Source organism: Botryllus schlosseri, chromosome 15 (assembly GCF_051294905.1).
Source record: "Botryllus schlosseri isolate E-star chromosome 15, Bs_hap1, whole genome shotgun sequence".
Taxonomy (NCBI): Eukaryota; Metazoa; Chordata; class Ascidiacea; order Stolidobranchia; family Styelidae; genus Botryllus; species Botryllus schlosseri.
Genome location: NC_137250.1, coordinates 4,334,205 through 4,583,219, shown reverse-complemented (window position 1 = coordinate 4,583,219; position 249,015 = coordinate 4,334,205). Strand labels below are relative to the sequence as shown.

General features: G+C 40.5%; 7 protein-coding genes and 2 long non-coding RNA genes across 14 annotated transcripts; 7 read left to right on the top strand and 2 right to left on the bottom strand.

Moving 5' to 3' along the window:
• Positions 1–8,652: 8,652 nt before the first annotated feature.
• On the top strand, positions 8,653–195,020 carry LOC145457955 (uncharacterized). The gene is made up of 2 exons (XR_013921018.1): positions 8,653–8,962; positions 194,535–195,020. It is a non-coding gene; the product is annotated as an uncharacterized LOC145457955 (long non-coding RNA).
• On the bottom strand, positions 22,897–47,537 carry LOC145457962 (N-fatty-acyl-amino acid synthase/hydrolase PM20D1-like). Its single transcript, XM_080336250.1, has 10 exons — positions 47,172–47,537; positions 46,881–47,119; positions 42,972–43,058; positions 38,441–38,577; positions 35,660–35,779; positions 35,456–35,576; positions 33,363–33,527; positions 29,621–29,792; positions 27,763–27,862; positions 22,897–23,196 (listed from the first exon to the last, which is right to left on the bottom strand). The coding sequence occupies exons 1-10, from the start codon at positions 47,449–47,451 to the stop codon at positions 23,067–23,069; spliced, it is 1,551 nt and encodes a 516-aa protein (XP_080192376.1). The 5' UTR covers positions 47,452–47,537; the 3' UTR covers positions 22,897–23,066.
• LOC145457961 (uncharacterized) lies at positions 49,962–64,723 on the top strand. Of its 2 annotated transcripts, XM_080336248.1 has the most exons (8): positions 49,963–50,126; positions 52,380–52,444; positions 53,560–54,031; positions 55,164–55,747; positions 56,603–56,740; positions 58,021–58,164; positions 59,127–59,699; positions 63,557–64,723. In XM_080336248.1, exons 2-8 carry the CDS (start codon positions 52,429–52,431, stop codon positions 64,336–64,338), a joined length of 2,709 nt encoding a protein of 902 aa, XP_080192374.1. In that variant the 5' UTR covers positions 49,963–50,126; positions 52,380–52,428; the 3' UTR covers positions 64,339–64,723. The 2 variants fall into 2 exon arrangements, with proteins under 2 accessions (XP_080192375.1, XP_080192374.1); XM_080336249.1 differs by lacking the exon at positions 58,021–58,164 and having other exon boundaries at positions 49,962–50,126.
• On the top strand, positions 82,287–84,365 carry LOC145457786 (uncharacterized). Of its 3 annotated transcripts, XR_013920973.1 has the most exons (3): positions 83,240–83,439; positions 83,500–83,780; positions 84,022–84,365. XR_013920973.1 is itself a non-coding variant. In XM_080336067.1 (2 exons), exons 1-2 carry the CDS (start codon positions 83,269–83,271, stop codon positions 84,067–84,069), a joined length of 219 nt encoding a protein of 72 aa, XP_080192193.1. In that variant the 5' UTR covers positions 82,287–83,268; the 3' UTR covers positions 84,070–84,365. The 3 variants fall into 3 exon arrangements, 2 of the variants coding, with proteins under 2 accessions (XP_080192193.1, XP_080192192.1); XM_080336067.1 differs by lacking the exon at positions 83,500–83,780 and having other exon boundaries at positions 82,287–83,439; XM_080336066.1 differs by having other exon boundaries at positions 83,147–83,780.
• LOC145457787 (uncharacterized) lies at positions 84,323–85,254 on the bottom strand. The gene is made up of 2 exons (XR_013920974.1): positions 84,809–85,254; positions 84,323–84,739 (listed from the first exon to the last, which is right to left on the bottom strand). It is a non-coding gene; the product is annotated as an uncharacterized LOC145457787 (long non-coding RNA).
• On the top strand, positions 105,726–119,835 carry LOC145457944 (uncharacterized). Its single transcript, XM_080336234.1, has 4 exons — positions 105,726–105,763; positions 111,019–111,156; positions 112,033–112,644; positions 118,648–119,835. Exons 1-4 carry the CDS (start codon positions 105,748–105,750, stop codon positions 119,445–119,447), a joined length of 1,566 nt encoding a protein of 521 aa, XP_080192360.1. The 5' UTR covers positions 105,726–105,747; the 3' UTR covers positions 119,448–119,835.
• LOC145457752 (fibrinogen-like protein A) lies at positions 139,996–162,487 on the top strand. Of its 2 annotated transcripts, XM_080336025.1 has the most exons (7): positions 139,996–140,391; positions 140,494–140,574; positions 140,631–140,689; positions 140,751–140,852; positions 159,335–159,431; positions 161,506–161,605; positions 161,702–162,487. In XM_080336025.1, the coding sequence occupies exons 2-7, from the start codon at positions 140,514–140,516 to the stop codon at positions 161,997–161,999; spliced, it is 717 nt and encodes a 238-aa protein (XP_080192151.1). In that variant the 5' UTR covers positions 139,996–140,391; positions 140,494–140,513; the 3' UTR covers positions 162,000–162,487. The 2 variants fall into 2 exon arrangements, with proteins under 2 accessions (XP_080192151.1, XP_080192150.1); XM_080336024.1 differs by lacking the exon at positions 139,996–140,391 and having other exon boundaries at positions 140,419–140,574.
• LOC145457507 (uncharacterized) lies at positions 164,612–186,889 on the top strand. Its single transcript, XM_080335729.1, has 8 exons — positions 164,612–164,921; positions 166,510–166,585; positions 171,021–171,489; positions 172,156–172,715; positions 173,686–173,835; positions 179,981–180,127; positions 181,864–182,469; positions 185,221–186,889. Exons 2-8 carry the CDS (start codon positions 166,570–166,572, stop codon positions 185,892–185,894), a joined length of 2,622 nt encoding a protein of 873 aa, XP_080191855.1. The 5' UTR covers positions 164,612–164,921; positions 166,510–166,569; the 3' UTR covers positions 185,895–186,889.
• Positions 195,021–222,322: 27,302 nt separating the features above from the next.
• LOC145457796 (uncharacterized) lies at positions 222,323–239,175 on the top strand. 2 transcript variants are annotated; one of them, XM_080336082.1, is made up of 4 exons: positions 222,323–223,012; positions 226,241–226,381; positions 234,086–234,697; positions 237,598–239,175. In XM_080336082.1, the coding sequence occupies exons 2-4, from the start codon at positions 226,243–226,245 to the stop codon at positions 238,290–238,292; spliced, it is 1,446 nt and encodes a 481-aa protein (XP_080192208.1). In that variant the 5' UTR covers positions 222,323–223,012; positions 226,241–226,242; the 3' UTR covers positions 238,293–239,175. The 2 variants fall into 2 exon arrangements, with proteins under 2 accessions (XP_080192208.1, XP_080192209.1); XM_080336083.1 differs by lacking the exon at positions 222,323–223,012 and having other exon boundaries at positions 225,756–226,381.
• Positions 239,176–249,015: the final 9,840 nt, after the last annotated feature.

Sequence of the window (249,015 nt, the reverse complement as noted above, 5' to 3'; positions counted from 1 at the left end):
AATATGAAAACTACACAAACACTACATAAACACTCCCAGGCTGGTATTGAATATAAAAAGACAAGGTAGGCTACATGGTATCAAAAACTCACCGGTTTGTATGGGATATGAAATCTACACTCACATCGAATTGAAAATGACAAGGTCGTGACGTGGTCAAAGACTTGCAACGAGATATTGTATCAGAAACTTTTTCTATCATGTAAGTATCAGACACAACTATAGGGCAGTGACTATGCACGGACATCGAGGGCTGTAACGTGTGGTGCAGGACAGTCGACAACACGTGGCAAGCACATGTCAGTCTCTGATGTGCTGTCAGTGCAGATCTTATATTGCTTGCGTCATCCGTTACAAAATAACAGCAGTCAAGCATAGAGCTAGATAGTCCAATCTCAGTGCCACATTCCTTGATTTTATTTAGCAGATTTACACCTGCTTTCTGCTCGTCGAACTTTGTTGCAGACATTGCTACAGAGCGCAACTCTTCCTCGCGAATGTAATGGGCTGTCAGTGACATGTAATGTCTGCTTTTGATATCACTCCACATATATCCGTGGACCGCGGTGAGCGCAATCATCCCATATTCGCCAATAGTCGCTTTCACAATGATAGAAATTTTTTCCTTCTTCAGTGCAGCACGGCTTAGAACTTCCTTTTAACGGTAGGCCTATGTCTGGATGGGATTATTTCTTCTGCATTCATTTGACCATACACCGACCCTATATCCATAAATGTTTGAGCAAGTTCGACAAAACCATCACCCTCTTAAGATCGGAATGGTCTCAAATCCTTTACAATGAATGATGTGGCTGCTTTGAGGAATAGTACTTGGCCTTAGTCGGAAGCGGAGCAGATTTTTTTGTCAGAAAGGATGACATTGAACGTTGGCCCGCTGATGGTATGACTTTTGATACACTGCATCTGGTTTTGATATGAGTGGCTAAATGTGTTGTGCCACTATTCTTTCTGTCATGCTTGAATGTCAAACCACAATGCCGTCAGAGAATAAATCCTGAGTAGTCACCGCCCTCCTCACTGGTGCCAGGGCCAGTTAGCAAGGCAAAACTCTTCCACGCCTCACTTTTATTTCCCTTCACAACAACCGCGTTCATACAGAGCTTTTGCTATTTTCGATGATCCTATAAGACTAGGATTACTAGCCATCTCACTGCAAGCTAAGGAGACCCCGCATCGACCACATACAATGGAAACAAGGATATGTTGGAGGTAATAAATGCTTAGTGATATAATAAATGCTGCGATTGCATAAATTTGGGTCATGGCTCAGTGATTTTACAAATATGGCTCGGTTATTTTCTCACTGTGGTCGGAAGTTACTATAGTCATGCTGCGTCCGGATCAAAAATATACTGATCCGGCTCCGATCCGGCTCCGGCCGTATCAGCAAAAATACTGATCCGGCTCCGATCCGGTCCGACCAAAATTGAAAAAAATCCGGCCGGATATCCGATCCGGCTTCGGTCCATGCTCCGCACTACCCGGTATACGCGCGACCACTAAATTAATAGCTGAACGTAATGTATGGCCTGATATGAAAAGTCATGTGAACGATTTCGTCCGTCATTGTCAGCAGTGTCAACGATCGAAGATTCATAGGCATACTCGAACTGCAATTAACAATCTTCCCGTCCTTTCCGAACGCTTTCATACGGTTAACGTGGACATTTTGTCACTCCCGAATAGTTGCATCTACTCGTATATTTAGATGTGTGTTGATCGCTATACTCGCTGGCCTGTATGTGTTCCCATGATGGACATTCGTGCCCAAACTGTTATTGATGCGTTTAGTTTTGGCTGGGTGTCGAATTTCGGCTCACCCCGTAAAGTAATAACCGACCGAGGAAGTCAGTTTACCTCGTTTGAATGGACTCAGTATATGCAATTCTTCGGTATTTTCCATATCACAACCTTGGCGTATAAGCCGGAGGAAAATTCTCTTGTCGAACGCTATAACAGAACTTTGAAAGCCTCCCTCCGCGCATTAGAAAGTCCTCATAATTGGTATCATCATTTAGGCTCAATTGTTTTAGGGCTGCGATGTTCTGTCAAGGAAGATCTCGGTTATTCACCAGCAGAGCTGGTGTATGGCACTTCCCTTCGATTACCCGGTCAATTAGTCAATCCTTCTTCCAGTGGTAATACCGCCTTCCAGTGGTAATAACGCCAATGATTTCAACTACGTTGGTGAATTGAAACGCTTTTTCTCAGCCGTGGGTGAGATGCCGACTAAGTTTCATTCGAATCAAAAATCCTATGTCCCGAACGATTTGAATAATTGCACGCACGTTTTCTTGCGGATAGATGGTCATCGTAGGTCACTCGATCCGGTTTATTCTGGTCCGCATCAAGTTTTAAAACGCACTCATAAATGTTTCACAATTCAAACGAATAAGGGTCCATATAAAGCCTCAACCGACAGGCTTATACCTGGCAGACTTCCCATCGAGCGTCTCGACTTGACGCCACCGCAAGTTGACACTTCGCGAACAAACTCTGTCGGCCAGTGGCCGTATTATTCGTACTCCACATCACTTGAATGATTTTGTGTTGTCACCAGTATTTAAAATGGATATTTAGTGTGTTACTCATTCACTTTTCCGCCATCACTTGTATTTGTCCGCAACAGGCTCCTACATCTCTTGTATGTTCTATAAATCGTTTCTTGAGCCTTTCACATTGTAAAGTGCATCATTATCGCTAAACGAATAATTGTGTCGTTTATAGCTTTACCACCACGCCCATCTCACTTTCATTAGTCGTTAGAACATTTAGAATTGAACTCGTATTCGAAACCTAATCTGTAATCACTACCGTGTCATGCTGGTAGGGTCCTTCATTCGTAGTTATATCGTTGACTGAAGTAGTGTCCATATTATATCCTAAAGCTTTTACCAACCAGGGGGGCCCTTGTAGCGTACCGCTACATGATTAACCTATAATTACCCTCGCTGATTACTGATTATGTTACTGCTACGTCATGTTGTGTTGTACTCTTTTATGCGGTCGTCTTTTAGTCTCCGTCGGACGAGCATCGTCATGTTTTAGTTGTTTTAATAAAAAGAGCAATGCTGACTTGTCTACTTTGACTTATCGAGCCGCGGACCAAGAAGAACGCGCGCCCACGGCAGAGCACGCTATACAACCACACCTGCTGATTTATCATAATTGAACAGCAGGCCTGAATTTTAATGCTGTGCACAGCAATGGTATAGAGCAGGGGTCACCAGCGGGCACCAGGTAGCCCACGAGGATCATACGAGTGGCCCGCAAGCCTGTTCTAAAAATAGATCGATAAGCAGCATTTGCCAATATTCGTCAGATTATCACCGATAAGCTTTTAAATATATAAATTGAGTGATTTAGCTATTGTTGTTGAATCACACTATAACGTGACTTTGAAATGACAATACATATGTATAAACACCTAAAATGATGATATCAAATATCCCCAATTACAATTATATACCAACATGTAGTAGAATAACAAGATATGGAAGACGTAGAATAGGCCTACGGCGTACTGGCCATACAGGCGATATGACGGCATGCCATCCACGGTCTTCTTGAAATGGTTCGGGGTTCCGTTATGGTAGCTCGACGTCCCGGACAATGCCAAAGTAGTAAACAACATTACTATCCTGTACCAAATGGCAGTGACGTACTAGCAGATGCAGTATGCCCATGCCCAATGTGTATTGCATATTTTGACACAGCTTGTCTCTCTTACATTCAACGCAATTTATAGTACCATGTTTCTAACTTTCTTTAATCGATGCCGCTGTCAGGTATAATGAAATCTGTCATGTCTGGATGCTGAACAGTTGGAGATTGAAATTGTACCACTGCAAAATCACCTCCACCTAAAAGCCCACAAGGATGCAGCAAACTTTTGGGTCTTTTGTTGACACGGAAAAGTACAGTGGTGAATGCGCAGCAGCTATGAATATTGCAAGCGTGTTTGGTTCAACTTATCGTTGTGAGTCAGCCTTTGCGGACACGACATTCATCAAATAACTAACACAGAACACGCTGCACTTCTGGAACACTCGCTCAGAGTTGTGTGTAAGTGACATACCAGAGTACAGCGCACTAGTTGATAGCATGCAATGCCAGGCCTCCAGGCCATGTTTAGAAACCGATAACACGATATCCAGTCTATTGTGTGACGAGCAGGGTTGTAACCAAGTCACATGGTTCCGAGTCACGAGTCAATCTTACTTTTGTGGTTTTGACTCGAGTCAAGTCGAGTCATTTTCAATTCATCACCGACTCGAGTCCGAGTCCAAGTCACCGTTTAAAGGGTCAAGTCCGAGTCATAGTGTTATGACTCGAGTCGAGTCCAAGTCACAGTATTGAAGTCATGTTCAGCTCATGTTTTCAATCCTGCTTGGGTGATATCGAATTCCTAGCTTGCCAAACATGCTCATTTTGTACCTATCATAGTTTTGAGACGTGTTTATTTAGGCAGTTAACGGACAGGTCCTGGCCTCATTTACCGATGCTACAGATAACTTCACTAAGTTAGAACGTAAAATCAAATATCTGTCTTGTCAGTCTGATACATCACCAATTCAAGCATTCAGTTTTTATGATAAGCACATCGACGATAGCTCATAAATTGCTGATAGAGAACCAACGAGTTCACGACAAGATACCAGTTGATAGAGAATCAACAGATGCAAGTTTATGTATAGGTATTTACACCAAGCCAGCATGCTGTAAAAGCGTGCATGCAGCTATGTGCATTGTGCAGAGACAAAAAACAGATACCTTTTGATATTACTTAAGGTTTTCCCAATTGCATTACAGACTACATCGCAGTTACAGCATTGGAGAAATAATTGTACAATGGGGCTGTTCAAAAACATTTTTCAAGTTTTCCGGCTACTTCTTAAAATTGTTAGATTGCCTAAAAAAATCAAATTTGGCTCAATTCCAACCAGTAGAAAGCAATGCTATGAAAGAAAATTTTAGATTAATTACAAATGGAGATTTTCGAAGTTTACCGGCTATCTCATGATATTGTTACATTGTGTAAAAATATGATTCATAGCAAATTCCAACTAGAAGAAATGAAGTTATTAGAGTAGAATATTTTGGTTATGAAAAAATAGTCGGCTTACTACTATAGTATGTAATTATATTATATGAAAGAATTTCTCACTAAAAATACTTCATTTATTTTCAAATCCAAAATTTTCTCCTATCATATCATTGATTCTACTTTTTAAAATTGAGCCAGATTCAATGTTCTTTTTATGCAACGTAACAATTTCATCAAGTAGCCACCGAGTAAAATAAAAAAGAAGAAGTTACTTTTTAACAGTCCTATTCTACAAACATCACGCAGCATTAGCCATTCATTATTACTCACGTGCACAATGCACATACCTAACAAAACCTCAAATAGACAGAGGGTATTGTGTGTTTTCACAGACAGCAGATCACATCAATGATGAGTTACACTTTAAAAATACAAAAGTGGAAAGGAGACCTCAGATATATTAGAGCGGCATGGCCTTAGAACAGGGGTGGGCAAACTTCTGAGGTCGCGGGCCGCATTCAACATCTGAATACATTCGCGGGCCGCACTATATAAAATTGGGATTAAAAACCAAATTGCAATATTGGTATTTGATTATATAGTGAGGACAGGGAGATAATATGTCTGCCAAACATTGCTTTTGATGATATCGTATACGCGTCAGAAACATAGTGGCGAGATTTCATAGGCTGGTCGACCTGAATAACCAATTTGTCAAAACTTTCGAGATGAAAGTCGGTTGTCCCGATTCTTAGAACAGGATTTAAATTTAAATCTGTGAGCACTGAGCAGCGATCTGTTCATAGATTTACTAATTCCAATTTTGGTTCAGTTTCAGGACACACAATGCTAACAGCATCATACCCATCTTCAAACACGATTCTACTATGTGTAGATAAAATATGAATACCCCCATTCTACGCATACAGAAAACAAATATACCTAAGACACGCGCTAATCGTTTTTTCTTCATAAGCAATTTACTGAAATATTTAAAACTGGAGTAGCCAATCTGAAATCACACTCGTGAATCGGATTATGTCAATCTCCTATAGGATTTCTGTGATGTTTAGCAGTTGAAACCTTTCAAACTGCGTGGGCCTTGAAATCGGGCTGTCGCGCCACAAATTAAACATAAACAATAATATAGGAAGTATTTTACCTTAGAATAGTGGTTCTCAAACTTCTTAAGACACGCCCCCCTTATGATGGTGAAAGATTTGGCGCCCGCTTATCGTTATATCACAAAACGCAACCGGGATGCTAGCAAACCTAACGGATAGTTTGGTGGCATGGAAAGTTACGACTGTGGATAATATATTTTTAAATCTCAAATTCCGACTATGTACAGAGCAATGATCGTGAATCGGACGTAAATCGCGTACGTAAATTTTTTTCAGTTGAGCTCAGATTCTCACCCTCGTCAGATGCTTTCACGCCACCAAGGTGGGCGCGCCCCCACAGTTTGAGAACCACTGCCTTAGAATTATCATGGTGAAATATACTAAGAAAAAGTTTAACTCAAGTCCCTGCATTATTTCGATTTTTAGAACGCATTTTATCAATAGTTTTAATAAGTTTCATTAGACTCTCGCGGGCCGCACAGAACGGTGTTGCGGGCCGCATGCGGCCCGCGGGCCGTAGTTTGCCCACCTCTGATTTAGAATAAATCCACCTCTACTGAATACACGTTCCACTGGTGCACTAAATGCAGGAATTGATAAGCATTTTTGAACCGCACTGAAGAGCATAGGATACTAATTCTTTCGAGTCGCCCAAAAATGCAAAGAATCATCGCTTTCAAATCCACACATCTATCATCATCAACACGTGTATCAGTCTCTTCCAAGTACTTGACTATCAGAGTCATTGCGTTGGCTCTAATTGAACTTTGCTTCGATTGTTTGCTTGTATAATTGAAAAGTCCTAAATACTTTGATTGCGGAGGATCTAGTACCTCTTCGTCAGATTATTTTGTACCTTGGCTGGTGATCCTGTATGAATGAGTGTCAGCCTCAGTCATCATCAACTCGATGATTTTCTGCCGCAGTGCAATTCGGGATTGTTCTGAGCAATTTAGATCCATAAGCTAATGGAAAGCAAATTTCGGATCGAACACGCATGATGTGAAGGAGATGGTTTCACCAAACGGTTTGGGATTACCGATAGGCCAATCCAAAGACTCATCAGTTGTGATCATGTTCACATTTACAAACACTCCTGCAAAACGCTTTAAAATAGAATTTTTCAATGCTTCTACTAATGCGTAATTGGCAGTGATAGTGTGCCTAATTGCATGGTTGTAGAGTGAGAGGGAGAGCAGGGTTGGTAGTTGGTACTACTCTGATTGGCATTGGGACGTAACAATGCTGTCTGGCGAAACGAGAGAGTAGCTCAAGAGCAAAAGAGCCATACAGCATTATTGCGTCCCAATGCCGATCTCCATAACAATGAAAAATTCGAGGCTGATTGTGGGGGTTCCAGGGCCACGAGCGGAATAACATTTATATTTTCGTAATCAGTGCAGAGTCAGCTTTCGATTGATACTCGTTTTACCATATTCAATGCTCGCCAAGCCGGTCAAAAATGACCTTCAAATTGCCTGTAGCCAAATCGAAATTGTGACGTGAATCAATTTCTGAGGCGTGAGATTTGGTTGTGTCGACACCATATAGGTATAGATAACTAACCGACGTAGGTTAGTTATCTGTAATATAGGACACTATGATACCATCGTCTGTTGTTTTTGCGGCGTCATATCTGATATCAGACGAGTGCAACGAAAGCAGTGGTGACAAATAGCGATGTCGGCAGAATTCGTCAGATGTGTTGAACTAGCCATTACGATTCGCAAATTTATTCATCCTCAAGTCATATAAAATAAGCCAAGTCATTGACTTGGGTCGAGTCATGCGTAATGACTCGAGTACAAGTCGAGTCAATCCAAATATTGACTCGAGTCGAGTCGAGTCATTTTCCCATTTCAAGAAAATGACTCGAGTCGAGTCACAAAAAATAAGCTACCGTTTTGGGTTTATTTTTTTGTAAATCTGATATACGTGTCTCACGAACCATGAACCTCACCACACATCACTGTTGTACTTGTAATTGAGTAAAAATCTACGGCGCTATTATCACTTTTACCCGATTAGCGACTTTGACCAACCATCGTGGCACGAACCTGTACACAAGCAGAATTCGACAGGACGAAAACTTCATGCTTTGCTATTGGCAATATCGTCAGCTATACTTGCTGATTGGTCACCCAATAAAGCCGCTCATCTCGTTGCAGTTTCTGTGGAGCACTCTTCATTTGCGCAACTTCGTCTTCCAATCGTTGACAACTACATGGTAGGCCCGCATCACCTTTGGATCCCTTCTTACCCACTTTCCCGATTTGACCCGGTATACCAGCGGGACCGTGTTTACCAGGCCGTCCAATATTGATTGTTGCCTCGCGTTCAACAGGACACGATATTGATATGGATTGCGCGTAGACCTGTGCTTCTATGCGTGGTAATGTAAGAACGCACAGTAGGCCTACTGCAGTAGTATAGTAGATCGCTCTGGAGGTGGCAGGGGCTCTTATGGGTGCGGCGGTGATTCGCCTGGAAACCCGGGGTGGTGACTCGCCTTTTTAGACCCCCCTCTCGGCGGTGAGTCGTCATGTGTTCTTATGGGTGCGGCCGTGATTCGCCTTTTCAGGTATAGCTCGTGGCGGTGATTCGCCGTGAAAACTCGTGGTTGTGATTCGCCTTTTTTGATATAGGCTGTGGTGGTGATTCGCCTGTCGTGTATTCTTACGTGGTCTCTGGTGATTCGCTATGTGTTCTTATGGGTGCGGTCGTGAATCGCCCTTTCGGGTATATGCATCTCTCGCACGGTGTTGAATAGGTATCAGGTATGGTAAATAGTCACGTGATTGATCCTTAGTTAATGTGTATGTCGCAAATTATTATATATGACCGATTCGAGTTAATCCTAACGTTTACGGCGAGCGCGACTTCGATATATCGTTATTCTTATGGCCGCGGCGGTGATTCGTACTTTCGGATATAGACTGCGGGCGGCATGTCGTACTTTCAGCAAAAAGGGTGTGAAATAGTTTGCTAATTCTAGGAATCACTTGCAAGGTAATATTTTGGAAATTAGTTTACCACAGAGCCGGCGTAGACGGCGATTCGAATACCAACAATAGCCGCGTTCACATACTATCACTTCAAAAAGGTGTGGAATATTTGTAAAATCCTACGAGCGCTCACATGATAACACATCAGACATAGCCGTCTCTCGTGGTTCGGTGTTACAGAGGTAGGGATCACGCACAAGTAATATTTTTGTAATTAGTTTGTCTCAGAACCGGCGTAGACGGTGATTCCAATACCAACAATAGCCGCGTTCACAAACTAACACTTCAATAAGGCGTGAAATAGGTTGCAAATCCCGCGACCGCGGACAAGATAACACCTCAGACATAGCGATCACTCGCGATTTTCTGTTACATACATACCGATCGCTCACAATGTAATATTTTGGTAATCAGTATGTCACAGAACTGGATTTCGCCGGTAAGATTTAATAAGTAACGAATAACAGAACCATCGCAGACAGTGATTCGAATACCGACAAATTATCACTTAATTTTGATCCAACCCTAATCCTTTGCGAAGTTAACGCTTATTCGAAAAGGTGTGAAACAATTGTAAAACCCGACGGTACAGGATAATGCATCAGACATAACGAGCCAGTTATTTTTGGGCGTCGGAATCCATTCGCGAGATGTACGTTAGATAAATTGAGATAAACCGAAATGAAATATTTTGACTTTGGCATAGTATGAATTGAAACAGGTTTGACAAACATGACTACCAACTTTGATCCAGTCACATTTCAACATTATACTTTGAAACAATCCTTGGAACTTGCAACTCTATTCGTGATCCAGTTTTCCGTTTGTCAAATAGAGTTTCAGTAAATACTATCGCGATATTTTAATGTGTTAATGTGTATTTTAATGTGTTACAATAGAATCAATCAATGAAATATCGCCCGTTGTAAACATTTCCAACTTGACAACCGCTTGCACATAACGCGATCGAGTTGCAATGCGATGAGTGGAATTGCAATCGAAATATTTCAACCTACTTTGTCATATCGCGATTTGAAGTAGACTTGTCAGACATGCTCGCAAACTTTCCCACCGTTGTATTTCGGGTTAATTTATTCACACGATCACCATCTCGCTGTCTTCGCATTTACACAAGCGCCTACTGTTCCCGCTCGCAATTTCAACACGACATTTCCACTTGTCACAATAGCAGATTATTCACATATTGATATGGAACAAAAGAAATCTTGAACAAGTTAGCGGGTTATGTTTTGTTGTAATTCAGTGTACGGAAATAGTATTACGTCTCGACATCTTACCATCTTACCATCCTACCATATTCAAAGAGTCAACCACAAAAACATTGTCGAGTAAATCCGTTTGTAACTTACCCGACCAACTCAAACAGTATCAGTAAGAAAAACAGCCAAGCATACACGAGTCGATACCAACACTAAATCCTAAAATCCATAACAAGTTCGGTTGTATTCATGTCTCTACGACACATCTTTTTTTTTCAACTGTAAAAGTCGTTACTATTTTGCAAGACAAAGAAAGTAATTACTACTCGATATATTTTATAAACCAAAGTAATCACTACTCGGTGCAAGTGACTTGAGATTAACATACTATGTTTGAGTATACGAGATTTGAAGGTCTGATCAACGTAGTTGGGAATTCATTTCTTACAATCGAACGCTGGTGTTATATTCAAAATTATCATGATGTAAACATAAGGATTGACACATTGATTTGACATATGTTATAGTTGATCATGAATTGATTATTATATTATTCGCGTTAATTAGACAAGGCGTTGTGGTAAATGTTATGACAGCAACAAACTTTTCAGTACCAACGTTATTAACATATTAAGTTGTTTATTAATATTATTATTATTATTGGTAAAAACGATGAAAAGATATTGACGGTTTTCACATTAAAGCCTTTTGCGTCACACCATAGCATGCATATGAGAAATGCACAAACTTGTCATCCAAGAAATATTAGAATGATGAAAAAATAAATCGTCGACAGAGGCATACACAGGCATATTTGAGTGATCTGTAGGCACACATCCAATTCGGAGACATAACCACTACGAATTCAGAGATATAAACATTTAAATAAAACGCCTTGTTTCCTTGACATACTGAATGACATGATCCAACATGCATTCACTAGTTAATAGGTCTACTGTATTAAAAAGACTGTCATTATTAATATAGCGTTTCAGATTCGCACGTTGCCGTACATACTTCAAACAGTCCATTAGATAATGATCGACGGTTTCGGGCAACGAACATTGTTCACATAGAGGAGAATCATTGCATCCAATCTTATGCAGGTGGTAGTTGAGCCGACAATGGCCTGATCTCAACCGAAACAGAATGATTTGCTCTTTTCTCGATGCTAAACTTGGTAACCTCTTGTAAATCGTGTCTGTGATGAGCTTGTACTGACTTCCGGTGTCGCTTGTCCTGTACAGTTGATCCCAGTTGTTTCTGCACGAGTTCCAAAGGAGCGAGTATGCATCCCCTACGGAGACGAAGTCCAACTGTTGACGGGGCAGTGTTTCTGATGCTGTAGCGCTTCTTGCAAATTGGACGGCGATTTCATTGTGCTGAATACCACAGTGTGCTGGAATCCACACAAGTGATACTGTGACCTCGCGTTGTTTCAATTGGTGTATCTTCTCGACTATCTCGGTAATGAGGAGAGGAGCTGCGAAATTGAAATTTGCTATACACGTTAATGCGCTTAAGCAATCACTGAGTATTGCCACTCTACTGTGGATATTATTCAGCACCCAAGATAGGGAATCTGAAATAGCGATTAGTTCGGCTGAGAATACTGAAAAATAGGACGGCAATGAATTTGCAGACGTAGTAATATTTGGAATATGATAAGCGTATCCACACCCTGTCTCAGTCTTGGATCCATCTGTGAAAATCTGAGTGTAGCCATGATATGTAGAGAATATATGATCTAATGATACTGATTTTCTGACATCGGGGGGATATATCTTGCGTATTGAGTGGCACAAAGAAAGGTCCACATTTGCTGTTAAAATTGTCCATGGAGGAGTCGTCGAGATTTCGCTTCCACAAATCCGTAGTTGGTCAATATCAGCAACCCTAGATAGGATATTAAAGGTGACGAGGATATTAAAGGTGACGAACCGTCTATTTAGCAGACTGTATGTTTCTTCCCACGAGCTTTCGAGTATATCATTGGCCAGATTGTCCTGTTGCGTTTTTAGATGGGAGCGATACTTTGAGCATTTCAACGCATGTCTATTTTTCAAAGGCATGTCATTGCATTCGGCCTCTAGGACGCATATCGGCGTGCTTCTCATAGCCCCAGTGCATATTCTGAGTGCCTGGTTACGTAATGTCTCGATTTTTGTTAGATGCGTCTTTGGGGCGAAAAAGTAAGCTTCCATACCATATTCTAAGACAGATCTAATAAGAGTTTTATATATAACTAACAGGGTTTCTTTACATGCGCCCCACGATGTGCCACAAAGCATTCGCATAAAGTTAATTCTCTTCATACATTTGTCAGCGATATAGGTGATATGACGTTGATAAGTCAGTTTACTGTCAAAATAGATACCGAGGTATTTGAAAGAGTTCACAAACCGTATTGAATTTTCCCCCACATAGATCTCGGGCATTGTGTATTTTCTTTTCTTTGTGAATAAGATGGCCTCTGTTTTTTCGACAGATATGATAAATCCCCATTTTTCGCACCATCTTTGAATCTTGTTGAGGTCATCCTGTATTCGGTTCTTGAGATCCTGTATCTTTAGCGACGTCTCCCAGATAACACAGTCGTCTGCATATAAACCAAATTGACAAAGCAATGTTGAGGGTAAGTCATTAATCATTATTGAAAACAAAATTGGACTAATTACACTCCCCTGCGGTATGCCATTCTCTAATATATACCTTTCGGATAAACTCGCGCCTACCCGCACTTGAAACGTCCTGTTTTGGAGAAAATTTGCTATCCATGACAACATGTAACCGGCGACACCCATGCATTTCAGTTTGAAGACAACTGCTTCCCGCCAGACCATATCATAAGCGCGCTGTATGTCGAGGAATACTGCGAGTACGAATCTTCCCTTATTGATAGCTTTGTATATATCATCGTGCAGCCGCATTACATTGTCCAGTGCTCGTCTTCCCCGTCTGAAACCACATTGCGACGAATTCAACAGTCTGTTCTTCTCTAAGTACCAATTAAGTCTAGTCGTTATCATCGTTTCTATTATTTTGCAAAAGTGACTGGTCAAGGAAATCGGTCTGTATGAATTGGGCGACGACACATCCTTATTCTGTTTCGGTATAGGGATAACTATGGAATGCTTCCAGTCTTGCGGTATATCCCCTCTTATCCATGAAAGGTTGATAATATTCAGCATATTTTCCAGTCCTCCAGAAGGAAGGTGTTTGAACATTGAATAACACAAGATATCAGCTCCAGGTGACGTATTCTTTTTTCCGTTTATCGCCATCAACAACTCCTTCATGGTAAATAAATCATTAAGCTTGTCGTTGCTTTCGGTATTTCAGGTACATTGTGGTACTACCAGTGGGATACTGCGTGTAAACGTTGGCGAAAAATTACTGGAACTGCTTACTTTTTGGAAAGTCCGTGCAAGAACATCGGCTTTCTGTTTGCTTTCCGTGATATTCCTATACCATCAATCTTCAACGTTGCTACTGACGTGTTATTCGATTTATCAGAGAGAGATTTAACAACCCTCCATACCTGTTGGAAATTGGCTTTATTACCGAGATTATCGCAATACGAAGTCCATGATTCCCGTTTACATGCTAAAATTGTTCTTCTGCACTCGGCTCTCATATTAAGTTGTAAAACTATACGTGTCTGAAATGTTCTTGATAGGAAAATTACTCCACCTCGGTAACAATCACTCTGCGTATCGCGATATCAGGAAATATTTTACAAATGTAATTGTTTCCAGTAACCAAGACTAAAGATGAAACAACAATATCGGTATTATTACATTCAACAACCAGTACAATTATTAAAATCTATCGTTTGCGATAAACAACGCTAAAGATACAATAATTCCATTATTCATACATTGAACATCCGATACAAAATGCTTTATTATCCCGATTCGCAACGGGTAATCGAAACGACTAAGTGTAGAGTCAGTGTATCAGAATGACACGTCGTTACTATTGAATCCAGCAATTGATACGATTTGTTGTCGGGATTTGTGACAGCGCATTGAAACATACACAACTTACAGAGTGTGAAAATATCACTTTGGGTATCGAGTACCGTTTGAAGCGTGCGATCAATACATAATTCCGGTCGCACTCTCTAAGACATTGTGAAGTCTACAGATTTACACTTCAAGACTTTGATCAACACAGAAGCAATTTGGAATATCTTTACTGGACCATCCTATTCTACTAGACTTGAGTATACGCAAAACTCATAGCATTGACAAAATCGCAATAGGCGCTACACTGAAATCTACAAAATGTGTTTGTATTGTTGCTCAAAGTAGTGATCATAAATTATCATTTGAATCTTCTAAAGTAATTGTAATCATAAAACCAAACTTGCGAAAGTCATTACCATAACAAAAGAATATTGTAGGTTGCTTGCTAAATGTATGCCGGAAATATTTGTAGAACGCTCACGACCAAAGAAATCGGAAATTTTCCCCATTGTCATTCGTCAAAGTAAATGTCGTCACAATACTCATCCCGTAAAAGATCTTACTTGTATGTGATTGAATCGCCGGTAATTAACTCGCTAAATCAAACCCCAAGGAAATTTCACTCACTCATCGGATTATGATATTAAATAGCGTCGCTTAATCGGTGTAGATCTTTTCTTCTAAATGCAAATCATACCTAGCCAGCAGAAAACAATTTTCACGAACCTGCTAATGAAACCAAGTGGTGTGTCTTCGTTCAATATTTTGTTTGTGTCAAATACTTTGCAATAAACACGCTGGAGTGATTGAGCTTTACATCATCAAGCTGTCATCTGTAAATCGACATTACATCCGACTTGTAACTCTATCGTTTAACTAACCGAGTTGTATGCACAGTTTGATATTTTTGTCATTTAGTGATTGCCGAACATACCAAACGATACACATTCACTTCCGAAATACTGCGTTGATCATAATTTCCGTCATCGTGATAAGCGAAGTACATTTGTTTCGAATTCATAACAACCGGCTTTTCTATGACATGATAAATTATTGACAAGTTCTGCTTAGAAGATTGGTTGCATATCAGGAAAAATAATATACCACTCATATTAATGCTGTTACTCCATTCATCGGTATTTTTTCCGTTGTCGATTTTCAAACGAGTAAAATTTATTACTTGAGTTGATCCGCTTACTATATCTAAATGTAAACTCACTCGTCTTTCAAAACCACAACGAACAACGATAAAAAAAAGTATGCAATCAAACACAAGTTTTTACATTTGTAGGACACTAATTATTATTCCATGCATCTCATTACATACTAATTGTATATGAAAGATATTCATGGCACACGAAAATATTCGATATATTCTCATGCTACGAACATACGCAATGATTGGTGACACTTTCGAACTGTTTCGATGTCACAAGAACTTTATTGTCTGAATGGTTGTTCATGTATCTTAATAATCAAATAGTTCAACACAGAACTAGTACTAACAGAAACATCAGAGTTGTTTACACAAAAGTTTGTATGTGTGCAGTATGCGAATACCGTGTGTAAAAGTCCAGCACAATTGCAGTATCCATCCGAGTTTAGTTAACACAAATTTATTACAACGGAGCCGCGTAAACTTTCGTGAAAGAAAAGCATACTCACTTCCAGAGGGTTCTATCAATGTTATAGCAATAAATCAGCTACTCCAACAAAAGAGTACATATGTTTTCTAGTCACGGTCCTTACATCTTTCACATAGATCAATCTACTTTGCTAACGAAAAGTGCTGAGTCATCACATGATTGTCCTCACAACAAAACAAGCAGTAGATGGAGCTGTATTAAAATGTTGCTAACCCTTTGCACACCAGTGAAAAATCATACAACTAATATGTTTTGTGAGTCGAATTGTTTTCAGCGTCAAGTCTCCTGTTGAAACGTACATTAAAACAGCGCAAATCCAATTAAAACCATGAATCTATTTTCATTTGACCCCAAACTGCCATACACAGAAAACTAAATTTTCTTTCCCAGACACATACTTGTAACCAATCGCTTTCATTATACACACAGCCCCATAAAAGTATTTACTTTCTACAACATAGACATTCCGATGTAGTCAAGAAATATTTTTATTAATCAAAATCATCAACTTCTGTTCGCGGTGTCAGTGTGTGCATGTCATACCTGTGGGTCTCGTGTTAAAATGGACACGACACGACTGAATGCAAGGAGATAGAAATCGCATCAACCTACATGTGGTTACGGTTTTAAAACGAATTATCTCTTTTGCATTGATCGAGACCGAACAAGTTAGTTACATGTATTCACGGTCATGATTGTGTTTGTCATAGGCGAGTGATAGGGTTACTACCCCGACTAATCAAATCAACATACAACAACCTTATGACACTCATAATAGTAATTTTATTCATTCCCTTCGTAATTGTATACACACGAAAATTATATTGTACAACTCGGCAACTACGTTTAACAAGACCAACCACACTACCAGCGTTGAACACACGATACCTATACCCAAGTAAAAATATCATTTTCATTTGGACAACTGACGTTTACCTGTGTAAAATTACCATTTTCACTTGGAGGTCTGTCGTTACCTGAGTAAAAACACCATTTTCCTTTGGAGATCTATCGTTTACACAGAGTACCAATACATTTTCACTTTGGGTTCTATCCTTTCGTAGAGTAACAAAACCCTTGACGTTTGCGAATCTATTTTTTTCCTACAACAACAAACCATTTTCACTTGGAAAAATACTTTTACTAGAGTAACTAATCATTTTCTTTTAGAAATATATTTTCTCCCTGGGTAACAAACCCTTTTCGTTTAGAAAACTATCATTTACCTGAATACCAATACCGTTTTCACTTGGAAATTTACCTTTTCCCTGGGTAACAAACCATTTTCACTTGGAAATATATATTTACCTAGAGTAAGAACACCGTTTTCCTTTGGAGATCTGACATTTACCCAGAGTAATAATACATTTTCACTAGAAAATCTGACATTTACCTGTGTAACAATACCGTTTCACTTGGAAATCTATCTTTTCTCTGGGTAACAAACCATTTTCGTTTGGAAATCAATCGTTACCTAGAGTAACAACCCATTTTGGTCTGGAAATATATTTTTCGCCTGAGTAATAACCCATTGTCGTTTGGAAATATATTTTTTCTCTGAGTAACAACAAAATTTTCGCTTGGAGATGTGATGTTTACCTAAGTAAAAATACCATTTGAGTTTTGAAATCTGACAACCACACGCATCAATTTGGTATTTGTTGTATTGGTGACAGTTTGAAATTGATTACAACGAACAGTGACGAAAATATAAACCGACAACCGGTTCAGAGTATACCCGCGTCGATCGTATCGCATCTATATCATCGGCTAACCACATGAAATAACATATCGAAATGTATGCTTTGGAAATCGACGAATATTGTGTGTCCTGGTGTGTGTCCGGGTTCGTGCTTTAGTTTTTCCACAGAGTTCATATGTCTGAATAAAACACCACCTCGACTTTGGTACCTGGTTGGTACACGGATAACGGTAGTCGGAAATCGATGAATTTATGTTTCCGTCGTGCTAACAATTCCGGGTTGAGTTTTCTCACACATGTTTACTATATTATGTCTTTACTGGTCAATACATTTCGCTCCAGTCAGCTGAAACCGGAAACCCTGAGAAAGTGTGTGGACCAGATCCGGATATTCACTCATGAACCAACGACCAATATTCAAGTAAACATGTTACAACCCGTGTTTTGTCTCCATGAAAAATACCAATGCATACACCACCACATCAAGTACGTCACGATTGTTTACCCACACAAGTATACGCATAAACGAGGTGTTGATAGAATGCGTCGGTGTACAAATATCATGGAAAACAAATTCATGTTCTCAAGTCTCATCATGCGACGACTCTGTACATTCAATGTGGGCATAGATGACTTGGAGACTACGTTGATAGGACTTTCAAATCTCGTATACTCAAACATAGTATGTTAATCTCAAGTCACCTGCACCGAGTAGTAATTACTTTGGTTTATAAAATATATCGAGTAGTTAGTAATTACTTTCTTTGTCTTGCAAAATAGTAACGACTTTTACAGTTGAAAAAAAAAAGATGTGTCGTAGGGACATGAATACAACCGAACTTGCTATGGATTTTAGGATTTAGTGTTGGTATCGACTCGTGTATGCTTGGCTGTTTTTCTTACTGATACTGTTTGAGTTGGTCGGGTAAGTTACAAACGGATTTACTCGACAATGTTTTTGTGGTTGACTCTTTGAATATGGTAAGATGGTAAGATGTCGAGACGTAATACTATTTCCGTACACTGAATTACAACAAAACATAACCCGCTAACTTGTTCAAGATTTCTTTTGTTCCATATCAATATGTGAATAATCTGCTATTGTGACAAGTGGAAATGTCGTGTTGAAATTGCGAGCGGGAACAGTAGGCGCTTGTGTAAATGCGAAGACAGCGAGATGGTGATCGTGTGAATAAATTAATCCGAAATACAACGGTGGGAAAGTTTGCGAGCATGTCTGACAAGTCTACTTCAAATCGCGATATGACAAAGTAGGTTGAAATATTTCGATTGCAATTCCACTCATCGCATTGCAACTCGATCGCGTTATGTGCAAGCGGTTGTCAAGTTGGAAATGTTTACAAAGGGCGATATTTCATTGATTGATTCTATTGTAACACATTAAAATACACATTAACACATTAAAATATCGCGATAGTATTTACTGAAACTCTATTTGACAAACGGAAAACTGGATCACGAATAGAGTTGCAAGTTCCAAGGATTGTTTCAAAGTATAATGTTGAAATGTGACTGGATCAAAGTTGGTAGTCATGTTTGTCAAACCTGTTTCAATTCATACTATGCCAAAGTCAAAATATTTCATTTCGGTTTATCTCAATTTATCTAACGTACATCTCGCGAATGGATTCCGACGCCCAAAAATAACTGGCTCGTTATGTCTGATGCATTATCCTGTACCGTCGGGTTTTACAATTGTTTCACACCTTTTCGAATAAGCGTTAACTTCGCAAAGGATTAGGGTTGGATCAAAATTAAGTGATAATTTGTCGGTATTCGAATCACTGTCTGCGATGGTTCTGTTATTCGTTACTTATTAAATCTTACCGGCGAAATCCAGTTCTGTGACATACTGATTACCAAAATATTACATTGTGAGCGATCGGTATGTATGTAACAGAAAATCGCGAGTGATCGCTATGTCTGAGGTGTTATCTTGTCCGCGGTCGCGGGATTTGCAACCTATTTCACGCCTTATTGAAGTGTTAGTTTGTGAACGCGGCTATTGTTGGTATTGGAATCACCGTCTACGCCGGTTCTGAGACAAACTAATTACAAAAATATTACTTGTGCGTGATCCCTACCTCTGTAACACCGAACCACGAGAGACGGCTATGTCTGATGTGTTATCATGTGAGCGCTCGTAGGATTTTACAAATATTCCACACCTTTTTGAAGTGATAGTATGTGAACGCGGCTATTGTTGGTATTCGAATCGCCGTGTACGCCGGCTCTGTGGTAAACTAATTTCCAAAATATTACCTTGCAAGTGATTCCTAGAATTAGCAAACTATTTCACACCCTTTTTGCTGAAAGTACGACATGCCGCCCGCAGTCTATATCCGAAAGTACGAATCACCGCCGCGGCCATAAGAATAACGATATATCGAAGTCGCGCTCGCCGTAAACGTTAGGATTAACTCGAATCGGTCATATATAATAATTTGCGACATACACATTAACTAAGGATCAATCACGTGACTATTTACCATACCTGATACCTATTCAACACCGTGCGAGAGATGCATATACCTGAAAAGGCGAATCACGGCCGCACCCATAAGAACACATGACGACTCACCGCCGAGAGGGGGGTCTAAAAAGGCGAGTCACCACCCCGGGTTTCCAGGCGAATCACCGCCGCACCCATAAGAGCCCCTGCCACCTCCAGAGCGATCTACTATACTACTTACTGCACACTTCATTTTCTGGAAATACAACAGACAACCACTCTTTGGTATGACTTTAATTTGCTCCACTTCGACCCAATAAAAGCTCCATGCCACATATTAATTAATACCGTGATGCAGGAAAAGCAAATAGCAAATATCTATCTCTGTCCTCTGTTTTTATCTCAACCAAACCTCTTGTTTTATTTGAATTGAATTCGAATATAGTTTATATACTCGTCAAACATTGGCGCAGGTTCGAATTGTATCGCATGAATATGTAGTTTACTAGTTGGGTAATTTATTGCATCTTATCAAATCGTTCAATATTCCCCATTTTGGCTGGAAAGTACAAACTAATGCCATGCAATTACTTACGTAATGTAACAGTTCTTCGTATATGTGAGCGATACAAACGCCTTCTTGTGTGTATATTTAAGAACTCTGTATTCGTTCATCCGTTCATAATCGATGACCACTCAATCTGTATTTTAAACAGCTAACAAATACAATGACGTAATCATGCCTCATACTTCGAAAAGGCAATTTGACTTGCATTGTGACTTGACTCGTGACTTGACTTGACTTGACTCGACTTGACTCGAGTCACCTCCAAAATCGAGTGACTTGACTTGACTCGAGTCACCTTCGGAAATCGATTGACTTGACTTGATTCGAGTCAAAATGTGCAATGACTCGAAATGACTTGTGACTCGAAGGTAGTGACTTGATTCCAACACTGCCTTTAACTATTTTATAATCGAAATAAATCTTCCTAAAAGTTACTGAAAATTGCCGTTGCAGTTACAAAAGTTGGTCAGTTTTTCACAAACTAATTTTATCTCTGCGAGCACAATATGATTTAAATCCGAGAAATTGGTTGATAAACTTGGTAATGTTGATAACTAAAATGTATTACAAGCAGGGTTGCCATCGACATAGACCCAAAAATAAGGACAGTCGAAAAAATAAATTTGCATTGAAAAGCGTTTTTCTGCATACTTATACGAGCCGTGGCCTATCACATTCCATACTTTTCGACAAAAATAATCTGCTCCAGCAACTCCTAGTTATTAGAAAGTGCTTCATAGATCTTACGACAGCTCAGGTCCAGGTTAACCTTTACTCAGGTAACTTCGTCAGCCCCCCTAAAAAAAAACACTTCGGTCCTGGACCCCCCATAGAGTAATAAACCAAACTTCTTCACCTCGTTGTGATTAGAGGCATCAACAGGGATGGAAAAAGGCTGTACACCAAGTTCAGACAAAATCATTTTTGAGCATATATATGGAGCAAGAACTCCGGTAACAATGCTTGTAGTCTTGGTCCTGGCCGAAGCAAACTTCTTTGCGATGTTGGAATCGGGGAATATTGCTTTGAACAATTGCGATGTGCAATCGTTGGTGAGGAATGATTGCTGGTGTTTGACAGTATGGAATGCCCAGATACCTTCAGCAGCTGGTGACTTGCAGTCTGTGTTCGTTGGTGCTGATCGACTTGTGATAACATTATTCATCGACTGGCTCGAATTAATCATTATGACACACTTCTTGTGTTTTGGGCTATCAATGTGAGTTGAAATAGTGGTCTTTCCTGTGGCCTCCGGGTTAATGTCAGAATTACAGATATTGCTATGCGCCCGTTTTCACTATGCAATAAATGCAGCCTTTCCCACAGTCTATTCTGCTGTAGACTATACAGCAGAAACCTGGTACTGCTGTTTACTGCTAAAATAACGTCTGCTGCGATAGCTTGGTACCACCCGCCATGCCCTAGTTATCTCACCACTAGACGCCACGGGAGTTCCTTTCATTTATGTCATGAAATCTCGACGAAAAAGCATAATTTTATAATATTATGCAACACAGATACCAGAGGAAATCGATTGAAGTTCTGTATAGTTGCTGAAAATAAGGCAAAGTAAGGACACAAGTCTAAAATAAGGACATTTCTTAGAAATAAGGACAGTCGAGTTTTCTAAGACCTGGCCCTTCAAAATAAGGACAAATCTTAGAAATAAGGACGGTATGGCAACCCTGATTATAAGTGTGATTTACTGAGTAGGTTTACTTGAATGTTGAAGTCGGACTCCTCTGAAGAGAATGTGTCGAAAATTCATTCATGGACAGCCTTGAGAATTCGTTTTCCAAGACCGGCCAATGAGGTTCCAAGATTACTCTACGCTACCCCAAATTTTCGGTAAGCCATAAAAACAAAACTCTGCCTCTAATACATTACCGTAGATGAGTTGTACATCATGGTGGATAGTGGTGACCTGCGACGCTTGATGTAAGATAGTCGAGCTATGTATCGCATAGTACCGAGTCTATCATGGAAACAGATCTGCCTTTTAAACGAATTTCGCATAGATGGACGATAGCTACGATTTCTCAAATTACAAATAACTATTTATGACTGATATGACAGCTATAGTTGTCACTCAGACTTACTAACTCTGTCCCGACAATGCTTGGGGTCGGTTGCGTCTTCAACATCACAACCAGCTTGATATATTTATTATATATTTATGTTTCAAATATTAACAGATTAATTCATGAACTAACAGCTCTTCTCCAAACGACTATACGTCGAATCAGTAGGTCACGTCCATGCCAATAATCCTCTGTGCAATGTGCAATTCTACAATTCGTCGTTGGCAGTCTGTCGATTTTCAAGCTTCGTTCTATCCGCATTGATAAAAAGATGGTAATAGAAATTGATCATTCTCCGATAGTTTTCTCTGCTTATAAATTCATCCTCGGCATGTATTCTGAAAGAAAGCAAATCTTAGACGGCTATACGTGGGCCTACATGGTAAGTTGATATGTACCACAGGGTAAAGTAGATTAGTGGCTGATACGAACATACGATGATGAGCCGTCAACTTCGAAAGAAACTGACATGACCTAATTATATACTTTGCGTAATTAGACGAGCGTATCCCGCTTTTAGCATCCTCCATTATGATCCAAAAAAATAATATGGGTGTTGGCCCGCGGTGGTGACCTTGTTCAACTGTATTGCCTTAAAATACGGGTCGGAATGTGACGAAACCATGCGATACTAAAGAATCAACGAGCATACAATTGATGAAATAGTAATAATATGAAACGTTGTTTACCGGACGTGAACTGCAGACAAGTAAAATGTGATGACGGCACTGAGCTATATGAACATATACGCTAGACCAGGGGTGGGCAAACTACGGCCCGCGGGCCGCATGCGGCCCTCTACACCGTTCTGTGCGGCCCGCGAGAGTCTGAAGAAATTTATTAAAAAATATTGATAAAATGCGTACTAAAAATCGAATTAATGTAGGGACTTTATTAAACTTTTGCTTAGTATATTTCACCACGATAATCCTAAGGCAGTGGTTCTCAAAACTGGGGGCTCACCCACCTTGGGGGCGTCAAAGCATCCGAAGGGGGGCGCGAAGCTGAGCTCAACTGAAAAAATTTTCACGCTCCGCGCGATGTACATGGCGTTCATAATTTTTGCTCTCTATTTAGTCTGAATTTCATATTGAAAAATCTCTCATCCACAGTCGTAACCAATGTTCCCTCTAATTTTTCAAGAGTCTGCGCAAACACGCCAACTCACTGCGCAGGCCCTCGGACAGCAGTGCGCAACCACCCTCCAATAAGGTTATAAAACTAACTACTGGGGGGCTTTGCCCCCCAGACCCCCCTACGGCTCTAGGCTTCTTCCGGTACTTATCATGTACTTTGGGTGCCCATTTAGTAGTAGCGCCCCAAAACGCGCGAAGCGCGAAAAATTTTCTATAATTCATGATTGCATCGGCCAATATGATCGGGAATTGCATATATATTGCTATCAATTTTTATCCTCTCCCTGCTCACATAATCAGATTTCCTGGTAGAGCTGATCCAGTGAGGTGTGTTGGAATAGATAGGCCCTCTAAATAATAATAAAACATCTTCGGGCGTACCCGTTGATATAATGACTTCGTTACATAAAAGACGTACACGATTTCAAATTGGTATTTCTTAACTGGAAAATAATGTTCTCTCGATATGGCATTTGTTTTGTTGTGGGACTCGGATCGCCAAGACAGGAACATTCGGCGCCAGCCATTTAGGCGCCCATGGACATGGACAATTACACATATATTTGTATATATCGAAGTTTTCGGTCAGCACCGGGGCAGTCTGTTTCGCCCAAGGTATCTCGCTGCTGATCGTTTTGGCGCACTTCTTGGATTCGCATGTTACATAGCCTTTAACTACATATGTCTTGGCGCGCCATGGTGGGGTAATGGCCGACGCCCAACTGCCCATTTCTAGAAATCATGCCTAATTTTTGTTGGGTAAGGGTACCCAATAATCAGATATCTTACAATAAGAAAACGCGCGTAGCGCGCAAAAAATTCCTGAAAATTTCAAAAATACACCATGATTTATGTTAATTCTCGAAATAATTTTGGACCCCCTTCGAGCTCGGCCCCTCCAATTGGGGGGGGGGGGGGGGGTGCGAAAGTTACGGTCCTGAGTAAATCTCACGCAATGTTCATGCCACGCGATGAAGACTATCATTCGTTAGTTTCTCGCAGATTAACTTCGAACTAGCCCATTGTTATTTATAACTTTGTTAAACCAGGTTATTTCGCCATTCCCAGAAAATAATGCGCTATTGAAATGATATCAGTATCACTCACGTGCATGTACGAGGCCATACTAAAAAATATCTTCCGTGAGGCGTAGGTCATTGTGAGCTCTAATTTCCTCACGGAGCGCAATAGTTACCTTAGCGGGGCGCACTTGTACCTCGGTTTCAGACTTCAGTGATAACACTATTTGGCCCTGGCAATGTTCCATCTTAATTTTCACGAATCTGCGCGCCTGCGTGATCCATTGGACAACAGTGCGCAACAACTATAAAAAAAAACATCATTTCTGATTTTTTGTGCGCAACGTAGATTTTCTGTGCGCAGAGACCGTTTCAGCACTGCGCATTTGCGCACGTGCGCAGCTTAGAGGGAACATTGGTCGTAACCTTCAATGCCATCAAACTATCCGTTAGGTTTGCTAGCATCCTGGTTGAGTTTTGTGACATGACGATAAGGAGAACGCGAAAGCTTTTACCATCATAAAGGGGGGGGGGGGGCGTATCTTAAAAAGTTTGAGAACCACTGTTCTAATGTAAATATACTTCCTATATTATTTTTTATGTTTAATTTCTGTCGCGATAGCCCGATATCAAGGCCCAAGCTGTTTGTAAGATTTCAACTGCTAAAAATCACAGAAATCTAAACGAGATTGACAATTCGGATCACGAGTATGATTTCAGATTGGCCACCCCGGTTTTAATTATTTCAGTGATGTGCTTATAAAAAACGATTCCCGCGTGTCTGAGGTAGATTCGCTCTCTGTATCCGTAGAATTGGGGTATTTATATTTTATCTACACATAGTAGAAGTGTGTTTGAAGCTAACATGGTTATGATGCTGTCAGCATTGTGCGTCCTGGAACTGAACCAAAAGTGGAATTAGTAAATCTATGAACAGATCGATGCTTACTGATTTAAATTTCAATCCTGTTCCAAGAATCGAGACAACCGACTTTCATCTCTATAGTTTTGACAAATTGGTTATTGAGGTCGACCGGTCTATGAAATCTCGCCACTGTTTCTGACGCGTGTACGTTGTACGATATCATCAAAGCAATGTCTGGATTGGCATATATATTATCTCCATGTCCTCACCATATAATTAAATACCAATATTGCGTTTTGGTTTAGAATCCCAATTTTATATAGTGCGGCCCGCGAATGGATTCAGATGTTGAATGCGGCCCGCGAGCTCAAAAGTTTGCCCACCCCTGCGCTAGACTCTTATGAGCTTGAAATGGCGGGAAACAATAGGCATATATACTCTTCGAAAGGTTGTGGAGACACATATAGTCAATCTATTAATTCTCAGTCAAATGCGAGAAAATATAGATAATACGTATCCGGTCGTTCACTATGCAACACAACGCTCTATATTGATAAACACCATTGAACCCGCAAACTAGTTAATTCCTGTGAACCATGCCCATATGTGTTACAAAATTTATTCTTTTTACCTAGACAAATAATAATGTCATATTGTTAGTTTTACATGCGCAGCGTATGTAGTAACTTACGATACACGACGTCGCATTTCGTTGTGATGTTAGAAAAGGAATAATGTAACGCTGGCAAAGTCCCGTATAGCGGGGCAGGAGTACCTTTCATTCCTTCCTACTATACCAAACTACGCGTATATAGATGTATAGCGCCCGCTGCAAGTTGAGCGTATTACGCACAGTATAGTAATAGTTTTTAGTTATTTCTGGTCGTGCTAGTGGATTAAACGTATCCCAGATGTATACAGACTTGTAGAAACTACCAAACTTCGGCGTTGACGGTCAACTAGCTAGTGGTTTATCGAGTAGTTCTAGTTCCAACCATAGTTCTAGTTGCCTATTTTGGTAAGTGAGTATATAGCCTATAGTTCCAATTTAGTTGCGAAACAACTCTAAGACAAATGCCGTTGTTTGGCGTGAAAGGTGATACCGGTGTGCTGTTATGGCATTCTATTACAGCCATTGGTAGCCCACACTCATCATTACCAATAGAGGCGTAGTCAGGGGGCGAGTTTTCGGCCACTGACCCCTCACATTTTAAAATTGTACTGATGTTCATCGAAAAGCCACTCTGATTCCGTAGAATAAAAAATAGCTGCGGATTTTCAAGGGTCGTTAATTCAAATTCTAGTTCTTGTTGCGAGTTTTGAAAAGTGAGTAGTTTTAGTTCTAATTCTAGCTGCGCATCTTGAAAATCCAGCTAGTTTGTACAAATCTGATGACGTATATGATCGAAACAAGATTCCTTTTGTGAACACGAAGAATCAGCTTATGAATGTTCTGAACATCCCTATTGTAGGCTTACCATATTTCGGGATTTGGAAATGAGGACACGTTTTAAAAATCACAAAAGTTCGATTAACGAACTAGAAAACTGCTGATTCTAAAACTTTTACGGGCAATCCTCTTATGTTGACTATAAAAATCATTTTCCAGTCCCACTCCCGAAAGACCCGCTCGTACTTTCACATGGCAGATTTCGCGCCATTCATGGTGTTTTGTAGTTGTGCCTGTCCAGTGACCTGGTTTTCAACGCTATAAAGGAGGAAGACTTCTAAAAATGAGGACATATAGGCGACCTCGGAGGACATTTTCGATTTGCTGAAAAAGGAGGACAGGGCCCGCTGAAGAAGGTCATGGGGTAATCTTACCTAATGTGCTTCTTATTATGTTCCATATAAATTCAAACAATCACACGGAAAAATACTCACGTAGCGATCTCACGCTGTCCTGCTAATATCGGGTTGAAGCGATATATATTTTCACTTAGATGTAAGTAATGTTTCGTATCAGTAGCGGCAACCATAATACCTGTGGAATTATAAGATTGTGTATATAGTAAAGGTAGACGAATACAGACATAACTAGTTTTACATTTATATCGCGGCATAAGTCTGAGGTAGGTTTTCGTTTCGTGGGTCCATGGTTATGGGTTGGGTACAATGTTCCCTCTAATTTTTCATGAGTCTGCGCAAACACGTCAACTCACTGCGCAGGCCCTTGGACAGCAGTGCGCAACCAGCCCCTCTCCAGAGGATGATAAAACTGACTTCTGAGGGGCTTTGCCCCCAGACCCCGCTTGGCATCTAGGCTTTTGACCGGTCATTATCATCTCTATTGGCTCCCGTTTAGTGGTTGGGGCGCCTAAACGCGCGAGGCGTGAAAATTTTATATAATTCATGATTGCATCGGCCAATATCATCGGGAATTGCATCTATATTGCTATCAATTTTTATGCTCTCCATGCTCACATAATCAGATTTATCAGTTGAGCTGATCGAGTGAGGTGTGTTGGAAATAGATTGGCCCTCTAAATAATAATGACTTATTCGGGCCTACCCGTTGGTATAATGACTTCGTCACATCATGATGCTATTTCGGGACCTCCCATCTGCTGTGTCAAAAGATATTGAAATCACCCAAACGTACTAAACTAAAATACGTAGGCCTACACGATTTCAAATTGGCATTTCTTTACCGGAAAATAATGTTCCCTCGATTTGGCATTTGTCTTGCTGTGGGACACGGATCGTCAGAACAGGAACATTCGGCGCCATCTATTTAGGCGCCTATGGACATGTTAAACATATATGTATATTGTATATATATAGAAGTTTTCGGTCAGCACAAGGGCAGTCTTTTTCGACCAAGTTTTTCTCGTGGCTGATCGTTCTGGAGCACTTTTCAGAGTCCCATGTTACATAGCCTGTAACTTCATATGTCATGGCACGTCATGGTGCGGTAATGGCCGACGCCCAAGTGACCATTTCTATAAAGCATGCGCATTTTTTGTTGGGAAAGGGTATAACCAATAATAAATATATCTGACAGTATTAAATCGCGCGTAGCGCGAATAAAATTCTTGAATTATTTCAAAAAATACACTATGATTTATATTAATTCACGAAGTAATTTTGGGCTCCCTTCGATCTCGGCCCCTCCAAATGGGGGTTTGGGGGTGCGGCAGTTACGGTCCTGAGTAAATCTTATGCAATGTTCATGGCACGCGGAAAAGACTATTCGTTAGTTTCTCGCAGATTACCTTCGAGCTAGCCATTGTTATTTATAACTTTGGTAAACCATGTTATTTCGCCATTCCCAGAAGATACTGCGCTATTGAAATGATATCAGTATCGCTCACGCGTACGAGACCATACTAAAAAAATCTCTTCCGCGAGGCGCACGTGATTGAAAATTCTCATTTCTTCACGGAGCGTAATATTTACATTTGTGGGCCGCACTTGAACCTCGGTTTCAGACTTCAGTGATAACACTATTTGCCCGTGACAATGCTCCATCTAATTTGTCACGAGTCTGCGCGCCAGCGTGGTCCAATGGACAACCGTGTGCAAGGACTAAAAAAAAACATCACTTCGAATTTTTTGTGCGCAGCTTAGATTTTCTGTGCGCAGAGACCGTTTCAGCACTGCGCATTTGCGCACGTGCGCAGCTTAGAGGGAACATTGGCTGGGTATATATTCACATCTTATATCACGGGTGGAAATACACACTATTTTTACTAATAGTGACAGAACCACGGGAAGTAAATTAATAAGTATATATTGTTACCTGGAATGGAAATTGTGTTTTCGAACAACTGCTCGGCAGTATCCGCTACAACTTGATAAGGTAATGAGGTACTTCGGTCAAATGGCGATACTGGATGTGGTTTATAGTATTCACCAGCCGCAACAATCTTCACGCGTTCATCATTTATCGTCCATCGGAGATGTTCGAGGACCTACGGAATGGAATACGTAACGGTCCCACATCTCTTTAAATGAAACGGTCATCAGGAATGCAAGTTTCTATTGAAAAGATTTAGCTTGGCTCTCGATTGACAACCAATACATTCAAGTATTGTGACCTAATACGCAATTAAATCGGGCCCAAACCCTATCTATATCAAGGGTGGACAGACATGTTTCATGAGCGAGCCGCATATCAAAATCTTAGAGATGGTGGTGGCGAGATAGTGTAGTAGTTAAGGTTGCAGCTGCAACACCAATGGGTTGTGGGTTCTAGTATCATGTCATATTTCTAATCACAACCCTACATTTCAGTGAAGTGATAGCCCAGCGACGACTCGGGCCACATAATACCACAATTCTGAAATACATATTGACGTTTTAAACGTCGCCAAATGTATCAACTGGGGCAATCAAATGATATATTGATCCCATAAAATCAATATCTTCCGTCAATTTGCCAACAATTTCGATGATGACATGCAAAGGAATATAAGTCTACGCTTTATCGGTCTAGGCCAGACCGGATAATGTATTCGGCCTCCAAGTATTGCTATACGCTGATATTGAGCACAGTGTAAAACTGGTTTGTATACTATCTACCAATATTACCCCGTTAATTAGTTATACAGCTGTAACAAACACCCGGATCGCACGGATTGGGTTTTTACTATATAATAAATAAACATGCGAAATTAGGATGGACCCCATACGCAAGATAGATTTTTTACATCAGACAGCGATATCAAATTCATTGATTGATTGAATAAGCATCATTCGCTGACTACCTGCATGCAGTGTATTTCGCTCTTGATGTTGTGTGATTGCGGGTCAAGCTCACAGCAGAGAGTCACTAAATATTCACAAACGGAAAGCTGAATATTTCGAGCAAACTTTTGTGCCAAAGCAAGTATAAATTTTGAAATTGCCAAGGTGAATGCCCGTTTGGTATTGATTATTTTATGCTGCCAGCACCATGCATAGAGAGTGCAAAGTTAAAATCCAAAGAATTTCAACCAAAGACGTTATAATGACGTTAAAAATCGTAATTTACGAAGAAGGTTCACAGTGCAGAACCTACCAAGGTTCGTTTGTGAACATGAACCTCTAAATTTCTGAGGTTCACACACAGAACGCGAACGTGAACCTCACGTTCATACCATCTCTAGTATCAAAGAAACATTCTTCATTTGCTTGCTGTAGTTTAGATTATAGCACACAACAAAACAAAATGAAAAATTGGAGTTTTTGAGCGTATGTGTCTCAAGTCCCATAATTGTGCGCTCCTCTGGGACGGTTATATAGCGCACTGCATGGTTGGGGAAGCGAGTGGCGCAGTTGGTTAAACACTGCAGTCACGACATCGATGATGGTTCGAGCCTCGGCTCTGCCATGTTTCTAGGTGTCGGAGGTTTATCTGGGCTCCTCATCATCGTCGATCCCGCTGTAAATACAGCGCCTTGAAAAGGTCAGAAGAAGAGAGAGCCGAACACTGGAAAGATGGCAGCTAAAAGATCAGAAAAACGAAGAAAGAACGCAAAAGACCTTGTGTTAATGCAATTAATGTGCTGGGCGCAAATAACCATATAGGCGATAATCGCCAATGTTGTGAATAAAAACAAATAAAACAAACAGTGCATGGTTCCGACCCTTGTTCGACTCATCGCTCGCTTATTACGCTTAACACAAATTTTTGCCCCTCATATTTACGGATCCGCAAAATAATATATATAAACAGGACATGTATTGACCTAACTCTGATCGCCGGAGAAATGATTTCACATCATATGCAGAATAAGCTGCCTCAGCTCTTCACATGCGGGTGTGATCAGACTATAGCTCACCGCAAGGGCATATTGATCGTCCCTACCTGATGGCGAATACAACGTATGCATTTCTACCATGTTTACCATCTTTACCAGTCTGTTTGTCATGTATTTTGATTGCATGAAAATAAAGACTATCTCTCTCTTTCTCTCTTCCACTATATGAGTAACTAATTTATTGTCCCCAATGTTCACCTGATATGTCCATAGCAATACAAATCAATTCTGGATTCAATTTTATAGACCGCAGCCCAAAAATAGTCTTCCGTTAATGTTCTTAATTTTCAATATTGTTATCAGCACGGTAACTACACGAGTGTGTAATATTTCATACTTCAGAAATTCACAGTATCCTTGCTTCATAGATTTTTGAACTGGAATGATATAAAATCTTATTTGTATTTTTCTATTTCAGGGTCTCGGTGACCTGTGACGCGACACACTAGATCTCCGGCCCAACAAATGGTCACGATAAAGCAGGGTCTTCAGGATCGAATTCCTTTTCAGACGATCGCAAAAAAATACCGCGGACAATGCTTAAATGAACCTAAGCGTTAGTATTTAATGAGCTTTGACAGTAGCAAGATAAAATTAGAGAGTTTTGAAAAGTTTATCTATAGTTACATAAGCTTTTTGCTTTCTTGCAGTCTTACGGCGGAAAATATTTTTTACCAGCAATCGTAACATGTCGTACAAAGCAACGGTTGTCAGTAAATTCGGCCCTCGGTCAGGTAAATTCGGGCTTCGAGAATCATGTATTAAAATGTATTACCAACCATTAATATGAATTAATTACATAATCTTATTATCAAGTGATTTGGAGGTCAGGGTATGCGTAGGTCGCGTAATCGCGGGAGATAACGCGGATATCTACAGCGCCAAATTTACCGACGTAAATTCGTCCCTTGGAGAATTTTGTATTAAGGTGTATTACCAACCATTAATATGAATTAACTACATGATTATATTATTATCAAGTGATATAGAGGTTACGGTATGCATAGGTCGCGTAATCGCGAGAGATAATGCGGTTATGTACGGCGCCGAATTTACCGAGGGCGGAATTTACTCGGTAAATTTGGTCATCGGAGAATTTTGTATTAAAATGTGTTACCAACGATTAATATGAATTTATTACATAATTAAATTATTATCAAGTGATCTGGAGGTCAGGGCTTGCGTAGATCTCACAGTCACGGCGTGATTAGATCACGTGACGCGACGCTCACATATCGACCACGCGTGGTCTGCTCGTTGTTGTAACTGTAGGTTGGGGGAGGGTATTGGGGTTCGGAAGGGGAAATATTAGGGTTGGGGGAGGGGGGACCTCAACCCAAACCTTAACCCTAACCCTAATCCCCAACCGCAATATCTCCCCAACCCCAATATCCCCCCACCCAACCCTAATATCATCCCCCAACCCTAATCTTGGGATACCTTAACCCTAACCCTAATCCCCAACCCAAATATCTCCCCTCCACCAACCCTGATATCCCGCCTCCAAACCCTAATACCCATCACCCCCAACCCTAACCCTAACTAACCCTAATACCCTATCCCGTCCCAACCTTAATATCCATCAATCCCAACCCTAAGTCCCTAATCTTGGGATACGTTAACCCCACCGTGGACTCTAACGCACCTCCAACGGGTCAAGCGAAACGCGGGGAAAATTATAAATAAACAAGGTGATTAAGACACAGAATACAACATACTCGAGAAGAAAGATATACGCACTGTTTCCTTTGAATCCCTTGGATGAATGCGGTGGTTTACTATCGCCCAGGCTGACGACGGGATTACGTTTGATTTCGCCCCAGCTTGAAAAATTGTGGGCGCTCTTGTCGTGCGAACTATTCCTTGTAAAGTCTTGTCTTTGGAGGCGACGTATCCTATGATCGGCTGAAACATACCGGCAGTAAGCGTCAATAAAATCCAGAGCGTTCGTTCCCACGTTTTTCAGAAAGCCGTGTACTGTAAACCACGGTAAGAGAATATTTCAATGACTCACATTCTATGATAAAGTCGAAGCAAATTCACAGCAAAATGCTGAATGAGCATGGTGAATTGCGTAAAACTGTTGTGAATACACACGACTCACATTCGACAGAATTTTATACAGTTGTCCCTCGATTTTTCGAAAAATAATTCTCATCATTGCGATATCACAACGATTACGATGTTCACTTGTTGATTGCACAACGGCCGAAACATGAAAGAAAGGGTAAAAGACTAATTATACAGAGACATAGGCGTTATATTATGTTCGCGTCCCCATACGTCCTCTTTTACGAGGATTTGTCATCTTTCTTGACTTTTTGAAAGTGTCCTCGGAGAGCGCCGAAATGTTCTCTTTTTCGAGAAATTGGCCTCTTATTTGAAAATGTTGGTTGAATGTATGTGGAAATTGGACGGAGATATAGGACATCAGCACTCAAGTAACGGTCCCGGGGGTCTTTCCGGAGATGAACCCGAAAGACGACCCTCATTTAGTCATTACCACAAAATTCGTGTAAATTTGGTGTCGAATGAAAGTGATGACCCATTTTTTGAAGTCAACCAACTACAAACTCGGAATAAATTTACCAATTTTTCAGGGTTTTACTCCGGTATTGAAAGTCTGAATATTTTGAAAAAATATCCCCTTTTCATATTCCCAAAATATGGTAACGAGGTAACCCTATATGTAGGTCTGGCCTAGTAGTTGCATTCAGAATCCATTCTCAACTGGTGTTCCATGAAAAGATAGGGGTTCCCAGTCTCATGGCTTCACTGGATGTCAAGACACTCAACAAACCAGGGATACGTTTTATAGATGCTACTCTTGTCTTAGCCATCATTGGTTGCAGGTGATTAGGCCCGATCAGCAGTCTAACTGTGATTGTTGAGGTGGCACTTTGTATGTAGTGGCGTACGCGGGGGAGGTTTGAGTTGAAAATCGAATTCCTTCTGAAATACCAATCCTATACCCCCACTGCTTACAAAATTATTTATAAGGTGGAGCCACGTTATTTATGACCTGGTACCTCTGAAAGCGAAAGCAGAAGTCACTAGGATGCGCGATAAATATTCATTATAATGTTCTCGATCTTTCATCACTCTGTTGATGCGCAGTTGCTTTGTGCTCCAGTAATCTATGATAATAATGTATTGGATGTTTAGATATGTATTGTAATAGAATCATAGTGTCCTATGTGGTGTCGACACAAGCAAATCTAGCGGCTCAGTGAAATTGGTTCACGTCACAATTTCCATTTGGCTACAGGCAATTTGGTACAACGGATAGCAATCGAAAGCTGACTCTGCACTGATTACCAAAATATAAATTATATTCCGCTCGCGGCCCTGGAACCCCCACAATCAGCCTCGAATTTTTCATTGTTATGGAGATTGGCATTGGGACGCAACAATGCTGTCCGGCGAAACGAGAGCTCTCGCTACGGGAGAAGAAAGTTTCTATTTTTTATGTAAAAATAAATAATAAAAAATTTGAAAATTTTCTGTTCACCCCATGAAAGTGTTAGGCTGTCTATAGAAATGATCCTCACCAAATTTGGTTCAAATCCAACCGGTAGAAGCGGAGTTATTGCCGTCGAAAAATTTTGATTCGAATAAAATAGTATTTACGGTGAGCACAACTATAATAAATAAGCTAAGATAATATATAAACTAATTTAGCCCATGTTTTGAATTGACATTATCCATCAACGTTGATTGAATCACCGGAAAACCATGAAACTCAGCAGGAGCACGTCTCCTTCTTTTCCATTTACTTTCATCGTGAGGTTTTACTAGGTTTTTCAATATACTGGTAATGTGGCCTACCTTACCCGGAATAACCACAAGTTACTGAACACGAAGTTCATCGGAAATCCTGCGATGGGAGCTAAAAGCTTGAACGGCTCATCAGCGAGTTCGTCCATTTCTGCTGGCATTTGGGTTACATGCAACCTTCCAAAACAGATCAAACCAATTCCATATCACCGCCGTTTAAATTGTATCAGACTCATAAAGATGAAGGAAATATCACTTACTTCTCCACAGCCTTCGCAAGAATACTAACGGCTGATTCTTTATTTGGCATTGAAGAATGACCACCCGTGTATACGACGCTGATGTTGACATCCATGAACCCTTTCTCCGTCACACCTATACTGAAATGTAATGCGGTGAGATGGTCGCTCACAACTAGGGCTGGGAATGGATGGATGGAACTCTGGAGTTGAATTGGTCGAAGGGTGGTATGTTTTCGTAGTAAATCGTAGGTGGATACTTTCGAAATTGTAATACTATCTTCTTGACTTAACGCTAAACGACTAATGATACTAGAAATAGGTGCAATCCGACAGATTATATTCAGTTACCGTGATACCGGGCTATTTTGAAGACACATTTTTTAAAAAGTAAGCAGTGTTGCCTAAAAAACTGTTCAAGTGCAAAGTATTTTGAAAAAAGTAGAAGTAGGCCTATGCATAGTTTCTGAAGACCTCAGATCGCGAAGTCGTATTGATCGATAGACTACAAGTATTTCGAGAACACCTATAGATTGCCGGTCGATTCAACTGAGACTACGAGCGGAAAAGTGACCTCGAAAACCTGGGATGTAGCAGGGTAGGGATAGAATGTCCATTTTTAGTCAACGGACTACAAATGTTATGTATATATGACTAGCAGGTCGCGAGGTGGTGACTCTTTTCTAGTCACGCCAGCGCCCCTAAATTAGGAAGTGAAGGAAGAGAGGTAAGATTACATGATATGGGAATCTTTGTAAAGTAGATCGCAAGATGCAAAAGTGTGAGTGTTTGAGTGCGGGATGTAGTCGCGCAATCAAGATCAGATTACGATTAGAAGTTATTTAGCAAAACTTCATTGCCCAATGAAAACATACGAAATAGGCTACTTGCAATGTAATAATTCCCCTTGATTAATCTAGAACAGTGGTTCTTAACCTTGCCTCCAGCGCCTCCCAAGGGGCGCTGGCGAATTTGAAGGGGGCGGAGACGTTCAGGAGGCGATATGGGGGCAATATAGGGGGCGCTGATGAAAAATGGCTTCGCAGTAGATGATGTAGTAGTAGGACATATCCCTGATGAGTATTCAGAGCAAATTAACATTCCACAAAACATGTTAAATCTCGAAATTTTTGGTCGCGCTACGCGTCGATGTTTGCTACATATGTGTTCGTAAATATAGTGGGTTAATATAATTCATGTAAAATGAATCACGAGTACTTTTAGATCGCCAATTTCACGTTAAAACACCAACCTAACGCTTGCTAGGGTTATTTTCAACAAAATGTTTCGAACTAGGAATTATATCCTGCAGCGCGCAGCGTATGGGAATCGAAGAAAAAGGGACTGTATATTACTTCTGAGAGTGAGAGCCCCTTGTACATAAACATGTTTTGAAGTTTTGTGCTCGAAATGAATATCTTACTATACTTGTATTTGAGAGCTACAAAATTATACCGTCAGAATATTTTTTCATCGCATCATAAAAAATGATACTATCCACTGTTATGGTCATCAACTTTACATGAATGTTATATAATATGAGTTTCTTTGTTTGGAATACCTTCATGCTAAACTTATTAACTGGGTACAGTACTAAATTCAATGTGAGCAGATATATGAATCCCATTCTTAGTTGGACTTGCTTAGTCACAGAAAGCACTAAAACAAAATCCAATACTATTAATTTCCCCGTGTTGCCAATCGCAGATCTGAATTCGGGATGGTTCGAACCACAGGTTATGAGATGAGACCGTTTCCGATTGTTGTTATAACAACCTTGACTTGACCCTGAATATACCACATGCAATTATTATATGGTTTATTATAGACGAGTGGTCCTCGAGCGCGCTTAATGCGCGAAATATTTTCGATACTTAAGTCCCGATCGTGTGTGTATAACTGTATATATTGCGAGTAGGTGTATATGCCGCAAAAACATAAAGGACAAAAATGAACTATGTCCTTTCTATTTCGAAAAGACCGAATGGACTTTGACATCTTACCAAAACCGAAACTGCAGCAACCCAAACCCATGTTGTCATAATCTGCACCCCACAGGACAAATAACATCCATCAGAGAAAAATTATTTGCCGGTGAAGAAATATCAATTTTGAATCGTGTGCTTACTTAACTTTAATACTTTTATGCGTTTCAATATCTTTTGACTGTATAGAGGACAAGAGGTAACAAAATAACAACATGTAACGAAGTAATTCTACCAACGGGCACGCCCGAATATGTTTAATTATTTATTACGTGGCCCTCATTTTCCAAGACAACAGCTCACTTAGCGCTACTGATAAATCTGATTACGTGGGCTGAGAGGATAAAAAGTTTATAACGACATATATATGCAATTACCACCCACTCATTCGTGCATTATAGAAAATTTTGGCGTCTAGGTCGACCATGTCGCCCAAACTTTGCTGACCATCGAAATCACGCGACGGGGTTAAGCCCCAAAAGTTTAGTTTATCACGCTATGAGTGGCAAGATGATCGCTTTATAGCGGGGCTGACGAAGTTCTGTTACGCCCCCTCTTACCCATTGTCTTTATTACAGTCCTTACAATATGGGGTGGGGGGCGCTAGAGCACGATAATTTTTGAAAGGGGGCGCTGGAGGAAAAGAGGTTAAGAACCACTGGTCAAGAAATATCGGATAAGGCCTCGAATCAGCTTGAGTCACCAACTCATTCTGACAGTGCTGACATGGACCTGTGATTCAGATTGCCCACTCCTTTAACAGCTCACAACTCACAAAGGCAGAATCATCGCGCGATTGCTGAAGTGTGATACTCACGATGCCAAGTTATAGTCGATCCCCGGCATCATGCCTTTCAGAACTAGTAATCCTTCATCAAGAACAAAGTGCAAACGATCTACACCTTGTTGAGATAAGGTACGCGCTATGGACGCGGCTCCGTCCATACCCATGATCTGTCAATATTACTTGAATTGATTATTTCGTACATGATGATTGTTCTCATCTACAATCTCGAGATAGAGTGTGTTCACGCGACCAGATTAAGATCGGAGTAGCAATGTAGATGTAGCAACTACATCTCGAAATGCCTTGTATTCTCCTGCTTTTCTCGCAGTCATTTGGTTGTCAAGTGCTTTACAAAAGATTGCCAACATCCACTTACAAGCAAAGAGAACCTGCCACAGAAAAATACAGTGAAAATCGTCCACGCCCTTTTCTCGATGAAGGACATCGTTCCCTAGTTTTAACCTTGGAGTCAGAATTTCCGCATTTGATTTAGGGAGTCCCAACTAAATCATCAAGTTCGTGTTGATTTGGAATGTGTGGTTCTGGATTTATCTCTATATGGGAGATGTTGAAGTCGTCATCGGAGTCATTTTCTGTATCTTTAAGCCCTCTCGAGTCTTCTTGGAGCTTTTTTGCCTGGTAGTATTGGCAGTGAAAACTTACTGCAATATGGAACAGGTTCTTAAGATGAGGTGGCATAGAAGGATATGCAGTGTCAAAGTCATTTTTTAGTTAATCTGAACCTTGGAAAGTCACCCATACAGAAATTACAGGCATCTATAAGGTTTCGAATTTCCCTTCAGATTCTTTAATAGCAAATGACATTGAATTCCGAATTCCCCTTAGCCATCCATCCATATTTCATCGGCATGTTTTGAAGATTACATGAAATGCTCAGTTTTTATCTTTGTCTCCAATCTTCATGTCAAAGTAAAGTTCGTAAGTATAAAACACCTTACTTCTATCTATAATTTGTAAGTTGTTTCAAACTGATATACAGACCACAGATATATCAAACAACAGCCAGCAGGCCGATTACATCTGTGATGTTGATAATAATGACGAGATTATACTAGACTAGACCCACAATCAGTACATTAACAGAACAAAACGATAAGGAATTTGAGATTGCTTTCTGTAGCCAATGCTGACTAACTGAGACTGAGAAGATGATCGTTACTAACAGCCGACTATTATGAATTGAATGATGAATCAAAGTGACGTCATATTTAATAGGAAATTCAACAAACGAGCTTGAAAAACATGGTGCGGGAAGTTTAAAAAGCTTAAAATGACATTTTTAAACGACACTTGGAGCCAATAAATGCCAGAAACATGTTTTATCAAGGAATATGGTATAGGAAATACCAAAAAATCAGCTTAATTAAATTTTTATTACATGGTGTTAAAAAGCAATGCAACCTAACACGTATCAACAATATGCGCATTTTATTCTTACTATTATAGTTACATCACCCTTTACTTGACAATTTCAAAATTTATGGTAGTGAGGTTAGAATTGGTCCATTGAGTTCGCACACACGTTCCATACGCATAAATCGTGCATAAAGTATACATGATCTATAATAATTGTTAACACGATCTTTATTGTAGGCTAATACTAATAAATAACTGCAGGGTTTATCCAACAACACGTCGCTGAGAAACAACTGTAATAAAAGCTGTGAACCGGAGGTTATAACATGCATGTCTTATATGTCAGGCTTCGCTGAATAATTACAAGCCAAGTTATCTGGAACTCTAATATGAATCTAAACCCGATAACACATTACTATATAAACCTGAATTACGGAGGAATGTGGTTAATGAGCGAAAGTTCGAGGACTAACTATTGACAACTTTCAGCAAGAAAGCGCACACAGTTGGATCATATAATATGGCAGGGTACGGGACCCATATTCAGATGGTCAATTCGATAGTAAGAAGAATATATGTGGGATGATGCTAAAACAACGCATAACTTCGTAAACTCCAGTTTCTATACACGCTCACTATTTAGTAACTGGCACTTCATTGCGAGTGACTAAATTCGTATTTTAATATATTTTTTGTTGTGAGGCTTTAAAAACTAGGTTTCGTGGCATGTGGTTCGAGTGTGAACCAGATCTGGTCAGTGACCATTCGTCACGCACGTTTTAAAATGATAGTTGGCGCTGGTCACAATTGTGACTTACGCACACAATGATAGTGATTTTAGAATTGTGAATAGGTACAGTATGTCTCCAGACATAACACTGAACATCATGTGATTTCGACTGAACCTGAGACCGACTGTATGTATACAAATACAACCTATACGATCTAGGCCTTATAACCAAAGGCGATACTTTATTGAAGCGCAATGGACGGCTATTTAAAGTTAGCATAGCCTACCTCGTTCTACATGTATTTAGCGATTAGTATTAAGCTAATTAGTAACTAATACCTATAATTCGATTGGGCAATCAAATGTCTGATTGACTGTGGTCAACAACTTTATGAGTTGGGTTGCAGTTCACACAAAACGTCTGTTGAGCACACACCCGTTCCATTTACAATGCCTCGAATAAAAGTTTCAAAGCCGGTACAATTATGTCCAAATTGTCGAAATCTTTTCGGAAGACTAGCATGCATCGTGAACGTGTGGTTGACTTACATTGAAAATAACCGGCAATTTATATTGATTCGTCGATGTCTATATTTGGTATAGGTATAGCTGCATCACGCAGTCTACGCAGCGATTATATATAGGGCCCCTTCGCTATCTTGATATGGATAAGTATTTGGCGGTTGCGTCATTTTGGCGAAGTTTCTAAAGAATGAAGCAACATCATTGATTAGGAACCAAAACAAGGGGTTTCGGCGTGGTGTAAATAACCATAATCACAGTAGTCGACACACCATGAATACCGCAACAACAAAAACATCATACATTTAGATGTACAGTGAGAAAAGAATCGCTCATATTGATCGACTAATACCTGCTCTGTATTATAAAATAGAATGCGGACGAAGTGGACTCAGTTTGCAGAATATAGGCAATAACCAACAAACTGCGGTTTTCGATGGAATTATTTTCATCTGCTGATGATCATGCCTAGAAAAACTTGAAAAACAATAAAAAAGTAAGTATTATTGAACAACATTTATTAAAATTGTGTTTTAAATTGATTTTCATTTCAAACCCAACCGACGTTTTGAGACTAAAATCCACATGCAACATAGTAACGAATAGGCTTTAGGTTTCGTAGGTTTGCTGGAACAATGGTGGACATATATTTAAGGCGTTCACCTGTTCAGACATCACTTGTTGTCACAATTCATCTAATAAATGGGTTGGGCATGGATAGTTTATCGGGGAGATAGCGTACGCATGGATGCAAGTCCCGATCTCGGATATTAACCAGGGCTTGTCTAACCCCATATCACTGTTCTCGGCGACAAAAAATAGCTGAAAAAGACCAACGAAGAACGAAAAAAGAAGAGAGAAAAGATAGAGTATAAAAATATCGGTCGAATATCGGATGCCATAATAAGAGACCTCATCTGCTGGTCATTTCGGCATCCTCCTATCATTAAATGTTCATTACGTTGCATTGTGTCTTGTGTATCGCATTGTACATTGTGTCTGTCTTCATCGGATCAAAATGATAATATGACGATTATTTATAGATAGTAGGATACTACACCACTATCTTTTAACCATTTTTATGACGATGCTAACTTGAATGCGTAAATCCATTACGAGTATTGGCGATTGACAGTAAAGCCGAATTCAACACTGACGACATTTTATCGACTACTTAATCAGAAGAGTCCAGTGACGATATAGAGTTACTTTTTCAGGGGGACATAATTTCAAACTATTTCCACTTCTATTTGCTTTTGAGAGCAAACTACCTACTTTCTTCAGCTTTGGATATGTAAAGTACATAGGTTTGCATCACTTGTACGGGTAATATTGTCTTGACAATTGAGCGAAATATCCCTTGTATCACGGATTGTATCAGGATTTTGTGTTGCACGGGAAGAGGATTCCTTCAATTCCGAAACCAGACCCGTACCGCTGAATGACTGCGAAAAGCATGCGAGGCTACGACTTAACCGACTATTTAGATCTAGGCTACTTTTTTGTCCCTTAGGTAATTTTCACATATCTTGTGAATCGATAGTTCTAATTAAAATTGAGCAGAAAGTACGGAGTATTTCTATTTCGACTTTATTAGCAATCCTGACCACTCTATCTACCCCTGGTTATAAACCACGACCTGCCATATTACTAAATGCGGTGTATTCAATAGTCAGAATCTGAGTTTATTGATCGTTGTCTCCTGCAGATTTTCGTTTGCTGGTAATCCGATAGTAAAAATGAAGTACATATAAATTTAACTGGCTGGGGTCGATAAAGGCTAATTTCATCCCCCAGTAAACTCATTCATATGTATTTATTGTGAGCATACGACATTGTGGAGTAGGACGTATTCATGACATCACATCCATTCACACAAGCACACAAAACGAAAAAGGGACTCTCTCCACTATAATATAGCAACTCGTTTACCTCTTCATCATGCCCGTAAGCCAGGAAAAAACTTCGATCAGGAACTCTACCCCGCGCCAGAAAAAATTCCAGAGCTGATAATTGAGCCTGTGGAAATAAGCGCATGGATTATGCAAGAGGTAGAATGTCGATTTAAGACGATAACATTTTGGGTAAACTCTTCAATATCGGCATCTCCTGCGCGTTGTAGGCCTACTAAACACTGTAAGCGAACATCGTGTATTTCCGCCATAGCTTTAGGGTGCGATGCGGGTAAAGGACAATGGTGGTACGTTTTGATTTCGCTTCATTCTAAAACTGAAAACGAGGGCAATACGTCACTGATTATAAATATGTGTTTCAAGGGGCTAGATGTGTTATGGTGTCGCGTATCACTTCAAGAATGCCTAACGGAACCCACTTAACTACAGGGATATCTATCAATAAGGATTCATGTATTTCACTCACCCTCCTCATGATACTGGAATGGGCGTGGAAGCTATATCTGGTGACAGACAGTGCCGACGCCCTGGTTTGCACCCGATACTCTATAGTAAAATCCGCGTAATTCGCCTATTATACACCAGTGTTTTACTGTGAGTCGCTTGACTCGATTCTATGGATGATGTCTGTTGTTGGTAAATTCCTATCAACAGTAGGTTCTTATTGTTTCTTTAAATGATAAATTCCATAACAGGGATGAGGCGAGCCTATGAAATATAGTAATAAAGTGCGTACACACTTAGCGAAAAAAGTGTATAGGCATATCCATAGGCGACGACTTTTATTGTTGAATGGGGTGGCGGCAGGCGCGTAGCCGGGGGTGTCAAAACCCCTCCTTTTGAAACGCAAAACCCCGTCCTTTTGCAATGACCATTCTGATGCTAATATTCAGTTGCAATTCAACTAGTATTATCAGTGTTACGCGCGGCCGTGACTAAATAGCGATATTAGTCTGTGCGCGCACAACACGACGCGATCTTCCGCTGAGATGATTGCATTGATTGCCGAGCGCTCGGCATTGAGTAGCTCGCATTGCGACAATTGGTTGTTGGTGAAAACATCGATTTTGACTGCTTTGCTGCATTTCCCGATTTACGTTCGCAAAGCATAATTGGATTAATATTATGGCCACTGGAATAAATTCCAACTACAAGGCACACAAATAATACACTGTTCATCTTTGCGCTCCGAGAATATTTATTACAAAAATGCTTCACAAAATATTTTAAACGCGGCTTGCGGCCCTAATCGATGCAAATAATGCACTTTAATTTGTAGAAGGTGAACGTATATTTTGTTGTGAAATCGCGATAGGAGATGGCGTTTCTCAGAGCGCGCGATGAAATCTACGTTTCCAACGATGACGTCGAATTTGTACATCTAATAAGGATCGTGAGTTTGCTGAAATCAGCATCGGTACGCTGTGCGAAATGCATAGTAGTGATCAATCGGCCGACAAGGTTGATAACGAAATTGCAGACATGCCGCAAACCCACAATAATTAGAATTACAGGGTGCGCTAGTCATACCTAAATACCCAGATTCGCCAATGGCAACGAGCACTATTGGTTTAGACGCGAGTAGAAGTTTTAATCAAAAAGATACATAAGCATAAAAAGTATTACACTAAGAGATTGTTACTGTTTGGCGAAAGTGTTTCTGCGGACGGTAGCAGGCCTGCATGCGGATGCGCTAAATCAAACTACCGACGATAGTGCAAGTGCACATGAGATAGCCATCACACATTTCGCATACAAATGATTTTCGCCAATTTGCAGTACGCAGCATCGATAATACGAATTAGTGAATTATCATTTCAAAAGGACGGGATTTCTAGTTATAAATGAGAAACTCCCTGGCTACGCACCTTTCGTTTTAATACCGACAACTAGGGCTGGGCACAATGATTTGAGTACTCGAATCTGAATCGAGTATTAATTTCAATGATTCGAGTCGAGTAATAAAGGGCGATTTTTCGAGTACTGAAATTATACGCTCCTCACAACTGAAAGCTAGTTTACTAACGAGAAGTATATAGTTTGGATAATATTTTCCACTAAGGAATCCTTGAAACCATGATTGGCCGTGTCGCAGCATACAAGACATAGTACAAAGCTACGAACGTTACTGGAAGTAACACATTTCCCAAGTCATGATCATCCCTCAACACTGTCAAGACTCAAGAAGTTCAATGAAATCGGTATGGTCGAAAAAATACCAAAGTGACGGATGTTACGGATAACAGGCATTGTGTTCTTTGTGGTGCCGTAAAAGGTACACATTTGAACTTTGACATAGTTGTGTGTTGTGATGTCATAATGAGTGATACTCGAATACCCGACTCGACTCGAAGAGTAAACCGTGATTCAGAATCGAATCACTCAGGTACTCGATTTTGTCCAGCCCTACCGACAACACGCTGGTTAATATCAGCCCGGGGCCTACGGCCGTCGTAGGCCCCGATCAGCCAGTCGAATTTGATCGTATAAATGGTGCACTTTTAATTATCCACGTGTTATTGCAGCAAGAGCAATATGGGCGCAAGCCGTGTCCTTATTAATAGAAATGCGCATCCCAAAGTTTTGAAATTCCATCCTGGATATGGTTGCGCTCGATAGAGTCCGTCCAGCAGTGAAGTTTATTGGAACATAGAAGGTTCCTGTTCAAACTAATCAAATAAATTCAGAATTTGCGCCACCGAGAATCTTGTGTTGCATCAATATCTAACAACGTCATTAAGCGCTGTGCATTGCACAATGCGCAGTATTAATAACAAATAAAAAACTGACAAGTGACACCGAGGGAATACGGGTGTATAATCAGTAATTCCTCAACTTGCGTACAGCACAATGTGATTCCGAGTCGACATCGCGACAATTCTTTGCTCATTATACCGTTTGAGCTGGATTGTTGCATTTCCCGATAAAAGTTCGCAAAGCCTTGTTAGAGTAATGAATATGCGCACTTTGCGCAGGAATGACTTTCAACTCGCAGGCACACACAAACACACTGTCCTATTTCGCGCTACAAGTCTCCAATTAAAGAGACCATCTCGGAACTAACTCAAGAATTAGTTTGCAAACGAATATGGGTGCAAATACAATTTAATTAGGAGAAGGATAACATGAATTCGCTCGTCTGGTTGGGAGAGAAGCTGGTTTTCTCAGCGCAAGCGTGTCGAAATCCTCGTCGTAAACGAGGTTGCTTCGATTGTCTGATTACTAATCATGGATTGCAATTTATTGGGGCGTTTTAAGCACTAGTTCGTCTAGCACTAGCTGAGTATTCAATTATTCGCGCGTATCGATTAATGGCAAATATAGTTGGCATTTACGCGCCATCACGGACTCGCTAATTGGCAGCGCTGATGACTTGAAATCTCAGACGGCGGGAGGTTATTCTCATTGTATGGAGTGACGGTCACCCCATAAATGTAAAATAAAAGTGCAATATTTAGCCTACAAAGGCGTTATCAGCAGTTAATTCTATAAGCTATTGGTGATGATAACAGGCGATTGTAAATTGAATATTTTCAATTTTCGTTTGCACCAAGTGCTTGCGTGATGGAGAGGCGAGGAAACTGCAAGGCTATCTACTCTGCACCATCATGGTCTGCACCAGCATGGTATTAATGCAAGCAGTCTACAAATCTAGCTGCTAAGTACATAGTGCAAACGAGGAATATCCACTCGAGTAGTCAACACCGAATTTCGATCCAATTAGATGTGAGAAAATAACCGCTGTGGCCGGCCATGAGAAAACGGTTTTTCGTGACCGTCAATGAGATATCTGTGGCCGGCCACAGAAAAATCTCTGGTCAGTAAGTGGCCATACGGAAAATTGAGACCCCTACTAGTTAAACAAGCGACAGTTCATCACGGAATAGGTCAAATTCACTTTCAAGTATAGTACTAAAGTATTGCTTACCATAAGGCCTCCTTTATCATCCAGAGTTCCTCTTCCATAAACCAGAGTCCCTTCTTCATCTTCTATACCACTAAAAGGGTTGACCGACCATTGATTTTCTACGACCGGTACTACATCTAGATGTGCCGCAAGCATGTATGGCAACAGAGCCTTATCCTTGCCTTGCACACGAATCAGAAGGCTATAATTTGCCACAATTTCATACGTCACGAGTCGCGACTGGAATACAGTTGGGTGTCCTGCGGAATTCATGTATTCAGGCACTGGTTTGATAGCTTGTGCTATTCATACCTGCAATAATGTACTCTAGCAATCTCTTGAATTCCTCCGTCTCTACATCATTAGAGTCATCATAAGATATCGTTTTGAATGTCAAACTCTTTTTCATAGCCTCCCATCTTGCTTCGCTTAGTGCAATGTATTCGTCCCCTTCATGGACGTCGCAATGATTTAGCTTGCGAGTGTTGCTTAAGACCACTACTATTGTTCTCACTGTGCATATCAGTATTATTGCTACCGTAAACCCAGCAAATGTGCGAAATAACCGACGCGGCAAATGTGACAGGAACATGCTCTGATATCGATACCGCCTGTATTTACTGTAGCAGCACACCACTCGATCACCTGATAGGTATTTGCGCGTGACTTAGGGCCTACATCGTTTGCTCTTTGTTTGCCTCATGAGGGCAAATAATATTTGTTACCATGCGGTGATCCATCGATGGTAAAGAATTATCACGTAGCCCGTCGTAGCGTATTATCAGAGATCAGCATACCGTATTGCTCGTGATAACTTCTAATGCGCACTTCAACAACGTTGGCGTAAAATATGAAACGCCGCGACATTACTTGAAGCTATCCATCTCACAGAGTTAATTTGTCCTTCTGGTTTCCCTACATAGTTTAGAAACGTATAGTAGAAAAATACTCTTGCTTTGTCGGTTGAGCTATGATATCACATTGCAAATTTCTGCATCTTCATATAAATTCCTTGTCACATTGTATTCCTCGGCAAATCAGGGCTTCGCCATATCCTCGTTTACTACAATTAAAACTGTGACACAAGCTTCCTCTCTATTTAGAATCGCCAGTTGAAGGATATTGTGGACGATATTATGTCAATCCCTCCTTCTATATACCAGCCCAGTTAGATTTCTCCAATTTTGGATCCGAGTGGTTCGACATGAACAGAGTCTCGGATATGGTTACAAATTATTTATCCTGTGCACGTGTACAATATAATACAGTCACTACCAGCGAAAGTCTAGCATTTAGTTCACCGCAAATGTAGCTTCGTTGGTCTCCTGAGCTCGGTATTCCACTCATACAACACGTCTGGTCCTACTGCCGTTGGGATTGTTCTGTTGTTCTGCCTGACTTTTTCATGAACCAATGTCTTTAGTCTGTGTTCCGCGTGTATTGCCCTGAAACCGCGTTCCTACCACCGTTTTCTCGAAATGGATATATTAGATTTATCTGCATCCTAATCGACCTGAGTTCAGCCGAAAATATTCATGTTTATTTCAATTGTGTATTGAAGTTCTGTAATTACAAGAGTCTCATCAAATGGACGATTGATAATGTTTAGTAAATCAGCGATCGCCCTAATGGCGAAAGAAAATCCGCGACGCTTGCTTGCATAGTTTCACTGGATGATCATGGAAAATAGTATCGGAATTCATATTATAGCTCTTATGCCAGGGGTGGGCATGGCCAATCGCTTTTCCGGGCCAAATGAAAGCAAAAACTACATTGACGGGCCGAGTCAAAAAATTAACTATATTTTGCAACGGTTAGAGTCTCTGGCAGAGCTAACAACTGAAGGCTAAATCCACAGAAAGGAATTTCTTCGGTGGGTCCGTACGTTTGCTATACAAAAGTTAAAGTGACCATGAAGTTGGCAGGGCTTTATATGAGTTCATTGTCGATTGTTACTCCATGGAAGAGAGAGGAGAGAGAGGAGAGAGAGAGAGGAAGAGAGAGAGGGAGAGAGTCTATATTTTCATTCACCTAACATACATGACAAAAAGACGGCAATGATGGTGGCATGCATCTCATCTGCCGACTTGTAGCATGGCCCACTAAATTTCTAAATTTAAAGTAGTGAATTTGAATGTTAATGCATGCTGCTCAGTCGATGTATCGATATTAGACATTGGGAAAGTGACGGTTAATTACCAAAAATAATATTTATTCGCCGTTATAATTCAAAACAATGGTAAACATGATACATTTTAAAGTCTTTTTTAACCAAGCGGAGACTATTTTTTTCAAACATTGAAATGTATTTAGGATACCACAAAACTTGTCTTTGACGCTTCCTCCTGGGCAGTGTACAGCTTGGTGAAATAACCTTTGTTGTAGGTGGAAACTAGCAATGCTTCCTTCCTTAGCTGAATGTTTGTCTTCGTGTTTCTTTTGCCATATTACTGACTTAATTTATACTCCACATCGACCTTATCACCATAAACTGAAAAGACGGGCTCACCCCTGACTCCACTCAACAAATATTTGGTACTCTCAATGTTGGAATTTTGGCTGTCGGCCCTCACCTGTCTTCTTATTACATGCCTGCTGGGAATCGTTTAATCACGACCACGGATTGACTTGTTTTACGAATTAGGGCTTCGAAGCGTATGGTGCTTAACAATTTGAATTGTAAATGTTACATCGGTAGCAAAAAAGGTTTAAACGAATCTATATGGAAACAGTGAATTTTTGTGACTTAAATTATTAGGCACACTTTGCTACATTGGCAATAATTTGAATTTGGATTACTCGTATGGCGGAAGTAGGATACGTAATTGCGGCATATAAATAAACATGCTTCGAAGTGAACGATGTTAAGTTCAGTTTGTGAGTTTGACTATGATTTTAGTTCACGGATTAACATTCAAAAGTAGCTTTCATGTTTTGAACTACAGGTAACTTATTGCTGGCCGCTCACAATCGCGTCGCAGGCCGCACATTGTCCAGGTCTGCCTTATGTGCTTTGTTATCGACATGTGACAAATAATTAGTGCCCGATTCCGCAATCGCCATTAAATTTACATCCCTCACTAATCTGTTCTCAATTGACACAGCGGCGATTTCCAGCATAAATTATTACCTTATCGCTGGAGCCAGACTGTGACCGTTCGGGAATAAGCGAAATACAACCGGGTTTCTCAGACAGAAGGAAAGAGCTGCCGTGGAAGCAACGGTAAATGCAATACCCGAAGCCACTTGGAGGAAAGCGAAAATCTGGTGAGATTCGGTAATAGATTAACGCTGTTGGTGTCCAACAATAAAACCGTTGTGACATTGCATGAATTGTACATTATGTGCGCATAGCTGGCATCTAGGTCAAAATTTTACTCGTATACTTGAATAGCTGCTTGTCTTATGTTCAATGGTTGCCGAACTTTTCCCTTACCCGTCAAGGTCCAAACGACTATAAAATGCTGATTGCACTTATCACAGAATCTCAAAAACGGCGTTTTTAAAAACGGGGCGTTTCGTAAATCAATGATATGTTCTTCTGCAAAACGATTGCGTGATATCTTCCAAACGGATTGACTACCCACCTATATTTGTTTACTGCAAATCACAAGAAATATTGTTGAAGAGCAAGTTGAATTCTAGACAATGTGCTCACGTTTTGCGACACGATTCCTAGTTTTTAAGTAGATTTCAAACGCATCAAAAGGATTTCATCAAGACATGACCGCCCAGTAATGATGTGGACATTACCCTATTCATCTAGAATGATATATGTGCTTTCATAGATATGATCCCGAGTGAATATTTAGCAGCCTGCTAATGAAGTTAGACAGCTTTTTAGTCGCATCTGCTTGTCTAGTAGCCTTTTATTCAATAATATATAGTGTTCTCCAATATCCCAGAAAGACTGGCGGCACACCGTTTCAAGAAGCACTGTTTTAGATATATAGTCGCTACCTTAACTGCCTGGCCGAGAAGAGAAGTGTACGTACATGTTACCGCCCGAATTTCACTTGGCCATGTCATTGATCCACATTGTTTCAAATAGAACCAGGTTACAATTCACAGTCGGGATTGCTTGCCTCATTTCCTAACCCTGCATTTAAAGTGCATTGGTTGATCGATCCCAGATCCCATAGATTTATGAGCCGTGAAGAGAACTCATTTTTTTCAATAGTCTAGGATTCCATGTGAAATTCGAGACCAGGGAATTTGTATGTTACGGTGCGGTGTTGCTGTATGTTACGGTGCGGTGTTGCATGATGACATGTGCCACGAAATTAATTAGTTTTCCGCATTTTAAAATACCGTAGTGTACAGGTGCGATGCGGTGAAATTGGTGCCGTGCTTCCAACCATATTCAGTTTGCGACCCACTTCTAATGCAAGTTTCATTGTGCGGCCCACCATGAGATAATAACCAAACGAATGAGAACGTAATTCGAGTCGTCTGGGCAACAAGTCGAACTAGACGTCAGCAAGTGACATAGCGCGAGAAGTCGAGAATAAGAGTCGATCAAGCAGGCAAGAATACTATGGTTGCAAACGACGAAGCACGTTATAGCAGTCGATTCGTCTAAGTCGAGCACAAATGGGCTCCGACTATAGCTGGCGTCGCGGCAATTGTTGGCTGATTATAATCGGGCTGGATTGCATTTTCCAATCAAAGTTCGCAATGGAGGAATGAAAGAATGAATTCCAATTTTTTACAGCAGTTTAATGGTGTAGGCCTATTAATATTGAAGTCAACCCGAATATCTTTGGCTGTCACTCGTCAGGGGTATGGCTGCATTTAAAACGATCGGAGTTTTAAAACACTTCAACACATGTTTTGAACAGTGTTTTGAACGAACAGTGTTGTGAACAGTTTTTTGAAACTTAATTAAGGCATAATTGTGTAAATATTGTCGAATAAACATGTAGTATGAGCCGACGGACGATTATCACACAATCTAGTCGACTTGTGCGTTGTGGAGTGGCTGCAACCCTCGAAATCGTCCTCGATTAACAGTTATTGCAAGTAGATGCCTATGTTTTGTACGGAATGAGCGTTTTGATGATGACCATCGACAGTTAGAATGCTGCATAACGATGTGGCCCGGTTGAATATATTTTTGGACTGTGTATTGCAGTGGTCGGAAACCGTTTTCGTCGAAGGAGCCATATTTACCTTATATTTTCAATTGTCAATGTCAATCCACTGTGACGTCACAATTGAGGATTCGTGACGCCATGGCTAAAAAAAAACAATATTGAACATGTTTTAAACAACGGCCTTGTTCGAAATTGATTTTTGTTTTGAATGCGACCATAATCGTTGGTAATCGTCGTCAATTACTATAGAATCCGAGAGAACATTGTATATCCACGATGGTATCACAAAATATCAAATGATTAATATCAAATGTATCGACTAGATGTTACTGTCATGAGTCCCAACCATTAGCTATTTTAAAGCTACGAGATTTTCAGAAATCAATATATCCAACGTCAGGTAACTTATAGAATTTATTTACAGGAACATCAGCAGTTGCCGACTACAATAATAATACAGGAACAACATCACCATGACAAAGGAATCTGGTAAGAATCTGTGCTCATATTGTGAATCTCGTGCAGAAATAGTGGGATATTGCGTCACGCAGTTTTTGCTTTTCACCACCCGGGATTAATTTTGAAGACTTGTACGGTGTACTATAGCCTACTGTTTTCGGGATGAGCTCAAAGCGCACGCTTTTTTAATAGTTTAATTTCTAAATAGCACAGAAATGCAAAACGGAAATGACACAACTAGTTTCACGAGTGTTCTTCTTTACAAACTGGTCATTCAAGACGATCAGCTTATATTATCTTCATATTTCCGCGGTCACTATGTGACAGTGGTTCGCAGAGTGGGGTACGTGGAAGCATCTGAAAAGGACCACGAAGCCGCAGTAAACTAAAAAATTACCTCTGATTCAGTGCTATTGCTCTGTCTATTAACCGAATTTCATATTTGATAATTCTCTCGTAACCGAATTTCATATTTGATAATTCTCTCGTCTTCAGCTATAACTTTCAATGCCGTCAAACTATCCGTTGGGATTGCTATCATTCTAATTGATCTCTTGGATATTTTAAGATATCACGATAAGGGGGTGCGAAATGTTTCACTATCAGAAATAGGGCGTGTCCAAAAAAGTTGAGAACCACTGCTATATGATTATATAACAATATTTCCTTTTGGCTAATAATCTCAATGTAGTATAGTGTGACCCATGATGAATGGATTTTGATGTTGAATGCGACCCGTGAGCCCAAAAGTTTGCCCACCCCTGCTTATCATCTAAAAGTAAAAGTAATACAAACCCTCGGATTTGAGTAACCCTAGATATCAGCACCTTGGAGAATTCAGCGTATGCCGGTGAGTAACGTCAAATTAACTGTGTTGCGGTTGAAGTCTCCAGGCGGTGTAAGACTATATGGTTTCATAGGAGTAGACACTGACAGCAGTATTGATTGAATGCGGCGTAACATGCTAGCTACCAGGACATTTACCGACACGGAAAACACTTCTGCGCTTACGCACTTGCGCAGTCATTGGGTGACGCTGAATGTCGTAGGCATTTTCGTGTAAAGATATGTGTACGGCGGTTTGGAATCACTGCTGTATTGTATAATGGGGATAGGAAAAGGTAACAAACATTATATTTTATCAGTGACGACCCACTTGTGCAGCATATGTGAAAATGCCAATGACGCAAGTTCGATATTGAAATGCAACCGATGTAACACTCTGTATCATCAACGCTGTCGGAGACGCATGGCCCGGCATTTGGAAGACATTGACGAACCATCTACAAGAACAGGCCCAATAAACTATATTTGTCTAAAGTGCACGTATCCCTTCGAAGACTACAACGGCTGCTGCCTAGATGCGCTTCGCCGAATAAAACATCATATGTCCAAGACAGGCATATTCTCTGATTCCGCGAGGAAAGTTTTCACGAAAGAAAATAAACTATTGAAGATGGTATACAACGTGAATCTCTTGGAGCCCTTCAAGCCTCCGACGGCACTCGTGGGGGATCATGATGTCCATTCGAGCCGAATAATAGCCGGGCTATGTGCATCGCTACTGCAAAGTTATTCACCGCGGGCCACCGTCGTCGATGAACATAGTTTTTATAGGTTCGTATTGATTTCTTCAGTTTGTGATCAGCTCAGACATTGATCTGCTGTGCACTTGTACTAAGACATGTTGCTCTATACGTGCACTTGTACTTCATCAGCTACTTCATTAGAACCGATTTGGGTTAGGTTTTGATGAAATACCAACTATTCTAAGTAACCTCAGCGGCAGGTTTCCGGGCTTGCGATATTCAACGGTTTTTACGGAGTCAATGCTTTAATGCATCTCTGATACTCGGTAAAGCGTGGGGCTAAGCATCCACTTCGTATTTTTATGATTCAAAGATTTTTATCAACGTGGAGCCTCATTTACCCGAATATTTTCAATTGTCAACGTCAATCCACTGTGACGCCCTACTTAAATATTCGTGACGTCATGGCTAAAGCAATGAAAATACGTTTTAAACAAGGGCCTTATTTTAAACATCTTCGTTTTAAATGCAACCCCAGTCATTCGTACATTCTTTCGACGGCAACCCCAAACGAATATGTCCGCTCGAATTTGCGTGTTAGGAAAATTATGTAGGCTACTTGGAAAGGCGATCAGCAAAGAATTATACTTTCTACGGATTAGTAAAATTCGCTTCTAGTCAATTGACTGAATCCCCTTTGTTGATTTAGGCTACTTTAACTGTTTGATGTTACGTTAAAAAACTAAGTGCTTCCTTATTTTCGAATTTTGTCGGGCACAGCGAGCTAAATCCGTAAGCGAGTTGTTTCACTTTAACGAGTGAAATTGTCACGAACACATCGAATTCTTTCCTGGAGTATGGCATCAGAATGCAATTCAGAAAATGGCACATACTGTCGCGTTGCCAAGATTAATCGTGTAGTTTTGAGAACCATCGCGGGCTGTCGACGTCTAGTCCAATAACGGTCCTTGAAAATAAGTGAAATCATTGTGTATTGCATAGGTTCCCGACCAGTCTTGAATATCGCTAGTTCTAAATGTTACTTGTCACATTGCTTTCATTTGTACGCGAATGCTATCGACTGGAAGGACTAGTTCGATCTCTGCTGGGCGACAGTCATTGAAATGCGACAGGCTTACAGAGATTCCAAGTGGGATGATCTTGCATCGCCCGTGAAATCGAACATTTCTCGCACTATAACTTCTTATTTTTTTATTTAGAACGTTATCCCTGGAGTTGTATGGGAACGAAAATCATCATACTGAACTGAGATTGGCATGTGTGCTTGAGATTTTGAATCATTATCGCTTTTACGACAAGGAGCTCACAGATAAAGAGGAATTGAAGAGGATTGAGCCAACCTATTTTGACGTGATAGAAAAAGCCTGTTGTGAGTGGGGCGAATTACCACACTTCTACGCGGCGAGCGCCGTGATTGGAAGGGTAATCATTACCTTGGTGCCAACCCTTGAAAATGTCGAAAACAAACAGCGTATATGCAAACTTCGTATCGTGGGACGGGCAGTCGAAGACCAGCGGAATTATATCGTCGTGATGTGGACCTGCGAAACACTCGAACGTGATGCAGGACTTCGCAATCATGTTGTTCTGTTGCAAGCATTGCCGGGTGTGCAAAATCCAAGTAGCGTGCTGGAGCCCTTCGGGGACATGGAAATAACCGTGAAAACTTCAAGCGAGAATGAAAAAGCAGAAGAACTTCCGGAAGCGAAGGAAATTACCGACGAAGGTGACGGAACCGGTTCTGCGAAAACCAGTGGTGAATGGATCTCGTGCGAACAGTACGGTAATCTTGCTTCAAGGCCAATACATTGTGATTTCGTCCCCGCGTGTCAATCCTTGCATGTGCTATCTGACTCGTTCATTAATGTGGACAGAGGTGTTCAGTAAACAAATTACTACTTTCTGGGAGTTGCCAAGTACAGGTGTTTCCTAGTTGCAGATACTTGATCATAATATTTTTACTGCTTTTATCATGATAATCTTGACGTATGCCGTCTGGCGTTCCAACTCACTACGAGTAATTGTGTTCTACAAAAACGAACGGTCGAATTCTTTTGGTGGGCTACTTAATAGTAAGAAGTCTGTCATGAATTACACCTACTTTTTCGAAGTTCTCGGTCGGCTTTGTCTTCGTGTACTATTTACTCGAGTGAACCTGTTCTCACTCCACTGCCACTACTATTCTACGGTTTTCGAACTATCCCTACTCTGCCACACTCTACATTTTACAAAAAAGTATTTTTTCATAGGTTTGCATCACTTGTACGAGTAGAGTTGTCTTGAACAATCTATACTTTAACTGTAACTTTTCTACAAGTGCACCTAGTGAGTGTCATTATTGATTTTGTGTTAGTTGTGAAGAAGAATCCGTGTATTCCGAAACCATCCCTCCATCCCACCCCTGAATGACTATACTGGAAGTATGCGATGCCTCGACCCAATCTACTTATTAACCTACTCACTTGCGTACTTCCATCCACAGTTTTATCATTCTACTTTCGTTAGAGTCTTTATGGAAATCGCTTAAGTCCATACTTGCAATTCAGTAGAAATATTATAGTCGTTACTTCTTCACTTCTCCTCGAGCTCCTACGCTGACTACTTTCAATACGTCCGCCTAAAGATATTCAATTTCTAGCTCTGGAAATCACTGCAGGGATTAACATCGACATAATTGAAAAAGTTCAATGCGAAGGTGAGGAATCAAATAACCTTTCTGACGCAACGGAAAATATGAGCGAACGAAATGGAGCTACCCCAACGTTGGAAACAAATGGTGGGTGGATTCCTGGACAACTCTCATAGCCATATAGATATGCCCCTGAAATATTTTACTTTTATACGTAGTATCATTGAATGCTCGGCGGTGATTAGTGTTGATAAGCTGCGGTTGTATGTCCATATATTCTATTAAATGATCAGAACAAGACGACGGGAAAGGGGAAATGACCTACGCGCCTTGTACTTGGCTAAGGGAATGCGCAAAAATACCCCCATAAGCTCTCGATATAGATAAATTGCAAATGCTAAGCTAGTATGGATCACTTGACTGAATAGGTTCCTGAACGAGACGTGGTAAAATACCTTTGGTATTACGTGGTAGTGTGGTGATAATTCAAATCCAAATCGTTGACATTACAGCTAAATTCCTTCTATTCATGACGCCACGAAGCAAATCAAAAAACGGAAGCACGGATAATTAAATATCTGCCATTATATTTTCGGTGAAAGACGCTGCTTGTATTTATAATCGTATTCAATCGGTCAAACGTTCTCTTACTCGCTCCATTGAAGGCATTGCTGTAATCGAGCTCTAGTGTTTCGAAATATGGACTATGTTGTACATATACGGACGTAATAGTGAAGAATACATTTGGAAAACAAAGTTGATCTCAACGCAACATTTTGGTTTATGTGACTGGCAGGGGAAAATCCGGTCCACAGCCCGAATTGAGTGAGACAAACCCGTTGTAGTATTTACTGTGTATGTGTCTTATACTAGAGTACATTTGAACTGGTAGGGTTATTAAAACGAAGCTGCGTTTTGAAGCTTTAAAAGCTGGGCCCTTGTTGAAATCATATTGTTATTGTTTTGTATTTTTAGCCATAATTTTGTTTTGTATTTTTAGCCGTAATTATGCATAATATGTATATAGGAGACTTGATATGTAGAATTTAGGATATATTGTCGTATGGACGAGAGGCGTAAATTCAAATGTAGCGGGCTGCATAGCAGAAATTCTTTGAATTTCATGCCTCGCTTGAGTCTACTTATATACCGAATTGGATCCATATTTAACCTAGATGATATACCGCTATTTCTATTATGCACGCATCATAAACATCCCAACGTAAATACAAGATTTAGTAAAAACGCACGCCGACGCACGCCAACGTATTATGAGGCCATTTTGTCCAACACATGTTTGAATGCAATCGTATTCGTAGCGAATAAAATCTGACTAAACTTGAGATTGTTGTTAAAGTGAATTAACTGAACATTCATGTCGAGTTTTTAAGCATGAAATATTCATGGTTATCACCGTGAATCTGTAGATTTGGAAATGACTACCGGAAGCAACACGAAGATATCCGAGGAAACTTCCCACGCCACTCACCCGACAGCATTTGACACGGACGAAAACGTCAGTAGCTTGAGCAGTGCCACTAAACCGAATTCCCGCAGAGTCGAAACAACTGGTTAGTGATATTTTACTTCTACGCACGCCGCGTATTGAAGTTATTGAAAGAGATTGGAATATTTCCCAATGGCAACGTTGGTTGAGAGAACGAAGAGTCGACTAAACTGAAAATATCGTATTTGATGGTTAAATCAATCCTATACTCTTTCGCGCACTTATGTAATTGCGTCGTTCCTATGAATGGGAAATCGAAATTCAGGTATAGCGCCTAACGTGACTGGTTGTTGCTCAATTATGCCGACATTGGAAATAAATGTGTTGGATCTATTGTTCAGAAGTAAATGAGAGTGGTACTGAACATAATTTGATCTACTCATTAGGACTATAGCTTTCACAGTGCTATTGCCACTAATACATCCTAAATGCTGCTTTAAATTCTAGTTCCAAATCATGATGGCTGTAAATATGCGAGTCGCGCTGAATCGTCTGGATTCAGCTAAGGCATTAACTTTTGAAACTAGCGCAGGCTCCGCACCGATTCGGTTACCAAGTCCTTTTGTAGTTACAGATTAAATTGCTTGTAAATCTGATATTATCTCTTGATGTCTGACACCATTCTGGTTGATACCAGTTGAACTATATGGTTTCATGCCATATCAATGCGCGGTCCAATTCTTTGAAGATGCATATATGTAGAATATATACGATCTCATATGTGGAGTGTTCACGGTCGGAGGTCGAAATCAGATCACGGCCCTAATGACATTGTTTATGGATTTCATAGGCACGAGTTCGATTGATTAGGGGCCATTATACTTTTATTTTCGTCAACATGTGAATATCATGAAACTAAAAACTTGATATTCGTTGGGAATCAGCCGCGTGCGACGACATTCATTAATGGGAACGACATAATTTTAATTATGCAATGTGACACCTCATGGACACATAATTCCATGTATGCTTGATGTACGCAAAATTTCATATGCTCGAAAACCAAGTGCAAATATTTACGTCTAGAAACACCAGACGTAGAATATCAGCATACCATGGAAGAAGTACAGCGCTGCTATTTTTTGCTGGAGATGGTGGAACGCGAGTTGCGTCTGGACCGCGGAAGAAAGCAAGCAGCGTTGCGGGACTTGGAAGAGTTTCTGGCCGTTCTGAGCCGACGCTATGACTTGAATCCGCCTTCCAACGATTCCTTGACAGCATACTGTACAGTGTTGTGGATAACAGAGGAATACGTTCGGACATTGGCGTTGCTTTGCGCGTGGTTCAATCTTTTTGCGTCTGCGAAATCGGTGGATGCAATTAGAAAATTTGATACTATTTCGCTTTATATTGACTACTTAGCAGTGACGACGGAGAAGCTAACGACGATGGGTGGACAGAGCCGAAGGATCGCCATTGAGTTCGGATTACCAATATTGGAGAATGCTCTTCCGAAGCTGAGTGATAAGAAAATCAATATCGTGGAAGAAATATCGGTCCGTAAAATCCGAAGGATAGTTGCAGATATTTACCGAATGGATGGGAGAAATCCGCCATGGGAGAGTGAAGAAACCAGCTACGCTATTCAACGTTTGCTCGGTAAGAACTACTCGTTACATCGTATAACCTTCCGTGATGGAGTCACCAACATACTGCACATGCTTACACGGAGGTGTCCTAAACTTCGCGTTATGTAAAGAGATATGATCGATTTTGTTCCTTAGGAAAGTCCCAAGGTCTGCTGTGAATGGTGAAGTGTGCACTGTACACTTGTACAGTGTACAGTCATCTTCACGGTACTCTGCACAAGCCAGGCACGCCGTCATTTGACAGTTCGTTCGGAAGGCGTTAGAGTTACGAAACTATGGAAAGATATTTGTAAAATTGATAAATGAATTGATAAATGAATTTGAATTTGATTACCATTGCGACATGCATCGCTACATAGCGGAACATTTTAGTTTTCGGTGATAAGAACGAGATAATCATAGTCGTTGTTGGTACTAAGTATAACAAGTTGAAGTAACGCTCTTCTTCTTAATTACAAATATAACTATTGCTCTTTCCAAGACATGTCAAAACTTCTTGAACTGGGCTTAGATAATGGAGATGATAGAATATGCAAGAAAGCAGTTCCAAAATTCATGCCCTCGTTATTATTTGGATACTTTATTAATCAAGCATGTATTCATAATAATATATTACACTATATCACATATCAGGGTTCTATTATAGCAACATCTTGGCCTGTGGAATACTTTTATACACAACTAATACATACGTTTTATTATTTCTATTGTCCCTTTGTTTTGTAGTAATCTGACGCTAGCCTTTCGTATGCGTTGCGTATGCGTATTTCGTGGTTCATTTTTCCATAAAATGGCGTAGGCGTGCACTTTTCTGCCTCCCCCGAATTGGTTGTGTATGTCAACGACCTAATGGAGCCACATCACCACTGTTGGGTGGTTATAATGTAACCTATCAACATATCGTGTACTGTATTGAGGGATGACAACTTATTGAAAGTACTTCTTACTAAAAATCTCAACATTGTTAGAAATGTGCTGGTTATACAAGCACTGTGCAATTTACTCAGAATTGCTACGTGGACTGGATTAAGCGCGGGGTGGATGAAAGCGCCTGGCGCGCCGTATGTTCGACACAGACGCTCTGCTCTGTGATTATCCGTAACACGACGGTTTGGTAATTCCGTGATACTTCGTAGGGGTATTAGTGCCATCTCCATAGAATGATCTCAACATTTCCGAAATTAAAGTGACAGTAGCTTTTTAATGATAGCGGGTTTAGTTCGGGTCGCCGGCTTGTAGCAAGATGCTGGAAATTCCTATGTCTAATCCAGGGGTGGGCAATTATTTTCTTCCGCGGGCCAAATAGGAGTGGAAAATACGTTGGCAGTACGAGTGAAAAACTTGAGCCTTATTCTCCAGCGTATTTTAATTTTATGTCTAAATTACATGAATAATAATTGCTGCTCAGTGAATGTGTTCATGTTAGGTAATGAGAAAGTGTCGGTTAATTAAAATATATATATATTTACCGTCGCGATTCGAAACAACGTTAAACATGATATAGTTATGACTCTCTTTAAACCCTTGTCCACGTTCTTCTATTAAGTCTCTGAAAAAGTGGTTCTCAAGTATTGTTAGGCGCGCCATCCTTCATGTTAGTGAACAATTTCGCGCCTCTTTGTCATGATATCACAAATATTAGGAAGTGCAACCAGAATACTAGCAATCCCCAATTTGATGGCATGGACGGTTATGGCTGTTGATGGGAGAATTCTCAAATATCAAAAGTAGGACAACACACAAGGCAATACCTTCAAGCTGGGGGCAAATTGCGCGAAGCGCGACAAAAGATTTCATTAAACGTTGGCTTCGCTCCCCCCCCCCTTCGAGAACCACGGAACTGAAATTTATATGCAATAGTACAAGGCTTATTTTCTTGGTCGCTGCCTTATGAGCAGTGTGCAGCTTAAAAAGCCTTGATTTTGAGCGAAGCTCGCTGTTTTTCTGAGCTTCGCCCTCCCTTGAAGTGTTTCGTGTTTTTTGTCATAAAACCGACTTTACAAAAATCCTTACATGCTCGTCAAAAACTAAAAGGACGGTTTAACCCCTGACTCCAGTATACAAATGTTCGGTGTTCTTGAGTCTAAACCTTCTTTGGATTTTAGTTTTCAGCTTTCTTGTTTTTGGCATGCCCGTTAATTGGGATAGATATGAGTCGTATAGTAATCGCGAGCACTGGTTGACTAGTTTTATGAATTAGGGATTTGGAAACGTATATGGAAATAGCGATTTCGTGGTACTTGAATTGCTACTGGTACTTTACCACATTGCCTTTATTTTGAACCTGGATTGCGCATACGAGATTAATGAACAGGCTTCAAAATAAACGAATCTTCTGTTCAGTAGATACAGCCTATGCTATGGCTTTAGTCATTAAAAAAGTATGCTTTTTGTTTTGAATTCCAACCAACCTTTCGCGGGCCGCACTTTGACCAGGTCTGGTCAAAGCAGGGGCTATTGTAAAATCAGTGTTTACTGCACCTGAAGTAATATTGTCCTTTTAAGGCACGTACAAATTTGACCGTAGAATGATCGAGGTCGCTCATGCTCGTTCATAAAGCCCAGTGAACAACTGCAACGTATGTCTTATGGCAGGAGTGTGGAACACACGGCCCCCGAAGCAATTCCGAGTAAATAGAAAAATTGAATAGTATATTCATTGAAATGAACCCGGATATTTTCGGCTGTAACTAGTCAGGTGTAATCGTCAGCAACTAGTATATAATGGTAAATAAACTCGTATATGAAAAATCAATCACAGTATGACGTCACCAACCTGAAATTTCGAATAGAGAGCGTTCAATGTAGAAAATGCATATCATATGCAGAACATTTGTAACAAGTTGTAAGATGTTTTGAAGAAAATAATTTCATTTAATAATCCCCCAAGAAAGCAAATGTTAAGTAGGCCGATGTTTATAGGCCGCATTATAACCACCCGGCTGTTTGTTGTGGTGTTCCCTCCAGTTCTAGTTACATCTATAGGAACAATTCGGTCGCATTGAAACCAAATTTGAGAAGACAAAAATTGCGCATTGAGTTCAGAATTCTATGGAAAAATGGAACTGTAAGTAGTTATTGACAGCAGCGAATTCGCCAATGCGGAACCGTTATATGCAGTGGAGAATATATCACTTCAACGCAAAAAAGGTCCCCGGAGAAACCCGAATGGCGATGTTAAAATATGATGAACCAAATTCCAACGTCCACGTTTACAGTTGAATCTCTTGTATTCCTCGCAACGCACAGAGATGGCTATAATGTCAGAGTACGATTACAGCAATGGCAGTATAGAAATATGCTGATTTATATCGTCGTTACCGCCACTGTTTTAGCGGATCGTACATGTATTCAAGTGGCCGATCATCGTACTTTCAGCAATTTGATTGTTCGCGAACAAAACCCGCACGGTCCGTGATGGAATATAATGTTGCTAATATATGCTTGATCGCGAAGTATTCAAGTGAAAGGCAGTGGCGTGAGGTAACATTTTGGAATTAGTTGACTGGGCGGCCCGCGAGCGATTTGAAGGTTTGAATCCGGCCCGCGACTGAATTTGAGTTGACATCTCCCGTCTTATGGTATTATCAGTACTAAACGTATTCCGCATGTACATGACAACACATTAGACTCTCGCGCAGCTGATTCGGCTGACCAAAAGGTTCTGTGCCAACCTAGTTGAACCTAGTTAAACGCAATATTGCCATCAATGTGAGCAAAGCCTATGCTGTGACTATCAAACTTTGGAAAAACGCCATTCGATCTTGTTCGTATATACTGTGGAATTTCAAATAGATTTTGATGCAGGATATTTTGTCCTTTCGTACATGTTATTTTTCACGGGTTGAAAGTGCTCATTTCTTTCAGATCAACTGAAATGCCCTCTCGATGAGATTGGATGCGCAGAAAAAGCACGATTTATATCCACGCTCATGGAAATTCAAGAAGGCAGTTCTGTCGATGACCTGGTGAAATTATCGGAGTGCGAATTGTACTTGAATCGCGGGCGAAGCCAACAGACCCTCCAGGATTTGCAAGACGTCTTACGCAGCTGCACCGTAATTGGCAGGCTTTCAGCACGGGCAAAGATCAAGGATTTGTGGAATACGGAACACCACTTGAAATTGTTCATCTATGCGTACGTGTGGTGCGACATGTTCTCAAGGGAAGAGTTGTCGGACGTTTCTGACTATGAAGACACCGTTCTAACGAACACCTTGAACCTTGAGCTGTCGATGCGTAAATTATTTGAGATGGGTGGCGACGAGCAACGAATGGCACTGGAATATGGATTGCCAAAAATGACGAATATAATACGAAACTTTTCAAGCTCGGGAATCGCGAGTGACCAAGTCAAGTTTCTTCAGTACAGGGTTGTCATTTACAAGATGCTGCATTTTACGGGATATGTTGAAAACCTGTTGAATATGGATCGTAATTTCGCGTCTCCGGTTGATGATGCCAGCGTAACCCCGGAGCTTCCTCTCGATGCATTGGTGGATGACATCATCCAGAGCAAAGACATTTTAAAAGGCGAATCCTCTGTATATTGGCAGTGGTTCAAGCATTGCGTGAACCTAATCGCCGAACATCCGCGGCTGCGTCACGCGATAGCGGCGGTCGTTCTTAATCTCAACACGAAACCCTGACTCGAAAACATACGGTAGTTTACCTGTGGCATGTTCCGTGGCGATTGCATATTGCCCGGTTTCAAAATGCTTCAGTTTTTCTCCTATGCATTGGGGTAATTAATACTGATACATTCAACTGTAACTCTTGGCAAATGGCTATCTCCCGGGTTATCCGGATATTTTATACTTGTACTGTACGTTTTATTGTTCATGATATTGCGTAAAATAGAAACCAAAAGTGCGTATATCGAGCCGTTTTATCTTGGTATTTTATTGTCACGACTATGCGGAAGACCATTTGCCTTCGTATTGGGACATTTTATCGCGGTGTATTTTATTGCTGTTTCTGTACGCGTAAAGAGGGCTACTCCTCGGTTATCAATATACATCCTTATTTTGAATATTTGATGGTTGTCATTTACGCGTGATGGATGGCCGCCATATTTATGCCGACATGATAGCTGCGCCGTTAGCTGGTAACCAAGGTAAACTACTTCGGTTACGCGGCTGTTGTGAAAATTTTTGGACTGGAGTCATCGATTTCGGTTGTTTGCGGCGAGATATGGCGCTGTATGTGTCACCATATGAAAATATTTGCGAATATCATCCTGATGTGGATTGCTACACTCATTATATCCAGGTGAATATACACACTTCTGCCCAGAAATTCCTATGGGCGTTGAATGGTATTCTCACGATCACTTGGATAAGGCAATTGCCATAACATTGACAATTTAATTTATATACGATACTGTTATACCTCGGAGGGTTCTGATGCTGCCTTCTTGCTGCTTACTTTCAGTTACTATGTATGTCCTGAAAGTAATGACACAAATACACATGCCAATATGCTTAAATTACAAATGTCGAATGTTAACAAACAAGCTGAGAATATTACATGGAGAATATTACAATGGATATGCCAGTTCAGTTGTAATATTTCAGGTACTTAATCTATGGGAGTAAAAGCGTATGCAACTACCAGCTTGGGATGATATTATCGAACACTGCCTCAGAATTACCCTGGCCTGGATTCGAAATCTTCCTAATACAATGGTGCTGATGTGAATGCTATAACTGCCAGGTGGTGGCCAAGTACCAGCGCCACTGCAATCAATTGAATGCCATTTCTGTGATCATTCTGCTCATTGTACCATAATAGAAGAAATCCCAGATTGAATATTGGGTTCTCATATACCTAGTACCCTCTGTTACACGGAGAACACTGTTTGAAATTCGAGAGAATGGTTGTAAAAGAAGTGTAATATGACGAAGCATATATTTTATTGAAGTTTATTTGAACTCATATGGAACAGATGAACTTAACTCCACCAAAAATTGACGTGTAAGCGTAAAGAAAAGGGTAGAAATGTAGTGTAGAGTAATCTGAACTTGAAGGCATTAATGTAGTATTCGTGTACCGAGGATAAATACAAGGAACGAACATTAACGATCAGAGGTATAATCTGTCGGCCATTTTAATTGAGGCGAAATGTGAACTCGCCGGCTGTATAGTCAGTGAATCGCGGCAACCACATATTTAAATCTAGCTTGGTAGAGTGAATAACTGTTATCGCTCAATGGGCGATGCGAATTCAGGAAGTTATAAAGGGTCAAATTTCATAATCGATGCCATATGGTATAACTCGAATGAGATGCGAAGACCTATCGTTGCGGCAAAGTTAATATGACGGCGAGCAGCGGACTTTTAATTTACCAAATTAATGCGACCTGTAGTTGCGTTTTTTTTATATACATACGGGAATACATGACCTTTGGAATTATTGTTGAAATTAGTTCGGTAAGCTCACGTCAGAAAAACGACAATTGTATGTGATCCTAAATTCACACTCAATTTGAATCTCCATTCACGCGGGTGAAAAGCGCCGTGTGTTAGCGATCGTGGGGATGCGTTGTCACGGGTATTTGACATAGCACGTAGGAAAATGTGAATTATGATCTCACCTTTATAGGGGAGATACAATAATAGCCTGATCATTCGCGCGTTATTATCTGTGCTCTCCCGTATATACCGCATGATGGATGTTAATTCTCATCTGCTTTGTACAATTGATCGCTTGGTCAGTATGGTAAGCGTTTGCTCTGTAATTAATACTGTGCAGAAGTGCATTATGCGGTGCTTGGCGTTGGGTTGTGCTGTCAGGTGCTGATGAGGCGCGAGATTCGCGGCGGTGCGAGTTCTGAATTAGTTCAAGTAGTTTTGCTGAACGGACGTTTTCGACACTGGCTTGCTGGTTGGTGATGCAACATGATAACGAGATTACCATATGGATGGCCGCGTAGTGAAAACCCGCGTGAACCTACCACTTTTTGATCGTGAAACTCGAGAACAATCCATCTAAGGTAAACACCCAGCTACGTATCTCGTGCGGCCGATATAAATATACAAGCGAAGATATATCTGACGTGATACTGTATCTATACCAAAGTAATGTGACCTGTAGTTGTATTTTGACCCTTTTAAAACTCCGCAATTTTGCAACTATTCGGTGAAAGAAAACATAAAGTTAACTCGACGTTGAATTTCAATAAATTCACCTCAGGAAAATCAACAATAGTCCGGGATTCTAAACTCGCACTAAATTCGGGTGATCAACGCCGTGTGTTAACAATCGTTGGCATATGATGTCGCATGTATTTGACACAGCGCGCAAGAATATATGTATTCTGGTTTCGCCCGTACAAAGAAGATACAAATTATTCGTGCGGCACTCTCTATGCTATAATCCAGTTTAGGAGAACCTCGAATGAATTTCGTGTGCGCATAATGAAACAACAGCGCCCGCTGGCGACCTAAAGAAATATATGAACAAAAGTCGCCCTTTTATTAAAAAAGGGGGGCTATTTGTGATGCGCTAGGTCGTCGCTTCGACCAATTATGGGCCAGCCAAGCTAAGGTCGTACAGGGTATGCCTCTGACGCCTAAAAATACTAGGATCCCGGAGTTCAAGCTAGGCTTCGCATGAAAACCCGAATTGAAGAATTCTTGTTGTTAGACGTTGTTGTGTGTGGGTTGCTGAGTAAGCTTGTAAAAGGACTGACAACCCAAAGGTAATGTATTTCTCTGAGTGGGGGAAAGGTGATTGCAGCGAGCGAGGTACTGCAATGTATTGGTTTGGCACAAAATCAAAAAGGGCGACCGATGTTTCTATCCAAATAAGGAGCCGAGGCCGAATCGTGACACTTAGTCATTTCTGCTCGTGCACGAAGTCGTTATAATGGGTCATTTATAATGATGAGGGAGATTAACTCGCACACGAAGCTGTGCCATTTTGGTAGCTGGTAGAGCCGAAAACAATTAGTTAATGGCCGCGGATGGAGCACGAACTGTGATTCATAAAAAGATTAAAAAGAAAATAACTCATCACGAACTGGGCCCGAAACTTATAGCCAGCTCTAGGCAGGGAAGACCTTGTTTGTTTTTGAAACAGAAATGCATATAAGCAGCCTCGAATCACCATCTATCCAGTCCAATTCGGACTCCAACACGAAGCGGAGGAATTGAAGCTTATAGACAGACCGCATCTACGCACGGACGAGGCTGGCATTGTTGCACCGAGGTTACGTCATCGAAGATCAGAGCGTATGTAAATTTAAGTTTATTCAGTATTTGATTCAAGATAAATGACCAATTAATTTGTCCTACACCCAGTTGGCAAAGTGTAGTGACTTTGCATCATCATGCAATCATGCATACTTCGAAAATTCAATTTGACTTGAATGATGACTTGACGGTACTTGGCTGGGCTCGGGTCGAAATGTGTAATGTCTCAAGGTGACTCGTGACTCGAAGGTAGTGGTTTGATCTCCACACTGTTCTGAGGTCACAAGAGTTTATGGTTATAGCTATTCTGGAACACAGTGCAACTGTATAAAAAGTGCTAGTCGATTTGAATTCAAAGAAAGGGAACGCTGAAAGACAGAGAGGGTCCGAATTGTATGACAATTGCTAAAGAAAAGAAAAACTGACTTGTGGATGATATCAGCAGAGGTGGTCAAAGTAGTTAAGAAAGCTACTCAAGTAGAAGTAGGAGTAGCGACGGAAAAATCTACTCAAGTACAAGTAGAAGTACTTCTTCAATAAGCCACCTAAAACTACTTGAAGTAGAAGTAGAATTAACTGACTTTATATCTACTCAAGTAAGTAAGTAGTTTTGAAAACAGTCTTAATTCGTTCGCATGGACTGTCAAAAGCTGCGAATTGAGCTATGCGGCCCGTGCAGGGAGCTTGATTCGTATTGATGCATCCCAGGAGGTATCAACTTTCGACATAATAACTATTGTTTCGCATCATGGGATGCAAATTATAGTACTGATATGAAAATGCGATACTTATCTTTTGTTTACTGGAACACCCCGTTTTTAGAGAATATCATGGGATTGCGCCCTACCCCATATTATAAGGCCACAAGTTTAGGCAAAGAGCAATACGTAGAAAATGTGTCGGATACGGTTACATCACTTTGCGTGATTATTATACGTTAATTAAAATGAAATACAAATACCACTTCTAAAAAGCGGAGAATATATTTCCTGTATTTTGTCTACAAAGCTTAAAAGGTCATCTGCTAAAACAGGTGTAACGTTCAAAAAAGCTGGATTTTCCAGATTATCAAGACACGTAACGGGCTGCTAGATTACAATATGATAGGCAATTGCTAGATTGTGAAACAGTAGTTTCAAACGTTGTGGTGAGCCATATTTACTGTGATGAAATATTTGATAAGGACGACAATGCGGTGTGAGAGGAACCAAGCATCCGGTACTTAAATTACATTCACTGATACTTTCATGAAAACATATTTGTCACTCCATTACTACTATGCGCGAAGCGCAATAAAATTCCTGGGCTTTACTTGACTCTTATGAATATTAAATGTTGGTACTCCATGAAAACAGCCGCGGAATTCCTCAAGTTATCGTTCGTTTTGGGGAATTAGACTACTTCTACTTGACAAACTGAAAATAGCGAAAATTAAGTAAGTAGATCACAAAATATTACGAAGTAGAAGTAGAAGTAGAGAAAATCAGATCTACTTGAATAAGTACCAGAAGTAGAGGAAAACTACTTGAGTACTTCCAAAAAGTAGAAGTACTTCGTGACCAACCACCTCTGGATATCAGTCATATTCTGTTGTAATTCGAATGGGTGATGACTAGGTCCATTTTTATATGACCTTAAAAAATCAATTATATGACTTTATTTTTGGGAAAATATGACTTTATATGACTTTATGCGAAAATCGTGTATTTTTACATGTAACCAACGTCACTCATGGAACTGACGAGTAAGACATGAACAACATAACAGTAATACGCATCCATTTTTATTTTAAACCACTTTTGTAGTAGTTTCATGTAGTGTGGAATGTTGGAGACTTTAAAGTTACGATTGGACGTAAAATTACTTTAGTAAGGAAAATGAGCGCTCCACAGACGCTGATGTGGGTTGACACTTTGCAGTTTTGCATACAGCGCTGGTGAAATGTCTTGTCTTTGTAGCTCCATAATTTGTTTCACATCGTTTTTGTCCAATCGCTTCTTAATGTAATTTTTGAGCTCAAGCGGATTTTTTGCGAATTCGAGGGCATTTAGATCAGCATGAGCCTCTTTGATAGTGTACGTTACATTTTCAGTATCAAGTTTGAAATATTGTTGTAGTGGAGGCATATTTCTGTTAACTCGTCCACTTTGGCTCGTTCACTGAATCTTTGACGCTCTTTATAAAAACTCCTTCAGCTTCCCATGCGTTGACTATTTCTTTCACTTGTGGAAGTCTCTGAACTTCAAATGACGTCCCACTTCAGTGCACAGAAGTAAAACAGATTATGTAGCAACACAATGCAATGTGTGACCTCATAATGCAATGTGTGACCTCGTAAGTCTGCGACTGTAATGTTATGTAGGCTAACCTTACAGTTTGCCTTCGTTCAATCGGAAATTGCCTTACTTTCTTAGTGCGTAATTGTTTCATTTGGCACTTTTTATTTAAAGTATACAACAATATGACTTTATAACTCAAATATGATCTAACCAGGAAAATATGACTTTATATGACTTTATAACTTTCTTAATATACCCCATATGGATGCGGTTTTTGCGTTAAAATTGATTTCACGACTTACTGATGCATAGAAAAAGATATGACTTTAAATGGCCCTAGTGATGACATATGAAATCCTTCGCGAATATTGCCGTTTGTTCTCAAACATGCGCGGTATATAGTCCTAGTCGCCATGGATGAAACAAAGAAGGCTACACCATATTAACACGTTTTATCGATAGTATTCAAAACGGATCATGCTTAACGGTATTGATCCATATCTGCAGAAACCCGCTCGAATAATCAATATGAAAAGTATGTAATTCATTTACGCGAAAATTTGAGTAGGACAGTTAGTATAGTTTAATTAAAGTCCAGAGATATAAAAGCAGGAAATGACGAGTGCTTATGCCGCGTTTAGTCAATCAGTTTTAATAATATTTTCATCATTTCAAAACAACACGAAACTGCGATCCAGGGCAGTCGTACTAACTATCCTGTCGCGTGTAGTAATTGGCTGCGACAGATTTGGCGAGATGAAAGTGTCTAGTTGAAAGTGAGCCTGACTCCAGTCAAGATTTGAATATGCCGAAAAACACCCTATGATTTCGTGTAAGCTTACATAGGCCGAACTAGGACCAAGAATTAGTGAGGATGAAAAATAATCACTAGCGGCGATAAAGTTTCCGTAGGGTATGTTGCGGCGTTGCAAATGTGTAGTATCGCAGTGCGTCAATAAATATGTGCCGTTCGCTGTGCATATTCATGCCGACAATAAGGCGGGTGCCTTTGTACCTAGATGTCAGCATTTTAGAGCATTCTTGTTTAGTGTTTTTGAGGACAATTTACCTCGCTGACGTAAGATGAAACGCAAAAACTAAAAAATAGCTTCAGAAATATACCCACTTGTCGCATTAAGTAATAACAAGGACAAAGTCAAATTGGATTTATTATTGGTACTGCAAGCAGGCGACTCGAACCAGGCTTGGACAACTAAATAATTCTAGTTGTCTAATTTCACTGAATTAGAACGAAATGCAAGTAATCTAATTCTAATCTAATTTGGATAAAGTTGCGCAGCTCTAATTCTAATTTTAACATAATTTGGAAAAGCTGTGTAGCTCTAAATCTCATCTAATTAGGAAAAGCTGAAAATTTTCTAGTTGTCCGGGTCTGACTCAATCAAATTGCTACATCGGTACCTTGGTGGTAGACCCTGGAGAAGACCGATATGCTTTCCAAAACGATTAGGGCTACTAAAATAATGGATCGATACCTTGGTCTTTAGACCAAGATATCGACAGACTTTCCAAAACGTTTTAGGCACCAACTACAATAAATACAGAAAAATATATAACCGGAATTACTAGGCCTATAACATTAGGAATACTTCAGGCCAGTACTGCTAATCAGTGGTTCTCAACCTTTTTGACCCGCGGACTCATATCAAGCTCGCCAGTATATCCGCGGACTCAAGCTATATATTACCGAAAAATAGTTTTTTTTTATTTCTATCCAAGAGAGGATAATACGGTATCAACAAAAAAGCGAGCACTGTTTTTCACTCAACCCACACTCAATGGGAGCCTTGTCCTTGATCTTGCTTGACAAGTTTATTGAATTCCGCAATCATGGTTGTCAATGTAGGCCTACATCTGATGTCATCTTCCGGTTGAGGTCTATTGCTATACTTCTTTTGCTCATCGTCAGAGTTGAAAAGCCAAATTCACACAGGTATGTGATGTGGTCGGAAATAGCAAAAGAGCTGTTGCAGCTTGCTAACAAAGATCTGAAAGACTATGCTCCATCGACTGCACATTTGGCTAAAATTGAGTCAAGGAAGCTTTTTTAAACCTGTCTTTCCACATCTGTCGGCTTTGCAATTCAAGCAACTGTTCAGTAATGCAGTCCACATCTCGAGTTCTACTTATATTAGACAACTATAGATTGTTTCTGTGATTAGCACATGTCCCTACGAGTTGTCATTTTCAAAATAGTCTGTTAGTGAACAAGACGCCATAATCAATTACCAGGACTCAGCGTATATCGCGCCGGAAACCTGTGCAATGTGCCTACGTGCAGGACCGTAACAGCACTTCGTCAGCCCCCCTCAATAACAAAACGTTGGTCTTTGGCCACACAGGGCGATAAACCTAACTTCTACCTACCTTTTTACCGCTACTTCACAGCGAAATTTTTGTACCGTTCGTTTAGTCGTTTTGTAACGAAAAAACCGCGCGAAGCGCAGAATTATTCGATAATTCATAATTAAATCGGTCAACATGATCGGAAATTTCATATATATATAGCTGTACATTTTTATGCTATCTCTGCTCATGCATTCAGATTTATCGGTCGAGCTGAGTGAGGCGTTTCGGAATATGATATAATGATATAATTTTTCTAAAAAGTTGCATAAATTTTCAAAAAATACTCTATAATTTATGTTAATTCACGAATAGTTTTGGCCCCCCTTCGAGCTCTCCCTCAATTATGGGGGTTTGGTGTACGGCAATTACGGTCCTGCATACCTGTGTATATAGAGCTGTCCCAGGGGTTTATACCTGGCATATTCGGTATGTGAATTGTGAATAGTGAACACGCAGCATTAAATTCCGAGTCCATTCGTACTAAATTCAAGTCAATCTGACCAAAATTGTAGAGTTTATGACCGTGACAGAATTGCTTATGACAATTTTAGCAATAGGCTACCTCGAACATAAATGTAGGGCATTTTGAGAAATTCCAGTTGGCGATAATAAGGGTTTTATACCTGGCGTGATTGGTATCAAACCAGGATGATGCGACAGATGTGCAAAGCATACCCGTTTTGCCTGTGATACTTGCAACCAACTGGTTTGCCCAAGACACAGGAAATCTCAGGAGAACTAATAATGCTTGGAATGCTGATCAATTTGTAGTGGTGCTGTTTCGTTGTTCTTGCGTTTGAAATATACGTGGCCAAACATCGCTTATTGAGGTATTTCTAATCTTGCTTTCAAAACTACATTCGCTGCGGTATAATTTATTAACTTGCAGGAATTTCGTATGCCCCTTATCAACAAGAGGTAACGGCACAATAAGAAGCATATAGAAAGAGATCCAAACGAAATCCAAATTGGCAAAATTTGACGTAACAATGCAATGATAAAAAGGAACGGCAGTTGGCCAAAGTCAGCTGTACCGGTACTCCGGTAGTCATAATAAAGGGATAATAGAGAATCAAATTATACAATACTCGTAAGACGTTACACAGACAATCAGCGGAATATATTAATGGAATATTTAAGGATTGTATACAAACTCTTTCTCCTTCTTATGGTGCCGTTAATTCTTGATAAGGGAAACTCGAAAACCCACCGAGGTAATAAATTCTACTGCAGTGAATGTATAGTTCTGAAAGCGCTATTCAAGTTGAGTACTGCCAGTCACATATTTGAGGTGTCTATGCATTTTTTATGACAGCTATTAAGGTTACTAACATTTCAAAATAGGTATTTTGCGAATCCCTCAGCCTAATTCTCAAATCGGAATTTGACGAAACCGGACCAGGACGGGGCTCGTTCACTTTCGGACCAAAAAGCTATTTTCTCCGCAAGGCTGCAATGACTTTGGTCCGAAAGTGAACGAGCCCCGTAGGTCTGTCAATTACATGTTCCGAAATCATATCGGAAGTGGAAGAAAAAGTGGAAAATTTTGACATTTTCGTGGATTTTCGACTTTTAAATCTAAAACTAAGTCCGTAAACCCCTAAATTGGGATCCATGATCGTTTCTTAAGGTTTTATCAATATAAAATTACCTAAAATATTAAATTCACTATGAGACTGGCGTCTTACCATTGAGAAACCCGAGGAAATACCAGGTTGTCAATCTGTCAACGTGTGTGCCGAGCCGACTAAGTTACTTAAAATTCCTGTGCTCGCGGACTCACCAGGACCTTCCGCGGACTCATTTGAGTCCGCGGACTCGGGGTTGAGAAACACTGTGCTAATATAAAGACCTTAGAAAAGTAACCCCTGGTTGAACTTATCCACACATTCGTTTTTCGAAACTGATGTGTCGATGATGGAATATGACACTAGCCTAAAACCCGCTTTGTCCGCGTATTCACTTTACGAAGTGAATGCGCCTGACGAGCGCCATTTTGTCGTATTGCAATCATGACGTGTATGAACTATGAAGTTTACTGTATTGGCAAAAATCAATCTGCAAAAGGGTATTTTCATGGGAGGGTTTACTATGACGTATTATTGCAACGTGACGCCTATCTTTCTTATATTGTTCAAGTACTGCATTTACCTAATCTTTGACATTTACCATCATATTGCTTTAAGATGACGCTAACATGTCTTAAATATAGGTATAAGTTATGAACATTTAATATGAGAATAGTTGGTTGTTACTGCAGTAATTTAATAGCGAGTACTGCAACTGTAGGTATTAATAAGGCGTCATAACAGACCCCGCCCCTATACTAGTGTCAGGACCCTTCACCCCAACGGGACAAAAGTTTGAAAATTTGATGTGTAATGGACCATAGGACAATAGAAATATGGGTATTTAAAGACCTCTTGGGGTAAGGCATTGGAGCATATGTGAGTTCGAAATTCGCGATAAGCCTAGTCTATTGCCTATGAAGCACGATATATACGAATGAATAAAAAAGCTTAAGCACACCAATACTGGAAATTAAGGAATATAGCATGATTACAATTAGGATATTGGTTCACATATGACTATTATAAGTGAGATGGTATCATTTTGTGCTTATCTGGGACTGTGTCGTATGCATGTTAAGTGTTAGCTATACCATCAGTTTGCTTAACCAAAAATGGCGCCACCATTTTTTCATGTATGCGAGCTTTTACAGTGAGCCGAAGTATGACTGATATATGTATGCATATCTATGCCATGTATGATGTCCACATGAATTGTACACTCAGTTGTAGTATCCAATTATTGCATATAAAGACGACATCGGTGCGTCCGCTAGTTTCGGCGAACTTGTGACTCTATGCCAAGTAAATCCGCCAGTCTGAAACAGAGCCCCAAACGAAGCATCCAGTAGCAGACTATATCCAGAAAACCGGACATTGACGGAGGCATTGTGGAAGGGTTTGACGTATTTTGAGATTGAAGGGTGATGTTCCGATGTCCCTCTGAAAAATCTTGACATGCTATTGATTGGGTCGGCTGCTTGCCGCAGTTGCAAAGTATACAGAAATAAAGCAGTGCGATCAAATAGGAGTGACTGCTAACCGAAATTGCAATGTATACATAAATGAAGAAGCTCGATTAAATTTGCTGGAATCGCTCCATAAAGCCGATGAGCTAAAGATGGAAAGAGCCAAGAACATAGAGGTATTGCATTCGGAATATCGTTACAACGAACCCTCAACAAACCCCGCGTTCTGTTGGACTTGGAATGCCCGATCTCCGAATCGAAATCACGCAAGTATAGGCTACTTGATGATCCTAAGTAGTAACGACTCAAACAAGGGGTCGGTTCCTGGACTAATTGCGGTTTGATATCTGCATCTGGAAGATTGGGGAACTCTTATAAACAAGGTGGTCGGCAAATTGGTCAACTTGAACTCTGTGTGGTATTGTTTTTTTGTGGCATCGATTGGCATATTTCTTGTATATTATATGCATGTATATTGTCGGCAGGAAATACCGTCACATTTATGGTGTAAACACACCTTGGAGTATTGAACTGTTATTAATCGTGCATGAATATGAATAGGTTAAATCTTGACTCGTGTAGTGATTGACGTATGTTCCGTGTGCCAACTTAACCGAGTTTTGCATAGATACTTCATTTCTGTCTGCATGATAATTATTGGAGTATGTTGGTTGTGTTAAGCCAAGGGGCTTGTCTATTGTATGAATAGTTTGAGCCGCTGGACCTACCAAGGTCACTGCTTCGTTCGATCAATCTACAACCAATGCTTCAATCAACGTCGACAAAACCGGGTTGTATAAGGGGTGTGGAAAAATGTGGAAAAGCCAGGAGATGGGGTTGAGCTCTGTGAAGTAAATCGAACCAAGTGTGGAATACTTGTATGGCAAGCGCCATGAAGCTACACTATAATCAAATGGAGGCACCAACTGGTCTTCTGGGGCTCAGCGTCATTTCTTGGCAATTTCAGTGGACGGGGGAGAGTCTGAAGACGAACACATCGATTACCTCCTTACTATCTGCGAACGCCAATCTATGAAAAGAAAAGATCGTCGAAGGATCACAACTGGGGTTTTCTGCGCCGACACGGGAAGCGTCCTCAAATTGAAAAACGTCGTAGAAACCTAATACCCACCAAGCTGGGAGGAGCGACAACCTATAGACATGAAACTACGTGATATAGGTGACTCCTCCCACGTTGACTCCTTAGTAATAATCAATTTCGACGGACTATCGGCTCCATTTGCGATCGAGGAAGGAGACCTCTCGATATTGTAGGTCTAAAATGGATTGATCATGTACAACAATTACCAAACATAGCGACTGAATTTGAATCTCCGCCTAATGCAAACGAAGGGTTGTCTTTAGTAACGCTTCATGGCGGGATCTCGTGTGATCAACGGGACGGAACCAAAGTCGGAAGCAGTCTTCGCGACACTGTAACCGATGATGGGTTGATGGAAGCTGCAAACCAGATAAGCGTCGAGCCGGCACGTTGTCTGTGTCGCCGCAGGCCGTTGCCGCTGGCGCAAGTGTCGAGATGGTAATCACCACTGGCGCGAAATGTGTCGAGTTAGGAATCCCTGCTGGCACCAATCATAAATACGCCGATCTAACGACGGCAACTGTCTTACCTTCTTTCCCAAAAGGTCAAAAAAATATGGGAAATCCCTAGTGTTGGGTCAGGTAGCCCCTGCTGGCACTAGTCGAGAAAGTGTCGGGTCAGTTAGCACTGCTGGCACTAACTAAAGATGTGTCGAGTCAGGAATCCCTGACGGCACCAATAATGAAGACGTCGAGCGCGGAATCCCGGCTGACGTAAATAAGGACCTGCACGAGAAAACTGGTCCTGAAAGCTCTCGTGGATGCACTTGTCCGAATAACTGTAACAATTCGGCCCATAGATGCATGACGACAGCCACAGTTATGAGTAATTTCCCAAACAAAGCAGCTGTTACCGGCTAACCGGACACATGTCCGGTCATGACCGGCAAGGAGTCTGGGGATTTTAAGATGCACGTCTCCCCAGAAACGGGCCCCCGGCGGCGACTGAATCCGCCGGCGTGACGGTAGGCGTGGGCACACGCCGAGATCAGAGGTCAGATTGAATAGGTTGGGAATCCCCGCTGACAACGAAGAACCTCGCCCTTCTCTCCACCAACACCAAAACCCCGTTCATAACGAGATTCGCATTGGGCCAATAACTGGCCCAATTACTATGTAACCTTACAACAAGACACCAGTCCCAGCGTGAAGACGGAACTCGAAAGTCTCTGTGCACAATCGGTAGCACTGGCGAAACTGTCATACAAACCTCCTGACTTTTGACTGGCCTAGAAAAAATCGCCATCCCTGAAGGAGTCTTGACAGCCGTTTATGATCCATTTGCTTCCGAACTTGATAGCCTGCGGGGCCAACTCAGCGCCCCCCAATCCATGAAATACCAATGCGACATCGGACGTAAGGACCCATCGACTAAGCCTTTCGTTTCTGGCCCTTATAACCCGACGCGGGAGGGTCAGGCGAAGGCACTAAAGGAAGCAATAGATATAATACCTTATTTTGGTATTATTGAACAAGGTTTTGCCGAATGAAAATTGGCTATTTTTGTTGTTCATGAGAAAATAAATGAAAGACTAACAAGACAAGGCGTGTCGCACTCGATAGTAGCAAGACAGACGTCAGAGGTAAACCCCCATCCCAAGAAGTGTACATGATCGCTTACTACAGTCCGACGTGGGTAACTCCAGCGGCGAAAGACTATGATCCAAGCACTACAGCGCTGAAACATCTGCCACCCCTAACAAAACAATGGCGGATGAAAGCGAGGCTGGTGCAAGGAAGACGATCGAAATCGATGGCTAACAAAAAGGGGGAGTATAAAACTGTCAAACCAACTGATGCGACTTATGGGAAGCAACAGTTGCAAACTCTTCGCGCGTGAAACCAAACCTACGGAATGAAGAAAATCATTGGTGAAACACCAACAACGACGCGAGTGCATCCGGTCACCACTGCGAAGGCTCTGCAGAACACCACGGAAGACGGCAGGACCGACATCGGAACGGACTACCAAAACCCAGACCACAACCGCAAGGTAAGTACCGAAACAACTGTTTTGTATTCAACAGGAGACGACAAAGACGACTCGTCCTCGAAGAGTGTCGAACTAATGAATATTACCTTTGAGTCAACGATGGCTAACACATCGCCGCAGCCCGGGCAGAAAACCCGAAGTTTGGGAACACCCGCTCCTGAGTATTCCCGAATATCAAGAACCACCGTGGGGAAGACAACCACAGATTTCGTTGACCACAACTATACTCGATGGCTGCACGAACTGGTGATGATGGAAGGTGGATATAAGGTAAGTGGATTAAACTTGATCGATAGGATGATTATGGAAGGTGCGAAACTGATACCTACACTGAAACCGGTTGCTGTGATAATGATGGTAACCGGGTTGATAGCTCTGGTGATTGTGTTATGGGTAGGTTGTATAAGGTGTCGTCGACGTAGAACCTTAAGTCGTATGAGGAACACGAGGAGACGAAACGGAACAAGTCAATAGATGGCAATAAGAGTAATACGGAACACAACGGAGAATGACTAAATCTGAAGGTAAGAATGGGTGTTTAAGATTTAGATGTAAATACGGGATTTTCATAGTTTGTTATAGGGAAGTAATGAAGTGTAACGTTATAATTTTGGTAAATCGTTAAGAAAAATGGTGATAGGTATCATGCGTATAAAACAAATCCTTTGGCGCATCGTTTATGATGAGTCCGAAGCACTCCGTGTTTCACGTAATGGGCGTTAAAGGGAAAAACTGTGAGTCATGGTAAGATAGCTATGTAACGAAGCATAAATGAATGGCAGTGCATCGTTTATAATAGGTATCAAGTGAATTATTTTACGTAATGAGCGTAAACGGAAAAAAACTGAAACCTCGCAACTAGAAATCTGATGAGTAATGAAATATCAATTCGAGAGAACAATAAAAAAAAAAGGTTGACGTGTAAAAGTACTTAGTCAATAAAGTGATCACCATGAACGGGTAATGTTGGTGTATAGTGCACTAGTTCCGAATATTGTATTCAAAAATTTTATTGTAGTGCGGCAAATGTGCAAGTGTGGATGTCATACATGTGCAGCCGCATAAAGTAGCGTAAACGGTGCATAGGTGGCAGCTGAGCTTCAAGTCAATATCTGCATGATCAAATGAGAGCAGGGATATTTATATCATTGAATGAGAGGTACAAGATGAATGGGTAAATACGATTGACTAATAGTCACTGAAATTGCGTTAATGGTCGCAACAATAATGTGCACACTGCACACTATACTGATACTGGATCTCAGCAGATTACGCATGAATACCACTCCACCTACTTTGTGAATGTCGGCAATGCTGATACAATATACGAACTTATATTCGTGGGATCCATCTATTTTGTGAATGTCGGTACAGTATACAAACTTATACCTTGCAATACAGTATAGTATTTTTACTTATAGTTTACGATATATAGGCTACTTATTTAAATACTAATTTGAAAACTTAAAGACTTGTAACTTTTATTATACTAGACTGATAGCAATGTCGATAACAAGGCAATGTCGGCGCAAATAAGTTAATAAGTCAGTCTAGGTTTAAAGGGGCACTGCGCTCTAAATATGATGTGGTCTCAAATTGAAGGGCAAAACGAAAAAAAATTTTTGGCCGCAGCCGTTTTCTTCAGAACGCCACCGTAATGGAGCTGCAATTTATTGAAATTTCCAGAAACGCACCCGGCTGCAGCCGCCGCGGCTCCGGGTAATTTCTTAACCCGTTACACGGCACGATGTCTTCATCGTCGCACTTCCTGGACGCGATTACGCAGGCACGCAGTGGACGAACTGTAAATAGTTGTCAGCCGATGTTATGAAGCAAATATGTCTTACACGCCAAGGTGGTGTAGATACGGCGTTCCACGTACGATATTCAGTCAGCAGATTTTTCTCTTAATTGGGCCTAGTGTATTCTATTTCTTGAGGGCAGGAATAGATCATGTCCTATTCTTATGTTATGTATAAAACATTACCATCACCAATCAGTGTGCCCTCTGAACATTTCAAAATTCAGAGCGGTCATAATTGGTTTCGCATTCAGGTTGGAGAATCATAAGATGATGGCTTGGGGATTAGTAAGATTATAATATAATGAATAATATGATTTAGGGTCAGCTGCGGAGTTGTGGGTTCAGGTTAGGTTTGCGTATCGTTGGATTTTGGTTAGGGATGATGAATTTTCCTACAGTAGCCTACCCGAACCACCAATTTTGAATGTCATGAATTTTGTCATGTTCATGGGGAACCCTGACTGGTGGTATTCGTGTTGTGGATAAGAAATTACTGTTACCCTGAAAAACGGCTACAGCATAAAGTGCTTCTCAACCGGGTACGTCTACTTTGTGCATGTCGGCTATGTCGACTATGTCGGCTATGTCGACTATGTCGGCTATGTCGCAGCTATGTAGCGGCTATGTCGCAGCTATGTAGCGGCTATGTCGCAGCTATGTAGCGGCTATGTCGCAGCTATGTAGCGGCTATGTCGCGGCTATGTCGCGGCTATGTAGCGGCTATGTCGCAGCTATGTAGCGGCTATGTCGCAGCTATGTAGCGGCTATGTCGGCTGTCGCAGCTATGTCGACTATGTCACAGATATGTCGGAGCTATTTGGACTTTGTCGCAGCTATAAGTCGACTGTGTGACAGAAGTCGCAGATATATGCCGACTATGTCGGCTATGTCGCAGCTATGTTGCGGTTATGTCGACTACGTAATCAACTCCGGACATGCAGAAGTGGATTTTGCAATAATTTAAATTTTGACATTGGCTTACATATGTTTCAGGCAAAGTATTAAATGCCGAAGTCTGATCCAAAAGCAGATGCTAGTTGTCTTTATACGTTGCAATGTCATACTATTTGTAATGCAAATACAATAGACGAAAAAAGTTTGGGTTCCCGTGTTGTCTATCTTTCCTGGTGGTCAGTTATAAGTATTTAATATAAAGTATATTCTACTACGGTATAAGTTCGTGTATGTATCTACATTAGGTCTGTTCAAGAATAATTTTTTCGGATTCCAGCCATTCATTGATTAAATTGAGATGTTACCCTAAAAAACGCTGCACACCAAATTTGGTTCAATTCTAACAATTATAGGACTCCGCAGATCCGATTAAAAATTTTAATTTATTGGCGAAAATTTTTTAAAAAATCAAATATTTCTGTCAACCCCATGAAATTGTTGAAATGTCATCAAAGACTATGCAAAATAAATTTGAATCAATCCCAACTAGTAGAAGCGGAGTTATTCGAGTTTTTCGTTGATATTCTCGGATTATCCACCGATCAAGGATCAAGGAAAATCTCAAATAACTCCGTACGTAAGCGATATAGCCGAGATAGCTGATGCATAACCGACATAGCCGCGACATAGCTGCGACATAGCCGACATAGCCGCGACATAGCCGACATACTCGACATATATCAGCAACATCTGTCACATAGTCGACCAATAGCTGCAACAAAGTCCAAATAGCTCCGACATATCTGTGACATAGTCGACATAGCCGCTACATAGCCGACATAGTCGACATAGCCGACATAGTCGACATAGCCGACATAATAGTCGACATAGCCGACATGCACAAAATAGACGGACCCCTTCTCAACCTGTGTGACGGTTCGTACTTGTGCGAATGAAAAGAATTTCAACCAAATAGTCAACCAATGTTGAGTGTGAAAGAAAAACTGTATTTCCGGAGTTGAGCTGGAAAGTTATCCCTTTTTTAGTCGACCGACCACGGAGTCTGAAAAATTTACTATTTTTTCAGGATTCTATACTTGATCCACTCTTCTATTTCTGAAAATTTTGAATAAGTGTTCTCCTTTCTCGAAGTCATCGTGCCATGTAACGGATTAAGAAATTACCCGGAGCCGCGGCAGCTGCAGCCGGATGCGTTTCTGGAAATTTCAATAAATTGCAGCTCCATTACGGTGGCGTCCTGAAGAAAACGACTGCGGCCAAATTTTTTTTTCGTTTTGCCCTTCAATTTGAGACCACATCATATTTAGAGCGCAGTCCCCCTTTAACCCGTTACATCGCACTTGCTCGACGCGATTACGCAGAGGACGAACTTTAGATAGTTGTCATTCGATGTTATGAAGGACTCATGTCTTGCATACCAAGGCGGCGCTCAACGTACGGTGTTAAGTCAGGATGATTTGTGTCTGGAGCTTGTCATGACTCTATAGTATTTGCCAGTTGACTGATACTGAGATGCCGTTACAGTTGTATATTGATGCAGACACAGCTGTCATTTTCAAGATGTATTAACGACAGCACAGTGCACAACCTTTGGAGTAGTGGTCTTGTGGAATAGACAGACACAAGACATTTTGCATCATTTACCCATGGCATAGCAACTATCTTGATACGGTTCAGTTTACTTGTTCAAGACACAGATGTATAGATAGTCAACACAAAGATAACATTATTTCATTCTCATCAAAGTTCCAATATTGTTGTGAAAATTTTTATCGTAACATTGTTGTTCTCAGTTTCACAAACGAATCTTCTGTCTCCATCAGTTCATTCATGCAATTCCATTGACACGTAGATAACGTAAAATTTGTTAAAATTATTAATGGTATGGAAGAAGATCTTGTTGATGATGTAACTTCTGATGAAGATACAGATGTAGAAGATTTCGATGATATCACGATATTTGGTGAGAGCCTGCCGTATCGATTCGAGCCACAATATTCAGAGGAGGAATTCGCCCGTCTTGTTGCAACTCTAGAAGCACAAACTCATGTCTCTGTAAGTATTGTACCTGTGTTTCTTGAATGCAATTTATCAATCTCATTGTATTGGTCAAAGGAATCGTCAGAAAACCAGAGTCAACTTCGGACACTAGACAATGAATGGTGCAGTTGCTTGAACTGTGCATCCATGACAAACCAGAATGAGCGCGTCTGCTGCAGGGAAATACAACAAATAATGGAGCTTCTTGGGAATGGAGGGTCGACTTGCATAACAGAACATGACGATTTTCTCCTACATATACATCCCTACATTCTTGAAACGTTTTTCAAAGTGAACAGAAAAAACTGGAATAATAACAATCAACCACATGGTCCTGGCAGAAGGCTTTCTAACAAGTGGGTCCTAGAACATTTTGTGTTGTTTAGTATTGGACCTATGACAGGGTCTTGGACTTATGACATGGTTCCTGGATATAAACGACAATTTCCTGCATTCTTCACCTTTTCTCGCATGCTTTTATATATATGCCTACACTTTATAAATTGGGAGCATTATACTCTCCGTCGTATATATGCTGGTATTAGTTTTCAGCATTTTTTTATTGCTGCAATATCCTTTGATGTTTTCCAATTGCAGACAATATCGCTTGGTGTCTTATCGACACATACTGGAATGGATTATTGATGGCGACGTTTTGGGTAGCAAAAACAGGATGCCCTTGCCAGCGTGCATTGTGACTGCTACAAGGCAAAAGTACCCTAGTGATGATGGACTGTATGTCGGTTTCAAATGGCCGATAGAAAACGAACTGTGATTGATAACACTGCAGCTCTGCAATATATGTCGAAATCAGTTCTGTTACTGTATCATTAGACAGTGACCTGGAACTATTAGCATTCTATATTCCACCAATGGCTGCTGTGCCTGATACATCCACTACTTTGCTTACTCGTTTATTAAAATAAATAATAAAAGAAACATCCGAGGACTACATAGCCAGGGTATTACAACGGGGCAGTCAGGCAGTGGAAGAATGAAATTGAACTAGTAAGCTACGCAGCATTGCACCACATGCCATACAACTCGAAGATGTACGATAGAGATGTTTTGTATCTAAGTCACGTTCTAGAACGACGTTTTGAAAGTAATTCCTCTTTAGAGGGGGCTGGTTCTGGTGCAATGCTGACTGGATGCACACTTCTTGAAATGTTACTGGGGGAGTTGATGCCGGTGCGATTCTCAGCAGTTCGCCTCAAAAGCTCTCTCGCATAGTGGTTCGTCTTCTTTTCATACATGCTTTTCAAGATCCAATCTTTTGCTGACCGAGAGTAACTTTTTTTGTATCGTAGAACACCTGCTTAAACAAATATAGAGTAAGTAACTGAGTACCTTGACTTGCAAACATTTCATCTGCACAGCAAACCTTCTTGTGTCACCGCAGGAAATCTGCCAACATTCTCATTGTGGTCCAGGACAGCCAGTTTGGTTCCTGCAAGCATTGTGTCATAAGTAAAATGAAGACGTTTAGGTGCAAATTTCAATATCGTCCGTGGAACGCCGTATCTACACCACCTTGGCGTGTAAGACATATTTGCTTCATAACATCGGCTGACAACTATCTACAGTTCGTCCACTGCGTAATCGCGTCCAGCAAGTGCGACGATGAAGTCATCGTGCCATGTAACGGGTTAAGAAATTACCCGGAGCCGCGACAGCTGCAGCCGGGTGCGTTTCTGGAAATTTCAATAAATTGCAGCTCCATTACGGTGGCGTTCTGAAGAAAACGGCTGCGGCCAAAATTTTTTTTTCGTTTTGCCCTTCAATTTGAGACCACATCATATTTAGAGCGCAGTGCCCCTTTAAGTTCGGATAATGTACCTACATCGCAGAGACATTATCAGTCATATATATGTAAGTTATAAGTACTTGAATTTCTGAATAAGGTATTCAAACAAGTAGCCTATATTGCAAGCTATAAGTTTGTATGTTATACCATCATCCACAAAATAGATCAGGGGTGGCCAACCTTTTCAGCCAAAGGGCCACATTTGATTGGCGAACTATTGCGCGGGCCACCAGCCGCGCCAAGCGCGAAAATTTTTCGAAGTTCATAGGTCAATAGTATTGTCGCTTGACTATATTGCGGACCTGCTGTATATCGCTGGGCTCAGTTTTCAAGTAAAGGACTATTCGGCTCCTGGACATATCGATATCGAAAGCTTCGACCAACATGTGTCAATCAGTTTGTGTCTAGGTTTCATAGTCGACGGTACTTCTGCGAGCGCAAACGCAACGTCGCATATGTTGAACGACACTTTGTCTCGTAATCGCGAATATAGTTAGACTCAAAGGCGTTCTTTCATTTTCACAAAGGGGTAACAATATTAAAAGCAAGAAATCGAGTGACAACATGTTGCGCGAAGCGTGTAGAAAATTTTGATAAATCAATTGCAAATTAATCTGCTTTATTGTAGTGTACAATGATCTTACAGAATGTGACTGGCTCATGGAGTTGCCAATTCGTCGGAACTGATATTTTAGTCATCACATCTCAAGTGTTGCGGCCAGAGTAATCAAATGTTTGGTTGGCCTTGCAAATTCACAATCTGTGCAATCCATTTTTTTGTAAATATTACTAATTTTGGAAATTACCTCGCGGGCCACTCAAAACCTTCTCGCGGGCCACATGTGGCCCGCGTGTCACGGGTTGGCCGGCCCTGAAATAGATGGATCCCATGAATACTTTCTTGTAGACAGTCCGAGGTAATTGCATGACACCCTGCCAATTTTTGCCTATGCGGTAGAGGTTGAAGGGGTATTACTTCCACCCGTTGGACATTATAGCGCATATATGAGACAATACCAATAGTGTCAACAGTTGTAAAATGATATAATCACTGAAAAATAGTGATATGCAGGGGAACGGTAAAAAATGTCAAAGCGGGACATTCCGGGAAGAATTGATGCAAACACCCATAAAAACTAAAACAGTACATCTTTCACGAGAGCCAAAGAATAATCTTCCTTGCAGTCAGCATATCCATATATACTTTCATCAACCCATATCCTCGATATTGTTTCTATCACCAAAGACCTGTTTGCAAATCGACATTCGATCCATCGTAATGCAGTATATTACAGAATTTGATGCTGTCCCACTGTTCCTCTGACAGCAAAAAAGCGATACCAGTATAATGTTAGGCTCAGCAGGAAGTTTTCCATACTTTAGTGCAGTGGTTCTCAACCTTTTTGACTTCGCGGCACCCTTTGAAAATGGAAAATAGTTGGCGGCACACTTGAACAGTGGTTCTCAACATATTTTGGCTTACGGCACCTGAGAATTACCAACATACTTAGCAGCACCACACGTCGTACAGACGGGTCATCGACGAAGTATTTCTACCTTTTCTGATCACTCAAGTAGGATTTACTCTGCTTCAAAAAAGAAATTTCGTTAACTTCTATATCTGCGGACATGACACAAATAGGGGAGATGTGGTACCGATGGATCACTGGGACCGAAAATACTTAGAAAATTCTCCATGATAATTCCATGATTACACCCCATGAATTTGTCTACAATTACATGCTGGCAGAATCTTTCCTCACATGCAAAAAAATTCGACCTACGTGAGATATGGGGTCCGTGACGAATGATTTACGTTTTAGGGGGTGTAAAGTAAATTTGAATCGACATTTTCATTTTTCTATATCACCTTTCAGACTTTTTGATGTGAAGTATAGGGCCTGTATCAGGGTATACAATGGCACATATATTTTGAATCAATACCATCATCGAGTGCACTATTTTCAATTTAATTCCAATATTTATGGGGTGGGGGACCTATGGCACCATAGCCAAATCAAGCAAAATAGATGGATCAACTAATCACTCAACAACAGAAACTCGCATACATATATATAGGCTGTAAATCATAGTTACCTGTGGTGTTTTATCGCTATGACGAGGTATTTGAAAGTCAAAATGTCGATTTGCGGGTAATATGTATGTGGCAATAATTTTGTAAGTTTGGGCGTAAATCAAAACTCGATTTTATGCCAACATTTGAGTTGATATAATCTATTTTATTCTTGCAGGCGCGACGAAACATTCTTCATTGGCTTGCTGTGGCTTAGCTTATAGTACACAACAAAACAAGTTAACAAAATTGAGTTTTTGAGCATATGTCTCATAGGTCCCATGGTCGTGTGCCTTTGGACCCACCGGGTGGGGACCGATGAAACGTTCGAGCAACAAATTTTAAACGTTTAGAAATATTTTTTTAAAAGGCGGATATTCATGTAAATGTCCGCGATAGGTAGAGCTTGTATCGAAGTGTTGGGACAGCAAAAGATCTGCTATTCTCCGCTGAAGATTTGAGGGCCAGAGATCATTTTGTAATTTTTGATCCATCGGTACCACATCTCCCCTACGTCTACGAATGGTATCTATTGACACGGGAATCATTTTCAAATATACCGCAGCTTTGATCGCAAAGATCATTTTACAATTCTAGTGCAAGCCGAAGAATAACGTTCTCGGCTTCCGTGTGACGATTTGAATTTTAAGCTATTACCTCTGCGCCCACATAACTAGCCTGTTGCGATCTTATTGAAACTTCCGCCTGCGCTTATATACCATATTTCATAAGATTTTATTGACAATGAACTCTGCCCACCACTGCATTGTAGATGTAATTAACCATCGCATCGAACAGGCCAATCACGATCGCCACAAACGAATACGGACGCTTCCAGGCGTATACAATGATGCCAAACGCATTCCCTCGCAGATCGTATAGCACGCGTGACGACAGCAATACCCCAATAGTTCTACTGGCAGAAGTAGCCAACCGCAGTTCAATTATAATTCCAAAGAACCGTTGTGGCCGGTAACACAACGTTGCGCTCCGAGCCTACATTTTTACAGTGGTGACGACACGCTTCCTAACAGTCGCATTGTTGATGTCTATTGTTTATACTTCAAATTTGTAAAAGTAAACATCACTTCCAAAGGACTTCATTTCTGGGTGGAGATTAGGAAGACAATGAGGATTTGAAAACTGCATTGTCATACAGGCGCCGCCCTGTCTGCTCTTTTATGCGTTCGATCAACGCAATGTGAAAAACTCCCATGGCAGGGTATTATATTATGTCAGGTAAAGAGCATTCGCGGGGATAATGATTGCAGGCATGTCAGCAATTTTGAGTTGTCAAATATACTGTACAGACTGCACATCGAGCCCGTTTTTGATTATTGATCATTTGCTATAGACTAGAATTATTTAACGCATAATTTCAAAAATTTCGAATAAATCTCCCGCGGCACACTTGTGAAACGTAAATGGCCCGCTAGTGTGCCGAGGCACACCGGTTGAGTACCACTGCTTTAGTGCCTTATTATACATTTGGACATCGAAGAGCAAATTGAAATTTCTAACACATAAAATTGTATGCCTTCCAGAGGATTACCGGTACGACTGCAGCGTCATTGCAAATTATCCCAGCGCTATCGGATTCGACCGTTCTTCCACCTGTTGGTAACTTTCATTCATGTGATGCGGCAGCTTACTTGGCAAACCACTGACTTTTGTGACATCAATTTATGAAACAAACCGTCCATCAAATTATTCTTTTCAAGAGAAGCGATGACCTCATCCAAGTTTTTATTTACATATGGCCTTTATTCTGGCTCCAATCAACCTCTTTTCGATCTCTTTCACTAGTGTTGCTGATGGCACCGTTGAATAACTTTTTCAAGGAGAGGTGACTACACAGGAACGGAAAATTTCTTCATCTGTTGGTGCTGTTGCTGTACAATGGCGTTTCTCATCAGGAACTGGTAAACCTTTTTTTGGGAACCTAAAATCCGTAATATCGACGCTTTCTACCGCTTCTGGGATATCGACGCCGTACTATCGACTCTTCATCACGCTATTGCTTCTTACATTCGACTCTGGAGTTCTTTTTCCGACTTTTACGGCACCTATGTAAACTAGGGTTATGACTAAAAAAATTTTTTGCCTGTAGCAGGAATTGATGAACATTTTGATATAAATTAATAAAATTATAATCATTTTGTTCAAATCGAAAAAAATGTCCCGCACAAACTAACATCAATTTTCGACACTGGTCCAAATATGGAAAAAATTTAAAATTCAAAGATATTCTTTGCTACAAATTTGATCTTCAAATATATGTCCTTTTACACTTATTGTAAGGTTCATTCATCAATTTGACTTCCCTTTCTGTTATTATGTTAAAGCCAGGGACATCTACGACGGACATATCCGACTTCCAATGGGGTTTTGGAGCACTTTATCGCTGCAGGACATTCGACCGCAAAGATAGCAGCAAATAATCTTTGATATATTCTAGAGCCCGACCGATATTGGATTTTTGGGTCGATACCGATAAAACCAATATCTCACACCTTAGCCGATAACCCCAATACATTCAGCCGATATTCAAAAGAAGTTGGATGTATAGCCTACATAAGCAAATCTTCAGAGGGCATTTATTTGAATTGAACATCTTTACAGCTATTGTTACACTTGATCATGAAACGCACTAGAAAGGCTGCATCTGGACACCTGTAAAGTGTAAGCTATATGAAATATATCAATATTCTCAGTCTAGCGATCAAAGATTATAGTTTTCTGGCTTCCTTTCGCCATGTTGTGACGTCACACGCAAATTGCCGTTAATTTTTCAACTCCAATGGCCTATACCGATAATTCTTTCAAAGTGTGATATCGCCTCGATATTATCGACGAACCGATAATCGGTCGGGCTCTAGTATATTCCATCTTTAGACATCTGGTTAGAATACCAGTCTTCCTGACACGCATTCGCGATAAATAAGCATCTCCAGAGTTATTCTCTATCTGGGGAAGTGGAAGTACGCAACGCAACCCTTGAGCACCCTCTCGCATTGCGTAGAGATGGAAGTTTATGCCATTTGATCAGTGGTAATCTATACTATTTTATTTGAAAGAACGGCATGTTCTGCACATGCCATAGATAAACTTAAAATCATCTATACATCCTCGGTTTTGTAATATTTTCATCTGAAATTCGTGCTTGGTGGATTGCACCTAGTTTTCGTAGTGTTTTACCACATCATCTCCAAATTTGTAGCTGAGAGTTGGATTTCTTCAAGACGTTGGATCGAAGAACTCTAATATATGCTTTAAGAATCGATAATATGATGTTGGCAAGGGATATGAAAACCCATGCTCATCATTGCATTTCGCAGTTTCGAAACAACGCCATTCTGCCATCCAGTATCAACAGATGCTACGGTGTCACATATGATATATGAGTTTTTCAAATTTTCCTGTACATCATATTCTTCTAAGCGGTTTTCTAGACCGCTGAAAATACCTAGAGTTGTTCTACTTTCGCCTTTTCGAACATCCAGTTTGATTTTTGCCAGACAAATTGAAATTATACGATATATACAGTCTACATCTAAAATCGGAATTAATAATTATTTATTAATTATTTAATATTGACTGTAAACAAGAACACGATAGGAATAATTCAATCTGGGCGTTCAAAATGTACCAAAATACTATTTTAAATCTTCGCAATTGGAATTGGGTCACTTAAATTCAAATCAGTAGATAAATAAATTATATAGTCTGTATCTACAAAAGAAAGCCTATCCTCCATACAGTGAAAACTGGAAATTTTTTGTGAGGGAGGTTTTTGTTCAAACAGTCTTAACTTTTGTGAGTTTTGAAATCAGGACACAAAAGCTCATCATTTGTGACTACAGGCCACACAAAATTTTGAATTTTTTTTTCTAGTCATAACCCTAATATACACACTGCAGAGCGAAGACAGCCACTATACTATGCGAACCGACTTTATGCAACATATTGAACTCCACATTACGACTCAATACAGATACGAACACAAGATATTGGGCTGAAAAACAAATCTTGACCATTAGAATAATTATTCATACAAAGCTCCATTCGCATGGAATACTACAAATCTATCACGAATCAAATATATTAGAAATTTAACCGCTTTTCCAGAAGCTCCTGTACTAAATCTGTCGGCTTACTACCCACAATGCACCTGCCCATGATGGTGATCACGTCAATTTACTTAGCAGGAGATAGCAGTAGTTCTGGGTTTGGTGAGACGGCAGCCAAGCATACGTGCAGGTATATGGGGTGCAGTTTATCTCTGGTTGTTGCAAGTATATGCATGGAATGCCATTCGCCATGATATCGGGGTACGGATCCGTGAATTTTGGAAATGGCTTATTCGTTTAGCTATGAATAATACGGTGTCTGAACTTTTTGTGAGCTACAAGGGCAGTGGAATATAAATATGGGAATTGGTGCTCTCCTTGCAAATAGATGAAATGTATGCGGCAAGGAGCTTTCACATACCTATAGGCCTGGGTGGTCAACCAGCGGCCGGAAAAATTTGTATGCGTTGGTGGCCTTCCGCATAATTTTAATACAGTAGCACCCTTTACCGCTCGCATCTATACTGTGGGGCTCAGATTGTAGAGGGAAATGGTGCGCCCCATAGAGAAATACCAACTCATAATCGTGGTAGTAAAACAAGGGGTAAGTATCTGGTTGGTCTTTTCGGCTTGGGACTTCACTGTTGGCAATAACTTGAATCGCTCCCGAGGCCCAATCGACTAATTAACGCTATAATAATTGCATGTGCTAAAATCGGGATCAAATCAAGGTTCTTATAGCAACCGTTGGGTACGGGCTCTGGTTCGAGCCCGCTGTACACATCCCGAAATCGCCCCTGCGATTGGCAATACCGGGACGTTATTTGTTTTGAGTTTTGCTTTCCTGCTTTCCGTGACTAGTAGCCTAAATCGACTGGGATAGTGGTGGGATCTTTGCTCATATTGAATTTGGAACTGCACCCATAGTTATATTAACTTTAACATGAATGTATTCCAAACCAGGGCTTTGGAGCCGTCATATATTTTAAACTGATCCAGCTCCAGCTCCGGAGCTCTCATCTGTCACAAAGTAGCTTCGGTTCCAGCTTCGGAGCTCATTGACGCTACTGCTGCAGCTCCGAAAACTATTGAATGGTTCCGTCAGACAAATTGCCTGCAGAATTAGATTGGATTTGATCCATTCTGTCCAAAAATGAACATCCCGATAGCATCATTGACTCTGTCATTGCGGAGAAAATGCGCAAATTCAGACAGTCTACAGTTTTCGGCCCTAACAAATGCCGGTGTACACTGTACATACAGCTTCTTTGGCTCGGCTCTGTTTCAAATAGATTCTCCAAATCAATCAGATCATGCGTCGAATCGTGTTACAACATTATTGCGAGAATTGTGTATACAACGAAACAAATTTTCCCTAACACGCGAAAGGATGTGCTGCCTGCTTCTCATCAAGTTATGTAGTTCTTCAATCGGCCAGCATTTGATCGAAAACCCGGATTGCGAATTGAACTATTCAGTCGACATGTTTTTTGTATTATCCAAGGGTAGATCTATATTAGGGTTGCCATATTTCTGCAACCTAAATTCCGGACACTCTTTAGCGCTCACTAGTGGATGTCAAAATGAGGTATGACGTCCCACTAACAAAGCTTTGCTCATAGACCATAGGTGGTCACGATCCGGTTCAGGAGTATGTGACTGTGTGTTGTGTAACCGGGACCGAAAGCACATGTCAGCCCCTTCCCGCCCAAATAAACAATGATTTTGAGCCCACACTACAGCGTAATCGATACAACTTATGTGGGGGGGGGGGGGAGTGCTTGTTTTATGAATCTGGTTTCTATATGCATCTGGTCGTTAAATTATTCGAATGAATTCTGTCAATAATATTGGTTGTTCCATATATTACTATATAGATACTACTCTCCGTCCACATGATCAGAGTTAGCGGTAGAGCTGGTAGAGGATGATGAGTTCGAAAATACAGGGAACGTAATTGTACATCGTTAAGTCATGTTCATGTCCTACCGATACCGATAAGATTGTTTGTCAGCCTTATGCCGGTGCGCACCACGGAGCTTTATAAACAACCCCACATCCACTGGTTTCCAACCTTTTATGGTCGTGACTCCATCTCCAATTCGAAAATGTTCCGTGTCCCAGATCAAAATTTGACGAGCTGATCACTAAAAGGAGTCAGCACCTTTGCCCAGACTTGCTCACGGGCTATTTACGATCTCTAGGAATATAACGTTCTCCTATAATTGCGATTACAATTAGGCTTATTCTAGTAAATGAATGTTGTTTTTATTTACATTTTATTGCAGTTTTTGCGAGGATGGTAGTCTCCATATTTAAATAAATGTGATAGTAAATCGCGCACAGCGCGAAGAAAAATATCATGCATCAGCATAAATATTCTCAAAAAATATTGTTTTTATGCTGATTTACGATAAAATTATGAGCTTACGTGAAGTCTTCATAATTCCGGACATTTGTCATATTTTAGAAATTCCTCCCGGACGCTAGTTTGAACAGTGAAATTGCGGACATGTCCGGGAAATTCCGGACGTATGGCAACCCTAATCTATATTTCATTTGACAGCTTTGGAATCTACTTTTATCAAACTAAACAACCCGGTCTTTATCGCCAGGAGGAATTCTTCTATAATCTTAAAATCTCACACTAGTCGTTGCTTAGCTGTGTTTCGTCCGTGTTTTTGTTCAATATTTTTTTCTGTGTTGCTGCATTGTCTCGTTGTATTTGTATTTATACGTCATGGGTACTACTTTTTACAAGTTGACTGTTGCTACATACGCTGCATTGTTGCTATGGTTGAATGTCCATTCATGTTATTTATAAATTTTGATTATTGGGTCACAATTCTCCATTTGATTTTGAATCCATCTCTGTTCTGTGCCGGTTGCTCTTGATAAGAGGCAAGCGAAAAGTTCTTCGAGTCATTAAATATGAATTTGCTGTTAAAAGCCGTGTTCAAGTTCTGCACCACCAGTCAGTTATAAAAGAACCGTCATTATGTGTGGGTATGCGAAGTCCTGTGACGTGATAATTAGTCCGTGTCGTCTGTCAATGACGTCAAGAGAACGCTCTTTACGTCATGATATTGCTATGCACAGCATTAAAACACTTATGTGACATTTCAGTATGGGTACTGCCCTCCGTAATATCAAGTCATACAGTCGAATGTAATCTGGTGCGAATATTCAAGTGTAACTGCAGCAGCAGCAATATGAGCGCATGTTGCGACCCACCAACGGTTCGAAATTCGACATAGGTGCGCTCGTTACTAGCGCGTCTGGTTTCCATAAAATTTAATGGAATATACAAGGTTCCCCTTCAAAGCGAATCGAATAAACACAGAACGAAATTAGTGCCACTGAGAATCTGGTGTTGCGTAACTATTTGGCAACTTAATTCGACGCCGTCCAGGTACAAGTGCACACTGCACATGCACCATGTCAGTAGAAAATTGAACTACTTGCTCAAAAGTGACATTGCGAGACAATTCAATATCACGAGTGTATCAAGCAGACAAGAATGCGAATACACAAAACTGATGATTACAAACCGGAAAGCGCGCATCGAATCACTAATTGCAAAATCTTATATCGAACACCAGTGATCCGGACATCGCATTGACGAGCTCGCATCGCGACAATTGTATACGGACTATGCAGTGGCGTTGTTGCCTGCTTTTATGCATTTTCCTATTTAAGTAGGCAAATCATTAGCGGAGGAAACGATCATGCGCTCGAGTGAATTTCAACTCGTAGGCATATACAATAACACACTGTCAAATTCCACGCAATGATTAAAAAACATATACTCCATGTAAAATGCATAGGCTATAAATCATAAGGGTTTAGCATTAGCGTTTCCCCTTCTACGAATAACTAGTTTTTGGTAAATTTTTCCAACTCTTACTTACTCTCCAACTGACGATGACTAGAAATCACAACTCCGCTGTTAGGTGGTTATAGTGTGGCCTATGAACATACTCGACATTTGCTATCTTGAAGGAATATTTATTTGAAGTATTTCTTACTACAAATTCGAGAACCGTGCCGGATAAAATAGACGCGTTTTTTAATCTATACTCAAAATTGCTTCGCGGGATGAAACCATTTGGCGAGCCGTATGTTTGACACCCCTGATGTAGCTTTACTGTTACTGACATATTTTACTAGTAGTTCAACGTGTGCGTCAGCGATACAACTCATTTTGAATGTACATTTACCTTTATATTGGTCATTTTATTCAAGATAAATGACTAATTAATCTGTCTTTAAGACAGAAAGCAAAATGAAATTGCTTTGAATGATCATTGATCACTCTTCACTCATACTTCGAAAAGTCATTCTTACTTGAATTGTGACTTGACTCGTGACTTGTCTTGACTTGACTCGAGTCACCTTCGAAAATTGACTTGACTTGACTCGAGTCAAAATGTGAAATGACTCGAGATGACTCGTGATTCGAAGGTAGTAACTTGATCCCAACACCAGGATTGGGTCGAATACGAGTCGTGCTGTTTGAAGGGTGATTGCATGATTACTAGGATCTCTGTTGCTGGGATGTTGTAGAATGAAGTATACCTTTTACACTGTCAACGATCGTTACACTGCAGATTTTACACAGCCCTTCTCTTCCGCGACAAAAGTCCTACTCGCCCTGTCCGCCATTGTAATATTGGCTGCCGTCGTCACAATAGTTGTCGCTTTACCATCCATTCATAACCGGAATCTGCCAAGTATCACCAAAATTTTGATTGATTTCGAAAAAAAATGTAGATGGTTGTTTACGTTCGCAATCGCCAGGTGGATCCTCTCGCGCAGTGACGAATCCATACCATGGCAAAGTTTCATGAGAATATCAACAGCAAACAACAGCAAAATGTCAATTTTCTTGCGACCCAGGATAGGCGATGTTTGACGACGACACGATTTCCTGTATTGATGGAAGGTGGACGCAAAAGAAACCTTGTACTCTGCGACAAAGGTAAGAAAACAGATAATTCTCGCCCCAAATGATTGAGCAAGATGAAAAATTTCATATCAGTATGTCATAAACTCGCGCCTCTCACAAGCGGAATAGCAACGTGCTCCAAGGTTGAATTCCTTTTTCGTCTGCTTACAATGACATTATCAAGGTAAGCATCGTTACGCACGTGATCTGATTGGCAGCTGGCACCGGAACACCGATTCGCAGCTCAGTAATCAGGGGTCCAATACACATGTACGTACAGTATACACTAAATGTATGTATAGCCTACTTGAAACTTGGTGCTATCGGCATTATATCACCAGGAGTGATTTGTGAGTATCCAGTGCTTGAGCAAATTCGCGATCATTAGGATCACTGGGAAATCACTTATTTGATATCTGTGACTTTTCGTTATTTTTTTTGTCAGCGACGCACGATTCCAACACTTCCAAGGTCGCCGCGACGTCACTTCAATCAACATAACGAAAGCATATTGCATGATATGCATACCATGCTAAGAACGTCTGTCTATCTATATTTAACAAGCATACCGATGGTCTAACTAAATTATATGCAGGGAATACCCTCAATCACCTGTTTAAAAGATAGCACCTGGTCTGACCCAGTGCTGTCTTGCGTCTGCGCCAATTGCAATGTTGGAAGCAACAGCGAACATACTGTCAGCTGATAAAAAATCACTTCAGCGCTCGACAATATCCAAGCAACAGGAAAGATATTTGAGAGTAATATCTTACGCAATTATATTAGTTTCAAATTATTTACTCTATGTATATACAGGTTTACTACGGTGGGAAATTATTTACATGTAAATTCAAAATGCACGACCAAATACATTCCACTGTACCCCAACTATTTTGGAACAGACAGTGTATCGATAGCGAAACAGAATCAGAGCAGGCGTGTGGAGACGGACACAAATCACCATCCGGATCCGCAAAAGCTGCAGCTGCTGAGCAGATTCGGCGACTGGTAATCAAAAACAAGTATATCACACCTTGTGGTGTCGATCAGATGCCAAAGCAATGCTGACATATCGTAGATATTTGTTATGTAATGGCATCTACAAGACACTGATGAGTAAAGGAGCGAAACTGGAAACTATACTACCTAGAATTCTTTATTTTGAAATGCTCTTTTACCTTGTTGTCGAAATAGCAGCGCAACTCGATGATGTCGCTTTGGATGTCTCACTGTGAATTCCTACCGGAATTTTTCTGTTTAGTTGAGTCTTCACGAGAGTAATATTTTTAAAAAACAATTATTTCAAACAGACAGGAAAACGTAATAAATGGAAGTAGATATTCGTATTTCCGTATGCATGGCCAAACTTGACCAAGAATCCTTTTTTAAAATACCACCGATCCGACACTATAATTTAGGGTGTCTTCATACTGAGTTTCGGTAACATTCTATCCGGTAAACATTTATCGAAATCACTCAATGCGAACGTAACCCCTCTGGCGTGAACGTAATATTCTCCGTAAATGTTTTCGAAATATGTGCAATATGAACGAAGGCGGCGCCGTACTCATTTCACCAAACTGTCAATCATTTCGTGCTTTTCGTAAACTCGCCGTTCATATTGACTTACGGTACCGGTACTGAAGTCCTGACAGTACCGGTACTGCTGGTGTCTCTTAAGGACGACCGGTGATGTAAGCTGTGATCATGACACTTGATGTTAGTCATCATTATTTTGGTTACTCATGAAATCATTGTATTATACAACAAAATGGCTAGCAATGATAATGTTCAGCAGTGGTGCATGATATGGGGATTCAGTCGCTTTTGAGATTCGTGATAGTTTTCAAATAATATTATACATATTCCCTCACCATTTTAAAATTACAATACGTGACAAGAAACCACTCTGCAGTATACAAGAAGCATATATTTACAATAACCGGTGTGTGGAATCAGATCTTTACTGGGATTAGTAGTGCCTACACCCTACATCAAGCCATCTCTTGTTTTGGTGACCTTCTCAAAGACAGACAGTTTTTTCTACCTTGATCCATCCTTTCTAAAAGGCAGTCTATTATATCGACTTGACGCTATATGACACCACCCCGAATCGCAGCCTCGTAGCTGTAACGCTCTGTAACACCTCCAGTTGGTAGTTTCGTAACACTAGGAAGCCATGTTCACACTGGAGCAAATTTACGATATATTTACCGTAAGAGAGCTCCTTGTGAATGAAAGTATTTCGAAAACCACCTTCAGTATGAACAAAACTGTTTTCGTAAATATTTCGGTAAATTATAGGCAGTGTGAACAGTGTTAGTTACGGTGACTGTTTCGGAATCGGTTCGGAAACTCCAGTGTGAAGACGCCCTTAGTGAAGTGACTTTTTGATTACAATGTCCATCAATCATTGTAATAGGCTACTCATTATACAGGAGTTGTTGTTGTCTGTGGTATTCATGTTGTCTGTGTCGACCACTCTGTCGAATTTTCATCATTATTCTTCCGTAGCTGTCGACTTGTAGCACGGCCCACTTCTATGCCTATATAAGACACCGCTTACACCGTTTTATGCGGCCCGCCAGAGGCTCAAGAAAATATTGATAAAATGAGTACTAAAATCTAATTACTGCAGGGACTCGATTAAACTTTTTCTTATTCTATTTCACCGCGACAATTATGTTATTTTCTTCCTATGGTATATTTTTATTTCATTGCTGGCGCGATTGCCCGACCTCAAGGCCCACGCATTTCGAATGGTTTTAACTACTAAACATCGCAGGAAGTCAAAACGGAAAGGACGTACGGATCACGAGTGTAATCTTACCTTAGCCACTCTAGCAAGTTTATTACGTTTAGTGCATGCTGCACTTGGAAAAACCGATTCGCGCGTTTGTTATGTAGATTCGTTCTCTGTATGTGCAGATGTATATATATTTATAAAATCTATATTGTCGTGGGAGAGTATTTGAAGCTAACATTGTTATGACTATGTCAGCATTGTGTGTCCTGGAGTTGAACTAAAAGTATAGTAAGCAAATCTATAAACATATCAGTGCCCTTACATTTAAATCTCCATCCTGTTCTAAGAATCGGGAGAACTGACTTTTTTGAAAATTGGTCATTGAGGTTGGCCAGCTTCTGAAATCTCGTCAATATTTCTGACACGTGTATGATATCATAAAATCAATGGTTTGTTTGTTTTGAATAAACCTATATATTAGGGTGGTCCTTAAAAAACGAATTTTGTAAAGTTGTTGGTCTGACCCTGCCAAAATGTTCCTTTTGGTTAAAAAACTCACTGTGTGAAATTTTATTGACATCCATTAATGTTTAGAGGTGGCTCAAGGGATCCGACACTTTACCTATATCTGCTATGGAGCATATATACAGTAAATTCATAGTTGCTATTGGGTCAACGCAGGAGAGCCTGGATTACCTCGTCTGGTTAATAGCTGATCATTGGGGGGGGGGGGGGGATACCATGATGATCAATATCATTTTATTTTGCCACGTAAGCTCTGTTTGAGGGTGTTGGGGCACATTTTGTGGAGGTCAGCAACAACCCCAAATGCAAACTGCAGTTGCTCCTCGTTTTTTCGTGAGATGGGCAGAAACATCCTGAAGCATTGCGTTGCACGTTATGTGTGCGGGACCTCTGACGTATATAGTCATAGTTCTACTGATCGTTGATCCTGAGTGATTTGACTGATCAACTTACCACAGCAGTGAATGACCGACCGATTACAGTGTAGTGGGTTGCACCTGCTCGATTTATGTCGCACATCATGAACGAGAAAGCAATGCCGAATAGATCAAGCAATATTGTTGTAATCTGACGCTGAAAACAATACCGGATGATAATATCAAGTAAATAAGCGATCGTGCCTAATGTTGAAATAAAATCCGCGAGGAGAACGGTCATAGTTTCACTGAGCGGGCATGGCAAATAGCATCGGCTTTCGTGACATAGCAACAATGTGCTGTGTTATCTCTCTGTGGTAAGAAAATCATCGTGAGTCTCAGCAATCAGGATTTCCAATCACGTCCTTCTGTAATCTGTTCTAAAATGTTACGACAATGATTGCCAGCATGCGCGATTACCCTATCGAGGCTGCTGTGATCGCTCGAGAGTAAGTAAATTACAGACCTGGTGCACATACACAAGAAAAGAACTTTAACAGATGTTGAAAGCAAACGTGATTGTAGATTGTAGTGGAGGCAAGCAATTATCTGGTGAGATTTGATAGACCAAGGTTTTGATGGAGCGATAAAACTAGCGTGATATTGCGTGGATTGCGTTAAAGGTATGCATATAGCTGGCATCGAAGTCCTAATTTTCACAGAGTAGAGTTGAACAACCTATACGTTGTTGATTTACGCATGTAGTCGCAACGATATACTCCTGGTCGAAAATAGAAGTGAGCGAGTTATCTAGCGAATTTCAGTCATATAGCCAGGGTTGCCATCGACATGGACCCAAAAATAAGGACAGTAGAAAAATTAAATTAGCATGAAAAAGCGTTTTTGTACATACTTTGTCTTATACGAGCCGTGGCATATCACATTCCATACTTTGCACCAAAAAAATCCACTCCAGCAACTCTCTGTTATTAGAAAGTGCTTCACGGATCTCGCGACAGCTCAGTTCTAGGTTTATCTTTACTTGGGGCCGAAACAGCACTTCGTCAGCCCCCCTCCCCCCCCAAAAAAAACGTTGGTCTTGACACCTGGGGGATAAACCAAACTCTTCACCTCGTTAGACGCGTCAACCGAGATGGAAAAAGGCCGTACACCAAGTTTAGACAAAATCATTTTTGAGCGTATGGAGCAAAAACTCCAGTAACAATGCTTCTAGTCTTGGTCCTGGCCGAAGAAAACTTATTTGCAATGTTGGAATCGGGGAATATTGCTTTGAACAATTGCGATGTGCAATCGTTGGTGAGGAATGATTGCTGGTGTTTGACAGTATGTAATGCCCAGGTACCCTCTGCAGCAGCTGCTTTTGTAGTCTGCGGTCGTTGGTGGTGATCGAATTGTGGAAGAATTATTCATCGATTGGCTCAAATTAATCATCATGACACGCTTCTTGTGTTTTGGGGTATCAATGTAAGTTAAGTAGCGGTCTTTCCTATGGCCTCCAGGTTAATGTCACAATTGCAGATATTGCAATGTACGAAACACTCTCCCTTCAATCTTCGCTAGATACCTTAAATTATCTTTCATAATCGTCACGAAAAACGTTTTTACGCCTGTTTATTTAAATTAATCAGATTTAGTCTTATTTGTAGCTAAAACTATATGCGCAAGTGCAATATAATTTAGAGAAACCAATGCGTCGACTGCACTGTGCCTTTTTTCACTACACGCAATAAATGCTGCCTTCCCCAGAGCTTGAGTTTATTCTGCTGTAGACCAAATAGCAGTAACCTGGCATTGCTGTTTACTGCTAAAATGACGTCCGCTGCGGTAGCTTGGTACAGACGAAACTGCTGAACCACCACACCGCTCACTGCCCTAGCTATCTCACCACTTAGAAGTCAAATCTTGTGGTGTGTACGTCACGAGAGTTCCTTTCATTTATGACGTCATACGATCTCGACGAAAAAGCATAATTTTACAATATTATGCAACACAGATACCAGTGCAAAACGATCGAAGTTCTGTAGCGGTTGAAAATAAGACAAAATAAGGACGCGGATCGAAAATAAGGACATTTCTTAGAAATAAGGACAGTTGAGTTTTCTAGGACGTGGCCCTTCAAAATAAGGACAAATCTTAGAAATAAGGACGGTATGGCAACCCTGGATATAGCCATATTCCTATTAATTCACATTTCTGCAAACTGCGCCAAGTGACTAATTCGTCCTCGGAGTTTACCTACCTGTCGCATAATTCCTCAACTTCTCATTTGAAATGTACTAATATGGAAGTTGTTCAGTTCTATTCGTTTCTGAGATTCCCGACTTTTCAGACGTACAGGTTGACATCCAGTAACCCTGTCTGGCCAACACTGTACAGTTCGACGCCGGAGAATTGGTATAGTAGGCCTACAATACGGTGCGATTTATCATATCATACGGCATACTGGCGCGATATGGTGACATTAGCGTGCCGCGCACGTTTATCGTACCATGTATTACAATACATGCGAGGTTCAATAGTCATGGTGATAATTGGGAGAGGGGTGCATCTGTGTTGGGCGCAAAATTTGTAACAATACCGTGATGTCACGCATCGATCCACACGAAGTGAACCTGGCTTTCGTCCCTTGGTATAAGCCATCGCACTCTATTTGTGTTATTCCTTGTTTGCGGCGCGGTCTCTCCAATCAATGATGTTATATCGTAATGTCTAGGTAATTGTGATGTAGTAATGCAATCGTAGTAGTAGGGTTGCATTTAAAACAGATTGTGGTTCAAAACACTTTGTTTGAAGCATGTTCTAAACCAGAGGTCTCAAACACGCGGTCCGCGAGCCGCATGCGGTCCGCGAGAGCATTTTGTGCGGCCCGCGACGGCATTTGTTAATTTGAAGTATTCAACAATATATTAAAGTGCCATAAATCTGTTGTAGATATGAGAACTTGAAGTTCACGCTAAAACTACTATAAAAACCACTGAAATCTCAACAAACTTCACTGTCACAATGCAGTTAAAAGCTACCATCCGATAGAAGATCAGCTATCACTGTTGATGATGATAAAGCGTCACTCGTTGATGATTCGTGACTGAAATTGTCATTTAGTTTAGTGTGACATTCTCGTAAAATTACTCGATTTCGGATTGACTGGGCGATTAAATAAAAATGACTCTAGTTGAAGCGGGTCAAACGTTAAATATCAGAGGACTTGCGACTCGGAACGGTGACTTGGTAATCCTACGGACGCAACAATCCATGAATCTGCCATGGGGAATAGTAATATATCAACAGGTCGTAGCTTGCGTTGCGTAGCGTATATAGCTATCTAATCAGGTCAGTTTGGCAACCATTAGTATTCTGTGACCCCCGTGACGTATAGTTGGGTACAGGTGTTGTTTGTTCTCTTTATCAATATTAATATCGGTGGCGAGTAAGGTAATAGTATGCTCTACAGCTGTAACACCAATGGATTCTTGGCCTATTGGACATTTCTATTCCAGGGGTTCTTAATCAGGGTCTGTAGACCTCGTCGGGGTACGAAACACCACATCAAGGTGTATGAGGTTCATTGTGGAACTAGGCCTATATGGTGTGGAATATTTTCTTATTCTATTTATTCAACTGGAAAATATTCGCGCTACGCGCGATTATATGTGAATGGACTTTCTGTTTATGATATAGGTACCATCTAAATGGACAGGGACTACGAGAAAGCTTATTGGAAGCACAATGGTTACGATCGCCTAAAAGATTAGGAAGAAATGACTCAATAATTATTTTATTTAAGTTGTTATTGATATGTTCCAATAATAATCGAAGGCTAAATCTAACGCTGATTTAATTTGACTTTGGCAATGTCAGTAACAATAGGCTATACTTATCACGGCTATATCAAAACCAGGATTAGGCTACATCGCTCAAATGCTCTGATATCAGATCGATCGTCAGTAAATTTTAAAATATTCTACATAAAATTGTGGCACGTCCACTTGCTGCAATATTATAGCCCGACAGTTTTGCGATGTCTTGGTGCATTCTCTCGCATGATGTCTATAACTGGGTATTTGAAAAATTGTGCCCGGCACAAAAACAATTCTATTAAAATATTTGATACTGTGGTTTTGTACGTGCCAAGCTTGAATAGCACGAGAGTAAATTACATTTCCACGATGTTTGTGGATTGCCTGTCTGCAAGGTCCCGTCAAATAAGGCCTACTTGGAAATAATACATTAAATATCCCTATTATTGATGTTGCGGCCCGCGGCATCAAAGACTAAAAAATTGGCCCGCGAGCACATTTGAGTTTAAGACCTCTGTTCTAAACAGTGTTTTGAACAAAAGCCTTAAAAATTTGTGTTTTCTCAACTCGTTAAATTATGCCTTAATTGTGTAAATACTTTCCAAACAACATGCTGTATAAGCTGGATAACCACCCGATATAGCCGACGTATACGATATGGGATGGTTGGAACCCGCGAAATAGTCGGTTGAACAGATAAAGTAGGCAGATATAGATCATTTGCGCAGAATGAATGTTCTGATGATCTGATGTCCGCCGAATGCCGCATGACAATGTAGACCTGGTTAAAAGACATTTTTAAAGACAGCCTTCTTGTCTTCGCGGTTCCCTTCGGGCCGTCACGGAGCGCCGCGTAGCCCTCCGTTTTAGTTAAAATTTAGCTCTATTATCGCGCAAGTATCCACTGTAGGCTAGTGATGAAAATTCCATCGTACTACCTAACGTAGAAATTAGGAAGACTTTCATTGTTTGAAATCGGATTCTGTATAGCTACATTTCTGAAAATAAGCGGTCGTGTCCTGAAAAACCGCGCGGCCGATTTGATATGAACGAGTGCCGAAAATCCGTTTCCACAAAGACAGGTGCTGGCAAATGTAACAATAACGCGTAACGCTTCCGAGGGCATCTTTGGGTATGATCGCATCATGTATGGCGCAAATATAACGTCCAGTCTAATCATTTCGATCTAGAAGCTATTTTGAAGTTATTCTAGATTAGCAGTTATATGCATATTAACGAAGAAAATGGACTTTACAAACAATGTTTTTCCAAAACCTCGACAAAACATTTGACAATTTGGCAATTAAAATGAGTTTGCGCTGTAGAATATGTCATGGCTCAGATTGCAATTCTGTTGATGCGAGTCCTGAAGTTTAAGCAGTTATGAAGCGAAAGTGCGTCGTGATTTCTATAATTAGGAAGAAATACAAATTAGGTTATCAACCATTTTGCATTTTTGTAGGTTTCGTGGACCCCTCCCCCCCGACACCGTGGCAATGTTGCCACCGGTCAATCCTAATGTGTATAACATAGCTACATAATATTGTAATATATTATGGTTACATAAAATTGCGAAATTACGATTCGATGGTTTTGCATTAACATGCCGATGCTTACTATTGAACCCTACTATGTACTGTCTTTAAGGCTAGGTGTCTTCGAAAAGGCAACTTCACTTGAATTGTGACTTGACTCGTGACTTGACTTGACTTGACTCGAGTCGCCTCCAAAAATCAAGTGACTTGACTGGACTCAGTCACCTTCGAAATTAGATTTACTTGACTCGACTCGAGTCAAAATGCGCAATGATTCGACATGACTCGTGACTCGAAGGTTGTGACTTAATCCCAACACTGGTATAATCTGACTTAGACAGTTTCATGCATCAATCTATATATAGCAACCGTCATTAGATCAGTAACATTTGCATTCAGGATCACCGAAAATATCGAACTTGGAAATACTGAGGAAAAGTCAACATGGTGAAGAAAGCGGGTAAGAATTTGTGCTCCGATAGTGAATCCTGTTAAAAATCATGGAATATGGAATTCTGCAAATCTACTTTCGTCGTTACTATCCAGGATTAATGTTATGACATACGCGTGGCATTGTAGTCTGCAATTGAAGTAGGCATATTTACTAAATTCAAAAATAAATTCGACTTTTCACCTCAGAAGTTTGTCTCATCGTGAAATAATTTAGTATCACGTTGCATTGTGGGACCGGATACGGTACCAGCTCGTCGCCAACCAACACATGCATAAAAATTACAAATGATGGACTACAACATAAATTCAAAACTTGGAGAAAAACGAAAAATCTTGATCAATCCGTATCAGACATGGGGTAATCGCGATTAGTAATCGTAATCGATTACGACGATTACAGCATTTTGAAGTAATCGTAATCGCAATCGATTACATTCGAAGAAAATCCGAAGTAATCGTAATCGTAATCGACTACTTCCCATATCTAATCGATTTGTTTGTGAAAGAACGATTACTTTTTGTTTGTACAAGGACTATGACATAAACTGAATATTCGTGAACAAGAATGAGATAATATACCACGTTAGCGATAGCACAAACGTCTGTTTTCAAACGCCACTGACTCATTATTACGTCAGAAGTATTAGCTCCGCTCGTCATTGCGTAACAAGTATCCACACATGGTAAACAGACATGCGATGGACATTGTAGTGTGATTGTAAGAATACCTCCCGTGGTGTATATCAGGTTATCAATACACTACAGAAGCCGCTACCTCGCAGCAGGATATTGATCACCACTCTGCCTATAGTTTCAAATAGCAACTTATGTATTAATGTTTGGTTGTGCTTAGTTAAACGCAGTTTACCATTGCTGCTTGGCGAGCAGGAGGCCTACGTACGCACGTGCACCTGACGAAGATTCGGAATTTTGTACTCGTCGAATAAGACATTGCAGTTTCCACAACGAAGCATTACAAATAAACAGCTGCTGATATATATCATAACCGAGCCGTGCTTAGCCGTTTCTCGTAACAGCAGTTCGCTGTATATGTATTAAGTTGAAGGCAGAATTTTTATGTTAACCATATCTTATTCTCATATAACTACTTGAAACGGGCGTCAATCGTTATTTCACAGTTCGTTACTTAGCATTTGGACCTGCCGCCATAACCATCCGCTTATATAGCCTGACATGTTAGCGTGGGTTGTAGGTAGCTAGAATCAGCAATTCAGCCAAAACAGCAATTCCCCTGTCCAACCGTTGGTCAATTTTCAAAAGTGAATTTCGTCAATAATATTGGTAATTGCATTATATTACTATTCATTTATAACCTCTCTGAGCCCCGAGTGTCAGATTTACCTGTAAAGCTGGGGCATGTAATTCATATTCACAGCATCGGGTATGTTGTTATAATTACTGTATGTTGTTAATTCGCGACCTCCAGTCCGTTGCATATTCACAAGATATTGTACTCGCCCAAACGTAGCAGACTAAAAGAATATCTTTTGTGAGACGCACACACAAATTGTCATGGCTTTATTCATTTGTGGCTGCGCCGGGTGACATTTGCATTGGTATTACATTGCATTGCTACAGCGCAGTGGTGGCCATACGAACGGGGGGGGGGGGGCTGGGCGAGACTTACCGGGGCCCCCTATAAGTATCTATCTTCGCCCCCCACACCCCTCTTTCGCATCTGTTATTATTATCTATCTATCAAGGTTTGGCCAGGTGCTGGATTCGGCCATGTCTATTTTTTCATGTGTGCAAAGATAGACGACATTAAAACTAAGTAATTCTACCACATGCAGAGACGTGATGATTATCGGGATATGGTACTTTTCTAACAAATGCAGAGATTTGATGCTGATTGACACATCTGTACGGAATCCTATTCTTGCCTTACACGGATTTCCATGTTTATTCGTTATTGTCCTTGAAAAAACCGCATAATCCAGCCCCCCCCCTGGCGACCGCCCACCTCGCCCACCCCAAAAGCCACCACTACTACAGCGACCACGGGCGACTCATTTGGTCCGCGTTGGTGACTCCTGTAATAGAGATATTTGAATCGCAAAGCTCGAAAAACATTTACAAGAATTAATTAAATTCTCGAAAATACTCTATAATATATGTTGGTTTACGAAATACTTATGAGTCCCCTTCGAGCACGCTCCCCACTCTATTAAGGTAAAGACCTGGCAATAATGCAAATCGTTGGATGCGATAAATCATCCACTATAAAGTTGGACAATTGGTATATTATGATGTAATAAGCAAATGACGCATGATGTATGAAGAAAGTTGATATCTCATTAAGCCTTTTCATCGCAATCCTTGTATTGTCTTCCCATATATCATTTAAGATTATAGTCCTAAGCAAAACAAATGTAATCGTGAGTAATCGTGATTACTTTTTCAATGTAATCGTAATCGTAATCGACTACTTCCTGATTTTGCTGTAATCGTAATCGTAATCGTAATCGCGTGATTCCGAAGTAATCGTAATCGCAATCGATTACATTCATAAAGTAATCACCCCATGTCTGATCCGTATCAAACTGCAAACTTCAACTCACCGAGAATCCTAGCCCTGGTCATTTCAGAGTATCCGACTAGGAAGGGCGTGAATTGGGTAAATCAACAAGAGAATAGGTGTATCAAATTGAATTAGCTGACTTCTTCGAAAAAGATTATTCATTTGCATTCTAGACACGCAATTTGTAATATACTTCAAAATGGATGGCATGTAACCAACTTGAGCTCAATTCCTCCAAAACCAAAACTCTCGTGTTTCATACACAATTGAATCGAAGTGAAATCATAGTAAATAACGCACATCTTGATACAGATAAAACTGTTAAATATCTTGGCATTATCATTGATGATGAACTCGGATGGTCTGATCATATCAACAATATGAAAACGAAAATCTCACGTGATGCCGGGGCTCTCCATGGCCTTAAAAATTTAATTCCTCATCAAACTCTCAGATCAGTCTACTACGTCTTAATTCACTGATATCTCATTTATGGGATCCTACTTTGGGGACCTGCCGCAAAAAAAAACATCTGAAGAAATTGCAAGTCTTGCAAAACCGAGACATACGAATTCTCTGTCGGAAATCTAGATATGGAAATTGTAATAGCATGTATCGAAGCGTTGGAATATTGAAAGTGGAAGACATTTTCAAATATGAGGTAATGAAATTTATGCATAGCTATCATCAGGATGAACTGATGCCACTATATTTTAATAATCTGTTCAAGATACCCTCAGATACCCACCAACATCATACCAGATTTTCTTGTAACTTCTCTCTGTCTGCGCAACACCACTCTACCAGCCTAATACAAAAATTCGATCAGTTTTATTGGTGTCAATGTTTGAAATAAGCTGCCACCTAATCTCCGCAGTTTAGACTCCAATGCCTTTAAAAAACAATGTTTTCATTCTCTTATCTCTAACTTCCGCTAAATTGTATTTGCATTGTATTTCGAATTGGTCCATGATACTGTGTCTTAATCTTTCTTTTCGTTCGTTAGTTAATTTTATTTTTTGTTTATTAGTTATCAACTGTGAAAATTGCTCCTGTCCTGGGTGCCTCGGCTCTGAAGACTTTGTCATATCGAGCTTCCCGTTTACCTTGCATGTCGCATTTCACTGTTACATTTTTGTAATGTAATGTTAATATGTAATGTATACGAATAAATATTCTCTGTCTCTCTTGCGACTCTTTGACAGAAGTACTCAAAGTGTACACTATCCTGCGTACCACCCGGCTCCATGATTTATTATACGCAAATGTAAATGTATTCATTAGTTGTGAGGGCGATTTTTAGACATTGCTAAAAAGTCAAAATTTTGTCGAAATTGTAGCGTTAGGTCGAAAAATTGTCAAAATTGGAAATTGTTTACAAATACTTGTCAAAATTGTTTACGTAGTCAAAATTCTCTTACATCAGCCTGCATTTCTTTGGTATCTTGGATGTTTGCACTGTCAGTTAACTTATCATTTGACATTTTACAGAGCTTGTAGCCTGCTTGATATGTCTAACGTTGTAGACGGCCCATTGCCAGTTCACTGTGAGTCATAATAAACGGTCGAATGAAACAAATAGGTTGTCATGGTGCTATGCTCAACGTATCGCAATATCCTAACTGATTTTGTGGCAACTTTAGATACGGTGCAACTCTTCCTTCGGTTTCGCTTTTCGAAATGACGAAATTGTCAAATACACAAGGCAGCAAAGTTTGCATTTATGTGCGAGAGTTTTCAAATGAGTTTCGCAGGCACCCGAAATGGTCCAGATTTCGTTAAGATGTTTATTTTCATCTAAAAACTTGTTGAAGTCAAAACGTGTTTTTTTTTCAAGTCAAGCTACTTCGTAAGGAGAGACAGTTCCAACCAGAAATGAAGAAAAGTATAGTACTATTCTAACATTATGTCCGAAAACGCCAATTTTAGGTACATGGGGGCAAAATATTGTCAAAATTATTGTTTTTAACGTGATAAAACGTAAAAATTTTCCTATTAGTACAAAATCTTCCATTTTTAGGTAACAAAATCGTCTTCATTAATATACTATACCATAACGCCAATCCATAGTAGGAATCACAATTTAATGTTATATGCAACTGTTTATTTTGCGAAAGCTTGTCTATCCGGGCTGACATTACTTCCAGCACAACGGAGATCATGTCTAGACTCGTATAAGCCATTCCCTCTCTTGGACAAAATGGTCATCAAGGGCGATATCCCTTCCTCAAACTACCATGTCGAGGCATGGATGTCGTACTAGTTTCTTCATAATTCTTACCGATGAACCTATTTAGCACGCTGGGTTTCGTTGCATGTTAAGAAGGGTTTTCATACAAAACACAAATTGACGCAAACGTCAGCCGTTTTCCAGTCAGACGAATCGATGCTTCGTGTATTCTGGACTCTGCTACAGTTTTCACTTGGTTAACATTAATCCTGCTTCTCGAGCTCTTCAGTCAGGACTCGTGCATTCTGCCTATCAAGACTATAGCTTTTATGGTGCTACATTGTCGCAGCTATATCGTCACGCTCGTTTTGTTTGCCGCCTTTTGGTTTAACATATGTTTGAATGCAATCCTATAGTCGTAGCGTATAATATGCGACTTGAATAGCGAGAATGTGAAAGCTATTTATTGCGGAATCAAGACTTGGCCGAGTTGATCCCAACTACGCATAAAATAGCCTATTAATCTATAATCATCACCATGAAACTGTAGATCTGGAGATTATTACAGGAAACAACACGAAGATATCCGAGGAAACTTCTCCCACGAACTCGAGAGAATTTGATAAGGACAACGCCAGTAGCTTGAGCGAAACCGCTCTATCGAAAACCCGCGGATCCGAATCAGCAGGTTAGAGTTTTAGTTGTCCCCGTGGGCGCATGTTGAATTTCGGGAAAAGATTTCCCAGTGATAAGGGGGAAGGGGTACATTTATTGAATGTAAACTGAGAAGATCGATGGTGATGGTTAAATATGTACTATACTCTTTCGAACGCTTATGCAACTGAGTCAATCCTTTGATCGAAAATTAGGTAGGAAGGAAGATACAATAATGTCACGCTAGAAATCAATTTTTTTGGTCTATTGTGCTGAATTACATAGTGATAATAAACATTTGTCCCCACAAAAGTTGAATAACCTCGATATTCATGTGCATTCATAGGGCTACATTGATACATTTAGATATGTAAATCCTGCTTACTTGAAATTTGAGTTTGAAATCATGGTGACTATAAATATGCAAGTCGCGCCAAATCGTATGGATTCAACTATATTCTAGGTATGGCATTAATTGTAGACCTGTGTGCAGGGTCCGATTCGGGCGGACTGTTACCCAAGTGTTTTTGCAGTTTACACTTGTCTATTGCGTGGGAATCAGATATTATCTCCTTATCAGAAACCGTTCTGCTTGATAGCGATTGCAGACAGTACCTATTCGGCCATATCTTGAAAGATAGATATGTAGAATATATAAGCTCGCATTTGTAGAGTAATTATATTTGTTTAGATATTTCAGTCGATAAATCGGTGACAATTATAATTTTATTTTCTTCATCATATTAGTATCATAAAATGTAATCCTGCTATTCCTTAGGAATTGCATCAACCGTTCGCGACGTCATTCATGAATGTAGTCGAAAGAATTTCCGCTATGCAATGCCATCTGCGAAGGCGAATAATTATAATTTTATACGCTCAAAAACCAAATGCAAATATTTTTGTCTAGAGACATCAGTACCGCATAATCAATTTGAAAGCGAGGAGCCTCTTCCAGCCGTAGAATATAAAGAGACGGTGGAAGAAGTACAGCGATGCTATCATTTGTTAGCAATGGTGGAACGCGAGTTGCGTCTGAACCGCGGAAGAAAGCAAGCAGCATTGCGTGACTTGAAAGAATTTCTGGCCGCTATGAGCCGACGCTATGACTTGAATCCACCTTCCAACGATTCCTTGACACCGTACTGCGAAGTGTTGTGGATAACAGAGGAATACGTGCGGACATTGGCGTTACTTTGCGTTTGGTTTAATCTCTTCGCGTCTGCGAAATCATCTGATGAGATGAGAAAATTCGATACGATTGCGCTTTATGTTGACTACCTCGCAGTCACGACGGAGAAGCTGATAACGATGGGTGGCGAAAACCGAAATATCGCCATTGAATTCGGATTACCAATATTAGAGGATTTGATTCCGAAATTGAGTGATACGAAAATCAACATCGTCGAAGAAATATCAGTCCGTAAAATCCGAAGGATACTTGCAGATATTTACCGAATGGATGGGAGGAATCCGCCGTGGGAGAGTGAGGACACCAGCAATGATATTAAACTTTTGCTCGGTAAGAAAAGAACTCGTTACATCGTATAACCCTCTTTTATTGAAGTCCCCAACATATTGGTCATGTTAGCATGGGGATCCCATACTTCGCTTTGTTTAGAGATACGATCGATTTTGTTCTTTCGGAAAGTCTCGAGGTCTTGTGTGAATGACGAGGTACAAGTCGTCTTCACGGTACTCGCACGATCGAGATACGCTGTGTCGTCCGGAAGGCGTCCTAGTTTGGAAATTATAATTTTATAATTATTCAACCGAAATGTCGTTGTTTGTACTAAGTATAAGAAATAGAAGTAACACTCTAAATTTATACTACTGTGTCATAAATATAACAAGGCATTTCAAGACGTGTCTAAACTACCTAAAGTAAGAGTAAAATGGAGATATGAAAATTACTCAAAGAAGCAGTTTAAAAGGGTAGACGACCGAGACGTCGCATACATTATAGCAGTCATCTATAAATGTCTTTTAAAAGTGCATAATTTCAATATTACAGCAAACAATACGTTTATGTTACCAAATTTATTCCACTCCAAGCTTTTCGACTGGCTCTATACAGGAGCGAACGCCATAAATGATGTTAACCAAGTTCGAAATATAGAAAGAATTTTATCGTTGTGACGTAATAATGACAAGTACACAGAATCGCGAATGGCAGTAAACAACTCACGGTAACGGTGCAACATACACAAAATCGGCTGTAAAACAGCCGAATGACAAAACAACACTAATGAAAGATTCCCAGCGTGTGGAGATTGTTCCTTCTGGCGACAGAGGATCGGCTTTTGCAGCTTTATAATGGTTAATTCAAGGACCTTTAAATGAAAAATAGAACGACCATGAGCAACTATGGAAAACTGATTGTTAATGTAATGTTTTGCACACTCCGGGTGTTTCAAGAGGTGCTGTCCGATGGCAGAATTACATGATGTTACTTGGCCATAATTACGCATGGTAACGAGAGACAGTGATGATGAAGTGAAGTGAATTCCTAATTTGACACATAACTGGCGCATTGTGGCGTGCCTCTACCCTGTGATAATCCGCAATATGGCGGTTTTGGTGATTCCGTGAAACATAGGAGGCGATTAGTGCCAGTCCCATCTTCGTAGATGATATGGATATTTCCGAAATGAAAGCGACAGTAGCTTTTTATTGATAGCGGTATGAATATTTAGGGTTGGGTTCGCACTTTAAACGTACAGACTCCGACTCCGTCGCCCGACTCCGACTCCAGTATTATTACCAATTTTACTTCGAAAATTATATGCCACATTGTCGGTTGAATGACTATCATACAACCATCAAACATATGCAAACATATGATTAATGGTGGCATGCTAAATTGTTTCATTGTGGCAAAGCTCGAATTATCCACTGTGTAATTAACCTGAAAGAAAGATTTACTAAATTTCCTATCTTTTTCAAGTTTTTATAACATGGACTCTCTAATATCCTGAAATGTATGAATCATTCAAATATGGCAGATATCCAATCCTGTGTATTGAAAATGTAGATAAAAAATCCAAGTGTAGCTCTTGTGTATGAGTCACCAACTAATAAAGAGATTGAACTTACTAATTTTGTCATTGCACACTATCCTGATTACAAGCACACACACTCATACTACTAATAAACATTGGTCATGAATTGAATTTAGGTAAGTAGTCAAAGACCATAGCCTATGTCTAGTTCAGTGGTCCTCAACCGCCGGTCCGCGGACCGCTGCCGGTCCGCGACGACTATTCTGCCGGTCCGCCAGACATTTTGTAATTTTATACTTCAATTGCAAAATAAAATGAGTTGAAGGCTTCTTATTGATAAAAAAAGCAACACATCACATTTAAAACTGAATGAAAACATCCCCATTTTATTCGTACTACGCATTTCGTATACGTCTGGTGGTAGTGGGAAATGAGCAAAGGTGTTCGTCCCGACTTCGAAACGCTTCTCCTCTCGATATTATCGAACCGAAGAAAAATATTCATGTTGGGGTATTCCAGGGGTTCCCAACCTAGGGGTCACTACTCCAACCGGGTCGTTTACCTATTCTACGGAGTCGCGGGGACAGAAATTGAATACCAAAGACCATTACAAGAATGCCATTGAACCGGGTGTTATCGGCAGCTCATATCTGAATGTTTCGTTTATTTTACAAAATAGAAAAAAACGACCTCTGAAAAATGCGAATTCGGCAAACAAGGTAAGAGATTAGTCGAAGGGTCATACTAAAGCGCCACCCACTATAACGTAAGGTTTGCGTCAGGCCACCTCTATTAAAATTAAAATGTCGTGAGCCTAGGAATCAACGGATGGTTATTTTACTTCACGGAATACTGCAAGTGGCCGATAGTGCTATGTGTTAACATAGTAGTTCTCAAACCGGGTTCCAAGGTTCGTTGGGGGTCTGCGAGACATGTTCCGAAAAATTCAAACCATCCAGAAAAAACTAAATTTTGACATTTAAAAAATTCAGGCCACTTATTGTTTAATCAAACTCGATGGTGGCCGAAATAATATCATTAATTAACAAAAACTAGAATATTTCAGTGCTAAATTATCCAATTTTAAATTTGAGTTTCACCTCGCGCGCTTTAGTTTGTCAATGGATTTCTTCATCTTTTATTGTGCGTATTCCCACCGAGGAACAAAATACGCATAAACTTACAAAATTGAAATCTAAAGAATATTCCTGCATTCGCAATTACGCGAGCATCGCTTAATGCCGTTAAATACTTCAATCTAGGAGCGCGTAAAGAGCGGCTGCGCTATCGGCATTTCGGCGCTGAACGCGGTTTGGCCATCAAGCGACTTCACGAGAACTGCGCTGGAAAAAAGATCACTGGCGGCATGTTGGCCGGAACCTTCGATATTGATATGTTCAGGCACCGAAATAGTCGTCACGGAATAGTCCTAATCTAAGCCGCGCGCGGAACAAATGCGATCCGCGGAGGAAAATAATATTCTCCCAGAGTTGAAATGCGAATTGCAAAATGATATTTCTTTATTTTAGTCTGTTCCGTGTTAGCGACTCCTATGTTATTCGATCAGTCACAATCATTACCTGGGTTCACGAATTAAAAACATGCTTCAACAAATTAATTACTGTAACATCGACAAAATTTACTCCATAAAAAACTTCGCGAAAGGGTTGAAATCACCGGAAGCGATGATATAGGGGTCTGAAGAATTCTTTCCCCAGAAATTGAGTTGATCGCCCTTTGACGACTAAGACCACCGTTTTTGGGTGTTTTGCGTTGATTTTGTAGGAGTCTTGAGTCATGCAAAAGATTGCAAAGCGACCGTTTCGTGAAGTTTTCCTAAAAGTTTGAGAACCAGGAGTTAACGGAACAAACAAACACGCTGAGCGCGGCCGAACAACATATAGATTGCTGTCTGCATTTCGCGTGACGCAGAATTTCACGTAGCAGTACTCGACTTTTATGATTCGATATAGATAGAAATCGTTCCAAAACAACGATATATTGGTATATAGTCTGGGACGGAGAACAAGATTGACACTACAAAAATTGCATAATTGCTATTACTGCGCACATGGTCGTCAGCTTTCCATATAGACCAGGAGTACGCTTGGGCGAGGTGCTCACCATTTATTTGTAGTCAGCACGCCAAATTGAGAGGTGGGGTCGCGGAAAATTTTCAAATTGGACTCGGGTGTCTTGAGGTCGCGAACCATAAAAAGTTTGGGAACTCCTGCTGTGGTCGGTTAATTCAAGGCCTTCGGCCTTCGAAACACTACCACAGAATTTCATGAATGTCATCATGAGCACAAATAAAATTCTCAAAATGTCACTCTCTAGTAGCATTCTTGCAAAAATGGTTGCTTGCTTTTATCGCAATTGCATTTCGAGTTTATTCAATTTTTGAAGGTCCACCGGTCCGCCGACTATTTTTTGAAATTTTACCGGTCCGCGAGCTCAAAAAGGTTGAGAACCACTGGTCTAGTCTACATGTACTTAATCAAGTATTCATGGATTGGGACTTGCGGTCTTTCTTAATCATTTTTTTGACCCAAACAACTAAGCTACACTACAAATATTTGGTCATATATGGTCATGGGCATCGTTCGGTCATATTTACATCATTTTTACAATTTTACAAAACCAGCCGATGCATTTGCTCTGTCACAGTATCATCGTATAATTCCAAAAATTGCATCAATTTTGACTGCATCGCGAAAACGCATATTGCGATTTTCTTCCCTGTGCAACTGAGTTGTAATTTCCAAGTAATGTCTAATTTTATCTATATCAGGGGTGGGCAACTTTTTCGGCCAAAGGGCCACATGAGATTTACGAACCATTGCGCGGGCAACTGAAATGTTGATAACCTTTTTTTAGTCGCCCGATAGGAGCGAACCGAATTAGGTAACATTGCAAACAGACTTATATTAATACGCTCTAAAATTGATAACAATATGTCATGCAACTGTGCAGTGCGCAATGAGGCGAAATTGTTTTTGCAAGATAGTGACTGAATTATATCAATAAATATGTTGCTAACATAGATTGGGGGTCGCATCTGTATACCACTGGGCTCATTTGGCAAGGACATGAATATTCGACGTTTAGACATAGCAAAATCGACGGTATCAGTGAACAACTGAATATGCCTCTATCATTTTGTGCAAATGTTTTGTCGGCGATCTCGCTGCGAGTGCACAAGCGAAGCTGCATGTCGGACGTCACGTTATCTCCTAATTGCGAACATGGTTAGACTCAATTCTGTGAATAATATGTATTTATAATTTTCAGAAAGGGGCTCAAATACTGAATGCGAGAAATCTAGTGTCAATGAATCATGCGAAGTACCGAGAAAAATTTCAAGTCAAATAAATCTGCTATGAAATATTCTACTTCATGGTCATATACGAAGATCTGGGACAAATGTGGCTGGCCCCTGGTACGTCAATGCGTCAGAACTGTTGTTCTAGTCATCAAATTTCGCGGTCATGATAATCAAATTTTAGTTGGCCTTGCAATTGTACCTGATGTCAAAAATAATTCCGAGAATTACCTCGCAGGCCACACCTAACCTTCTCGTGTGCCAAATTTGGCCTGCGTGCCACGGGCTGGCCGTACCTGATCTGTATGGTTATTATTAACAGTCATTGGAGGTACATAAAAATTATATTGAAAATTCTTTGAAAGCAAATGTTTTCATGATAGAGAAGTTGGAGTTGGAGTCGGAGTCGAAGTCAGGGTCATTCTCACAAACTCCCCTACTCCGACTCCAGTCAGTATTTTCCCACCGACTCCGACTCCAGCTATTATAGTTTTCACGACTCCAACTCCGACTCCGACTCCATCAAGCGAAAATTACCCAGACTCCGACTCCGACTCCGACTCCGACTCCGACTCGACTCCGACTCGACTCCGACTCCGATTCCACAGCCCTGATCACTACACCATTACAAGATGCTGTGAATTGCTATATGTCTAAGCTAAGACTATTGTTGAATCAGTGGGTTTGCTGCTCCTCAAGCAAAATTATCCCTATCGAGCCCAGTACAAGTTTGACCGTAAAATGTTCATGATCACTCATGTATAAAGCCCAAAAAGTCCAGTGGACAACTGCACCGTAGGTCTTTTGCGGTATTATTACCATGTATATTCCGTATTTAACTCGAGAACAGATTGAGCTATCGTTTACCTGTGATTCGTCTGACCGAATGATCATCTGCCAAATTATATATGTACAGTAGTTGTTAGCCTTTGTACTTGGTCGATACTAGGTCATAGTGGGCCAGGTTATAGTCGGACAAGTATCTAATAGCGGTATTTCATATTCCGATTAAGGGTTAAACACAACACATTATTGCCATCAATCTAATTAAGGCTATTCTCTGAATATGAAACGAACAAAACAACACCCATCGTTCTTGTTAGTGTATACTACGGATCTTGAAATAACTTTCGAAGTAGATGCTTTGATACTCTTGCGTATGTTGTTTCTCGCGAGTTAACAGTGCGCCTATTTTTCTCAGAGCGACTGCAGCGCCCCCTCGACGAGATTGGATACGAACAAAGAGCACAAATTCTATCCAATCTCATGGAGATTCGAGAATACCGTTCTGCCGATGACCTGGTTAAACTATCGGAGTGCGAATTGTACTTGAATCGCGGACGCGGGAAACCAGCTCTCCAGGCTTTGCGAGACGTCTTACGCAGCTGCACCGCAATTGGCAGGCTTTCAGCGCGCGCAAAGATCAAGGATTTGTGGAATACGGAACACCACTTGAAATTGTTTATCTATGCGTACGTGTGGTGCGACATGTTCTCAAGGGAAGAGTTGTCGGACGATTCTGACTATGAAGATACCGTTCTAAGCAACACCGTTATCCTCGAGCTATCGATGCATAAATTATTTGAGATGGGCGGTGATGAGCAACGAATTGCGACGGAATATGGATTGCCCAAAATGACGGATACGATACGTAACTTTTCAAACTCGGGAATCGCGAATGACCGAATCAATTTTCTTCAGAACAGAGTCATCACTTACAAGAGGCTGCATCTTATGGGCTATGTTCTCGATAATGCTATCAACCTGTTGAATATGGATCGTAATTTTGCGTCTACGGTTGATGGTGCCTCCGTTTCCCCGGAGCTGCCTCTCGATGCAGTGGTGGATGAGATCATCCAGAGCGAATACGGTTTACAAGGTGAATCATCGGTATATTGGCGGTGGCTTGAGCGTTGTGTTGTCCTCCTCCGAATCTTCAGACATCCGCGGCTGCGTCAAGCGATAACGAACGTAGTTCTTTATCTTAAAACGAAACCCTGACTCGAAAACAGACAACAATGTCCCCTTGGCATGTTCCGTGTCGATTGTAAATTGCCCAGTTTCGAGATGCGAAGGCGCTGTCCTCGATTGCGCTCCTTTGCATCGGGACACTTCATACTGATACAATCAACTGCTACTCTTACAAATGGCTATCCTTCGGGTTATCCTGACATACATGTGGGCCTCCTGTACGTTTTATTCTTATTGATGATATTGCATAAAATAGAAACCGCCAGTGCGTATCGCGACGTTTTATCTTACAATTTTTTATGGTCACGACTATATGCAGAACACCGTTCGCTTTCCTATCGGGGCATTTTATCGCGCCTTATTTTATTGCTGTGATAGGGCAACTTCTTGGCTATCAAAATATATCCTTATTTGAGTATTCGCTGGGTGTCATTACGCGTTGGACCCATACGGCGTCCCCGCCTGTATGCTTGCTATCAGGGCAATTCATCTCCGGTTGGCGCGAGTACACGCAGTCGATGTCATTCGCCATGTTATCGGGGTACAGATCCGTGAATTTTGGGAATGACGTTTTTGAACAATGCGGTCTCTCACTCCGGTCGTATTCAACAGTTCAGAATACATTATTCATCGTATAAACACATTGGTTCATTAGCGCCGCAACATTTCTTCGTATTTTTCGGTCTATATGTAGGGTTACCATATTTCAGCAACCCAAATTCGGGACAATTTTTAGCGCCCACTAGTGGATTTCAAATTGGATTATAAAGACACACTAGCAACGCTTCTTCGTAGACCCGAGGTTGTCACGGTCCGGTTCAGGAGTATGTGGCTGTGTGTTGTGTAACCGGCACCGAAAGCACATGTTTTAGCCCCTCCCCCCCCCGTTCAAATAAACAATGATTTTGAGCCCATACTATGGGGTAATCGATGCAACTTCTGAGCGACTCCGCCTCCAATTTGAAAATGTTCCGTGGCCCAGATCAGAATTTTACAATATTAAGCGGCATAGCGAGAAAAACTAATAGCTATGCCCGTAAGGGCGTAGTACAGAGTTTCCGCAATGGATCCACTACAGTTCTTGTTCAGATTTAAGACATGATATAATATATACATTTAGGATATATATATTGGTAGGAATTTAAGTGAACAAGACATTCTGGTGTTTTAGCCAAAGGATCTTCATCCGTAAGCTGTCATAGGCGGGCTTAACCCTACCGACAAGAATTCAAAGCATGTGTGTTTTGGCTAGATATTATGTAACATAAAATCTGGGAGTATATAGGATAAAGAGTTCTTATGGGAAGATGAAGTATAAATAAAGGTAAAGTCATAATAAGGAAATAAGATTAACAAAATAATTTATAGTAGGCTATAAGCAGAGGGTAATAATATAGTAGCATGAATATAACTCAGTCCAAAGCAACTCTACCATAGCATCTCACGTCGTCAGGGGTGGTAAAGATATAGGTAGGGCGTACTAGCCTCTTCTTTTTTGTAGCAAATACCGGTAATGCTTACGGCAGAGGGATTATAACAATTTTGAGTGAGTTTAAATAAATGAACTTTTATGGGGAGTGTATTTCTACGAAAATTGTTGATTTCAAATCGTATTTTAACATACTTCTAATTCGAAATCAGACAAAAGCAATACATTTTTGAAAAGAACTAGTTTCATACTTTGGGATTCTGCAATAAAAAAAATTGGAAATTTTGTTAGCTCAGCAGTACCTTACGGCCTTAAAAAGCGGGACGTTTGGCTGACTGGTCGGGACGCCGGGACAAGACGTTAAAAAGCGGGACAATCCCGCCTGAAACGGGACGTATGGTAAGCTTATCTATATGTAACACCTCGAAGTTTTATTCGTCCAGAAGTGCTACAACCTGCATTCACGCAGATCACAAAACCACTCGCGATTACAATTCAAAATCGTTACTGACACGTTTTGATGACGGCCCTTGACTCGCTAATCGCACATTTTGCACTGTGTAAGCGTGTATGTTCGATTGTTTATTGATGAAACTATATCCCTTCGTCCAACGGGACACAGTCTTTCATTGACTGCAACACATGCTGACAAGTTAAAAGTAAATGGAATTAAATATACGCATCGAGTTGAATGCAGCATGGGTCGCGCGTGTCGGTATTAGGTAAGAAAATGCCCAAGCGGTGGAAACAGGAAAAGGGATATTCATTGAGCTACATCTAATAATTACGGCTGTCGTCCACCAGGATTTGGGTAGCTAATCACCACAAAAGGCATGGCTTTTGCCCAATCACTGCATCATTGACACCAGGTCTATCTGGAGCATAAAGAGTAATCTTGTTACTAAAAAAGTTAACCCATTCGTCTAGCTCTCTTGATCAAGTCATTACGTTCTTGGTGAGAACTGACAGTTCATATAAATAAGGACAATATATAGCAGTGGTTCTTAACCTTTTTTCCTCCAGCGCCCCTTTCAAAAATTATCGTGCTCCTGCGCCCCCACATTATATCGTAAGGACTGTAATAAAGAGAATGGGTGAAAGGGAGGGCCGTGACAGCACTTCGTCAGCCCCCTAAATGAACTATTGTCTTGGGCACCCATAGCGTGATACACCAAATTCATGAGGGCTTTGCCCCCCCCCTCCCAAGAACCCCGTCGCGTGATTTCGATGGTCAGCAAAGTTTATGAGGCCTGGTCGCCCTAGGAGCCAAGATTTTCTATAATGCCTGCTTGAAATAGGTTGTAATTGCATATATGTCGTTTTAAACTTTTTATCCTCTCAGCCCACGTAATCAAATTTACCAGTAGCGCTGAGTTAGCTGTTGTCTTGGAAAATGAGGGACACGTAATAAATAATTAAACATATTCGGGCGTGCCCGTTGGTAGAATTAATTCGTAACGTGTTCTTATTTTGTTACCTCTTGTCCGCTATATCGTCAAAAGATATTGAAAAGTATAAAAGTATTAAACTAAAGTAAGCACACGATTCAAAATTGGTATTTCTTCACTGGCAAATAATTTGTCACTCTCTCGTATTCCAAAGTTCATGCTGGTGACGTCATATTTTGTGATACCATTGTTGATATACGATGTTCTTTTCCATTCTATACTAGTTGCTGACGATTAACCGTGACGAGTCTCAGCCGAAAATATGCGGGTTCATTTCAATATGAACATACTATTCAACTTCTCGTTAAGTAACTTTTCCAACATTATGTAATGGTCGTGTAGCTAGTTCGTGGTACGAAACTTGGTGATTGCTTTTATGACAACGTCCATTGCAAGATTCATTTATTCATACTGAAAGGGTTTTCTGGAGCCTCTTACCAAGAGTTATTGGACTCTAAAATGATGCAAACAGGTTTAAACGTTAAACCAATATGTCAATGTATGACTAAACAATCAGAATTATGGAGCATTGCAACAATGACAACAAACCTCCTGATATATTACGTATAATATATTAATATCTAAACCCAAACTTTTTCAGCTTTCACCTCGTCACTAAGAAAACTCTAAAACGCTCGCGGCACACTTACTTAAGACTTTTGTGTTTTGTGGAAGGATATTTGTTTTTGAGTTGATTCATTAAAATATGTAAAAATTTTGTTCCAAAATTGCCAGAAAATTCGTGACCCACTTTTCATCCAAATTTCATTGACTGACCTACCAGACACCATTTCACGACTAACATTTTAACCACTAGGCACCAGTTTTCATGTTGTCAGCGTTGGTTAGTCAGTTAGCGTTAGTTATCTGGTCGCGCCTAGCGTGAACATTTTCCGGAATTCGGTTTATGATATGGGCAATTGCATATAATATTATAAATGTTTTGTCCTCTGTAACCCCAGGTGATCAGATTTACCAGTATATATAGAGAGAGAGCTGAGGAAGGTGGTGTCTTTGAAAATTTTGGACGCATATTATTAATATAAATATAGCTTCGGGCGGGTCTGTCGTTTTTTTATCACTTTGTTTCATGTTTCTATTTCGTGACATCGTGTCTGTATAGTTAAAATATATTGAAATCAACCAAAAGTATCAGACAAAAATAAAAGGAATTCTTCCATGGGACGCAGATTAAAAATTGGCGTTTCATCACGAGGCGAATGATTTATATCTATGGATGACATTTGTTTTGTGGGGTTTAATTTGCCTAACAATTTCGGGATGCCCCCCCCCATAAAAAAGGGGGGTTTTGGGTGCGGCAGTTACGATCCTGCATGTAGCCGACGATTACAAACGAGAAAGGTTTATCTAGACCAGGGCTGGGCAAACTTTTGAGCTTGCGGGCCGCATTCCACATATGAATCTATTCGCGGGCCGCACGATATAAAATTGGGATTATAAACCAAAACGCAATATTGGTATTTGATTATATAGTGAGGACATGGAGATAATATATGTTGTGAATCGAATACACCTCTTTACATCCAAGGCTTTTATTAACTAAGACAAACAATGAATAGAAACGCAATGGTTTTATACCTAGGACTAGAGTACATAATCAACCAATTAAGCAATAATAACAAAACCGAAATGAGACGATAGCGATCACCACAATCTCCCCGACCAATAAAACAGACATTAGCGCTGAAAATAACCATTTCAAACCAAAATTTATCTAATGGGACACGAAATCCCCATATCTATCAGGAGCTCTTCTTGTCCGCGAAGAGCGTCTCGGAGTCGAACTGCTTTGAGCATTGTCAGCGGTTTCAGCAGGGATGGTAGCGTCCTCACTACAGAATTCGTCGGCCTGAGTAACCTTTTCTTCTTCGATTTCGCTGGGGGGCATATCCAAGTCCGATCGAGAAGGAAGAGATTTCTTTTCTTGTGGCAAGGATTCGGTGACATTGGTCATACGCGGATAAGGAGCAAGGTCTGTAGTGGAGACGGTCGACTCTCTGCCATCTGGATAGCGAATCAAAGCGTATTTTGGATTAGCATCGAGCAAATACACTTTATCGCATAAAGGGTCACTCTTATCGCGGACGAACTTACGCAGTAGAACAGTGCCCGACTTGAAAAGCCAATCGGGTAATGAAGAGCCATTCATTGATCGTCTTTGAAAAGAGAAAAATCGATCGTGAGGTGTACAATTTGTAGCCGTGCACAGAAGCGACCTGATACAATGTAATGCGTCTGAGAGTACCTCCTCCCATGAGGACAGTGGCATTTGGTATTGGGCAAGCAGTAGTTTAACTGTTCTCCAAACAGTTTGGTTGGTTCTCTCACATTGGGAGTTGCCAGTGGGGTGATAAGGGGTTGATTGACTTATTGCAACACCTTTCTTCGTTAGGAAATCGTTCATTCTTTTCGACATAAATGACATCGATCTATCGCTATGTACATATTCAGGCAATCCAACGAGAGTGAACAACGTCATTAGACATTCGATTACGGTTTCCGACGTCATATTGTAGCATGGAAATGCAAAAGGGAATCGTGAATATTCGTCGACAATGATTAAAATGAATTTACGTTTACCGGGGACCGGACCTTTGAAATCGATTGATATTCTTTGCCATGGATAAATGGCTTTGATCAATTGGTGAGAATCTCCTTTATAAAATCTAGGTTTGAGTTCTGCGCATACACGGCAGCTGGAACAGATACGTTTCACGTCTTCCGTGGAATACGGTAAATTCTTGGATTTAACAAAGTGGGCCAATCGGCTAACTCCGGGATGGCCAAGTTGTGCATGGATTTCATTCAAATTTTGACCTGAACCGGTTACGGAGCAAATACGAGACAAGGTGTCTGCAGCGACGTTTTCGATTCCCGCGCGATGTGAAATGTCATAGTTGAAAGAGCTGAGTTCAAGACGCCATAGCGCAAGTTTTGTATTCTTGATTTTGCTGTGATGCTTCTTCTGAAATATGTAAGATAACGCTCTTTGATCTGTAACAAGAAGGAATTTCTGATTGGCAAGCAAGTAGTTCCACTTCCGAACCGATTCAATGATTGCGAGAGCTTCTTTCTCAATAGCGGGGTAGTTCGATTCTGTCTTTGTAAGTGTGCGAGAGAAGAACGCTACAGGCCGATCACACTGATTCAAAACTGCTGCAATGGCGCAGTTTGACGCGTCACACTCAACTGTAAATGGTTGGTCTTCGTAAATGCATCCTAGACAAGAGTCCATTATCTCTTTTTTCAATTGATGAAAAGCAGCAATAGCATCAGGTCCCAAAGGAAAATTGGATGAACGAATAAGAGGCCTAATCTTAGCCGAGAAATTGTGAATCCATTTGGAATAATATGAAAACATACCGCATATACGTTTCAAACCTTTAGAGTCCGTTGGCGCGGCCATTTCCAGAAGCGGCTTCATGTGGTCAGGGTCCGGACTTATGTTGCCGTGAGATATTTTGTGCCCAAGCAATTGTATTTCTTCGATTCCAAAACTTGATTTCTCTGTATTGATGGTTAGGTGACAAGCTGTTGCGGAATCTAAAAATGCTTTCAAGCGGATATCATGCTCTTCCTTGGTCGCGCCATAGATTGTAATATCATCCAAATACGCCACTACACCCTGTAATTGATGCTTTGAAATAAACGAATCGATGTAACGTTGATAAGCCGCTACTCCATTCGTGACGCCGAACGGTAATCTGCAAAATTGGTAAAGTGAACCGCAAGCGGCGAACGCCGTGAAAGGTCTGTCATCAGGGTGTAACGGGACTTGATGGTAAGCCGATTTCAAATCAACGGCTGAATAGTACTTGCCTTTAGAGACTTCATTGATAACATCTTCTATACGTGGCAGTGGATAAGCATCCAAATTGGTGTACCTGTTGATAGATACTGAATAGTCAATGACAAGTCTTCGTTTATGCCGCGCGTCCCTGGTTACTAGTGGCTGAGCACGCCAAGGTGAATGACTCGGTTCTATGATACCGTCACTGAGGAGCTTCTGTACTTCTCCTTTAATAAATTCGTTATCTTCTTTGCTATACCTTCGAGATGGAGCGGCAATAGGTTTGCAATCTGGAGTCAAGAATTGGAATATACGAAGCGGTTCATCGACTATGGAAGTAACAAGTGCCAAGTGAGAGTTTACGCCTACTGTAAATGGCTCGTTCTTGCCATCTTTGAATTCGAAAATAACCTTCTTGTGCAATCTCATGAAATCTAGTCCCAGGACGAAGTCTGCACATAAATCATCGATTATGCCAAATTGATGAGTGTACTCACGTGACGCCACTATGAATACGACGGTAACGTGTCCTAGCACATCGGTGGCGCATTTGTTGGAAGCCAATTTGATACTGTAAGTTGGTCCCTGTGGAAACAAACCTAGTTTGATGGCAATATCCAGTTTGATGAAACATTCAGCAGCTCCCGAATCGAGCATAGCATCGAATATCTGCTGTGCAGTTGTAAGGGGTATGGTCGAGTCCTTCAAACATTTCGGAGCAGCAGCCAGGTATTTGCTTTTTGATTTACAGAACTTTCTGAAATGTCCAAGTCTGCCACATTTATAACATTCAACCATCGATGCTGGGCATTGGTCGCGCTTAGCGACATGGGTACCTCCACAGAACGTGCATTCTTTGATTGATTTGACTTCGGGCACTCTGCTAATTGCAGAAACCGTGTTGAGCTGAGGATCCGGTGCGTCTCTCGCAGGCCGGCTGGGATCGTTAGAGGTGCTTGCAACGAAACGTGCATCGATGTCATTAACTTTATAGGAAATGGAAAATTCTTGAGCTTTCTCCAGTGAAATAGCAGTGATAATCGCTTTTAGCAGTGGCAGTTCCTCGCATTCAAGCAGTCTCGTACGTATATGGGAAGATTTCAAACCTCTGATGAAAGCATCTCTTATGAATTCTTGGCGATATTGCTCGGCGGTGACACTCTTGAAATCACAATCCTTTGCGAGCGCTGATAAGCTTTGATGAAATTCCTGAACGGTCTCGCTGGTATCTTGCGCTCTACTTGAGAGAAGATGTCTTGAAAATATAACATTTTTCTTAGGTTTGTAAAGATCCTGTAATAACTTCAGAGCTTCGTCGTAGGATTGCTTTTCTTCTATCAATGCGTAGACGTCCGCCGAAATGAATCCACACAATAATGCAAGCTTATCTACTGTGGCATCGGCAAAGGATGCAGCAGCTATGTAGGATTCCAGTTGTCGTTCCCAATGACAGAATGACTTCTGAACGGCCGGAGCATTCGGCAACACCTCAAGAGTAGGTACCCTTATGAGAATAGGGCATCGGCGGTTTTCTGCTCCTCCATCGACCGACATGACTAAAGCTGCTTTGTCTTAGTTAATATAATTGTTGTGAATCGAATACACCTCTTTACATCCAAGGCTTTTATTAACTAAGACAAACAATGAATAGAAACGCAATGGTTTTATACCTAGGACTAGAGTACATAATCAACCAATTAAGCAATAATAACAAAACCGAAATGAGACGATAGCGATCACCACAATATATTATGCTTATTTGAAACAATCCAAATATTGCTTTGATGATATCGTACACACGTCAGAAAATGTGGCGAGATTTCATAGCCTGGTCGACCTCAATAACAAATTTGTTAAAACTATAGAGATGAAAGTCGGTTGTCCCGATTCTTAGAACAGGATTGAATTTTAAATCTGTGAGCAGCGATCTGTTCATATATTTACAACTTCCACTTTTGGTTCAGTTCCAGGACACACAATGCTGAGAGCATCATAACCATGATGTAGATAAAATGTAAATACCCCAATTCTACGCATATACAGAGGGCGAATCTACCTCAGACGCGCGCGAATCGTTTTTATAAGCACATCACTGAAATAATTAAAACTGGAGTGGCCAATCTGAAATCACACTCATGCTACAAATTATGTGAATCTCGTTTGGGATTTCTGTGATGTCTAGAAGTTGAAACCTTTCAAACTGTGTGGGCTTTGAGATCGGGCTGTCGCGCCAGAAATGAAACATAAAAGATAATATAGGAAGTATTTAACTTATAACAGTGGTTCTCAAACTTTTTAAGACACGCCCCCTCCTTATGATGGTAAAAGATTTCGCACGCCCTTATCGACATATCTCAACACGCAACCAGGATGCTAGCAAACCTAACGGATAGTTTGATGGCATGGAAGGTTGCGACTGTGGATGAGAGGTTTTTAAATATGAAAATGAGACAAAATACAGAGCAATAATTAAGAACGGGATGAAAGTCGCGCCGAGCGCGAAATTTTTTTTCAGTAGAGCTCAGTTTCGCGCCCCCTTCAGATGCTTTCACGCCCCCAATGGGGTGCGCCCCCCACTTTGAGAACCATTGCGTTAGAATTATCATGCTGAAATTTACTAAGAAATAGTTTAATCAAGTCCCGGCATTAATTCGATTTTTAGTACGCATTTTAGCAATATTTTTATCAAGTTTCATTAGACTCTCGTGGGCCACGCAGAACACTGTGGATGGCCGCATGCGGCCCGCGGGCCGTAGTTTACCCACCTCTGATCTAGACTTTTACTTGTCATCCTATCTGCGAAAGCGATGTCGGAATGCCTTGAACTGGGTCGTGCTCCAAGTCTGCAGATGGGGAATCATAATAAATAATATCGGCCTGGGGTATCTGACCATTGTAGTCGCAAAAACATCATAGATACCTCAGGCAACAGCAAATTAGAGAGCGCGTATCCAATCAGTAATTCGTCTTCAGTAATTTTCAAACATAAACAATAACGATATGTCCTATTTCACGCTCCAATAAAAATGTATGTCACTAAAATCTGGCTCACGAATAATTGTGAGCACGGGAAAGTGACTTGTGAAAGTCATGGACTCCCCCCCAACCCCGCCAAATAGAAATAGACGAGAACGTATGTTTACTCGTACAATCTTGAGAAGATGAGGTGTTTGGAACATTTGGGAAATTGATTGAGAAACTGTAACATTTAAAAATGCTTCGCGACCCACCTGAAATGACTTGGTGACCCTCTGTTGGACCGAGACCCACCGACCGAGAAGCACTGATAGCCAACACAGTAATCGCAGTCAACTGCTTTTTATGATACGATAAACATATTAAATCAAGATGGATTGCGACGCCTGCTAGATTTTTTACATATACAACGACGTATTATTTATATCAAATTCATTGATTGGTTACATAAGCACCATTCACTGACTACCTATACGTATAGTATTTCGTTCTTGACGTTGTGTTATTGCGGATCAAGCTCTCAGCAGAAAGTCACTAAATATTCACTAACGGAAAGTCGATTATTTTGACCAAACTTTTAGAACAAAGTAAGTAAAGATTTTAAAATTATCAAGGTGCAAGTTCATTTATGGTTGATTTTTTATGCTTCCAGCGCCAAGCATAGAGAGGTCCGAAGTTCAAATGCGAAGACTTTCATCCAAATCAGCCAAAGATATTATACATCAGCCAAAGACATCTGTAGGATGGTACGTACTTGAGCGAATGACAAAATTTGCAGTGCGGATGACGAAGGTGGTGCGAATGGTGTGAATGAAAATTCGGAGGTGCGCGGATAAAGATCGTAAAAAAATCAAATGAACATAATATTAAATTCAAGGATAGTGTCTCCCTAACTTTTGTAGTTGCGCCGCAATTGTAAAAACTTGTTTGACTCATGGCTTACCAGTAATCGTAGCTTTGACATTAACTTTGTCACTCACAAGCCGTATAGTGAATTAATATTTTCGCACTATAATCATTACATAACCAAAAGCCTGGTTTGAAAGAAGCCGGTTTAGTGGCAGACATATCAGCCCGCCTCAACCGGCGATAAGCTAGAAAAATGACGTCAAATTGACTTTCTGCTTTCTTTCGCTGAACAATCATTTAACTTTCGTGATAACAGTTCGATTAGCGCTAGACATGAGGATAGTTGTAAATGCCAACATTACATACATTTGTAAGTTACTGTAACGCAAATTTTTACCGCTTCAAGGGTTATTAAAATATGGGCCGCAAAGGGCATAATTTTGGCACGACACGAGGCCAGTTGCATTTGGTAATATGTAGCCTATGTAATATTTGTTGGATGTATTGCAGAAAATCCTGCGATGGGTTTTAGAAATTCATGGTCACAGTGTTGGGTACTATAGCTAATAAGCGAGCCACGCAGAAAATATGGCTTGAACATGAGAATCTGCCGACCTTTGGTTTGAATTCTCAGTAAGATTTGTCCAGTTGTTCTTTCTGGAAACATGGTAGAAGACCGTTTGGATGTAGGGGAGATGTGGTACCGATGAGACACTGGGACCGAAAATACTTGAAAATTTTTCTGTGATAATCCCATGATTATAGTACGCGAATTCGTCTACAATGGCATGCTGGCAGAATCTTTCTTCACATGCAAAAAACTTCGACCTGCGTGAGTTATGGGGTCTGTGACAAATGATTTACGTTTTAGGGGGTGTGAAGTAAATTTGGATCGACATATACATTTTTCTATAAAACGTTCCAGACTAACAAACCCGCCATAATTTTTGATGTGAAGTACAGGGCTTGTATCCGGGTGTATAATGGCACATATTTTTCGAATCAATACCTTCCTCGAGTGGACTATTTTCAATTCAATTACAATATTTATAGGGGGGACCTATGGTACCATAGCCAAATCAAGCAAAATAGATGGACCAACTAACCACGTAACAACAGAAAGACGCCTACATATATAGAGGCTGCAAATCATAGTTACCTGTGGCGTTTTATCGCTATCAAAGGTATTTTAAAGTCGAAATGTCGATTTGCGGGTAATATCAATGTGGCATTAATTTCGTAAGTTTGGGCGTAAATCAAAATGTGATTTTATGCTAACATTTGAGTTGACAGAATCTATATTATTCTTGAAGGTGGCGACGAAACATTCTTCATTGACTTTCTGTAGCTTAGATTATAGTAAACAACATGTGGCAGCCCTCGTGCGCCCCTATCTAGGTTGGCGCCCTTGGGATGCTCTAGTGATTTCATGCAAGGCGTGTCTCTTTGTGTTTAGTCTCGTCGCTGCTGGGTTGTTGAGTACGACTGAGTGAATAAACTTCCTATCTGAACAAAGGCCTCTACATTGGCGAGCACGCCAGGACCAGAATGGACAGTTCACCTCAGTCGTTAATTTCCGAGGCCAGGCAGATAGAAGAAGAGATCGAGTCGCATCAACTAGACGTGCTGCGAACGAAAATTGAATACCTCGAGGTGAGAAAGACCAACACTGAAAGTAGAGTATCGGGGCAGATTGAGCGCATCTCGGAAAAAATTCTACATGCTGTAGAAGAGACGATCGACCGAAAAATGCAGGCGTGGGGGGAGACCAGGATTCTTTCGTTAATTAGAGAAATGCAACGTACTGTACCGGAGCAGACTAGTTCTGACGACAAGGGCAGTGTTGATCGTCCATGTGTTTCTGTTCCGGATGGCATAAATTCCAACGATACTATATTTTCGAGCAGCAAGAAAACAACCAAAATACCAGTGCCTGGTAAACCTATTTATCCTAGGTTTACCATACGTCCTCTTTTAAGAGGATTAGTCCTCTTTTTTGACTTTTTTGAAAGTGTCCTCGGAGGACGCCCTTTTGTTCTCTTTTTTGAGATTTTGTCCTCTTTTTTGAAAATTACGTCAGATTCAGAGCAAATTGCGAGTGATATGCCGCAAATTAGCACAGAAGTGAAGCTCCGGCGGGTATTTCGGAGTGAAAAACGGTGATTTTAGCTCTGAGCGAAAAGATGACCTTTTTTTTATTTATTTTTTAGTCAACCGATCACAAAGTGGGAAAAATTCACCGGTTTTTGAGAATTCTTCTCCGGTTTTGCAAGTCTGAAATTTCTGAAAAAGTGTCCTCTTTTTAGATTTCCAAAATATGGTAAGCCTAATTTATCTGGAATCGAAAACGCCAACTGTTCTGCCTAATAAGTTCAGTGGAACAACGGATGTTACATTGGAAGACCATCCAAGCCACTTTGAGTTTGTTGTTGGCTGCAACCCATCTTGGGGTGTACGTGAAATTCTTTCATATTTTGGCTGGAGCCTGGAAGGTCCCGAGCTAAAGTACGCCAAGGAGGCTTCTGCCGAGGATTCCCAAAACTTCGACACGATAGTGGAGCACCTCAGAAAACGTTTTGGGAAGGAGCAATCAGGACAAAACTACAGAACTAAGTTCAACAGCCGAAGGAAAAAGCCGAATGAGACCCTGCTGCATTTGCTGCTGCTCTCCGAGAATTGGTACGTAAAGGCTACAAGATGATAAACGGTAATGCTGCAGAGTTACTGGTACGTCAACAATTTTGTCAGTGGTTCTCTGATGTCACACTGTGTGGTATGCTTGCTGTGCGTGAGAGTGACAGTTTAGAGGAGTTAGTTCGTGCTGCCGAAAACTATGAGTCAATGGCTGCTACTCATGGGGCCAATGCTGGTACAATAAAACCTTATGTGGCAGTTGTTAATAACTCTACTCGCAAGGCTGACTTGAACTCAAAATCAGAATGTGATGAATGTATTGGTGAATTGCAAAACCAGATTAAGTCCTTGAGAAATGAGTTGACTGAGTAATTTAATAAAAATCATGTCCCAGACAATAATGCGAGTCGTCCGAATTCACCAATTAGAAACCGTGAAAGTCCCAAGTCAAAATTCTTTGGTAAATGCTTCAGGTGTGGCAAGTCTGGTCATTCTGCACGTTTCTGTCGGGCGCCCTTTTGTCCACTTTGTCGTAATGCAGGGCACTATGATTATCAATGTCAATATTCCAATAAGAACAGTGCGTGGCAGCATTGACCCAATGTGCAGACACAATATTTCCCTCAACCTCAGCCAACTATGGATAATAATGGAAATTGGAACGGTCGTTTAAACTCGCAGTAGCGGGGTGCGAAACCAGTAACCCCGCTTGTAATACAGTTGATGATGATCTTGATAACTTGATTTGCTCCCTCAATGTTTCAACCAACTAGTACAAACTTGTTAGTATTGCCAGGGCAGATTATAAATTTTTGGTAGATACGTGTAGTCCGGTAACATTCATAGATTTTGGGTTACGGGAGTTTATTGATGTCGGTGAGCTAGAATCGAGTCCGGATGACAATCGATTTAGAGTGGCTAATGGCAGGCCCCTAGTAGTGCATGGAAGTTGGACACTCAAGATGTGCATAAATAAAGTTTGTGTGAGGATGCGAGTGTTTGTGACTGAGCTCGGAGCGAAAATTGGTATTTTGGGTATGGATGCTCTGAAGGATTTTGATGTCACCTTGTATGCCAGACGTGGAGTAATGCAAGTGGGTGATGACTCGGTTCAATTAATGAGTTCCGTTCAAATAATGTCACGTGCAGCCGTATAAACATTAGGGAATCAATTTCGGTCCCCGCTCACTGTCAATTATGTGTGACTGGAGAGAATAACCACCCTTGGCCAGTGGATGTTAAGGGAGTTACGGCTGTAGTTGAGCCAGTCAGGGATTGTTGGTAGGCACAGAATAAGCCGGGAGTGTATGTGTGTCCTGCTTTCGTTACCGCATCAGAATGCTCGGTGCCAGTTCTGGTTGTGAATAATTCAGATCGTGTGGTTGAGATACCCTCTGCCACTTTTGTTGGCATGATTTACCCTGCAGACAACTTCCAGGATGTACATGGAAGAGTTTCCGGCATTGCCAGTATAAGGAAGAGTGAAGATGAAGAGGTGCCCCCGGGTGAAGCGAAGTCCTATTTAGGTGAAGAATCGAAATTGCAAACGGGAGAATTTCCAGGTCATCTGAGTTCTATGTTAGATGGGGTTCAGGACTTAACGGAGGAGCAGCAGTCGGCAGTGCGGGATCTCTTGACTGAATTCCAGGATGTTTTCATTTGGCCGGATGGGAAACTCGGACAGACGCAAGTTTTGCAGCATAGAATCACTCTCACTACAGAGCAGTCTGTCAAAGTACGTCCTCGGCGCATGGGCTGGGAGAAACGCAAGTTGGCTATTCAAGAAGTGGAAAGCTGAGAGCACAGAACGTGATAGAGGAGTCTGATTCACCTTTCAATGCACCAATTATTCTGGTTCCTAAAAAAGATAATTCCTGGAGAATTGTTCTGGATTACAGAAAACTGAATAGCGTAACGGTCAAAGATGCGTACTCATTACCTCGAATTGAAGATATTCTGGATGCGTTGGGAGGAGCCTCGTGGTTTTCATGTCTGGACTTGGCAAGCGGTTTTTTCCAAGTCACAATTGATCCTAAGGATCGCTCCAAAACAGCCTTCAGTGTTCCAGGTCATGACCATATTACCAATTTATTGTACTTCCCACGGGATTGGCAAATTCGCCAGCTCTGTTTCAGAGATTGATGGAGAAAGTTCTTGCTGATGTATTATGGTCGCGAGCTCTGGTTTTCCTGGATGATGTTATGGTTTTTGGAAAAACGTTTGAGCACGAAATGGAGATCCTCCGACACGTTTTCTCCAGGATACGCTCGGCGCGACTAAAGTTCAAACCAACTAAATGCAGGTTGTTTCTAAGACGTGTAGAATATCTTGGCCATGAAATTTCAGACAAAGGGGTTAGCTGCAGTGAGACAAAGATATCGTAGATTCGTGATTGGCCCGTTCCCGGGGAGTTGAAAGATCTCCAGGCCTTCCTGGGCACCGCAAACTATTATCGGCAGTATGTGAAGTCATTCGCGTCCATCGCTTACCCACTGACACATCTGACAATGAAGAGTGTGCTTTTTACCTGGGACCAGGCGCGTATCCAGAGCGCGAAAAAGGGGAGGGGGTTCTGCGTTACGAAATTATTGGCTATTATGACGTAGATTGGACGCTTCACGATTTTGCGTGTCATCCTTGCGCAGGGGCCATTATGACGTCATTATTACAATTACTCATCTCCAGACCACGGCGAATATTTACGATATATTATAGTTTAATAATAAATAGAGATTTGCGGTGAGTGGGAGATGTACGAATTCGATGCAGATATTACCTGAAAATCGCGTTTCTTTTTAGGTATGATTTAAAGAAATTCGTAAATGCTCACATTTGGTCATGAGCCGGCAAACGCCGCACGTTCTCAAGCGCCTAGTTGCGGCCAGAGATGCGCGATTTTGTTGGGCTTTGACGATATTATGCGCACGGCCAGTAGTATCGCAGCGGCCGAACAAGCGCGGAATAGGGCGGTAGCATAAACGAGGGCGATCGCGATCGCCACTGAGAGGTGTGGTGTGAACAGTGTACGTCGTACACGAATGTGTGCTTTTCGATGGCTGAGCGTGTAGTACGCGCGAACATAATTAGAACTTAATTGCAAGCACGCAAGTCAGTCAATGAATACAGAGTACACACTGGGCTAATAACGTGATCGACAGAGAAACTTGCCAGCCGATATAATTAGGTTATCTTTACTACTAGGCCTACTCAATTCTCCCGTTCAGCGACAACATAGGCCTGTATTTGGACGACAGCAAACCACCTAACAATCGGGAGCGTGGATTGCTAGGCTTGTATTTTGAAATGTGAATGTCAATCGTAGGCCGTTTCTCGCCAATAATCGCGAAGACAATGTGGATTTGAGAACAGCATTGTCGTACTGGTGCCGCCATGTCTGCGTCTCGCTGATCGATCAACACGCCGTGCAATTCTTAATTAGGATTTCAAGGCGAGCAGGTGCAGCGAATTCGCGGGCGATGTTGATTGCCGACAACTTTGTCTTTGCAATTACGTATCGCGTCGGCCAATTAGATTAGAATTCCCTAAAATGCGTCTCTCGTTTTAGCAAGGCGAGAGAGAAATCGAAGGAAGAAAGCTGAGCACTAGGGTTGTCCAAAATTTGGAAAATCTTACAAATCGTCCGTTGTAATGTCTTATTCTATAGATTATTGATAAAAAACGATACTGGGCCTGAAAGAAGCTCACAGGAAGGCCGTTAAGATTTCGTGCAAAGCGTTTGAAAGTGGCTGCCAAAGAATGGGCGTGCCACCGACCATCGAACGGCGAGAAGACTAGTAATCACGAAACCACGACTCTTGATTGGCTGATCGGCTATGCTTCAATGACCACGGCAGCAGCAGCTTGCTGATTATGTGATCAAGGAGTCTGCTACCGGCGGCGATTCTGAAAGCGCATTGTATGTAGGTTGACAGTTAATGATTTAGGATTGATTCAGGGTATGTTGAGGTACGAAATACATGATGAACAAACAACAGCTGCTTCACAAAAACGTCTAAAGCATGACCGCTTTAATGTGAGGGACACCGACGTAGCCAAAATGTCTTGTTTTCAACGAGGGAAAGCATAGGCGCTTATACAAGTGGCGACGGATTCCAAGTTTCAGAAAGGATCTATCATTATTGAATACAAATATAAAACTTGACAATGACACTACTTTATCTGTGTGATCTTATTGGGCTCAGGTTGTAGTACATAGTTGAAGTTTTGAAAGCTCTAAGGATCGGCTGAATCAGCGGGTTATGCTTGGCACTTATCAGATGCTTACATCAAATTGTATTCACTTGCAAGTCTTGTCAAAGTCCTTAATGCTGACGCAGAAAAGGGGTGTAAAAGTAAGCACATACTCTGCTTGATATGATATGTCAAAGTCCTTAATAATCGTGCAGAAAAGGAGTGTAAAGGTAAGCACAGACAATGATGCATAGTGCACAGTATCCAGCATAGTTTGTATATCATATCAAGCATAGTCTGTGCTTACATTTACACCTCGTTTCTGCGGCATCATTAGGGACTTTGAAAACACTTACAAGTGAATTCAATTTGCTGTAAACATCTGATAAGTGCCAAGGTTAACTGTCTGATTCAGCCGATCCCTAGAGCTTTCAAAACTGCAACTATGTACTACAACCTGAGCCCCATAAGATCACGCAAATGATATTGTCATTGTTAAGCTTTATATTTGTATTCAATAATGATATATCCTTTCTGAAACCAGGAATCCGTCGCCACTTGGATAAACGCCAATGCTCTCCCTCGTTGAAAACAAGGCATATAGGCTACGGCGGTGTCCTTCACATTAAAGCGGTCATGCTTTAGACGTTTTTGTGAAGAAACTGTTGTTTGTTCATCATGTATTTCATACCTCAACATACCCTGAATCAATCCTAAATCATTAACTGTCAACCTACATACAATGCGCTTTCAGAATCGCCGCCGGTAGCAGACTCCTTGGTCACATAATCAGCAAGCTGCTGCTGCCGTGGTCATTGAAGCATAGCCGATCAGCCAATCAAGAGCCGTGGTTTCGTGATTACTAGTCTTCTCGCCGTTCGATGGTCGGTGGCACGCCCATTCTTTGGCAGCTACTTTCCAACGCTTTGCACGAAATCTTAACGGCCTTCCTGTAAGCTTCTTTTAGGCCCAGTGTCGTTTTTTATCAATAATCTATAGAATAAGACATTACAACGGGGGATTTGTAAGATTTTCCAAATTTTGGACAACCCTACTGAGCACGTCCGCAACTGCCACAGCTGAAATGTAGCTGAACAAGCGCAGAATTCGTATGGAATTAGCGAAATATAATGACCTATTTTATCCCTTCGACTAATTCGGCGCGTAATTCCAATATTTTGTAGGGGTTTTAGTCCCCTTATATAACATTAAGACGAAATATTCGCCTTCTCATATGTAAAAACGAATATGTTAAACTAATAAATTAGCAAATATTAGAGGCTACATTTGACATCAATTTTTAGGATTTTGAAAGGGGGTTCCGACCCCCTAAAACCCCCCTGGATACGCCACTGACTGGGACGATCAATGCCGAAATGCGTTTGACACCTTACAGGAGTTATTGACGAAATCTCCGATACTGTCTTACCCACGCGAAGATGGTGAAGTGTTCATTCTTGACACTGATTGCAGCGCTTTTGGTGTGGGTGCGGTTCTCTCTCCGAAGCAAGAGGGTCTTGAGAGGGTAATCGCTTATGCAAGTACTACTCTTAACAAATCAAAGAGGAATTACTGTGCTACATATCGAGAGCTTTATGCTGCAAGATGGGCGATTGAGCATTTCAGGCATTACCTTTGGGGGAGACCATTTATTCTGAGGACTGATCAGTGATCATTCTTCAATGCGTTGGCTTCTCACTTCGAGCGAACCCCACGGGCCTTTGGTGGCACGGTGGATTGCGTTTCTGAGCAGCTATGATTATACGGTAGATACAGAGGTCTCAAACACGCGGCCCGCGGGCCGCATGCGGCCCGCCAGAGCATTTTGTGCGGCCCGCGACGACATTTTAGATTTTTATTAGTTTGAAAATATATGAGTGACACATATATATCTTTTCAGGCTAAAAAGTGAAAATTCCCTCTTAAATTGCTCCGAAAGTCTGAAAATATTCATCAAACTTCACAATCACATCAATTGAAAACGCGACCATGCAGTGGATGATTCACTATTTCGCCACATTTCCAATTCATGATGACAAAACCTGACCCTTAAGACGATTAGTGACTGAAATTTGTGAGTTGGACTTGGACGCTACCTTTCTTAGAATTACTCAGACTTGGGCTAACTCGATGGCAAAATGAAAATGGCTCGAGTGGACTCGGAGTGACTTAGAATGCCGTGAATTTGTTAGAACCATGGACGCAACTATCTAATCGCGTATCAGAGGAATAGTTATAGATAAGAAGGTCACAGCTTGGTATTTTGTTAACTAAGCAAGTAGTTATGGCAACCATTGGCAATCTGTTAGTTACATCTTTGGTCGCTAAAGCATGTTATTAAGGCCACTTGAAGGTACCGAGTACCGTAGTGGTCCGCTCCAACGATGTAACAACAATGGGCCGTTCGGCGTTCCGACATTTCAATCATAAGGACACATTCATTGATATATTTATATTTTTTCTTCTCCTATATTTGAAGATATTTGGCCATGAGATTAATAGCCTACTTTTCAGAAGCATACCCGAATCCTGGATTGGAATTACAATGCTCAACCTAAAAATGTTTTGATTTCAGATCAGTCTCTATTATCAATCTGTTAAATTCAAAATATTCATAGTAGCTGCAAAATTATAACCCGATAGCTTTTATGATGGCATCATACATTTGTCCGCCCATATGGTGTCTATATGTTATAATTATTATATATCAAGTAAAACAACAATTCTATTCAAATAGGTATAAATTGATGATTCTTTTCGTGCCAGGCCTAAATTGATACAAGAGTAAATCACATTTTGACGATGCGTGTTTACTGTCAGTCTGCTGGATCGGCTCATTTTCAATAGGACAATTCGTTCCCGCCAAATAAGGCCTACTTGGAAAGACATAGAATACCCCTATAATGCTGCGGCCCGCGGCGTCGTCGAAACTGGAAAACTGGCCCGCGAGCACATTTGAGTTTGAGACCTCTGGGCTAATGCTTGACATTTCCTGAACATATGCTCAAAAGTTGAAAGATAGCATAATCTTTTCATCGGGATAGAACTCCACATAATGACGCAAATCCACGAGTGAATGGCTCTTGCTGTAAATAGCTTTTATCAATAAAGACAATTCCAAACAGTGGAGTCAGAAATGTTTGCGATTTATTCTTTAGGAATTAAATAGAACAGCAGTTTCCTTCATTTCATTATCCGACATAAACTCCCGAGAAAATGCTTTTGTTAATTGTGATTTGATTTTTCTTTCTCGTCAATATACATATAGTTTAGTTTCCACTCTATCAAATAATCCACGTATCCCAACACAATGCATGGCGTTCTAAATGATGAGTCGTCAATATGCCCCGTTTGTTCTGCAGAAATTCAATCGACCAGCGCAGATTGAGGAACGATTCATTCATTCCATTAGTCTACGAAAGGAAGTGAGCTATGAATGCTCCCGATAGCATTGTAACATTCATTATGAGCTGTGATTCGCTTTGTCAAAATCATTTCGATAATAACCCATAAATACTGAGAATTGTTGACGATATCACAAAGCGCTCGAGGTTGCCAATGCATAAGGTATAATGAGTGATCAGTAACCAAGTAGAGTATCTGGCAACTCTGGAATTCGGCGTCTATTCCTTGGAGGTAAATTTTCAGCAATGGTAATCTTGCCTTATCAATATTTAATATAGATCATGATTTCGTTTTAACTTCGGTATTGGATTCGAAAAACGAACGCACCAACAGACATTACATACTCTTCGAAAATGTTGCTGAAAATTCCGATTCTTCTCATGTGCTGGTTCCTGATCCGACCGCACTTGGCAGGTAGAAAGAATTCGTGACTGAATTTGAATTATAGTTGTAAATATATCGTTTTTTAGCGAAATTTTGCGTCAGAAAATACGTCAACGGAAAATGGATCACAAAGGGAGATTGTGGGGTCGGTATGCATATAGTTTTTCGTCATTACTGAAAATCTATTCTGTTTTCGGATTTTGAAGGGTCAGGAAAGAATGTCTGCGCTGCAGAAGCAACTCAAAATCAAAGCAGCAGATGAGAAGATATTGCGATATCGGGATCGCATTGGAAACGGGAAATGGGTTGTGAGTTGAATTCGCAGTTGTTGCTTGCCTTTTATTTTTTGTCGCTCGCCTTTTATATTATCTGCCAAACTTTTCATTCATTGTGTACATCGCCTAGGCCAGTGGTTCTCAAACTATGGGGCGTAAAAGCATCTGAAGGGGGCGCAAAGCTGCAGTCAATTGAATAAAAAAATTCATCTATAATTCATAGTTATTGCTGTGTGTATCAGTGTTGGTATCAAGTCACTACCTTCGAGTCACGAGTCATCTCGAGTCATTGCTCATTTTGACTCGAGTCAAGTCAAGTCAATCGATTTTCCAAGGTGACTCAAGTCAAGTCAAGTCACTTCTTTTTTGGAGGTGACTCGAGTCAAGTCGAGTCGAGTCAAGTCAAGTCAAGTCAAGTCACGATTCAAGTCAAATTGAATTTTCGAAGTATGAGTAATGATGCAAAGTCATTAAATTTTGCAAACTGGGTGAAAGACGGATTAATTGGCCATTTATCTCGAATCAAATAACGAATATGAGGTTAAATATACACGCAAAAAGGCGTTGATTCGCTCACGAACACGTAGAACTGCTAATAATATACGTGAGTAACTATAGAGCAACATACTACAGTCTGTTATTATCAGCCAAAATAGAGGATCGGATACGAAGCCTCGAAAAGTTGAAACAAATTGATATGAAATGGTACAATACACTACTCAATTGATATGGTACACACACCACCCATCTACACATCCGTGAGAATGTAGACGCATAAACTATGTCCGTTCTAATTGAATTACACAAGAGGGTTGGGTTTTGGTTTGTTTTGCGGTATTCATGGTGTTTGTCGACTACTATATGGTCATTTACACCAGGCCGATATTCTTCTTATTCTCCGTAATTGCCGACTTATAGCACGGCCCACCTCTTGGCTTTTTGTAAGACACCTCTGACGCAGATGAGGTGGCGAGGAGGAGCCTATAGGTAAACCACCAACACTTGGGTATCGGAATTTGGAAGTCGACCTCGGTCGGACTCGATCCCAGGTGAGCACTACATTGCTATTAGATCAGTGGTTCCAACCGGGGGGAATTCCCCCCTTGAGGTGAATTTTGAAAATTTTAGGGGGGAATCTGGCTTAATTTTTTAAGGGAAATCTGGCTTTGGTATTGTATCGGTAGATATACTGGGTTCACGAGGTTTTTAGATTTTTATGGTATAACTGTTACGTAGAAACTAGTTCTTTCCAATTGTATGTTTCTTTGGTGGATTTCAAGCTGGGTGTATGTTTAAATGCCTTCCGTAGATATTACACCCCCTGATAAAGTGAGGCTCACGAGACGATTTCGCTGGGCCCGTGACAGCCTTTCGATCAATTTGCTACTAAGCAGGAAAACTTCAAGCCGAATTCAGCACAAGGCTGCAGGGGAAATTGTTTAACTTTTTAGGCCAATATGTGAGCTAGCGTGAAAAACATACCGTACCAAATTCATCGATTAAACTCAAGTCCATAGCAAGCGGACTTGGTGATTTATTTTTCGTCAGCGACTACCCGACCAGTAATCAAAAACACGTCAAATTTGACTGTACTTTACAAAAGTTTAGTGCGGTCCGCATTCGCCATAGCTCGGACATATCTGAATATGTTTGGCCATTAATTGCTCAGTCAACAAATAGTTGCGCGTTAAAAAGCACATTTTTTAGTCACAGGCAACTTTTTCATAGGGGGGAATTTTAGCTCAAATATCGGCCAAGGGGGGCACTAGACGAAAAAGGTTGGGAACCACTGTATTAGATCAATCTACTATTAATCCGACAACGTAAGTTGTGATCATTGCGTTTGCGGTCAATTTATTTGTGATGTAACAGGGGATGATCAGTGAAACGTACTGCCAGTGTATGACTGTTTGCTCTCACAAGTGACACCGGCGTATCGCGAACAATCCGAACATACATAAGACAGGTTGATTTATTCGACATCGTTTCCTTGATGACTCGAAATTGACTCGTTGATTTTGCTCTGAGTCCCGAGTCAATCCACATTTCTGAAGCGTCAAGTCAAGTCAAATCATTTTAGCAAAGTGACTCGAGTCAAGTCAAGTCATACGAAAAGTTGACTCGAGTCTGACTCGAGTCATCCCAACACTGGTGTGTATAGTCTGAATTTCATATTTGAGAACTCTCTCATCAACAGTCATAACCTCCCATACCATCAAACTATCCGTTGAGATTGCTAGCATTCTCGTTGCATTTGCGATATGACGATAAGCGGGGCGCGAAATTTTTCACTATCATGATGGGGGCGTGTCAAATGAAAGTTTGAGAACCAAAGGCCTAGGCCAAGGTAGGTGTCTGGTTTCAAAGACTACTCCAAGTAGTTTCGACACCTTCCTATCTCTTCATTGTATCGCAGTTTTGTGGTTTTTAAATTATAGAAATAATAATAAACTGATACTGCGACCTATAAGTCATAAGGTCCCGAGTCACACGTCAATTCTGGTTCATAGTTTTTTCTCGAGTCAATTCACAACAGAGTGAAGTCCGGGTTCTAAGGTTAGAGTTACAGTGTCGAGACACGGGTCAAAGTTATTGTATTGAATGTTTACTTTCGATTAAATAATATATTCATACTGAAATAGACCCGAATATTTTCGGCTGACACTCGTCAGGGATAATTGTCAGCAACTAGAGGAGAATTGGAAAGAACATTATATATCAAAAATCGTATCACAAAATATGACGTCACCAGCATGAAATTTCAAACGAGAGGGCGTTCAATGTATTATTGTCAGGTGGTACCTTCGAGTTTAAATCCTGTTCAACTCACCCGTTTACAACTCTAGGTGCTATCGAATGCCTGGCATTCATAATATAATAATTTTCCTCACTTTACACAGTTTCTGGTCCTATTTTACAAACAGCAGTACAGATAGACGCTGAGGTCACCAAAGTAGTCAAGAAAGCTACTCAAGTAGCAGTAGGACGCAAAAATCTACTCAAGTATGGACAATCAAAAGCTGCAGATTGGTGCAAAGGTGCAGAGAGCTTTAATTCATATTGATGCATCCCAAGAGGTATAAATTTTCGACAGCATAAGCATTCATCCGCATCGTGGTATGATAGCATTGATACTGGAATGCGATACTAATCCTCTATGTTTACTCGGACACTCCGATTTAGAAAATAACGTGGTATGACGCCCGCCCACGTAGTTTGATTGAAGAGCAATATGAAGAAGTTGTGTCTGATACGGGGTTAACACTTTGCGTGATTATAGTAAACGTTAATAAAAATATATGGCTTGTCGTAAAGATGCCATATAGTGTAGCTTTATTTTTGGAAAATAGACGCATTACTACACATCAACATCATCATCATCATCATTGGTTTATTAGCAGTTTTATCAGTTCAATACACCAATAAAAATGTGATACAATGAAAAGACAGGAAGATGTCGAAGCGTCAAGTCTATGGAATCTGACACCCACCCTGGCCTAGGCGATGTAAAGAGGAGGCATGCACACTGAATGAAAGTAAATAAGATAGTATAGCAAAATAAAGCGACAAGAAATAGGACGGCATGTCATGGGAAGCGAGATCGATAGCTCACTCGTGGTCCGGTAATCTTGAGGATGGACTGTATTTATTTAGTAGTAATTGCTTGTTTTTCGACTTGAATGTGGACATGCTCGTGCTTTTATACTTCAACATGTATGTTCTCTAGACAAGAGAACTGTAACTAATTACAACTCAAAATTAGGTATGATGTGAGCCTCTGTAAGGTTCAGGTTCGTGTGAACGCGAACCTTTTTGAAAAACTGTGAGTAGTTATGTAGATCGCTGGTGACCTGGCAGGGGTTCTTATGGGTGCGGCGGTGACTCGCCTGGAAACTCGTGGTGGTGACTCGCCTTTTCAGACCCCCCTCTCGGCGGTGATTCGCCATGTGTTCTTATGGGTGCGGTCGTGATTCGCCTTTTCGGGTATAGGCCGCGGTCGTGATTCGCCGTGAAAACTCGTGGTCGTGACTCGCCTTTTTTGCTATAGGCGGTGGCGGTGATTCGCCTGTCATGTATTCTTACGGACTCTGTGGTGATTCGCCATGTGTTCTTATGGGTGCGGTCGTGAATCGCCCTTTCGGGTATAGCCATCTCTCGCACGTCGTACTTTCGCGTATAGGCTGTGGCGGTGATTCGCCTGTCGTGTATTCTTACGGGATCTGTGGTGATTCGCCATGTGTTCTTATGGATGCGGTCGTGATTCGCACTTTCAGGCATCTCTCGCGCGGTGTTGAATATGTACGAGTCACCAACAATAACCGCGCGGACGGAAACGTGGTTTGTTGTGAGGATTAAGCAGTGCGACCTATATTTCGAATGACCTGTGCGCTGAATTATTTCTCGTCCAGCCGCTACTATCGATTATTACACTATTCCGTTCAGTGCGAAATAGTTTGATCGTAAATTATGATATATGATGTCGTAGTTTAGTCGTGTCAAATGACCGATCGTGTTCTCTTTCCTCGCTCTTGATTGCTACCTGAATAATACTTTCGGCTTATTCGCTGTTTCGCATCTATAGAATAGTCTGCTGTTCACAACCACAACAAGAATCACAAGTATACACATTTACACATTCGTTTATTACTCTGAAATCAAACTCTTCACAAAAGCACGCACAATCGTATCATTCACTTTTTTATCATCCCCAAAATTATTCAAGTATTCCTTGGCTGAAAATCTACCACGGAGCCGGCGTAGACGGTGACTCGAATACCAACAATAGCCGCGTTCACAAACTAACACTCCAAAAAGGTGTGAAATATTCTCTACAAGCGCTCACAAGATAACACATAAGAATAGCCATCTCTCGTGGTTTGATGTTACAAAGGTAGGAATTACGCACAAGTAATATTTTGATAATTAGTTTGCCACAGAGCCTGCGTAGACGGCGATTCGAATATCAACAATAGCCGCGTTCACAAACCAACACTTCAAAAAACGTGTGAAATAGGTTACAAATCCCACGATCGCTCACAAGATAACACCAAAGACATAGCCATTTCTCGCGTCTTGTCATTACATACATCCCAATCGCTACAGTGTAATATGTCGGCGGTTGTTACTATCAAGTAATAAGAAATGAATAACAGTACCAGCGCAGACCGTGATTCGAAAACCAACAATTTGACACTTGCACGCGATCGCTATATGTTTTGACACTTTGGAACAGTCGTTGACTTTGCGTGATAAGAATCATGCGAATATTCAAGCAATGCATCAATTTGACAACTTGAAATGAAACTTGCTACACAGCTCAAGTTGATTCGTATCTGAATGTGTTAATTCGGTACAATTCTAATTTGAGAAATCTTTTTAACGTGATCTTTTGATTCGACCGTAACCTGAATATTACTGACGCCGACTTTTAGTCACATTGAATTATTCACACATTCGCGCCGCTGTTTTCACACCTATAGAATCAATACCAACTATAACTCTACAAGAATCAAGAATCACAAGTATGTGCATTATACAGTTATTGTCTTTGTCAACTTGAAATCCAACTCTTAATACAAACACGCATCTTATCACTTGTCAACTCTATCATGAAAATCCTCGAACCTGTATTATTAAGAATGTTATAGTACGGCGTCGGAATCCGTTCGCGAGATGTACTAAAGGTAAATTCAGATAATCCAAAATGAAATATTAGGACTTTGACATAATCTGAATTGAAATAGATTGACAAACATAACTACCAACTTTCACCCAGTCACATTTCGAAATTATACGCATATTGATTTGAAACAAGTAATGAAATATTACAACTATATTCGCGATCGGACTTTCCGTTTGGCAAAGATAGTTTCAGAAATATTATCACTATGACATCTCAACATTTTAACATCTTACCATACACAAAAGAGTAAAATACAAAAACCTTGTCAAGTCAATCCGTTTGTAACTCACCGAACCAAAGCAAAAAGTGTCCATACGAAAAGTAGGCAAGACTATCCAAGTAATTACTACAACCCACAAACATATCAAGTTCGGTTTTAGGCATATACCACCAACTCGTCTTTTTTTTTGTTCAACTGTAAAAGTCGTTACTATGCCGCAAGACAAAGAAATTACTATGCGGTATATTTTGTAAGACAAAAGTAATTACTTCTCGATGTCGGCGACTTGAGATTAACATAATATATTTGAGTATACGACATTTGAAAGTATGACCATCGTAGTTTCTTACAATCGAACGCAGGTGTTATATCGAAAATTATCGTGATGTAAACATAAGGATTGTCACATCGATTTAACATATGAGATTTTGTAATGGTCTATCATGACTTGAATATTAAATTATTCGCGCTAATTAGACCCGGCGTTGTGGTAAAGGTTATTATGACAGCAACAAACTTTTCAGTGCCGTTGTTATTAACATATTGAGTTGTAAAACTATGCGTGTCTGAAATGTTCTTGAATGGAAAATTATTCCACCTTGGTACATATCACCCTGCGTATCGCGGATATCAGAAAATATTTTACAAATGTATTTGTCTCCACTAACCAAGACTAAAGATGAAACAACAATTTCCTTTGTTAAACAATAACCGGTACAATACTTTATCATCATAATCAGCAGTGAGAATTGAAACACTTTCGCACATTATCCGGTGTCAAGATATCACACTAGGTGAATTGACATACCGCCGCTTGATTAATACCTAATCCATTCGCACCATTTCACATACTTTGATCATTACAAAAGTAAATTGGAATATGTTTGCTAGATGCATTCAATTCAGTTAGAAATGTCTGGTACACAACAATCGTAATATCAAGGAAGTACTTGCTACGCTGTAATTCACTTAACGTGTTTTGTATTGTTGTTCATTTGTAGTATTGATTGTTTTTGAACCCCCAAATAATAATTCCCGACATGAAACCAAACCGCTGAAAGTCGTTACCATCACAACGAAACAATTTGTACGATGTTTGTCAAATGCATCCTATAGTTAGGTGTACTAGAATTATTTGTGTAACACATACGCCGACAATGCAATCGAAAATTTTTCCGTTGTCATTCGCTAAAGTAAATGTCATCACAATACTCATCAAGCTGTCATCTGTAAATCAAGATTACATCCAACTTGTAACTGTATCGTTTAACTACCGGGTTGCATCAGTTTGCTATTTTTGTCATTTAGTGACTGCTGAACATACCAAACGATACACATTCACTTACGAAATATTGTGTTGGTCGTAATTTCCATCATCGTGATAATCGAAGTACATTTGTTTCGAATTCGTAACAGCCGACTATACCACGACGATTTTTGGAAAAGTTATGCTTGGAAGATTGGTTGTATATCACGAAAAATAATTACCACTCATATTGATACTGTTACTCCATTGACCGGTATTTTCAAACGAGTAAAATTTATTACTTGAGTTACTCCGCTTACTATATTCAAATGTAAACACAGCTGTCTTTCAACATCACAAAGACATCGATATAAAGTATACAATCAAACGCAACAAGTTTTACTTTTGTAGGACACTAATTATTATTCCACGCATCTCATTTCATACTAAGTGTATATGAAAGATGTTCATGGTACACGAATATATTCGCTAATGCTACGAACATACGCAATGATTGGTGACGCTTTCACACTATTTCGATTTAGTGTAACAAAAACAACAACAACAATTTTCACTCTCTTGACTTACGAAAACAACAGACGAACCTTCATTCAATATTTTGTTTTTGTCAACAAGTTACTTTTTTCATGAGACCCCCACTACTCTTACAAAAGTACGAAAGATATTTACATCACACAAAGTAATCAACTTTACTCGATATTCTCACATTACGAAACTAAAGAATGGTTGGTTTGACTCTACAAACTGTTTCGTTACCTCAAGACCTTTATTGTCTGAATGGTTGTTCATGTGTCTTAAGAACCGAATAGTTCAACACAGCACTAGTACCAACAGAAACATCAGAGTTGTTTACACAAAAGTTTGTATGTGTACAGTATGCGAATACCATGTGTAAGTCCAGCACAATTGCGGTATCCATCCAAGTTTAGTCAACACAAATTTATTACAACGGAGCCACGTAAACTTTCGTGAAAGAAAAGCATACTCACTTCCAGAGGGTTATTTCAACGCCATAGCAGTACTCCAACAACAAAGTACATATGTTTTCTAGTCACCGTCCTTACATATTTCACATAGATCAATCTACTTTGCTAACGAAAAGTGCTGAGTCACCACATGATTACCCTCACAACAAAACAGCTAGAAGATATTATCATACAAAAATATTCCTAACCCTTTGCGCACCAGTGACAAATCATATAACAAACATTTTTTGTGAGGTGAATTGTTGTTCAGTGTCAAGTCTACCTGTTGAAACGTACATTAAAACAACGCAGTCACAATTCAATTAAAACCACGAATCTATTTTCATTTCGTCACATACAGAAAAATAAATTTTAATTTCCCAAAACATACTTGTAGTCAAGAAATATTTTTATTAATCAAAATCATCGACTTCTGTTTACGGTGTTAGTGTGTGCATGTCATACACGTGGGGACCGTATTAAAATGGACACGACACGACTGAATGTAAGGAGATAGAAGTCTATCGCATAGATTTACATGTGGTCTTCGCTACGGTTTCAAAAAACGAATCATCTCTTTTGCGTTGATCTAGACCGAGCAAGTTAGTTAATGGCCATGATTGTGTTTGTCATATGCGAATGATAGGGTTACTGTCAAATCTACATACAACATCCTTCTGGTACTCAAAATAAAAATTTCATTCTCTCCCTTCGTAGTCATATACCGCCAACTCGGCTTTTTTGTTCATCGACAGCGGCGTTTAACAAGACCAACGACACTGAACCCACGACGTTTACCTATGTAAAATTACCACTTTCACTTGACAGTCCGTCGTTTACCTGGCTAAACATATCATTTTCCTTTGGAGATCTGATGTTTACCCAGAGTAATTTACCCCTTTTCCTTTGGAAATCAATTTTTTCCCTGGATAACAAACCTTTTTCACTTGGAAATATATTTTTTCTCTGGGTAACAAACCTTTTTCACTTGGAAATATATTTTTTTCTCTGGTTAACAAACCTTTTTCACTTGGAAATATATTTTTTCTCTGGGCAACAAACCTTTTTCCCCGGGTAACAAACCTTTTTCCCTGAGAAACAAGCCATTTTCACTTGGTGGGTCGTCGTTTACCTGAGTAAAAATATCATTTTCCTTTGGAGATCTGGCGTTTACCCAGTGTAACAATACATTTTCTCTTGGTCATCTAGCTTTTCCTAGAGTAACTAATCATTTCTCCTGGGTAACAAACCCTTTTCGTCTGGAAAACTATCATTTACCCGAGTACCAATACCGTTTTCACTTGGAAATCTATCTTTTCCCTGGGTAACAATATCATTTTCGTTTTGAAAACTGACAACCACACCGGACAATTTGATATTTTTGTATATTGTTACAACGGGTAGTGACAAAATATACACCAACAACGACTCCGATACATTTGTCTAATCAAATATTCACTTGCTCTGATGCATCCCATCAAAATCATTGGTTACTCACATACAATAACAATGTGCTGTTGTACATCGACATGAATGTTTTCGGAATTGGCGAATAAAGGGGTTTCCGATATGTCTGTGATGTCCGGGTTCGTGCTTTGGATTTTCCAGAGTCAAAATGTCTGAATAAAACACCTCCTTGACTTTGGTAACTGGTTGATACACGGATAATGGTGTTCGGAAAACGGATGAATTTATGTTCCCCATCGCGCTGACAACATCGGGTTACTTGTGAGTTTCCTCAGGTCTGTTTACTATATTGTGTCTTTACTGGTCAATACATGTCGCTCCAGTCAGCTGCAACCGGATCACTAATATGAGAAAGTGTGTGGGCCTGATCCGGATATTCACTCATGAACCAACGACCAATATTCAAGTAAACATGTTACAGACCGTGTTTTGTCTCCATGAAAAATACCAATGCATACACCATCACATCAAGTACTTCACGATTGTTCACAAGTATTCGCGTAAACGAGGTGTACATACAATGTGTCGGTGTACAAACATCATGGAAAACAAATTCATGTTCTCAAGTATCATCATGCGACGACTCTGTACATTCAATGTGGGCATAGATGACACACGACATGATACAATGGACAGTGCATTATGCATACCGATATATTCTCAGTCAAATATGCGAACCATACACAACCATATACCCTGATTTTCGCTGAATATCCACAACACCAACAAATCTGTACATTTCTTTTCCCTTGACCTCGACGATAGAGTTGTCGTCCCAATGTACCAATCGAGTGTATGGTTCATCAGGTGTAAAATCCAAATCAAATGTCACCAAGGTATCGTTTTTCATTTTCAATATTTCCACCGCTGCATCTTGTCTGTGTCGTAAAACCACGGTGTGGGGCCAGAGGAATCTATGGACAGTTACGCGTAGTCCCATATTTACTCGTGGATATGGTCAGGTAACGACAACGTTTTCTCAATGGGCTGTGTGGGTACAACGTTTCAATACGTAGCTGGATCAACTAGACCAAAAGTTTCCAACCACGATTTATGTTGATCTGTCGAGTTACGAGATAGCACCCTCTTGCGGTGTGATTAACACGAAATCCGCCTTCAGCTCGCAGAGACACACCCTGGATTACATTATCTAATCGTAATCGAACTCGAGATTCACACACACACACAGAGTCCCTGTTTACGATTTCAATACGGAGTCACTGCTCACGATGTTTAGCTGGAGTCGTTATGTGGGAGTAGCGACATCCGACATATTCATCGCGTGAAAGATTGATAACGATGGTAATCACCAAATACATAAAACCAGGTGAAACACTGCGGTCTCAGCGAAAAAGTTAGCAGGTTATGACCAACGATACGCAGGGGTTGAGCGAGTTACGCAACCCGATTAAGTCGAGGTCTGGATCACGATGCAAGTCTACATGAGAATCCGAAAAATCTTGCAAAATCAAGGTGTGAACCCGTGAAAGGGTTGTACTCGTGTGAGATTCATTTTTCACAAGTTGGGTTGAGGCGGCTCATACTAAGATCGTGTTACGTCCAAATATGGCTGCTTGTCTGTCCCCAAGTCATCTATGCCCACATTGAATGTACAGAGTCGTCGCATGATGATACTTGAGAACATGAATTTGTTTTCCATGATGTTTGTACACCGACACATTGTATGTACACCTCGTTTACGCGAATACTTGTGAACAATCGTGAAGTACTTGATGTGATGGTGTATGCATTGGTATTTTTCATGGAGACAAAACACGGTCTGTAACATGTTTACTTGAATATTGGTCGTTGGTTCATGAGTGAATATCCGGATCAGGCCCACACACTTTCTCATATTAGTGATCCGGTTGCAGCTGACTGGAGCGACATGTATTGACCAGTAAAGACACAATATAGTAAACAGACCTGAGGAAACTCACAAGTAACCCGATGTTGTCAGCGCGATGGGGAACATAAATTCATCCGTTTTCCGAACACCATTATCCGTGTATCAACCAGTTACCAAAGTCAAGGAGGTGTTTTATTCAGACATTTTGACTCTGGAAAATCCAAAGCACGAACCCGGACATCACAGACATATCGGAAACCCCTTTATTCGCCAATTCCGAAAACATTCATGTCGATGTACAACAGCACATTGTTATTGTATGTGAGTAACCAATGATTTTGATGGGATGCATCAGAGCAAGTGAATATTTGATTAGACAAATGTATCGGAGTCGTTGTTGGTGTATATTTTGTCACTACCCGTTGTAACAATATACAAAAATATCAAATTGTCCGGTGTGGTTGTCAGTTTTCAAAACGAAAATGATATTGTTACCCAGGGAAAAGATAGATTTCCAAGTGAAAACGGTATTGGAACTCGGGTAAATGATAGTTTTCCAGACGAAAAGGGTTTGTTACCCAGGAGAAATGATTAGTTACTCTAGGAAAAGCTAGATGACCAAGAGAAAATGTATTGTTACACTGGGTAAACGCCAGATCTCCAAAGGAAAATGATATTTTTACTCAGGTAAACGACGACCCACCAAGTGAAAATGGCTTGTTGCTCAGGGAAAAAGGTTTGTTACCCGGGGAAAAAGGTTTGTTGCCCAGAGAAAAAATATATTTCCAAGTGAAAAAGGTTTGTTAACCAGAGAAAAAAATATATTTCCAAGTGAAAAAGGTTTGTTACCCAGAGCAAAAATATATTTCCAAGTGAAAAAGGTTTGTTATCCAGGGAAAAAATTGATTTCCAAAGGAAAAGGGGTTTGTTACTCTGGGTAAACATCAGATCTCCAAAGGAAAATGATATGTTTAGCCAGGTAAACGACGGACTGTCAAGTGAAAGTGGTAATTTTACATAGGTAAACGTCGTGGGTTCAGTGTCGTTGGTCTTGTTAAACGCCGCTGTCGATGAACAAAAAAGCCGAGTTGGCGGTATATGACTACGAAGGGAGAGAATGAAATTTTTATTTTGAGTACCAGAAGGATGTTGTATGTAGATTTGACAGTAACCCTATCATTCGCATATGACAAACACAATCATGGCCATTAACTAACTTGCTCGGTCTAGATCAACGCAAAAGAGATGATTCGTTTTTTGAAACCGTAGCGAAGACCACATGTAAATCTATGCGATAGACTTCTATCTCCTTACATTCAGTCGTGTCGTGTCCATTTTAATACGGTCCCCACGTGTATGACATGCACACACTAACACCGTAAACAGAAGTCGATGATTTTGATTAATAAAAATATTTCTTGACTACAAGTATGTTTTGGGAAATTAAAATTTATTTTTCTGTATGTGACGAAATGAAAATAGATTCGTGGTTTTAATTGAATTGTGACTGCGTTGTTTTAATGTACGTTTCAACAGGTAGACTTGACACTGAACAACAATTCACCTCACAAAAAATGTTTGTTATATGATTTGTCACTGGTGCGCAAAGGGTTAGGAATATTTTTGTATGATAATATCTTCTAGCTGTTTTGTTGTGAGGGTAATCATGTGGTGACTCAGCACTTTTCGTTAGCAAAGTAGATTGATCTATGTGAAATATGTAAGGACGGTGACTAGAAAACATATGTACTTTGTTGTTGGAGTACTGCTATGGCGTTGAAATAACCCTCTGGAAGTGAGTATGCTTTTCTTTCACGAAAGTTTACGTGGCTCCGTTGTAATAAATTTGTGTTGACTAAACTTGGATGGATACCGCAATTGTGCTGGACTTACACATGGTATTCGCATACTGTACACATACAAACTTTTGTGTAAACAACTCTGATGTTTCTGTTGGTACTAGTGCTGTGTTGAACTATTCGGTTCTTAAGACACATGAACAACCATTCAGACAATAAAGGTCTTGAGGTAACGAAACAGTTTGTAGAGTCAAACCAACCATTCTTTAGTTTCGTAATGTGAGAATATCGAGTAAAGTTGATTACTTTGTGTGATGTAAATATCTTTCGTACTTTTGTAAGAGTAGTGGGGGTCTCATGAAAAAAGTAACTTGTTGACAAAAACAAAATATTGAATGAAGGTTCGTCTGTTGTTTTCGTAAGTCAAGAGAGTGAAAATTGTTGTTGTTGTTTTTGTTACACTAAATCGAAATAGTGTGAAAGCGTCACCAATCATTGCGTATGTTCGTAGCATGAGCGAATATATTCGTGTACCATGAACATCTTTCATATACACTTAGTATGAAATGAGATGCGTGGAATAATAATTAGTGTCCTACAAAAGTAAAACTTGTTGCGTTTGATTGTATACTTTATATCGATGTCTTTGTGATGTTGAAAGACAGCTGTGTTTACATTTGAATATAGTAAGTGGAGTAACTCAAGTAATAAATTTTACTCGTTTGAAAATACCGGTCAATGGAGTAACAGTATCAATATGAGTGGTAATTATTTTTCGTGATATACAACCAATCTTCCAAGCATAACTTTTCCAAAAATCGTCGTGGTATAGTCGGCTGTTACGAATTCGAAACAAATGTACTTCGATTATCACGATGATGGAAATTACGACCAACACAATATTTCGTAAGTGAATGTGTATCGTTTGGTATGTTCAGCAGTCACTAAATGACAAAAATAGCAAACTGATGCAACCCGGTAGTTAAACGATACAGTTACAAGTTGGATGTAATCTTGATTTACAGATGACAGCTTGATGAGTATTGTGATGACATTTACTTTAGCGAATGACAACGGAAAAATTTTCGATTGCATTGTCGGCGTATGTGTTACACAAATAATTCTAGTACACCTAACTATAGGATGCATTTGACAAACATCGTACAAATTGTTTCGTTGTGATGGTAACGACTTTCAGCGGTTTGGTTTCATGTCGGGAATTATTATTTGGGGGTTCAAAAACAATCAATACTACAAATGAACAACAATACAAAACACGTTAAGTGAATTACAGCGTAGCAAGTACTTCCTTGATATTACGATTGTTGTGTACCAGACATTTCTAACTGAATTGAATGCATCTAGCAAACATATTCCAATTTACTTTTGTAATGATCAAAGTATGTGAAATGGTGCGAATGGATTAGGTATTAATCAAGCGGCGGTATGTCAATTCACCTAGTGTGATATCTTGACACCGGATAATGTGCGAAAGTGTTTCAATTCTCACTGCTGATTATGATGATAAAGTATTGTACCGGTTATTGTTTAACAAAGGAAATTGTTGTTTCATCTTTAGTCTTGGTTAGTGGAGACAAATACATTTGTAAAATATTTTCTGATATCCGCGATACGCAGGGTGATATGTACCAAGGTGGAATAATTTTCCATTCAAGAACATTTCAGACACGCATAGTTTTACAACTCAATATGTTAATAACAACGGCACTGAAAAGTTTGTTGCTGTCATAATAACCTTTACCACAACGCCGGGTCTAATTAACGCGAATAATTTAATATTCAAGTCATGATAGACCATTACAAAATCTCATATGTTAAATCGATGTGACAATCCTTATGTTTACATCACGATAATTTTCGATATAACACCTGCGTTCGATTGTAAGAAACTACGATGGTCATACTTTCAAATGTCGTATACTCAAATATATTATGTTAATCTCAAGTCGCCGACATCGAGAAGTAATTACTTTTGTCTTACAAAATATACCGCATAGTAATTTCTTTGTCTTGCGGCATAGTAACGACTTTTACAGTTGAACAAAAAAAAAAGACGAGTTGGTGGTATATGCCTAAAACCGAACTTGATATGTTTGTGGGTTGTAGTAATTACTTGGATAGTCTTGCCTACTTTTCGTATGGACACTTTTTGCTTTGGTTCGGTGAGTTACAAACGGATTGACTTGACAAGGTTTTTGTATTTTACTCTTTTGTGTATGGTAAGATGTTAAAATGTTGAGATGTCATAGTGATAATATTTCTGAAACTATCTTTGCCAAACGGAAAGTCCGATCGCGAATATAGTTGTAATATTTCATTACTTGTTTCAAATCAATATGCGTATAATTTCGAAATGTGACTGGGTGAAAGTTGGTAGTTATGTTTGTCAATCTATTTCAATTCAGATTATGTCAAAGTCCTAATATTTCATTTTGGATTATCTGAATTTACCTTTAGTACATCTCGCGAACGGATTCCGACGCCGTACTATAACATTCTTAATAATACAGGTTCGAGGATTTTCATGATAGAGTTGACAAGTGATAAGATGCGTGTTTGTATTAAGAGTTGGATTTCAAGTTGACAAAGACAATAACTGTATAATGCACATACTTGTGATTCTTGATTCTTGTAGAGTTATAGTTGTTATTGATTCTATAGGTGTGAAAACAGCGGCGCGAATGTGTGAATAATTCAATGTGACTAAAAGTCGGCGTCAGTAATATTCAGGTTACGGTCGAATCAAAAGATCACGTTAAAAAGATTTCTCAAATTAGAATTGTACCGAATTAACACATTCAGATACGAATCAACTTGAGCTGTGTAGCAAGTTTCATTTCAAGTTGTCAAATTGATGCATTGCTTGAATATTCGCATGATTCTTATCACGCAAAGTCAACGACTGTTCCAAAGTGTCAAAACATATAGCGATCGCGTGCAAGTGTCAAATTGTTGGTTTTCGAATCACGGTCTGCGCTGGTACTGTTATTCATTTCTTATTACTTGATAGTAACAACCGCCGACATATTACACTGTAGCGATTGGGATGTATGTAATGACAAGACGCGAGAAATGGCTATGTCTTTGGTGTTATCTTGTGAGCGATCGTGGGATTTGTAACCTATTTCACACGTTTTTTGAAGTGTTGGTTTGTGAACGCGGCTATTGTTGATATTCGAATCGCCGTCTACGCAGGCTCTGTGGCAAACTAATTATCAAAATATTACTTGTGCGTAATTCCTACCTTTGTAACATCAAACCACGAGAGATGGCTATTCTTATGTGTTATCTTGTGAGCGCTTGTAGAGAATATTTCACACCTTTTTGGAGTGTTAGTTTGTGAACGCGGCTATTGTTGGTATTCGAGTCACCGTCTACGCCGGCTCCGTGGTAGATTTTCAGCCAAGGAATACTTGAATAATTTTGGGGATGATAAAAAAGTGAATGATACGATTGTGCGTGCTTTTGTGAAGAGTTTGATTTCAGAGTAATAAACGAATGTGTAAATGTGTATACTTGTGATTCTTGTTGTGGTTGTGAACAGCAGACTATTCTATAGATGCGAAACAGCGAATAAGCCGAAAGTATTATTCAGGTAGCAATCAAGAGCGAGGAAAGAGAACACGATCGGTCATTTGACACGACTAAACTACGACATCATATATCATAATTTACGATCAAACTATTTCGCACTGAACGGAATAGTGTAATAATCGATAGTAGCGGCTGGACGAGAAATAATTCAGCGCACAGGTCATTCGAAATATAGGTCGCACTGCTTAATCCTCACAACAAACCACGTTTCCGTCCGCGCGGTTATTGTTGGTGACTCGTACATATTCAACACCGCGCGAGAGATGCCTGAAAGTGCGAATCACGACCGCATCCATAAGAACACATGGCGAATCACCACAGATCCCGTAAGAATACACGACAGGCGAATCACCGCCACAGCCTATACGCGAAAGTACGACGTGCGAGAGATGGCTATACCCGAAAGGGCGATTCACGACCGCACCCATAAGAACACATGGCGAATCACCACAGAGTCCGTAAGAATACATGACAGGCGAATCACCGCCACCGCCTATAGCAAAAAAGGCGAGTCAAGACCACGAGTTTTCACGGCGAATCACGACCGCGGCCTATACCCGAAAAGGCGAATCACGACCGCACCCATAAGAACACATGGCGAATCACCGCCGAGAGGGGGGTCTGAAAAGGCGAGTCACCACCACGAGTTTCCAGGCGAGTCACCGCCGCACCCATAAGAACCCCTGCCAGGTCACCAGCGATCTACATAACTACTACTGTGTGAACGCAAACGTGAACCTCATGACGTCACGTGACGTAATTTTGCTAATTCCAACCCTACATATCAGTGAAGTGAAATAGCCTATATTAATTATACATGATACCTAGCGACGACTCGGGCAACATAATGCCACAAAGCTGAAGTATATATTGACGTTTTAAACGTCGCCAATTGTATGAACTTGGTTAATCAAATGCTTTAATAATCTCATAAAATCAATATGAACCGTCGCTTTGCCAACAATTTCGACGAGGACTTGCAAGGGAATATAAGCTTACTACGCCTTAACGGTCTAGGCCAGACCGGACAATGTATTCGTCTGAGTATTGCTACGATGATATTGAACAGAGTGTCAAATGGGTTTCTATACTTGCTACCGATATTACCCCATTAACAAGGTATACAGCAGTAGCCAACGCCACAATTGCACGGATTTGGTTTTTATGACATAATTGGCCCGCAGTTGAATGTGCAATAAATTCTAACCAAAGATGTTAAAATGAAGTGAAAATTGTAATATATGAAAAAGGTTCACAGTGCAGAACCTACCAAGGTTCGTTTGTGAACGTGAATCTCTTCATTTCCGAGGTTCACACACAGAACGCGAACGTGAACCTCACGTTCACACCATCCCTACTAAAACTATGATACTATGGGAGTTGAAAGAGAAATATAAACATACTTCTAAAAAGCAGAAATATATTTCAAGTCTTTTGAAATTTTGAAAATGTCTCGAGTCAAGACGAGTCACAAAGCATCGCGACTCGAGTCGAAAATTTCCAAGATATTGAATGTTAGCAACGTCCCGGGCAAGCTCGTTTAAAGACGAACAAAAGTTCGAGGCACAAATAAGGTTTTAACCATAACCTCGAACGCACTCAAAGAAGAGAATTCAGAGATTTAGGATACTTTGATGAATTCCGTTGCAGGTTTTCCAGCGAAGAAAATACGGAAACGTGGATTTTTTCAGAGGTTGGGATGATTACGCGAACGGATTCGGGAATCGCGATGGAGATTTCTGGCTCGGTAAGACTTTTTTTAATCGTTGGTTGGTTCTGACCATAGGGTTATAACGACCAAATTTAATTGAATTTTTGATTGAAATGACTCGCGTCACGACTAGACTATAGAATCGACGCAATTTGTCTTTGACTCGAGTCCTTTTCTAAAAAATGAAAGATAACTCGACTTGAGTGACTTTTTGTGGTCCCCCAAAGTCAAATAACTCGAGACATTCTATTTCAGTGGTTCCCAAATTTTTTCATCTCGTTGACCCCTTCGCCGAAATTTGAGCCACAATTCCCCCCTGGGAGAAATCAGCCCGATGATTAAAAAAAGTCGTTTTTTCCCGCGTACAAACCTGTTGACTGAAGAATAAGACTGGCGCTACAGAGTGTTTGTGTGAAGGAGGGCCAAAACAATACCTCCAGAAAACAATGGTAGCCTATTTTTCCCAATCAACACAACTTCTGGAAGGGTTCGTTAACAATTCACACTAACTGCTGTCTAAAATCAGTATGCCTAAATTTACTAGTCGCGTGGATGTTGTTTTTAAAGTTTATTTATGAATTTGGTCAATAACATTGGAACTTCTATAGTCCATATACAGCATAAACGTGATAAGATTTCCTGCATGATGAGCTGATGGAAATGGCCTCTTCTAAAATTGAGGACACCCAGGCCACACAGTTAAAGACTATTAATGAAATTTCGGATGGGTCCACATGACTTTGTTGAAGCATGATGCTATTTCGTGAGCTCCGATAAAGATTGTCGCTAGGCTACTCGAAAGATTCCAAATTGGTATTTCTTGGTTGGGTGATGTGTTTTCCTCGTCGGGTCGCATTTGTACCGCTGGCCTTAAATTTAGGGCAGGACTATTCGTAGCTGTTATTTCGGAACTGCGCAGTCATATCAATATCGAAGGTTTCGGTAAACATTTTTCGGTCATTTTGGATTCCAAGTGTTATTACCGTCGATCTTTCTCGGAGCACACTTTGCAGATTGGAAGATTTCGCTCAACGTTGATATGACGTGATGTATCCTGGCGCGGATATGCACATGCGTCAGGGATATCTAGAGTTCTAGATATACCTGACGTGCCTAATGGTCTCGCACTAGCCTACTGCGCAACTCTAGACCGGTACATCGATCCCTACGGCCCAAGCGAGACTAAAAAATGACCGTCCTTTCATAATTGCGAATACAGATTTACTCAATTCTGTAAATGAAGCATTATCAAGGCGTTATTTTCTTCATATTTAGTTTTCTAGTGACACTAAATTGGAGGCATGGTCCCTTTTGTCCTCTGGTTAATAAATATAGCACAAGAAATTACAGTTCGTCACTTTCCGTTTTGGCAACATTGCACCAGATTTAGCATGTTCTGTCACTACAAATTTCAAATATAGCATTTGAACACACAGCATTAAAAAAACAGCTCAAAGGAACATGCGCTCGGAAATAACTAGTACTTGACTACTTGACAGTTCGGAAACGAAACATTTGGTAAATCCGTTACAATTCTAAAGCAAAATTCCTCCCTAAAAATTACAGAATTCCCCCCGGGGGGAATTCCTCCTCGGTTTGGAACCACTGTTCTATATTAGATTGATGTCTCGTGTCTCAGGACCGAAACTTGAAAAATAGCCCCAAAAATAGCCCCTACTTGAATAAACATTTTAAATAAGTTAAACAATAATAGACGTGGCGCACATAAATTTTGTTGTAAGTTCCATATCTGGAATTGCCCCATCATGGACAGAATATATTTCAACAAGCTATTTGCGGTACAGAACTTCAGAATATCGCGAAACAATAACCTGATATTGTTAGTATATGTTGTGATATTTATGACGAATCCTCATTCGAGTTGAAATCGCTGCGAATTTTTCATGCCGCTTTTGCCGCGAATAAAACGGATTCGGAATTGAGAATTTTGAATTGAGAAAATTGTTTTGGAGAATTTAGTCGATATACACGTGTGCGGTTTTAGTCACTCACAAAGACAGGGAACATGGAGCTGAAAATCAAAATGATCAAGAGGCATGTTTTGCGGTATCCGTGTCTATGTTTGTTACAACCTATAATGTCTTTTCAGGTCTAGAATCGTTGCACCAACTCACAAAGACAGGGAACATGGAGCTGAAAATCAAAATGATCAAGAGGCATGGAGGAATATATTGGCTCGCTAAATACAGGTGAATATCAACCACAATTTCGTTGCATTTCATATTTGCGCGGAGTTCAAGTGGCTTGAAGCAATTTGCCTTTTTCTCTTATTATTTCTCTTCCAGCTCCTTCCGCGTTGGCCCCGGATCCGACTTCTACAGACTGTACGTATCCGGATACTCCGGGAATGCAACTGATTGTCTCTCATATCACAACAATCGACAATTCTCAACGGAGGACGCGGATCACGATCGTTCGTCAAGGAATTGCGCTTCTGACCGCGAAGGAGCCTGGTGGTATCGCAACTGCGCCTTCAGCCACCTGAACGGAAACTTCCACAAAACAGACCGCAATGGAATCTGGTGGGGGCACAACGACTACCAAATGCGATTCTCGGAGATGAAGATCCGGAAGAGAACGTGACGTAAACTCACCGTCGCTCTCCTCGGTTATGTCGTCACGCAAAGCGGTTCTATATTTTGAATTGTCATTCCAAACATCACAGTAGAAGAATCGTGACGTAAGCGTACGGCTGTTACGTAGGGTCACCATCACACATGAATGAACTTACTCAAGCATTCAGTCTTTCTTCATCATTTGCTTAGACCAGTGGTTCCCAACGTGGGCGATATCGCCCCCTAGGGGGCGATTTGGCGGCCTAGGGGGGCGAAAATGGACAAAGGGGGCGAAAATATCGAAGGGGGCGATAGGGGGTGATGACTCGTATAGGAGTCAAGTCGGAGAAATGACCTTTTTTTTTTAGTCAACCCACGGAAATTTAGTTGCAAAACTGTAAAATTCGACATCGAGCCGACAAGGTGACCTTTTTTTATTAGTCAACCCGCCGATGATTACAGATTGTATACCAATTTTCCGGTTCACAAAATCTGGGGGGCGATGATCGGCGTTGAGCTTGAAAAGGGGGCGATGAGTCGAAAAAGGTTGGGAACCACTGGTTTAGACCAAGCAGCTACACTGCAAACATTTTTAATTTTGTGCGAAGCAACGTTTGGTTATACTTACATCGATTTTACAAAACCAGACGATGCATTTATCGGCGTTCAGACATAGCAATATATCGAGGATTTCGGTGACTCGCAAGCGAAGTCGCATGTTGGACGACACGTTATCTCCTAATTCTATATGTTATTATTTGTAACAGTGTCCTATTTTTCGCATTTTGAAATATGGTAACAGTAGTTCTGCTTACATTTTAAATAATGTGACGAACATACGCAGGGCGAATCAATGTCCAAAAATTGGAAAATTTTACAAAACTTGATTTTCTATGAATTTGAAAAATGGATTTCAAAATTAGAAAAACGCCGCAGGTCGGGGTTTGAGATTTCCTTAACATACTTGATACAGGCCAGTGATTGACACGTGTATAGCGACAGTGAGCGGAAGTATGTGTAATGTGCATATTGTTTAGTTCAAAGGTCTCAAACACGCGGCCCGCGAGAGTATTTTGTGCGGCCCGCGACGGAATTTTGGAATTTCAAGTATTCAACCATATATTCAAGTGCCATATATTTTTTTAGATATAAGAGCTTAAAGTTCAATGTAAAACTACTATAAAAATCACTGGGATCTCAACAAACTTCACCATCACATCACTTTTAAAAGCTACCATGAGATAGAAGATGAGCTATTACGTCACATTTCTAGTTAATGACGACAGAACATAATCCGTTGATGATTCGTGACTTAAAATTGTGATTTGGTTTGGTGCGACCTTCTCGTAAAATTACTCGGTTTTCGATAGACTGAGTGATTAAATAAAAATATTATTCAAATATTTGAAAATGTGATTTTATTTCGTGTCAAGCGTGAATAATGCAATAATAAATCACATTTCCACGATGTTTGTGGAATGCCTGTCTGCAAGGAACCGTCAAATAACGCCTAGTTGGAACCTATACATTGAATATCACGATTATTTATGCTGCGGCCCGCGTCGTCATCAAAAACTAGGAAATGGCCCGCGAGCACATTTGAGTTTGAGACCTCTGATCTCAATTAATATGTAACAAGACGGAATTCCATGTCAGTAGTAATTATATCCATAATCGAATATGCTGCGGGTCGGAAAATAAACGTCTGCGGGTCGCGTGTTGAGAACCACAGCTCTAAACGATTGTGGATAGCAGCCAAAGCCTACGAGTCCTGAAACGCGGTAGTTCAGGCCAGCGACGATATCTTGCGCACTGGGCCTATTGCAGATGCGATTGTTCAGACCAGCGTAACCAGGCCTGTTACAGATGCGAGTGTTTAGGCCAGCGATGATATCTTGCTGAAGCGATAAATCAGGCCAGCGAGACTTGCGTGCGCGTACAAATGGCAAACCAACTCAGAGGGAGATCGCGGGCTGTTATACAGACCGACAAATTCGCAACCCGCTTCTTGCTAATTGGCAACACGCTTCTCGCTAATTACCAGCGCCAACACAGGTAATACGAATTACTGGGCAGGATGGCTGAATGTGATGCGCGATTGATGACAAACGAGAGGCAAGTTGTGATTTTAAGTTTTATTTCGAGGGAGAATTTCTTCAGGAATTGTTGTACTCATGCATAATGCGCACCCCCAATCCCCGATTCTAGGACAAAAAATTGGTAAAATGTTGCGCAGTATACATGGAAATTTACGGGTAGTTTCATGATCGTCTTTACCAAGTTGGCAAGCTTAAATTCATTCCGTGACGCACAACATACTGCAATATTTTCAGATTAGAATTTCACTTTCAGGGTAGAAACTATCTGTGGGCCGCTCAAAATCCCGTCGCGGGCCGTATGTGGCCCGTCCCGGGTTCAAATCCACCAAATAGAGCAGTGTAAATGTTTATTTGAAGACTATTGAGTTACTTTCTTTTGCTTGTGGTTCTTGAGAAACGTTTAATGCTGTAAATACAAAATATGAAAAGCGGTACTTTCATGTGGATTATGAGATAATGCGGTGGGTGCTTAACCCAAAGGCTTGACGTGACAGAGAAAAAACAAAGTTATTTTTGAATTCAGCCCCCTAAGGTTAGTAAAAAATTACAGATCGAAGTCAACAAGAATTGCGTTCCCCAGTCATCGACGTGTAGTAAGTAAATCACCGGGCGACTCAGCAATCAGCATTTCCAATTACGACCTACTCTAACCTGTTCTCATTGTTACGACAGTGGTAGCGTGCATCGGCGCTTGCATGATTAAAACCTATAGCTGCATCAAGACTGTGCTCGTTCAAAAGTAATGAATTGCAGACCGGGTCCACAGATACAAGAAAAAAAGTTTTAGCTCATGCTGCAAGCAAACGTAAATGTAGTACAGGAAGCCGCGTGGAGGACAGCTCTATCATCAGGTAAGATTGGTTAAAATGACGTTATGATTGTAATGTTCGGTCTCCAGCGATAAAACTTTAACAACCTATACGTTGTTGCTGTCGACATATTGTTGTTACGATACTAGCTTGGTCGAAAAGAGGAGTGAATGTGTTATCTAATTGATTTCGGTCATATTGCTATCTTTTAATAATACATATCTCTACAAATTGTGCCAAGCGACTGATTCACCCTCGGAGTTTACTTGCCACTCGCCTAATACCGTGACTTCTCATTTGCAATGTAATATATGGTAAACGTTGGTCGGTTCTATTCGTTTCCGTGACATGAGCTGCATCCCGGCCTGTCAGACGTACAGTGTCCTATTGATCAACCCTTTCTAACCAATCTTGTCCTGTCCGACGCCGAGTAATTTGTATCATAAAATATAGTGCAATATATCGTAATTGGTACCACGGAATCACGTTTTTATCAATACTTTGAACAATCATACCGCATATTATTTGGAATGGTGACAAGCAGAATATAATTTATGTTTTCGTAATCAGTATCGCGGCAGCTTTTGCTTAATACCTAATTTATCAAATTTTACGCTGGGCAAATCAGTCTTGATAATGCCGTGAAATACCGCGGAAGTTATCGATCCGCTGAAATCTGCGGTATCATAATTGTATGCACTGTCTAAGCCAGAGGTCGGCGACCTATCGTCGGCAGTGTGCCAATGCCCAATATGTGTCAATGTCACAATATTACCAACTGGAGTGCCAAGGATTTTTAGTTGTAACATATTTATCATCTCAAGCTACGAATCCCACCAACCGCATGCGAGAAGCTGACCGCCGCATAGGTCACGCCAGGTGTTCTCACAGTGTGGGTTGCAACGTGTTCTGATTTGAGCCGCTACCGCATCTGAGTTATCCTTTAACGCATGTAATGTTTTCTTAACTTCTCGCAAAAAGGTGCTGACTCCCAACAGCCCTGCTTCCGCAGGCTGTACAGTACACCGCTCAACTAGATTGGCCATATTGCTGGGGCTCAAATTCCGGACACTCATTAGCGCTTACTAACGGGTTTCAAAATGAGATATGAACACGTTGTCTGGCAATCCAGACACGGTCCACCAGTCATGTGTTTGAAAGCCGTTCTATAATGTTGAGTCGGTTCATTTATGTGTATCCCTGTCAGAAGACAAGCTTAAAGCTGGTATCTTTGATGGACCTCAGATTCTATTATTGACTATGAAGGTGAAGTTTGAATGACATCAATAGTTTTGTAAGTAATCGTGTTTCATAAAACTGCGAATCATAGTACTGGTTAATGGTACCTTCTCTATCTCATAGATAGGGTTGCATTTAGATAAAATCAATTTAAAACAAACATGTTTAAACAAGGCCCTGGTTTGAAGGTGCATATGCCATGCACATATGTGCGTTTAGTTCACTCTGAACACATGAACAAATTGGAAATCGTCGATCTGATGGGAAGTTGCCAACATCTATCAATCAGAAAATGAAAACATTTTCTTGCATATATCTGACAATCTGACATCGAAAGTTTCATGCATCAAACTGTACCATCCATCATCACCACAATAATATTTGTTTTTAGGAACACCGAAAATATCGAACCTAAAAGTTGAAGCTTTGAAAATATTGAGGAAACGTCAACATGGCGAAGATAGCTGGTAAGAATCTGCGCTCCTATTTTCAAAATCGTTCAGAAATAATGGGGTATAAAATTCTGGAAATGGACTGTCGTTATTATTATCCGGGATTATTGATGTGAATTACACGCGGTACTGCAGTCTATAACTGAAGTAAGCATATTTAGTCATTTCGAACATAAATTCGGTTTTTAACCTCAGAAGTCTCATCTTGAAATAACATCGTATTATGTTCATTTTTGATACCGAATACGGTGCCAATTTGTCGCCAACCAACACCAGCATAAAAATCGAAAAGAATGGACTTGCATGAATTGAAAACCATTCCTTTTCAGATTGAAAATCTTGATCCAATCCATGTGAAACTGCACATTTCATTTCCATTGTGAATCATAGCCCGGGTTATTTCAGAGTGTCTGACCAGGGTAGTGAATGAGATCGGTGTTACTGAACCTTCTTACGAAGGCTTAGTACTCATTTTTGTACTATTACTGCTTACCACGCGGCTCCCTAATGACTTATTTCAGACAAATGTAGCGGGATTCTACAATAGCATAACACCAATCCATATTTAAAAAAAATCACAATTTCATGCGGTATATGCAACTTTTTATTCTGCGAAAGCTTGTCCATCCGGGCTATGACATTTAAGCCATTCCCTTTCTTTTACGAAATGATCATCAATGTCGAGATCCCTTGCTCACACTCCAATATCAAGGCATGGATGTAGGACAGTTTTTTTTTTCTGCATAGTGGAGCTTACTGGGCTTCGCGGCATATTTGAAATGGTTTTAATATAAACACGCACATTGTGGCAAATATCATCATTATTCGATTGCGACCAATCAGTGCTTCGTGTATTCTGAAATGTACTTTTAATATGGTTAAAATTATTCCTGTTTCTGGTACTTGTGACCTAAAACCCTAGGCTAATTAGGCCAGTGGTTCCCAACCGGGGGAATTCCTCCCTCAGGGGGAATTTTGAAATTTGTAGTGGAGAATCTGGCTTGAAAGGGTTGTATCGGATGATAAACTGGGTTCACAAAGTTGGTTTAGATTATTATGGTAGAACTGTCAAGTATGAAACTAGTTCTTTACAATTGTTTATTTCCTTGGCCGATTTTAGGCTAGGTCTATAGGCTTTGTTTACATGCCTTCCGTAGATATTACACCCCCTGATAAAATAAAATTCGGTAGAGGATTTCGTTGGCCCCGTGACAGCCCCTCGACCTAATTGTTACTAAGCAAGAAAAGGTAATGCGAGAGCTGACGTGAAAAAAACATACTCAATTCATCGATTCAACTCAAGGGCATAACAAGCGAACTTGGTGATTTATTTTTCATCCGCGGCTACCTGACCGGTAAAAAACAAGTCTTTACCAAAGTGTATAGTGCGGTCGGCATTCGACATAGTCCGGGCACATCTTAATATATTTGACCACATATTGCTCACTCGAATGGTAGGCAGCTTTTTTCGTCACTGGCAACTTTTTCCTAGGGGGAATTTTAGTTCAAATACCGACCAAGGGATCCACGTGACGAAAAAGGTTGGGAACCACTGAATTAGGCAATCCAACCAGTTTCTATAAGTCTTTCTGGTTGTGAATGTGCTGTGACACAATAATAACGACGACGACTCATTGTTGCGCAACTGAAGTCAATCCGATATGCCAGGGGTCGGGAACGTTTTTCCTCCGAAGAGCCATATTGGCCCTTTATATTTCTATTTTAACCCCCAAAGAGCGTCAGATGTCATTCCACTGCTACGTCACAATTGAACATTTCTAACGTCATGATATCACGAATTCGAATTCACTACATGGATGTATGCGTCACATTTCCCTGTAAAACTTGTACTCATCATGCTGGTTGTTTTACTTGAGCATGCGAAACTTGGGTTACATAGATCCTTTGAAAGTTACATCTTTTAATTGTATTACAGTTAGAGCCATATGATATATTTCGTAACCTAATATAATAACCATTTACAACAGATGATGCAGGCACCAGTAAAAGTGTGAATCAACTTTCGTCAGTTATGCGAGCTCGTAGGCTCCTATTGATGCTACTTTTAATGCGGGGCTCATGATGATATGAATAGGTGGAGCCAAACACAGTCAATACCGCAGTACATACGCACTGTCCGAGTCAACAAAATGGGAAGCGAACGCCCGGCGTATCATGGGCATTCGATGTCAAAATGATGCTTCAAAAGATACAATTTTCGCACTTCAGCTGCAGACTCGTTAACACTTTTGTTGCTGTGCATTAACCCTCTCGCTAAGGCAGCTTACAACCGCTAGTAACCATATCGCTACCTGAATCATTGTTGCTTTCTGGCAGATATATTAATCTTATGTTGCAAGACATCACAATTTGACAATATGTTTTCATTATCGTGTTAGTTATAATAAAATCGACCACGAACATACTCAAAATACCGGTCAAATACAGACAGACAGTCATATAAAATGCGTGAAACGACATATTGATTTCAGTCGAGATGCAGAGAGATCTTCTTTCCGGGACAAGTTTGATGCAGCTATTCCTGCTCTTGAATTGAAATACATTCAAGAGCTAGTTTATCAAACAGGTCTGTGCCTTGGCGGGAAGAACAGGATCAAGGTAACGCGGAGCTACCATCAGCAGCCAACCCACTGTGTGGCACGCTAACTTCATTCAGAGCCCATTTGTGAATGCTTTCTCTCAAGTATAGGCTTGGCGTGGTCTCTGATATCTGGGTCATTCCACTGGCCTCATATTCGTGCGATGTACTGTCAGCCAGATATCATTAGAAGTGATAATCGGCTGATCATGGACATTGTCGCTGCAGGTTGAATCAATGCTTAGTGGACGATATTTTTTTAACTGTTGCCTTCGTCAATGCTGCATTCTTTTCAATTCACCATCAGACTTGTACTGATCTTTGGGCATATCACAATTACTTAATGGCTTCAGTCTCCGTCGTAAAGTAAAGGCTAAATATAGGAACATATAGGTTTCATTATTATTATAGACAGGGCCGTAACTGCCGCACCCCAAACCCCCCAATTGGGGGGCCCGAGCTCGAAGGGGGCCCCAAACTATTTCGTGAATTAGCATAAATTATAAAGTATTTTATAAAAATTTATGCAGCTTTTTTAAAGATTTTTCGCGTTCCGCGCGATATCAAGTGGTTGAATATCTTGATTATTGGGTACTCTTCACCCAAGATAAAATAGCAAGATTTATAGAAATAGGCATATCGGCGTTGGCCATTACCCCGCCACGACGCACCAAGATCTAAAGTTTTAGGCCATGTAACATGCGACTCAAGGAAATGTGCCAGAATGATCGGCAGCGAGAAAACCTTGGCCGAAAAGAAATGCGCTTATGCAGATACGTATAGGTTTAATTGTCCATAGGCGCCTAAATGACTGAGCCGAATGTTCCTGTCTTAGCAATCTGAACCTCACAAGACAAATACCATCCCGCAGGGAAATATTTTATGCCAATGAAGAAATACCAATTTGAAATCGTGTGCGTCTTTTAGTTTAGTACATTTATGCGATTATATATTTTTTGATATAGCGGAGGTCACGAAATAGCATCATGTAACGAAGTCATACCAACGGGTCCGTCCGCATTTAGATGTTAAATTAGCCTATTATTTACGGGCCCTACAGTTTCCAAGACACCTCACTCAGCTCTACCGGTAAATCTGATAGCGCGAGCAGAGAGGACAAGAAATTGATAGCAATATATATGCAATTCCCGATCTTATTGACCGATTTTATTATGAATTATTGATAATTTTCGCGCTTGACGCGTGCTCACTGAATAATACAACTAATTTCGTGGTAAAAGCGAACAACGTGATGGGGGAGGGTCGGTTCATCCCCCTATGGGTGCCCAAGACCCTAGTGTTTTGCGGGCCTGACGAAGTGCTGTTTCGTTCCTACCAACAGGTATACGCCCGAAGATATTTAATTATTATCGAGTGGTCCTAACTTTTCAAACACACCTGACTCCGCTCTACCGGTAAATCTGATTACGTGAGCAGAGAAAGGATGAAAATTGATAGCTACATATCTGCATTTCTCGATCATATTGACCGATTCAATCATAAATTATAAAAAAAAAATCGCGCTCGGCGCGGTGACCCGAGAAAAGCTTACTCATTAAACGTACACCCAATATAGATGATAAGTAGCGGTAGACAAGGCATAAGATTAGGAGGTGTGGTTTATCAACCTATGGGGGGCCCAAGTTCAACGTTTTGGGGGTAGAGCTGACGAAGTGCTGTTACGGCCCTGATTATAGATAACTAACCTACGTAGGTGGGTATCTATAGTTTATTCTTCTTCCTACCTTACATCCACAAATCCTGCATATGCGTAGTAGTGTTTTGGAATCACTGCTGTGTTACAGAATGTGGATATAGGATACATACAGGTAACAAACATTATTTCTACAGTGACGTCCTTGTGCAGCATGTGTAAAAACGGCTCGGACGCAAGCTCTCTTTTGGAATGCATCGGATGCCAAACTATGTATCATGAGACTTGTCGGAAATATGCTGTAAACTGTTTGCCTGACATCGGCAATCCATATACATGGAGAAACAAGACGAAATATTATTGCCTCTACTGCACGTATCCCCGTGAAAGCGACAATGTCTGCTGCGAAAAAGCTCTTTGTCGAATAAAACGGCATAATAATGAAGGATCCATAGACTCCGATTTCGCGAGAAAGGTATTCACGAAGGAAAATAATCTGTTTGAGCTCGTGTACGAATTGACTCTCCCGAAGCCCTTCAAGACGCTAACGGGACTAGTGGGAAAGGAGGATGTCAAGTCACGTGAAATAATAGCCAACGTCTGTGCATCGCTTCGGGAAAGTTATTCACCGCGTGCCACCGTACTCGATGTAAATAGTTTTTATAGGTTCGTATTGATTTCCATAACTGTATAGGCTATATACAACCGGCTAATTATTGCATTTTCCCCGATTATGTAATTTACGAATAACGGTGTTGCTAGAATAGTGCCCCCAAATGATCACGAATGAAATTTAATATACCATGTGATGTCTATAAACTCGATAACAAGGTATTCGAGTGAAAAACAAGCGTATGGATCTGGAAATATTATTTAGAAATTATTTATGTGGTCCGGTCCGTGAGCGATCAAAAGGGGTTTAATCCCAAGTCTAGTTTGACACGCGTGATTCGAGGTATATTGGCCAAACTGTAACAGCTTTCTTCTCGTAGGATTTTTGGAGTGTAAGGTGCTATTTTAAATGAGTTGTATCATTTTTATGAGCCAAATTGTAATACACAACTTATAGATCTAATACCCAGTTCATAGTTTTAATTGCCGGGTTATAGCAACATAATTTAATTTCCAAAATGGCGCATATTTGTGTCGACACTGATGGGTCCCAATTTTAAATTACTATATCATCTGCATATGTACTCAGTATTATCAATTGGCTAAGACTACTTTGACCGCTCCTGAACACTCGTCGTTCTGCGTCAACACTTTCATAGATTATAATGAGGGACTGAACGTATACCACTGCGCTTGAAATCAATAATATTTTTCATTTAGATCACTGTCACTCGGGCTGTATGGAAACGAAAATCACCATACTGAATTGAGACTGGCATGCGTGTTGGAGATTTTGAATCACTCCCGCTTTTACGAGGAACTCACAAGGGAGTTGGAGATGGTTGACTATACTTATTTCGAGATGATAAAGAAAGCCTGTGATGAATTATCGGACTTGCCGCAGTTCTATGCGGCGAGCGCCGTGATTGGAAAGGAGATCATTTCCTTGGGGCGAAATTTCGAAATACAAAACGACAAATGCCGTCTATGGCGTCTGTGTAAACGACGCATCGCTGGGAGGGCTGTCTTACGTAGACGTGATTATATCATTGTAATGTGGACATTGGCAACAGACTCCTCGGTTGTGGAAAGGACGAATTTTTATGTTCTGCTGCAAGCATTGCCGGGTGTGCAAAATCCAAGTGCCGTGCTGGATACCCTCGAGGACATGGAAATAAGCATGGAAGCTCAACGCGAGAATGTATCAACAGAAGAACTTGATGAAGCGCAGGAAAGTAGCGACGGCGACGGGAAAGAAAGCGCTCCATCGAATGCGGACGGTGGGTGGATCTCGTTTGATATGTTTGTTGAGTTCAGTGCAAATTTATCTCGGAGTGAAAATCCTTCCACGGCGCCCTGACTCTGACTCGGAGGTGGTCAGTGAGGACGGGTAGTTTCAAGTATGTTTTGCATACTTGCACTACTTGAGTGAATATGATTAGACCATGACAGTAGAAAAACTACACAATGGTAACACTTCGTATATTAAAAACGTTACGCTTCGTAAATGTAATTAGTGTCTGTATGTAGTATCGAATATGGTTACAGCACCTTTATGAGTGAAATTGCCGCAGCAAGTGGGAGAAATGAGCGTATGTGTCACGGTCGCTGATTCAGCTACAGTTCCAACTACAGTAGTGTTCATTCTTTCCCTACAACTATGCACATTATATTTTATGCATATCGTTTACTTTCTATATATTATTGCTCTTGTTTACAACGCCAGGATGTGTAATTCTACAAGTCGTCACGATGAAACGTCTTGCAATTACGAAAGTATGCAACCCCTCGACCAAATCTAATTTCTTAAACTACTTTCTTCAGTAGTTTCAAGACAGTGATTCTTGAACTAGAGGGCGCGAGGCCTCAGTTGACAGAAAAAATTTTCGCTCTGCGCTCGATTTACCTCCTGCTCGTGATGTTTGCTCTGTATATTGTCCGTATTTCATGATCAAGAATACTCTCAGCAATAGCCATAACACAAACTGTCCGTTGGGATTGCTAGTACTCGGGATTTATCTCTTTAATATTTTGTCATATCACGATAAGGGGTGCGCGAAAGTTGTCACTATCAAAAAGGGCGGCGTGTCTGAAAATGTTTGACAACCACCGTTTTAAGATCTTCGTAATATAAGTCCACTTGAACTTGTTATCGCATATATTTGAAATCGATTCTTCTAATTGCAATGGCCTCGCTTCTACTTCGACTTCAATACCGATGCTGACATCTTGCCAACTCCTTGCCTCTAGATCTGGAAGTTATCATCGGCAGTAACTTCAAGGTATTCGATAGAGATCGGTGGGAGAGTGGAAAATCAGATGACTTCGTTGACGGAGAGGAAAATGTCAGCTACCAAAACGGAGCTAATCCGTCAACATTTCAAACGTTGAAGGGGGATGGTGAGTCGATGTTTTTCGCCTCTCATATGGTAGCGGGAGAATCAAAGTAGTTCATATCCACTTTTTCAAATTTTGAGATCTATTCGTAAAATTGATAGAAAAATCACGTTTTTTTAAAATGATCATTTTTCGGCCATGTCTTGGACATGGATATGTCTGTCATATTTTTTCAAAGTTAACCATTGCCAAGATATGGCCGAAGAAAATGAAATCTTTACAAAGAGGTGTAAAATGGAAATAAGGTACTTTGATTCCACAGCGACGGTATAACCACACGTCAACATGTCCATGAAATAATTTACGTTAGTAATGATATCTCTATACTTCACGCAAGTCAAACACGAGACGGATCAGACGATTTTACGTGATAAAATGTTGAGTGAATGAAAAAAAAGTTGATAAAGGTTTTGCGCAATAAACCGGGACTGCAAATATCGAACATGTTGATGCAACATTACTCGTGACGGCGCCAATGTTGGATCTTGTAATTAGTCGCCATTAGTAGTAAGTCTGTGATATCGATGCCAAAGTATGAAAAGGGCATAGATTGACACGGAGGTCCAGGAAGAATATGCTATATTTATTTTGATGCAACAACTTCAATTTTGAGCCTTTGTATGCAAGTTCCTCTACTCAAAAGAATATAATGCAAATACCTGTGGTTTCACTAGGCCTGCTACATGAATTTTGACTGAATGTGTGGTAGGCTCATGCAACCAAAGCCATTTGATCCAATTCTATGCATTACAAAAAAGCATATCTTTCCATCGCTGGGTGTTTTAGTGTGGTGTTCAATGCTGCTGTTCCACCACCTTTCATCCGTAAGCACCATCGTATCCGTTGGAATCGAAATGGTGCTTGGATAATAATGAACCAAATTTCGTAGACCTCGCGTATATAATACCTTCATCTCATGTAGTGCGGTCAAGATGATTTGGATATCAAGTCATTGGCAGGTTGGTAAACTCGGTTTGGATCACAGGCCGCATTGAAACCTTTCGATCGCTCACGGGCCGCATCATTCGAATGATGCCAAATGTTTCCCACAAATGAAGCCCTTTGATTTCACTTGTAATAATTCATTATGAGACCTATACATCATATATAATATTTCGGAAGATAAAGGGGCTCTAACATGACGTTCACCCTACGTGTGTACTGGGAGGAAGACAAGAGTTAATGGTAAACGCGGACGCTGGAACTTGCCGTGAGATAGTTACAATGTGGATTATGACCATCTTCATCTTCAACCTTGCATGTCTTGAAGAATTATTTGCGTGAGAGTTGATATTAATAAAAATATCATCTATTAATAAAAATATCATCTAATAATAAAAATATCATCTTATTAAATTTAATAATGCATGTACCTTTTCATTCACTCATAACTGCTTCGCGGACCGGGTGCGTCCCGGGGGCCGTGTATTTAACACCGCTGATTTATGGTCTGGTGCGGCGATTCGACGTAACATTTTTCTGCCATTACTCAACATCGTAAGAATCCGTGGAAACCCGAATGGTGAACCATTATAATCACCCATGTTCGCAGCAACGCATACCCCAAGCTAACAATGTAAATCGAATGAAAGGGAAACCTAACAATTTGCCTAATGAAAATACGTTCATTCTTGGGACCTCTTGGTTTATAACCATATAACGTTAAGCAGTTCTTCTGCATTTTCCCATTCCGTTGTTCGCAAATGAAGATGTTGCTAGAATCAAGCCATAGTGATATGAAAGAAGTGTCATGCTTGGCTTTGACAATGATGAAACAGATTTTGATTTGAGGGGGGTTGCTTGAAATATGAATCTGGTTTCCATATGCATCTGGTCGTTAAATTATTTTAATGAATTCTGTTAATAATATTGGTTGTTCCATATATTGATATATAGATAGGCCTACTATACTCTCCGCCCACATGATCAGAGTTAGCGGTAAAGCTGGTGGAGGATGATGACTTCGAAAATAAAGAGAACGTAATTGCACATCGTTAAGTCATGCTCATGTCCTACCGACAAGATTGTTCATCAGCCTTATGCAGGTGCGCACCACGGTGCTGTATAAAAAAAACATCCAGTGGTTTCCAACCTTTTATGGTCGCGACTCCAACTCCAATTTGAAAATGTTCCGTGGCCCAGATAAAAAATTTGACGAGCTGATTACCACAAGAAGTCAGCACCGTAGCCTAGACTTACTCACGGGCTATGTTGGAAGCTGATTACGTTCAACATATGCGTAAACTCAAAAATTAAGGCAAACGACCCCCCATCCCGTTCGGAACCACTATCTTTGAATAAAGCATTTGATCGGCCTTAACGATCTCTAGGAATACACCGTTCTCATATAATTGCGATTACAATTAGGCTTATTCCAGTAAATGAAGGTTGTTTTTATTTATATTTTATCGCAGTTTTTGCGAGGGTGGTAGTCTCCATATTAAAATGAATAAATGTGACGGTAAATCGCGCGGGGCGCGAAGAAAAAGATCATGCATCAGCATAAATATTCCCAAAAAATATAGTTGTTTTTATGCTGATTTACGAAGAAATTATGAGCCAACGTCAAGTCTTCAAAATTCGGGACATTTGGTATATTTTAGAAATTCCTCTCGGACGCTAGTTTGAACAGTGAAATTCCCGACACGTCCGGGAAATTCCGGACGTATGGCAACCCTAGTCTAGACCCGACCAATAATCCCTATGGAGTTTGCCAAGGCTAATATATCATAAACCGTGTGGTTATCATGTAGCTTACTAGGAAGAATACTACCTGCGCTATTCTTTGAGACGGACGACTGAAATGTATGGGTTATAGGCGTGGTTGCGTTAAATCAGTGGTTCTTGAGCTTTTTTTGCCGCGCTCTAGCGCCTCCCCACCCCATATTTTAGATACTGTAATAAAAACAATGGGTAAGGGCAAGGCCGTCACAGCACTTCGTCAGCCCAACCGCCCGCCCCCGTCGCGAGGCTTTGATGGTCAGCGAAGTTTATGTGGTCTGGTCACGCCACGCGCGAAAATGTTGTGTAATGCATCAATTAATCGGGTAAGAATATTGATAACTTCATATGTATGTATGACTCGAAATAGGCAATCCTCTTAGCTCGCATGATCAAAATTTAACGGTAGCTCTGAGTGAGATGTTGTCTTAAAAAATGTAAGGCACGTAATTAATAATAATTAATCATATTCGGACGGGCTCCTTGGTACAATTACTTCGTGACATGTCGTTATTTTTATAGTCAAACGGTATTGAAAACGCATAAACGTACTTCGCTAAAAGAAGCACACTATTCAAAAATTGGTAGTAGGCCTACTGCTTCACTGGCAAAATAATTTTTCTCCGTCACATGTTATTTGTCCCGTGGGGTTCCGATTACCACGACAGGATGATTCGACATAAGTCATTTAGGCATCTATGGACTATTAGACATATATCGATGTTTAAGGTCAACATAAGGGCAATCCTTTTCGGCTGAGGTTTTCACGCTGCCGATTTGTTTGGCAATCTTCGCAGCGACCCATATTGGCCCAAACTTCCTATGTCTTTGTGCATCGTTGCAGGGCATGGGCTGACGACGAAATCTCTATTCTAAATCTCGATCTCTACTTTCTATAAATCATGCATCTTTTTTCGTGGGAGAAGGATACCCGATTACCAAAAATGTGGCAACGTTAAATCGCGCACGGCACGAAAGAAAAACGTGGAAAAGTTGTATATATATTGTCAAAATATGATGCATAATTTCTGTTCATTCACCAAAATAATTATAGTCGCCCTCAGAGCTCACCCTCCAATTATGGGTTTGGAGTGCTGCAGCTAAAGTCATGGAAACAGATCAAAGTCCGATCGGTCTTTTTGGGTTGGTACTTTACTGTTGGATCCCGAGCTTCAATCGCGGCCCAGGACCACTTGATTAATAAATGATATAATAATTGTATGCGGTATATTCGGAGTCAAATCAAGGTTGCGATAACCAGGGCTCTATGGAGCCGGAGCAAGGAGCCGGTGCCCCGAAGCCTGAGCTCTTAATGAAATTCTTATGGAGGCGGAGCCAGAGGTAGAGCCGGTTGTTTTACAAGTAGCTCCGGCTCCGATCAATTTTATATGATGCTATGCTAATACTTTTGGCGGAATTCAAAAATTCTACGGTAATCGTTCAAAAAATTTAGAATTGTTGCCTCGTTGGCGCCCCCTTTTAAAAACTAAGCATGTTCAAATTGTTCATAACGCGCTAAACCTGGGTATGCAAGATATGTCCTACATTACTATATTCTGGGATGTGGTTTTTCGTCATACCCGCAATTTCGTCAACAGCACAACACTGATGGCTAGTTGACGGTTCGAAAAATATTGATCACTATGTATTTCTCAAAAAGGGACTGGTGTTTATATGAGCTGAACAAATTGAGTAATGAGTAATTAGCCTGTGAAAAACAAGTTAGTGTTACGCCGTGTGGTATAATGACAAATTAGTGGTACGCGATGGGAAAAAGTTTGAGAAACACTTGAATTAGACGAAGCGACTCCTGAGGATAAACGTGACCTTGCTGCACTTGCACATGTTGATTGGGAGGCGCGCACGCAGAAATACCGTACATCGTCTACTCTCTACATTAGACGAGCAAATGCCCGTTCTCTGGTGATAGCTTTTTAATCATACGCCGAAATTCAACAGTGCGTTATTGTGTGTGCCTGCGAATTGGAATTCAATCCTGCGCATGATCGTGTATTGCTGTAAGGATCTGCGAACGTAAGTAGAGAAACGCATCGCAGAACGCCGTTATAGTCCGAGAACAATTTTCGCGATGCGGGCTAATCAATTCGATGCCCGAACCCCATGGTGTTGGATATAATAGTGGATTTAGTGATTGAATGCGTGCTTTCCCGAATGTAATCATCTGTTTTGTGCATTTATTCTTGTCTGCTTGAAACAGTCGTGTTCCTGAACTGCCACCCAATGAGCGTGTATAGTTTAATTCGTTACTGATACGGTGTACTGTACACCAGATTCTTAATGGCACTAGGTTTGCATTTATTCGGTTCTTTCGAAGGAAGTCTTTCTATATTCGAGTAAATACCCATTGGGTATTTGGTAGAAAGCGAACTACTACTGATTTGGTCGCGACACGCTCTCCTGTTGCGCTTGCTGCAGTTTCAATTGAACAATCCCATAATTTTAAGATCAGTCAACTGTATGACTTGAGATCAGCAAGTGCAGCGCCCGTATTGAAACGTCGCATTCGTGTTTTGATGCCGTACGCAGCAATGCCGTGGAGTGAGTCCTCGTGCGACTATGACGTTTCGAAAGTCGACAGAGTAATGATGACGTCATAGGACTGTGCATATCCCACAAAATAACGGTCCACGTTATCGAATGCTTCAATGTTGTAATGATGAGAGTCGGTCGAATAGCTTTTAGCGAATAAATTAACAATATGAAGTTATTGTTTTGTGTTAAAAATCCCTTGTTTTGTATTAAAAATCAATTATCACGCAATTGCTAAAATCCTTCGCACAGTTGCGTATGTTGTATGTACGTGTGTACAGTACACACTATGCATGCATGCATGTATATATGTATGTATGTATTTATGTATGTACGTATGTATGTATGTATGTTGAATACTCATTATAAACCGGTCATCTGTCTCATGAATGGATATGCAAATTCCAGATGAAAATATGTATCAAAATGTCCTGACCCCTTCCACGTTAAGAAAACAACTTCGACCTACGTTGGTCCCGTTAGTTAAGGGTTCACTGCGGCAAATATAGTCATGGCGTTAAGACATTTGTTAAAACAATTCACTCAATAATTCAGGGGATTTTATTGATATAACTTGCGGGATGGGTCTGCTGCTATAAAGATTGCGTCCTGATACTATTATATACAGTTGCTTCTAACAATAAAATAGTACATAAGCCATTACGTTGGTAAAATTACTCCCAATGTTCTTTTTTATTTCTAGAAGACGTTTTGTTTAAAACAGGTTTCAAACGCAACCCTAGTCATAGTGAACGAAATTTTTACGAATATAAAATCCTGTGGATGAGATTCAAAGCGAATTCTGTCATACCTCTGGCGAGCGCATCACAACTGGATACGCGTGAATCATTTACCCATAACTGTCATGAATCTGTAGATCTGGAAACTATTACCGATAGCAACACGATGAAAGCCGAGGAAGATCCATGCACAAGTCACCTGCAAGAAGTCGTTCACGCCGGGGGCAATGTCAGTAACTCGAACAAAACTACTCTGTCGAAATCTTGCCGACTAGCAACGACTGGTTAGTGATATTTTTCCTCTCCCACTTGGAGTGTATCAAAATTCTTTAGTTTCCCCGATGTTTGTCTTCAAGCAATCGATGAGTCGGGATGTTTGAAAACTAAAAAGAGGCCAGGGTGAATTCTGCGCTTTCAAATGCATTCGATACAGGTAGCCCCAAACGTAGCAGCCTGATGGTCTATAGCAACTCGCTCGGAAAGGGCATTTGTGAATAGAATGAGCAGTAGTATGGCAGCAAACATAGTTTACTGCTACAATAAATTATTGGCCGTGATTGTCAGGACTTCTAATGGCTGGGCTACTTGGAAATTGAGTTCCAAATTACGACATCACTAAATAGTAGGGATGGTGTGAACGTGAGGTTCACGTTCGCGTTCTGTGTGTGAACCTCGGAAATTTAGAGGTTCGCGTTCACAACAGAACCTTGGTAGGTTCTGCACTGTGAACCTTTTTCATATATTACAATTATAACATAACATCTTTGGTTCAAATTTATTGCATTTCAACTGCGGGCCACACTATGCATGGCGCTGGCAGCATCAAAAATCAACACTAAACGAGCATGCACCTTGACAATCTCAAAAGTTTTACTTGCTTTGTTACAAAAGTTTGATCGAAATATCCAGCTTTCCGTTTGTGAATATTTAGTGACTCTCTGCTGTGAGCTTGTCCCGAAATCACACAACATCACGAGCGAAATACGAAATACGATTGAGGGTTTGGCTACTGCGGTATAACTTCCTAATGGGGTAATATCGGTAGCAAGTATAGAAACCCATTTTACACTCTGCTCAATATCAATGTAGCAATACTCAGACGCCGAATACATTGTCCGGTCTGGCCTAGACCGTTAAGGAGTAAGCCTATATTCCCTGATAAGTCCTCGTCGAAATTGTTGGCAAAGCGACGGAAGATATTGATTTTATGGGAGTATGATATACTTTGATTGCCTCAGTTGATACATTTAGCGACGTTTAAAACGCATCAGCATTGTTGCATTATGTGACCCGAGTCGTCGCTAGGTGTCGTGTACAACTGTACATTAATATAGGCTATCACTTCATTGAAGATAGGGTTGGAATTAGCAATATGACGTCACGTGACGTCATGAGGTTTACGTTCGCGTTCACACAGAACCTTTAAAAAAGATTCACGTTCACACGAACCTGAACCTTTCAGAGGTTCACACCATTCCTACTAAAATAGGCAAGTTTTGACGAATTTTCTGAATTCAGCTATATTCAAGCTATCGCAGATATGTTTGACCCACTGCAGGGTACGTTTCGGCTACCTATTTTGTTGTAGTTTTGAAGTCGTATATATTGTATGCTGATCTGATGATAGTTTCGCATCGGCAACCGTTAGGTTTGTTTCCGGGCTAATTCGGTCCAATAATTCTAAGATGAATAAAGCGTAATCTCGCATTTGTGACGTGTGTACGTTTGTAGATCGAAATCAGATCACGGCCATAATCGTATTCAACATGGATTTCATAGGTACGAGTTTGGTGAAGGGCGACTATACTTCGATATTTTTCTGGTGATGCTCCTAAATGAAAGTATCCCAGCACCAAATCCTGTTGTTCCTTTGGCCTTTAATCAACTCTGCATGAATAGAATTGACGGAATTTTCGCTATGCAATGCTATCTGCGTTCCGCCTTCTATATAAACGCATAATTTCATGCGTACTGCAGGCCCTATATATGCGCGAGAATGAGTACAAATATTTACCTCTAGAAACGACAGATCCACAACATCAATTAGAGAGCAAAGAAACGCTTCCAGCGGTAGGAAATCAAATCGCTGAAGTGCCGCGATGTTATTATTTGCTGGAAATGGTGGAGAGCGAGATGCGTTTGGGCAACGGAAGAGAGCAACGGCCGTGGCGTGATTTGAAACAGTTTCTGACCATTCTGAGTCAAGGCCATGGGCAGAATCCACTTTATAATGATTCCTTGACTGCATACTGCACAGAATTGTGGCTGAGAGATGAATACGTGCAAACGCTAGCGTTGCTTTGCGCATGGTTGGATCTATTCGCATCGGCGAAATCGGCAGATGAAAATACGAAATTCGACATGACTGCTATTTACATTGACTACCTGGCAGTGACATCCGAGAAGCTGGTAACGATGGGTGGACAGAATCGAAAGATCGCCATTGAATTTGGATTACCTATATTGAAAGATGCGCTCCCGAAATTGAGGGATACGAAAATCAACATCGTTGAACAAATATCAGTCGCTAAAATAAGAACGATAGTTTCAGATATATACCGAAAGGATGGTAAAAATCCGCCCTGGGAGAGTAAGGAAACGAGCCGCACCATTCAACTTTTGCATGGTAAGAATTCCACATTTGAAGTCTGCGCCACCAGTAGATCAGTTTTTTACTTAGGAATATTTGACGCGAGTCCGAGTCATATTTTTTGGACACGTGGTATAATTTCCCCGTTTAAATACCATGCATATACGCAATTACGCATGTCCCTAGCATTTGCGAGGCCAGCCTATACGTATCGAATATGTACTTGGTAGTATAGACTTCGTGACGTTAGCTTATGTATTGAATTAGTAGGCCTAAATGACAGTGGCGGCTCGTGACAATATCGGGTGGTGGGGCAAGGGCTGCAAGCGACTTTTTATCAAGATGACGACACAATGACGTTTTCCAACGTAAACAAGTAACTTAATGATGTTACGGTAACATGAATTTCCCGACAACAGTGATTTTAACGTATGTGCCACGAGAGGTCTGCCGGTGAGCAGTGACTTGAAGTGTGGTAACTGCGTAAACGGCGTACGGAACAAAGATTCAACGCGGTTCATGTTTGCACTAGACCTGACTAATTATCTGCAGAAATGGAAATGACTATAACTCGAGATACTGCGTAAGCCTAATTGGAAAGGTCAACGAGTTCGGACACATACCCAATTGTTATCTCATACATTGGGCCTGTCATATTGAATCCAAAACATCATTCTAAAGAACCAAGAATAGCAGTCTCGGAAACTCGGTCTCGGTACAGCATAGGAGATTTTGGCCTTGAAACTGGAGACTGTAACACGACACATATGGTTTTATTACTGTCTATAGGTCTGCTGCGAAATCGCCTTTGGAAAATATATTACCGAATATATACGTGGATGAAAGCCGTACACTGTTACATGACATCATCGAGAAGTAGCCTCATGGCCCTTTTCGGTATGGTACACTGTCAAAATAATGCAAACAGACCGAATTTTGCGTAAAATTTACTGAGGAATAGGCTGATCAAGTGATCAGCTGTTAGCCGACATCGAAAACGAAATAGTTATCGCGCTTGACAGGGGGTTGTAAGCAAATGACTTGAAGGCCACAATTTCACGGTGAAATTGACATTGGAGAATATAATATCAAAGTAAATATTTGAATGCAAATGAGAATGATATCATCATCTCGTCACCTATCTCAGTATGGAACACAGTTAACGTTACCACAGATACACCGGCTTTTGCGTGAAATCCGCAATGCGTTGTAGGCTAACGTGTCAGATCTGAGCACATCTCTACCATATTCGACCTTGATAACGAAATTACTGCCCTAATCATTGAGTGTCAACCTTGAGACTTGGCACAGCGTTCGATACTAAAATCAAAACACACCGTGCAAAATCTCATGACAGATCTAGGTAAGGAGCATCGTTAAAATCAATAGAGACCAATACCGGCTTTGCGTAAAATCTGTTAGCGATAAATGACGAGTCAGCTCTCACTCGACTTAGGAAACGAAATTACCACTAACATAGTTCAGTGACAAACTTAAAACTTGGTACAGCGTTCGATACTAACATTAAGACTTACCGTGCCAAATGTCATAACCGATCTCAGTATTGAACATCGTCAAAATCAATGGATACCAATACCGGCTTTCGAGTAAAATCTGTTTGCGATACATGACGGATCAGCACACACTCAACTTCGGAAACGGATTTACTACCCTAAACTTTAAGTAGAAACCCTGAAACTTGGGGCAATGTTGAATACCACCATCACGACATGACATACCAAGTTTCAAGAGTTTTCATGGTGTGAAACACCATCAAAATCGACCTATACCAGCAAAGGTCGACTAAACGCACATGACGGTAACCGAGTTCAGATATAGATACGATTGTTACATCACACCTTAGGGGCACAGACCTATTGAGCCCCGGTTGCTCGGTAATTTTATGAATAGGAGAGAGTAAATCACCGTTTCTTTATTGTGCGCGGCTTTGAGAGAATAGACAGTCAAAGCTTGTCTCAAAAAATTTTCATCGCGCCATGTGCAAAATATATGCCGACGATGTTTGCGACATGTTTTCGTGTATGCAGTGGTTTATTGAATTTTCTATCAATTAAATTTCGCGTGCTTTTAGATCGTTAGTTCCCGTTTAAATACTCCCGCTACGCTAGCTCCCACGAAATGTTTCGAACTAGGTTCTTCTACCCTCAGCGAACAGCTTGTCGAAATCGAAGAAATAGGCCTGTATCAATTTTTTGAGTGAGAGTCCTTTGTTCATTGAATATGCTTTGAAACATTTTGGTCAGAATGACCACCTCAATATATTTGTATTTGGGGTCGCTAACACTATCTCAGTTGATTTACTATTCATAGAAAGCAATAAAACAAAACCCAATATAATTAACAACCCCGTATTGCCAGTCGCAGAGCTGAATTCGGAATCGGCACACTGGGCTCGAACCAGATGGTATGAGCCCCTACCCGATGTTTCTTGTAACAACCTTGATTTGATCCCGAAAATAGCCCATACAATTATTATAGCGTTAATTAGGTGAATGGCCCTCGGGCGCGATTCAGGCTATTTCCAATAGTGAAGTCCCACCCCGAAAAGAACGACCGGACTTCGAATTCCTGCCCTTGTTTTTACTACAGTCCTAAATCATGGGGTGGGGCCACCAGACCTGGGCTATTTTTGAAAAGGTGCACTGCAGGAAAACAGGTTGAGAACCACTGGTATATAGCCTACGATGCGCAAGTCAAACTATATCATTTCATCCTTACGCATATACGTTATATCACGTGAGTGTAAAGCACGCTTATTGGTCTCAGATCAACTGCAACGCCCGCTAGATGCGATTGGATACACAAAAAGAGCACGAATTTTATCTAATCTTATGGAGATTCAAGAAAACCTTTCAGCCGATGACCTGGTGAAAGCTGCTGTGTGCGAATTGTATTTGAATCGCGGGCGAGGGAAACGAGCCTTGCGGGATTTGCGAGACGCCTTGCGCAGCTGCAGCGTAATCAGTCGCCTTTCAACGCGCGCTAAAATCAAGGATTTGTGGAATACAAAACACCACATGAAATTGTTCATCTATGCGTACGTGTGGTGCGATATGTTTATAAAGGAAGAGTTGTCGGACGACTCTGACTATGAAGACACCGTTTTACAGAGCACCGCTATCCTCGAGCTATCGATGCGAAAATTAGTGGCGACAGGTGGAGAGGAGCAACGTATCGCGATGGAATATGGAGTGCCCAAACTGACGAATACAATACGGAACCTCTCAAGATCGAGAATCGTGAATGACCAAATCACGTTTCTGCGAAAAAGGGTTGTAATTTACAAGAGACTACATGTCATGGAATATGTTTTCGATAATATTGTCAACCTCCGAAATATCCAAGGTATCTTCGCGTCTCCCGTTGATGATGCCAGCATTTCTCAGGAACTTTACCGAGTGAATCTGCTGCATCTTGGCTATGGTTTGAACATTGTCTGAAAGCAACCTCCGAACATTCGCGGCTACGACATGCGGTAGTGGCCTATTTACTTCATCTTCTAACGATGCCTCGATTCGAAAAACTACGTTAATTTCATCTTGGCGTGTTCCATGGCGATTTCGAATTGCATAGTTTTCAGATGTGAAGTCGCGTGACTTGATTGGTCGCCCGTTCACCCGGTCACTTTATCCTAATGCATTTCAACTCACTATATTGCGTCAACTGGCCATCACCTGGCTATCCGCATATCTTACGTTGGTATGTTTTTATAACTATGATTACATTATTTTATTGCTTGAGATAGAAACTGCTTCTGCGTATCGTGACGTTTAATCTTGAGTGTTTTATTGCGAATATGCTGAGGACACCATTCGCCTTCGTATCGTGACATTTTATTAAGGCATAATTAATTGCTGTGACTGTATGCGTCAAGGGGAAATTTTCCATGCAATGAAATTAATTGATTGCTATTTTGCGTAAGATAGTAGCCGCGTGTATGCGTGTATGCATATCAGGTCATTTTATCTGTTTTAGATTGTTGCGACTATATGCGGAGGGTGTCATTCCCAGTAGCTTTAGGGTATTTATCTCGGTATATTTATCTCGGTATTTATTGTTGCGAATATATGCGGAAGGAGAACAAGCCCCCTTGTATCAGTGTTTGCCCTCGTACTTGTTTTAGTGGCTATGCCGACGATAGCAACTATACCTGTTTGGAGACATTTACATTATTTTATTGTATTGTATTGACGATCGGTGCGTATATGACCATATTCTATCTGGTATCAGGAATCAAGTATCAGGTATATTGTATCGTATTCTGCATGTGACTCGTGATATTCACTCTTGTATGGGGCATGGATCCTGAATTACTTATCCGTCGGGCAGGTATAATATTGTGAAATATTATTTTCTTTCTTGTGATATCGATTTTTTTAAATCAGTATTTAAATGCGTTGTTTTGAATTTCAAATAATAATGATACACGTGCATATTTTGTTGGAATGGGCGTCTTCTAGCATATTCTTGAGCAATTCAGAATGCAATTACACCGAGACGGGTACATGCATATACCTTAGGGTTTTCCAAAATTTGGAAAATCTCAAAAATACTCCGTGATTGTGTCTCATTCTGTAGATTATTGACAGAAAACAACAATGAGCCTGAAAAAAGGTCACAGGAAAGCCGTTAAGATTTCACTGAAAGCGATTGAAAGTAGTTGCCCAAGAATGGGCGTGCCACCGACCATAGAACGCCGAGGAGACTAGTAATCACATAACCACGGCTCCTGATTGGCTATTCGGCTATGCTTCAATGCAGGGTTGTAATGACTCGAGTCCTGACTCGACTCGAGTCCGACTCGAGTCACGATTTTATGATGACTCGACTTGACTCGAGTCATTTTCTCAAAATACGGAAAAAACTCGACTCGACTCGAGTCAATATGTGTATTGACTCGACTTGGACTCGAGTCATTGCGCATGACTCGAACCAAGTCATATGACTCGAGACTCAGACGGCCAAGACCGACATTTCATTGTAATTTCGAAGAATAGTAAACCGCACTGTTGATATTTCGCCTATTGGTACTTGTACTTGAAAATGCGATCAGAAACTGCTGAAAATGAGGAAAATTAGTATATTATCAATGCGAACCATTCTATATCACCAAACAGAGTTATTAAAAGTGCATTTAGCAAGACTTCAACTGGAAACTGGTCAGTCAACACAATGACTTGGACTCGACTCGAGTCATAATACCATGACTCGGACTCGATCCTCTGCTCGCAGACTTGGACTGGGACTTGACTCGATGGTATATTGAAAATGACTTGACTTGACTCGAGTCAAAACTATAAAAGTGAGATTGACTTGTGACTCGGAGTCTTGTGACTTGGTTACAACCCTGCTTCAATGATGACGACAGTAACAGCTTGCTGATTAAGTATTCAAGGAGTCTGCCACCGGCGGGGATTCTGAAAGCGCATAGTTGGTAGGTTGGCAGATGATAATTTAAGATTAATTCAGGACTTGTTGAGGTACGAAATACATGATGAACAAACACCAGCTGTTTAAAAAAAAAACTTTCACAGCATGACTGCTTTATTGTGAAGGAAACGGCTGTAGCCTACATGCGGTGTTTTCATAGAGGGGAAGCAAAGGCGTTTATGCAATTGGTGAACGAATTCCCCGTTTCAGAACGGATCCATCATCAGTGAATACAAATATAAAGCTTAACAATGACATTATACTTTGTGTAATTTTATTGAGCTCAAGCTGTAGTATATAGTGGACGTTTTGAATGCTCTAGGGATCGACTAAATCAGCGTGTTATGCTTGGCCCTTATCAGATGCTTACAGCAAATTGAATTCACCTGGCAGTGTTGTCAATGTCCTTAATGATAACGCAGAAAAGAGGTGTAAATGTACGCCCAGGCGATGCTTGATACGGTATGTCAAAGCCCTTATTGATTCTGCAGCAAAGTGGTGTAAAGAAAAGCCCATACTATGCTGCATAGTATCGAGCATAGTTTGGATACCATATCCAGCACAGTCTTTGCTTACTTTACACCTATTTTCTGCGTTATGATAAAGGACTTTGACAACACTTGTAAGTATAACTGCCAAGCATAACGCGCTGATTCAGTTGATCCCAAGAGCATTCGAAACTACAACTATATACTACAACTTAGGTCCAATAAGATCACACAAGGTATGGTGTCATAGTCAAGCTTTATATTTGTATTCACTGATGATGGATTCTGTCTGAAACGGGGAACTCGTTCACTCACCACTTGCATAAGCGACTTTGCTTTGCCTATATGAAAACACGGCATGTAGGCTACAGCCGTTTCCTTCACAATAAAGCAGTCACCAGTCACGCTGTAAAAGTTTTTGTGAAGCAGCTGTTGTTTGTTCATCTTTCGTGCCTCAACATGTCCTGAATTAATCTTAAATCATCATCTGTCAACCTACCAACAATGCGCTTTCAGAATCCCCGCCGGTAGCAGACTCTTTGAACACCTAACCAGCAAGCTGCTGCTATCATGATCATTGAAGCATAGCCGAATAGCCAATCAAGAGCCGTGGTTATGTGATTACTAGTCTTCTCGCCATTCTATGGTCTGTGGAACGCCTACTCTCCGGCAGCCACTTTCAAACGCTGTGAGTGAAATCTTAACGGCTTTCCTGTGAGCTTCTTTCAGGCTCATTGTTGTTTTTTATCAATAATCTATAGAATAAGACACAATCACGGTGTGTTTGAAAGATTTTCCAAAATTTTGACAAGCCTAGTAATTAATAGGGTCCATCAAACCACTAGGTGTCGCCAGACTTTAGGTGGTAACCGCCGTTGTTACGTACGCGGTTGCCGTTATCAGAAACCTGTAGGTTACTTTCTCGAATGTGTAAGGGTATTTTGTATGGAAATAATGGCTACAACATATTCTACGTCAGTGGTCGGGAACCTTTTTTTCCCGAAGAGCCATATTGGCCCTATTTTTTCCATCTCAACTCCCAAAGAGCCATACATGTCAATCAACTGTTACGTCGCAATTGGAAATTCGAGACGTCATTGTACCACTAATTCGAACTCAATACATGGGATTCCTCGTGCGCGCCACAGCTTCTCTGTAAAAAATGGTATTTATTGTTCGAAAATGAAGCTCGAAACGACAGGTAGGACGCAGACGGGCCAAGCCTCCACCGAGGATAACGCAATTCCTTGTATAAGTATATTAGAATTTATTATAACTGATAATAATCGAATGTGACTGTCTCACTGATTCCGAAAATCCAAGGGCGGAGATAATAAAGTCAGCTGATCCGGGAGAAATGCTAATCATGTGAATAAAAACTGCTAATCGGGACGCATCTCAGGCGGAAATAATAAAGTTAGCTGACCCGGAATATTGCTAATCGTGTGATTAAATGCTGCTAATCGCGACTCATCAAGTTGGAAAGGTTACGCCCAATGGTTAGTCGAGGTGTCCCGAGTTTTCAATCAAGTGGCGTTATCTGTTGCATCATAATGCGAAAACGTGTTAAAGGCCATCAGTTGTCAATTTGTGGAATGAAACAGCAGCCTGCTGATAGCGACACTGCCACTGTAATATGTCGAATTATCATCATCGCGAAATGAAGGTCGTGCCCAATTCGTTCGGTACAGCTAAGAAATGGATTATAGAATATTGGTATCGCTCTGCAATGGCGGGTACATAATTAGTAAAGCTATTACCTAGGAGACCATTGGCATGGTCATTATCGGAAATATTTGTGCGTAGGAATGGTACGCAGTTTTTATAGATAACAAGTTATATACCCAGCTAGCACGCCCACTTGGTATCCAGGTGGAATTTAAGTGGTTAGGTGGGATGGATGATCGGAATGGGTTAGTAACATGTAACCCACATCGAAACCAAGCGGGATTTCCATCCATGAAGATGCGTGGTCATACCATACCAATCCCAGGTAGATTGCAATAAGTCTCTTCTAATTGTACCTATCAATTTGAACACGGGGAAGGTTTACTTGTTGAGTTTTTGATATCAAATCATCTTGAAACATGAGAAACCCACTTATAGAGGAGCTCAGATTTCCCATATATCACCCACACAGGAACCAACCTTATTTTCCATCAATGTTATTTGGTTTATTTCATCGAATAATAAAGGTGGTTCCGTATGTAGTAAAGTTTTCTAGCTATTATGCTATCCCTGTTGGTTGCTCGAACCTCGAACATTAAAACCCCTACCATGCTTTACCTCCTCAATGTGATTTGAACTATTTAAAATTGACCGTTTGTCACACTGATGTGAACTTAAATTTCCGTTGCTAGAGTACTCAATTCCTCACAGCGTGCGTTATAATTTTCTTGCGTAGATCCCATTACCTTTATCCCTTATCTGTATCTATTATTTTTATCTCAGGATTAATCTTACTCGTAAGATTTCTGTGATCAAATAATTGGAACTTGTTATTTTCGTCAATGAAGAATGGTCGACTTTTCATACGGCTCCCACATGTGACCGAGTAGTTTTCCGAAATAGATGCTTCTTTTATATTTTCCTACAGCAAGGTTTGTTCATCTATATAGTAAAGTCATATTATAATCGGTTTCCAATTTATTCATTTGCGATGCTGGTCGCTGGGACATTTCAAAATTGAATACCACCTCCATATGAATTGAATTCGGGTACTGGTGACGATAAGCGCCTAAGAATCGGGCGGCCTCGGTTCGACTCCCGTCGGAGGTTTGTCCGGGCTCCTCTTCTTGCGACATGAGACCCGAGAATGACTCGACGAAAGAATGCACTCACACACAAGTTATGGAAATCGCTAGCAAGGGCCCTGGCCTCGAAAATGATCAACATCGAGAGTAACTGTGACGGCGGGCACTCTAAGCCGAGGTAGATGTCAGTCTAAAAGACGGCAACTGCGCGTCGGTCAGCATCCTCCTATCTGTTCATTACACCGCTTTCTATCTTATCGTATTGTACATTGTGTGTGTCTTGTTCAGTTGAAAATATAACTCAACGATTACACTTAAACAGTGATGACGGCCTCACTCACCCACCGTAATGGTTATTATATACTCAGATTACCGTATATATTGGTTTGCGTGATTGGAGGTAGCAGGTTCCAGGTACGTACTGTACAGTATACAATGTTAAGTTAACTAAAGTGTAGGGATTGCCTAACATCGCCTAGCACATCTCTACGTCGACTCCTCGGCCCACTTACACTGCTACTGCCACTGCTACAAGGACCGGGGTCGTAATATTGTCTTTGCTGCCAGCTAAGTGGGTTACCCACATGGTTCCCCAGAAAATACCTCTGTAATATGGGGCCAAAAATGTACGGTTCCCGCTTGGTTTCCCCAGCTGGTTACCACAATTCATCTCACCTTGATACCTTGTGGTACCCAAGTAGGCGTGCTACCTGGGTATAGGTTGTCCCAGTTTGATAAATCAAGAGATTAACACTAACTTTATGCGCTGCGATCAACCGGTTTCCTCAATCCTGGGTTGATAAATCCTGACGGACGCGATAATCGACTTTTATTGCTAATCCAACTTTATTTTCTCCGCCCTAAATATTTATAGACTTCTCCATTCTCAAAGTATTCGGTGGTAACATAACGTTGCGCTACACGCAAAAATTTTATACTACACAGAACGTGGAGAAAGCGGGACGTGGATAGCTATGGCGTTGTTTGTAATTCGAGTTTGTAATTGTGAATCTCACATCCACAACAGCTCATTTCGCGCCGTAGATCAGGAAGACAATGTGTATTGCAAAACTGCGTTTTGAAATGGGCGGCGCCATATCTGCTGTGCTCTTCGACTCAACGTATCGCACAATTCATGATTTCGATTCGGATACATCGTCAGGAGGTTTGGGTCAGTAGTCAGTTCGATGGCGTGGGTTCGAATCCCATCGCTGCCACCGCGCCAGGATACAGAGCCTGTACTCCCTGTTGCACCACGAAAGGATGTCGCCACACGATAAACGTTTATTACAGAAGAGACATCTTAACAGCACGAGTAGTCGTTATGTCGGGCAACTAAATAAACGGCGCAATCAGAGAACTAATCATTAGCGTGTCAATTAACAGGTGCCAGGATTCGGCTCCAGTATATTACAAACAATACTGGCGCATGGATTTTGCGAGTGATATTGGCCGCTGGCGTGACAGTAACTTAAATTTGATGATTTTGAAGAGAGGGGGTCTGAGCCCCTAAACCTGAAGACGACATTGTCTTCACCTTTCAAAGACATGTTTATACTGCCCCGAGAATAGTTATTTTGGCCGTGATGAAAATTTACCAACAAGTCGCTGTGATATTGATCAATTCAGTACAAAAATAAATATTGGGCAAAAAGCCATATCTTATACCCAAAAGAGCCATATATGGCTCGCGAGCCATAGGTTCCCGACCACTGTTCTACGTGGACCGTGAGCTCGCTATAATATGAACTAAAACTTCGAAAACTTCTGGTGCTGAGCTGGTAGCCGACATTTAGTTGACAATTTCACATCCTCATCTTGGTATCAAATCGGCCTTATTTCCTTCCGTAGAAGCCTTCCGAAGTTCTAGTTCATTTTATAGCGAGTTCACGGTCCCCTTAGAATATGTTGTAGCCATTTTTTCCATATAAAATACCCTTACACAATCGAGAAGGTAACCTAGAGGTTTCTGAATACTGCAACCGCATACGTAACAAAGGCGGTTACCACCTAAAGTCTGGCGACACCTAGTGGTTTGATGGACCCTATTGAATAGATCAGGGGTTCTCAACCCACGGCCCGCGGGCCGCATGCGGCCCGCGACGTCTTTCATCATAAACGCAAGTACTACTGACACGGTATTGTTACAAATTAATTTAAATACTTAGCACTATTATTGCACCGTTTTTGTTTCGTTTGATTACTCATTTTTGAATGCAGTGTTTCTCAAACTGGGGCGCGCGCCCCGTTGGGTCGTGAAAGCATCTGAAGGGGGGGGCGAAACTGAGGTCGTCTCAAAAAATGTTCGCGCTGCGCGCAATTTATCTCCAATTCATTGTTATTTCACTGTATAGTCTGGTTTCATATTTGAGAATTCTCTCATCACCAGCCATAACCTTCCATGCCATCAAACTAGCCGTTTGTATTGCTAGCATAAGGTTGCATATATTACGTAAGGTTTTTATAAGGTTGTCATAAGGTTGCTATATGGCGTTAGGGGGCTCGAAATTTTTCCCTATAAAAAGGGGCGTATCTAAAAGAGTTTGATAACCACTGCTTTAATGGGGTGTTTCTTGATATATGCTCGACTTCAGATTGTTATTGTTTTGAATCGGTATTCGGCTGGACTCGGATTCGTGAGAATCCTGCTATTTAGTAGGCCTAAACTTTTAAACAGTGTTTGACTCACTGCGAACGGTTGTTGAGATTGCCGACTACGTTACAGACGCATCGTTCAAAATTGCTTGGAATATGGCTAAACCAAGAAATCTGCTATAGAAGGTGTGATTTCAATAAAACCTTAACATGATGTGCGAATATTTGCTGTTTCCTGTACTTAGCAGCAAGGACAACATCACCTGACAAATTTCTAAGATACAGTCGCATATGATTCAATCGTGACGAGACGAGTAACATCAATGCCAGTCGATCTTTTATCGCAAGTTCTGAAACACGTTGCCGTGTAGACAGTAGTTAAGTAGATCGGTCGCGAACGGCTAATTTTTGCATGGGGTTCTTATGGGCGGGGTGGTGAGGTGCCTGAAAACCGGGGGTGGTGAGGTGACCCTTATCTCTTATGGCGGGGGTGGTGAGGTGCCATTGTGTCTTATGGCGGGGGTGGTGAGGTGACCCTTATCTCTTATGGGCGGGGTGGTGAGGTGCCTGAAAACGCGGGGTGGTGAGGTGACCCTTATCTCTTATGGCGGGGGTGGTGAGGTGCCATGTGTTCTTATGGGTGCGTCGGCATATCGTACTTTCGGGTGTAGGCATCTCTCGCACATCGTACTTTCGCATGCCGTACTTTCGCGTATAGGTTGTGTTGGTGATTCGCCATGTGTTCTTATGGGCGCGGCGGTGATTCGTACTTTCGAGTATAGGCATCTCTCGCGCGGTGTTGAATATGTACGAGTCACCAACAATAACCGCACAAACGGAAACGTGGCTTGTTGTGAGGATTTACGCAGTGCGTGCGACAGACGGTGATTCAAATATCAACAATAGTCGCGTTCGCAAACTAACACTTCAAAAAGATGTGAAATATTTGTAAAAGCCTACGATCGCTCACAAGATACCACTTCCGGCATATCAATCTACCACTCAATACACAACCGAAGTTGAATTGTAATTGAATGCGTAAATTTATCACCTCGACATCAAAATTCGAAAACAACAACTTGATGCTTTATGTTCTCACTCTAATTTCATGATAAGTGTAATAAGTGTCGAATAACAGATACACCACCGGCGAGTCTTGAATACCAACAAATTGTCACTTATTTCTATTCTAGCCGTAATCCTTTGTGAAGTTAACGCTTATTCAAAAAGGTGTGAAATATTTGCAAAACCCCGCGATCACTGACAAGATAATGTCTCGGACATAACCATCTTTCACGACTTGGTGTCATAACCATACCGATCGCTCACGCGGTGAAATTTTAGTAATCAGTTTGTCACAGAACTTGATTTCGCTGGTAAGATTTAACAAGTAACGAATAACAGACCGCCCGTGTCGGTAACTTGAATAGCGACAAATTGTCACTTATTTCCGCTCTAACCCTAATCCTCTGTGAAGTGAACGCTTATTCAAAAGGGTGTGATATAATTTTAAAATCCGACGACCACTCACCGGATAATGCTTCAGACATAGCAATCCCTCATGCCCGCTCACAAGGTAATATTTCGGTAATTAGTTTGTCACAGAACCGTCGCAGGCGGTGATTCGAAAACCGACAATTTGTCACTCGCCCGCGATCGCTATATGTTTCATGCCTCCAGAATAGTGGCTGACTTTAGTTGCGCGATAAGATCCATGAAAATATTCAATCAATGTGTCAATTTGTCAACTTGAAATGAAACTCACTATACACAAATCAAGTTGATTCGTATCTGAATGTTTTAAATCGGTACAACTCTAATCCTTTGACAAATCCTATTAACGCGATCTGTTGAATCGAACGTAACCTGAATATTACTGACGCCAACATTCACCCGCATCGGATCATTCACACATTCCGCGCCGCTGTTTTCACACTTATAGAATCAATACCAACTATAACTCAACAAGAATCAAGAATCACAAGTATGTGCATTACACAGTTATTGTCTTTATTAACTTGAAATCAAACACTTAACAAAAACACGCAACTAATCATTTGGCAACTCTAGCATTACCAAAAAATTCCAGTATTGTTGATTGAAAATCCTTGAGTCATTATTATCAAAAATGTTATAGTACCGCATCGGAATCCATTCGCGGGATGTACTAAAGGTAAATCCAAATAATCCAGAATGAAATATTTGGACTTTGACATTGCGCGAATAGAAATAGGTTTGACAAACATGACTACCAACTTTCACCCAGTCACATTTCAAGATTATACTTTGAAACAATCCTTGAAACTGACAACTCCATTCATGACTCCGTTTCCGTTTGTAAAATAGAGTTTCCGAAATACTATCGCGATATTTTAATGTGTTACTACACACAATAGAATCAGTCAATGAAATACCACCTGTTGTAAATATTTCTAACTTGACAACCACTTGTGCATACCGTGATCAAGTTGCGACGCGACGAGTTAAATCGGGATATTTCAATCTATTTGTCGAAACCTTGAACAAACTATCAGGTTATTTTTTTGTTGTAATCGAGTGAACGGAAATAGGATTACGTCTCAACATTTTAACATCTTTCCATACACAAAAGAGTAAAATACAAAAAAACCTTGTCAAGTCAATCCGTTTGTAACTTACCCAACCAAAGCAAAAAGTATCCTTATGAAAAGTAGACAAGACTACGTGAGTAATCACCACAATCCAAAATCCATAGCAAGTTCAGCTGTATTCATAGTCCACCAACTCGTATTTTTATTCCACTGTAAAAGTCGTTACTATTCCGCAAGACAAAGAAATTACTATGTGGTATATTTTGTAAGACGAAAGTAATTACTTCTCAGTGTCGGCGACTTGAGATTAATATAATATGTTTGAGTATACGAGATTTGACAGTCTGACCATCGTAGTTGAGAATTCATTTCTTACAATCGAACACAGGTGTTATATCAAAAGTTATCATACTGTAAACATAAGGATTGACACATTTTACGTATGTAATAGTTGATCACGACTTGATTATTAAATTATTCGCGTTAATTAGACCCGGCGTTGTGTTGAAAGTTATGACAGTAACAAACTTTTCGGAAACGTTGTTATTAACATATTGATTTGTAAAACTATACTTGTCTGAAATGTTCTTGATTTGAAAGATATTCCGTGTTGGTACAAATCACTCTGCGTATTGCGGATATCAGAAAATATTTTACAAATGTAATTGTTTCCAGTACCCAAGACTAAAGATGAAACAACAATTTCGTTTGCTGATTAACAACCGATACAATACTTTATCATCATAATCCGCGGTGAGAATTGAAACACTTTCGCGCATTACTCGGTGTCAAGATATCACACTAGGTGAATTGACATACCACCGCTTGGATATGCAAATCTCGGACTGATACTGTGATCCAATAAGGTGTGTTTCTGTGGAATGAAGACTGCAATCGTACACCACAATAGAACACTACCTCGCGATTTCACACGCAATCATAAAACACATCATCGTAAGGATTCAGTTCGTCCGGTGACATTTCGAAACGGTCATCGCCACAAGAGATCGGTATCATTTTGAAAAGACATCGTCACAAGGCTATTGACGTCGATTCTGTTGGTCATGTCAATCGGTTTCACAATCCGCCGTTTTTCAACTCCCCGCACCATAGTGTTACGGCACAGACAAGAAGCGTCGGTGGAAATAATAAAACACGGAAAGCACACTTTGGTGTTATTTGACATGGATTTTACACCCGACGAACCTTACATTCGAACGATGCATTGGAATGACGCTTGTATTATTGACGTAGAAGGAACAGAAATGTATCGATTTATTGGTTTCGTACATATCCAACAAAAACCAGGGTATGTGATTGTGCGTGGTTCGCATATTCGACTGTGAACGCTCTATTGGTATATGCTGTATAGTTCACTTTCACCGTCGTGCGAATAACCCATGTTACGGTTCGATGTTTGTGTGTCTGTATGTCACGCTTCAGATCGACTCAGAGTCATTGCAATGTGGCTTATTGGTATTGTTATCGGGTGACATTCGATCTACATCAAAACTACCGGCTATGATAATGTCTGTGGATCGATGTTTGTATACCAACACATTGCATGCAATGTCACACACCTCCATTTGCGCGTATACTGGTGTGGGCAAACAAGCGCGACGTATGTCTGGATGGTATTTTTTCGTGGAAACACAGGGTGTAACATGTTTACTTTGAATATTGTTCATTGGTTTATCGATTCACAGTTGATATCCGGATCCGGTTACATACTTTATCAGGGTTTCCGATTTCAAACTGAATGTCGAGACATACATGACCAATAAAGACACAATATAGTAAACACGCGGGGGGAAAACTCGACCTGGAGTTGTTATCGCGATGGGTGACATAAATCCAACCGTTTTCCGAACACCGTTATCCACATACCAACCATCGTCAAGGAGGTGTTTTATTCAGACATTTTGACTCTGGAAAATCCAAAGCACGAACCCGGACATCACAGAACTATCGAAGCCTATTGTCCAATTTTCCAAAACATGCATTTCGGTGTACAAGAACATATTGTATGTGGTTAACCGATGATATTGATGTGATACGACTGATGGGGGGTATACTCTGAAACCGGTAGTCCGTGTATATTTCCGTCACTGTTCGTTGTAATCTATTTCAAACTATCGTCAATACAACAAATACCAAATTGCCAGGTGTGTTTGTCAGATTTCAAAATGAAAATGGTTTTTGTTACTCTAGGAAAAGCTAGATGACCAAGTGAAAATGTATTGTTGCTCGAGTCAAAAATATATTTCCATAAGAAAATGGTTAGTTACTCTAGGTAAAAGTTTATTTCCAAGTGAAAATGGTTTGTTGGTCAGTGAAAATGGTTTGTTGTTCAGGGAAAAATATATTTCCAAGTGAAAAAGGTTTGTTAACCAGAGAAAAAATATATTTCCAAGTGAAAAAGGTTTGTTACCCAGAGAAAAAATATATTTCCAAGTGAAAAAGGTTTGTTACCCAGAGAAAAAATATATTTCCAAGTGAAAAGGGGTTTGTTATCCAGGGTAAAAATATATTTCCAAGTGAAAAGGGGTTTGTTACACTGGGTAAACGATAAATCCCCAAAGGACAATGGTATTTTAGTTAGGTAACGGTGGACCTCCAAGTGAAAATGATAATTTTACACAGGTAAACGTCAGTTGTCCGAACCAGTATGATATTTTGACTTGGGTAGGTATCTTGTGTTCAACACTGGTAGTGTGATTGGTCTTGTTAAACGTAGTTACCGAGTTGTACAATATACTTTTCGTGCGTATACAGTTACGAAGGGGTGGAAAATGAAATTGCTATTATGATCGTCAGAAGATTGTTGTATGTTGATTTGTCGGAGTAGCAATCCTATCATTCGCATATGACGAGCAAAATCATTACCGCGAATACATGTAACTGGTTCGCTCGGTCTCGATCAATGCAAAATGGATGATTCGTTTTTTGAAACCGTAGCGAAGACCACATGTAAATCGATGTGATAGACTTCTACCCCCTTACATTCGGTCGTGTCGTGTCCATTTTAATACGGGGCCCACAGGTATGACATGCACACACTAACGCCGTGAACAGAAATCGATGATTTTGATTAATAAAAATATTTCTTGACTACATCGGAATGTCTATGTTGTAGAAAGTAAATACTTTTAGGGAGTTGTGTGTTTAATGAAAGCGATTGGTTACAAGTATGTGTTGGGGAAAGAAAATTTATTTTTCTATATGTGACGAAATGAAAATAGATTCGTGGTTTTAATTGAATTGTGACTGTGTCGTTTTAATGTACGTTTCAACAGGTAGACTTGACACTGAACAACAATTCGACTCACAAAAAATGTTTGTTGTATGATTTGTCACTGGTGCGCAAAGGGTTAGGAATATTTTTGTATGATAATATCTTCTAGCTGTTTTGTTGTGCGGGCAATCATGTGATGACTCAGCACTTTTCGTTAGCAAAGTAGATTGATCTATGTGAAAGATGTAAGGACCGTGACTAGAAAACATATGTACTTTCTTGTTGGAGTAGCTGATTTACTGCTATGGCGTTGACATAACCCTCTGGAAGTGAGTATGCTTTTCTTTCAGGAAAGTTTACGTGGCTCGTTGTAATAAATTTGTGTTAACTAAATTCGGATGGATACCGCAATTGTGCTGGACTTACACATGGTATTCGCATACTGTGCACATACAAACTTTTGTGTAAACAACTCTGATGTTTCTGTTCGTACTAGTTCTGTGTTGAACTATTTGATTATTAAGATACATTACCACCCATTCAGACAATAAAGTTCTTGTGATATCGAAACAGTTTGAAAGCACCACCAATCATTGTACAGGTTTGTAGCATGGGAATATTTTCATGTGTCATGAATATCTTTCGTATACACTTAGTATGAAATGAGATGTGTGGACCAATAATTAGTGTCGTACAAAGTGTTGTGTTTGATTGCCTACTTCTTATCAATGTCTTTGTGATGTTAAAAGACGGCTGAGTTTGCATTTACATTAAGCGGGGAAACTCAAGTAATAAATTTTACTCGTTTGAAAATATCGATCAATGGAGTAACAGTATCAATATGAGTGGTATATTATTTTTTCGCGATATGCAACCAATCTTCTAAGCATAACTTGTCAAAAATTTATCATGTCATAGTCGGTTGTTACGAATTCGAAAGAAATGTACTTCGATTATCACGATGATGGAAATTAAGATCAATGCAGTATTTCGGAGATGGATGTGTATCGTCTGGTATGTTCCCCAATCACTAAATGTCGGTTAGTTAAACGATACATTTACAAGTTTACCGAAATCTTGATTTACAAATAACAGCTTGATGATGTAAAGCTCAACCACGCAAATGTGTTCATTGCAAAGTATTTGACACAAACAAAATATCGAATGGAGACCATCACATTGGTTTCATTTCGAGTGAGTGAAAATTGTTTTCTGTTGGCCAGGTAGGACACATTTGACAAACATCGTACATATTGTATCTTCGTGATGGTACCGACTTTCAGCGGCTTGGTTTCATGTCAGGAATTATTATTTGAGGGTTCAAGAACAATTTCAATCAATACTACAAATGAACAACAATGCAAAACACGTTTAGCAAATAACAGTGTAGCAAGTACTTTTTTGATATTACGATTGTTGTGCACCAGACATTTCTAACTGAATTGGATGCATCTAACAAACATATAACAATTTACTTTTGTAATGATCAAAGTATGTGAAATGGTGCGAACGGATTAGGTATTATTCAAGCGGTGGTATGTCAATTCACCTAGTGTGATATCTTGACACCGAGTAATGCGCGAAAGTGTTTCAATTCTCACCGCGGATTATGATGATAAAGTATTGTATCGGTTGTTAATCAGCAAACGAAATTGTTGTTTCATCTTTAGTCTTGGGTACTGGAAACAATTACATTTGTAAAATATTTTCTGATATCCGCAATACGCAGAGTGATTTGTACCAACACGGAATATCTTTCAAATCAAGAACATTTCAGACAAGTATAGTTTTACAAATCAATATGTTAATAACAACGTTTCCGAAAAGTTTGTTACTGTCATAACTTTCAACACAACGCCGGGTCTAATTAACGCGAATAATTTAATAATCAAGTCGTGATCAACTATTACATACGTAAAATGTGTCAATCCTTATGTTTACAGTATGATAACTTTTGATATAACACCTGTGTTCGATTGTAAAAAATGAATTCTCAACTACGATGGTCAGACTGTCAAATCTCGTATACTCAAACATATTATGTTAATCTCAAGTCGCCGACACTGAGAAGTAATTACTTTCGTCTTACAAAATATACCACATAGTAATTTCTTTGTCTTGCGGAATAGTAACGACTTTTACAGTGGAATAAAAATACGAGTTGGTGGACTATGAATACAGCCGAACTTGCTATGGATTTTGGATTGTGGTGATTACTCACGTAGTCTTGTCTACTTTTCATAAGGATACTTTTTGCTTTGGTTGGGTAAGTTACAAACGGATTGACTTGACAAGGTTTTTTTGTATTTTACTCTTTTGTGTATGGAAAGATGTTAAAATGTTGAGACGTAATACTATTTCCGTTCACTCGATTACAACAAAAAAATAACCTGATAGTTTGTTCAAGGTTTCGACAAATAGATTGAAATATCCCGATTTAACTCGTTGCGTCGCAACTTGATCACGGTATGCACAAGTGGTTGTCAAGTTAGAAATATTTACAACAGGTGGTATTTCATTGACTGATTCTATTGTGTGTAGTAACACATTAAAATATCGCGTTAGTATTTCTGAAACTCTATTTTACAAACGGAAACGGAGTCATGAATAGAGTTGTCAGTTTCAAGGATTGTTTCAAAGTATAATCTTGAAATGTGACTGGGTGAAAGTTGGTAGTCATGTTTGTCAAACCTATTTCTATTCGCGCAATGTCAAAGTCCAAATATTTCATTCTGGATTATTTGGATTTACCTTTAGTACATCCCGCGAATGGATTCCGATGCGGTACTATAACATTTTTGATAATAATGACTTAAGGATTTTCAATCAACAATACTGGAATTTTTTGGTAATGCTAGAGTTGCCAAATGATTAGTTGCGTGTTTTTGTTAAGTGTTTGATTTCAAGTTAATAAAGACAATAACTGTGTAATGCACATACTTGTGATTCTTGATTCTTGTTGAGTTATAGTTGGTATTGATTCTATAAGTGTGAAAACAGCGGCGCGGAATGTGTGAATGATCCGATGCGGGTGAATGTTGGCGTCAGTAATATTCAGGTTACGTTCGATTCAACAGATCGCGTTAATAGGATTTGTCAAAGGATTAGAGTTGTACCGATTTAAAACATTCAGATACGAATCAACTTGATTTGTGTATAGTGAGTTTCATTTCAAGTTGACAAATTGACACATTGATTGAATATTTTCATGGATCTTATCGCACAACTAAAGTCAGCCACTATTCTGGAGGCGTGAAACATATAGCGATCGCGGGCGAGTGACAAATTGTCGGTTTTCGAATCACCGCCTGCGACGGTTCTGTGACAAACTAATTACCGAAATATTACCTTGTGAGCGGGCATGAGGGATTGCTATGTCTGAAGCATTATCCGGTGAGTGGTCGTCGGATTTTAAAATTATATCACACCCTTTTGAATAAGCGTTCACTTCACAGAGGATTAGGGTTAGAGCGGAAATAAGTGACAATTTGTCGCTATTCAAGTTACCGACACGGGCGGTCTGTTATTCGTTACTTGTTAAATCTTACCAGCGAAATCAAGTTCTGTGACAAACTGATTACTAAAATTCCACCGCGTGAGCGATCGGTATGGTTATGACACCAAGTCGTGAAAGATGGTTATGTCCGAGACATTATCTTGTCAGTGATCGCGGGGTTTTGCAAACTATTTCACAGCTATTTGAAGTGTTAATTTGTGACCGTTGTTATTGTTGATATTCGAATCACCGTCTACGCCGGCTCTGTGGTAAACTAAATACCAAAATATTACCTTGCAAGTGATTCCTAGACTTAGCAAACTATTTCACACCCTTTCTGCTGAAAGTACGACATGTCGCCTGCAGTCTATACCGAAAGTACGAATCACGACCGCACCCATAAGACGCAATAGCCGCATGCGACCCCCGCCGTAAGAAATAAGAGTCGCTCGTCACCTCCGCCATAAGACGCAATAGTCGCATGCGACCGCACCCATAAGAACACATGGCGAGTCAGCACAGATCCCGTGAGAATACACGACAGGTGAATCACCGTCACCACCTATGGTAAAAAAGGCCAGTCATGACCACGAGTTTTCACGATATACACATTAACAAAGATTCATTCACATGACTATTTACTTGATACATATTCAACACCGGTCGAGAGAGGCCTATACCCACAAGTACGACCTGTCAACACGAGTTTTCGAGGCACCGCGAGAGAGATGGCTATACCTAGAAGAGTCACCGTGTGAGAGATGCGTATACCTGAAAAGGTAACCATGCCACCACCAGTTTTCACGTTAGCATGCCGCCGCCGCCTATACCCGAAAACGTTAGCATGCGGCCGATCCCTATCTCTGTAACGCTATCATGCGACCGGAGCCTATACCCGAAAACGTTAGCATGCCACCCCCGCCATAAGACGAAAACGTTAGCATGCCACCCCCGGTTTCGCGTTAGCATGCGACCCCACCCATAAGAACCCCATGCAAAAATTAGCCGCTCGCGACCGATCTACTTAACTACTGTAGACTACTTTAACCCAGCCTCGGATGAATCCACCAACTTTGCATAATATATGCAGAGGAAATGCTGGCCGGACAAACGTGGGGAGGGAACCAGCTAAAAATATCAACTTGACAAAGCGGGATTCTGTACCTATTGGTGCAGAGCCCTGGTATAGAAGGAAATGATAAGGGGTGATTGGTTTGCTCAGAAATTGCCCCGAACGCCAGACTTCTTCTCGTTCCGCTCAGAGCTCAATGCGATAATGGCCTCTGTAACGCAAAAGTTACCGTAATTTATACTTGCTCGCTCACGCATTGAAACAGAGAGGTCGGTTCTCTGGTGGTAGCGTTTGAAGTTGCATATACCGACTTGGCAACGAATGCAAAGCACGCTCCATGAAAAGATTTACTTACGCCGCTAGAAGATAGGCCTACATATTCTCACGACAAGCAGCAGCTGCAAACTTACGAACGCTGTCCATTAATACTTTACAATGCATAAAAATATACTAAATGCCCGTATACGACTGGTAAATAGGCTACAGTAGCTTAAATTTAATAGTAGCCCACAAATACATGATAATATTGTTCTGCGGCCCGCAGCGTCTTTTGCTGTTAAAATGCGGCCCGTCATACAAGGGAAGTTGAGAACCCCTGGAATAGATCAACAATACGGTCGGCGTCTGGACTCCTTGACCTAACCAGGCATTGGAGCAGAAAAGTATAAACTCATGCTACGCTCGCAAAACAGAGTTCGAATATATTTGGTGCGTAATAAAGAGGTTAGAAAGAAATCAATAGGCCTACTTTCTTATTCCTCTGATGGTAAATGAGTCGGCCTATAGCAGATGGTTCTCGTACGGAATGGTATATGGAGATCTCCAGGGATTTCTAAAACTTTTAGAAATCCCTGGGAGATCTCAAGGGTGCCGCGAGATAATGAGGTATTGGTTGCTAGCCTATTACTTTTGTTTAGCATAAACTCGTTGGGTGCTGATTTTAAGTACTCGAAATCCGGTGATGTTGCGGTTTGTGATTGGAAACGCACGGTTCACTGCCTATTCGCGATTTTGCATCTCTCCGTAATATACGTCAAAAAGGCACCGGAACACGGCGCAACACATACCAGACACAATATTCTATGACGCAATAGACACCGCATTTTTTTTACTGCTCTGCGATTAACCGTAGCCATGACGATTTCGTAATACAGTAACATGACCTCTGGTGCTCTGTCTCTAGAATGATATTGTCATTTCCACAATAAAAGCGGCGGTGACTTTCATATAATGCCGGTTTGAACATCATTTCGTTGCGGGACGGGTCGGTGGTTTGGCTTTGCCCTCATAATTACTCGCAGGCGGCAAGTTGTTATGTTATGTGTACCTCAAGCTCTTGTGAAATCAGCGCGTTTCCCGTTGAAATAAAAAAGCTAAATATCCATTAAAAATATTAATCATATGGTTAAGGTTATAGACATTGACCAGTCAGTGGAAAATTGTATCAGCGTAGTTGGCTGCATGTGAAATATTACCACAGGCACCTATCAATTCATGTAGCAGACGTATTAACAATAACTTGTGGATTCAGAGTCGGAGCTCGAATCGTTGCCGTCACATTGCACGTCTCCCGCGTTTCCAGGTGTGATGTGCACGTTCAATTTTGACGGTAAAGTTAGCAAGATTAGTCATAGTCATTCACGAAGAGCGGTGGACAAACAAACCGTATTTATTTATTATTAATAATAAATATATTTTATAGTCAACATAAGTAGGAATTAGGATCTGCTATCTCTGACCATTCATTATAATACCTGAGTTTGCGAACGGACCATCTTTCGCGTTTCACAGGTATTAGCAGTTGCTTTCTGCAGACCCGGTTATAATACAGATGTTGCAAGCGATATCTCTGTAAAACTTCCACGCAAAGACTTTTTTCTGAAGATAGACGTATAATGATTTTGGAAGAGTGACGTTTCTTCTGATAAGAGTTAATGCATCATTGTTGCAAAAGTAAAGTCGGCACAAATGTTTTGCGGAAGTCAAAACAAATACAATTGTTTACATACGTTAGAATAGGGATGGTGCGAACGTGAGGTTGATGGTCGCGTTCTGCGTGTGAACCTATGAAATCTCAAGGTTCACGCCAAAAACGAGCCTTGATAGGTTCTGCACTGTGAACCTTTTTCATGTATTACAATTATTCACGTCATGATACCTTTGCATTTAAACTTCGGATCACTCTCGGCATGGGATTGGCAGCATGAGAAGAAATTCAGCCCCACACGAGCATACACCTTGCCAATTTAAAAAGTTATTCGCTCGAAAGTTTGCTCGCAATGTTCAGCTTGACGTTTGTGAATCTTTAGCGACTCACTGCTGTGAGCTTTGCCCGCAATCACACAGCCATAGCAAGGACGAAATACGATACATGTGTGAAGTCAGCGAGTTGTGCCTAGTCAATTAACCAACTATACTTACGAAATTGATATAAAGACTGTATCGATATCTGATGTAAAAATCTATCAGGCGTACGGCATCAATACCTTGATTTGAAATCCGTCCGATTAGGGTGTTGGCTGCTGAACAACTTGTTTTTGAGATAATATCCGGCACAAGTATCGAAACCGGTGTTTCACTCTTATGAGTACTTTTGTCCGGCCTATACGGGAGTCCTCATCGAAATTGTTTGGAAAGCGACGGAAGATGTTGACTTGTGGAATTATTATAGCATTTGATTGTTCCAGTTGTTGATACATTAGGTGACCATTAAAAAGTCAGCATGTACTTCATAATTGTGGCATGATATGGCTTGAATCGACGCTAGTTATGATGTACATCTGTATATTATTTCACGAAAATGTAGGGTTAGAAATGACAATATGGCGTCACGCATACGTCATAGGACGTCATAGGTTCACGTTTGCGTCCACACATAACCTTTCAAAATGATTTGCGTTCACATGAACCGGAACCTTTCAGCGGTACGCACCGTTCATACGTTATGGTATACAACTTATTCGGCGCTGTTTTATTGCGTTCTTTCAAATGCTGAAAACCCATTGACTTGATCCAGTGTTGGGGTGACACGAACAATTTATCTCTTTGAAATGGTTTCGACGATCGATAAATATTGAAATCCGCGGGATCACAGTATACTCGGAAACTTTCGTATACAGTGCGTCAAATGTTAAAATATCTACAATGCACGTAATACTATTTCGAGGATGAGGAAACACGTCTTGAGAGCCGGTCAGTACGATCGATTTAATGATCAGATTCGGACGAAGGTCGACTAGACAATGCCCGACGGTGATATACATTCGATTCATTATTGCTCAATAGTATATTCGCTGTACGCGAGAAAATTACCGGCATAGACACAGATAGCAAGAGCACATTAACTGCCGCACCCCAAACCCTCCAATTGGGGGAGGGGGGCGAGCTCGACGGGGGCCCAAAATTATTTCGTGAATTAGCATAAGTAATAGAGTATTTTTTGAAAATTTATGCAATATTTTCCAATTCATGTACCCATTTATCTTTATTATTGGGTATAGGGCCCTTACCGCGCCACGACCCACCAAGACATACAATCAAGTTTTAAGCCATGTAACATGCGACTCCTAAAAGTGTGCCAGAACGATCGGCAGCGCGAAAACCTTGGCCGAAAAGGTATATGCCCTTATGCTGACCGAAGACTTCGTTATATATACAAAATACATTTAGGTTTAATTGTCCATAGGCGCCTAAATGACTGGCGCCGAATGTTTCTGTCTTTGCAATCTGAACCTCACAAGACAAATACCATCCCGCTGGGAAAAATTTGATGCCAGTGAAGAAACACCAATTTGAAATCATGTGCGTCTCTTACTTTAGAAGCCTTCGTTAGGGCGATTCTATATTTTTTGATATAGCAGACTGGAAGTCACGAAATAACATCATGTAACGAAGTCATATCAACGGGTCCGCCCGCCCGAAGATGTTTAATTATTATTTACGGGCCCTCCCGTTTTCAAGACACTTCACTCAGCTCTACCGGTAAATCTTATTACGCGAGTAAAGAGGACAATAAATTGATAGCATAATATATATGCAATTGCCGATCTCATTGACCGATTTTATCATAAATTATCGAAAATTTTCGCGCTTCGCGCTGACTCACAATACAGTACAGATGATTTCGTGACAAACGCGAACAACGTGATGGAGATGTCGTTTCATCACCCTATGGGAGCCCAAGACCCACGTTTTTGGGGGCCTGACGAGGTGCTGTTTCGTTCCTGCTAACGGGTATACGCCCGAAGATGTTTAATTATTATTGAGTGGTCCTACCTTTTCAAACACACCTCACTCAGCTCTACCGGCAAATCTGATTACGTGAGCAGAGAGAAGATAAAAATTGATAACAATATATATGCAATTCCCGATTATACTGACCGATTCAGTCATGAATTCTAGAAATTCCCCGCGCTTCGCGCGCTTAGGCGACAAAAGCTGGTTAACTAAACAAACTCCTAACGAAAATGATGAACAGCGGTAAACAGGGTATCGCCGGAGGTTGGGGGGGGGGGCAGAAGTTCGGTCTATAACCCGATGGGGGGCCCAAGACCAAAGTTATTTTGGGGGGCCTGACGAAGTGCTGTTACGGCCCTGGATAGCAATACTACTTATTATCATAACCATTAAAAATAGGATGCCGACGCTTTTGGTTCACAGCTTTCACTTCCTAATGGATGATTATATATGAATAATAACAAGTGTTAATTAACGTAACCGCCGAGTCGATTAACGGGATTCCGAGCCTCAATGGGACCCACATACTGACATGATTCGAGGGCCGCAACGCTGCGTGAATGTGTGAGCCATCATACGCTGCATGACATATTTTATCGCAGTCGCATAATTGCTTGGCTATATATATACTCCCTTCCGTTATCCTCAACTTGACAAATAAAATTTCATTGGAATTGTATGTCTGTTCGCAGAAGGAACGTTAGGGGTAGCAGCTGAATTGAACGTGAAATATTGAATGAACTGAAAAAAGATCAACGGTTAGTGTTTTACTTTCCCTAACAATTGCTTTCGGGCGTCTGAAATAGAGGTTGTGAAAATGCAATAGCCGTTGCTCGAGTGGAAATGTGACCGATAAGATAAGAGATTACATTACAGCCGTCGCACGTTCAGGGAATTTCAGCGCTCTTGCATGGATTTCGACATTTCAACTGTACATTATTCGTTAGGTCATTAGACGCCGAGTATATAAACGACTTCTCATCGTTAGCGCTCTGTACTAGACATAGGCTATATGAAACGAAGGCACTTTCCTTGCATCGCAGGGCGGTGGTTATTAACCGGGGTTTTATGGAAAGGGTGTGTGTTTGTGAATAGAGTGTTTATAACAGGTAAATAGCGATGGAATCACCCGTGCCATATTTCGGATAATTCACTGGACTTTAGTAGAAGTGATGAAATCTGTGGTATTCTGCAATATACACAACGCAAATTATATAGGTCTTAGGGAATGAAATATTTGAAGTAATAACGTTAATATGTGAGGAGAAATAGTGTTCGTGGTGTGATCCACAGCTGCAACACCAATAGGTTGCGGGTTCGAGTCCGATGGAGGTCGACTCCAGTACCCCTTACGAAGTGTTTGAGGTTTATCTAGGCTCCTCCACACCAACTGATCCGCGTAAGCGGTCTGTCAAAAAGAGTAGTAATGACTAGGGTAAGTTTTTGTTGTAGTTAAATACGGAGAAAGTTGAATTTATTTTTCTCAAAAGTTGCGGTAAAAAGTTGAATCTATGGACAAGTTCCTTGACATTGTTAGAGAATGAGATACTCGAATCGATCCGTATGCAAAGCATTGTAACAAAACTCAAAATTGGCGACTTCAACAAAATCAATAGCCTGAAAAAATTGACCCAGTGCAAATATAATTTTCGGCATTTTAACCAGAATGTACGTCAAATCAGAAGGGATCTCAAATTTAAACGACAGTGATATAATCAAGTGAACTATTTGCATACAGTAGCGAATATTTCCAGTAAAAAGTTAATTGCATTAAAAATAGGAAAAACATGCAAAAAGTTTCAAACAGTAGCATGAAAATTCGTGAAAGTTACAAAATGTTGCATGAAAAAATGGAGAAAAGTTGCAGAAAATTGCAATATAAGATTCCTCCATTAACTTAAAACACAATACCACATAACTTCCGAGTATTTAGGAAGCTACCGGAAGCTGTAAAAAAGTTTCAAAAACTTGCCTTAGTAATGACACGTGCTACAGGTCGACAGCTACGGAATCAAAATAAAGAATATCAGCCTGGTGTGAATGACTATTGCAGTCGAAAAACACCATGAATATCACAAACAACAACAGCGATAATATGAATACAATTTCATGGAAAGTTCGTGAATTTTCCGCGAGTGGATCTGATGACTGTGTATGAAATATTATATTCATTCATAGTCAATGAATTTTTATTCCGTAGACATGGAAATTGCTGGAAGCAACATGACGATATCCGAGGAATTTCCACGCACGCGTACGCCGATAGAAAACGTTGACGTGGGTGGCAACGTCAATAGCTGGGAAAACACCAGCTCGAACTCTCACAGATTGGAAACGACTGGTTAGTTATTTTTTACGTGATGCCCGTGGGCGTATTCAAATCACGTGAAAGTTTTTTTCTCGTGATGAGTATGCGTACAGCTATCGAAGCTATGATTTCAGATACGGCGAAAATATAGTGTCATCAACGATATTGATTATTAAATATATTGGATGTCACTGTTCCCGAGCGCATCGATTCTTTATCAAGTGAATTTCATATAGCCTACTAATTGAGGTTATTTTTTTTTGTGGAAATATGACTGACGTGATTTAGAACCATAAATACAAAATTGGCGGCATTAGATTAGCTGAAAATCGAGAATACATGTGAATACCACACAACTTCGAACGCTAGCTTGCAGAACCTCTACCGCCTTGTACTCTCGGAGGCCTTCCCGGCCTGCTCGTCAGAACCTTGATAAAGATGGTTTGAAATGCCCAACCCAGAACTGTTGAACAGAACGCGGCATCGGCCCGCATCGATATTTTTGATCGGTAATACTTTGGATTGTGAGGCTATAGCGGTCGAAGATGTTGATTTACTCAGTTTTGCGCTATGGACACTATTACAATTATCTTTATGCGAACAGAAATGATGAACGAAAATAAACTTATGATATTAGAGCAGTGGTTCTCAGCAAGGCGTTTTCAGGGGGTCCGCAAAGCCCCAAAATAGTTGACAACATAATTTGTATTTTTTTAATCGGAAAATCACGAGGCACAGTTTCGCTCCATTACTAGTAAAACTCCAGAGCTCACATCAACAGCAAGGCCGTCTGAGAAGAAATATCCTACTGTACAGACTCGTTTTAATTCCTAAATTGCTAATAGCCAACTGATAAAAACATTTTGCTGTTTAAAGACGTTTTGCAGGGGATTGTGGGGAAAATGGATGAGTAAGGTCAATCACGGTGACTCCGAAATGTTTAAAAAAATATATTTTCCCCTGTGATATGCAAAGAGCTTCTTGGAGGTACAGAACTTCAATATACAATTGAATAGTATATTCATATTGAAATGAACCCGAAAATTATCGGCTGACATGCACTCGTCAGGGGTAATCGTCAGCAACTAGTAGAGAATTGGAAAGAACATTGTATATCAACAATCGTATCATTTTGTGGAAATCTGGACATCGAGCTCCACCCCCTGGTAGTGTCAGATCGATATATCTTGTACAGTCAATTATGTCGATTTGGGAAATGAATTTGATGAATCGATTATGCAAAGGAGATAACAGTAGGTTGGAGCCCGGCGTATTTGGTTGTCGGTAAAGTATGTCGCTTTATGAAATGAATTAGTTAAATTCATTGTGTAAAAGTAGTATAACAGTGGGGAGTATTGCATATGCGATCACTATGAATTATTTCATGTCGTGATTATGTAAATTATATGCTAGTCTGTGGATACTCGTGCGACAGGGTAATCCGTTCGCGGCTTTGCTAATACACGGTTACGATGTGTGCGAGTGCCAAATCCCGGACTATAGTTATCGACGCTGAGTTTAGAACTATTTCCATATATTTCTACTCAATAATAGTGTTAAGTTGATAACTATGTCGAACATGCTTGAAAACTGAAATGACATTTGATTGCTTTAATGAGTATTGAAATTGTTCTTCTGAAAGAAGTACCAATCAAAGAAATTTCAATTGTTGGCTGAACTGGTGTAAATCTTGAGTAACAATTACTTCAAAGAAACAGAGCCAACCAAGAGCAGCATTCTCCAATAAATTAAACGTAGGCCTGCTTGCGACTTGACATCTCTGATTAGGCCAGCGATGGTCTCATTGCCCTAGGTTTCTCAGACGAGCATGAATCTGGATCTGAAATCTTCCGCTGTGTTCCAATAGAAAACTAGTTAGGTATCCCAGTCAAACCAGATTTGAAGATATTTCGAAATAATCCGTTCGTGTGTGTTCGAATATAATATTCGATATCAATAATCGTGAGCTTATACTTTCCATACAACGTACAATGCGATAATACACAATGCATTGTAATACACAAATAGAAGCATGCCGGAAGTCCAGTTTCGATCTGTTAATCTGGCATCCACCTTGACCTATAGCACGATGTCACAGTACTTTCGATGGTAATCGCTATTTTGCGGCGTTGTCTTGCTCTTACCATTCCTATGAGTGCGTTCTTTTATCGGGTCCGTTCTGGGCCGTTTAGTGGCTGTGATAACGGCGACGCGGAGAGGCGGAGCCCAGATAAACTTCCGACGCAGAGTCGAGCCCGGGCCGCCCGGGAGATTAGAAATTGTAAATAGAAATATAAAATCAAAATGCACTTCAGCATTGTTGCATTATGTGGCCCGAGTCGTCGCTAGGTATCGTGTACAATGTACACTGTATATCAATATAGGCTATCATTTCACAGAAACATAGGATTGGAATTAGCAAAATGACGTCACGTGAGGTCATGAGGTTCACGTTCGCGTTCACACAGAACCTTTTAAAAATTTTCGCGTTCACATGAACCTTAACCTTTCAGAGGGTCACACCATGCCTACATTGCACGTCAAGGCAATATGCCCATTCATATCAGCAAACTCTTGCTCCATGGAAAGATACCATCTCCGAAGCCGTATCATCTAGGGAGAAATAGTGATATGGAGCACATCAGAATAGCTTACTTTGAACAACTACAATAACAATATGTTTAAACTGAAATCTATTTCAGCATTTCGAAATGCCTTACTTAGCGTTCTTGCGAAATTTCAAATCAGGTCGCGGACTGCAAAATATGACCTTGCTGGCCGCGTGTGTATGAGTGCAAATATGTGCCTCTAGAAACGACTGATCCACAACATCAAGTAGAGAGGAAAGAGACGTTTCCAGTGGTAGGATATCCGGGAATCGCCGAAGTGCCACGATATTATTATTTGCTGAAAATGATGGAGATCGACATACGTTTGGGCAACGGAAGAGAGCCACGGCTGTGGCTTGATTTGAAAGAGTTTTTGACCGTTCTGAGCCAACGCCATGGGCAGAATCCTATTTATAAAGATTCCTTGACTGCATACTGCACAGACTTATGGTTGAGAGATGAATACGTGCAAACACTGGCATTGCTTTGCGCATGGTTGGATCTATTCGCATCGGCGAAATCAGCAGATGAAATTACGAAATTCGACTCGACAACTGCGCTTTATATTGACTATCTGGCAGTGACGACGGAAAAACTGATGTCGATGGGTGGACAGAACCGAAAGATCGCCATTGAATTTGGATTACCTATATTGGAAGATGCGCTCCCGAAATTGATTGATACGAAAATCAACATCGTCGAACAAATATCGGCACCTAAAATCAGAAGGATAGTTTCAGATATATACCGAAGTAATGGGATAAATCCGCCCTGGGAGAGTGAGGAAACCAGCCGCACCGTTCAAATTCTGCTCGGTAAGAATTTTACATCTGATGCCACGATTATTTGGTTGAAGCAATTTCAAACTCTTTTTAGATTGAGATAATATCTGTTTCCTTACTTAGGAATAATTGACGTGCGCTATGAATTATGCGAATCCGAGTAGTATTTGTAGGTCACGAATCATCTATAAGTAGCGTTTTCGGGATACGATAAGATACAGTATAATCGGCGGCTATATAGACACGCAGTTATTTAATGGTTGATTTATGTCGGCGTCCGGTTACCAGCGGAATTCACCGAAAATAAACAACTGATTGAACTATTAATAGCAAAATTCAACAAGTTCAGAGCTTTGTTGACTTAATTATTTTGGATGCGAGCTATTCCATGCTCCCCAGGTAAACGACGTTTTATCAATGGTAAATTCAGCATCGCTTTTGTTCTCTTACGAATCGTTGGGTAATTTCCTCGGCATTCAGTCTTAAGGTAATTTGAAAAGTTGCGTATCTACAGTTTCCTCATAATTCCACATTCGGTACACATTGCCGGAATTCAATCAAAATTACAGAGGTTTTTCAATTCCTTGAGACATCTTCACCCGATTTTACTACAGTTATGACTAGGAACATGCCAGAATCGTGTAAATAACTAGATGCGATCGAATCCGAGGCGTCTTCGAGGCGATCTGACGGCCAATTTGGATTATAGTTTCTCCGTTTAAATATCATGCAAACGCATGGCTCCATAGCAGTGGTCGGGAACCTATTTTGTCCGAAGAGCCATATTGGCCCTATTTTTTCATCTCAACTCCCATGGAATCATACTTGTCAATCAAGTGTTACGTCACAATTGAACATTCGTTACGTCATGATAGCAGTAATTCGAACTCGCACTACTTAGGATTCCTCGTGTGCGCCGTATTTTCTCTGTAAACTGGTGCGTATTGTTCGAAATGAAAGCTTGAAACGAGAGGTAGGGAACAGACGGACCAAGCCTCTCCATTGATAACGCAATTCATCGTAAGTAGCTTAGAATTTATTATGACTGCTATTAATCAAATGTAACTGTCACCGATTCCGGAAATTTGAATACTTATCGACTTCTCAATTGTCAAGGTATTCGGCGGTGGCGTTGTTTGTAATTCCAGTTTATAATTGTAAATGTCACGCCCGCGGCATTTCGTGCCGTAGATCAGGAAGACAATGTGTTTGAAAACTGCGTTTTGAAATGAGCGATGCCATGTCTGCTATGCTCTTTGATTAATCAACGTGTCGCACAATTCTTGTTAGTAGACCGGGCGACGATTGCTTATACATGGTAGTTTAGACTATGCGCATCATTAAGCATATCGAAGCAGATCATGTTATCTATTCGCGTATATTAATTCACGGAAGTGTAATATCCATTTATCTCAGATCGACTGCAGCGCCCTCTCGATGCGATTGGATACGCAAAAAGAGCACGAATTCTGTCTAATCCCTTGGAGATTCAACGAGACTGTTCTGTCGATGATGGGGTGAAAATAGCGGAATGCGAATTGTGTTTGAATCGCGGACGAGGTAAACGAGCATTGCAGGATTTGCGAGAAGCCTTGCGCAGCTGTACCGTAATAGGTCGCCTTTCAGCACGCGCAAAGATCAAGGATTTGTGGAATACGGAACATCGCTTGAAATTGTTCATCTATGCGTACGTGTGGTGCGATATTTTTATCAAGGAAGAGTTGTCGGACGATTCTGACTACGAAGACACCGTTCTACAGACCACCGTAAACCTCGAGCTATCGATGCGTAGATTAGTGGCGACAGGTGGAGAGGAGCAACGTATCGCGATGGCATATGGAGTGCCAAAAATGACGAATATGATACGGAACCTTTCAAGATCGAGAATTGTGAGCGACCAAGTAACGTTTCTTCAGAAAAGGGTTGTAATTTACAAGAGACTGCATGTTATGGAACATGTTTTCGAGAATATTGTCAATCTGCGAAACATGGACCGCATCTTCGCGTGTCCCGGTGCTGGTGCCAGCGTTTCCCAGGAGCTTTACAAAGTGAATCTGCTGTATTATGGCTATGGTTTGAACATTGCCTGAAATTAGTCTCCAAACATCTTGCGGCTGCGACAGACGATATCGGACTACTTGCTTCATCTTAGAACGAAGGCTCGACTCAGAAACATACGTTAATTTCATCTTGGCATGTTCAATGGCGATTTGAAATTTCGAATCGCATGGTTTGCCGAGGCGAAGTCGTGGGACTTGATTGTGCGCCGTGCATCCGGACACTTTATCCTGATGCATTTCAACTGACTAAATTGCGTCAACTGGCAATCACCCGGGCTACCCGCATATCTTATGCCGGTATGTTTTTATAGCTGATTACTTATTATATTGCTCGAGATAGAAACTGCTTATGCGTATCGTGACGTTTAACCTGAGTAGTTTATTGTGAGTATGCTGTGGACACAATTCGACTTCGTATCATGGCACTTTATTGCGGAATAATTGATTGCTGTGACTGTATGCATCAAAGAGGCATTAAAATTTATTTGATTGTCATTTCGCATAAGATACTAGCCGCGTGTATGCATATCGGGCCATTTTATCAGTGTGAGATTGTAGCGACTATATGCGAAGGATGCCATTCCCTGTAGCTTTGGGGTATTTATCTCGGTATATTTTATTGTTGCGAATATATGCGTAAAGAGAACAAGCTCCCTGGTATTTGTCCTCATACTTATTGTTTTAGTGGCTATGCGGACGATAGCAACTATACCTGTTTGGAGACATTTACATTATTTTATTGTACTGACGATCGGTGCGTATATGACCGTATTCTATCTGGTATCAGGCATCGGGTATCAGGCATATTGTATTGTAGTCTGCATGTGACTGGTGATATTCACACTCGTATGGGGCATGTATACTGAATTACTTATTCGCCGATATATGCGAAAAACAGTCAGATATAATATCGTAAAATACGATTCCTTATCTTGCGATATTGATTTGTTTTAGAAGCTGTATTTAAATGCGTTGTAAGTAAAGTAAGTAAGTAAGTAAGTAAGTAAGTAAGTAAATGCGTTGAATCCCGAATAATAATGATACGTGATCATATTTTGTTGAAATGGGTGTATTTAGGCATATTTCTTTAGACTGAGACGAGGGACATGGTATAAATCAGTGGTTCCCAACCTTTTTCGACCCATCGCCCCCTTTAGAAGCTCCACAACGATCATCGCCCCCCAAATATTGGGAACCGAAAATTGGCATAGAAACTGGGATCACAGGCGAGCTGACTAATAAAAAAAGGTCAATATTCGACTCGACCTCGAAATTACACTTCTGCAGCGTAATTTTCGTGAGTTGGCTAAAAAAACGTCATTCCTCCGACTTGACTCCAATCAGGACCGTAACAGCACTTCGTCAGCCCCCCCCCCGCAAACGTTGGTCTTCGGTCCCATAGGGTTATAAGCCAAACCCCAGACCCACCTCAGCCAGTGGGCTTTTTGTCGCTACATATCAGCTATACCCTATTTCATGTACTGTTTGACGAGTCACCAGAGGTGGTCAGTAACGAAGTACTTCTACTTTTAGAAGTACTTGAAGTAGATTTTTCCTATTCACACTACTTTTTAAGTAGTTATGATTTGAGACTACCTCTACTTCTACTTGACAACTTTTTGAGCAAAAATAAGAATAGAATACCTACTTACTTACTTACTTGTTAACCACCACGCCTACTTCTACTTGAGTAGAAATTCCGGCGTTACTTCTACTTCTACTTGAGTAGCGACGGTGACTACTTTGACCACCTCTGCGGGTCACCGTATTTCACCTAAACCCGCGAAGCGCGACAAATTAATATAATTCATGTTTGAATCGGTCAATATGGTCAGGAATAACATATATATTGATATCAATTTTTTTATCCTTTTTCTGCTCACCTAATCAGATTTACCGGTAGAGCTGAGTGTGGAGTGTTGGAAAGGTAGAACCCCTAAATAATCATTAAATATCTTCGGCGGAATCGTTTTTATATTGACTTCGTTACATGATGCTATTTCATGACCTCCTATATCTGCTATGTCAGAAGATATAGAAATCGTCAAATCGTACCAAACTAAAAGACGCACGTGATTGCAAATTGGTATTTCTTTACTGGCAAATAATTTTTTCCTTGCGGGATGGCATTTGTCCTGTAAGGTTAATGTAGCCAGGACAGGAACATTCGACGGCAGCCATTGAGGTGCGTATGTACAATTAAACATATATGTATATTTATCGAAGTTTTCGGTCGGCACAAGGGCATTCCTTTTCGGCCAAGGTCGTCTCGCTGCTGATCGTTCTGGCACACTTCTCGGAGTCGCATGTTACATGGCCTCTAACTTAATATGCCTTGGGGCGTCGTGGCGCAGTAATGGCCGACGCCAAATTCTCCCATTTCCTTAAATCATGCGTAATTTTGTTAGGTGACGGATATTCCGAAATCAAGATACATGATAATATTAAATCGCGCACAGGGCGAAAATTTTTTGAAAAAGTTTCATGAATTTCTAAATAATTACTGTATAATTAATGTTAATTCACGCAATAATTTTGGGCAGCCTGCGAGTTTGGGCTTCCACCCCCAATTGGGGGATTTGAGGTGCGGCAGTTACGGTCCTGATTCCAATATATAGTCGTTTTAACGCGCCATCGCTTCTCCATCGCCTCTCCATCGCCCCCTTCGTTGTTTTCGCCCCCTATCTTGCCTTCGTCCGTTTTCGCCCCCCTATCACCCCCTTCGTTATTTTCACCCCCCTAGACCGCCTAATCGCCCCCGCTGGGAACCAATGGTATACATATACTTATATGTAATAAGTTGCACATATCCATGAATTAGAGAATTGAAGTATTTGTTTGGTTGTCAATAGTTCGGTCGGTCTCTGGACTCCTTGACCTAACGAGGCATTGGAACATAAAATTAAAATTTATGCTCCACTCGCAAACAATAGTTGAAATAAATGTGGGGCGTAATTAGGAGGTTTGGAATCAATAGACCTACTTTTGGATATAGCTGATGGTAAATGAGCTGGCCTATGGCAGTGGTTCTCGACCGGAATGGTATATGGAGTTTTCTTGGGTGCCGCGAGATAATGAGGTATTACAAGCTAGCTTATCTCTTGTTTAGAATGAACTCGCTAATTGCTGGTTTTATGTACTCGAAATCCTGTGATGTTGCGGTTTGGGATTGGAAAGGCACTGAATATTCGCGCCTTTGCGCGGAAGGCGGCACAACTCATACCAGACACAATGTTTTTTGACAAAATATACACCGCAATTTTTCGCTGCTCTGCGATTACTCCTCACCATTATGAATTCGTAATACAGTAGCAAGGCCCCATGTGCTCCGTCTAGAACAGGGGTGTCAAACATACGGTCCGCGGGCCGCATAAGGTCCGCTAGACGATTTCATCTGGCCCGCCAAGCAATCCTGAGTAGATTGAAAAATTCTTGTATTTTCGAGCACATTTGTAACAAATGTTGAGATTTTTAGCAGGAAATACTTCCATGTTAAAAGGCCCCATTATAACTACCTGATAAGACGCTGTGGTTTCACTCTAGTTACCGCTAGTAACAACAAGTCTGTGAAATTGACATCCAATTTCAAGAAAGGTAAAAGTGCACGCTAATTTCAGAGTTTTATCCAAATATGGAGCAAGAAGTAGTAATTCACAGAAGCGAAAAGGCCAATGCAGAACCGTTATATGCAGTTTAGATGGAAAATATATTAGTTGCGCAAATATATGATTGAAAATCTATGGTCATTACGATCGCACTGCTGTGTTAGTTTCGACCCAATAGAACGCCTAACATCAGAGCAACCGGACTCACGGTGTAATAATAATAATAAACCAAATTACAACGTCCGCGTTTCCAATTAAATATCTTGTATTTCTCACATACACATTTTATATACAGATCTAACGCCAGATATCGGTTAAATCAAAGGGAGTATAGAATATGTCAATTTACATCGTCGTTACCGCCACTGTTTTATCGGTTCTGAACTGTATTCAACTAAACAATAATCGTAGTTTTGCCAATTCCATTGCTCGCAAATAAAAGTGTTGCGACTAGCTACTTTAAAAACCCTATGATCCGTGTATTTATCTATTATATGCTTTTGAGGAATTCAAGTGAAAAGCAAGAGCATGCAGTAACATTTTGGAAACAGTTGGCTGGTTGAAGGCTTGAATCTTGCCCGCGACGCAATTTGAGTTTGACACCCCTGGTCTAGAATGATATTCTCAGCAACAGTAACTTTCATATAATGCCCGTTTGAATATCATAGCATTTCTGGTCAGGTCGACGGCCTGGCTTTGCCCTCAAAATTACTCACAGGTGGCAAGTTGCTAGATGCCTAAAGCTCTTGTGACATCAACGCGTTTCCTTTTCGAATAAAAAAAGGCTAATTGTTCATTAAAAACATTAAACGCATGGTTAAGGTCATACACAATTGACCGGACGGTGGGAAATTGTATCTGCGTTGTTGGCTACATGTACAATATGGCTACAGGCAGGTGTAGCGTACCTATTTACGATTACTTGTGGATTCGGAGTCGGAGCTTGAATCGTTGCCGTCACATTGCACGTCTCCCGCATTTCAAGGTAATATGTGCAGTGTGCGCGTGCACATTCAATTTTGACGGTAAAGTTAGCAAAATTAGTCATTCACAAATAGCAGTAGATAAACAAACAGTAGCTATTAGCTATTAATTAGGGATGATGTGAGCGGGAGGTTCACGTTCGCGTTCTGTGTGTGAAGGTGAGCCTCAGAAATTTAGAGGTTCACGTTCACAAACGAACCTTCGTAGGTCCTGCACTGTGAACCTTTTTCATATATTACAATTTTCACTTCATTATAACATCTTTGGTTGAAATTTATTGCATTGCAACTGCGGGCCGCTCTATGCGTGACGCTGACAGCATAAAAAAAAATCAACACTAAACGATCACTCACCTTATCAATCTAAAAAATTTCATTTGATTTTTTATAAAAGTTTGCTCAAAATGTTCTGTATTACGATTGTGGATATTTAGTGACTGTCTGCTGTGAGCCTGATCCGCAATCACACAACATCATGAGCGAAAACGCTGCATGTAGGTAGTCAGTGATTGATGCTTATTCAACAATCAATGAAATTGATATAAAGAAGACATCGTTGTCTAATGTAAAAGATCTAGCAGGCGTCCGGGGTCCAATTTGATTTGATGTGTTTATTGTATCATAAAAACCAAATCCTCGCGATTGGGGTGATGGCTACTGTATCACTTGTTAATGGGGTAATAGAGTATAAAATTAAAAAGTATAGAAACCGGTTTTACATTCTGCTCAATATCAATGGAGCAATAGTCAGACGCCGAATACATTGTCCGCGGTCTGGCCCAGACTGTCAAGGCGTAAGCTTACGTTTCCTTGCAAGTCAGCATGTACTTCATCATTGCTTCATAATGTGACCTGAGTCGTCGTTAGCGTGTACAAGTATATGTACATTGTACATTAATACATCACTTCACTGAAATGTAGGGTTGGAATTATCACGAGACGTCATAGGCTCACGTTCGCGTTCACACAGTACCTTTCAAAAAGGTTCGCGTTCACACGAACCTCAACCTTTTAGAGGTTCACACCATCCCTACTATTTATTAATATTATCGAATATATTTTATAGTCAACATAGGTAATAATTTGGGTCTGCCTTCTCTGACCATTCATTTTAATACCTGAGTTTCAGAGAGGACCATGTTATGCGTTTCACAGGTATAAGCAGTTACCTTCTGCAGATCCGGTTATAATGATGATGTCACAAGCGATATATAGACACATTCCACGCAAAGACCTTGTTCAGAAGATAGACGTTGGATGATTTTAGAATAGTAGCGTTTCTTCTGATAAGAGTTATTGCATCATTGTTGCAAAAGTAAAATTTGCACAAATATTTTAAGGAAATTAAAACAAATACGATTATTTACATACGTTATAGTACGGATGGTGCGAGCGCGAGGTTCACACTCGCGTTCTGCGTGTGAGCTTTAGAAATTGGGAGGTTCGCGATGACACAAAACCTTTCAAAAAGTTTCGCCTTCGCATGAACCAGAGCGTTTCAATGGGTTCGCACCATTCATACGTTATAGTATACAATTAACTTATTCGGTGTGTTTTTATTTAGTCCTTTCAAATGCTGAAAACCCATCAACTTGGTCCAGTGTTGGGGTGCCACGAAGTATCTATCTCTTTGAAATTGTTTCGACAGATCAATTAAGATTAAAATCCGCGGGATAATAGTACACTCGGAAACTTTTCGTATGCATTGTGTCAAATGTTAAAATATCAACAATGCGCTTTGCATCAGTAATGCTCTTTCGAGGATGAGGAAACACATTTTGAGCGGCGGCCAGTGGGATCGATTTAATGATCAGATTCTGACGAAGTCCGGCGAGACAATGCCCGACGGTAAATATAATCTTGGCTCAATCGTATGTTCGCTATACGCGATAAAATTACCGGCATAGGCACAGATAACAATACTATACTTATCATAACAATTAAAAATTGGATGCCGACGCTTTCGGCTCCCAGCTTTCGCTAGCTAATGACTGAATAGATCAATTCGCGGATTGTCCGTATAATAGAGTGAAATTTAACAAGTGACTATTAACATAACCGTCGAATTGATTAACGGGTTTCCGAGCAACAATGGGACCCACATAATGACATTATTCACAGGCCGCAACGCTGCATGAATAGGCTAAGAAGCGCTGCATGACATAATGTATCGCAGTCGCATAATTGCTTGGCTATATATATACTCCATTCAGTAAATAACCTGACATTCCTCGATTGAATTTCATTGGAACTGTATATCTGATCGACAGAAGGACCGTGAGGGGTGGCTGCTGAAGTGACTGTGAAATATTGAACCAACTAAAAAAAGATCAACGGTGAGTGTTTCACTTTTCTCAACAATTGCTTCCAGGCGTCTGTTATAGAGGGTGTGGAATTTTCATAGTCATTGCACGAGTAGAAATGTGACCGATACGATAGGGATTACAGCCGTGGCAAATTGAAGGAATTTTAGCGCTCTTGTACGGATTTCGATATTTTGGCTGTATATTATTCGTTGCGTCAAAGACAGCGAGTGTATGAACGACTTTTCGTCGATAGCGCTCTGTAGACATATGCTGTATGAAACGAAGGCACTTACCTTGCAATGTAGAGCGGCGACAAGGGGTTCATGTACCAAAACAGGTTACTAGATGAAGAGTGAAATACGGTACGCTATTTAGGGCCCAAAATAATTTCCTAAAACATCATGAATTACAGTGCGACGGATATTTTAAACTCAAAAATTTCATTCGAGCTGAATGTCGTGGCTATTTGCTTTCACTTTGGGTACCATCCCGTCTGATAAAACAAAGGTAGGATACCTAACTTACAGAGAAGTCCGGCCTTCTTCACCACACCCCTACCGGCAGCTCTACCGGTCAATCTTATCGCTTGGGATGATACAGGATCAAAAAATCTATATATAAGCAAATAATATTATTGACGAGATACATTCAATAATTACCTTTAAACTTTCACGGTCCGTGCGTCTGAGATAACGAAGGTGTGGTAGGCGGATATAATTATAGAGATAAGTCTTGCTTTCGTGAATTGCATAATACTGGGCGATAGTTGCTACGGAAAAGTGATTCTTGTTTTGTAGGGATGTTGTAAACGTGAGGTTATCGTTCGAGTTCTGTGTGTGAACCTCAGAAATTTGGAGGTTAAAGTTCACAAACGAAACTTGGTATAGGTTCCGCACTGTGAACCTTTTCCATATCTTACAATTTTCACATCATTATAACCTCTTTGGTTGATATTTTTTGCATTTCAACTGCGGGCCACATAGGCATGGCGCGGGCAGCATTAAACATCAACATCAAACGAGCATGCACCTTGACAATCTCAAAACTTTTACTTGCTTTGTTACGAAAGTTTGCTCGAAACATCCAGCTTTCAGTTTGGGAATATTTAGTGACTCTCTGCTGAGAGCATGACCCGCACAATATCAAGAGCGATTTAACACTAGGGGAGATGTGGTACCGATGGATCAAAAATTACAAAATGATCTCTGGCCCTCAAATCTTCAGCCAAGAATAGCAGATCTTTTGCTGTCTCAACACTTCGATACAAGCTCTACCTATCGCAGACATTTACATGAATATCCGTTTTTTCAAAAAATATTTCTAAACGTTTAAAATTTGTTGCTCGAACGTGTCATCGGTCCCCACCCGGTGGGTCCAAAGGCACACGACCATGGGACCTATGAGACATATGCTCAAAAACTCAAATTTCTTAACTTGTTTTGTTGTGTACTATAAGCTAAGCTACAGCAAGCTAATGAAGAATGTTTCGTCGCGACCTTCAAGAATAAAATAGATTATATCAACTCAAATGTTGGCATAAAATCATGTTTTGATTTACGCCCAAACTTACAAAATTTATGCCACATACATATTACCCGCAAAGCGACATTTTGACTTTCAAATACCTCTGAATAGCGATAAAACACCGCAGGTAACTATGATTTACAGCCTATATATATGTAAGCGAGTGTCTGTTGTTAAGTGATTAGTTGATCCATCTATTTTGCTTGATTTGGCTACGGTGCCATAGGTCCCCCACCCCATAAATATTGAAATTGAATTGAAAATAGTCCACTCGATGATGGTATTGATTCAAGATATATGTGCCATTATATACCCTGATACAAGCCCTATGCTTCACATTAAAAAGTATGACGGGTTTGTTAGTCTGAAAGGTGATATAGAAAAATGAAAATGTCGATCCAAATTTACTTTACACCCCCTAAAACGTAAATCATTCGTCACAGACCCCATAACTCACGCAGGTCGAATTTTTTTGCATGTGAGGAAAGATTCTGCCAGCATGTAATTATAGACAAATTCATGGAGTGTAATCATGGAATTATCATAGAGAATTCTTTCAAGTATTTTCGGTCCCAGAGATCCATCGGTACCACATCTCCCCTACATGTAGTCGGTGAACTAAGCTTATTCAGCCAATTAATGAAATTGATATCGTTATCTCTGACGCAAAACCTCTAGAATACGTATGGGTCAATCTTGGCTTCATATGTTTATGGTATCATAAGAACCAAATCCGTGCTACTGAGGTGTTGGCTACTGCTGTATAATTTGTTAATGGGGTAATATTAGTAGCAAGTACAAAAACCCGTTTTATACTCCGCTCAATATCAACTTAGCAATACTCAGACGCCGAATACATTGTCCGGTCTGGCTGAGACCGTTAAGGCGTAGGCTTATATTCCTTTGCAAAAAATCGCGTCGAAATTTTTGGCATGGCATGGCATGGCATGGGATTATTATATTATTTGATTGCCCCAGATAATACATTTGACGACGTTTAAAACGTCAATATGTAGGGCTACTTCAGCAATGTGGCATTATGTGGCCCGAGTCGTCGCTAGGTACCGTGTATTAATAAAGGCTATAACTTCACTGAAATGTAGAATTTGAATTAGCAATAAGACGTCACGTGACGTCGCGAGGTTCACGAACCTTTCAAAAAGTTTCGTTTTCACACGATCCTCAACTTTTCAGAGACTCACACCATCCCAATTGTTGTGTGAATATAGTGTTTATAATCGGCTACTTCACTGGCCTTTACTAGATGGGATGGAATTTGTGCTATTTTACGATGTAGTCACGGAAATATATACGTCTTAGGCTCGTGAATATACATAAATTGTAGAGTATTTTCTGAAAAGTCATGCAACTTTATTCAGAGTTCAAGGTTTATCACCCGATGGGGGAGAGGGGCAAAACCAACGTTTTGAGGGGGGTGCGGGAGTGTAGCGGGTATATCTCGGCTCCTCTTCGCCATCTGATCCGCGTAAGCAGTGTCTTAAAAAAGATAAGTAGTGACCCGTGCTACAGGTCAGCAGCTACGGGATCAAGAAAAAGAAAATCGACCTGGTGCGAATGGCCATTGCAGTCGAAAAACACCATGAATACCACAAACAACAACAACAACGATAATATGAATGCGATTTCATGCAAAACTCGTGACTTTTCCTCGAGTGGATCTAATGACTTGGTATAAATCATTCATTCAGTAATCAATAATTTTTCATTCTGTAGATATGAAAATTACCGGACGCAACATGACTATATCCGAGGAAGCTCCGCGCAAGAGTACACAGATAGAAAAACTTGACGCAAATGGCAATGTCAATCGCAAGGAAAACAAGAGCTTGGACTCTCGCACATTGGAAACGACTGGTTAGTGAGTTTTACATGATGCCTGTGACGCGTATTCAAGTCCCGTTAAAGTTTTTCCCTGTGATAAGCAGGCTTACAGCTATCGAATCTATAATTTCAGATTAATGTAGGGTATAGTGTCATCAATGATAATGATGAGTTGAGATGTATGACGTCACTCTTTGCGAGCGCATCGATGCCTTCTCCAGCGGCTTCCATACACTTATTGTCAATAATTTAAGTGTGAAAATCTGTATGATGTGATTCAGAATCACAAGTAAAATATTGCCGGCATTAGATTTACTGTAATGTATAGGCTCCCTAGGCATACATGTGAAGTGAATAAGACATAACGTCGAACTCGATCGATGACCGTATGTTTGAACCCCCTGTTGTAGAACTTGTATCACCTTGTATACTCTCTGAGGCCTTCTTGAACTGCTTGTCATAACGTTGATAATGATGGTTTGAAATGCTCAACCCTGAACTGATGAACAAAACGCGGCTTCTGGGTTAGTGTCTATTTTGATCGGTAATACTTTGGATTGTGAGGCGATAGCGGTGGTTGATTCGTAACTGTTCAGTTACTCAGTTTTGCGGAATTAGCGCTATTACAATTCTCTCTCAACAATAATCAACTTATGATATTAGAGGTTGACGAATGCACTATAAAGATCCTTGGCGAGGGTAACTCTACTTCTACTAACACTTCTGACATTGCGCCGGCCGTCTGGAATTTTGGAGATTGACTGACCTTCACCACTGGTAGTGTCAGATCGATATACCTTTACAATACAGTCAATTACGTGGATTTGAGAAATGAATTTGATGAATAGGTTATGTAAAGAGACCACAGTGGGTAGCAGCCAGGCGTATTTGGTTGTCGGTCACATATGTCGCCTTGTGAAATGAATTCGTTAATCCATTGTGTAGAAGTAGGTTAACGGCAGGGAGTAGGCTATTACATGTGCGATCACTATGAATTATTTCATGCCGTGAATATGTAAATTTTATGCCAGTCTGTGGATACTGGTGCGACAGGGAAATCCGTTCGCGGTTTTGCTAATACGGGGTTCGATGTGTGTGAGTGACAAATCACGGTCTAGTTATTGATGCTGGATATAAAAGTAGGCTATTTCCATATCATTCTACTCAATACAGTATTGAGTTGAGAACTATAACGAACATGCTTGAATATTGAAATGAAATTTGATTGCCCTAATGAGTATTTAAAGTGTTCTTCTGAAAAAGTTGAGCCTCAAATCATCTTGAATTTTTGGCTGAACTGGTGTAAATCTTGAGTACAAATTATTTCGCAGAAACATAACCTTAGCATACTCAAATAAATTGAAACTACTTTCGACTTACCTTATCTAATTAGACCAGCGATGGGCTGATTGTCCTGGACGATTCTCATGCGAGCGCGAGCATGACTCTGGATGTGAAATCTTCCACTGCGTTTCAATAAAAAGCCGATTAGGTATCCTAGTCAAACCAGAATTGAAAATATTTCGAAACAACCCGTTTGTGTTTGTGCGAATAAAATAATCGATATCAGCACTTCGTCAGTGCCCCCCCCCCCCACAAACTTTTGTCTTAGCCTCCCATAGGGGAACAAACCAAACTTATGAGGGGGCCTTACCCCTCCTTAGGCTATACGATTTTCACATTACTTTTCACCGACATTTGTTGTGCTGTTTAGTGGGGTAGTTTATATCCCCTATTCGGTCTAAGGGCGAAAATATTCTATATTTATTGATTGTATCGGTGAATATGATAAGGAATTGCTTATAAATTGCAATCCATTTTGATCCTCTCTCTGCTCACGTAATCAGATATACCGGTAAAGCTGAATGAGGTGTTTTGGAAAATGTAGGACCCCTAAATAATAATTAAACATATTCGGGCGGATTCGTTGGCATAATGACTTTGGTAGATAATGCAATTTCTTGATGTCAAAAGATATTGAAATTGCCCAAACGTACAATATCTAAATACGCATACTATTTCAAATTTCTATTTTTAAACTGGCAAATAATTACTATCGGCGAGATGGCATTTGTCTTGTGGGTCCGACCCCAGTTGCAATATTTCGTTGAGTGGATATGACAGGAGTCATTCTCTAGAGAATGGAGAATGACTCGACTCGACTTGAGTCACTTTGTGCACTGAAGCGACATGTACTAGTGCAGTAATGGGCAAACTTTTCAGCTCGCAGGTCGCATTCAACATCTGAATCCATTCGCGGGCCGCACCATAAAAAATGGCGATTATAAACCAAAACGCACTATTGGTATTTGATTATATCTTGAGGATATGAAAATAATATATATATTGATTTAAAACCATCCAATCGTTGATTTGATAATATCGTGCAGGAGTCAGAAACATTGGTGTTATTTCATAAGCTGGTCAAACTCAATAACCAAATTTCGAAACTAGGGATGAAAATCCCCAATTCTTCGAACAGGCTGGAGATTTGAATTCGTGAGCAGTGATCTGTTTGTGAATTTACTGATTCTACTTTTATTTCATCTCCATGACACACATTGCTGGCAGTGTCATAACCATGTAAGCTTCAAATACTATCCCATTAACATATATAGATTTTATAAATGCAAATACCTCTGCACATATAGAGAACGAATCTATCTAAAGAACGCGAGAATCTTTTTTTCCAAGTACAGCACGAACGGAAATATACTTGCTGGAGCGGTCAATTCAAAATTACACTCGTGATCCGAAAGCTATTCGCGTTTTGACTTTCTATGGTGTTTAGCAGTTGAAGCCCTTTAAAATGCCTTGACCGTGAGGTCGAGCTATCGCGCCAGCAATGAAATAAAATATATACTATAAGTAAGAATATAACACATAATTATCGTTATGAAATATATTAGGAAATAGGTTGATTGAGTCCTTGCAGTAATTAGATTTTCAGTACGCATTTTATCAATATTTTTATTACTTTTCACGAGCCTTTCGTGGGCCGTACTTTGCCCACCCCTTTACTAGAGTCATTGCGCATGACCCGACCACGTCATATGAATGTTTGACTAGACTGAAGTGACGTATTTCGGAACGGATACTTCAAAATTGATCCCAGAAATTGGTATTTATCTTATTGAATAAGCATGATAAGAGTGAGAAAACAAGTATATTTTGAATTCAAGGCCTTCAATGTTACCCAAGAGTTTCAAGAAGTCATTTGAACTAACCTTAACCCAATAAATAGCAGTAGAAACTAGGGATGGTGTGAACGTGAGGTTCACGTTCGCGTTCTGTGTGTGAACCTCGGAAATTTAGAAGTTCGCGTTCACAACAGAACCTTGGTAGGTTCTGCACTGTGAACCTTTTTAATAAATTGTAATTTGCACTTCATTATAAGATTTTTGGTTCAAATTTATTGCATTTCAACTGCGGGTCACTCTATGCATGGCGCTGGCAGCATAAAAAATCAACGCTAAACGAGCATGCACCTTGACAACTTTAAAAGTTTTAATTGCTTTTTTGCTACAAAAAATTTCTCGAAATATCCAGCTCTTCGTTTGTGAATATTTAGTGACTCTCTGCTGTGCGCTTGACCCGCAATCACACAGCATCACGAGCGATATACGTAGTCAGCGAATGATGCTTATTCAGCCAATCAATGACATTGATATCATTTTCAGATGTAAAAAATCGAGCGGGCGTACGGGGTCAATCTTGACTTGATATCTTTACAGTATTATTAAAACTAAATCCGTGCGATTAAGGTACTGGCTACCGCTATATAACTTGTTTTTTATGGTATCGGTAGCGAGTATAGAAACCCGTTTTACACTCTGCTAAATATCAATGTAGCAATACTCAGACTCCGAACACATTGTCCGGTCTGGCTAAGACCGTTAAGGCGGTAGCTTATATTCCCTGGTAAGTCCTCGTCGAAATTGTTGGCAAAGCGACGGAATGAATTGATTTTATGAGATTATTATATCCTTTGATAACCGCGGTTGATACATTTAGCGACGTTTAAAACGTCAATATGTACTTCAACGATGTGGCTCGAGTCTTCGCTAGGTATCGTGTACATTAATATAGGGTATCACTTCATTGAAATATAGGGTTGGAATTAGCAATATGACGTCACGAGGTTCACGTTCGTGTTCACACAGAACCTTTCAAAGAGGTTCGCGTTCACACGAACCCGAACCTTTCAGAGACTCACACCATCCCTAGTAAACACTATGACTTGGACTCAACACTTTATTCTCGGACTTAGACTGGAACGTGCCACGGTGGTGACTTGAAAATGAATCTACTTGACTCGAATAAAAACCAGAGAAGTGAGATTTACTTAAGAATCGGAACCTTGTGACTCAGTGTGTCACGTGTGGTCGTAGAACCTGAGTGAACAACAGAAGACATAGTTATGTTGGAATGAGAATTTAATAGTATATTCATATTGAAATGAACCCGAATATTTTCGGCTGACACTCGTCAGGGGTAATCGTCAGCAACTAGTAGAGAATTGGAAAGAACATTGTATATCAACAATCGTATCACAAAATATGACGTCACCAGCATGAAATTTCGAATGAGAGAGCGTTTAATGTACTATTTTTAGGTGATACACGAACTCCTTTTGTTGACAGAGTTTTGGTTGGTGTATTTTGATAAAAGTTGATTCCAAGGCACACAAATGGAATTGGAATCAACTTTTATCAAAATACACCAACCAAAACTCTGTCAACAAAAGGAGTTCGTGTATCACCTAAAAATAGTACATTGAACGCTCTCTCATTCGAAATTTCATGCTGGTGACGTCATATTTTGTGATACGATTGTTGATATACAATGTTCTTTCCAATTCTCTACTAGTTGCTGACGATTACCCCTGACGAGTGTCAGCCGAAAATATTCGGGTTCATTTCAATATGAATATACTATTTAATTGTATATTGAAGTTCTGTACCTCCAAGAAGCTCTTGGAATGAGAATGTTCACGACATTTTAGTCTAATTTTAGGATACAGAAGTAAACAGCAAACAATGGTGTACGTTCAAGTTTGTAAGAATCCCCCGCTTATGTATAATTCCCGATGGCAGATGAGGTATGTACCGAAGCACTTGTCTTTTTTCGGAGTACTCAAGTAGTTTTGTTAACTTGGTCTAAATGATACGCTGGGATGTTATAAACTGCTTTCACTTAACAGTTTTCGGGCAACCCTGATAACTTCATACACTCTGGATTTTTTAAAGTGGCAAGGGGTTACGGGTAGGGCTGGGCAAAATCGAGTACCTGAGTGATTCGATTCTGAATCACGTAAAATGCTTCGAGTCGAGTCGAGTAATCGAGTATCACTCATTATGACGTCACAACAGAATGTAATATGTCAAAGTTCAAATATGTACCTTTTATGCGACCACAAAGACTATAATTCCTGTTATCCATCATATTAAAGATAATTTGGTATTTTTCCGACCATACCGATTTCATTGCACTTGGTGACAATGTTGTGGGATGATCACGACCTCGGAAATGTGTTATTTCCAGTAATGTTCGTATAGCTTTGTACTATATTCTTTGTATGCTACGATACGGCCAATCAAGGTTTCAAGGCTTGCTCAGTGTAAAATAGTATCGATACTTTAATTCTCGTTAGTAAATTATCTTTCATTGGCGAGGAGCGTATAATTGCAGTACTCAAAAAATCGTATTATATTACTCGACTCGAATCATTAAAGTTAATACTCGATTCAGATTCGAGTACTCGAATCATTGTCCCCAGCCCTAGTTACGGGATATGTCCGCACATGATATTGAGCGAAATTTTCTGACGATGCGGAATGAAATAGCACAAATGAACATATTTTCGAAAATTTCAAATAGTTGTTTAGTGTATCTACTCTTATTTCGTAAATCGTGAAGATGCATATTTCGATTTCGAAAGTTGTATCATCCCATAAATTATTCAAAGGGTACGATGCGCAGACCAAATCTACGTTTTTAAACTACTTAATGGAGTACGTTTCCACTCGTCATTTCCTATTTCCAGTTTAGGTCGTTTTCGAATGTTTTGAAAACCCCCTAATTTCACATTGTAATTCAGTATGACAATGCTGGGGTTAATTGTATTCGAGTTCTCACGCAGATGACTTTGTCCACGTCGGTATCTATACCATGTTTTGTTGGTTGACTTCATGCCTTCAGGGAAACGGAAGGAATGGCGTCACGAACAGATATTTAAATTTGGAAATAATACATCTTTTGGAAAAAACTTGACAGTTTTTTTTCGTTTTTTTTTCATTCACTACTTTTTACATATATAAGACTGTGACGATTTGCAAACACGTCATCAAATCTACATATTGGCAATAGCTTATTGATGGATGCACGACGTCAGGTTACGAAAAAGATTTTAGGGGTGCGATGAAAATTTATTGTGTTCAACTGTTCATAGTTCGATGTGGCGCAATGGAGGTTACAAACCCAAATTATTGCTATAAAATGGAATGATCACAATTGTCGGAGGTCGTGCATTCTACCCGTTATGACTAACTTTCATTAATATTATTAATATTTATTACGTGATGCTTAGGCCTACTTGGAATTGAGTTCCAAATCACGATGTTCAATGGCCATAGATGTGTATTAGTTGCGTTACATTCTTGCCAGAGTTGTAACCAAGTCACAAGGCTACGAGTAACAAGTCAATCTCTCTTGTAGTTTTGACTCGAGTCAAGTCGAGTCATTTTCAATTCACCACCGAGAAAAGTCAGAGTCCAAGTCAGCGAGCAGAGAGTCGAGTCCAAGTAATGATATTTTGACTCGAGTCCGAGTCCAAGTCACTGTCTTGACTGCTTCCAGTTAAGATCTTGCTAAACCAATTTTTATTAGTTCTGCTTGGTGATATCGGATGGTTTGCATTTATAATATACTAATTTTCCTCACTTTAAGCAGTTTCTGGTCGCATTTTCAAGTATCAGTACCAATAAATAAAATCAAAACTTTGTGGTTATTTTACTATTCTCCGAAGTTGCAATAAAATGTCGTCGTTCTTGGCCGTTCAAGTCCCGAGCCATATGACTTGGTTCGAGACACGCGCAATGACTCGAATTCAAGTCGAGTCAATGCACAGATTGAATCGAGTCGAGTAATTTTCGTGTATAGAGAAAGTGACTCGAGTCAAGTCGATTCATCTGAAAATCGTGACTCGAGTTGGACTCGATTCGAGTCATGACTCGAGTCATTACAACCCTGATTCTTGCTACAACTTCTTACTTACATAATAATTGTACATAGCGACTAAATCAGTTATGAACTCTTCATATCGGTAAGGATTTCGGTTGCTGCTGCTGGGAATCGGCAGTCCAAATTGCTAATGATGGATGCGGAAGACATGAACTCGCATGTATGTGGTATTTATGGATTGAACGCCAGCTAGACATCAGATTACGGCCGTAAGGATATCGTTTATGTATTTCAAAGCAAACATATGAAATGAAATTAGATCATGAGCATGAGTTCGATGAATTGAGGAGCATTTAACTTTTATTTATTTTCAAACTGATGCCGAAATATGTGCGTTTTCTAAAAACTCCCCGCAGTTTACATATTCCGTCGGCATTTAATCGACCGTATGGGCCTTATTCCTGAATCTTTAATTTAACGACGTATTTGTTGTATCTTTCTGTATAATGTTATGTCTATATAGGCGAGATCTTAAAGGCACATTTTTATCCCCAGAAACAGGAGCACCATCACAACATCATATGGGCAACGAGGAGCCATATCCGGCCGTGGACTATCATGACGCCGAGGAAAAACTACGATGTTATTATTGGCTGGAAATGGTGGAAAGCGAGTTACGTCAGGGTTGTGGAAGAAAGCAAGTGGCTTGGCGTCATTTGAAAGAGTTTCTTACCGTTATGGGCCAGCGCAATGACTTGAATCCGCGTTCCAATGATTCCTTGACAGCATACTGCACAGACTTATGGATGCGCGATGAATACATGCAAACATTGGTGTTGCTTAGCGCTTGGTTGGATCTGTTCGCGTCGGCGAAATCAGGAGATGAATTTAGGAAATCCGATATTATTGGGCTTTATATTGACTACCTCGCAGTGACAACGGAAAAACTGATGATCATGGGTGCAGGCGACCGACAGATCGCCATTGAATTCGGATTGCCAATATTAGAAGATGCGCTCCCGAAATTGAGTGATATGAAGATCAACGTCGTTGAAGAAGTTTCAGTCCGTAAAATCCGAAGGATAGTTGCAGATATTTACCGAATGCAGGGCAAAAATCCACCGTGGGAAAGTGAAGAAACTAGCCGCGCCATTCAAATTATGCTCGGTAAATATTACTTGTTACATCGTATATTTTTCATTGCAGTAGTCACCGACATGTTATACGAGTTTGAATTAACATGTGGTTAAGAACTTCGCTTTTACATAGAGTCATGGTCGATTTAATTACCTAGGAAAATCCAGAGGTCTGTAAATTACGTAGTACATTTCATCACCACCGTCATCTGCTCCGTTAAGACACGCCACCATTGCACGTTTTGTTTCATGGGGCTTTTAAGTTGCTGCTTTATTCCCTTAATCCCTTCAAAACCGAGGAGATTCTTATATAATTTTGTCAATGAATTTTATTTGATTAGCCTTTGCGATAGTGACCTAGGTCGCTGCGTTGATGAAAAGTAAGTAATTTGCATTTTACTGTCCCTTGGTAGAGATAATCATAGTAGTCATCGTTGGTAGTCAAGTATAGAAAGTAGAAATAAATCTCTAAATTTCTACTGAATTATACAAGTAGAACTAGCTAGTTATATAAAAAGTCAAGACTTCTTCAAGTGAAAGTAGAAATTGACGATTGAATAAGTACTCAAGTGTGTAATTTGAAAAGTTTGGTTTGGTCGAGACTTCACATAGACATTTAGTAATGGGTCGACTATGGCTGCTTTGGAAATTGCATGGCATATCCTATATCAGGGGTCACCAACCTTTTTGCAACCAAGTGCTACTTCTTGGGTACTGATTGAAGCGACGGGCTACTATTTACTCCCGCCGTTTACCTGTGCCAAATTTCCGCTTTTATATTCATAGCACTGGCAGAAATCACATTGCGGCAAGACTTCTAAGAGAGTCTTTCAAATCAACACGTCTCATTTCAAATAGCTAGCCACTAAGATTTTTTATGAAAATAATGAATTACTTCGCACCAAGTTAGCATAAATTATACAACAACAGTCAACTCAAATTTTTAAATAAATCTTGTCACACTTCAGACTGGACAATGTGGACATCATGTTATCTGTTTCTATACCAGTCAGTGGGAATCATGGCATTGTATGCGATCAACTATTGCGCTGTACTCTGGCATGTAACTTGACACTGCAACTCTGAGTGAGAGTTCCAGATGTGCATTAGTGAGCGTCACTCCCCTTTTCATCAATAATAATAATGTGCATTAGTGAGGCGTGTTATGTTTTTTTTTTGATGAAGTTCATGTCCGAAAAGGCTTATTCACAGCGATAAGTTGAACCAATCACGCTTGCAACCTTCATAGCTGCTGCATATACACCACTGTATTTTCCGTGTCAACAAGGCACCAAAAGTTTGCTGCAGCCTGGTGAGCTTTGAGGATGGATATCATTTTGCAGTGTTACAATTTTAATCTCCAACTGTTCAGCATCCAGACGTGACAGATGTCAATATACCGGACAGCAGCAACGATTACAGAAAGTTAGAAACATGGCATTAAACTGCGTTGAGTGTATAAGAGAAACAAGCTGTGTCAAAAGATGCAATACGAATGGGCATACAGATATTGAAAATTTGCTAGTACTTCAAGGCGATGTGCTATCGAATAATAATGTTGTTTACTACTTTGGCATCGTCCTTGACGTCGAACCACCATGACGGATATACCCCCGCCATTTCAAGAAGACCGTGGATGGCATCACGCATGTCGCCTGGATAGGCACTGCGCCGTATCCTACGTCTTCGATATCTTGTGATTCTATTACATGTTGGTATATTACTAATGGCCATTGAGGATGTTCGATATGGCTATTTTGAATGTATATATATATATGTATTGTAAGTTACATGTTAGTGTGATTTAAACAAGAATAGCTAAATCAATCAATGTATGTATTTAAAAGCTCACTGTGTCACTGGTAATAATCTGACGAATATTGGTAAATGCTGCTATTCTATCTATTTTTAGAACAGGCTCGCGGGTTTCCTGGGGCCCGCGGGCACCGCGTTGTTGACCCCTGTCCTATATCGTGACGACTAACGCAAGATTATTACTGACACCATTAATTTGTGCAACTTTGGAGGATATATTCAGTTCTCGTCGTACCGGGGTTATTTCGCCCCTGACATTCTGACTCATAAGTGCGAAGGACACTTATCCTAAAACTAGTTTTTATTTTTAAAAATTCCAAAGTTCAAGAGGTAAGTAGCTTCACCTATAAAACTAAATAACTGAGTAGAAATGGAAGTGGACGAAATACGTTACCATTTTTGTCATTAGGGCAGGGCAAAATCGAGTAGGCCTACCTGAGTGATTTAATTCTGAATCACGCATTATGCTTCGAGCCGATTCTAATATTCGAGTGTCCCTAATTATGACACCAAAATATAATATGATATGCCGAGGTTCAAATATGTAGCCTACCTTTTATGCCTCCCAAAAGATAGAATGCCAGTTATCCATCTCATTAAAGATACTTTGATATTTTTCGACCATACCGATTACATTGCACTTTGTGGCAATGTTGTGAGATGATCGTGACTTCGTAAATGTGTTATTTCTAGTAACGTTTTGTGTGCTGCGATACTGCCAATCAAGATTTCAAGGCTACCACAGTGGAGAAATAGTATCGTAAATTTAATTCTTGTTGATAAATTTAACTTTTAATGGCGAGGAGCGTATAACTGCAGGACTCGAAAAAATTGTATTTTACTACTCGACTCGAATCATAAAAATTACTACTCGATTTAGATTCGAGTACTCGAATCATTGTTCCCAGTCCTATTAATGACCTCTGACTGACATCCTGTCTATACGTGTCATATCTTCCCTTTGGATCATAGTTATCGATTAAGGTAAAGGTTTGAATTCCACAGATGCCATCGTTCTGTATTAATGGTGTTGCTTCAATCAAAGAGTTGAAGCACATGATTTGCCCTTTGCGTAATCTGCTCCACGTAAGTTAAAACTGTTCTCATTTCCTATAGATCACCTGCAACGCCCCCTCGACGACATCGGATACGCATTTCGGAGTCTATTTTTGTACAACCTCATGAAAATTCAAGAAGACCGTTCCGTCGATTACCTGGTGGAATTAGCTGAGTGCGAACTGCATTTGAATCGCGGTAGAGAGAAACAAGTTCTGCGGGACTTGCAAGATATCTTGCGCAGCTACACCGTGATCGGAAGGCTTTCAGTGCGCGCCAAGATCAATGATTTATGGAATACGGAACACCGCTTGAAATTATTCGTCTATATGTACGTGTGGTGCGATCTGTTTTCAAGGGACGATTTGTTGAGTGACGCTGGCTATGCAGACACCGTTCTCCAAAACACCGTTAACCTCGAGCTATCGATGCGCAAATTAGTGAAGACGGGTGGAGACGAACAACGAATAGCTATAGAATATGGATTGTCCAAAATGACGGATATGATACAAAACCTTTTAAGCTCGAGAATTGCGAACGACGAAATCACGTCTCTTCAGAACAGGGTCGTCTTTTACAAGACACTCGATCTCATGGACTATGATTTGAGTCATGTCCGAAGCGAAGACGATGTAAATGGAGAATCCTCAGTATTGTGGCTATGGCTGGAACAATGCTTGAACTTTATGTCGGAATATCAGGGTTTGTTCCAAGTGATAGCGATAGCGATAGCAACCATCGTGCTTCATCTTTGACGAACTCCTTAAGCGGATTCAGACGCTTATCCGATGCTGGCTCTTCCGTGGCTATCGCAAATCAAACGGCTTCGAGATGTGTTGTCGCGTTTACATCATTGTGCTCATGTGCTGTCACATACCGGCACATTTTACCATGATATATTTAATTGTGTTTGTATCGCATCAATTGAAAATCCACCAGATTACGGGAACACTTTTTCTAGGTAGGCCTACGTTTCATTGATGCAACTATACGCGGAAGATGGCATTCATTCTGATATAAATGACGGTGTTTTATCACTGTTTATTTTATTTCCATGCAAGCATGAGTAATGACGACAATCATCCCTTTCATTATTCCTCTTTGAATAGAACAGCAAGCAGGCGGATTTTTGTGGAACGAAATTGGGTACTGACATTTCTACAGAAGCAACGTATATCGAGACAGGTCAAATGTACTCAAGTGAAATATGTTCGGTACGATACACGTGTATATTATTGATATAGCGTTCTTAAAATTGTAAGGTTCTAGTCATCAAACGACATAGCTCAATGGGACGTGCTAATGTGTGACTGAAGAATAGTGTTTTTACGGAACAGGTCATGACAATGTATAGTATGGAAGGTATGGTATGAAACAAATTTCGGTATGGAATATGGAAATGTGCAAGTATGGTATGATATCGAAAGTATGGTATTTTTCATGCTTCCATACTCTCACAGTTTTGTCGCACGAATATTCATATCAATTTGTTGAACTCGGGATACCATTTCCTTTGCTTTGCAGGGATAATCATCACGCAATATTTATTTGACATAAGCACCATTGTAATTCAAAAATATGTGCCATGCCTCCCAGACGCCTTGTTACTTCATTAAATCTGGTATCCTGATAGAGGAATACATGTCTAATGTTGGTTAATGAAGCTAGTGAGTATGAGCCACACATTGCCAGGGGTATGAACATTTGATCCGCATGTGTGAACGCGAACCTTTTAGAGATGTTCTGTGTGAACGCGTACCTGTTGAAGATGTTCTGTGTGAGCGCGAACGTGAACCTCATGACGCCACGTGACGTCATATTGCTAATTCCAACCAGCCATATTGACCGGAAATCCCTGATTCCAACCCTACATTTCAGTGGAGTGATAGCCTATATCATTGTACACGATACCTGGCGACGACTCGGGCCGCATATCCAATTAAATTAATATCTTCTCGTTGCTTCGCCAACAATTTCGACGAGGACGTGCTAGAGAATATAACCTTACGCCTTGACGGTGTGGGCCAGGCCGGACAACGCATTCGGCGACTTAGTATTGCTACGTTGATATTGAGCAGAGTGTAAAACAGGTTTCTATGCTTGCTACCAATATTACCGCATTAACAAGTTATACAGAGCAGTAGGCAACACCACAATCGCACTGATTTTTTTTTATGATACAATAAACGTATGAAATCAAGATTGACCCCGTACTCCTGCTAGATCAGACAACGATATCAACTTCATTGATTGGTTGAATAAGCATCATTCGCTGACTACCCACATTTAGTGTATTTCGCTCTTGATGGTGAGTGATTGCGGGTCAAGCTCACAGCAGAGAGTCGGTCACTAAATATTCGAGCAAACTTTTATAACAAAGCAAGTAAAGTTTTAGAAATTGGAGAGTTACATGCTCGTTTAATGTTGATTTTGTTATGCTGCCAGCGCCATGCATAAAGTGGCAAGCAGTTGACATGCTATAAATTTCAACCAAACATGATATAATGAAGTGAAAATTGTAATATATGAAAAAGGTTCACAGTGCAGAACCTATGAAGGTTCGTTGTGAACGTGAACCTTTAAATTTCCAAGTTCACACCATTCCTGCCAAATGGAACAAACCAGCTCTTGTACCCTATGATAGAACTCAATACGACCGACTCCTGGGCTTTTATTAACATAAAATTAAGCTACAGCAATAAAACAGGGTTAAAGCGGGTACAACGAACACAAACGATGCCACAGCGAACTAGTACAGTGTTAAATGTATAGTCACAACGTAATGGTGATCAGAAAGGAATCATCATGAACACCCACTAGTGGTGAAAAGGAACTGAATCACTACAGCAGCGTTGGTTTAACACGTATTAAAATGTTGCTTGGGATACGCTTAATTGGCTATAGCAATGTTTTTCAGACTTTGTGACCTCGTGACGCCCTCTGGAAGATATATAATTCTCAGCACCCTAACACTGTTAGCATAATGAGTGAGTGATTTGGGTAGCTGGTGCCTAAATGAATCTCATCGACTCGGCCGTGGAGGACCAAAGTTCATAAAATCATATCATTATTCCTTATTTATCCCAAGATATCGGTGCATGGCGACTACAAAAATGTCATCATCTCTTTCCGCCCATCCGTAAACCAGTGTTGTGATCAAGTCACAACCTTCGAGTCACAAGTCATCTCGAGTCATTGCCTATTTTGACTCGAGTCAAGTCAATTCTATCGATTTTGAAAGGTGACTCGAGTCAAGTCAAGTCACTCCATTTTGGAGGTGACTCGAGTCAAGTCGATTCGAGTCAAGTCTCGAGTCAAGTCACAATTGAAGGCATGTCGATTTTTGGAAGTACGAGGCATAATTGTGTCATTACATTTTGATAGCTGCTTGAAAGTTGCCATTAATTTAGAATCGAGGGACGAATATAGAGGTAAATACACATGCAAAAAAAAGGCTTTACCCCTCACGCATACGTAGAACTTCTAAACTACCTAAGAAGCTGTATAGCCTCAGTCTATAATTATCAGCCGACATAGAGTACAGGAACCTCAGAAAGTTGAAACGAATTGATATGATGCAATGCACCAGCATCACACATCTGTGAGATACAATTTAAACCTGCGCCGATGGTTGACGAATAATATAAACTTATTAACTTTAATAAAATTCGATTCAAATCATACACGAGGTTTGGTTCAGGTGGGTACCGACCACAATGAGCATTCCATAGAAATGAGATGTATTCTTTGTCATTTATTACTTTACTACCAGTTTACGAGCTCTAATCACTTTGTTTGCGGTTATTGTATATGTGATCAAACAATGGAGGCTCAGTAAAATGCAAAATCATTGTGTGTGTGCTTCCTCACTCTCACAGGTCACTCCATTGTATTGTAAATTGTATTTTCATTCAATTGATATATTAGATCTATCTTCATGTTAATCTACCGAAAATAGCTGTAAATCTCGGGATTTCCCTGAAGCCTACTAAATCCTGCTAAAATCAGGTCTGAATCGGTTCAAGATACACAACGTTAGTACAACACCCTCTTGGATTTCGTCAGAGTTTGTGATGAAGTGATGAAAACTCACATTGCATTGGCATCCATAAATAGTTATACTCTACTAGATTTCCTGGGCATACAACGCCTATAAACCGCCCAGCAGTAGCTGCTATCGTCCTATCACAGAACAGAGAATGTCGACCCTGGCCCTCGGCCACCAAGGGGACACGGAAAGTTCTCGGGGGGCACGATAAAAAGCTTCATTGATGAATAATAACATGTATATTATTATGGCCCGTATTATCAACAAGAATTATAGTTTCAGTGTTTTCTCTAGATGTGGAAGCTTTGTAACTTCAATTAGTCGTATCACAGCATCCACAACATTTCGATGGAGCCGTGACCAGCCCACAGCATTATCACAAGGTCAAATGAAGTGGATGTGGTCGAAAACATATTATCTTTATGTGGAGTAGAAATAGCACAATATTCTTCGTGTGCTCGCAAAGGCTACTATAGTTGAACGAAGTTGAACTTTCCATATCATCCGTACCCTTGTGATCTCATAGTAGATGATATTCGGAGTCGGGTATGGTGACATCCAGCGCCTTCCGTTTGGAAGGGAGTAATAATCTGATGAGATTGTTAAACTATAGATAACTTACCTACGAATAGATGCGCTTCACGTGATTCACGGTCGAGTGATGCTACAGTCGCAAATTTGTTGTCGCTTCATAGCATGAAACAGCAACGTAATTGCCTATCCCATAGATCAGGGGTCGGGAACCTTTTTCCTCCGAAGAGCCATATTGACCCATTTTTTTCCATTTTAACTCCGAAAGAGCCTTACATGTCAATCAACTGTTACGTCACAATTGAAAATTCATGACGTCATGGTAGCACTTATATAAACTCACAACATGGCATTCGTCGTGTGCGCCTCATTTTCTCTATAAAAACTCGTACGAATCATGCTGGTAACCTTATTCGAGCATGTGAAACTTGCGTTCCGAATACGAAGCTTCGTCGTGATGCTCCTTTTAAATGCGAGAACTCATGATCACATGCGTAAGTGGAGCCAAACATGGCCACTACAGCAGTATATACCCCATGTAAGGTGTGATAGATTAGTGGCATGGGGTTAGGGGAGGCAAGCGAGGCAGTTCGACACCTGTCGCAAGGATGAGTGAACGAAACTTGTTAAACCTTCAATAACTATTGGTATTTTCTATCGATGTGAATGACTGAATTTTGAACATTTTCCTCCCACAGTAAGGCGATTTGCATATTTATTACTCGAGAATACAGCCCGAAGCGAGAGGTAATGCACAGACTGGCCAAACTTCGCCATTGATACCGCAACTCACCGTAAATAGCCTAGAATTCATAATAAATGATATGAATTGAATGTAACTGTTGCACTGATTCCGAAAATCTAAATACTGATCGCCATCTCAATTCTCAAATTATTCGGCGGGAACATATCGTCGCAGTGGAATCAAGTATCTCATGTCCATTTTACACATTTTGGGAAAATTAACTTTGAGTGAAGTTTTCATCTTCTTTCAGCCATATATTGACCCCGATTAACTTTGATACAATGAAACAGACATAACCATGGCTAAGATATGAACGAAAGAAGTACAAAAACTTTCGAAAATCTATTTCTTTCAAGTTTAAAAAAGGGAGCTTTAAAATTTGAAAACTGGACATAAGATACTTTGATTCCACTGCGACGATATGACGTTGCGCTACACGCCTACATTTTATCGCCGGTGCTACAAAGCGATTTACCAATCAAGAACGTGGATAGCTATGGAGTTATTTGTAATTGTGAATGTCACTTCCACGGCAGTTCATTACGCGCCGTAGATTTATTTGATAACTGCGTTGTCATATGGGCATCGCATGTCTGCTGATCTCTTTGACCAATCAACGTATCGTGCAATCCAAGATTTTGAGGCGGGTACATCGAATTCGCGAGTGATATTGGTCGCCGGCGCGACAGCAACTTCAATTTGGAGATTTTGAAAAGGGTTGTCCGTCCGAGCCTCTAACCCTGAAGACGGCATTGTCTTTACCTCTCAACGACATATTTATACAGTCGCGAGAATAATTATTCTGGTCGTGACGGAAATTTACTAACTAGTTGCTGCAATATTAATCAATTCAGTAAAAAAATTATAATTTTGCAAAGAGCCATATCTTATACCCAAAAGAGCCATATATGGCTCGCGAGCCATAGGTTCCCGACCGCTGCCATAGATGACGACCCGAGCGCTCAAATTTAATAAAGTTGATCTTATTTGAAAGCTACAGACGCGCTGATTCTGATAATATACATTGAAATCTGATCAAGGCAATGGAACCCCCTCGAAATACCCCTCAAAGTCTGATAATCGGCACTGTTCTAAACAATCGCAGTGACGCAGCACAATGACCATAACAATGGTCCTTGCGTGGTTGCGATTGTTCAGAACAATGCCGATTTTCAGATTTTGAGTGGTATTTCTAGGGGGTTCCATTGCCCTGATAAGATTTTAATGTATATTATCAGAATCAGCGCGAGTGTAGCTTTCAAATAAGATCAACTTTATTAAATTTGAGCGCTCGGGTCGTCATCTATGGGCGGGATTGGCAATTACGTTGCCGTTTCATGCTATGAATAGGGCTGGGCAAAATCGAGTACCTGAATGATTCGATTCTGAATCACGTATTACGCTTCGAGTCGAGTATTCGAGTATCATTCATTATGACGTCACAACAGAATGTACTATGTCAAAGTTGAAATATGTACCTTTTATGCCACCACAAAGAACATAATGCTTGTTATCCATCACATTAAAGATACTTTTGTATTTTTTCGACCATTCCGATTTCATTGCACTTCTTGACAATGTTGTGGGATGATCATGACTTTGGAAATGTATTATTTCCGGTAACGTTCGTAGCTTTGTACTATGTCTCGTATGCTGCGACACGGCCAATCAAGGTTTTAAGGCTTCCTCGGTGGAAAGTATCAAAACTATAATTAGCGTTAGTAGTAAGGGCATTTTATGGAATATATCACAAATCCGTGAACTATATTGTTACCAAACAATTTCTTGACCAATACGTCTCTTTGACATGTGTTAAAATGTTGAAGTTCAACTCCTGTGGGAAACCCAGAAAAAAAAACTGTGAATTTGACAAATTTGAAAAAATAAAGCAAAATGAAAAAAATTGGAAAAAAATCTTAATCGCCTATAAGTAACTAAGGATGGGTATAATAATGGTTTTTCGTGATTCTCAATTGATTGCTAAAAATTACATTTTACTACAGACTGTTTTGTGGAAAATATATGTAACAATAATGGCACTGATGGCATAATTATACCGTCAGAAGTACACCGTTCAATAATTCGATACCGAACGATTCAACAAATTCTGTATACTGTATTACCAGGTAAAACACACATATCTAGGCTTAAAATCAGTACAGTAATTGTTCAAATGAAGTACTAAGCCATCCAGCAAGAGCTAAAACGGTATTTTCTGTATTATCCCGTTCTGTAAGATGGACGCAATTGTACTGAAGTAAAAGCGACTATGAACCCAGCACGGCCTTGTGTGAGTTCATTGTCGATTGTTACAGCATGGATCGTCGCTGTATCACCATATTTTTTATCATTGGCTCATGGATCAGCATGGATCAGTCTCTCATCAGCAGGGTTGTAATGACTCGAGTCATGACTCGACTCGAGTCAGACTCGAGTCACGATTTTTTTGTGACTCGACTTGACTCGAGTCATTTTCTTGAAATGGGAAAATGACTCGACTTGACTCGAGTCAATATTTGGATTGACTCGACTTGTACTCGAGTCATTAAGCATGACTGGACCCAAGTCATTGACTTGGTTTATTTTATATGACTCGAAGACGAAGAAATTTGCGAATCTTAACGGCTAGATCAACGCATCTTACGAATTCTGCCGACATCGCTATTTGTCACCACAGCTTTTGTTGCACTAGTCTGATATCAGATAGGAGGCCGTAAAAACAACAGACAATGATACATAGTAGCGATGCATTGTACAAAATCATCCAGTGATGAAGAGGTAATAAATCCTCCGCAATCAAAGTACCGTACTCAAGACTTTTCAATTATACAAGCAAAGAATCGAAGCAAAGTGCAATTAGAGCCAATGCAATGACTCAGATGGTCAAGTACTTGGAAGAGACTGATAAGCTCTTGTGAGAATTTGAAGGCGATGATTATTTGCATTTTCGGGCGACTAGAAAGAATGAGTATCCAACGCTCTTCAGTGAGGTTCAAAAATGCTTCTCAATTCCTGCATCTAGTGCACCAGTAGAAAGTGTATTCAGTAAATGTGGATTTACTCTAAGGCCACGCCGCTTTAATATATCTGAGGATCTCCTTTCTACTTTGGTATTTTTGAAGTGTAACTCATCATTGATTTGATCTGCCGTCTGTGAAAACACACAATACCCTCCGTCCATTTGACGTTTTATTAGGTATGTGCATTGTGCACGTGAGTAATAATGAATGGCTAATGTTGAGTGATGTTTGTACAGTAGGGCTGTTCAAGAATAACTTCTTTTTTATTTTACTTGATGGCTACTTGATAAAATTGTTATGTTGCATTAAAAGAACACTGAATCTGGTTAAATTTTAAAAAGTAGCATCAATGATATGAGAGAAAATTTTGGATTTGAAAATTAATGGAGTATGTTTAGTGAGAAATTCTTTCATATAATATAATTACATACTAGTGGTAAGCCGACTATTTTTTCATATCCAAAATATCCTACTCTGATAACTTCGCTTCTTCTTGTTGGAATTGGGCCAAATTTGCTATGAATCATATTTTTACACAATCTAACAATATCATGAGGTAGCCAGTAAAATTCGAAAATCTCTATTCGTAATTAATCCAAAATTTTCTCCCAGAGCATTACTTTCTACCGGTCGGAATTGAGCCAAATTTAAGTTTTTTTAGGCAATCTAACAATTCTAAGAAGTAGCCAGAAAACTGGAAAATATGTTTTCCAACAGCCCCTATTATTTCTCCAACGCTGTAACTGCGATGTAGTCTGTAATGCAATTGGGAAAACCTTTAGTAGGCCTAATATCAAAAGGTATCTGTTTTTTGTCACTGCACATAGCTACATGCACGCTTTTACAGCATGCTGACCTGGTGAAAATACCCCTTACATAAATATGCATATGTTGATTCTCTATCACCGTATTTGTCGACGTGAATTCGTAGGTTCTCTATCAGATAGTATGTAGACTTGAATTCGTTGGTTCTCAATCAGCTATTTGTGAGCTGTCGTCGATGTGGTCGTAATAAAAACTGAATGCTTGTATTTGCGATGTATCAGACTGACAAGACAGATATTTGATTTTAAGTTCTAAGATTAGTAAAGTTATCGTATTGACGGCCTGTCTCGTCTATCTGGAGCATCGGTAAATGAGGCCAGGAACTGTCCGTAATTTACCTGAATATACATGTGCCAAGACTCTGGTAGGGACAAAATAAGCATGTTAGGCAAGCAAGGAATTCGATATCACCCAAGCAGGATTGAAAACATTGGATGAGCATGACTTCAATACTGTGACTTGGACTCGGACTCGAGTCATAACACTATGACTCGGACTTGACCCGGTAAACGGTGACTTGGACTCGGACTCGACTCGGTGTTGAATTGAAAATGACTCGACTTGACTCGAGTCAAAACCACAAAACTAAGATTGACTCGTGACTCGGAACCATGTGACTTGGTTACAACCCTGCTTTTGCGCCGTACCGCTCGGTCGCATTCCGAATTCCACCAAGGAACAGGGTTTTTTGACGTGTGTTTAGAACGCGGAATACTGTTGGTGGATGCTGATATTATTGCCTTTGTGATGAACTCGTTGGTGTCATCAATATTAGAATTCTGATATTCTGCCAGATTACTGTCAACATGACTGGAGAAAGCGGCCCAATTTGCTCTTCTCAAAGACCAGGGTTGTCTTTTTATAGACTTTCTTGTGATCCGCTTCCTATATTCTGTGTGTACTATACAGTGATCACTTCCGAGGAGCTGATCACTCACAGATGTGTGACATTTCGAAGCAATATCAGATGAAGCAAGACTTAAATCCAGCAGGGACCAGCGATTAACGGCGTTTGACGAGATATTAACGCGAGTCGGGATGGACGAATTTAACAAAACCAGTCCGTATTTATCGATAGCATCAGAGAGGATATCACCCCGTCTGTTTGTGAAGGTACTCCAGGACAGATGGTGGGAATTAAAATCTCCCAAGATAAGTGCTTTCGATGACAGATTCCGCAGAAAAGAAAAGTCTTGTTCTCGCGGATGATAATGCGGTGGGATATAAATATTGCATATCTGGAGACCGCCCGCGTTGATAGCCAAGGCATCGATTTGAGAGGCGGTGACTATTTGGTTCGTGGAAGAATTTATTCGATTGCTGACGAAAAAGGCAATCCCCCAGAATGCGCCGACCTATCATTCCTATAGAGAGTGTATCCCGGCAACCTAGGCGAGTATTTTTCAATGAGATGAGTTTCCTGAAGAGCAATTACGTCCGGGGGAGTCGCGAGATTGTTGATGTAATGCTTGAATTCGAAAAGTTTCCTGTAAATTCCACGGCAGTTCCACTGCAAAATAAGTAGTGCCGAAGTATACATTTAATTGGAGTTTCGTACCAAGGAAGTCATCCCAGCCGCGGGTGACGGCACATTCTTCAGAACCTCAGGCTTTATACTAATTCCAAGGTATTTCGACGAGACTTGACAGACAATGCTAAATACGTTTTGGTCGCCCGACTTAGTCAAATGAACAATCTCGGCGACGAGTGCCAACGGGCGTACGGCGTCTAAACCTGGGAGTAACTGCGAATCATGTTGGCTTCCTTGAAGCAGAGGGTTGTGGGATACTGAATCCCGCACAAACTGTTGTCCGTTCCCAGGTGATGATTGGTCATTGCGCGATTTTAGGTTGCGTAGATCACGGTCATTAGGAAAAGGGTATGCAGCCCTGTAATCATGACGAGGTCGAGTTTCCCTTCGTAGTGCTGCACTAAATGATGTGTTAGAGGTACTTGTTGTTGTGTCCGTATTAGATATGTTCGTGTTCGATAACTGTGGCCACTCTTGGTCTAAGACTATAGTTTTGGCTTCACTGTAAGATATGTTCGAGCGCTCTCTTACGGCAAGAATTTTGGCCTCTTCTTTGAATATGCGGCACCCACCATAAGCGGCGCTATGATGCTCCCCGCAATTGACGCATTTCTTATCCTTATCACAGGATTCATATTCATGATCTCTACTTCCACATTTAGTACAACACTTCCTCCCTCGACAGTGCGCGCTGGTATGCCCAAAGCGATTGCATTTGTAACATCTGAGAGGTGTAGGTTTGTACGGTCGAGTTTTCAATTTAAGGTACCCGATTGCG

Excerpts from the sequence above, each read along its gene's own strand:
- LOC145457796 (XM_080336082.1), top strand. The coding sequence starts at position 226,243 with ATGAAAATTACCGGACGCAACATGACTATATCCGAGGAAGCTCCGCGC. Across the intron at positions 226,382-234,085 it reads TCGCACATTGGAAACGACTG|AAACAGGAGCACCATCACAA; the intron begins GTTAGTGAGTTT and ends TTTTATCCCCAG. Across the intron at positions 234,698-237,597 it reads CGCCATTCAAATTATGCTCG|ATCACCTGCAACGCCCCCTC; the intron begins GTAAATATTACT and ends CATTTCCTATAG.
- LOC145457961 (XM_080336248.1), top strand. Across the intron at positions 54,032-55,163 it reads GATGAACATAGTTTTTATAG|AACGTTATCCCTGGAGTTGT; the intron begins GTTCGTATTGAT and ends TTTTTTATTTAG. Across the intron at positions 56,741-58,020 it reads CCCAACGTTGGAAACAAATG|ATTTGGAAATGACTACCGGA; the intron begins GTGGGTGGATTC and ends GTGAATCTGTAG.
- LOC145457786 (XM_080336066.1), top strand. The coding sequence starts at position 83,269 with ATGGAAGAAGATCTTGTTGATGATGTAACTTCTGATGAAGATACAGAT. Across the intron at positions 83,781-84,021 it reads GGCAGAAGGCTTTCTAACAA|ACAATATCGCTTGGTGTCTT; the intron begins GTGGGTCCTAGA and ends TTCCAATTGCAG.
- LOC145457752 (XM_080336025.1), top strand. The coding sequence starts at position 140,514 with ATGTTGCTGAAAATTCCGATTCTTCTCATGTGCTGGTTCCTGATCCGA. Across the intron at positions 140,575-140,630 it reads GATCCGACCGCACTTGGCAG|CGAAATTTTGCGTCAGAAAA; the intron begins GTAGAAAGAATT and ends ATCGTTTTTTAG. Across the intron at positions 140,853-159,334 it reads TTGGAAACGGGAAATGGGTT|GTTTTCCAGCGAAGAAAATA; the intron begins GTGAGTTGAATT and ends ATTCCGTTGCAG.
- LOC145457507 (XM_080335729.1), top strand. Across the intron at positions 171,490-172,155 it reads GATGTAAATAGTTTTTATAG|ATCACTGTCACTCGGGCTGT; the intron begins GTTCGTATTGAT and ends TTTTTCATTTAG. Across the intron at positions 182,470-185,220 it reads CACCATTCAACTTTTGCATG|ATCAACTGCAACGCCCGCTA; the intron begins GTAAGAATTCCA and ends TATTGGTCTCAG.
- LOC145457944 (XM_080336234.1), top strand. Across the intron at positions 111,157-112,032 it reads CCGCGGATCCGAATCAGCAG|AGACATCAGTACCGCATAAT; the intron begins GTTAGAGTTTTA and ends ATTTTTGTCTAG. Across the intron at positions 112,645-118,647 it reads TGATATTAAACTTTTGCTCG|AGCGACTGCAGCGCCCCCTC; the intron begins GTAAGAAAAGAA and ends TATTTTTCTCAG.
- LOC145457962 (XM_080336250.1), bottom strand. The coding sequence starts at position 47,451 with ATGTTCCTGTCACATTTGCCGCGTCGGTTATTTCGCACATTTGCTGGG. Across the intron at positions 43,059-46,880 it reads ATGATAAAGGAGGCCTTATG|GCTCAATTATCAGCTCTGGA; the intron begins GTAAGCAATACT and ends TTATTTCCACAG. Across the intron at positions 23,197-27,762 it reads GGACAGCGTGAGATCGCTAC|AATACATGCCGAGGATGAAT; the intron begins GTGAGTATTTTT and ends GCTTTCTTTCAG.